General features: G+C 42.9%; 2 protein-coding genes across 18 annotated transcripts; one reads left to right on the top strand and one right to left on the bottom strand.

Moving 5' to 3' along the window:
* Window positions 1–54,626: 54,626 nt before the first annotated feature.
* ALPK1 (alpha kinase 1) lies at window positions 54,627–261,168 on the bottom strand. 14 transcript variants are annotated; one of them, XM_056564870.1, is made up of 17 exons: window positions 171,624–171,911; window positions 168,609–168,838; window positions 168,323–168,502; window positions 167,635–167,724; window positions 163,284–163,402; window positions 153,125–153,279; window positions 99,372–99,570; window positions 90,877–90,936; window positions 80,040–80,126; window positions 79,203–79,279; window positions 78,520–78,615; window positions 77,590–77,694; window positions 73,780–76,066; window positions 70,666–70,819; window positions 63,510–63,672; window positions 59,221–59,401; window positions 54,627–55,092 (listed from the first exon to the last, which is right to left on the bottom strand). In XM_056564870.1, exons 6-17 carry the CDS (start codon window positions 153,230–153,232, stop codon window positions 54,857–54,859), a joined length of 3,753 nt encoding a protein of 1,250 aa, XP_056420845.1. In that variant the 5' UTR covers window positions 153,233–153,279; window positions 163,284–163,402; window positions 167,635–167,724; window positions 168,323–168,502; window positions 168,609–168,838; window positions 171,624–171,911; the 3' UTR covers window positions 54,627–54,856. The 14 variants fall into 14 exon arrangements, with proteins under 14 accessions (XP_056420845.1, XP_056420836.1, XP_056420850.1 ...); XM_056564861.1 differs by lacking the exon at window positions 163,284–163,402; XM_056564875.1 differs by lacking the exon at window positions 163,284–163,402 and having other exon boundaries at window positions 168,323–168,392.
* TIFA (TRAF interacting protein with forkhead associated domain) lies at window positions 172,101–284,874 on the top strand. 4 transcript variants are annotated; one of them, XM_056564919.1, is made up of 3 exons: window positions 172,101–172,256; window positions 178,742–178,802; window positions 281,675–284,873. In XM_056564919.1, exon 3 carries the CDS (start codon window positions 281,677–281,679, stop codon window positions 282,259–282,261), a length of 585 nt encoding a protein of 194 aa, XP_056420894.1. In that variant the 5' UTR covers window positions 172,101–172,256; window positions 178,742–178,802; window positions 281,675–281,676; the 3' UTR covers window positions 282,262–284,873. The 4 variants fall into 4 exon arrangements, with proteins under 4 accessions (XP_056420894.1, XP_056420885.1, XP_056420876.1 ...); XM_056564910.1 differs by lacking the exons at window positions 172,101–172,256; window positions 178,742–178,802 and adding an exon at window positions 260,834–261,173 and having other exon boundaries at window positions 281,675–284,871; XM_056564901.1 differs by lacking the exons at window positions 172,101–172,256; window positions 178,742–178,802 and adding an exon at window positions 260,867–260,948 and having other exon boundaries at window positions 281,675–284,874.
* Window positions 284,875–288,358: the final 3,484 nt, after the last annotated feature.

Genomic DNA, 288,358 nt, shown 5'->3' with positions numbered 1-288,358 from the left:
CATAATTAATTCTGGGGGCACAGTGGCATAATTAATTCTGGGGGACACAGCGGCATCATTAATTCTGGGTACACAGTGTCAAAAATAATTCTGGGGGCACAGTGGCATAATTAATTCTGGGGGCATAGTGGCATCATTAATTCTGGGGGAACAGTGGAATCCTTAATTCTGGGGGCAAAGTGGTATAATTAATTCTGGGGGCACAGTGACATAATTAATTCTGGGGGCAGAGTGGCATAATTAATTCTAGGGGCACCGTGGCATAATTAATTCTGGGGGACACAGCGGCATCATTAATTCTGGGGGGCACAGTGTCAAAAATAATTCTGGGGGCACAGTGGCATAATTAATTCTGGGGGCATAGTGGCATCATTAATTCTGGGGGAAACAGTGGCATAATTAATTCTGGGGGCACAGTGGCATAATTAATACTGGGGGCACAGCGGCATAACTAATTCTTGGGGAACAGTGGTATCCTTAATGCTGGGGGCATAGTGGCATCATTAATTCTGGGTGACAGTGGCATAATTAATACTGGGGGCACAGCGGCATAACTAATTCTGGGGGAACAGTGCTATCCTTAATTCGGAGGGCACAATGGCATCATTAATTCAGGGGGCACCGCAGCATAATTAATTCTGGGGGCACAGCGGCACCATTAATTCTGAGGGCACAGCAGCATCATTAATTCTGGGGACACAGTGACATCATTAATTCTGAGGGAACAGCGGCATCATTAATTCTGAGGGCACAGCGGCATCATTAATTTTGAGTGCACAGCGGCATCATTAATTTTGGAGGCACAGCGGCATCATTCATTTTGGAGGCACAGCAGCATCACTAATTCTGGGGGCACAGTGGCATCATTAATTCTGGGGGCATAGCGGCATCATTAATTCTGGGGGCAACAGCGGCATAACTAATTCTGGGGGCACAGTGGCATAATTAATACTGGGGGCACAGCGGCATAACTAATTCTGGGGGAACAGTGGTATCCTTAATTCTGAGGGCACAGTGGCATAATTAATTCTGGGGGCACAGTGGCATAATTAATTCTGGGGGCACAGTGGCATAATTAATTCTGGGGGACACAGCGGCATCATTAATTCTGGGTACACAGTGTCAAAAATAATTCTGGGGGCACAGTGGCATAATTAATTCTGGGGGCATAGTGGCATCATTAATTCTGGGGGAACAGTGGCATCATTAATTCTGGGGGAACAGTGGCATCCTTAATTCTGGGGGAACAGTGGCATCCTTAATTCTGGGGGCACAGCGGCATCATTAATTCTGGGGGCACAGCGGCATCATTAATTCTGGGGACAGTGGCATCAATAATTCTGGGGGCACAGTGGTATCAATAGTTCTGGGTGCAGTGTGGCATCATAAATTCTGGGGGCAGAGTGGTATAATTAATTATGGGGGCACAGTGGCATGAATACTTCTTTGGGGCACAGAGGTACAATTAGTCAGTACAGGGCATAGTGTTTGTCGAAAATGTATTTGGGGGCATAGCGTGTTGCAGTAATATTGCAGGGGAATAGTGTGTGGGAGTAATATTAAAGGGGCATAGTATGTGGCAGTAATATACCAGGGGCCCAGTGTGACAGTATTATATTCAGGGAGTACAGTGTATGGCAGAATTATTTTCAGGGGCACAGTGGGTAGCAGTGTTATATGCAGGAGGTACAGTGTGTGGCAGTAATATACCAGGTGTAGTGTGTGGCAGTTTTATATTCAGGGGCACAGTGTATGGCAGTATTATATTTAGTGGCACAGTGTGTAACAGTATTATATTCAGGGGTACAGTGTGTGGTAGTATTAAATTCAGGGGCACAGTGTGCGGTAGTATTATATTCAGGGGTATAGTGTGTGGTAGTAATATACGAGTGGCCCAGTGTGTTGCAGGATTATATTCAGGGCCTGCAGTGTGTGGCAGTATTATATTTAGGGGGCAAAGTGTGTAGCAGTAATATATTCAGAGGTACAGTGTGTGTGTGTGTAATATACCAGGGGCCCAGTGTGTGGCAGTATTATATTCAGGGCGTGCAGTGTAAGGCAGTATTATATTTAGGGGGCAAAGTGTGTGGCAGTAATATATTCAGGGGTACAGTATGTGGCAGTAATATACCAGGGGCCCAGTGTGTGTGGCAGTAATATACCAGGGGCCCAGTATGTGGCAGTAATATACCAGGGGCCCAGTGTGTGGCAGTAATATACCAGGGGCTCAGTGTGTGGCATTATTATATTCAGAGGGTACAGTGTGTGGCAGTATTATATTCAGGGGTACAGTGTGTGGCAGTATTATATTCAGGGGTACAGTGTGTAGCAGTATTCAGGTCATACATGCTCCACACTTCAGTCGCTCGTTTGCCATTTTCCTTCATGGCACTGAGGCCGCTAGGTGTGAACCAGGCCTTAGCGTTCAGCTCGGACCTGAATAAGTGGACCCTCTTTAAAAATAGTTGAGTACCCCTGCTCTATATCATTAATACATAAGTTAAACAAAAGTGGGCCCAGTACTGAACCTTGGGGTACACCACTAATAACCGGGGACCACCACTCTCTGGGTACGATCCATAAGCCAGTTTTCAATCCAGTTACAAACTAAACTTTCTAAACTTAAGGACCTTAACTCAAGGACGCTTTTGCAAAAAAACAAAAACACTATGGGGGACATTTATCAAAGTATTTAGAGACTTTTTTTTTTGCCTACTCCGAGCGCACAAAAAGTCACACATGCGCCTAAGCACTATTTTTTGCGACTTTTGTGGCTAAGCAAAAAGTTACAAACAGCCTTACCTAAGCAACTTTCAGTTTTCACTTTGCAGTGGTCACAAATTTATGATATGCGAAAGTCGCATGTAGGCAAAAAAAAAAAAGCAAACCCCTAACTAAAAGTACGCAAGTCCACCAAGCTCTGCCTTCTCTCAACCCCCAGTGACCACCTCCACATTATTGTTGTTTAAGGGCCCTACATAAATTTTTGTTGCTTTAATTACAATTTTCTGATTTTATTAAGTTGTTTGTAATTTTAAAAGGCTAAAGCTAACCCTCCCAATTCCTTTATTTAAATGCAATTTTTTGTAATGTATTGCCCTTTTGACATCGATTACATAAATGTAACCATATATTTATCCAGTGTTGTTTTGAAGATCTCCTATTTATCATCTGTATCAGTATTTGACAACAACTCATCCAAGTCTATGTCCTGAGGTGCAGCTCTTAACCCAGGGAAATTTGCCTTTTAATGTCAGGTAATGTCAGGTATGCCTGACATAAGCAAGGCTCACAAAACTTTTTGTCTCTGCAGGAATAGCAGGGCTGAGGGACAGACATGTGCACCTTGCAAAGGCCAGGCCTCAACTAACTAGAACAGGGGTGTCAAACTCAAATTCATCGGGGGCCGCATCAGCAGTTTGGTCACCCTCAAAGGGCTGGCTGTATCTGTAGGACCCCTCCCCCCCCCACACACATACCGTATATGCCGGCGTATAAGACGACTGGGTGTATAAGACGACCCCCAACTTTTACAGTTAAAATGTAGAGTTTGGGATATACTCGCCATATAAGACTACCCCTTCTACCGCAATGTACAGTACCTTGTAGTTCCCCCCACATTAGGTAGGCAGCATGTTCCCCCACATTAGTAGGCAGCATGTTCCCCCACATTAGGTTGGCAGCATAGTTCCCCCCACATTAGGTTGGCAGTATAGTTCCCCCCACATTAGGTTGGCAGTATAGTTTCCCCCACATTAGGTTGGCAGTATAGTTCCCCCCACATTAGGTTGGCAGTATAGTTCCCCCCACATTAGGTTGACAGTATAGTTCCCCCCACATTAGGTAGGCAGTATAGTTCCCCCCACATTAGGTAGGCAGCATGTTCCCCCACATTAGTAGGCAGCATGTTCCCCCACATTAGGTTGGCAGTATAGTTCCCCCCACATTAGGTAGGCAGTATAGTTTCCCCCACATTAGGTAGGTAGCATGTTCCCCCACATTAGTTGGCAGCATGTTCCCCCACATTAGGTTGGCAGTATAGTTCCCCCCACATTAGGTTGGCAGTATAGTTCCCCCCACATTAGGTTGGCAGTATAGTTCCCCCCACATTAGGTTGACAGTATAGTTCCCCCCACATTAGGTAGGCAGTATAGTTCCCCCCACATTAGGTAGGCAGCATGTTCCCCCACATTAGTAGGCAGCATGTTCCCCCATATTAGGTTGGCAGTATAGTTCCCCCCACATTAGGTAGGCAGTATAGTTCCCCCCACACTAGGTAGGCAGCATGTTCCCCCACATTAGGTTGGCAGTATAGTTCCCCCCACATTAGGTTGGCAGTATAGTTCCCTCCACATTAGGTGTGCAGTATAGTTCCCCCCACATTAGGTAGGCAGCATGTTCCCCCACATTAGTTGGCAGCATGTTCCCCCACATTAGGTTGGCAGTATAGTTCCCCCCACATTAGGTTGGCAGCACCCCCCCCTCCCTCCCTCCCCACAGACATAGAGCCTCCAGCCATATACAGTGTATGGCTGGAGGCTGTATGTCTGTGTGCTGCCCCCACTGTGATCCGGTCACCGCTCCTCCGGCCCGGGGTCACAATCTACTGCTATGGCCTATGGACCATAGCAGTAGGTGCCAGGACCGGTCAAGCGGTGACCAGAACGCTGAAGAGAAGAAGATAACGCGCCGCCGGTCACTTACCAGGTCCCGGCTGGAGAGCGTCCTCCTGCAATGATCCTGCCGTCTTCCTGGTCCTCCCGCGTCTCTATGGTTGTACACATGGGACGTCACTGACGTCCCGTGCGTACAACCATAGAGGCGGAGGACCAGGAGGACCGAAGGAGGATCGCTAGAGAGCAGACGTTGGTGAAGGCTGGCGGCCAGAGGCGGCTACGCGGGCCACATGACGAGGTCCGGCGGCCCAGATTCGGCCCGCGGGCCTTGTGTTTGACACCCGTGAACTAGAGTAAGGGTATTTTCACACTGAGGAATTGGTGAGGAATTCTCGCTTAAAAATTCAGCCGCAGAGCTTCTGTTTTTTTTTTCATGCGGAATTTGCGTGGAATTGATGCGGAATTCCATGCAGAAATATAAGAGGAAACTGTTTGTTTGTTTTTTTGTTTTTTTTTGATGGCCGACAACCACCAATTAGAACTTCCCTGTTTTATTTTTTGAGCAGAATTTGTGTGCAAATTGCGCACGGAATGGCATCAGGCTAAAAAAAAATGTCATTGATTTCTATGGGACAAAGACGCGGATTCTGCATGAAGAAAGAACATGTTCATTCTTCATGTGGAACAGAATTCAGCATCGGAATTCCGCTTGCGGGAATTCTTCAGTGTGAACTGAAGCAAACACAATATGCAGACAGCTCTCTTTCTCATACCACCAACACAGGCGCTCGGACAGGCTGGCAGTGCATCTGGACCAGATACAGCAAAGCAGAAATGGATGTCCAGCGCTCAGTGCAGAAAAACTAGGTACTTTATTAAAGGATCCTCAAATACAAAAAGGTATAGCAGGAGAAACGGCGACGTGTTTTGGAACATTACCGATCCTTAGTCATGGCATAAGACATATGTTAAAATCCAAACTTTAAATACTTATGAGGATATCACGCGCTAATGACATCACACTACACAAGAAATAGGTGGAAAACATGGAAAGATTAAAAGAAAAAGAAAAAACATTGCATAAGATAACAGAAAACAAGGAAAGATGATTGAGAGAGGAACAGGTTAAAATAAGATGTAAATATGAGTATTATTTGACTACAAACCAGAGCTGCAATAATAGATTAATATGACCGTTATTAGTAGGTCAGAATTAAATCATGTCTCAGATTCATGCCCCTAGGTTCTCTTGTGTCCGATATAAAGATCCAGTAGGATTCCCTATTGAATAGTTTGCGTCTTAGATCCCCCGTTCAATGGCACTAACACAGAGTGTAAACACCCCCCCCCGCTATGATGGTCATGGAAATGGCGAGACAGTGCTAATATATTAAATTGTTCACCCTTGGCATCAGAAATATTACGTCTGATGCGGGTTTTAAGTGAATTTGATGTGCATCCCACATACTGGCAAACAGTACAGGCAGCTAGATAAACCATCAAAGTTGTATTACAATTAATGTAGTTTTGGTTAGAATATCTTTTGCCGGTACTGTATGATGTAAAGGAATCCAATGCCAGTATGTGGGAGCAGGTGATGCACTGTCTGAGGCCACATCGCCATGTACCTGGAGAATGTAACCAGCCAGGATTAATATGCTTTTTAGTGTTGTCTAAAAATAAACTGGGGATAGTGTGGAACCCAAAGAAGGTCCTTGTCTAGAAACAACTTTAATTTGTAATTTATCAACTCCCTGCAGGGCCATGTCATTCTCCAAAATGGGTAAGTATTTTTGAACTATATGTTTAATAGCATAAAATTGTTTGCTATAACTAGTTACAAAAACTGGTAATTTAGATCTATCGGCCATAGATGTAGATTGTAATCGTTTTCGGTTACTATTGGTGATTAAAGTTTCCCTTTTTAGATTTTTGGCTCTACTGTAAGCTGAATTAAGACTCTGTTCATTATAACCCCTTGATCTCAGCCTGTCATAAAGAATTTTTTGTAATTTTTTGTAATTTTTTTTAAAGCGAACCCATTCTCCATAGGGAATGCTTTGTACAACATGTTTAGGATGACATGAGTTCGCTTGTAGGCTGGTATTGCCAGCTCATTCCTTTCTGTAGGGTTGTACAATGACCCTATTGTTATCGGCCATTGCATCCCTATTTAGGGGTGGTGCACTTAATTTGACATCCAGTAAAGGAATACTACTTTTGGAGAACTGTGCAGGGAATTTAAGGTTGAGATCATTGTTATTAATGTAGGTGACAAAATAAAAAAAACGCTTTCTGAAACCCTCCACACCACGACAGATCGTCTATTTCTATCAAAATATTTTATAGACGTGAAGAAAGGGTTTTCTCTCAGTGAAAATAAAATTTTCTTCTCAAATAATCATAAAAATATTAGCAAATGATGGTGTATATTTAGCACCCATTGAGGCTCCCCTGATCTGAAGGAAGAAATTGCAGTTGAACAGAAAATAACCCAGGGTTGGAGGGCAACAAAAATTCAGTGGCCATAATGATCAATTCCTTCAGATCAGGGGAGTAGTTGCTGTGGACATTGAGATGATGGGAAAGTGTTAGCAATCCTTGTTGTCGTGGTATGGAGGGATACAAAGCAGTAACGTCACAAGTAGCCCAGGAGTAATTTTCTGATCATTCCATTCTGTCAATTATTTCCAAGACATGTATAGTATCCTTAAGAAAAGAGGGGGTTATTTTAGTCAATGGATGTAGGTGGGAATCCACCCAGTCTCCCAATCTTTCCCCAAGAGACCCTATGCCGGCCACAATGGGTCGGAGGGGAGGTGGAAAAACCCCTCTGTGCAGGTGAAATGATGTAACTTGACAAGTTGATAACGGAGAGACTTACTTGCCCGGTGTTAGGGATCTCAGGTTGTAACGTTTTTCTTCTATGCTTTTGGCCAGCATATTAATCCTACCTGGTTACATTCTCCAGGTACATGGCGATGTGGCCACAGACAGTGCATCACCTGCTCCCACATACTTTTACATCTTACAGTACCAGCAAAAGATATTCGAACAAAAACTACATTAATTGTAATAAAACTTTGGTTGTTTATCTAGCTGCCTGTACTGTTTGCCAGTATGAGGGATGCACATCAAATTCACTTAAAACCCGCATCAGACGTCATATTTCTGATGCCAAGGGTGAACAATTTAATATATTAGCACTGTCTCGCCATTTCCATGACCATCATAGCGGGGGGGTGTTTACACTCTGTGTTAGTGCCATTGAACGGGTGTATAACACTATTAGAGGAGGGGATCTACGACGCAAACTATTCAATAGGGAATCCTACTGGATCTTTATATTGGACACAAGAGAACCTAGGGGCATGAATCTGAGACATGATTTAATTCTGACCTACTAATAACGGTCATATTAATCTATTATTACAGCTCTGGTTTGTGGTTCAATAATACTCATATTTGCATCTTATTTTAACCTGTTCCTCCCTCAAAGCATCTCTCCTGGGTTTCTGTTACCTCATGCAATCTGGTTTCCATGTTTTCCACCTATTTCTTGTGTAGTGTGATGTCATAAGCACATGATCTGTTCATGAGTATTTAAAGTTTGGATTTTAACATATGTGTTATGCCACGACTAAGGATCGGTAACGGTCTGAAACGCGTCAGTGGTTTGTCCTGCTATTTGATGATCCTTCAATAAAGTACCTGTTTTTACTGCACCGAGTGCTGGACATCCATTTCTCCTTCAGTGTGAACTGAGGAGCGGAAATACAGTTCAACTCCATTGGGTTTTTCACTGCTGACTGAATTGGAGAGGAATAAGCGAGCGGAATACACTCGAGGTAATTCCTCAGTGTGAACATACCCTAAGGGTAGGTCTACCTTTTTTTCCCCAGGATTGGGGAAAGACTTGAGACTAGCTCCTGCCATCATTAGTCAGGAGTCTACATATGATTAAATTGTTATTTAACTGTACATGAAATGCAATGCAATACAAAAATGTTAACCCTGTGCACATGTACATCCCCCAGTAGACAGGTATGTCCCCCATTAGGTATTTATGTGCTCACTCACCCAGTGATCTGAGCAAGTGTTCTGGATTGGATTCCCTGTCAGCAAAGAAGTGCAAAGTGAATTACATTAGGGGCAATTTCTTTTCAGACTTGAGCACCCCAACCCCCCCCCCCCCCCCCAGAAGACTAAGCCCTGAGCAAAAGCCCATTTTGCCCTTAATGTAATCTGCCCCTAGTCATTCAGCCTTATTGGTTTTCAGTAAAAATACATTTCTTTATTCTAAGCTACAAACCTTACTGCAAAAAGTCAAAATATCATGGTTGCACGTACATTTGTTTGAAAGACATCACATTCAGTTTTTGATGAAGATTTTTGATGAAGTTTTTATGGCAGTTTTTTTTTTTTTTTTTTTTAGCTGAAGTCAGAAGTGGATCCAGCAGGAAGGACAAGTATAAGATCTTCCTTTATACTTCTCATTCCTCTTGAATCCATATGTAGCTTTGGCTGAAAAAAAAAAAAAAACATAATGAAAAACTACCACAGAATCTGCAACAAAACACTCTGAAACTGAAAATCTGATACTTCTCCTTTGATCCACTTCAGCTTTAGCTCACGCTATGTGTGAAATCACCCTTATTGTATTGTGTAGGTCAGATAATGGTAGGATTCAATAAGCTATATATACAATTATTATCTCTTATGATCCGATGTTTTAGTTAAATTGGCTTTATGTGTTCTCTTTCCTGGTTTGTATTGTCCATGTATATTAGGAACCAGATTCACAGTTTTCTATTTTCTGTTAGTCATTTTTTGGTCACACTCAGCTATATACATTCTCGGTGACCGCAAAGTCTTTATTAAAAACATAGCAAACATGATGAATGATCTGATATGAGTGTTTGTCCTTGAGGGCTCACAGTTTTATAAATAGAGGCAATGGACAATGCCACTTATTCAACCTGTATCTATTTTTGCCATAAACAGAAAGTGAGAAGAAGATAGCATTCACTTTTCCCTTTTTTTCTAAACACCTGTCACCTCAGACTTCCTGGTCCCAAAGCACAAGTCACCCAAGTGTAAAGTCTGTGATTATCTACTAGTAGGTCTTATCCTGCGGCCCAGAGAAAAAAGCCAAGGGAGAGGATGTGATCTGATCCTTTTGGTGTTCATTACATTTGGTTAACATAGCTCACGTGAAAATGTTACCAATCACTAAGTGATGTCCAGTCATTTCACTAAAATTCCTCAATCATCCAGCCATTGAAACCATGAAAGAAGAAGTCTCCTACCTGTTGACTGTAAACACAAACTGTAGAGGTTACTCTGATGAATGAGAACTGAAGCAGCACAGACCCTCTTACTCTAGGAAACGACGACAAACACTTCACTGGGCACTTTCCGCAAGTTTACTCTTCGCTGAACTCAATGTAAAACAGAAAGCAGCCATATAGAATTTCTTTTCTTTCAAAACAACCATCCATTATATATATATTTATATGTATATACGCTACACAGTCCAATAAGCCTTGTACCTATAGCCATTTGTTTCCTGGTTTATAATGTGTTAGGAACATCATCCATTGTCAGATTCTCACATTCTTTTTGGCTCCTTAGATTTTGTTGAATTGTTGAATGAATTTATACAATTGAACTTGTAAATATATGTTTCTAACATATATATATATATATATATATATATATATATATACTGTATACACATATATATATATATATATATATATATCGGACCTCAATAGATCCCTACTGTAGTCATATATGGGAGAGGATTCAACATGCGCATGTGACACTCTCGACTAGAGTCTGTGGGAGTTATGGACAGCTGAGCCAATGATTCCTTTGACAAAAAAACAAAAAACAGTGGCCACCACTGAGAATAATAGTGACAATTAATAAAGTGTTCCTCAAAATATTGCCATATGCATAATGCAAAAATTTTAGGTGGTGAAAGTCCTGAGTCATGTCCTTTGTGCCCCCACCCTATTACCTGGCACTAAAAATTGTGCTAGTCCTCTCACAGGGAAGTACCCAGTGTGACAGTTACATTTGGCGCGTGAGAATGATACTAACAGACTAATAGTGCCCAACCATAACCCCAAAGCAATCTATCACCAATTAGGCCTTTCTTGTAGCAAAAAAAAGCTTAAATGGGCACTGTCACCAACTTTATTTTTTGATATGTTGTAGTACTTATGTACTACAACATATCTCTAATATACTTTTATTATTTTTTTTTTCATTAAAAAGGTTTAATTTACATTTAAAAACCGGCCACTGAAAAAGGACTGATTTTGGCCCGGTAATCAGTCCTTTTTCAATTAGGCTGCACTCGCTCCCTGCCTGTCAATCAGACAGGTGGGAGCGAGCGCATTGGCTCCCCGACCATTGGCTGGGAGGCCACTCCTCCCGCACATCGCCGCCGCCGCCTCTTTGCCGCCGCTGTCCCTGCACGCCCGCTGCCAGACTCTGCAGTAACTAGTGTGCAAGTGTAATGAGGGAACGGGGTATGCGGGGCGGGGGAGGGGGATAGGAGTGAACGGGCTAGTGCCGTAGTGGGGGGGGGGGGGGGGGGGGGAAACGGGCTAGCAAAAAAAAAAAATAGGATGGTGGGAGCTACCCTTTAAAGTGGCCGGCTAGTTTAAAAAAATATATATATTCTCATTAACACTGAGTTAATAGTGGGGGTTCTCTCCGTTCTATCCTGCATTAGACATGAATTGATATGAATAGATACTGTATAATGCTTAAATGGTCATTGTCATTTTATACAACTTCTCTTCATTTGATAGCCTACATGATTTCTAAAATATTCATAAACCTCTTTATTTACCAAAAATGACCCTTACTCCAAATAAAAAATAAAAAAATCTTGGTCATTAGGTGTCTCACACCCCTACAATCAGGGAGGTGGGGTGGGGCTTAGTCAATGGAAAACTATCAGTCACCAGTGTCACCCGCACTAACAGAATGATGAGGCAGAGGGAGGATTTGCATATTTATGAGTATAGCGCGGAACCAGCAACAGTGAAGTCAGCGTGCCAAGGAAGCCTTCATAACCCCGCCTGTTCTCCAAGCTGCTAATTTATATAAGCAGAAAAAGAAGAATAAGGTCGCAATGGACTCGCTTGCGGTAAGTACTATTTAAATCAGAATCAGCCAAACTATGAGCCTGTACAACAGGTTAGTGCAAGTGACACTGATGACAGTTTTCCTTTAAAGGGGTACTCCACCCTAGACATCTTATCCCCTATCCAAAGGATAGGGGATAAGATGTCTGATCGCGGAGGTCCCGCCGCTGGGGACCCCCGCAATATAGCATGCAGCACCCACCTGTATCTGCTTCCGGCAGTGCTGGAGGTTCTGGCTCCCGACCAGGGGAACGGAAGATCGTGACGTCACAACTCTGCCCCTGTGTGACATCACGCCCCCTCCCATAGACTTGCATTGAGGGGGCGGGGTGTGACATCATACAGGGTGGAGTCGTGACATCACGATCTTCCGTTCCCGTGGTCGGGAGCCAGAACCTCCAGCGCTGCCGGAAGCAGATACAGGTGGGTTGTTACGCCGAGCGCTCCGGGTCCCCCCTCCTCCCCGGAGCGCTCGCTTCACTCTCGCTGCCGCAGCGCTCCGGGCAGCTCCACTGACCCGGTGCGCTGCGATACCGTCTCCAGCCGGGATGCGATTCGCGATGCGGGTGGCGCCCGCTCGCGATGCGCATCCCGGCTCCCGTACCTGACTCGCTCTCCGTCTGTCCTGTCCCGGCGCGCGCGGCCCCGCTCCCTAGGGCGCGCGCGCGCCGGGTCTCTGCGATTTAAAGGGCCACTGCGCCGCTGATTGGCGCAGTGGTTCCAATTAGTGTGTTCACCTGTGCACTCCCTATTTATACCTCACTTCCCCTTCACTCCCTCGCCGGATCTTGTTGCCATTGTGCCAGTGAAAGCGTTTCCTTGTGTGTTCCTAGCCTGTGTTCCAGACCTCCTGCCGTTGCCCCTGACTACGATCCTTGCTGCCTGCCCCGACCTTCTGCTACGTCCGACCTTGCTTCTGTCTACTCCCTTGTACCGCGCCTATTTTCAGCAGCCAGAGAGGTTGAGCCGTTGCTAGTGGATACGACCTGGTCACTACCGCCGCAGCAAGACCATCCCGCTTTGCGGCGGGCTCTGGTGAAAACCAGTAGTGACTTAGAACCGGTCCACTAGCACGGTCCACGCCAATCCCTCTCTGGCACAGAGGATCCACCTCCTGCCAGCCGGCATCGTGACAGTAGATCCGGCCATGGATCCCGCTGAAGTTCCTCTGCCAGTTGTCGCCGACCTCACCACGGTGGTCGCCCAGCAGTCACAACAGATAGCGCAACAAGGCCACCAGCTGTCTCAACTAACCGTGATGCTACAGCAGCTACTACCACAGCTTCAGCAATCATCTCCTCCGCCAGCTCCTGCACCTCCTCCGCAGCGAGTGGCCGCTTCAGGCCTACGACTATCCTTGCCGGATAAATTTGATGGGGACTCTAAATTTTGCCGTGGCTTCCTTTCTCAATGTTCCCTGCACTTGGAGATGATGTCGGACCAGTTTCCCACTGAAAGGTCTAAAGTGGCTTTCGTAGTCAGCCTTCTGTCTGGAAAAGCTCTGTCGTGGGCTACACCGCTCTGGGACCGCAATGACCCCGTCACTGCCTCTGTACACTCCTTCTTCTCGGAAATTCGAAGTGTCTTTGAGGAACCTGCCCAAGCCTCTTCTGCTGAGACTGCCCTGTTGAACCTGGTCCAGGGTAATTCTTCCGTTGGCGAGTACGCCGTACAATTCCGTACTCTTGCTTCAGAACTATCCTGGAATAATGAGGCCCTCTGCGCGACCTTTAAAAAAGGCCTATCCAGCAACATTAAAGATGTTCTGGCCGCACGAGAAATCCCTGCTAACCTACATGAACTCATTCATCTAGCCACTCGCATTGACATGCGTTTTTCCGAAAGGCGTCAGGAGCTCCGCCAGGATATGGACTTTGTTCGCACAAGGCGTTTTTTCTCCCCGGCTCCTCTCTCCTCTGGTCCCCTGCAATCCGTTCCTGTGCCTCCCGCCGTGGAGGCTATGCAGGTTGACCGGTCTCGCCTGACACCTCAAGAGAGGACACGACGCCGCATGGAGAATCTCTGCCTGTACTGTGCCGGTACCGAACACTTCCTGAAGGATTGTCCTATCCGTCCTCCCCGCCTGGAAAGACGTACGCTGACCCCGCACAAAGGTGAGACAGCCCTTGATGTCAACTCTGCTTCTCCGCGTCTTACTGTGCCTGTGCGGGTATCCGCCTCTACCTTCTCCTTCTCTACTATGGCCTTCTTGGATTCCGGATCTGCAGGAAATTTTATTTTGGCCTCTCTCACCAACAGGTTCAACATCCCGCTGACCAGTCTCGCCAGACCTCTCTACATCAATTGTGTTAACAATGAAAGATTGGACTGTACCATACGTTTCCGCACGGAGCCCCTCCTAATGTGCATCGGATCTCACCATGAAAAAATTGAGTTTTTGGTCCTCCCCAATTGCACTTCTGAAATTCTCCTTGGACTACCCTGGCTTCAACACCACTCCCCTACCCTGGATTGGTCCACTGGGGAGATCAAGAGTTGGGGCCCCTCTTGTTCTAAGGACTGTCTTAAACCGGTTCCCAGTACTCCCTGCCGTGACCCTGTGGTGCCTCCTGTAACCGGTCTCCCTAAGGCCTATATGGACTTTGCGGATGTTTTTTGCAAAAAACAAGCTGAGACTTTACCTCCTCACAGGCCTTATGACTGTCCCATTGACCTCCTCCCGGGTACTACTCCACCCCGGGGCAGAATTTATCCTCTCTCTGTCCCAGAGACTCTTGCTATGTCTGAGTATATCCAGGAAAATTTAAAGAAGGGCTTTATCCGCAAATCTTCCTCTCCTGCCGGAGCCGGATTTTTCTTTGTGTCCAAAAAAGATGGCTCTCTACGTCCTTGCATTGACTACCGCGGTCTTAATAAAATCACTGTAAAAAACCGCTACCCCCTACCTCTCATCTCTGAACTCTTTGATCGCCTCCAAGGTGCCCACATCTTTACCAAACTGGACTTAAGAGGTGCCTATAATCTCATTCGCATCAGAGAGGGGGATGAATGGAAAACGGCATTTAACACCAGAGATGGACACTTTGAGTATCTGGTCATGCCCTTTGGCCTGTGCAACGCCCCTGCCGTCTTCCAAGACTTTGTTAATGAAATCTTTCGTGATCTCTTATATTCCTGTGTTGTTGTATATCTGGACGATATCCTGATTTTTTCTGCCAACCTAGAAGAACACCGCCAGCATGTCCGCATGGTTCTTCAGAGACTTCGTGACAATCAACTGTATGCCAAAATGGAGAAATGTCTGTTTGAATGTCAATCTCTTCCTTTCCTAGGATACTTGGTCTCTGGCCAGGGACTACAAATGGATCCAGACAAACTCTCTGCCGTCTTAGATTGGCCACGCCCCTCCGGACTTCGTGCTATCCAACGTTTTTTGGGGTTCGCCAATTATTACAGACAATTCATTCCACATTTTTCCACCATTGTGGCTCCTATCGTGGCTTTAACCAAAAAGAATGCCAATCCTAAGTCATGGCCTCCTCAAGCGGAAGACGCCTTTAAACAGCTCAAGTCTGCCTTTTCTTCGGCTCCCGTGCTCTCCAGACCTGACCCATCTAAACCCTTCCTATTGGAGGTTGATGCCTCCTCTGTAGGAGCTGGAGCGGTCCTTCTACAGAAAAATTCTTCCGGGCATGCTGTTACTTGTGGGTTTTTTTCTAGGACCTTCTCTCCAGCTGAGAGGAACTACTCCATCGGGGACCGAGAGCTTCTAGCCATTAAATTAGCACTTGAGGAATGGAGGCATCTGTTGGAGGGATCAAGATTTCCAGTTATTATTTACACCGATCACAAGAACCTCTCCTATCTCCAGTCTGCCCAACGGCTGAATCCTCGCCAGGCCAGGTGGTCTCTGTTCTTTGCCCGATTTAATTTTGAAATTCACTTTCGGCCTGCCGATAAGAACATTAGGGCCGATGCTCTCTCTCGTTCCTCGGATGCCTCGGAAGTAGAGCTCTCTCCGCAACACATCATCCCCCCTGACTGCCTGATCTCCACTTCTCCAGCCTCCATCAGGCAAACTCCTCCAGGGAAGACCTTCGTTTCTCCACGCCAACGCCTCGGAATCCTCAAATGGGGTCACTCCTCCCATCTCGCAGGTCATGCGGGTATCAAGAAATCCGTGCAACTCATCTCTCGTTTCTATTGGTGGCCGACTCTGGAGACGGATGTTGTGGATTTTGTACGAGCCTGCACTGTTTGTGCCCGGGATAAGACTCCTCGCCAGAAGCCCGCTGGTCTTCTTCATCCTCTGCCTGTCCCCGAACAGCCTTGGTCTCTGATTGGTATGGACTTTATTACGGACTTACCCCCATCCCGTGGCAACACTGTTGTTTGGGTGGTCGTTGATTGATTCTCCAAGATGGCACATTTCATCCCTCTTCCTGGTCTTCCTTCAGCGCCTCAGTTGGCAAAACAATTTTTTGTACACATTTTTCGTCTTCACGGGTTGCCCACGCAGATCGTCTCGGATAGAGGCGTCCAATTCGTGTCAAAATTCTGGAGGGCTCTCTGTAAACAACTCAAGATTAAATTAAACTTTTCCTCTGCATATCATCCTCAATCCAATGGGCAAGTAGAAAGAATTAACCAGGTCCTGGGTGATTATTTACGCCATTTTGTTTCCTCCCGCCAGGATGACTGGGCAGATCTTCTACCATGGGCCGAATTTTCGTATAACTTCAGAGTCTCTGAATCCTCCTCCAAATCCCCATTTTTTGTGGTGTACGGCCGTCACCCTCTTCCCCCCCTCCCTACTCCCTTGCCCTCTGGTTTGCCCGCTGTGGATGAAATTTCTCGTGATCTTTCCACCATATGGAAAGAGACCCAAAATTCTCTTTTACAGGCCTCATCACGCATGAAGAAGTTTGCTGATAGAAAAAGAAGAGCTCCCCCCATTTTTTCTCCTGGAGACAAGGTATGGCTCTCCGCTAAATATGTCCGCTTCCGTGTCCCTAGCTACAAATTGGGACCACGCTATCTTGGTCCTTTCAAAATCTTGTGCCAGATTAATCCTGTCTCTTACAAACTTCTTCTTCCTCCTTCTCTTCGAATTCCTAATGCCTTTCACGTTTCTCTTCTTAAACCACTTATCATCAACCGTTTCTCTCCTAAGTTTGTTTCTCCCACTCCTGTTTCCGGCTCCTCGGACATCTTCTCCGTTAAAGAGATACTGGCCTCCAAGAAGGTCAGAGGGAAAACCTTTTTCCTGGTCGATTGGGAGGGTTGTGGTCCTGAAGAGAGATCCTGGGAACCTGAGGACAATATCCTAGACAAAAGTCTGCTCCTCAGGTTCTCAGGCTCTAAGAAGAGGGGGAGACCCAAGGGGGGGGGTACTGTTACGCCGAGCGCTCCGGGTCCCCGCTCCTCCCCGGAGCGCTCGCTTCACTCTCGCTGCCGCAGCGCTCCGGGCAGCTCCACTGACCCGGTGCGCTGCGATACCGTCTCCAGCCGGGATGCGATTCGCGATGCGGGTGGCGCCCGCTCGCGATGCGCATCCCGGCTCCCGTACCTGACTCGCTCTCCGTCTGTCCTGTCCCGGCGCGCGCGGCCCCGCTCCCTAGGGCGCGCGCGCGCCGGGTCTCTGCGATTTAAAGGGCCACTGCGCCGCTGATTGGCGCAGTGGTTCCAATTAGTGTGTTCACCTGTGCACTCCCTATTTATACCTCACTTCCCCTTCACTCCCTCGCCGGATCTTGTTGCCATTGTGCCAGTGAAAGCGTTTCCTTGTGTGTTCCTAGCCTGTGTTCCAGACCTCCTGCCGTTGCCCCTGACTACGATCCTTGCTGCCTGCCCCGACCTTCTGCTATGTCCGACCTTGCTTCTGTCTACTCCCTTGTACCGCGCCTATCTTCAGCAGCCAGAGAGGTTGAGCCGTTGCTAGTGGATACGACCTGGTCACTACCGCCGCAGCAAGACCATCCCGCTTTGCGGCGGGCTCTGGTGAAAACCAGTAGTGACTTAGAACCGGTCCACTAGCACGGTCCACGCCAATCCCTCTCTGGCACAGAGGATCCACCTCCTGCCAGCCGGCATCGTGACATGGGTGCTGCATGCTATATTGCGGGGGTCCCCAGCGGCGGGACCCCCACGACCAGACATAAAGATAAAATGTCTAGGGGTGGCGTACCCCTTTAATGCCATGTAGGGAAGAATACCTTGGCTGTGTATAGGCAGCCTTCCACAAGAGGGTTCATGTTGTGTTCTAGAGTGCCAGCACTGTGCCTGAAAAGTAAATTCATAGATTCCATCTCATCTCTTAACACCCATAAACAGGGCCACCATCAGGGTGTTACAGCCAAGACCCCAGTAAGGAGCCCATAGTCTATGGCTTCTATGTGGTAACATGAGACCTACTACAGGGGCGCTGCTTATATATATAGGGGTTGCTACAAAAAACAAGGCAGCTGCTAATATATATACAAGGGGTTGCTAATTTTGTACAGGGGGCGCTACTACCTACAAGGGGGCTGCAAATATATAAGAGTGGAACCTACATAATGGGAGAAACTGAGTGTTGCTGTGTAAGAGGGGGCGTGAAAGAGGAGTTTCAAAAACTGGAGTTTGAAAGCAGGAGGTTGAGATCGCTGTGAGTTTTAATTTTTGAACCCACAAGGTCTACAAAAAAATTTTAAGTGTAATTTTGACTGTCTGTTTTTTCCTATACATTTGTGAAATCCCCATAACTAGATGGCCTCCATGTTGAAAAATGCAGTCCAATGTACATCCTGTTCAATGTATGCAATCCTTGAACAACAGTTTGAGGGTGCATATTGTTGTGCGAGATGTGTGCTAGTTGTCCGTTTGGAAGCCCAGATCCTGCATCTAGAGGGGCGACTGGCAACAATGAGAAGCATTAACAACATGGAGAGGAGTCTCCTGCTCACTGAGCAGGCACTCTCGGGAATAGAGGTGGGGGAGGACAGTGGGACGGAGTTGCAGGACAGTCAGGCAGTTAGCTGGGTTACAGTTAGAAAGAGGGGTAGGGGAAAAAGTGTCAGGGAGGCTAGTCCTGAACTGGCACACCCCAACAAGTTTGCCCGCTTGGCAGATGAGGGGGATGCCATTACAGAGCTAGCAGAACTGCAGCAGGATACCGCCTCTGACCACCAGGGGGGTGTCTGCTCCAGTAAGGAGGGAGGGAGGAGTACAGGGCAGGCCAGACAGGTATTAGTGGTGGGGGACTCAATTATTAGGGGGACAGACAGGGCAATCTGTCACAAAGACTGGGATCGCCGAACAGTGTGTTGTCTGCCTGGCGCACGAGTTCGGCACATCGCGGATCGGGTTGACAGGTTGTTGGGCGGGGCTGGAGAGGACCCAGCAGTCATGGTACATATTGGCACCAATGACAAAGTAAGAGGTAGGTGGAGTGTCCTTAAAAATGATTTCAGGGACTTAGGCCGCAAGCTTAAGGCAAGGACCTCCAAGGTAGTCTTTTCTGAAATACTACCAGTACCACAAGCCGCACCAGAGAGGCAGCGGGAGATCAGGGAGGTAAACAAGTGGCTCAGAAGCTGGTGTAGGAAGGAAGGGTTTGGGTTCATGGAGAACTGGGCTGACTTCGCTGTCGGTTACCGGCTCTACCGTAGGGACGGGCTGCACCTCAATGGGGAGGGTGCAGCTTTGCTTGGGGAGAAGATGGCTAGAAGGGTGGAGGAGTGTTTAAACTAGGGACTTGGGGGGAGGGAACATACAGCAAAGAGGGGGAAGATAGTGTAGATAGAGAGGTGGGAATTATAAATGTACCTGGGGGTGGAGCGGAGGGAGGGGTTAGAATAGTTAATATGAATAAGCTTCATAGGAAAATAAAACTTACACCCTTGAATCCCATTAACCCCCATAAAATAAAGGATGGAAATGTAAAGTGTATGTTCACAAATGCCAGAAGCCTAGCAAATAAAATGGGGGAGCTTGAGGCCTTGATACTGGAGGAACATATTGATATAGTTGGGTCACTGAGACATGGCTGGACTCCTCGCATGACTGGGCTGTCAATCTGCAGGGGTTTACATTGTTTCGTAAGGATAGAATGAACAGAAAAGGTGGTGGAGTCTGTCTGTTTGTAAGAAGTGGTATGAAAGTCAGTGTGAACGATGCCATAGTGTGTGATGATTCTGAGGATGTGGAATCATTGTGGGTAGAATTACAAAAGGAGGGAAATACTGAAAAAATAGTATTTGGTGTAATCTACAGACCCCCTAATATCACTGAAGAGATAGAAGGTCGGCTTCATAAACAAATAGAGAGGGCCGCCCGGGCAGGTACAGTGGTAATAATGGGAGATTTTAACTATCCAGATATAGATTGGGGTCCGGGGTTGGCTAAAACTACAAAGGGGCAACAATTCCTAAATTTATTGCAGGATAATTTTATGGGCCAGTTTGTGGAGGACCCAACAAGAAGTGATGCCTTGTTGGATCTGATCATTTCCAACAACGCAGAGCTGGTTGGTAATGTAACTGTGCGGGAAAACCTTGGTAATAGCGACCACAATATAGTTAATTTTGACTTAAAATGTAGAAAACAAAGACAGGCGGGGAAGGCAAAAACATATAACTTTAAAAAGGCAAATTTCCCTGGGCTGAGGGCTGCACTATAGGACATAGACTGGGGGGAGGTGTTCTCAAATACTGATACAGAAGGTAAATGGGACATCTTTAAATCAACTCTAAATAACTATACAGCTAAATATATACCAAAGGGGAACAAATATAAACGATTAAAACTAAATCCTACATGGCTGACACATGATGTTAAAAGAGAAATAAGCAACAAAAAAATTGCCTTCAAAAAATACAAATCTGATGGGTCAGCTATAACATTTAAACAGTACAAGGAGCTTAATAAAATCTGTAAAAATGTAATAAAAACAGCAAAAATTCAAAACGAGAGACAGGTGGCCAAAGAAAGCAAAACTAATCCTAAATATTTTTTTAGATATATAAATGCAAAAAAAACAAGGACAGAGCATGTAGGACCCCTTAATAATGATAATGGGGAGGTTGTCACAGGCGATCAAGAGAAGGCGGAGCTACTGAATGGGTTCTTTAGTTCTGTATACACTATGGAAGAAGGAGCTGACATTGGCCAGGTCAGTGCTGGTAACACATCATGTAATGTACTGAACTGGCTTAATGTAGAGATGGTACAAGGTAAGTTAAGTGATATAAATGTAAGCAAATCCCCAGGATCGGATGGACTACACCCAAGAGTTCTTAGAGAGGTAAGTTCAGTAATATCTGTACCCCTGTTCATGATATTTAGATATTCTCTGGTGTCTGGTATTGTGCCAAGGGACTGGCGCAAGGCAAATGTGGTGCCAATCTTCAAAAAGGGCTCTAGGTCTTCCCCAGGAAACTATAGACCGGTAAGTTTAACGTGCATTGTGGGTAAAGTGTTTGAAGGACTTATAAGGGATTACATACAGGAATACATAGGGGATAATTGTATTATAAGTGATAGCCAGCATGGGTTTACTAAGGATAGAAGTTGTCAAACCAATCTAATTTGCTTTTATGAAGAGGTGAGTAGAAGCCTTGACAGAGGAATGGCTGTGGATATAGTGTTTCTGGATTTTGCTAAAGCGTTTGATACTGTCCCTCATAGACGTCTGACAGGTAAGTTAAGGTCTTTGGGTTTGGAAATTTTAGTTTGTAACTGGATTGAACACTGGCTCATGGAGACCCAGAGAGTGGTGGTCAATGATTCGTACTCTGATTGGTCCCCGGTTATTAGTGGTGTACCCCAAGGTTCAGTACTGGGCCCGCTGTTGTTTAATTTATTTATCAATGATATAGAGGATGGTATTAACAGCTCTGTTTCTATCTTTGCAGATGACACCAAGCTTTGTAGCACAGTACAGCCTATAGAGGATGTGCATAAGTTACAAGATGACTTGGATAGACTAAGTGTCTGGGCATCCACTTGGCAAATGAGGTTCAATGTGGATAAATGTAAAGTTATGCATCTGGGTACTAATAACCTGCATGCATCGTATGTCTTAGGGGGGATTAAACTGGCAGAGTCACTGGTAGAGAAGGATCTGGGTGTACTTGTAGATCACAGACTACAGAATAGCATGCAATGTCAGGCTGCTGCTTCCAAAGCCGGCAGGATATTGTCATGTATAAAAAGAGGCATGGACTCGAGGGACCGGGACATAATACTCCCCCTTTATAAAGAATTGGTGCGGCCTCACCTGGAATATGCTGTTCAGTTTTGGGCACCTGTCCATAAAAGGGACACTGCGGAGTTGGAAAGGGTGCAGAGACGCGCGACTAAACTAATATGGGGTATGGAACATCTTAGCTATGAGGAGCGATTAAAGGAGTTACAATTGTTTAGTCTTGAGAAGAGACGTTTAAGGGGGGATATGATAAACGTATATAAGTATATTAATGGCCCATACAAAAAATATGGAGAAAAACTGTTCCAGGTTAAACCCCCCCAAAGGACGAGGGGGCACTCCCTCCGTCTGGAGAAGAAAAAGTTTAGTCTCAAGGGGCGACACGCCTTCTTTACCGTGAGGACTGTGAATTTATGGAACGGTCTACCTCAGGAACTGGTCACAGCAGGAACAATTAACAGCTTTAAAACAGTATTAGATACATTCCTGGAACAAAATAACATTAATGCTTATGCAGAAATATAAAATCTCATCCCTTCCCCAATATCGCGCCACACCTCTACCCCTTAATTCCCTGGTTGAACTTGATGGACATATGTCTTTTTTCGACCGTACTAACTATGTAAAGGGACCTGTTTACCTTCTGGAGAAATCTAAACTAGGTAATGGGGGGTACCTGTCTACTCTTATCTACCCATTCTACTGTGTGTGACACCAAGGGGGACATTGTAGCTGTACAGGGCCCTATAGATGCTACAAAAGTGGAGGGACAAAAAAGGAGGTGAAGAGGACAAAACATCAAAAACATATAGTAACAATAACATTAACCACTTAAGGACTCAGGGCGTACCTGAACGCCCTGAGTCCGCTCCCTTTCTATAACGCAGGGCCACGGCGTGGCCCTGCGTCATAGCGGGTCGGGCCCAGCCTCTAACAATGGCGGGACCTGTGGCTGTGACTTGATTGCGGTGCCACGCGCTATTAACCCTTTAGATGCGGCATTCAACATTGATCGTCGCGTCTAAGGTGAAAGTAAACTACTCCCGGCTAGCTCAGTCAGCTGTTCGTGACCACCGCAGCGAAATCACGGCATCCCAAACAGCTGGAACACACAAGGAGGGCCCCTACCTTCCTCCTGCGTGTCCGATCGCCAAATGACCGCTTAGTGCCTGAGATCCAGGCATGAGAAATCAAGCGGCAGAATCATTGATCAATGGTTTCCTATGGGGGCTATAAAAAAAAAAAAAGTGGAAAAAAAAAGTTAATAAAGATCATTTAACCCCTTCCCTAATAAAAGTTTTAATCAACCCCCTTTTTCCATTAAAAAACAAAACAAAACTGTGTAAATAAAAATAAACATATGTGGTATTGCCGCGTGTGGAAATGTCCAAAATAGCATGAAAAAATTAATAAAAAGTGATCAAAAAGTCTGATCAACACAAAAATGGTACCACTAAAAACTTCAGATCACAGCGCAAAAAATTTGCCCTCATACCGTCTTGTACATGGAAAAAAAAAGTTAGAGGGGGTCAGAAGATGACGATTTTAAACGTATAAATTTTCCTGCATGTAGTTATGATTTTTTCCAGAAGTGCGACAAAATCAAACCTATATAAGTAGGGTATCATTTTAACCGTATAGACCTACAGAATAAAGAGAAGGTGTCATTTTTACCGAAAATTGTACTGCATAGAGACGGAAGCCCCCAAAAGTTACAAAAAGGCGTTTTTTCTTCAATTTTGTGGCACAATGATTATTTTTCCATTTTGCCATAGATTTTTGGGTAAAATGACTGATGTCTTTACAAAGAAGACTTTTGATTTTTAGGTGAAAAATTTAAAGAATTATGATTTTTTAAAGGTAAGGAGGAAGAAACAAAAGTGCAAAAACGGAAAAACGGGTTAAGCAGATTAGAAATGATTTGTTGGCTCTATCATAGGAGGTAAAAACTATGTTTGTGTACAGTGCTGTTGTAGAAAGGTGGACTATTTAAGTGAAATTCCTGAACCTTCTCCACGGCTGCCATATCCTCAAAAAGGATGGTCTAGTACGGTGGGAGAGTCCCTGTGGGAGAGTTCTTCCAGATTATATATCTGAGAAAATTTTAAAAAGTTTAAAAGTAATTTCTTAACAAAAGCACCGATGAGTCCCAGTGGGAGAGTTCTTCAAGATGATATATCTGAGAAAAAAATTTAAAATTAAAAAAAAAAATTAAATATTTTCTTAACAAAAGCACCGATGAAGGTTTGACTCACTTTTTACTGTCTTTATAATTTTTTTGGTGCTAAAATAAATTAAAAAATAAAATTGGCATTGAGTTGTGGCCCCAAATTGTCTGATGACAGCCCTGCTCAAAAATTTCTGGCCTGTAAATACTTGTGTTCTTACTGTATACACATTGCTGCCTCCTAAATGTAATTCCCTCTCTGCTTAGCTTGTTATCATCAACAGCCGTTCACTGTTTAGACCATGGATACTTTTGTGATGTAACCCCTTCTTTGCTGTAATCATCTCTGCTGTTGTTTAGTCATCATCAAAATCAGCAGATCACTGCCTAGATCAGGGCTGATTTTGTCATGTAACACCTACTTTGTTTTAAATCTGCTGTTGTTTGTTTCCTTTCTGTTCACATAGCAATATTTCAGAGAACTTTCCCCAGCATTATATCATGGCATAGCAGAAAGGAATAGGCTTTGCCCTAGGATTGGCCAGACACATGAGCCTAGAAGTACCTGTGTGAGTACTGCTCACACTCAGTACTGCTAAAATTGGTAAAATGCGAGGTCTAATAGTGAACTTAATAACAGAAGTGAAAACCTTGTCACCACACTGAAGGGTTAATGCAATAAAACCATGCAGGTTTAAAAAAAATAAAATAAAAACTGGTTGTAACTCACAAACTTATTGGGTCTCAGGATTGGGACCTGATGCAATCTCAACTTTTGACATATCTGGACTACATGTCATAGTTTAATATAAGAGACAAAGAAGTAAGCGCTCCATAGAATAATATTGTTGGACCCAGAGAGCTGAATTAATATATAAATGAACTTCTCACCCTGGGTGGTTGTGTTGGCACATACACAACAATGGGATAAGTATGTATAAATGATTGTCTGCTGCCCTCCGGAACATATACGGTAGTAGATACTTGGCTTCAAAGGAACCCAGCTCACGGTTTAATATAAATCAGAGTAATACTTTAAAGCATTGCTACATGTTTATTTCCCCTATTACTACAAGGAAATGTAACACTTTCTATAGCTGATTGTTGAGGAATCCAGGAATAGAGCGCAGATGTAATGGATCAATGCATTACATATTTATTGCATGAACTGTATAGAATTTTCAAATCACACCCCGGTGAATGTCAGAATTGCATTTTTGGTCACATTACATCTGAGAAAATTTTTTATAAAAACTGATTAAAAGGCACAATTGTTACTGATAAAAACTATAGATCATGGTGCAAAAAATGAGCCCACAAAAACTCCATAGGTGGAAAAAAAAGGTTATAGGAATTAGAACAGGGCAATTTTAAACAGACAATCTTTTGTTTTAATTTTTAAAACAAGTATACAGTGGTTCCTCAACATACGATGGTAATCCGTTCCAAATGGACCATCGTTTGTTGAAACCATCGTATGTTGAGGGATCCGTGCAATGTAAAGAATAGGACAGTGGTCTACAACCTGCGGACCTCCAGATGTTGCAAAGCTACAACACCCAGCATGCCCGGACAGCCAACGGCTGTCCGGGAATGCTGGGAGTTGTAGTTTTGCAACATCTGGAGGTCCGCAGGTTGAAGACCACTGGTATTGGAGGTTATACTCACGTGTCCCCGCCGCTCCGGACGGTCACCGCTCATCACCGCTGCCCTGGATGTCGTCTTCCATCGCTGTCGCCACGTCCCCATGGTGTCCCCGACGCTCCGGCAAGGCCTCTGCTTCCCCGGCATCCTCGCTCTCTGTCGCCGCCATCACGTCGCTACGCATGCCGCTCCTATTGGATTACGGGACGGCGGGCGCAGCGACGTGATGACGTCGATGGAGAGCGCCGACAATGCAGGGGATCCCGAAGAGGACGCGCCGGAGCCCCGATTACAGGTAAGTGATCATCAGCGGACCACACAGGGCACCTTAAACGGCCATCCGGTGGCAGCTGAAGCAGTCAGAGCTGCCGGATAGCCGTTTATGCGATGGCCCCGACATACAAAAGTATGTTGATGCTGCCTTCAACATGCGATGGCCTCTGAGAGGCCATCGTATGTTAAAATGATCGAATGTCGGGGCCATCGTAGGTCGGGGGGGTCACTGTATCATTGAAAAAAAATATGTATCAATTGGGTATCATTTGTATCATACTGATCTAATAATTACGATTGCAGGTCAGTTTTACCACACATTGAAGGGCGTAAAAAAGACCACCTCCAAATTCACAAAATTGCATTTTTTTTTTATTTCACTAATATTCTGTGGGGAGTTTTGCAGCATATTTTGCAGAAAGATGAAGGCTGTCATTACAAAGTACAATTGGTCTCATAATAAACAAGACCCCATATGGGATTTGTAGATAGAAAAAGAAAAGAAATATAATTTCCTGGGTCATTGAAGGGTTTAGGGGAACATCAGGTTTAAGCCCAAGTAACTACCAGCAACAAGTTATACATCAGAAGATCAGGTTCCCTACCGTGCCATCCCCAAAAAATGGTTAAATCAATGTTTAGAAATCTCCAGCGCCATATTTAAATTAGCCCTAACTAGTCACTGGTACATGCAGCTTTTCGAACTAGTCACTGCCCTGTGGACTGTAATCATGACTATTTATTCCCTAATTGCGCCTACTAAGGTGTCATTGACAACCTCGGCACGGCCAATGTCACCGCTCTCCTCACTGATTTTCCTGCAGGGATCTCTAACCTCCAGAGGCTGCTCGATATTTCTGTTGCATAGCCATGGTGTCAGGGACATAGTCATGTGGAAGAATTCAGTAAGAAGAGCTGAGACATCAGCCATGCCCATGCTGTCAATCACGCCTAATCATGTGTAGGCATGGTAGATGAAATAGCTTGATAGACATGGGAAAGTTAAAGGGGTATTCCAGGAAAAACCTTTTTTTTTTCATATAAACTGAAAGTTAAACAGATTTGTAAATTACTTCTATTAAAAAATCTTAATTCTTTCAATAGTTATCAGCTGCTGAAGTTGAGTTGTTGTTTTCTGTCTGACAACATTGCTCTCTGCTGACATCTCTGCTTGTCTCAGGAACTGCACAGAGTAGAAGAGGTTTGCTATGGGGATTTGCTTCTAAAATGGGCGGTTCCCGAGACGCGTGTCATCAGAGAGTACTTAGACAGAAAAGAACAACTCAACTTCAGCAGCTCATAAGTAAAGAGTTTTAATAGAAGTAATTTACAAATCTGTTTAACTTTCTGGAGCCAGTTGATGTATAAAAAACATTTTTTTTTCCTGGATAACCCCTTTAAAAAAAAAAAAAATCTTTGTAATACTATTTATGCATGCAATTTAGAAATATCACTTTCTCTTTTATAAATGCAGCCAGCAATGTAAACAATGGACTGTTGATATTTGCTCTTTGTTCTGTTCGCCATGGCTATGTTCATTGTGAAGTTGAGGTGCAATGCAGGGTAGATGCAGGGCAGATGTTATGGCCCAAGGGGCAGATGATATTAACCCCTTCTTGTCGTGACGCCAGGGTGTGGTTTAGCTTTAACCACCCTAAGGTAATACTGCTGATTCTGGGTTAGGCAGGGGTAATGAAGACACCAACGCCAGATTAAGGATAACGGCAGCTTTATTGAGGCAAGAGAGGTGATATAGTCTTTAAAGTACAGCAAAATATCCCAGGGAGGTGACCAGTGACATGGGGACCTCGCAGGCTTATTGGGACTTGCAGTAGTTGACTGACTTTAGTGCAGGCCACAGTGACTACAGATGGACTTGACTTGACAGAGATGGTGACTGACAATAAGATGACTTGACTTACTGATGACCGACTTGTGGCTGCAGGACTTTAGGTTTGAAGCCTCCAATGCTCTGAACACAGACACTGGAACAACTTGACTGGACTTGACCTCAGCAGAAGTAGCAATGTGCTAAGAGAGATTGCAGCCCCTCCACTGGTTATATAGGGGGGCTGTGCAAGGAGCCCATAGGTCACTTGGGGGGGGGGGGTCACCTGGTGACTAGTGCCTCCTGGGTAACAACCATGTAGTACAAACATTAAAGAAACTTTTATAATACAAACATATATATACATTATGGTGATACTATAAGGGGGCCCCTGGGGACATACAGGGACTCTGCCTGACAGGGCAGAAGGAAAGTACAGGGACACACTATGCCATACTGGGACACCACATTCACATGTATGGTGCTACTCAAAACCCACCTGCAGTGAGCCCATGGATACATGCTCCATATCTGTGTATTGATTTGTAAATGGGCCTGGTTCTAAGTACCTGAAGTGCTGCTAGAGATGTTTGCTCTGCCTTTGATATCTTTCCTGATCATGGCCCTGCATGCATGATATGAGGCATACAGGTAGCTTTCCAGGGGAGCCTCCCTTAGAATGCACTTACTGTATGAACCTGTATTTTCTGCTACTGAACATGTTTCAAGGAACTAGTACTGAAGAAAGATGCAGGATCCAAGGCAAATAAAATCAAAGGTTGTGGGTTGTGAAGCCATTCCCATAAAAAGCTTAATCCCTTGTCACACAAAGGTCATCTTTCCTTTAAAATGTGTTTATGATCCCTTTGTGCATTGTATCTTGCCACAAAAGCTCCTCTGCAGTCTCAAGGATGAAGGGGCAGTTCTATGGCTCTCATGGGGGTTTATTGCCCTCACTGGCATAAGAATAGCGACAAGAGACCAAACTAGTGCCAATGTGACAAAAGATGAACCCCAAGGGCTTGCATGAGCTGGCTTTCATGTAGCACATAAATCCTGAAGAGTTGGAATAATGAAAAAGGCCTCTCCTGGGGGCTTCATGATTTGTTTTTACAATTCCCTGGGCCTTCATTTCCACATGTTGTGGTCCAGCAGCTTTGCACCATAGGCAGGGAGTAAGTGCAGTTTCTATGTACATATTTATTCACTTTTTTGTACAGTGGTGTGTATTGCCAGCCCTATAATTATTAAACATGTACCATGGAATTGCATTATGAGCCCTTATTGATGTCGCTTGGAATAATAACAAACCTATAAGTTCATCCCAATGATAAACTGATCACAAGGTTTTTTAGCTGCTGAAAACCCAGCGATCAGATCTTATTTCCTGCTAATAAACTGACAGATTAATGGCAGAATACCCTCTGATTAAGCTATATCACCATGATATGCATTAGATTGATGCTTAGACCAATTTGTCGGATGTACATTTGATTGTAGCACAATACAGTACCATAGGACAGGCCAGAGGATAACCATTTAACATGTGACAATCAGAAAAACCATACTGCCCCCACTTCCATATTATCATCTGTAGTCCACTGGTGGTGGGTGGAATTATAGTCCCTGCAGAATCATTCTTTATACAGGAATTTTCTTTGCCTAACATGCCATGTGCATTGGTGTCTTCTGCCCTTTCATTCAAGAACTCAGCCTCCTCAGACCCCTACATTGCTAGTATTGATTGGGTGGTCATGTTATTAGTGGTTTGTCGACCTGAAGGAGCAGAGGCCAAGCCATTTATAGCACAAGCATCCAGGGCCTAACCACTAGTCAGCAATGTGAAACACTGACATTGATCACATGACTGCTGCTCTTTAAAACTTCTAAACTACTTAAAAAATTTTAAGGAGTACTCCACTGGAAAACATTGGAAAACATTTTTTTAAGTGCCAGAAAGTTAAACAGATTTGTAAATTACTTCTATTAAAAAACCTTAATCCTTTCAGTACTTGTCAGTTGCTGCATGATCCACAGGAAGTTCTTTTCTTTTTGAATTTCTTTTCTGTATGACCACAGTGCTCTCTGCTGACAACTCTGTCCATGTCAGGATCTGTCCAGAGCAGGAGAGGTTTGCTAAGGGGATTTGCTCCTACTCTGGATAGTTCCTAAAATGGACAGAGGTGTCAGAAGAGAGCATTGTGGTCAGACAGAAAGGAAATTCAAAAAGAAAAGAATTTCCTGTGGATCATGCAGCAGCTGATTAGTACTGGAATGATTAAGATTTTTTAATAGAAGTCATTTACAAATCTGTTTAACTTTCTGGCACCAGTTGAGTTAATGGTTTTGGTCTGCTGTATAACTGTGACAACTATCTGCCATGTTTCCTCTTTAAACATATTTAGCTAAACTGTGACACAGATAAGTGATTACACTGGTAATACCTGGTACCAGAAAAGTAGCATACATGCCTTGCTCATTTATTATTTGTTTTAGACACTTTTTGCACCCTGTCCAAAAGGACATTGGCTTCCTGGAAAGGGGCCTCAGTCAGGGATGCAACATTTGGTCAAATTTATGGAATAAAGCAAACCAACTCTAACATATGGCTCTAACTGACAAAACAATGTCCACAGTAAAACATTTTGTGCATTCCTAGGATATATTCAGACAGTGTAACATCAATAGCAAAATACGGACACAAAATATGAATAATTTTTAATCTAATGATATGCATAATAAAAGTCAGGACACTTACTGCTTAAAAAAAACATCCATTATTTCTACATTGGAATTAAAGTTGCTTTTTTAAACACGGTGTGAACGAACCACTTTCCATAGACTATCATTGCACACATTATTAGATAAAAAATATGCTCATGTTGTATTCCTATTTTCCATCCGTATTTACTATTGAGTTTTCACCGTGTGAACTGAACCTAAGACTGGTTAGTTTAAATATTAGACAGTTTTAGTTCATTTGCCCCAGTGTTGCTTTACCCCAGGGACATCCAATCATGTGGGCTCATCCTGGGATGGTTTGTCTATACCCAGTAAGTTACATAATAAATGGTTAGTACTCCGGAGGCATGGCTGCTGCCTCTTTTAGAGACATGACCTGAAGAGAAGCACAAAAGCTCTGTAGGACATTCTGTTACATTAGCATTTAGCTCTAGGTGGTAATTAATGTACAGTAACCAACCTCCCATGGTGCATCAATAGTGTACAAGGTAAAGCTTCCTTATGTGTACAAAAAGTGTCTGTCACATTGAGGAATCCAGTGCCAAGCACATAATGAGCCGTCCTTGAAGTGTGAATGCAATGAATGTGGAAATTCTTCCCAACAATGCACAGTACAGGCAGGTTTTCATATGTTTACTGATTTATGGATCATGATTTTATTGATGAAATAAAGAGATAATGGAAAGGTGGAACTTAATGATAATGATTGGGCCTTCACTTTTATTACTATAGTGCATTTCTGTATTGATGAGCCGTATACCTCGCCCCAGCAAGATACATTGTGGGATATGTGTATGACTATGTACAGCATGTAGGAATGATATGACTATGAGTAATATTACACCTGATTTCTGCTCACTGAGCTTTACTGAACCTTGTGTTAAACCAGTTATTGAATATTACAGTATTAATAAAGATAAGGCCCTTTCCACACTGGTCTTACAGTGTTCATTGGAAGTATACGTCCCCAAAATATACCTCTGACTTATACCTATGACAGTCGGCACTGAGTAAAAAGGCTTCCATGTAAAAAGAACGTTATACTGTTTGGTATATGTTCTTTTACTGTATGCTGCTCTGAGGAATAGCACAGCAGGTAGTCCATGTAGGACTCAAAAGTATAGAAGACCACATTCTGTAAAATAAAAGTATAAGTTCAGAAAATGGACAAAACAATACTTTTTGTTAGTGCCAAAAGGTGAATTTAACATTCAATTAGTGCAGTGTATTATACTGTCAACATAAAGCTGGTGTCACGATGCCGGCTGGCAGGTAGTGGATCCTCTGTGCCAGAGAGGGATTGGCGTGGACCGTGCTAGAGGATCGGTTCTAAGTCACTACTGGTTTTCACCAGAGCCCGCCGCAAAGCGGGATGGTCTTGCTGCGGCGGTAGTGACCAGGTCGTATCCCCTAGCAACGGCTCAACCTCTCTGGCTGCTGAAGATAGGCGCGGTACAAGGGAGTAGACAGAAGCAAGGTCGGACGTAGCAGAAGGTCGGGGCAGGCAGCAAGGATCGTAGTCAGGGGCAACGGCAGAAGGTCTGGAATCACAGGCAAGGAACACACAAGGAACGCTTTCACTGGCACTAGGGCAACAAGATCCGGCGAGGGAGTGAAGGGGAAGTGAGGTGATATAGGGAAGTGCACAGGTGTAAACACTAATTGGAACCACTGCACCAATCAGCGGTGCAGTGGCCCTTTAAATCGCAAAGACCCGGCGCGCGCGCGCCCTAGGGAGCGGGGCCGCGCGCGCCGGGACAGAACTGACGGGGAGCGAGTAAGGTACGGGAGCCGGGGTGCGCATCGCGAGCGGGCGCTACCCGCATCGCGAATCGCATCCCGGCCGGAGGTGGTAACGCAGCGCCCCGGGTCCGTGGAACCGACCGGGGCGCTGCAGTGAGGGAAGTGTAGCGAGCGCTCCGGGGAGGAGCGGGGACCCGGAGCGCTCGGCGTAACAGTACCCCCCCCCCTGGGTCTCCCCCTCTTCTTGGGGCCTGAGAACCTGAGGATCAGACTTTTGTCCAGGATATTGTCCTCAGGTTCCCAGGACCTCTCTTCTGGACCACAACCCTCCCAATCCACTAAAAAAAAAGTTCTTCCCCTGACCTTTTTAGAGGCCAAAATCTCTTTGACAGAGAAGATGTCCGAGGAGCCGGAAACAGGAGTGGGAGGAACAGATTTAGGAGAAAAACGGTTGAGGATGAGAGGTTTAAGAAGAGAGACGTGAAAGGCATTAGGAATACGAAGAGAAGGAGGAAGAAGAAGTTTGTAAGAGACAGGATTAATTTGACACAAAACTTTAAAAGGACCAAGATAGCGTGGTCCCAACTTATAGCTCGGGACACGGAAACGGACATATTTAGCGGAGAGCCATACCTTGTCTCCAGGGGAAAAAATGGGAGGAGCTCTTCTTTTCTTATCTGCGAATCTCTTCATGCGAGAAGAAGCCTGTAAGAGAGAATTTTGGGTCTCTTTCCATATGGTGGAAAGATCACGAGAAATTTCATCCACAGCGGGCAGACCAGAGGGCAAGGGGGTAGGGAGGGGGGGAAGAGGGTGACGGCCGTACACCACGAAAAACGGAGATTTGGAGGAAGATTCAGAGATTCTGAAATTATACGAGAATTCGGCCCAAGGTAGAAGATCTGCCCAGTCATCCTGGCGGGAGGAAACAAAATGTCGTAAATAGTCACCCAAGATCTGGTTAATTCTCTCTACTTGTCCATTGGATTGAGGATGGTATGCAGAAGAAAAATTTAATTTAATCTTGAGTTGTTTACAGAGAGCCCTCCAGAATTTAGACACAAATTGGACGCCTCTATCCGAGACGATCTGTGTAGGCAACCCGTGAAGACGAAAAATGTGTACAAAAAATTGTTTAGCCAACTGAGGCGCTGAAGGAAGACCAGGAAGAGGGATGAAATGTGCCATTTTGGAGAATCGATCAACGACCACCCAAATAACAGTGTTGCCATGGGATGGGGGTAAGTCAGTAATAAAATCCATACCAATCAGAGACCAAGGTTGTTCGGGGACAGGTAGAGGATGAAGAAAACCAGCGGGCTTCTGGCGAGGAGTCTTATCCCGGGCACAGATAGTGCAGGCTCGCACAAAGTCCACCACATCAGTCTCTAGAGTCGGCCACCAATAGAAGCGAGAGATGAGTTGCACAGATTTCTTGATGCCCGCATGACCTGCGAGATGGGAGGAGTGACCCCATTTGAGGATCCCAAGGCGTTGGCGTGGAGAAACAAAGGTCTTTCCTGGAGGAGTTTGCCTGATGGAGGCTGGAGAAGTGGAAATCAGGCAGTCAGGAGGAATGATGTGTTGAGGAGAGAGTTCAATTTCAGAGGCATCTGAGGAACGAGAGAGAGCATCGGCCCTAATGTTTTTATCAGCAGGCCGAAAGTGAATTTCAAAATTAAATCGGGCAAAGAACAGAGACCACCTGGCCTGACGAGGATTCAGCCGTTGGGCAGACTGGAGGTAGGAGAGGTTCTTGTGATCGGTGTAAATAATAACTGGAAATCTTGATCCCTCCAGCAGATGCCTCCATTCCTCAAGTGCTAATTTAATGGCTAGAAGCTCTCGATCCCCGATGGAGTAGTTCCTCTCCGCCGGAGAGAAGGTCCTGGAAAAAAAACCACAAGTAACAGCATGCCCGGAAGAGTTTTTTTGTAGAAGGACAGCTCCAGCTCCCACTGAGGAGGCATCAACCTCCAATAGGAAGGGTTTAGATGGGTCAGGTCTGGAGAGCACGGGAGCCGAAGAAAAGGCAGACTTGAGTCGTTTAAAGGCGTCTTCCGCTTGAGGAGGCCAAGACTTGGGATCGGCATTTTTTTTTGTTAAAGCCACAATAGGAGCCACAATGGTAGAAAAATGTGGAATAAATTGCCTGTAATAATTGGCGAACCCCAAAAAACGTTGGATGGCACGGAGTCCGGAGGGGCGTGGCCAATCTAAGACGGCAGAGAGTTTATCTGGGTCCATTTGTAGTCCCTGGCCAGAGACCAAGTATCCTAGAAAAGGAAGAGATTGGCATTCAAACAGACATTTCTCTATTTTGGCATAGAGTTGATTATCACGAAGTCTCTGAAGAACCATACGGACATGCTGGCGGTGTTCTTCAAGATTGGCAGAAAAAATCAGGATATCGTCCAGATATACAACAACACAGGAGTATAGTAGATCACGAAAAATTTCATTAACAAAGTCTTGGAAGACGGCAGGGGCGTTGCATAGACCAAAGGGCATGACCAGATACTCAAAGTGTCCATCTCTGGTGTTAAATGCCGTTTTCCATTCATCCCCCTCTCTGATGCGGATGAGATTATAAGCACCTCTTAAGTCCAGTTTGGTAAAAATATGGGCACCTTGGAGACGATCAAAGAGTTCAGAGATGAGGGGTAGGGGGTAGCGGTTCTTAACCGTGATTTTATTAAGACCGCGGTAGTCAATGCAAGGACGTAGAGAGCCATCTTTTTTGGACACAAAGAAAAATCCGGCTCCGGCAGGAGAGGAGGATTTACGGATAAAGCCCTTTTTTAAATTTTCTTGGACGTATTCAGACATGGCAAGAGTCTCTGGGACGGACAGAGGATAGATTCTGCCCCGGGGTGGAGTAGTGCCCGGGAGGAGGTCAATGGGACAATCATAAGGCCTGTGAGGAGGTAGAGTCTCAGCTTGTTTTTTGCAAAAAACGTCCGCAAAGTCCATATAGGCCTTAGGGAGACCGGTTACATGAGGAAGCACAGGGACACGGCAAGGTTTACTGGGAACCGGTTTTAAGCAGTCCTTGGAACAAGAGGGCCCCCAACTCTTGATCTCCCCAGTGGACCAATCCAGGGTTGGGGAATGGAGTTGAAGCCAGGGAAGTCCAAGAAGGATTTCAGAAGTGCAATTGGGGAGGACCAACAGTTCAATCCTCTCGTGATGAGATCCGATGCACATTAGAAGGGGCTCCGTGCGGAAACGTATAGTACAGTCCAATCTTTCATTGTTTACACAATTGATGTAGAGGGGTCTGGCGAGACTGGTCACCGGGATGTTGAACCTGTTGACGAGAGAGGCTAAGATGAAATTTCCTGCAGATCCAGAGTCCAAGAAGGCCACAGCAGAGAAGGAGAAGGCAGAGGCAGACATCCGCACAGGCACAGTAAGACGTGGAGAAGCAGAGTAGACATCAAGGACTGTCTCACCTTTGTGCGGAGTCAGCGGACGTCTTTCCAGGCGGGGAGGACGGATAGGACAATCCTTCAGGAAGTGTTCGGTACTAGCACAGTACAGGCAGAGATTCTCCATGCGGCGTCGTGTCCTCTCTTGGGGTGTCAGGCGAGACCGGTCGACCTGCATAGCCTCCACGGCGGGAGGCACAGGAACAGATTGCAGGGGACCAGAGGAGAGAGGAGCCGGGGAGAAGAAACGCCTCGTGCGAACAGAGTCCATATCCTGGCGGAGCTCCTGACGCCGTTCGGAAAAACGCATGTCAATGCGAGTGGCAAGATGGATGAGTTCATGTAGGTTAGCAGGGATTTCTCGTGCGGCCAGAACATCTTTAATGTTGCTGGATAGGCCTTTTTTAAAGGTCGCGCAGAGTGCCTCATTATTCCAGGATAATTCTGAAGCAAGGGTACGGAACTGTACGGCATACTCGCCAACGGAAGAATTACCCTGGACCAGGTTCAACAGGGCAGTCTCAGCAGAAGAGGCTCGGGCAGGTTCCTCAAAGACACTTCGAATTTCCGAGAAGAAGGAGTGTACAGAGGCAGTGACGGGGTCATTGCGGTCCCAGAGCGGTGTGGCCCAAGCCAGGGCTTTTCCAGACAGCAGGCTGACTACGAAAGCCACCTTAGACCTTTCAGTGGGGAACTGGTCCGACATCATCTCCAAGTGTAATGAACATTGGGAAAGAAAGCCACGGCAAAACTTAGAGTCCCCATCAAATTTATCCGGCAAGGATAGTCGTATTCCAGAAGCGGCCACTCGCTGCGGAGGAGGTACAGGAGCTGGCGGAGGAGATGATTGCTGGAGCTGTGGTAGTAACTGTTGTAGCATAACAGTCAGTTGAGACAGCTGTTGGCCTTGTTGCGCAATCTGTTGTGACTGCTGGGCGACCACCGTGGTGAGGTCAGCGACAACTGGCAGAGGAACTTCAGCGGGATCCATGGCCGGATCTACTGTCACGATGCCGGCTGGCAGGTAGTGGATCCTCTGTGCCAGAGAGGGATTGGCGTGGACCGTGCTAGAGGATCGGTTCTAAGTCACTACTGGTTTTCACCAGAGCCCGCCGCAAAGCGGGATGGTCTTGCTGCGGCGGTAGTGACCAGGTCGTATCCCCTAGCAACGGCTCAACCTCTCTGGCTGCTGAAGATAGGCGCGGTACAAGGGAGTAGACAGAAGCAAGGTCGGACGTAGCAGAAGGTCGGGGCAGGCAGCAAGGATCGTAGTCAGGGGCAACGGCAGAAGGTCTGGAATCACAGGCAAGGAACACACAAGGAACGCTTTCACTGGCACTAGGGCAACAAGATCCGGCGAGGGAGTGAAGGGGAAGTGAGGTGATATAGGGAAGTGCACAGGTGTAAACACTAATTGGAACCACTGCACCAATCAGCGGTGCAGTGGCCCTTTAAATCGCAAAGACCCGGCGCGCGCGCGCCCTAGGGAGCGGGGCCGCGCGCGCCGGGACAGAACTGACGGGGAGCGAGTAAGGTACGGGAGCCGGGGTGCGCATCGCGAGCGGGCGCTACCCGCATCGCGAATCGCATCCCGGCCGGAGGTGGTAACGCAGCGCCCCGGGTCCGTGGAACCGACCGGGGCGCTGCAGTGAGGGAAGTGTAGCGAGCGCTCCGGGGAGGAGCGGGGACCCGGAGCGCTCGGCGTAACAGCTGGCAGGAAACGAATCTGGCCCTGTCAGAGGGTCTTGGTGCAAATACATGGCATACTTGGCTGCCAATGGGGTGACAGATGTACAGAAATCAGCTATAGGCGGTGCAGAAGTAGCAGTCGCACAGGACCCCGATGCCTAAAGGGGCCCCAAAGCTCATCTTGCCCATAAGAGACCAGTAATATAATTGGCACATGGGGCCCTGTTGCACATTCTGCATCGGGGCCCAGAATCTACAAGTTACGCCTCTGATTCTGAGATAAGAGGGGGTGAAGAGGAGATGTCCAATCATGCAGCTATTTGACAGGCATGACTAAGGGGGTATGCCCCATGAAACATTGCATGATAGAACCTGGCCATGGTCGAGCAAGATCAAACTGAAGGCTATATCAGAATTGTAATGCCTGTAGCATGTAATGCTTTATCTTTGATAAAAGTTTTGTAAGATAAAAAAAAGATGAAGATGAACTTTTTGTGTGGTCTGTAAGTATTACCTTCCATACTATTTAATTGTCATAAGCTTGCATCTGCCCTAACCTTTGAATTTTAAGTGTGTTACCAAGCGTGATAGGACTCTAGGATTTTTAGGGTAGATTTCACATATCCATGTAGAAAATCGTAGAGCAGACTTTGTTTGTTAGGGACTCCAACTCCTGACATTCCCAAAAATCAGCTGATTCAAGAAGCCGCTGTTATGCCTTCCACCATTTTTACAAATAGTAGGGCATTAGCAGGTACAGAGCACATGTAAACATTGATGAGGATGTGGTGAATGCCAAAGCATTGTGGCCTTTTCAGACAGTTGATCGGTGGTAGCGCTGGGAGTTGGAAATCAACTTATGACAGCCAATCATAAGGATAGGGCATCAATTTTTTAGGCACACATAATCCATTTAAAGGCAATTTTCTGGTAATAAATAAATGCATCAGCACAATAGACTCAGCATCTTTCCACCACCACTGGACACCTTAGATGGACGTTCTAAGATATAACTGAACACCAGGAGTACACCATAACAAATATGTCACAGCAAGGGAGCATTTAAAAAAAAAAATCTAAATTAAAGGAGGTAACAGAAATGTATTATACACTAGAATTTCATTTAAGCTGAAAATTATATAAAATCATAAAAATAAGTAATACTCATCTTTCCCATCCCTTGCTGCTCCTGTGCTGATGCTTACCTGGTGCTTGGTCGGTCTCTCTTCAACCTGCTGTGTCAAGGCACTGTATTATCGCTAGAGCCTGGTATATGGAACCAGGGTAGTGTTGGCATGATTATCAGCTGTTTGTAAATAATTTTATATGGTTGAATAACCTCTTTATTCGTAGACAACCCCTTAAATAGTGCATGCAGATTCATTTTGCCCATCTGAATCAGTGAACTGAGGTGAAGTTAAATCTGCTCATTCTTTACCACTTTCATTTACATTTGGATTATACAATGATTGTTCTCTGTTCTATGGCATGACGTGTGTATTTTAGAAAAGGATCGTATATAGACATCACACATTCGCCAGCACTCGCTGAGCAGTTGCCTAATCAGTTCTAGGACCTCAGCAGCAATCACTTGGTTATTCTTTCCCTGTCTTATGACAAAGGCAAAGGGATGGCCCAGTGCCTTTGGCTTATTTACCTTCGTGAGTTAAAAAATTAATTACTGCTTGGAGCAAACTAGCATAGAAGTCTAGAGCAGCCCTTTTATTAGCAGACCCCTTCATTAATTTCTATCACCGGATTTGCTGTTAATGGTGGCTTGGTCCCAGTCTGCTAAAAAGCAGCATCTGTGCCATTGAGTAGGGAAGCTGAGGCCACAGGGAGGGGTGATGACAGAGGGGGAGGAAGATGATTCTGTTTACAAATCACCCCCTATTAACATGATGACTTAGTCTCGGGGGACTGTGCAGTTTACATTTAATCATTACTATAAATGGTGGGTCTAGCTTACCTGGTGTGCTCTTGACCTTAATTAAAATTTCATAGAAATAATACAAGCATCTCGCATTGCAAATTACCCCAAAGGCAACTTGCTGACATCTAGAGTTTATGGGAAAATGTGTCATTTTCCTGTCCTTTTATTTTCCCTCTATTAGCTGCAGGGGATATCTCTTCTCTCTATCTCTGATCCTAGTCCACCTTCTTTCACTGCTAACTTCCTCTTCTCACCTGTCACATGCTCAAACCCTACTAATCTGTTCAACATTCATTGTATGTCTCTTCTGTCCCCTTTACTTGTGCGCTCTGGAACATTCAGTCAATGTACAACAATATCAACTTTATTCATGACTTATTCCTTTTTACTTCTCTCAATGTGTTGGCTCTTACAGAAACATGCCTTCGGTAGCCTGACAGCATTTCCTCTGCCGCTGTAATTCATTGTGGTCAACGTTTCCTTATTGCCCCTATATGCAAGAACAGGAGAGGTGGATAAGTGAAGGTGCCTCTTTCCCTACAGTGCACATTCCAGGTTATTCCCCAGGAACAATCACTCATACTGAGTTAAGCCAAAGGGATTTGAAAATCCTTTTAGGGACAAATATGTCCGGATTTTTCTCACTTTTTTTTTTGTGATATTTCCCTCCTCTGTTAAACATGCTGGTATAGCACCATTACTAAAAATCTACTAAAATCTCTTTGCTATCCTGTGCAACTAACTACGTATCTGTCTCTAATATAAGTCATGTCTCAGAACTCCTAGAACATTTGGGCTGCGCTCTTCTTTCAGTCATGTCTCAGAACTCCTAGAACATTTGGGCTGCACTCTTCTTTCAGTCATGTCTCAGAACTCCTAGAACATTTGGGCTGCACTCTTCTTTCAGTCATGTCTCAGAACTCCTAGAACATTTGGGCTGCACTCTTCTTTCAGTCATGTCTCAGAACTCCTAGAACATTTGGGCTGCACTCTTCTTTCAGTCATGTCTCAGAACTCCTAGAACATTTAGGCTGCACTCTTCTTTCAATCATGTCTCAGAACTCCTAGAACATTTAGGCTGCACTCTTCTTTCAATCATGTCTCAGAACTCCTAGAGCATTTGGGTTTCACTCTTCTTTCAGTCAATCAGCTATCTCTCTCTCTCTCTCTCTCTCTGCCAACTCAAACCCTTACACGCTGTTTTCCACTCTCTTAGGGATCTTTAACATTAGGCGATTATTGTCCTATGCAAAAAATTCAGTGATCAGCCAATAAATGAACAAACGTACCATGATTGTTGGGATTTTGCAGTCCTGAAAATTATGGTTAATTGTCTTCACACTGTAAACAGTGTGAGTAACAATGATGTAAGTAAAGGACTGCATATTGGAACATAGATCATTTATGCAGCCCTTAATATACAATGATTGGGCAATGTAAAGGCACCTTTTAACGAGTGCTAATCAACATGATTGTGAGTCGTATCGGGCAGCGGTTTGTGCATCTAAAATCAATCTGTGTGTTCACACCTTCAGATTTTTAATTGCAATCACTGAATACACAGCCAGGAACAGATCATACATTGAGGACATGTATAGGAAAGACTAAGACTCTTCTCAGATACATTCCTGCCTTTGTTTTCAATACTTACAATAAAAAAAATCTAAATGTGTGAACACAGCTATACTAAAGACTCAAATTAACTCATGATGGCTAAATGTAATGGCAATAACTCTCTATTGATTAATCTATATCTCTCTGCAGTATTTGACACTGTAGACAACCAATTCCTTCTTAGGATCCTTCATTGTATTGGCCTCAAAGGGGTACTCCAGTGGAAATTTGTTTTTGTTTTTTAAATCAACTAGTTCCAGAAAGTTAAACAGATTACTTATATATAAAAATCTTAAAGCTTCCAGTACTTATCATCTGCTGTTTGCTCCAGAGGAAGTTCTTTTCTTTTTGAGTTCTCTCTTCTGACACCTCTGTCCATGCCAACTGTCCAGAGCAGAAGAGGTTTGCTATGGGGATTTATTTGTTCCTGCTCTGGACAGTTCCCAAACTTCCTCTGCAGTATACAGCAGCTGATAAGTGATGGAAGGATTAAGATTTTTAAATAGAAGTAATTTACAAATCTGTTTCATTTTCTGGCACCAGTTGATTTAAAAAAAAATTATTTTCCTCCGGAGTACACCTTTATGGATACTGCTCGCTCTTAGTTTTCTTTCTACATTTGAGCACTCTTTTAGTCTTATCATTTTCTGGCTTTACTTATTCTTTTCTACCTCATGCTGTTGGGGTTCTTTGGAGGTCAGTCCAAGCAAAGCTATGTTGCAATGCAGGAACAGAAAAGTTGGGTTCGTAGCCCAAGATATTTAAGTAAAAGTTTAGACTTTGCTACAAGGTACATACTTAGGTTCAGGCTTTAAATGGGTTCTCCCTTGTTTATACTGTTTTTTGTTATTATGTTTGTGTGTTTTGTGTGTATAAGTATGTGTTTTTTTTATGTGTGTTGCGATTATGTATATATGTATTTTCTTACCTTTTGTGAAGATCCGGAAGCTGGCCCCTTTTTCTCCCAGCGGTTTGCTGTGTAACCTCGGCCTCCGCCATGTTGTGTTCGGTAAGTGGGATGTCGGGGGGGGTGTTTCTGACGTCCGAGGCGAATCTTTTCTTCCTGTTTCTTCCGTGGCTCAGCGACGAATCTGCGGCCTCTTCCGGCGCATGCTGTTTGTTTTTGTTTTTTTACCAATAAAGTTTTTTTTGTCTAATTGACAAACTGTCTGTGCTTGCGCGAAGCTACGCTATTAGCGTAGACCTAACGTACGCTACGCTGTTAGCGTAGCACTTGCATACTCGCGCATGCGCAGACAGTTTGTCAATTAGACAAAAAAAACTTTATTGGTAAAAAAAACAAACAAACTACCTGCGCATGCGCCGGAAGAGGCCGCAGATTCGTCGCTGAGCCACGGAAGAAACAGGAAGAAAAGATTTGCCTCGGATGTCAGAAGATAGGAAGGACAGAAGCAAGAACACACCCCCCTGACATCCCACTTACCGAACACAACATGGCGGAGGCCAAGGTTACACAGCAAGCCGCTGGAAGAAAAAGGGGCCAGCTTCCCGATCTTCACAAAAGGTAAGAAAATACATATATACATAATCACAACACACATATAAAAACACATACTTATACACACATAACACACAAACATAATAACAAAAAACAGTATAAACAAGGGAGAACCCCTTTAAGATACCCCATGTTTCGGGGTACTTGGGGAAGTTGGTTAACTGGCAAGCTAAAATAATCGAACAGCAAAAGGGGGTTAATAAAGGGCTGAAATTAGTGTCATTAGCCACGAGTGCAGTAATTAAAGGGCAACTGTCATAAAAAAAATAAAAAGAAAAGAAACTTTTGACATGTCACACAGAGAAGTTTTGATTGGTCAGAGTCTCACTGATCAAAACTTGTCTGTTTGACATGGCCCTGACTAATCAAATCCTTAGACATGTCTATCTGACAGGTCAAAAGTTTGTTTAATGACTTTAATGCTTGAACTAATCACAAGTTGCTGCAAACACAAGATAGGGCAAAACCAGAACAGACAAGACTCCCAGTATAAGGGTGTTAAAGGACTCTTGTTTATAAAAATGTATCCCCTATCCTAAGGGTAGGGGATAAGTGTCAGACCTCCCGCACTGCGCCCCCGCTCCCTGAGAGACGTATCGACCACAGCACAAAGCTTCCCCCCAACAGCTCTATGTCATAGATTGCCGAGTGCAGTGCTTCTGCTCTCCCATAGAGCTGCATGGAGGGGGCGTGTAGGCAGCAGAAAATTACGAATTCAAACCTAGATAAGTTAATTTACTGACAATGAAGCCAGGAAATGTATCAATCATTGTGCAAAGCAACAGTGGAGCAGTTGCCCATAGCAACCACTCAAATAGCTTTTTTCATTTATAAAAATTGCTTCTTTCATTTGTAAGTCACTCAAATGGCATCTTCAGGAGATAAAACCTGCGTACAAACCAAAACACTGAGACTTTTGCATTAACTTGCTGGGCCAATTGGAAAAGGAAATTTGCTGAAAGTCCAGTGTTCGGAGATGAAGCTACATTTTACCTCAGTGGGAAGGTCAATTTCCACAACGTCAGAATTTGACGCTCAGAAAAACCATGTGTGTGCTGTGCAATGGGCAGTCACAAAGCCTACTGTTGCTTCTTTTTCTGCCAAGAATACTGCTACTGGGTGCCCCTACCTGGACATGTTATAGGAATAGCTTGTGCCGCAGACTACATTTGGAAGATCTTCCTCTATCAGCAGAATGGTCTACTTCCATATTTCCATTAGCTGGAACCTGAATGAAACTCTACTGGAACGTTAGATCATCTGCTCCGGAATAAACAATTCATCCATTTTACGCTTGCTTCAACAATAGCCTATATAAGTTTCCCAGTATATCTGCCCCCTCCAGCATCTGAATGACCTGAGACAACACATTACTAAAACAGTGGAGGCCATATCTGAGGATATGCTGGCAAGCCTATGGGCAGAACTGAACTACTGCCTAGACATCTGCATTTAAACCAGTGGAAATCACCTTGAAAACTTGTATATATTGATAAAACATGGATAGTGTGTTTTCATATTAATAAATTAATGTTAGAAAATACAGAGGCTATGATTTTACATTTTCTTTTTTGAATCACTGTGTATTTTATCAGTTCCATCAACAATGAATCCTTTATATTATTATAATTACCTATTACTATCAATCTAGTACCCAGATTGTGTGGAATTTATGGACACATAGGGGGAGATTTATCAAAACTTGTCCAGAGGGAAAATTGCCCAGTTGCTCATAGCAACCAATCAGATTGCTTCTTTCATTTTGCAGAGGCCTTGTTAAAAATGAAAGAAGCGATCTGATTGGTTGCTATGGGCAACTCAGCATCTTTTCCTCTGGACAGGTTTTGATAAATCTCCCCCATAAAGCCTACCCTTCATATTTAACTATTCAGTTCACAGACTGATGTGCTTGCTCAGAGGCCCGGCGATATTAGCATTTAGGGTCCAGCATGATACAAGGATCTGTCATTAATATAAGAACATAGGGGGGAAATTTATCAAAACCTGTGCAGAGGAAAACTAGCCCAGTTGCCCATAGCACCCAATCACATTGCATCTTTCATTTTTAACCCCTTAAGGACCAAGCCCATTTTTAACCTTAAGGACCAGACCAATTTTATTTTTGATTTTTCGTTTTTTCCTCCTCGCCTTCTAAAATCCATAATTCTTTTATATTTCCATCTACAGACCCATATAAGGGCTTGTTTTTTGCGTGACCAATTGTATTTTGTAATGAAACCTCTGATTTTACCATAAAATATACGGGAGGAAATTTAAATGAAAACCACAATTTTGCACATTTTGGAGGGTTTCGTTTTCGCACTGTACACTTTACGGTAGAAATTACATGTGTTCTTTATTCTGTGGGTCAATACGATTAAAATTATACCCATGGGTAGATAATTTTATATTTTTCTACCGTTAAAAAAAAATCTAAAACTTTTTGTACAAAATCAGTAATCTAAAATTGCCCTATTTTAACCACCTATAACTTTTTCATTTTTTTTTGTATATAGGGCGGTGTGAGGGCTAATTTTTAAAACCGTCATCTGTACTTTTTATCGATTTGCATATATAAAACTTTTAGATCATTTTTTATACATTTTTTTTTAAATAAAATGTGACAAGAAAAGCAACATTTTTGGGATTTTTTTTTATTTTTGACGTTTACGCCGTTCACCGTACAGGATCATTAACATTATATTTTGATAGTTTGGACATTTACGCATGCGGCGATACCAAATATGTTTATAAAAAAAAATGTTTGCGCTTTTTGGGGGTAAAATGGGAAAAACTGACAATTTTCATTTTTATTGGGGGGGAGGGGATTTTTCACTTTTTTTTACTTTTTATTTTTACATTTTTCTACTTTTTTTTTTTTACACTTTTTATGTCCCCGAAGGGGACTATCTATATCAATGATTTGATTGCTAATACTGTTCAGTTCTATGCATAGAGCATAGCACTAATGAGTATTATCGGTCATCTTCTGCTCTGGTCTGCTCGATCTCAGACTAGAGCAGAAGACCCGAGGAGATGGATGGAGGCAGGTGAGGGGACCTCTGTCCGCCATTACAGATGATCGGATTGCTGCGGCAGCGCTGGGGCGATCCGATCATCTATTTTAACATGCGTATTGCCACAGATGCCGTGACCTGTACTGATCACAGGATCTGAGGGGTTAATGGCAGACATCCGCGCGATCGCGGATGTCGGCCATTACCGGCGGGTCCCCGGCTGCTATCAGCACCTGCTGTGTATGACCCGAGCACCGCTCCAATGCTCACGGTTATACACAGAGTGTAAATGTACATGCTAGTGTGTGAAGTACCGCCAAGCCAGGACGTACATTTACATCCGTGGTTGTTAAGGGGTTAAGAAGGCCTGTGAAAAAAAGAAAGAAGCACTCTGATTGGTTGCTATGGGCAACTGGGCAAGTTTTCCTCTGCACAGGTTTTGATAAATCTCCCCCATAGGCCGACATTTATCATTGTCTTTAGACTGTTTTTTGTGTCTAGAAAAGGCGCAAAAAAAGGCGTGAGCAGGGTTTATTTGCGCCCTTTGGTTTACACATTTCTGCTGATTTTGAGCTGCAATCCACAGATTTTTGCAATACACATTATATGGAAGGGCTTTATGAACTGCGCCTTTTTGTGAAAAGGCACAAAAAAGGTGCAAAGCCACTGAAAAGTCTCTAAAACTACACCAGCCCAGACTTAGCTTAGCTTTCTGGTGTATGTGAAGAGATAAATTGCAGAAAATGTGACCTGCACAAAATGTATCAAATGCTCTGTGACCATGTAATAAATCTGGTGCTCCTACACATTAGCAGCACACAAAAAAAGTTGTAAAAAATGTTTCACTTACACCTACAATGATAAATGCCAGCCATTAAGTTTTTTTGTGTGGTCATATGCAATCTCTGCCACATCACTGTGTGCATTCATATAAATCCCATTGTCCCTGCCCAGCAGAAATAATACCAGAACACTTGTATTTAAATAATAATAGAAAATTCCTCTTATTGGATGAAAAGTTATTGCTCTATTCAGACAGAGTCTAAGCCTAGACGCGTTTCAGGGTGCTTAAACGACCCCTTCTTCAGTAGGCAAAATTGTATGACAATTTTGCCTACTGAAGGGGTCGTTTTAAGCACCCTAAAAAGCATCTAGGCTTAGACTCTGTCTGAACAGAGCAATAAAGAGACGCGCTGCCTACACAGAAACCGGCACACTAATTGGAACAATTACACCTGCTGCCCTAGCTGGGAGTTGTTAGGATTCGGCAGGCTGGATGTGGATCCTCTGTGTCAGCGAGGGATTGGCGTGGACCGTACCGGTGGACCGGTTCTAAGTTGCTACTGGTATTCACCAGAGCCCGCCGCAAAGCGGGATGGTCTTGCTGCGGCGGTAGCAACCAGGTAGTATCCACCGGTAACGGCTCAACCTCGCTGACTGCTGAGAAGGCGTGGGACAGAAGGACTAGACAGAGGCGAGGTCAGACGTAGCAGAAGGTCAGGGCAGGCGGCAAGGTTCGTAGTCAATGGTAACGGCAGAAGTTCTGGAAACACTGGTAAGGCAATCACAGGAATCGCTTACACTAGGCACAAGGGCAACAAGATACGGCAATACTGGGAAGGGGAAGTGAGGTAATATAGGCTAAGGCACAGGTGGGAGCTAATTACACTGATTGGGCCAGGCACCAATTAGTGGTGCACTGGCCCTTTAAATCTTAGAGAGCTGGCACGTGCGCGCCCTAGAGAGCGGAGCCGCGCGCACCAGGACGTGACAGCCGGGGACCGGGACAGGTAAGTGGATTGGGATGCGATCCACGAGTGGGCGCGTCCCGCTATGCGAATCGCATCCCCGTCGGCAGTGTCAGTGCAGCGCTCCCGGTCAGCGCGTCTGACCGGGGCGCTGCAGAGAGGAGAATGCCGCAAGCGCTCTGGGGAGGAGCAGGGACCCGGAGCGCTCGGCGTAACAGGAGTCTCACCTACCTGCCGCATTTATCTGCTTTTGCATGCTGCCATCTCCACGAGTGCTCCGCTCTGACAAATCCAGCAGAGGTCCGATACCATCGCAGCCGCACACCGCTGCTGCGGACCTCCGACATGGGAGTCTCATGCCAGAGCCCCGCTTTCAGACGGACTCCAACTAATGCACAGCAGCCAAGCCTTCAGTTACAAAATACCAACTGTAACCTATACTATCTTCGGCCCGTGGTGAGCGGACATGGTGAGCAACATTTAACGCCTTAAATGACTATGAGCAGCTCAGTCTGATAATTTCAAAGACTGTTCCACTATTTCAGACATCCAGTTGCCAGATTAATAGTCTATTCTGGATAGCCGGCTAACTATCCAACATCAGCAGTGCTATATCCCTTCATATATACCATTAGGGCCCAATGGTAAAACATTACATATATTATTGCTCTGTCAGTTATGTTTTTTATCTGGTAAAATTACCTTTTTTATCTATTGTATTTTAATAAAAATGTTTGCATTTCTCAAACTAACTGTTTCCCAAAACATTCATTCACTGTGTACCCAGCAGGGTGGTATTCTTGAGGGGTGGTTGAAATTTTTCCTCTAGATTTGTAAATTACTTAAAAAATCTTAATCCTTCCAGTACTTATTAGCTGCTGAATGCTACAGAAGAAATGATTTTCTTTTTGGAACACAGAGCTCTCTGCTGACATCACGAGCACAGTGCTCTCTGCTGACATCTCTGTCCATTTTAAGAACTGTCCAGAGCAGGAGAAAATCCCCATAGCAAACATATGCTGCTCTGGTCAGTTCCTAAAATGGACAGAGATGTCAGCAGAGAGCACTGTGCTCGTGATTCAGCAGAGAGCACTGTGTTCCAGGAAGAAAATAATTTCCTCTGTTGTATTCAGCAGCTATAAGTACTGAAAGGATTAAGATTTTTTTAATAGAAGTAATTTACAAATATGTTTAACTTTCTGGCACCAGTTGATTAAAAAAAAAAAGTACCCCTTCAACGAGTGTAAATACAAGTAAAGTTTTATGGTTTCTATTCCAACAGTGAACTAAGGCATTTAAATACACAAAGTAATCAGGGAACAAGGAATAGGAAACCAGAAATTGCATTGATATGTGTCTTTTCTTTGAGCAATGAAAAGGTTTGACCTAGGTTTTTCTTTCCAAATGATCATTTACATGTTTGGACAGCCTTAGATTTTTTGACATTGTAGACAATCCATTAAGTGAATTAACCTATATAACAATATATGCCCTTTAAATGTATGTCACACACACTATAATTCATGCAGAATACCAAGTACTCTAAGCTTCTGACTTGTCATAATGGCAATGTTATCTTTTAGGCCATAAAACCATGGGGTTGGTGTATAGGACAATCTAGAGTGCTTCAATAAGGTTTTTTTATTTGGCATTAGATGAGCTGTAAATAGAAAGCTCCTTGCTGTGTTATGTATATGACTTGTCTATGACCCTTTCATTAGGGTTAGGCACAGGCAATCAAATTAACATGTGATACCAAGTAGATTTATGACATACCTCCCACCATATTCCTATTGCTCACATTCACAATGTTCAGTTAAATAGATTATGTGTCACGGCATGAAAACATTAGTAACCCTTTTCTGACTCCTGACAACTATAATATTTTGTAGAATACCATTGCTGAATCCTTTGTTTTTACATCTTATCTGCTGACATACTGCTACCATTTACTTAAGAACAGCACAGTTACATCCACATTCCCTGTGGTTTAAAAGTATTAAAAGTTTACATGTGTGGTGGTGGGAGGTGATTGGTGTGTCTGCTCATGCAGCCTTCTCCATGAGTCATCTCTTGTCCATGACTTATGGACAAGCCTGATACTGCTGCAGGACTGGTTAGTGTCCCAGTAGGTATGGGGTCCCCTAGTGGTGGGATTTTCAGGAGCCATTTTCTTTATTAAATATTTAAAAATCTTTTACACAAACCTTTTAAAAACACAAGATCAGGACAATGCAAGTACCCCCTTAAGACATGGCATGTAACCATTGGTTTACACTCACCGTAAGGGTAAGTAATATACTGAAAGTTGTGTTCTAGAGACACACACACTAGAGAAGCCATGTGAAGTAAACATGATGTAGACTTTACCACCAATAAAGTGTTTGCTGTGCTGCCATTTAGGTAGAACTTGTTGCACTGCAATTTGGTGCTCAATAATTCAGAATTTAATAGGCAGGACATATATAAATATCACAATAAACTCATACAACACTCATATATTCATGTTAATTGATAAAACCTCAACACTGTTCACATTCTTTTCATATAAAAACATGACAAGTGTACAAGACTGATCTGATGGCCTTATGTGGTGAACTTGCTGATCTACACATGATTGTCTTTTGAGATTTAACAAATCAAAGTCTTCTGAGCTATATATGGTAAATCCACCAGCTACACAGACATCTTAGACTCTGCAGAAGCCAAAGTGATAACTTCAGGCAAAGCCTTTGGCTGTGTCTAGGGTACTTCAGAATGCTTGGAAACCCTGAGGCATCTATTGCTTATTCTGCTAGTAAAAGAAGACATTCTCACTTGTTTTCTAAATCTGCATTTACAAATGTGTTCTTTTCTTCTACTGCTATTGTTATTTCTTCACTTCAGGCAATAAATATATTTATGTGGGATGAAAATATGACTACAATAGGACTGCACATGGGTATTTTTAAACAGCTTAGAAAATGAACTTGTCAGCTTTTTCTATTGGGGTATTACATGCTATAGGAAGTCTAATCAAGCATGAAAAATTCTATTACAGATGGTGTGCAATGCCTTCTTTACATGTAGCAGCTCTGATTACATTGTATTATGTGCAAGCTGGTCAACTCAAATACCTATATAAAGAATTAGTAGGATATTCTACAGACTGCCGTGTTACCTCCTTCAAAGAAAAGCTGAACTTGCTGTTAGGTTTAATGAAAAGATAGAGAATATTGGTCGTTGGGGTACATGTGAATTTTGTTTTAGCACTTTTTATTCCATGTCTTAAAAGGCGGCTTGAAAACAAAAAACAACCCCCCCCCCCCCAAAAAAAAAAAAATCTTTTTTGTCTTAGTAGGGGACAAAACCTGACCTCTAATAGTTATTGGTTACATTACTCATGAAATACCCTGCAATAATTCTGTATAGCAGTCACTATTGACCTCAGCATCAAAGGTTTATCTGGTTTATCTGAGAGTTGTCTCTGACACTGGCCTTTGCGTCAGGGTGTCAGCTGTAATGTTACAGCTGATACTCACTGCTAAAGGTGCACAGTACAGTTCATAAAGTAGCTATCCAGCTGGCCTTGAAACAGCCAATTAATATTAGATCCGACTCCTGACCCCCCCCCCCCCCCCCACGCCAATCAGCTGACTGAAGAGGCAGAAGTATTTAATTGGTGCACTGTAGCCTTTTTGATATTTTATCAGCTACAAGCCTGATAGTACTTGAAAACACCATACTTGCTGTAGCTGTAGCACTAGGTGCAGTACTGTACCATTCAGGTATAATGAGACATATACAGTTTAAGCATAGAATAAGAGTGCAGAGGGCAAGATCCTTTTAAAGGGAATTACCACCCCAAACTTAACACTGGCAATGATTAGTAAATCAAAAATTAGTGTCAAATCCAACATTTCTTATTGCTGTAGAAGCCATTCTTGCAACACTAGCAATGTGATATCTGGTCTCTCAGACATTATTTAAAATGACAACAAACATGGCTGTGCTTCCTGTTGTCTCCTAATAGGACTAGTAAATCATACCAGCTAATATTATTAAAGGGGTTCTCCGGTGTTTAGACATCTTATCCCCTATCCAAAGGATAGGGGATAAGATGCCTGATCGCGGGAGTCCTGCCGCTGCGTGCTCGCTCCGGGTCTGATTACTGTCGATCACTGGGCTGGCGGCGTGTGACGTCACGCCTCCGCCCCCATGTGACGTCACGCTCCGCCCCTCATTGTAAGTCTATGGGAGGGAGCGTGACAGCTATCACGCCCCCTCCCGTAGGCTTGCATTGAGGGTGCAGGATGCAGCTCATTTATGTGTAAATGAGTGGGGTGGCTGATGGAATTGTGGGATTTGTAGTCAAAAAAAGAAAAGTCAAACAGGAAATACAAGTTCACAAAAAGCTAGCCACAGTGTTATGGTAATCTCACAACATAGCCATTTAGCCCCAAGACAAGCGCAGATCCTTCCTAAGCATGTCCATTACTGTCTGCCAGGTACATACCAAAATCACCTTATGGAAAATGAATATTCCAAATAAAATCACCTTATGGAAAATTAGTATTCCAAAAAAATTAAATATAGACTCACATATACAATATGTCTACTTTATGTTTGCATCATAAAGTTGACATGTTTTTACTTTTGGAGGACACCAGAGGGCTTCAAAGTATAGCAGCAATTTTCCGCAAAATTTTCAAAATCGAAATTTTTCAGGAACCAGTTCTGTTGTGAAGTGGATTTGAAGGGCCTTCTTATTAGAAATACACCACAAATGACCCCATTATAAAAACTGCACCCCTCAAAGTATTCAAAATGACATTCAAAAGGTTTGTTAACCCTTTAGGTGTTTCACAGGAATAGCAGCGAATTGAAGGAGAAAATTCAAAATCTTCATTTTTTTACACTGGCATGTTCTTGTAGACCCAGTTATTGAATTTTTACAAGGGAGAAATCTTCCTAAAAATGTGTAACCCAATTTCTCTCGAGTAAGAAAATACCTTATATGTGTATGTCAAGTGTTCGGCGGGCGCAGTAGAGGGCTCAGAAGGGAAGGAGCAACAATGGGATTTTGGAGAGTGAGTTTTTCTGAAATGGTTTTTGGGGGGCATGTCACATTTAGGAAGCCCCTATGGTACCAGAACAGCAAAAAAAAAAAAAAAAAAACCCACATGGCATACTATTTTGGAAACTACACCCCTCAAGGCACGTAACAAGGGGTCCAGTGAGCCTTAACACCCCACAGGTGTTTGACGACTTTTCGTTAAAGTTGGATGTGAAAATGATTTTTTTTTTCCCTAAAATGCTAGTTTTCCCTCAAATTTAAAATTTTTACAAGGGATAATAGGACAAAATGACCCCCAAAATTTGTGACCCCATCTCTTCTGAGTATGGAAATTCCCCATGTTAGGAAGTAAAATGCTTTGCGGGCAAACTACAATGCTCAGAAGAGAAGGAGTCACATTTAGCTTTTGAAAAGCAAAATTTGCTGAAATGGTTTTTGGGGGGCATGTCCCATTTAGGAAGCCACTATGGTTCCAGGACAGCAAAAAAATAACCACATGGCATACTATTTTGGAAACTACACCCCTCAAGGCACGTAACAAGGGGTCCAGTGAGCCTTAACACCCCACAGGTGTTTGACGACTTTTCGTTAAAGTTGGATGTGAAAATGATTTTTTTTTTCCCTAAAATGCTAGTTTTCCCTCAAATTTTAAATTTTTACAAGGGGTAATAGGACATAATGCCCTCCAAAATTTGAAACCCCATCTCTTCTGAGTATGGAAATACCCCATGTGTGGACGTCAAGTGCTCTGCTGGCGCACTACAATGCTCAGATGAGAAGGAGCGCCATTGAGCTTTTGGGAAAAAATAGTTTGGAATGGAAGTCAGGGGCCATGTGCGTTTACAAAGCCCCACGTGGTGCCAGAACAGTGGACCCCCCCCCCCCCACATGTGACCCTATTTTGTAAACTACACCCCTCACAGAATTTAATAAGGGGTGCAGTGAGTATTTACACACCACTGGCGTTTGACAGATCTTTGGAACAGTGGGCTGTGCAAATGAAAAATTACATTACTGATTTGTAAATTACTTCTATTAAAAAATCTTAATCCTTCCTGTACTTATTTAGTTGCTGAATACTACAGTGGAAATTCTTTTCCGTTTGAAACACAGAGCTGTCTGGTGACATCATGAGCACAGTGCTCTCTGCTGACATCTCTGTCCATTTTAGGAACTGTCCAGGGTAAAAGGAAATCCCCATAGCAAACATATGCTGTTCATATGCTGTTCCTCAAATGAACAGAGATGTCAGCAGAGAGCACTGTGCTCATGATGTCAGCAGAGAGCACTGTGTTTGAAAAAGAAAAGAATTTCTGCTGTAGTATTCAGCAGCTAATAAGTACAGGAAGGATTAAGATTTTTTAATAGAAGTCATTTAGAAATCTGTTTAACTTTCTGGCACCAGTTGATTTAAAAAAAAAAAGTTTTTCACCGGAGTACCCCTTTAAGGCTAGGTTCACACAGTGTTTTTTTCAGGCATATTTGATTTGCCAAAAGCGGATGCAAATTCGTTAATACATTCTGTCTATTTGTACCATTAACATGCTTCATATAAGTATATGGTAAAGTGATTGCTTGTGCACACAATAGCCCTGATTTCTTATTGTAAACCCAACCTGTTTTGTCGGGTTGTGCACCAAAATATGTTGCATCGTGCCACAAATATTGTCTGCACAAGAATTTGCACCAGGAATAAAAAAAACCCGACCAACTCATTTTACTTAGAAAACCTGTAAGGGGTAAGGCCACCAGGAAAAGGGGACGTGGTCGTCGAAAAGGGGGGGCATATTCCCGACATTTTTGAAAAATACCAACATATTTACTAATGTTTCCACAGAAAATGTGGTGGATTTGAGCTCTGGAAAACCTGACAGCTCAGAACAGTTGTAAAAAAAGCAAAACAGAGGGAAAAGTGCGTAAATACCATGGAAATTACTTGTCAGTAAACAAAACCCACAAAAACATACACTCCACTCTTATGTAAATCAGGGCCAATATGTGAAAATATAGACAAATTTTTTTTACAGGTGCGTATATAAGTGACGCGTCTGCATTTTTACATGTGTACACAGATAACCCCTTTACTATTGACTTACATAGGGTACAATAATGTTAAAAATGCAGACATAATTTGTCCATGATTTTGCGAGAAGCCTTTTTACAAATGAAATATGCCTGAAAAAACACTGTGTAAACGCAGCCTTAATCATGACTTAATATGTATATCCACTACAAAATTACATGCAAAAAATCATTTGTCTTGAAAAAAAGTCCTCATAGATTTATATCAATGTAAAAACAATGGCTGATGGAATTTAAAACTTTATTGTGAAAGAAGTAAAAAGCTTTTAAAACAAATAACATCACCCAGAAAGCAGAATATGTGGATGTATTGGTGAATATCCTTCTTAATTAAGGAATCAAACCACAAATATAAGGTATAATCCTGGCATAAAAAAACTAAACTAGACGAGATTGTCAAACAAAACAGTAGTTACTATAGTCCTTATAATTTGCACTTAATTACCTTTGTTTCTTCCCTGACTTACAAAATGTAGCTAACATTTCATCAGAAGGTCTTATTAAAGATAATTTTGTGCAGATGTCATTGCATTCCTTATGCTGATAAGTGAAGAACATGTATATCCCATATTTTCCAAAATTGATATGTGTGGCTCCTGATGTGTTTTCAGCTGAATGGATCTGTGGATCTGTTAGGTAAATGATTGCTTCACCTTTCTCACTTCCAGTTACCCATCCTGTAAAAATAAACTGTTGTGTTATTCTGACACATAAAGAAAATACTATAGACAAATAAACTGTAATGCAGCATTGGGTAAAATAAGTACACAAAAGCAGGGCCGGTTTTAGACTGTGTGGCCCTGGGCAAAAATGAAAAATGGGGCCCCCAGATTGCATGTCCAAAGATCACTATGTTGCACCCCCTGAATTGTGCTGCATACTAATGTGAGTAAATGAAACTGCGCTGCAAACCCCAAATGGCTGTGACTACAACATGACAAATGTACTAATTTGGGGGTCGCAATGTGACCCCATTTAGTGCAGATCCGCTCAGCTCCCCCTTTGCAAGAACGAAGTGCATGGACACCTGTGGAGCAACAGCAACTTGTAAGGGCACGTAGAGAAATCCAGCGCAAAACGGCATCATAAAATGTATGATCACAGGAAACCACAGGGTCACAGAAAGCCATACACTTTATGATGCTGTTTTAAGGGTTTAATAAACCACCTAAAGAGCAAGAACTGATTTGTGCTGGATTTCTCTTCGTGTGACTACATTTACTTACATTAGTTGAGATTCAGCACAATTCAAGGAGAACAACATGGTGATCTTTGACAGTGCAACTCATTTTTGTCATGTAGCCCTAACCTTATATTGTCATCTTGTTCTTGTAATAGTCACTGCACACAGATAAACAGTGATCTTCTCAATGCTACCTATCAGTAATAGTGCCCACATATACTATAAGGCTATGTTCACAGACAGGATTTCCACATGGAGAATCTCTGTGCGGATATTCCGCAAACTGAGGGACATCGGCATAATATGCCGGTGCTAGGACTGCACAGGAATGCGCCATCTCAAAGACAGCTATGCATTTTGTGTGGACTCCGCACAAAGAAAGAACGTGTTAATTCTTTGTGCGGACACAGAAAATGGAATTTCCGTGGCGGAAACATCTGCGGATCTGCCGGTGACCCGACCCATTTTGTACCTCCAGCTGTTGCCACCCCCCTTCCCCTGCAGCTCACCCGCCCATGGCCAGCGGCAATCCGCAGCTATGAGCAGCCACATAGGGGGCCTGCGGGTTGCCGAATCCATTCGGACATCGCAGAGAAGCCGCGATGTCTGAGAGCAGGCCAGGGGCATGCGAGGCGGGGGTGGCAACAGCTGGAGGCACATAATGGGTCGGGTCACAGCGGATCATCAGCAGCATGAAATATGCTGCAGATCCGTTACGTGTGAGCCTACCCTAACAGTGATCTTATCAGTGCTGCCTGTCAGTAATAGCGCCCACATATACTATAACAGTGATCTTCTCAGTGCTGCCTGTCAGTAATAGTGCTCATTTTATTCTTTACACAGTAATCGTTTTCCTCTTAATGCTCCACCCTGTAATAATGCCCCTTTTGTGCCCCTTACTGTGTAATAATGCCCGCCTTCATGCTCCTTACTGTACTACAGATCACGGCGCAAAAAAATTACACTCATGCTGCCCTGTATATGGAAAAATTTGAACGTTATAGGGGTCGGAATAGGGCAATTTTAAACAAACTTATTTTGTTAAAAAATCTGAGTTTTAAGGACTCAACCCATTTTCACCTTAAGGACTCAGCAAATTTGTGTTTTCGCATTTTCATTTTTTCGCATTCAATTTTGCACCTACAGACCCATATCAGGTTTTTTTTTTTGCATCACCAATTGTCCTTTGTAATGGCATCACTTATTTTATAATATAATCTGCAGTGAAACAAAAAAAATTATTTGTGAGGTAAAAAAAACAAAAAACGCCATTTTGTAAATTTTGCCGGCTCCCATTTCTACGTAGTGCACTTTTTGGTAAAAATGACAGCTTATCTTTATTCTGTAGATCCATACGGTTACAAGGATACCCAATTTAGATGGGTTTTATTTTATGGTCTATGAAGTGACCAAAAATGCACAATTTTGGACTTTGGTATTTTTTTTACATGTACACCATTGACCGTGCAGTTTAGCTAACCTTATATTTTAATAGTTCGGACATTTACGCACGCGATGATACCACATATGATTATTTTTATTCTTTATTACATTATTTTATAAAAAAAAATGAGAAAAGGAGGGTGATAATGAACTTTTATTAACTTGCATGCAATCTTCTGATTGGATATACTGAACACTGCTATGCCATAGCATAGCATTGATCAGTGTTCTCGGTGCTGAGCAGGCATGGAGCAGTAGATCGCCAATCGGACGACAGAGAGGCAGGTGAGGACCCTCCCGTCATCCTCTCAGCTGATCGGGCCATCTTGATTTTGTCGAGATAGTCCCAATCAGCTCCGCTTAACCCCTTAAGGAGCAAGGACGTACCGATACGTCCTTGGTCCTGCTCCTGTGATATAACGCGGGGTTACACGGTAACCCCGCATCATATCACGGCGGGCCCGGCGTCATAGTGAAGCCGGGACCCGCCGCTAATAGCGTGCAGCGCCGATCGCAGCGCCGCGCGCTATTAACCCTTTAGCGAAAGCGAAAGTGAAGCCATGCCGGTTAACTCAGTGGGCTGTTTGGGATAGCCGCGGCGAAATCGCGGCATCCCGAACAGCTTACAGGACAGCGGGAGGTCCCCTACCTGCCTCCTCGCTGTCCAATCGCCGGATGACTGCTCAGTGCCTGAGATCCAGGCATGAGCAGTCATGCGGCAGAATCATCGATCACTGGTTTCCTATGAGAAACCAGTGATCAATGATAAAGATCAGTGTGTGCAGGGTTATAGGTCCCTATGGGAGTTATAACACTGCAAAAAAAAAGTGAAAAAAAAAGTGAAAAAAAAAAGTGAATGAATATCATTTAACTCCTCCCCTATTAAAAGTTTGAATCACCCCCCTTTTCCCATAAAAAAAAAAAACACAGTGTAAATAAAAATAAAAATAAACATATATGGTATCACCGCGTGCGGAAATGTCCGAATTATAAAAATATATAATTAATTAAACCGCTCGGTCAATGGCGTGCGCGCCAAAAAATTCAATAAGCCCTATCAATGCAAAAATGGTACCGTTAAAAACTTCAGATCACGGCGCAAAAAATGAGCCCTCATACCGCCCCATACACGGAAAAATAAAAAAGTTATAGGGGTCAGAAGATGACAATTTTAAACGTATACATTATCCTGCATGTAGTTATCATTGTTTCCAGTACGACAAAATCAAACCTATATAGGTAGGGTATCATTTTAATCGTATGGACCTACAGAATAAAGATAAGGTGTCATTTTTACCAAAAAATGTACTACGTAGAAACGGAAGCCCCCAAAAGTTACAAAACTGCGTTTTTTTTTTTCAATTTTGTCGCACAATGATTTTTTTTTCCGTTTCACCGTAGATTTTTGGGCAAAATGACTGACGTCATTACAAAGTAGAATTGGTGGCGCAAAAAATAAGCAATCATATGGATTTTTAGGTGCAAAATTGAAAGAGTTATGATTTTTTAAAGGCAAGGAGCAAAAAACGAAAATGCAAAAACGGAAAACCCCCCGGTCCTTAAGGGGTTAAAATATAGGATAGTTCATTTAACCCTTAACTACCCCCCCATGAGAATGGGACAGGAGGTCGGGATATGGGGTTGGGACATGACAACAAAATATGAGGACTGGATATGAAGTCAAAAGCTTCCTCCTTTGTTTATTTTCCTCCCCAACAAGGATTAGGAAGGAAAAACTGGGCAACGCCGGGTACTCAGCTAGTAATTTTATATAAATACCTGGCACTATATATAGCAAATCAATGGAAAAATATTTAAATAAGGGATTCTAAGGGATAAGAAAAAGCATGAATCCCTTATTACAAAAACAGGCACACTTGTTCACATATTAAGTGTGGTATTGCAGCTTAATTCTATTCCCTTCATTGAAACTGAACTTCAGTACCAAACACAACCCAATGACAGATGTGGTGCTACATCTAAGAAAGTGTCTTTTTCTACTCCTGTATCTTTTTCTACTCCTGTATCCCCTCTTAACCCTAATTCCTAACCTCTTCGTGAGGTCGATGACACAATTAGCTGATATACATTATATTTTGGAATAACTCTAGAAGGAAAAAAAATTTACATAAAAAAGTATATGCACTATATTTTCTCATTCTCTGTATATGTGTCTTACCCTGTAAATCCACCACTATATCAGAAAAATACTCGTATGCAAAATGTCCAAAGGCCAAACCGTACTTTGTAGCTTCGTACTCTGTTTTTACAATTTTAGTGTTATTAGTAAGTTTTACAAATTCTCCAAGAATGTAAGGCTCAACGCTCACACATTCCTTTATACTTCTGCCTTCCATCATCTGAAACAGTAAAAGCATATAATTTGTACTGAAACTGGATATAGGCTTACAGACGTTGTCTAGGTTTGGAAAAGTTGAGTTGTTCTTTTCTATCTGACAACAGTGCTCTCTGCTGACATCTCTGCTTGTCTCGGGAACTGCACAGAGTAGAAGAGGTTTACTATGGGGATTTGCTTCTACTCTGAACAGTTCCCGAGACAGGTGTCATCAGCACTTAGACAGAAAAGAACAACTCAACTTCAGCAGCTCATAAGTACTGAAAGGATTAAGAATTTTAATAGAAGTAATTTACAAATATGTTTAACTTTCTGGAGCTAGTTGATATATATAAAAAAGTTTTTTTTCCTGGATAACCCCTTTAACACCCCATAACGAGAATGCTAAAATAGACTTTTAGAAAATTTTGCAAAATTATAAAAGATTAAAAACTAAAATTTGGCATGGACATAAGTATTCAGACCCTTTGCTATGACACTTGATTTTTGGCTCTGCAGGCCTCCTACTTCTCGTAATCACCTTTAAGATGTTTCTAAACCTTTATTGGAGTCACCTGTGGTTAATTTAGTTGGAATTGAACAGGATTTGGACAATGAATAGCAGAGCAAAAACCAAGTTACAAGGCCAAAAGAACTGCATGTAGAGCTCAGAGACAGGATTGTGTTAAGCCACAGATCTGGAAAATAATTCTTAATTAAATGGAAGAAGTTTAGAACAAAGCTGGACCCCACCAAACTAAGTAATCATGGAGAAAGGCCTTGGTAAGGAAGATGACCAAGTACCCGATGGGTACTCTGGCTGAGCTTTAAAGATCCTGTGTGCAGATGGCACAAACATCCAAACGGTCAACCAGCTTCTCCTCGGACACATGAAAGCTGTCTGGAGTTTGCTTAAAAGCACCTACAGGACTCTCTGGCTATAAAAAAACAAGATTCTCTGGTCTGCTGAAACCAAGATTGAAGTTCTTGGCCTCAATTATATGTGTCTCATCTGGAAGAAATTAGGCATTGCTGATCACCTGCCCAATACCATTTCTACAGTGAAGCATTGTGGTGGGTACTTCACCCCTAGACATCTTATCAACTATCAAAAGGATAGGGGATAAGATGTCTGATTGCGGGGGTCCCGTCGCTGGGGACCCCAGCAATCTCTTCTGCAGCACCCCTGTTTCTCAGCTGCACAGAGTGAGAATCACTCTGTGGCTGATGGCGGGCAATGCAGGGGATGGAATATTGTGATGTCACACCCTGCCCCCTCAATGCAAGTCTATGGGAGGGGGGATGGCGGCCGTCACGCCCCTCCCATAGACTTGCATTGAGGAGGCGGGGCGTTATGTCACGAGGGGGCTATATATATATATATATATATATATATATATATTCACTCTGCAGCTGAGAAACGGGGGTGCTGCAAGACAGATCTCGCAGGACCCCCACGAAAAGACATCTCATCCCCTATCCTTTGGATAGGGGATAAGATGTCTAGGGGCGGAGTACCCCCTTAAGGGAAAGCCAAATGGAGCAAAGTACAGAGATATTCTTAAATTAAACCTGGTCCAGAGTGCTCTGGACCTCAGACTAGGTTGAACATGTACTTTAAGCACACAGGACATGACCTTAAGCACACAAGAAAGACAACACAGGAGTAGCTTAGGGGTCACTCTATGAAGGTCCTTGAGTGGCCCGAACAGAACCCTGACAGATAAAAAGGCAGAAAAAAAACCTAAACCAGTTTGCAAATCCTATAGCATCATACCAATAAAGACTGGAAGAGGTAATTGCTGCCAAAGGTGCTTCAACTAAGTACTAAGTAAAGGGTCTGAATACTTATGTCAAAGCAATATTTTAGTTTTTCCTTTTCAATAATTTGGCAAAGATTTCTAAATCAATAATTTGGCAAAGATTTATGAAAAGCAGTGTAGAGCAAGAGTGGTACCGTTGCCTATACCAATCAATAAGATTGCTTCTTTCATTTTTAAATAAACCTCTGACATTTTTCATAGACATCTTTAAAAATGAAAGATGTCTCCAAGTATGTTCTCCCTGTGTTTGCATGGGTTCACTTCAGGTACTCTGGTTTTGTCCCACACTTAACAAACATATTGAGGATAGACTGTGAGCTCCTGCAGGGACACAGACCAATGTGATAATCTCTGTGCAGCGCTGTGCAATAGGTCAGCGCTATAAAAATAAAGTTAATTAAAAATAAATAAACAAATAAAATAATTAGAATAATTATGGGTGTAGTCACATGTCACAGAAAAAGCAAGCCAACAATGCTCACCTACTTCCAGCGCATTTATATATATACCCCCCGCAGCGCATTAATAAACATATGACCCCCGCCAGCACATTTATATACATATATACCCCCCGCAGCGCATTTGTCATAATATGCCACTGCAGCGCTATGAATGAAAAGTATTTCTCTCAGCAGCGCATAGTGCCAGCAGCCAGCTGGCCGATGATGCTGATAGAAATACTTTTCATACATAGCGCTGTGGCGTCATATGTATATAGAAGCACTGTGGGGGCAGATAACGCTATATGTCTGCCCCCCCCAGCGCATCTATATACATATGCTATCGCAGCCCTATGAATGAAAAGTAAATCTATTAGCAGCACATAGTGCCAGCAGCCGTCTGCTGGCCTTATGCGCTGCTGATAGATATACTTTTCATTCATAGCGCTGCAGGGTTATATGTATATAGATGCGTTGGAGGGGCAGACATATAGAGTTATCTGCCCCCCACAGCGCTTCTATATACATATGTCGCCGCAGTGCTATGTATGAAAAGTATTTCTATTAGCATCATCTGCCGGCTGGCTGCTGGCACTACGCGCTGCTGATAGAAATACTTTTCATTCATAGCGCTGCAGTGGCATATCATGACAAATGCGCTGCAGGGGGTATATATGTATATAAATGCGCTGGCAGGGGTCATATCTTTATTAATGCGCTGCGGGGGGCATTTTAAAAATGCGCTGGGGGGCTAGATATATAGGCTATATGTCTGCCCCCCTGCAGCGCTATATATCTTGCCCCAGACAGCACTTTTAATATACATATGGCCCCCGCTGCCACTCACAGTGTTAATTTTAAAAACCCAGCGGAGAGCCATGAATGGCTCCTCAGTACCGGCAGTTCAGGGCTCCCCACGGGGGATTTAAAAATCAAAGTTAAAACACACGATACATTGCAGGGTTGTGGAGGATGCCGCCCACTCCCCTGCTTAATAACTTTTGATCGCATTGGGTCTCAGAAATGAGACCCGGTGCGATCAACCGCTCAGCACCTGTACTACAACCCCCATCATGGAACAGACTCTGTTCTATGATGGGAGTAGTAGTACAAACACTAATGTAGCCTCCCCAGCTGTCTGCAGACTCCCGCAGCCAGGAAATTACTACTCCCATCATGGAAATAAGTCTGTTCCATGATGAGAGTAGTAGTAGCCCTGGCTGTGGGAGTCTGTAGGCAGAGGTGTTAAAACGGCCATACATGAGGGATGTTATAACAGGTCTTAACGAATGAATATTTATTTAGCCGTTAGCACCCGTTATTTCATCCTTTATTATACAACCTTTTTTACACAGAAAATGGACATTTAATAACGGATGAATGCTCATAGTGTGAAAGGAGCCTAAGGGTACTTGTATGAATTGGAACATACTGGCTTTTTAAAATGGGTCAAGAAAGCATTGAAGATTTGTCTCAGAACTGGATTTTTACTATGTATTCACATGTGCATTTTTGTACAAAACTGCCACAAAAAGACCATAAAACCAGCATATGTAAATACGTGTGACCAATTATTTTTTTTATATTAAACTTAAGTATACTGTAGGTTATTATCATATAAATATCAAGATAATCTTATGTGGGTCAGTCATTTTGTAAGCTGTAAAGGTAATGAAAGTATAACAAAGCCATTGCAATAGCCTTGTATTTTTTTGCCATGAAGAACAATATCACTACATGCCTGAGCATTCTAAAGATCGACTGTTTCAATTCCAAAAAAGTGTATTGTTCTGAATATTAGCCAACTGAAAAAAACTCATAGGATGGTACAACTACATATTACTAGTGTTGCTTACTAAGGCAGTCTTACCAAAAGAACAGCAGAAGGGACATAAAATATCTGTGTGGGGATGTTTAATCCATACAATCTTTTGTTGAATTCTGTGACATAGTACTGAGCAGTCATCTGGCGTTCAACATCACAGAAATGGTACAACAGTTCCTTATTTTTTTTGTATGCTTTTCCAATGTACCTTGAAAAAGAAAAAAAAAAAAACATAAATCAGAGAAAGCAAATTATGCCTCACTAGAGGTGCGCGGATTATTACATTGACCATATCAGGTAATTTACAGCCATGTTGACTGTGGGTAAACCAGGGTGGGCTGGCAGGGCTTGTGACCAGGTGCTGAGTGCCTTGGGCAGGTGCCTACAAAGGCAGAAAAAAACTTTATTTTCCAGGAAAAAGGAAACAATAAAACAGGGAAGTCCTATCCATACAGCAATACTAGGACTATAGGGTACTGGCCAAAGCATGTGAGGATGACCAGGCCGACTCCAAGGTAATGCAGATAGTGGTCCAAGGTAGAAACTGGATAGCAAATCACCGAAAAAAAACACTAAAACTTTTATTTTCCCCATTAAATAGGATCCAAGGATGGTCCTATTGCCATCAAAAACACACAGAGAAAAAGTTTTGTGCTGCTCAGAAACCACAGTCGGGATCTGTTCCGCAGATTTACCAAAACAGTTATAGAAATATAATAACGCTACCAGTCAAAAAATGACAGAGAGGAGTACAGTAGAATGGCAACTCCTAACTAAAGGAGGGGTGGAGGTGAGGGAAGATGGGGGAAAGGGGCCTAGGAGGGAGAGTTGGCCAATAGGATGTAGGTGGCCTCTACCTTACAGTAGCCCTGGTTTCCCTCTCACTACACTTACTGCTAGGTGGAGTTAATGCCCTGATAAGGGTGGCCCTGCTCCAGAACCTGGTCCTATATTGTTCCAGTATAACCCTATGATCAGGGATAAAAGATAGGGAAGAGACTGTCTCACTGGGGTGCCCTGAATACCTGATTGGATAGGGAGGGATAGCCCAACAATACCAAATAGCTTACTATAACCTCAAATGAAAATTTAAGGTCCAGTCTTTTTGAGGGGATTGATACTGGAACAGATACTAGTAGCAAAGTCAGGTCATAGAACTAGGTAAATAAGTATGGCTGACTTCTATGGACACAGATAAATGACCCACTGGGATAATTGCTGTGTATCACAATCACTGCTGCATAATATAATTAGGTATTGGCGCAACGCAGTATCCTAGAGTGCAGCAGTGTAACATGAAATACCCCAACATGAATGACACACCAATCACAAATAAGTAAATACAGGTATGCATCTCAAAACATGATACACCACTGCTAGTATCCATTCAATATTGTCTCAATACAACTATTGAATACAGATGGTCAAAAGCCACAAAGAGTTAATATGAGACAATAAATCACAGCAATTCCAATTGAGTTATATTAGCTATGTATACCACAGCTAGATATGGCCATTAAAGGAGTTCTCTAAGCTAAAACTTTTAACCCCCGCTGTGCCCGGGCTATAAAACTATACATAATAAACTTTCACTTACCTGCCTAGGATCCCCCGTTGTTCCAATATCGACGTCCCGTTCTCCGGTCCTGGTCTCTTCCACTTCCTGCGGGTCGGTGACTTCACTCTGCGCTCAGCCTATCAGCGGCCGCAGCAATGTCCCGTCGCGGCCGCTGATAGGCTGAGCGCAGAGTGAAGTCACCGACCCGCAGGAAGAGGAAGCTGAAAGGGACCGGAGCACGGGCGGCGATATCGGAACAACGGGGGATCGTAGGCAGGTAAGTGAAAGTTTATTATGTATAGTTTTAAAGCCCGGGCACAGCGGGGGATAAAAAATTTCAGTTGGAGAACTCCTTTAATAGATATCATTAAGTTCAAAATAAGCTGTCAGTTTAGCTACAAACTGATCCTACATGTACCATGCTATACCGCACAGAACCCCTGGTGATGCAGGTCGGAGTCTCCCATAGGGAGAACTTGTCCTTCTACGTACTCCCACACTGTACTTCATCTCTCTTGCTTGGTCTACCTTGGTTGCAGCTCCATGCCCCACAGCTGGATTGGAAAACCGGAGAAGTCCTTCACTGGGGTCCGCACTGCAACAATCACTGCATTGACATCCGTGTGATCAAGTTGGAACCTTTGTCTAAACCTCTACCCGGTTTACCTTCATTTCTCCAGGTCTTTGCTGATGTCTTCAGCAAAAAGCATGCTGAAATTTTGCCTCCACATCGTCCATACAATTGTCCAATTGACTGCTGCCCGGCACCACACCTCCCAGGGGCCAAATCTAGATGACATCCTCATCTATTCACCCAATCTCATCATCTCCATCTCCATCAAGTTTTGCATCATCTCCGAGACAACCAACTTTACGCAAAACTAGAAAAGTGTACCAGCCTTCCGTTTCTGGGATATATTGTTACCAGTCAAGGACTACAAATGGATCCTAACTGGAGTGGCCTCAACCAACTGGACTGAAAGTGATTCCGCGCTTCCTTGGCTTTGCCAATAATTATCGACAGTTTATTCCCCACTACTCCACCTTGGTTGCCCCCATCTTATCTCTAACCAAAAAATCTGCCAATCCTAAAGTCTCCAGAGGCTGAAGAAGCCTTCAAAAAATTAAAGTCTGCCTTCGCATCTGCTCTGGTGTTGTCAAGACCTGATCCGGACACACCGTTTACCTTAGAGGTGGATGCGTCTTCTGTCAGGGCAGAAGCAGTCTCTACACAAAGATCTTTCAAGTGTAAGACTGTGACTTGCGGATTCTTCTCAAAGACCTTCTCTCCAGCGGAGAGAAATTATAATACTGGAGATCGTGAGCTCCTGGCTATTAAGAGAAGAATGTCGTCATCTCTTAGAGGGCTTTGTGCATCCAACAACCATCTATATGGATCACAAGACCTTGCTTTATCTTCAGTCAGCCCATTGTCTCAATCCTCGTCAGGCTCGCTGGTCCCTGTCCTACTCCAGATTTAACATTTTTGTCCAGCAGAGAAGAATCTTCGAGCTGATGCTCTATCTAGATCTTCTATTTCTAGATGCTCTATCTAGACCTGGAACCCCATCTGCAACATATTATCCCTCCGGATCATCTTTTTTCCGCAGCACCGGCAATTCTTCAGCATCTGCCCCCTGGGAAGACTTATGTTTCTCCTTATTTGAGACTCCGGATCTTGAAATGGGGTCATTCTTCTCTGTTGGCAGATCATGCTGGTATCCGTAAATCCTTGCAATTAATTTCTCGACAGTATTGGTGGCCCACTCTGAAACGGGATGTCATGGACTTTGTTCGTTCTTGCTCTGTTTGTGCCCGGGACAAAACACCACGCATCAAGCCTGCTGGTCTACTACATCCTTTGCCTGTTCCTGATCTGTCTTGGTCTAACGATGCAATGGACTTTATTATGGACCTTCCTTCTTCTAGCGGCAATACTGTCATCTGGGTTGTTGTGGACCGATTTCTAAGATGGCTCATTTTGTGCCTTTGCCTGGGTTACATCTGCACCTCAACTAGCCAAACTGTTCCTTTCCCATATCTTCCGTCTCCATGGATTGCCGACACATATTGTCTCAGACCGGGGAGTCCAGTTCGTCTCCAAATTCTGGAGGGCACTCTGCTCACAACTTCAAGTTAAAGGGGTATTCCAGGAAAAAACTTTTCCAGAAAGTTAAACAGATTTGTAAATTACTTCTATTAAAAAATCTTAATCCTTTCAGTACTTATGAGCTTCGGAAGTTAAGGTTGTTCTTTTCTGTCTAAGTAATCTCTGATGACACGTGTCTCGGGAAACGCCCAGTTTAGAAGCAAATTCCCATAGCAAACCTCTTCTAAACTGGGCGGTTCCCGAGACACGTGTCATCAGAGATTACTTAGACAGAAAAGAACAACCTAAACTTCAGAAGCTCATAAGTACTGAAAGGATTAAGATTTTTTAATATAAGTAATTTACAAATCTGTTTAACTTTCTGGAGCCAGTTGATATATAAAAAAAGTTTTTTCCTGTATAACCCCTTTAAGTTGGATTTCTCCTCTGCCTATCACCCCCAGTCTAATGGTCAAGTTGAGAGGGTGAATCAGATCTTGGGGGATTATCTTTGCCACTTTGTCTCTGCCCGCCATGACGACTGGTCTGATCTTCTACCCTGGGCTGAGTTTTCGTACAACCATAGGGATACCGAATCCACAGGACTTCACCCTTCTATGTAGTCTATGGACTTCATCCTCATCCTCCTCTACCCTTGCCTTCTCCCTCCTATGGCTGATGAACTAATATGGAACTTCACCGCCATTTGGAAGAAGACTTGGCTCTCCCTTCTTCGTGCCATGACCCGTATGAAATCTCAAGCAGACAAGAAAAGGCGGTTTTCCTACTGAATTTTCACCCGGGGACAAGGTATGGCTATCATCTAAATATATCCGCTTCAGAGTACCTTGCTACAAACTGGGACCACGCTATTTGGGGCCTTTCAAGGTCAAGAGACGTCTTAATCCAGTGGTTTATTCGCTACATCTGCCTTCCTCCCTCCGGATCCCAAATTCTTTCCATGTCTCCCTCCTGAAACCAGTCATCTATAACCGCATCACTAAAAAGGACATTTCTCCCACTCCCATCTCTGGTACCTCTGATGTATATTCTGTCAAGGAAATTCTGGACTCCAAACTCATCAGAGGTAAACGTTTCTTTCTTGTAGTTTGGGAGGGATTCAGTCCTGAAGAGAGGTCTTGGGAGCCACAAGATAACATCCTGGATCAGGATCTTCTTAAAAGATTCTTGAGCCGTAAAAGGAGGGGGAGACCAAAGGGGCGGGGGGGGGGGGGTACTGTTACACACTGCGCTCCGGCCGCAAGCACCGGCCCGGGCACCGGCGAGGCCGGGATTTGCATTGCCACACGCGAATCCCGGCCCGTCACTCACCTAGTCTCGCTCCTGCAGCTCCCTCACTCTCTCAGCTCCGGCGCGCGCTTCCCCGTCCCTTAGGGCAAGCATGCGCCGGAGCTTTGAAATGTAAAGGGCCAGTATGCCCATAATTAGTAAACGCACCTAACAGCACATTATAAGTTGTTGCACCTCCCACACCCCCCTGCTGGATCTTCAGTGCTTAGAGAAAGCATTCCCATTGCCTGTTTTGCCTACCCATGTTTCCTGACTTTCCTGCTACATTTTTTGACTCCGAACCTTTGCCTAGACCTTCTGCTACATTGACTAAGCCTCTGCATCATTCTCCGGGACCTCGCCTTGCCCAGTTGCCTGTGTGGTCGAGCCGTGTCGGGGGTAGCGACCTGGGTGTCGCCTGCCGCAGCAAATCCATCCTGCTTTGCGGTGGGCTCTGGTGAAGACCAGCGGCACCTTAGACGCCGCTCCCTGATACGGTCCGAGTCATCAGCCACACAGGTAGAGGATCCACATCCAGTTTCGTGACAGCCCGCATTCAGGTGCATGACAATAGTATAAGGCCTATACTTATCCCATAGTTGACTGGTCAGAGATAAAACTGTATGTCCCAACGTGATTCACACCCCCGTTCATCAGGGGACAATCTGGGAGCTGCATGGTGGCTAAAGGCAATCCTTGATGGCCGATCATGGAGCAGAGTGGATGGAGACTGCTGTGGCCATGCTGGTAATGCCAGAGCTCCCTGTTTAAATGATGATCCGAGTCCCTCCCCACATGGAGCTCAACCAATGAAATTCATACCTGGACGAATGCATCCTCCTTCATTGGATAGTGACCAGAGTGATCCTGCACCGGAAAATCCTCTTCGGTCTTCAGGTCTCCCCATGCGATCCCGTGATCATACCTTATGTGCGAAAATCACTTCTGGGACGGACTCCTCTTGCAGTCACATGACTATGTCATGTGCGTGATCATGTGCCGGACAGCGTCGGGAAAGAGACGCCCATTACAGTCACATGATCGGGAGGCTCATCATGATGCGGGACGTAGATACAGGCGTCACTGATAGTGCGAGATTCCTCCAGTTAGAATGATGTACAATAGCCGCCCTCTTAAAGTGCCAGTACCGCTATAAAGGGTGTAATAATTATAGGGCTAGAGAAAACAAAATTGGATTTAAATATTCATAAGGGGAGCCTGAGATAAACTCATAAAAAAGGAAAGGTAGGGAAACCTGGTAATTGTATCAATTGGGTTGATGTAAGAAAGAAAAGATTGAGGAGGGCTATAAAGGGAGATGACACTTTTAACAGAAGGACATTAAATAATACCAGGAGTGATAACCTCACACAGTGCTTTAAACATGCTCCAAAAAAACTACTGATAGGATTAGACATTGGGCCAGATAAAATAAAACTGTTCCAGTAAAGAGAGGTGGGCTGCGATATTAAAAGTTACATTTTGCAGTTCCTACCTATACAGTATAGCATGGACCAATCATCGTCCACATAAATCTAGAAATTACACTTTCATGTGCCGATAATGGCTGAAACCGGATATACACGTAGTCCTGAAAGATAGTATAAAGCATAAGTGTATGATTGCACTCTGCCTCAGGCTACAATCCTGTAAAAAGACATGGTGAAAAATGAATAAATATGGAAAAAGGAGACGTTGACCAGTTGCTGAAATAAAGAGGATGAAGGACAAAACCTCATTGAGGCCCTGTGGGGCTATTGACCTAAACCTATAGATCCAGGAGATTTCTTTCTGCATTAATCGTTTGTCTAAATCGCCCCCTCTCGGGGATGGACAAATTATCTCAAGGGCTTTTGTATGTAAAATGGCGTTAATGTCGTTAATATTCGACGGCAGAACTCCCTAGTGGTCTTGCCAAAAGTAAACCAAGCCCTAGGAGCGACAATTTACAAACTTTTTCCTTGTGTTTTTGATGGCAATGGACAATCCCTGGATCCTTTTTAATGGTGAAAATAAATGTTAGGATTTAGAAACTGGATAGGAATAAAATATAACTTTTCTTCATCAATTTTTTAATGGGCATATTGCTGTACACTGTGTTCTGCAATAAACTCTTTATCCACTACCCTGTAAGAGTTTTGACATGTTTTTTTTTAGTCATCTAGACCGCGCCAATTGGGGTCACATTTTTCAATTTGTATCTTACTATTGCCTAAAGGGTTTTGATCTCTAACCTACTGTATATACCAGCCAAGGTAACATACCTTCCCAGAGTTTCATCCTGGTGTAGAAAGTGGATCCAAAAAGCTTTTCTTTGTTTGCCTTCCTTTTTAACACCCACATAATCTCCAATATGCACAACTGTTTCCTGGGCTGTCCAAAGCTCAGATTTTTTTGAAAACTTGAGAAGAAGAGCATCTGTACATAACACAGCAAGAGTTGTGAATAACAATAAAAAAATAAATGTTACAATTAATGACCTCATTAAGTTCAATAAACATATAAGACAACCAAGAAAAATTGACCTTGAATTAGTTTTGGTATGATTAGGAGGTCCTAACTATTCTGCAAAAAGTGAAGCCCTGGGTACAGATCAGTGATAGATGATCACAAAGTATTAAAAAATATTATTTTGGTTTACTATATACCATCCACAGAGCCATGGGCCACACTGCTTGTTCAAGAATCAAGAATCTCACATTGTGGAAACACATCTTCTCAAGTTATGCTAAGAGTACTGTGGTGCTTGAAAGTATGTAAACCCTTTTTTTTAATGCATAGAAGAGAATGCGCTTGCACTCACCGGCCTTTTAATCTTTTAGTTCACGGAACCTTCGTGCAGCAGGGAGACATTAGATGCGGGCGCTGAGAGGCTAACAGCCGTTTTCACACACAGCCGAGGCCAGAAGAAGCAGGAATCTATCAAAGTCTAATCTTTATAAATTATATCATAGCACAAAATATGAGACTAATGTGGGCCTTAGAAGAGTTGCTGATGCTCAATAGGCTGGAAAAGGTTACAAAACCATCTCTATAGAGTTTGGATTCCACCAATCCACAGACAAATTGTGTACAAATGCAGGAAATTCAGGACCAATATTACTGCCTCCACGAGTGGTCAACCAAGAAAGATCACTCCAAGAGCAAGGCTTAGAGTAGTAAGCAGGGTCAAAAAGGAACCCAAGGTAACCCCTAGGCAATAAAAGCCTTTCTCACATTAGAAAATGTTAATGTTTATGAGTCCAGCATTAGGAGAAAGTTAACAATAAAGTGTATGGCAGGATTGCATGGAGAAAGCTCACCAAAAAGAAGACTGCTGCCAATCTGCAGTTTACTAAAGATGACCTGAACAAGCCTGAAATTTAGAAGTTTTAGGTCAAAGTTAAGCAAAAATATAGAAAACTAGCTGAGGACCCGGTGCCGCCCGATTTTTCCTACCTATTGGGGAAGAAGAAGGAACAAAGGAGGAAGCTTTTGTCCTCATATCCCATCCTTAAATCCTGACCCCTTATCCCCTCCTCATGTCCCGATCCCAAATCCTCTCCTCATATTCCGACCTCATATTTTGTCCTCATACCTTGACCTCATATCCCGTCCTCATACTCGTACTTCTAATCCTCATATCTCGTCCTCAGGTAGGGCTGAGTTGTGATAAAGATATCTAAGCTGAAAATAAAAGGGGTGTGGCTTAAAGGGTGGGTGTGTCTTTGCGAGATGAGGCATGGAATGCGGGGAGGGTGCGACTTGCAAGCCGGATTGACGCATTCACCAGGAGATGCAGAGCGGAGCTTGTGGAGTAAGGTACCGGAAGTCCTATATAATTGCATGGGACTTGAAATATAAACCCCATCCTTCACATATGGTGGTAGGTTAGGGTTAATTTAATTATTATATATTTTAATTTGACATATAAGTAACATGTGACCGAGTATTATCGTAGTAACATATCTTTCCCTTAGACTTGTATGGGACTTTTAACAAAAACCTAGACTCTCGCAAATGGGAGTGGGTAAGGGTTAAATTACCTATCCTATGTTTGTTGTTGACATATAAGTAACATGTGTGCCAAGTTTCATGTTAATATCTTTAGCCGTTTGGAAGTAATGCAGGAACATACACACACACACACACATTTGGGGAGATTTATCAAAACTTGTCCAGAGGAAAAGTGAAAAGTTGCTGAGTTGCCCATAGCAACCAATCAAATCACTTCTTTCATTTTTCAGAGGCCATTTCAATTTTGCTATGGGCAACTCAGCAACTTTTCCTCTGGACATGTCTTAATAAATCTCCCCCATTGAGTTTTATATACCGTATTTTTCGCTCCATAAGATGCACTTATGGGAAGGAAATGTCTGTGCATCTTATGGAGCGAATGTGTGTGTGCCGAAGTGCAGGGAAGGCTGCAAGGGGGAAATGGGGGGGGAGGCTGCTGACGCTTACCTGCTCCTGGGTCTGCAAGGCAAAGTGCTCCGCTGCCCCGTTCTCTTATTCACGCTGCTGCGCCATTCTCCTGTCTGCATAATGGAGTCTTATGGAGGAGCATGTGACCCACACATCACTCCCCTGCACCCAGCGTAACTCTACGGAGGAAGCAGAGTGACGTGTGTGTCACATGCTCCTCCATAGACTCCATTATGCAGACGGCAAAACAAGGCAGCGGTAGTGAAGTACTGGTAAGCAACTACAAGGGGGGTCCTGCTGGCCACAAGGGGGTCCTGCTGGCCACAAGGGGGGTCCTAAATATTTTAGTACCCGTTTGGTTCAGAATATTTTTTTTCTTGTTCTCCTCTAAAATCTAGAGGAGCAAAAAATACGGTATATAGATTCTAAAGGGATTACGTTCAAGCTCCACTATATTCACACGTGGCAGATTGGTTGTAGAATTGAATTGAAAAATCAGTTCTGAATGAGGTTGCTTTAGCGACAAGCACATAGATTTCTGCAACTCTAATACAGATGAATGAGGCAGTCACAGGAACTTTTCACAGGTTCTATTTTTCTACTTCAGTAGACAAAATAAAAGCTGAGCTCTAATTGGTTGCTATGATAAAAGAAGCCAATAATGCAGACAGCCATCCATAAGGCAGATTTACTATAATGTAATCTTTCATGTCTCATCTCATGCAAAATATCTCCACCCCTTGAAGTAAAGCTCTTTCCTCTGCTCGGTGACAACTTGTTAAAGGGTAAATACACTTTTAAATATTTTTAATAGCATTTTTATTATTGATGGTAAGACTATTTCCTATAATCCAACTGGCTTGTAAAAAAATAAGTATGAAAAAGCATCGCTACAGAAGAGGTCTCGAGGCCTAGAACCATAAACTTTCTGAAAAGGTATTGCCAAATACATACATCACATTACTTTTACTTACTATGTGTCTTTTCTGAATGCTTGGAGCTAAAGATGCCTGTATGTCCTAGTCTGTTCAGCAGCCAATTATGACTTACTCCAGAAAGAAGAGCTTCATAGTCTGTGTTGTCTAGAGAGCGAGCTTGTTGTACCTGCTCAGTATTTAGTCCTGGTAGCATATCAAAGGAACTTCCACTTGAACTAAGAAATGAATTTGATCCAGAAAAAGATCCAGAAAAATTACTTATTCTGCTCCAAGAGCCGCTACTGAAACCCAAATTTAACTTATCATCTCCTTCTTCGGTGCTTTCACATAGATCAATATTGTTAACCAACTGGTTTGGTCCAGAGTTTCTTTTTGTTGAAGTCTCTATAGAGCATTGTTGATTAAGGAATTTCAGTTCCAGTCTGTCGTCTGTGCCTAACAACTTGTCTTCAGCGGTTGAGTTACAGATATGATGGCCATTCACAGATGTAGATGCACCTGAAGGGTCCACTACAGATGCTTTCATTGCAAAAAATGCATCATCTGTAGTATCTTTTGTTTCTGCTTCCACATCAATTCCATGAAGCAACCTTTCTTCTGAAATACCACCTACATGTACAAGAGAATTTGTTGTATTCTTAGGCATTTCATCATGAATGTCATTTGAATTTTCATTTGTCTCAGTATCTCCTCCATCTGCAATACCATGCTTTCTATCATCTGTCGTATCTTTTGTTTCAAGTCCATGAATTACTGCTTGCCCTGCATGATACCTTGATGGATCTGGATGTACCAAATTATTCTGACACATTTTAGTGAAGCCATTATCAGTACCATCTTCTGTTTCAGCTGTTATATCAATTCCGTGAATCAGTGTATGTACTCTAGGACCACTTGGCAGATTTGTAGATATCAAGTTATTCTTAAAGATTCCGGGAAGTTCATTATGTGTAGTATCTTCTGTTTCAGCTTGTATGTCAATTCCATGTATTACTGTTTGCCCTGCATTACCGATTGATGAACTTGTAGTGATTCCTATGCACATATCATCAGCAATATCTGTTGTTGCAGTAGTTAAGTCAGCTATATTAAGCAGTTTTTCTTCTATACAACTACTCTGAGACACAACATGCTTTCCTTCTACACTGTATGCTTTGCTGACGTTAGGTACAGATGATGTTTTAGAAAAATTGTCAACAAACTCAAAGCTCTCATCATCTGATGACTGAACAGTGTCTGCAATATGTGATACTTCAGACACCAAATTTTTTATAGTCTTTTCTTTTAACAAATTCTGGAAACACTTCCCACTTTTGGAGCCTGGAACATTGGAAAATATTTCTTCTGGTTGCTTATATGAGGAAGAATAAGACTGTTCTTTAGATTTCTTGTCTTCTTGAATGGAGAGTCCCTGAAAATTCACTTCAATGTTTTCATCATCTGCATGATTGTGCTCAACAAGGTTATCTGAAGAATAAGTGCTGTAAGCTTTTTCTGCATTAGTTCCTTCTTCCTCTTCTGCCTTTTGCTCAGGGATGTATTCCCAACTAAAAGAGGAATTTGACAAACTTAAGCTACGACTACTATTAAGGGACCTGCTCAAGCCACCTCTACTGCGTCCAGACAGACTTATTGCATCAGACCGTACCAATTTTCTTCTCCTAGCTGATTTCTCATCTGATTGGTCACTTTTTTCCTCTGTGTGGCTGGATGTGTTGTCAATAGTGCTTATACTATCACTAGTCCTTAAGGCAGTGACACAAGCACCTGATCTTATTCCATCTGTAGTCACAAGCTGATTGCATGTCGTGTCAAAGACTTCACACACAGAATTGTGGTGATGGGAATACATATCCAACAGTTTTGTAAAGCTGACTTTTCTAGTAAAAAGATTTTTTTTCACACAATCCTTGTAGCTATCAGGAACGTAACAATTAGCCTCTGAGTTTTGGAGTGGTTGTAGATCTAAATGTTCTTTAATGGAGCTTACAAGAGACATTATATCAATGGATAGATTTTCTTTGTCTCTTTTATCTGGTAACATGTTATATTTTGCAAGTTTCTCCATGGCTTCTCTGCAAAGTTGATTTACATCTTCATTTATTGATTCTTTGCCGTTAAGCCACTTGTGCACATTTACAAGACAAAAGCCTGCCTTTACAAAGCTGTGAAGCTCCTGCTTACTTATCACACGGTCTCCTCTAGTCTTGGTGAGGAGACCAATGTGGAATGATTCCTTAGCTTCAGAGAGATAATAAGTCTTTTTTTCAACCGGACACTCTATTGATAAGCTGTATGACAATAAACATGCACCACGAATATTCTGAGAAATAAAAAAAATACATAATTGTTATAAATACAGCTCAAAATATAAACAGCAGTGATTCATATTAAATTAAAAAAAATGTTTTAAATGACAGGACTCAAACAAACTTGCATGGCTTTTCTGTGTGATAAAAAGACCTTGTTGGATTTATTATAAACAGTAATCATGTTCTCTATGTTCTGATATAAAAAAAAAACCAATAAGAGCAATATAAAAACTGCTACATCAGGTATTTTAGCTGGTTTTCTCTTCTTTCTGTCTTGCAGAAAAAAAGGGATTTATGTTCATAAAGCCATTAAAAGCCATTAAAGGCCAAAGGATAGGGGATAAGATGTCAGATCGCCGCGGTCCTGTTGCTGGGGACCCCGTGGATCGCCGCATCGGCACCCCGCTATCATTACTGCACAGAGCGAGTTCGACATGACATCACGGCCCGTCCCCTTAATGCAAGTCTATGGCAGGGGGCGTGGCGACCACCATGCCCCCTCCCATAGACTTGTATTGACGGGGGCGGGCCGTGACGTCACGAGGGGCAGAACCGTGACGTAACGATGCTCCTGCCCCTGTATTGCCCATCATTACGTGCAGAGCGAACTCGCTCTGTGCAGTAATGATAGCGGGGTGCTGCAGCGGCGATCCCCGAGGTCCCCAGCAGCGGGACCTCGGCAAATCTGACATCTTATCCCCTATCCTTTGGATAGGGGATAAGATGTCTAGGGGCGGAGTACCCCTTTAAAGGTTGCTCTTCCATAGGCAACCATGTAGGGACGATGAGCTGTGCTGCTGCATACAGGAACGAGGGACCAAGCAGGAACGAAGCGAAGTGATGTGAAAGAACGTGTGGCCGCAAAGAAGCCTCACTGTATGTGTTACTACAATCAGTCTCCCATGCTGGTACTACTAGGCCCTTAACTGTGTATTGGTCAATGATCAGCCTAGAATTGTCATTGACTACAATTTATTATTTTCTGATAACATTCAGATTATAAACTGATATAGTTAACTTTGATATCCATATTTTTATTGTCGGTGGACCTTTTTGAGCGTAACTTACTGGTTTCCCTTCTTCCACCAACTTGTTACTTATCACAGTTACTGGCACTGTATAAAGATGCTTTGACTCTGAAGATGCTTTTAAGTAGCATTTTGCATCTGTACTTGTAAGCTAAAACTATGAGTCATTCTGAAACATGGCTTGGCTTACAAATACTGATAAAATAGTGACCAAACCACTGCCAAGTTAAAGTGCTCTGCATAAGTTTGGTTTTATCAGTGGAAGTTGGTCACTATTAACCACCGTGTTGTCTCATGTTCACATTTTCAGTTGTGTAATGCATGTTGTTTCTTAACAGCTACTGAGCTCTTCAAAGTGACGATACAACACAGCAACCCAAGTCTCACAAAAGTCATGACTGGTTATGACTAACCCATTGCTGACAGAAGGGGCAGAGATAGCAACTATATGAAGTATAGACTAAACTATATTAAACAAGAAAATATTTTTTAAATAAATAAATTACCAGATTGGTGAGGACAAAGAGGGGCGTGTACAGACTGAAGGTTGCAGCCAGTTTACATGCTTCTGCTGCTGATAGTAATCTGTGGTCATAGTCTTCCAGTAAAGTCTGTCAAATAAAACATACAAATTCTTATAAGATCAGCTCAACCTCATTTTATATGAATAGGTAAACATGTAAAACATGAATTGTATGCATGACGGAGAATCTATGAACATTTAAGTTTTCCATTGAATACTACACAGTTTATCCAATAAATGAATGCACATAGTTTAACTAAAGGGGATGCCCAGCTACAATAATCTTATTCTCCCTATTCACAAGATACGAACAGGAGCCCCGGCTATGAGTGAAAGTGTGTGATACAGACAGCGCATGCTCCATACATTTCTGTGGGAGCACCAGAGACGACAGAGTTCTGTACTATATGTATAAAGACTGGAGAGGTTTCAAGATGTTGTGTACAATATTTTGCTTTATTATGTAACAGCAGGTATACATTTTAAAGATAAGTTGAGCTGAGATGCAAGACAATCTGGCCCAGATTTGTCGATTTATCAGAGATAAAAATTGGTGTGATTTGCCCATAACAATCAAAGCTCAATATGCATTTTAGCAAAGCAATTTGAGAAATAAAAGCTGGACAAATTACCTCTCTGTCCCTACAGTTATTAAGTGTATATTAAAAACATATAGATGTATTTCTCCGTGTGATAAGCGGAGGTTCCACCTCAGAAGTACCATAGACTAAACCACCCCTGCAAAATCTGAAATCCAGCAAATATTTAATATCCATTACTGAAGAATATGCATATGTTGTTGATATACTGAGGAGAAAGAAGAAAACATGATTTTGGTAAAGTAACGCCACAACAAAATAAAACTTTTCAAATAGAGGCAGGAAAAAAGTCAGATGCATAGCATTACACTTACCAATCCCACATTTGTACTTTTTTTGAACCTGTTGTAGTCCTCCTTACTCATAGATATAAAGATGTCAGCTAAAATACCAAGAGATGTTGCGATTCCCTTCAAATAAAGCATAGAAATAAACAAGAAAAAAGGCTAAAAAATAATTAATTTCTATATGACCGATAACACAAAAAAAATGAAGAAAGTAATGTGTAGTCTGCATAAAACAGAAAGAATAAGTGGTCAGTGAGCATATTATTTCTGCTGTTTAGATAGCTTAGAGCAAGGGATGGGTTTTACTGTCACTGCAAAGGTAAGGATTAGACTTTCCGTATGCTTTCCTTCTAGCTCCTCTTTTTCTGACTATAATAATTGATCAATTACTTAAAACAGTAATTAGTGGTCCTGATTACTTAGCAAGCTAAAACTTCCTCCTTGCATCTCATTATCAGAGAGAGCAAAGAGCCGTATGATTGCTCCTGAGACTGGCCTGTCATTACATTATTTCCTTTTGTGCCTCACTGGAAAGCTATCACTTTAGCTCTTATAAATAGTAAAGGATTACAGAGGTGGAGAGAACACACCAAGCTACTCCCACCTGTCTGATGTTGGAGCATGAAAGCAAGTCTGAACTGACTGTCTACAAGAGCATCATTCAAAGCACCGCTAGCCTGCATACCCCAATAAAATGCAGTAAGATCTACCTTTTTGTCAGGTATGGGGAGTTCAAAAAAGCCAACAATAGAGGTCCAGATTAGCTCTGCCGCTTCATACCACATGCCTGCAATCAATGAATAAAACAATGTTCTAATGAGTGCAATATATAGGTGCAAAGATTTTATGGTGAACTTACAATTTTGCAAAGCAAATGTATGAAACATATCCATCCCTTCAATGCTAAAAAATAGTTCAAACAAGGGGCATATGTTTGTTTGTTTTTTATGAGGTGCTATGGCTAGTTTGAAAGAATTTAAATATTTACATCTGTTTGTAGCCTCTGCACTGATTGGAACTGTGTTTTCATTGTATTTGTACATTCCCATATTGGGATTGTCCTGTTTGGCTGAAAACTGTACATTTGCCCTAAAAGTCAAGTGCGCAGTAACTTGAATCCTATTTACATCCCCTGAGCCTCGGAGGTGTATGCCCTTATGATATTCACATTTACCCGCTTCTAAATCTAAGATTTACACACCCTACTGAATGAAAGTTACCACCCACTTGACTATTGGGTGGATTGACCATCATTTTATATAAATATTAGACTTTACCGCACATACATGGCTGCCGTGGGAAGAATTTTTTTTAAGCAACAACTATTTTTAGTCTTTTAAACCTATGTTACTACATTATGTAAAGGTTATTGCCAACTGTAAAATGTTTTTGAGGCAAATATAGAATATGTTGCAAAAAGAAAAATCCAAAGATAAAGGACACAATTAATAAGATTAAATAAAGCACATAAAATTCAGGAAAGAACAAAAGTTAGTTACTCAGATCTCAATCTGAAACATTATTTAATATAACTCAAAATTCTTTACCTAATTTCTGCAGGATTTGTCCACGTATCTGTATGCAAACAGACTGAACCAGCAGTTTATCACTCTCTTTAGAATAATTCCAAGTGCCTGTTTATTAAATATAAGATTAAATTCAAAGTATGAAGGAAGTACAGTCATGGCCGTAAATGTTGGCACCCCTGAAATTTTTCTCACAAAAAAGGATTGCAATAACACATGTTTTGCTATACACATGCTTATTCCCTTTGTGTGTATTGGAACTAAACCAAAAAAGCAAATTGGACATAATGTCACACCAGACTCCAAAAATGGTCTGGACAAAATTATTGGTAACCTTAACTTAATATTTGGTTGCATACCCTTTGGAAAAAATAACTAAAATCAGTCTCTTCCTATAACCATCAATTAGATTCTTATACCTCTCAGCCGGAATGTTGGACCACTCTTCCTTTGCAATCTGCACCAGGTCTCTCTTATTGGAAGGGCGCCTTTTCCCAACAGCAATTTTAAGATCTCGCCACAGGTGTTTAATGGGATTTAGATCTGGACTCATTGCTGGCCACTTCAGAACTCTCCAGTGCTTTGTTGCCATCCATTCTGGGTGCTTTTTGACAAATGTTTGGGGTCATTTTCCTGCTGGAAGACCCAAGATCTCGGACGCAAACCCAGATTTCTGACACTGGGCTGTACAATGCGACCCAAAATCCATTGGTAATCCTCAGATTTCATGATGCCTTGCACACATTCAAGGCACCCAGTGCCAGAGGCAGCAAAACAACCCCAAAACATCATTGAACCTCCACCATATTTCAATGTAGGTACTGTGTTATTTTCTTTGTAGGCCTCATTCCGTTTCTGGTAAACAGTAGAATGATGTGCTTTACCAAAAAGCTCTATCTTGGTCTCATCTGTGCACAAGACATTTTTCCAGAAGGAATTTGGCTTACTCAAGTTCATTTTGGCAAAATGTAGTCTTGCTTTTTTATGTCTCTGTGTCAGCAACGGTGTCCTCCTGGGTCTCCTGCCATAGCGTTTTCATTTAAGGTAAATCTTTGTTTATTAAAGAATTTTAAACATACAAGAATAAACAGAATATATCATTATAATAATGGCCGGCAAGGCCAACAAAACTGTAGGACATAAGATAAGGCACAAAGTCCATACCATGGAGGGCCATATGGACATAAACAATAAAGAACTAAAGAGCCCACCCCTGGACCCCAAAAAACAGAAAGGCAATCAGGAAGGTACAAGAGAAGGAAGTAGCCAAACGCAGGTAAAGCAAGAAAGAAAAGAGAGGAAAGGAAGAAGAAAAAGAAGAGGGAACAAAACCAAAGACAAGGACGAGGAAAGACAGACAAGGGGTAAGACGAGAACCAAGAAAGACAAACAGGGGAGACAATAGGAGAAAAAGAAGGGGAGAGGGAGGATGGGTAGGAGATTAAGATAACCATCGTGAAAAATCTGAGGACTCGCGGAAAGAATCCCATGGGTACCAAACACTAGTAAAAGCGTCAACCGTATCCTTATCATGAGAAACTAATTCCTCCATCCGCCAGATATGATTTAAGGTTTCCACAAACTCCAACCTAGAGGGTATCGCCTGGGATGTCCAATTGCGAGGGACTATGGTCCGAGCAGCGCCAAGAAAATGTCGCAGTAAGCCCTTTTTAGCAACAGAAATAGAGCAGGAATAATGAGAGAGAAGTGCACATTCAGGAGAAGCAGGTATGGAGTCTGAGCAAACCCGATTATAAAGATCAAATACAGCTGCCCAGAACGGACGAATTAGGGGACAATCCCACCATATATGGAGGTAAGTGCCAACCGCCTGGCCACAGCTCAGCAGAGTGCAGAGGCGGAGGCAAACATCTTGTGGATCCGATCTGGGCACCTGTACCAACTAGACAGGATCTTAAAATTATTTTCCTGAGATCTATAAGACAACAAAGTTTTATTTTTTTTATTTAGAGAGATCTTGCTCCGAAAAATCAATGCCTAAATCCGCCTCCCACCGTGAGCTATAACTCGATTTAGGTAACGCCTCCGACTCTAATCTCAGCACTCCGTAGACCAGAGAAACAGTGTGTCTATGGTATGAGAGCCAGGTACTTGGGTTTGAAGAGGTTGGGGTTGGAAGAGGCACCAAGGCACCATCTGAGAGAGCCTGGTAAAGACATGGTCTAGGGCCTATAGGGAGCCCCAACAGGGAGCGAAAACCTGAATCCTCGTGGAGCAACGAGTTACTGAACAATGGAGTAAGGGGACCCGGGCGGGAGGGTAAACCCCTAGTCTCAATCATGGAAACCCTAATAGGGAGCAATATTCTCAGGACATACGGGAGAGCAACACCCGTGGGGTGAGAGGTAAGAGGGATCCAAGGCAAGGCTGCGGGATGAACAGGGGAAAGACTACATTCGAGAGCCACCCTTCTCCTTATGTCTAATCAATATGCGAGGAGCTAACCGAGGACCTCCAGGATGCCAGACCAACCTAGAACTTAGAGATTTAAGTCTGGATAGGAAATCTTAAGCTGTATACGGATGGACAAGGTCTGCATCAGACAGAGGATTCGGGGAAGAATATCCATCTTCAGGGCTGCCATTCTAGCGAACCTTGACAGAGTAAGGAGATGCCAATGCTTAAGGTCCTGTTCAATAGTAGAGGAGGGGAGGGAAATTAACCTGAAAGAGGTTGTTAAGATCTGCCACTAAGTTTACCCCTAAATATCTAAGGGAAGAAATCTGGAGCTTGAATGGGAATTGAGAGGTGAGCCAGGCAAGGGTCTCGGGGGGTTGAGAGATATTTAGCAACTCAGATTTGTGAGTGTTCACTTTTAAGGGCCCCAAATTCAGAGAACTCTGCTAAGATAGCGGGCAAGGAAGTAAGGGGAGAGATTCCATAAAGATTTGCCGTTATGGTGGACCAGTAGCTGGAAGGGGAACTCCCATCTGTAGGCAATGGCATGACTCCGAAGCAGATCCAGAAGTGGTTTCAGAGCCCAAAGGAGCTGCAGGGTGCGTCTGGCCAGGTCAGGGAATAAAGAGACCTGCGAGGCCTCATAGTCAATGGGACCATGGTCTCTCGCAGCTAGCATGATCTTATCCTTTTCCTTGAAGAAATGGACCCAACTTATGACGTCCCGTGGGGGAGCGTTATCAGGAGGCTTAGATCCCAGAGAACGAAGTTCAAATGGAGAGGAGCGGTCAATCCCCAAAAGAGTAGCGAAAATAATTTGCGCAAGAGAGTCTAAAGCAGAGGGGGTCACAGATTCAGGTAGGCCGTGTAGCCGTATATTACTGCAGTGGTATCTATTTTTTAAGTCATCCTGATGAGAGAATAATTCTGAGATTTGGAGAGAGTGCTCTTGTAGAACTTGGGAATGGAAATCAACACGGTCGTGCAGGAGCTCATGTTGTTGATCCAGCTCTGAGGTGCTGGCCAAGATGGCGCAGCTCCTTCTTAACCTCTTAACAACTACGGATGTAAATGTACGCCCTGGTTTGGCGGTACTTCGCACACCAGGATGTACATTTTCGTCTTGTTTATGACCGCAAGCATCGGAGCGGTGCTCGCGTCATACAAGGCAGGTTCTTGCTGCTATCAGCAGCCGGGGACCCGCCGGTAATGGCCGACATCCACGATCGCGCGGATGTCCGCCATTAACCCCTCAGATGCTGTGATCAGTACAGATCACGGCATCTGCAGCAATGCGCATGTTAAAAGAGATGATCGGATCCCCGCAGCGCTGCCGCGGCGATCCGATCATCTGTAATGGCGGACAGAGGTCCCCTTACCTGCCTCCGTCTGTCTCCCGGCGTCTCCTGCTCTGGTCTGAGATCGAGCAGACCAGAGCAGAAGATGACCGATAATACTGATCAGTGCTATGCTCTATGCAAATGATTGGCGATATAAAAAGTGTGGAAAAAAAGTTGAAAAATTTAAAAATAAAAAGTAAAAAAAAAGTGAAAAATCCCCTCCCAATAAAAATTGTCAGTTTTTCCCATTTTACACCCAAAAAGCGTAATTTTTTTTAATAAACATATTTGGTATTGCCGCGTGCGTAAATGTCCAAACTATCAAAATTTTATGTTAATGATCCCATACGGTGAACGGCGTTAACGTAAAAAAATTTAAAAAGTCCAAAAATGCTGCTTTTTTGTCACATTTTATTCCAAAAGAAATGAACCCCTTAAGGACCGGGGCTTTTTCCGTTTTTTCATTTTAAATTTTTCCTCCTTAACTTTAAAAAAATCATAACTCTTTAAAATTCTCACCTAAAATTCTACATGATAGCTTATTTTTTGTGCCACCAATTCTACTTTGTAATGACATCAGTCATTTTACCCAAAAATCTATGGCGAAACGGGAAAAAAAATCATTGTGCGACAAAATTAAATAAAAAACATGCCATTTTGTAACTTATAGGGGCTTCCGTTTCTATGTAGTACATTTTTCGGTAAAAATGACACCTTATCTTTATTCTCTAGGTCCATATGGTTAAAATGATACCCTACTTGTATAGGTTTGATTTTTTATTACTACTGAAAAAAAATCATAAATACATGCAGGAAAATGTATACGTTTAAAATTGTCATTTTCTGAACCCTATAACTTTTTTATTTTTCCATGTTCAGGGGCTATGAGGGCTCATTTTCTGCGCCGTGATCTGAAGTTTTTGTCGGTACCATTTTTGTATTGATCAGACTTTTTGATCGCTTTTTATTCATCTTTTCATGATATAAAAAGTGACCAAAAATACGCTATTTAGGACTTTGGAATTTTTTTGCGCGTACGCCATTGAACGTGCGGTTTAAAAAGTGGTATATTTTTATAATTCGGACATTTCTGCACGTGTCGATACCACATATGTTTATTTTTATTTACACAGTTTTTTTTTAATTTTTGGAAATGCCGGGTGATTCAAACTTTTATTAGGGGAAGGGATCATTGAAAGGGTTAGTGATTTTTTTACACTTTTCTTATGCCATATTATAGCCCCTGGAGGGGGGCTATAAAATTGCATGTACTGATCTTTAACAATCTTTAACAATCTCCTTAGGAATGCATCAATCAGTGTTTTCAGCGATTGAATGCTCAAGCCTGGATCTCAGGCTTGAATCATTCAATCGGCGATCGGACTTCAGGAAGCAAGGTAAGAGACCTTCCTCCTGAAGTATAGCTGTTCGGGATGCCGCGATTTTACCACAGTGATCCCGAACAGCTCCCTGAGCTAATCGGCACATTTTACTTTCACTTTTAGGCTAGGTCCAAACTATGGAATCTCCGGGCAGAAAATTTCTGCCCGGAGATTCCGAGTTCCGCCTGCGCCGTCTGAATTAGTCGGCGCTAGGACCGCACGGACACTGCAGTCTCCCATAGACTGCAATGTGTTCTGCGCGGATTTCCGCCAGAAGAAAGAGCACCGCCTTTCTTCAGGCGGAAATTCCCAAGCGGATTTGCAAAGCGGATTTTCCGCTTCACAAATTCCGAAGTGTGAATTTGTGAACGGAAAACCATTCACTACACTAGACATTTTAGCAAGCAGAATTTCTGACGGAAATTTTACATCTGAATTTCTGTCGGAAATTCCGTAGTCTGAACCTAGCCTTAGCCGCGCGGCTCAGCTTCGAGCGCGCGGCTAAAGGGTTAATAGCGCGCGGCGCCGCGATCGGTGCCGCACGCTATTAGCGGCGGGTTCCGGCTTCACTATGACGCCGGGCCCACCGTGATATGATGCAGGGTTACTGTGTAACCCCGCGTTATATCACGGGAGCGGGACCAAGGGCGTAAGTTTACGCCCTTGGTCCTTAAGGGGTTAATACAAAATGATCTAAAAGTTTTGTATGTGCAAATGTGGTATCGGTAAAAAGTAAAGATGACGGCGCAAAAAATGAGCCCTCATACCGCCCTTTATATGGAAAAATGAAAACTTTATTGATGGTCAAAATAGGGCGATTTTAGATTACTGATTTTGCACAAAAAGTTTTAGATTTTTTTAAGCGGTACAAAAATATAAAAGTATCTAGTCATGGGTATCAGTTTAATCGTATTGACCCACAGAATAAAAAACACAAGTCATTTTTACTGGAAAGTGTATAGTGTGAGAACGAAACCCTCCAAAATGTGCAAAATTGTGGTTTTCATTTAAATTTCCTGCCTAAAAATTTTTTTTGGGGGTTCACTGTACATTTTATGGTAAAATGAGAGGTTTCATTAAGTACACAAAGTACAATTGGTCACGCAAAAAACAAGCCCTTATATGGGTCTGTAGATGGAAATATAAAAGACTTATGGATTTTAGAAGGTGAAGAGGAAAAAACGAAAACGCAAAAATAAAATTGGCCTGGTCCTTAAGGTTAAAATGGGCTTGGTCCTTAAGGGGTTAATAGAATCCACCTCCCGCTTCTAAGCAGACTCCAGCCTAGAGACACACTCCTCGAAGTCCGATTTCATGGGGAGAGCCTTGAGGTAAGATTTCAGGTCCCAGTCACTGTCCGAGCCACCCCCATCTGAGTCAGAGCCCTGGGATACCTGTGAGAGCAGTGGGGAGGCAGCCCCAGCACGCTCCTTGTCTCGGGCTGCAGAGCGGGATCGCACAGCGGCGGCCATCTTGAGGGAGGAAGTCCTGGTTTCAGAGGCTGGCTGTGAAAAAACTGCCGAATAGAATAGGAATCACCACCAGAGGAATCAGCAGTGCTGCGCTGACTCCTGGATCAGAGCAGAGCGGGATTGCTTGCCGCAATATAGCGGGAGAAGGCAGGTAGGGCAATGGAGCGAAGCGAGGCACATCCTTAATCCGCCATAGGCATGCCACGCCCCCATAGTGGTTTCAGGCAAGCCACGCCCCCATAGCGGTTTCATTTAAATGTCAACGGATAGTTTGCGCTGACACTGATGCTTGAAATTGTTGATATTTTTCCACAATTGTGGTTCTCTTCTCCTCTTTCTGTTGTCCATGCTTAGTGTGGCCCACATAGACACACAATGCAAAGACTAAGAGAACTTCTCTCCTTTTTATCTGCTTTCAGGTGATTTTTATATTTCACACACCAGTTACTTGCCCCAGGTGAATTTAACCTCTTAAGGATGCAGGGCGTACCTGTATGCCCTGCGCCCGGTATATAACGCGGGGTCACGCGTCATACCAGGTCAGTCCCGGTGGCTAATGACAGCCGGGACCCTGGGCTAATAGCAGAGCGGGATTGCTGGCCGCAATATAGCGGGAGAAGGCAGGTAGGGGAATGGAGCGAAACGAGGCACGTCCTCAATCCGCCATAGGCAAGCCATGCCCCCATAGCGGTTTCAGGCAAGCCACGCCCCCATAGCGGTTTCATTTAAATGTGAACGGATAGTTTGCGCTGACACTGATGCTTCCTGAGCCTGCAGGACAGCTTGAATATCTTTGGAACTTGTTTGGGGCTGCTTATCCACCATCTGGACTATCCTGCGTTAACACCTTTCATCAATTTTTCTCTTCCTTCCACGCCCAGGGAGATTAGCTACAGTGCCATGGGTTACAAACGTTTTCATAATGTTACGCACTGTGGACAAAGGCAAACCTAGATCTCTGGAGATGGAGTTGTAACCTTGAAATTGTTGATATTTTTCCACAATTGTGGTTCTCTTCTCCTCTTTCTGTTGTCCATGCTTAGTGTGGCCCACACAGACACACAATGCAAAGACTAAGAGAACTTCTCTCCTTTTTATCTGCTTTCAGGTGTGATTTTTATATTTCACACACCAGTTACTTGCCCCAGGTGAGTTTAACCTCTTAAGGATGCAGGGCGTACCTGTATGCCCTGCGCCCTGTATATAACGCGGGGTCACGCGTCATACCGGGTCAGTCTCAGCGGCTAATGACAGCTGGGACCCTGGGCTAATAGCGTGCGACATCGACCGTTGTGCTGCGTGCTATTCACCCTTTAGACGCGGCGTTCAAAGTTGATCGCCGCGTCTAAAATGAAAGTGAAAGCTTCCTGGCAGCTCAGTCGGGCTAATCGGGACCATCGCGGTGAAATCACGATGTCCCGATCAGCTAGGACGCAGCAGGAGAGTCTCTTACCTGCCTACGTCACGTCCGATCGGCAATTGATTGTTCCAAGCCTGAAGTCCAGGCTTGAGCAATCGACTGCCGATAACACTGATCTTTGCCGTGACACGGCAATGATCTGTGTATGAGATCGGTATGTGCAGTGTAATAGCCACTAGAGGGGGCTATAACACTGCAAAAAAATAGTGTGAAAAAAAGTTACGGTAATAAAAAAAAACCTTCCCTAATAAAAGTAAGAATCACCCCCCTTTTCCCATTAAAAAAAAAAAACTGTGTAAATAAAAATAAACATATGTGATATTGCCGCGTGCGGAAATGTCCAAACTATAAAAATATATCATTAATTAAACCGCAAGGTCAAAAAGAAAATTACAAAGTCCAAAATAGGGTATTTTTGGTCACTTTTTATATCATGAAAAAATGAATAAAAAGTGATAACAAAGGCCAATCAAAATAAAAAATGGTACCAATAAAAACTTCAGATCATGGTGCAAAAAATGAGCCCTCAGACCGGCCCATACGCGGAAAAATAAAAAAGTTATAGGGGTCAGAAAATAACATGTACATTTTTCTGCAGGTAGTTATGATTTTTTTGAGATGTAATACAAAATCAATCCTATGTAAGTAGAGTATCATTTTAACCATATAGACCTACAGAATAAAGATAAGATGTCATTTTTACTGAAAAATGCACTGCGTAGAAACGGAAGCCCCCAAAATTTACAAAGTGGCATTTTTTTTTTCAATTTTGTCCGCTTCGCCGTGGATATTTTGGTAAAATGTTTAATGTCACAGCAAAGTAGAAATGGTGGCGCAAAAAATAAGCCATAATATGGAATTTTAGGTGCAAACTTGAAAGCGTTATGATTTTTAGAAGGTGATGAGGAAAAAATGAAAATGCAAAAAAAAGGAAAAACCCTGCGTCCTTAAGGGGTTAAAGGAGCATCAAATGCGTGAAACAATCTTATTTTTCCACAATTTTGAAAGGGTGCCAATAATTTTGTCCAGTCCATTTTTGGAGTTTGGTGTGACATTATGTCCAATTTGCTTTTTTCCTCCCTTTTTTGGTTTAGTTCCAATACACACAAAGGGAATAAATGTGTATAGCAAAACAATCCTTTTCTGTGAGAAATACTTCCTTTTCTAGAAAAATTTCAGGGGTGCCAACATTTATGGCCATGACTGTAACTCATAATTTACTGTACAATTAACAATACTACAAATAGTTAGTTATACAGTACATTTTAAGACATGAAGCAAGATCAAGATAAAAAAAATACATATTTGGGCATTTTTCGCAATATTGTGGCTGAAATGTCAGTGTTTTATTCTTTGGTTTGAAGTCTACCAATAACCTCTTTTCTATGGTATCAATTCATTTTTTATACGGGTATGTTCACACATACAGGATCCTGCAGATTTAATGCACAGGATTTGTAACTACTGATTAGAAGCTGTGCTCAGTCATTTAGTTTACACTGAAATCTGCAGCAGTAAATCCTGTGCATTAAATGTGTGAACATACGCTTAAAGTGTTTCATCCCTGTGGCATGATTACTATACTGAGGGAGATTTATCAAAACCTGTGTAGATGAAGAGTGGTGCAGCTGCCCATAGCAACCAATCACATTGCTTCTTTTATTTTTCACAAGTCTTTTTAAAAATGAAAGAGGTGATCTGATTTGTTGCTATGGGCAACTGCACCACTCTTCCTCTACACAGGTGTTGATAAATCTCCCTCACAGTCTTTCAGGATTGTCTGTCCATAAACATGACTATGTTGGGGATCAGGATACATGTTACCTATGAAGGCTCCAAATAGCTAATATAGCTTTTAAAGAAATTCACTGGATATACAGTGACCCCCCGACCTACCATGGCCCCGACATACGATCATTTCAACATACGATGGCCTCTCATGGCCATGGCATGTTGAAGGCAGCATCAACATACGATGCTTTTTGTATGTCGGACCATCGCATAAAAGGCTATCCGGCAGTGCAGACGGCTTCAGCTGCCACCGGATAGCCGTTTATGGTGCCCCGTGTGGTCCGCTGACGATCACTTACCTGTTCTCGAGGCTCCGGCGTGTCCTCTTCGGGATCCTCTGCATCGTTGGCGCTCTCCATCGTCGTCATCACGTCGCTGCGCACGCCGTCCCGTCATCCAATAGGAGCGGCGTGCGTAACAACTTGAGGGCAGCGTTGACGAGCAGTGACAGTCCGGAGCGGCGGGAACAGGTGAGTTCAACTTCCTCTACCAGTGGTTTTCAACCTGAGGACCCCCAGATGTTGCAAAACTACAACTCCCAGCATGCCCGGACAGCCGTTGGCTGTCCGGGCATGCTGGGTGTTGTAGTTTTGCAACATCTGGAGGTCCACAGGTTCTAGACCACTGTCCTATACTTTACATTGCATGGATCCCTCAACATACAATGGTTTCAACAAACGATGGTCCATTTGGAACGGATTACCATCGTATGTTGAGGGACCACTGTACTTAAATTCAATGTTTGTTGATCTAGATTGCATTTGTGGGCTTTGTAGTGATTATAACAATAGTTGCCCTATTGTTTGCACTATATTCTCCTTTCCATGTTTTTGGGCCATTTCTTTGAGGTTTTCAGTATATAATAAATAGGAAAACAAGCTACATTCTAAAATGACTATTTTTGACAGTGTTAGATACCTTTTAATTTAGAATGAAAACATAATAATAAAGGACTGGGGTTAGTTAACAGTGGTTAAATCACCTTGGACTTTTATGCTGAATGTACATCTGCTATAACTGTTATAATCTACTTACCTGTTGCTCCATTGTTGCTTATCAAACTGCTTAATATATATTCAGCTTTCAAAAGTTTTCCTGTAACAATAATAAATGTTTTAACCCCAATAACCATGTAATGACAATCCTACTCTTTATTGTAAGGTTTATAATGGGGGGAAGAAGGATGCTGTTCCGAAATTGACCTAGGGGTGGATGCTCCTGTGGCTCTCGGGCATACATGTGGTTAATGTTGGTGTACACATGCTTTATGTTATATACACTGCTCAAAAAAATAAGGGGAACACTTAACCTCCCTGGCGGTATGATTCTGTCTGGAAATTTGTACCAAAAGCGGTACAATTTTTTTAACTGAATTTCACATCTCCCTCCGCCCATTTCACATCTCCCCTGTCACATTCCCCCTCTCCCTTGTCACATCCCCCGTCACATTCTCCCCCCTCCTTGTCACATCCCCCCCCCGTCACATTCCCCCCTTGTCACATCCCCCCCCCTGTCACATTCCCCCCCCTGACACATTCCCCCCTTGTCACATTCCCCCCCTGTCACATCCCCCCCTGACACATTCCCCCCCTTGTCACATTCCCCCCCTTGTCACATTCCCCCCCTGTCACATTCTTCCCCCTGTCACATTCTTCCCCCTGTCACATTCTTCCCCCTGTCACATTCCCCCCCTTGTCACATTCCCCCCCCTGTCACATTCTTCCCCCTGTCACATTTCCCCCCTTGTCACATTCCCCCCCCTGTCACATTCTTCCCCCTGTCACATTCCCCCCCTTGTCACATTCCCCCCCTGTCACATTCTTCCCCCTGTCACATTCTTCCCCCTGTCACATTCTTCCCCCTGTCACATTCCCCCCCTTGTCACATTCCCCCCCCCCCTGTCACATTCTTCCCCCTGTCACATTCCCCCCCTTGTCACATTCCCCCCCCCTGACACATTCCCCCCCCTTGTCACATTCCCCCCCCTTGTCACATTCCCCCCCCCCTGTCACATTCCCCCCCTGTTACATTCCCCCCTTTGTCACATCCCCCCCCCCCCCCTTGTCACCTTGTCTTGTCCTGCAGCAAATACACTGGGTTTGCCGGGCAGATTTCATACCTAGTGTATTTGCTGCAGAACCAGTCCTTTCCCCTTCAGCCGATCACTGGCTTTACACCACTGCGGCCTGTGATTGGCTGAAAAGTGAAAGGTCCTAGAAGATGAATAGTGAAGAGAGGACACCCCGGACCGCACGGAGGGGAACAGCATCTGCAGGGACCGGGATTAGGTGAGCAAAAGGTTTTTTTATTTTACTACTTCTTCCTTTTACACTTAGCTCAGTGTTTTTCTAACAGGGGGCCTCCAGCTGTTGTGAAACTACTACTCCCAGCATGCCCGGACAGCCTTTGGCTGTTCGGGCATGCTGAGAGTTGTAGTTTTGCAACAGCTGGAGGCCCCCTGGTAGGGAAACACTGACTTTTAGTATTTTCCTTTACCTGCTCTGGCCGGCCCCCGCAACGGGAGCCGACCAGAGCAGATAATCGCATGTTTTCCCGGGGGCCGCATCGCTATATCGCATTGTTTTTGCGATATATCGTGCAGCCCGGCCGGCAACTCTGCAATTCTACCCCGAGCGTGACTCGGGGTTACCGATCCTGGCAGGGAAAATTAACCCCGAGTCACGCTCGGGATAACCGCTCAGGAGGTTAAACAACACCATGTAACTCCAAGTCAATCACACTTCTGTGAAATCACACTGTCCACTCAGGAAGCAACACTGATTGACAATCAATTTCACATGCTGTTGTGCAAATGGAACAGACAACAGATAGAAATTATAGGCAATTAGCAAGACACCCCCCAATAAAGGAGGGGTTCTGCAGGTGTGACCACAGACCACTTCTCAGTTCCTATGCTTCCTGGTTGATGTTTTGGTCCCTTTTGAATGCTAGCGGTGCTTGAGACGGAGTCTACAACCCACACAAGTTGCTCAGGTAGTGCAGCTCATCCAGGATGGCACATCAATGCGAGCTGTGGCAAGAAGGTTTGCTGTGTCTGACAGTGTAGAGTCCAGAGCAAGGAGGCGCTACCAGGATACAGGCCAGTACAGTAGGAGACAAGGAGAAGGCCATAGGAGGGCAACAACCCAGCAGCAGGACCGCTACTTCCGCCTTTGTGCAAGGAGGAGCACTGCCAGAGCCGCTGGTGCCCTGTGCTCTTCACAGATGAAAGCAGGTTCACACTGAGCACATGTAACAGACGTGAAAGAGTCTGGAGACGCTGTGGAGAACGTTCTGCTGCCTGCAACATCCTCCAGCATGACCGGTTTGGCGGTGGGTCAGTAATGGTATGGGGTGGCATTTCTTTGGGGGCTGCACAGCCCTCTATGTGCTTGCCAGAGGCAGCCTGACTGTCATTAGGTACCGAGGTGATATCCTCAGACCCCTTGTGAGACCATATGCTGGTGCGGTTGGCCCTGGGTCCCTCCTAATGCAAGACAATGCTAGACCTCATGTGGCTGGAGTGTGCCAGCAGTTCCTGCAAGAGGAAGGCATTGATGCTATGGACTAGCCCGGCCCCTGTTCCCCAGACCTGAATCCGATTGAGCACATCTGGGACACCATGTCTCGCTCCATCCACCAATGCCACGTTGCACCACAGACTGTCAAGGAGTTGGCAGATGCTTTAGTCCAGGACTGGGAGGACATTCCTCAAGAGACTACCCACCACCTCATCAGGAGCATGCCCAGACATTGTAGGGAGGTCATCGGGGCATGTGGAGGCCACACACACACACTACTGAGCCTCATTTTGACTTGTTTTATGAACATTACCTCAAAGTTGGATTAGCCTGTAGTGTGGTTTTCCACTTTGATTTTGAGTGTGACTCCATATCCAGACCTCCATGGGTTGATAAATTTGATTTCCATTGATAATTTTTGTGTGATTTTTTTGTCAGCACATTCAACTATGTAAAGACGAAAGTATTTCATATGATTAGCGCATTCATTTAGATCTAGGATGTGTTATTTTAGTGTTCACTTAATTTTTTTGAGCAGTGTATGTTTGCCACTTGGACTTTATAGTCATATATCACTTGCTTGTGTAACCTGTTCCCCATCTACTAAAGAGGCTTACATTCTTAGAGGTGCAGCTCATCTTATAGGCTATTTGTATATCATGGCTTTTTTCTGAGCCAATCAGTAACATCCATTATCAGTGGCAGCTTGTCTCTTTTTAAATATTGTTTTAATTATTTTTAATGGGTACTTCGGTGGGAAAAATAAAAATTTTAAATCAAAGATTAGATTTGTAAATGACTTCTATTAAAAAATATTTACCCTTCCAGTACCTTTTAGCAGCTGAATGCTACAGAGAAAATTCTTTTCGTTTTAGATTTCTTTTTTGTCTAGTCCACAGTGCTCTCTGCTGACACCTCTGTCCGTGTCAGGAACTGTCCAGAGCAGCATAAGTTTGCAATGGAGATTTTCTACTGCTCTGCACAGTTCCTGATATGGGCCTCAGGTGTCAGCAGAGAGCACTGTGGACAAGACAAAAAAGAAATTAAAAAAAGAAAATAATTTTCTCCGTCTCCGTAGTATACAGCTGCTTAAAAGCACTGGAAGGGTAAAGATTTTTTAATAGAAGTCATTTAAAAATCTGTTTAACTTTCTGGCACCAGTTGATAAAAAATAAAAAATAAAAATTTCCACCGGAATACCCCTTTAATGTATTTTTTCTTGATGTTGTCTGTTGCAATAATAATAATCTTTATAGGTTGGAAACTTTTTTCCCCTCAAAATAAATATGCTAAAATTGTACTATTTTGACCCTTATAACTTTTTTATTTTTCTCTCTATGTGGCTGTGTGAGGGCTCATTTCTATCAGTATCATGATGGGTTAGATGGGAGTTTTTTATTGCTTTATATTTAATTTTATATTAATAAACAGAAATCAGCAACTTTGGCTATTTTTACTCAGTTTACCATACAGGATCAGAAACATTATATTTTAATAGTTTAGACAATTATGCATGCGGAGATACCAAATATGTATGTTTTTTTTTATATTTTTCACTTGAATAACAAAAAAGGGGTGTTTGGAATTTTAATGAAGGGGAGGTTTTTTAACTTTTTTTATTTTGCTAATTTTTTAAATTATTTTAGGCAATTTAATTTTAAGCCTTTAAAAGCAATTATTAAATTGCTTATGCTACATAGCATTGATCAGTACAAGCAATCTACTACTTGCTTATACTGGTGTGGGGATGGCACAGGCTTGAAAACTAAGCCAGCACCAATTGCCAGTGGAGAAAGAACTGGAAATGGAGATAACAATGATTGCATCTGTTTATATCTGAATTTAATAGAAACCACAGCTGTTTGAGGAAGGGACTGCAACCCCATCAGAGCTCAAATGTGGCAGCCAGGGGCCTAATACAAGGCCTATGTTTAAGTCCTGTGTATCGATTGGCTGTCAATAAAACTCTGATAGGTAATAATGCACTGAAATATGGAGTAATGCACTTGAAACAAGATGATAGAGTAGATACAGCACAGCAATAGTGGATAAAAACGCTGTTTATTGAGGCATCAAAAGTGACAACAGTTCACAGGAGCAAGGGCTAAGGAGTGACGCATTTCAGCGGACATAGCCACCTTAGTCGTACTCAATGCACTGTATTATGTATGACATGAGTAAATTCTACAGTCAGGTTCCATAGTTGGACAAAGAGCAAAAATATACTGTATATACCCGAGTATAAGCAGAGTTTTTCAGCACAATTTTTTGTGCTGAAAATGCCCCCCTCGGCTTATACTCGAGTGAGAAAAATAATAAAAATACCGTTGTATGGTTGGCTGGGCTGTCCATCTTCGCTGCAGGGACCATCCGACTAGTGACGCTGCATTGACGACGACGCACGGGGACATCCGAGTGCAGCAGACATCTGTGACGTCAGGGGCGTCCCTGCGCACGGAAGTCCCAGCGCGTCGTCGTCAATGCAGCGTCACTAGTCTGGGGCCAGCCCGGAGCGGAGAAGAGGGCCTCCCGGTGAAGATGGATGGCCCAGAATGGCTCACCCTCCCCACCGGAATGTGGACGGTCCCTGCAGCTACTAAGCAACAGGACCTGGAGAACTGGGGAGGTGAGTAGACAAAGAGGGGGGCCTATATGATGACGGAGGGGGCGGTCTGGATGATTACAAGGGGATGTAGACTGGGGATGATGATGACAGGGGGGGGTCTGGATGATGACAGGGGGGATGATGTATTTTCCCCCTAGGTTAATACTCGAGTCAATACGTTTTCCCAGGTTTTGGAGGTGAAAGTAGGGGCCTCAGCTTATATTCGGGTCGGCCAATACTCAAGCATATAAATATATATATATACATCGTGTTTCTCCGAAAATAAGACCGGGTCTTATATTAATTTTAGTCACAAAAAAACACACTAGGGTTTATTTTCAGGGTAGGGCTTATTTATTTACGGTACGGTATGTACATTGAACAACATGGCGGTTCCACGGTATTTAACGGTATTTACACCCCCCCCCCATTATCATCATGTGATGGGCGCAGCTCTGCCCCCCAATGTCCCCCCTCCGGTGTATCATCCCAGCGCAGCTTCTCTCCCCCTTGCCAAATAATTATCAGCCGCTGCGCTGTACTTTGTATTCATGTGCCCGGGCTGCAAATATTAAAAAACAAACTTTAAAGAGGTTATCCAGGAAAAAACTTTTCTTAAAAATATCAACTGGCTCCAGAAAGTTAAACAGATTTGTAAATTACTTCTATTAAAAAATCTTAATCCTTTCAGTATTTATGAGCTTCTGAAGTTGAGTTGTACTTTTCTGTCTAAGTGCTCTCTGATGACACGTGTCTCGGGAACCTCCCAGTAATAGAAGTAATTTACAAATCTGTTTAACTTTCTGGAGCCAGTTGATATATATAAAAAAAGTTTTTTCCTGGATAACCCCTTTAACTTACCTTCGTCCTCCGTTCCCCCATTGCTAAGGAACCAGCCTCATGGTCCCTCCGCTATTCTTGCTGCTTCCTGGTGTTGGGACGTCACAGAGCCTTCAGCCCATCACCGGCTGCAACGATGTTCCGCCTCGGCCGATGATAGGCTGAGCCGACTGTCATGTAAGAAGCCGGCCGGCTTCTTACATCACAGTGGGCTCAGCCTATCATCGGCCAAGGCGGGACATCGCTGCGGCCGGTGATAGGCTGAAGGCTCTGTGACGTCCCAACACCAGGATCGCAGCGAGAACAGCGGAGGACAGTGAGGCCGGTTCCTTAGCAACGGGGGAACGGAGGACAAAGGTAAGTTAAAGTTTGTTTTTTAATATTTGCAGCCCGGGCATTGTCTAGGTCAGTGGTCTTCAACCTGTGGACCTCCAGATGTTGCAAACATTTGCAACATCTGGAGGTCCGCAGGTTGGAGACCACTGGTCTAGGTCTTATTTTCGGGGTAGGGCTTATATTGCAGCCAACCCCGATAATCCAGCTAGGGCTTATTTTCGGGGAAACACGGTGTATATATATATATATATATATATATATATATATATATATATATGATAGATAGATATATTTTTTTTTGTAGAAAAGAAAAACTAACTAATAAAAGTTAATTATAAAGTTATTGCTAAACCAAAGTATAATTGCACAATGTAATTGCAATAAACAGATTCTTATAAATCTAAATTGATGTAAAAGTAAAAAAGATATGGCTTATGAAATGTGACAATGACAAAGGATAAATGTCAATAAATTGACTGGCTGTACAGTTTTTATTGGTCATTTCCTGTTGAAATCTATGTTCAGCTCAGACCAATGTGCATGATACTGAAATAGAACAGGAAGAGTAAGGTCACTGCAAGACATTTCTGGTGCTGCATCTTAGGCTAGGTTCACACTTTTGAATTTCTGGGCAGAATTTCTGTCGGAGATCGAGCCGACAGCACTAGGACCGAGCGGACTACATTGCCATCCCCATGGATGGCAATGCATTTTTGAGCAGATCTCCCAAAAGATCCACCCAGAAATGCATTGCAGTCTATGGGGGCAGCAATGCAGTCTGCTTGGTCCTAGCGCTGCCTGCTCGATCTCTGGCAGAAATTCTGCCCAGAAATTCTGCAGTGTGAACCTAACCTTATAAGTAAAGGAAAACACAGGCTAGCAAACCTCCTGTGTCTACACTCAAAATATTAGATTGTCAGAAGATCAGGGCTCAAGTCCTGCAGGAACACGTGGGAACTGAGTTCCTGCACTTTTTCCACAGCAGGAACACCTTTCCAATTAGCAGTACCAGCACTTGAGAGGAAATCTTGGGTGAGTTCCCACACTTTTTTCCTCAGGACTTGACCCCTGCAGAAGATCATCCATGGTATCCCCTCAATAAAACCCAATTCATCTGGAGGTAATGCCATGCTCCAGCAGAAAGCAAACAGATCAGATGCAGTGACCCTCAAGATTTTTAAAGCAGGTGCACTTTAATACAATGAGAGTCAAAAAGTAGCAAAGAACAACACTTCTCTGCTGCCTCTGGTATGTGAGAAGTGAGTTAACAAACATAGCCAGTCATTGACCAACCACAGTGACATCCAAGACAGTGTTTCATAATGGCCGTCACTGTGATTTAACCCTATTGTTTTACTATTTGCTGTTAACGTAGACTTATGAGGTTTTGCTTCATCTTAATTAATGTCAGTTAATAAACATATAATGTGTTTAGAAACCTCATATGCCCCTGTCATTAGAAAAAACTTTTGACATGTTGTAGAGACATCAGAGATATCATGATCATGAGACCCCCAGATGCCATGCTTCCCATGATTGCATTAAGGGGGATGGGGGAAATTTTACCATCTGAGGGACAGTAAAAATCATACAATCAGAGTTTTTTCTGACTCTCGCCACTGCAGACAGGTGTCGGGTGTATAACATTACTGGCACCAGCCACATATGGCATGGGCTCACTTCCTGAGCCTGCACCTTATTATTATGGTACAAATCTACTGTATGTCTAAGGCAGATGTCACCAAGGGGATAAACTTGAATATAGATTGGCAGTGGTAATTGCAATCAGAAGAAATTTTGGTTGACTATTACCTGATGCATATAAAGCAACCTGTTCTTTGTTAATGGCATTGTTTGTTTAGTCAAGTGGTCCTACTGAACAGAATACAGGAACATGCTCCTAGATTGTGCTTTGTGTTATAGGGGCTCTTGATCAGAGGTAAGACAGTTCAGATACCCCTGTTGAAACCAGCAGGGAATATTTGTTAGTGAACAAAAGCCCCAATTAGTATTTTCCACGCCCTTTCACAAATCCCTCTACCTCTTTTGGCTCACAAACTCTTTATCCTGGTTTCATTGTTGGCAAAAAAGGAGGCTGGCTCTAGGTTTCAAAAGATGCCACTGGGTTCAGAGGAATGTCATCCCTATAATGGTACGGAGTGTCCTCTTGAAAGTCAAGTAGCTCTTAATTGGGACTAAGCTGAGAAAACAGAGACAGATCACGTCACCTGAATTTACGGAGATTCGAGCTTGCCGAATAACCACCTGCGGAGCTATTGGGGTGGAGGGCCAAACTTTATGCAAAACTTTGGCAACAGACAGCAGTCTTGTAGATGCATCTGCCCAATACAGAAATCGATCAATCAAAAAAACAATTGCAGCTGCTGTACAACTGTCATGGACCAGGATACAGGCCTTCAGAAATACCTATAAACATAAGAAGATATTATTATTTTTATATAACTATTATATATACATATTATTTTTTATATATATATGATACTAGCTGAGTACCCGGCATTGCCTGTTTTTTCCTACCTAATCCTTGTAGGGGAGGAAAAGCAACAAAGGAAGAAGCTTTTGTCCTCATATCCCGTCCTCACATCGCCACCTCCCATCCTGTCCTCATATCCTGTCCTCACATCCCTACCTCATATTTAGTCCTCATATCCAGTCCTCATATCCCAACCTCCTATCCCGTCCTCAGGTGAGGCTGAGTTGTGATGAAGATATTGTAACCTGAAAAAGATATTGTAATGTACCAAATGGTAGAAAACAATAGGGGAGTGGCTTAATGGGTGTGTGTCGCTTTCTAAGATTGGGCATGGCATGCAGGGAGGGTGTGGCTTGCAAGCCGGACTGAAGCACTCACCAGGAGATGAAAAGCAGAGCTTGTGGAGTAAAGTATCAGTAGTCCCATATACTTGCATGGGACATAAAACATAAACCCCATCCTTAACTTAAGGGGGTAGGTTAGGGTTAATTTAACTATCCTATATTTTGATTTGACATATAAGTACGGTAATATATGTACCAAGTATTATCAAAATATCTCCAGCCGTACGAAGTTATGCCGCAACATACATTTACCATAGACTTGCATGGGTCTTAAAATTTATTATTATTTTTTTTTAAACAACCCACGCACATGCGGGTAGGTTGGGGTTAAATTAACTATCCTATATTTTTAGTTGACATATAAGTAACATGTGACCAAGTATTATCGAAATATCTCCAACCATTTGGAAGTAATGCAGTAACATTTATTTCCTATAAACATATATTTCCTATAATTAACCCTTACTCACCCTCGCAAATTGGTGTGGGTAAGGGTTAATTAACCTATCCTATATTTTTAGTTGACATATTTTACATTTGTACCAAGTTTCATGGCAATATCTTTACCCGTTTGGAAGTGATGCAGGAACATACACACACACACACTGGGGGACATTTATCATTGGCTTTACACCACTTCAATGCTCTAATTGTTCCTGCTAATTTTTCGCAACTAATTTTTTTTTTTGCGCAATTTTCTGTAGAACATCTTTCAAAGCTGTCTACTTTTTGCAGTGGAGCTGTATTTATTATTTGCGCAAATTAAATTTAGAAGTGTCTTTTTGCGCAAACCTACACCACCTAATAGGTCACGTACAAAAGTGTCAGATGCTAGAACATAAAGCTTAAACCAATCTCTGCCACACACTGGTTTCTATCAAGTCCTGTGCACCTTTTTGGTAAATTTTGAGCAAATGTTCAAACAATAAACCAAGCAAACAGGGGTAAAATCTATTCTACCTTGTGACAACATTGATAAATGTCCCCCTTTGGGTTTTATAAATATAGATAACTGGTGTTTATTAGTCCCCATTCACACAACAGAGATTCCACATGGAATTTAGTAGCCTCCCCTTAATTGCAATGGGAATTCCGCTGCATAGTTCACCTGTTGGATGTCCGGTAGCGGTAGAGGAAGGGAAATGCCATTTATCAATGGAATGGCGTTTATATTCGTGCCTATACTCAACTATTTTGAACAGTGCGGATCCATGGAGGAAATTCAGCAATGAAATTCCTAGCTCTGTGTAAACAGAACCTAAAACTTCACTAATGGATATACTTTAGTATTTTTTATTTCTGCCCAGGTGTATTAAAGTTTTTGTCTTATTATGAGCCCTGCATCTCTGTGATCATCACATGATCTAAATAAATTTAGAACGTAGAAATTTTGAAAACCTTTAGCAGTTAGTACACATACATACAAATTATATGTGAAAGTTAATTGGTACTCCGCGTAAACTTCCTTTGGATAGGGGACAAGATGTTAGATCGCAGGGGTCCCGTCGCTGGGGACCCCCACGATCTCTGGGCTGGCAGCGGCAGTGTCCGAAACACTTAGGCTTGCAGCTTCCGCGTCCATGGCGTCACGCCTCACCCCCTCCATTCATGTCCATGGGAGGAGGCTTGACAGCTAGTATATAGCAGTCAACAAGAAACAAATAGGCATTCTATTCTAAAATGAATTTTCAAGAGTAACTTGGTCAGCTGCAAATGGCCTGATGTGAGTTTGGGTGTCTCTAATGTATTCCCTAAATAGAGATTGTCACTATGTTTTATGCTACCCTAGCTACCTTGACACACCCTATCTGAAAGCAGCATATATTATTGACAAATACACAAATTATAATGATGTATCACACACAACTTGTAGCGCAGCTGATATCCTGATATCTTTGCAGATATCTTTTCCGAGTAACAAAGTGATCCTTTCCATTATGTGTGCATGCTCCTATCAAGGTATTTATGATCACCCGCTCCCTCCACCCACCTGCCACTGATTGACAGATTATTTCCTATACTGTGTATAGGCATATAGCTGTCAATCTGCCACACATGAGCAGGAGGAATGTAATCATCCTCCAGCTAATCAGTAAAAAGGCTACATTATACAATGTAAGTAATATATCATTGTAATGAGCTGAAATAGGGCAACATAAACCTAGTGACAGATGCCATTTAAAGGGGTTGTCTCAATAAGACAGCTCTTCAAGTAATACTACATTTACTCTTCAAGAAATACCTATCTGGCTATTGCTGTGGAGTTTAGGTGCTCATAAAAAATGTTTTCGCTTTTGCACTCCTTATGGCAAATAAAAAATATTTCTAATGTTTTATTTGTGCTTAAAAAAGCTGTCACTAGGTGTCTCCCTACTTGTCCAGAGCACATTTCCCCCTATCTCTTGCACAGACTTTTGACTCCTGCTGTCCTGGCAGAAGTCTAAAATCAGGAAATGCAGTCTGGAGTGCTGAGGGGGGTGGGGGGGTTGACAGCCTTAGCCAATCATAGCTCATCTCACACTAAACTGCTCTGGGCTGTGTGTAGCCGAGTGAGGGAGGAAGTTCTCCCCTGTATGGCTTCAGATGATGTCACGTCTGCTGGGTAATGCCCCTTCCCAGTCTGTGAATCTGACTGAGACTTAGCAGAAAATACAGAGCAATATCAAGGTAGAAAACTAAAAAATAATAAAAATAAAGGCAGAGGGTGGTTTATCGTGATAGGGGCAGTGGACTGGGAGGATTATAAAATGTAACAAGATCATGACAGGTACTCTTTAAATGTAGTAGTCTAAGGCTATGTTCACACTGACAATGTCTGCACATAAAATTTTTGTGCGGATATTCCCCCCGGCAGCAGAGCGCCGGCAGAACAAGCTGATGCTAGGACCACTCGGAAATGCATGGTCTCATAGACGGCAATGCATTTCTGTGCAGACTCCACAAAAAGAATAGACAGGTCTATTCTTTCTGCGGACCCCGGAAACAGGATTTTTTAATGGGATATAATGTGAGATTGTATTATGGGATATAATGTACATGCTTTTGTGAACACTATTTCTAAATTACAGCCCTGGGCAAGAAAAGCCATACTATGCAACACTAGTGACAACCTTAATATGCACATTAGTCAACAGATCTAAGTGAGATCTTTGGCTGCTATGTACAGTATTACATTTGTACTTGTATAAGATAAGCTCCATGTTGCATAAATATGCAAAATCCGCTGTGCAGCGGAAGATACACTGTGTATTCTCTTATGAGCAGACAAGCAGGGCTACCCGGCAGCAGCCCTATGTGTGCAGTGAGGCTTGGAGGCAGGGCCAGCGCAACGACATGACTGTGACACGTGGGCCCACCTTCAAACCTCAATGTACACACAGGGCCCTGTGTGTCTGCTCATAGGAGAATATGCAGAATATTTCCCAGTGGATTTTGCACTGCATGAAATATGCTGTGCATATACTACGTGTGACTCTACCCTTAACCCCTTAAAGAGTAACTATCATAAACTAATCTGTCCCTAAAACCCTCCAGCATATGTCCCTGACTAACCTTGACACTAATCCTGGCTTTTATTTTGTTCAAAACCCCCCCTTTGTACCTCTTTTCCAGGCTTATCAGCCTGCACAATCATCGGTGGTTCAGTGAGGGAGGAAGTGGGCGTGGCCCGGCAAGCTAGACGTCATGTGAGGCTTCACAGGGCTGGCTTCCGCCCTTCTTCCTGTGTGCTGCTCTCACTCTCGAGAGCGTGCATACAGGCTAAGTACAAGGCAGGGATGGCAGCTTCTGTGTCTCCTCCTCCTTGCACGTGCCATACATAGTGGATGATTGCTGTATTGCTGCGGTTTTACCTAGTAAGCTTATGTAGAAGGTAAAACTGCAGCCTTCCAGTATAGATGGTGATGATAACAGTGAATTTGTTTCATCCAAAAATATGCATAAATAATTATAACGTGTTAATGAGCGTGCATATCATGCTGGTTCATTACATGTATTGAGCCAGCATGCTATGCACGCTCAATATCATGTAATAAGCCAGCATGGTATGCAAGCTCATTATCAGGTATTGAGCCAGCATGGTATGCATGCTCATTTTTATGTATTAAACCAGCATGCTATGCACGCTTAATATATGAAAATGAGCGTGCATACCATGCTGGCTCAATACCTGAAATTGAGCGTGCATACCATGTTGGCTCATTACATGTATTTAGCCAGCATGCTATGCATGCTTAATACATGAAAATAAACGTGCATGCTTGCTCAATTCCTGAAAATGAGCGTGCATACCATGCTGGCTCATTACATGAAAATGAACGTGCATACCATGCTGGCTAATTACATGAAATTGAGCGTGCATACCATGCTGGCTCAATACCAGATATTGAGCATGCATAGCACGCTGGCTCAATACATGTAATGAGCCAGGATGCTATGCACGCTCAATATCATGTATTGAGCCAGCATGCTATGCACGCTCAATACATGAAAATAAATGTGCATACCATGCTTGCTCAATTTCTGATAATGAGCGTGCATACCATACTGGCTCATTACATCAAATTGAGCGTGCATACCATGCTGGCTCAATACCTGATATTGAGTGTGCATAGCATGCTGGCTCAATAGCTGATATTGAGCGTGCATAGCATGCTGGCTCAATACATGATATTGAGCGTGCATAGCATGCTGGCTCAATACATGCATAATATGCTGGCTCAAAGCTGATATTGAGCATGCATAGAATGCTGGCTCAATACATGATATTGAGCGTGCATAGCATGCTGGCTCATTACATGCAATGAGGCAGCATGCTATGCACACTCAATACCATGTATTGAGCCAGCATGCTATGCACGCTCAATATCAGCTATTGAGCCAGCATGCTATTCACGCTCAATATCATGTAATGAGCCAGCATAGTATGCACGCTAATTATTAGGTATTGAGCCAGCATGGTATGCACGCTCATTATCAGGTATTGAGCCAGCATGCTATGCACGCTCAATACATGAAAATGAGCGTGCATACCATGCTGGCTCATTACATCAGCCATTTAGCCAACATGTTCTGCACGCTCAATATCAACTATTGAGCCAGCATGGTATGCACACTCATTTTCATGTATTGAGCCAGCATGCTATGCACGCTCAATACATGAAATTGAGCGTGCATACCATGCTGGCTCAAAACCTGATATTGTGCGTGCATACTATGTTGGCTCATTATATGTATTGAGCCAGCATGCTATGCACGCTCAATATCATGTAACCCAGCATGCTAATCACCCTCAATACACGAAAATAAACGTGCATAGCATGCTTGCTCAATTCCTGATAATGAGCATGCATACTATGCTGGATCAATACCTGATATTGAGCGTGCATAGCATGCTGGCTCAATACATGCATAACATGCTGGCTCAATAGCTGATATTGAGCGTGCATAGCATGCTGGCTCAATACATGAAATTGAGCGTGCATAGCATGCTGGCTCATTACATGTATTGAGCCAGCATGCTATGCACGCTCAATATCAGCTATTGAGCCAGAATGGTATGCACGCTCATTTTCATGTATTGAGCCAGCATGCTTGCTCAATTACTGTCAATGAGAGTGCATACCATGCTGGCTCAATACATGAAAATGAGCGTGCATTGCATGCTGGCTCAATACCTGATAATGAGCGTGCATACCAAGCTGGCTCATTATATGTATTGAGCTAGCATGCTATGCACGCTTATCATATATTGAGCCAGCATGCTATGCAAGCTCAATACATGAAATTGAGCGTGCATACCGTGCTGTTTCAATACCTGATATTGAGCGTGCATAGTATGCTGGCTCATTACATGAAAATGAGTGTACATACCCTGCTGGCTCAATATATGTAGATAGATAGATATAGATAGATAGATAGATATAGATAGAGATAGATATATAGATAGATATAGATAGATAGATATAAATAGAGATAGATAGAGATAGAGAGAGATAGATAGAGAGATAGAGAGAGATAGAGAGAGATAGATAGAAAAAGATAGAGATAGATAGAGATAAATAGATAGCTACACACATATATGAGATTATCCTTACCTAAATATGATTCTTACTCCCATGGGGTTGTGGTGCAGATTTCTCCTCTATCCGTCCCCTCTCTCTCTCACAATCTATACTGCAGCTCGAGCTGCAATGAGTAGAAGGGGGCGGTGCAATGGGGCAGAGATATGTAAACTAGGCACGCAGCGCGCACACGAGCACTGTTCTCGCTGTCTGCCTGTTTCATATACAGGCAGAGAGCGAGCCGAGGACGCACTTTTCGGACCACGCTGGACCAGGCTGCCCGGCCAGCAGTGGTCCGAACGTGCCCTGCGTGAGGGGGGGGGGGGGGGGGGGTAATGCTTCCTGGACCATGTAGGGTGACACCTAGTGGCCAGGATTTCAGATGTAAAAAAAATTATGGAAGGTACATTTTTTTTAAAATAAAATATATTACGAAGATTGTTTTTTATGCATAATCTATATTATATTAAAAGTAATGTTTAATGAGAGTACCCAGGACCACAGGTTTTTTCATTTTTGTATTTTCGTATTTTCTACAAGGACTTGATTTTTGCGCCACCAATTGTAGGTTGTAATGACATCAATCATTTCACCACAAAATCTACAGTGAAATGAAAAAAATATATATTTTGGGGGGCAAAATTAAAAAAACAGAATGCCCTTTTGTAACTTTTGGGTTCTTCCGATTCTACACAGTGCACAGTGCACTTAGGTTTTATTTTGTTTTACTTCTTATAAAAAATTATAACTATTGGTACGAGAATTAGCATGTATAAAAATGTTTCCTTCTGACCCCTATAACTTTTTTTATTTTTCTGTGTACGGGACGGTATGAGGGCAAATTTTTTGCGCCAAGATCTGAAGTTTTTTAGGGTGTACCCCATTGACCGTGCAGTTTAATTAACATTATATTTTTATAGTTTGGACATTTACGCATGCGCGATACCACATGTTTATGTTTATTTTTGTTTACATATTTTTTTTAAATGAAAAAGGGGGATGATTCTAACTTTTATTAGGGAGAGGGTTAAATCACATTAACTTTTTTTTTTTTTTACTTTTTTTTGTTCCCCATAGGGGATTATTACATGCAATCCTTAAATTGTATACACTGAACAATGCATTGATCAGTGTTATCTGTGCTCGATTGCCCCAGCCTGCAGAGCCTGGCTGGAGCATAGAGGCACAGATCGGACGGCGAGGAGGAAGATAGGGACCCTCCCGTGATCCTCTCAGCTGTTCAGGATGCCGCGATTTCACCACGGTGATCCTGAACAACCCGCTGAGCTAGCCGTCTTTTCTACCGTTTTAGGTTAAAAGGGTTAATACCGGCATAAGCCCGATCGGCGATGTCCGGTATTAGCTGCGGGTCCTGATAGCTGATAGCTTCTGAGCGCGCTTCATATATTGGGAGTGGGAAATGAACATCAATATAAATCCATTGTCCTAAAGGGGTTAAAGTGTTTTTTAGAGAGATCTCAATGTGGCAGAGCAGAAAGCGTGCTGGCACTGCTAACCCTGTCTATAAGGCTCTTCTTGCTGCGGCTCGCTGCAGAATACAAAGTACGTACTAGGTGGTGCTCATGTGTGAATATTGGCAGTCCATATGAAATATTCAGAAGAGGAGAAATTATCTGTTGAAGTTCCTGAATGGAAAGAAACAGTTGTAATCATCACTAGAGCACACTACCGTCCTATATCCCGATGCAGCATGTGGTCGCGTTACCTGCACATACCTAAGAAATAAAGGAAGTCACGTCAAGTTAGTGATTTGCCTGTGATCCTTTTACCTCAGAATTTTTTAGAGAAATATTGCCATGAGAAGAAAATGATTTGGCAGTATACTATGCCCCTATGTGTCATGTGACACATGACACTTTACGGCAGACTGCTTCCGGTCGCACGGACAACACGAGACCACACAAAATGGCTATCACAGGTAAAGATCACAGATGTCAGTAATTAATATGATATAAAAAGCTACCTGTGAGAGCTATCATTCACTCCTGAGGAAGCCTCCGTTGCTGGAAGCAGAACGCGTGGGGTCTCTTTTTCCCCCACACAGAGATGTAGGCAGTCCTGACATTTACAGCTTTATACTTGGGTTCCTGAGCGGTAACTACTCTACATATCCACGCTGCAGACTGACATTATTCAGCATTCATATTCATACTCACCTATATTCTTGCCTTTTATACATTATTGGTTGAGAAATGTTATTATTTATATAGACTGAATATTGGGTTTATTTATTGTCATTGTAGATTTTTACAGGTTTGAACTACATTGTTATTCATTACCTACACTCACCCATATTTCCAGGTTCCATCATTTATATTGTTGGTTGGGACAGCCTTTTTCTTTAGGGGTTATTTGTTTGTATGTGTATGGGGGGGGGGGGGCGTAGAGGGATTACACTCCTCCGCCAGTACAACATGGCTTTTAAATGTTTTTAATTGTTTGTATGCTCTCCTTTTTGGTAGCTTATATATGTGTAATTAATAAAGTTATTTGTCTATTCATACATTTCCAATCATGGTGTGCATCATTTTGGTTGCTAGCTTTTTTTCTTTAGTTTTCTTGTGTCATGTTATAGCAATTGTTTGCACCCATTATATTTTCATGGTCACAGGTGGTGCCCGTCCTTGTATCTATATATATTGTGCGTATGTTCCAGTATCACGTCCAAACGGCTAAAGATGTTAACATGAAACTTGGCACACATGTTACTTATATGTCAACAACAAACAAAGGATAGGTAATTTAACCCTTACTCACCCTCATTTGCCAGGGTTGGGTTTTTTGTTTAAAGTCCCATACAAGTCTATGGGAAATATATGTTGCTGCATAACTTCCAAATGGCTGGAGATATTTCCATAATACTTGGTCACAGGTTACTTATATGTCCACTTTAAATATAGGACAGTTAATTTAACTCTTAACTACCCCAATTTGTGAGGGTCGGGGTTTTTGTTTAAAGTCCCATGCAAATCAATGGGAAATGTATGTTCCTACATAACTTCCGTATGGCTGGAGATATTTCAATAATACCTCGTACACATATTACAGGTCGGGATAGGAGGTCGAGATATGAGGTCGTGATATGAGGACGGGATATGAGGTCGGGATATGAGGACTGGATATGAGGTCGGGATATGAGGACTGGATATGAGGACAAGAAAGCAGGTCAGAATATGAGGACGGGATATGAGGAAGGGATATGAGGTCAGGATAGGAGGTTGGGATAGGAGGATGGGATATGAGGTCGGGATAGGAGGACGGGATATGAGGTCGAGATAAGGGGACGGGATAGGAGGTCAGGATATGGGGACTGGATATGAGGTCGGGATAGGAGGTCGGAATATGAGGTTGGGATATGAGGACAGGATATGAGGTTGAGTTAGGAGATGGGATAGGAGGATGGGATATGAGGTCGAGATAGGAGGTCGGGATATGAGTACGGGATGGGAGGACGGGATAGGAGGTCGAGATATGAGGACGGGATATGAGGTTGGGATATGAAGATGGGATATGAGGTTGAGATATAAGGAAGGGATATGAGGTTGAGATATGAGGATGGGATATGGGGTTGGGATATGACAACAATATATGAGGACGGGATATGAAGTCAAAAGCTTTCTCCTTTGTTGATTTTCCTCCCCAACAAGCATTAGGAAGGAAAAACCGGGCAACGCCGGATGCTCAGCTAGTACACTATAAAATAATAATAATACTGTATTTTATTACCTTTGAAATAATGTACCTTAACTGAATTTCTTGAACATGTCTCAAATTTCAAAGGACCAATTAAGTAGGCTGGAAAGCTCTGTATCTTACAGCAAGATATATTTAGAAGGAAAGACAGCATACTATAATGTCAGGACAATAAAGACACTTACACCTGGCACATACAGCATACCTGTTGTTAAACACAAGGGAGGAATGTTTCCAAGCACCTGTAAGCAGCACTTGCACATTATAGCTTTGATAGCATATAGTATAGGGTGTATTTAAATGTAGACTGCCACCTAATCTATTTTTTTCTTCACTTCTCTTCTTCGTAGATTAGAACACAAAAGCCTGAAAGAGAGTGACCTACCAAACAAAAGGGTTTTGAGTTGCTCAGAAAGGCAGACTTAGAGGAGGATGGATGGAATCCAAGTGGCCCTATTATTTCCACTTGCACTAATTAGACATTTTTCTGTCACCTATTGAAAGCTGCTGAGAGGCCAAACTCACTGAATTCATTCCTAAAGTGTTTACAGAAGTTTGCATCTGTTTGTGTTTCTTGAGGAGGAAAATAAGCACTTGAATAGCATTGTAGAAAATCTAAAGGAAGCATCTCATTCTGAAGAGGTGGCAGGCTGCAGCTGCGTCATGCCTTAGAACCTATGGTATCATCTCCAAACTACAGTGTTGTGAATGGTTGAAGAACACATCGATAACTGTCACAGGCATAATGTTCCCAAGCTTTTCCATAGTTCCTGCCATTAGGCTTATCTCACTAATCTTCCTTGAAAACTATCATGTCTAGAAAGCCAAATCAATGACTACACTGACAGTTACAGATGTTACGTCATGTGTGAGGACTCAAGTCAAATGTCAGGAAGACCAAGAGTCTTTGCATACAATTTAGACACAAGACAGACCCATGCAAACTCTGCTGGTTGTACGTACACTGACAAGGCTATAGTATCAGTATAGCCATATTCCTATGGTGGGAAATGTCCAGATGCCATTGAACTAGCAGCACAAAGGGCACATGTTTAGGATTTTGTGCCAGGTGTTAAAGGATTTAAAGCAGCATTATCTGATTCACCCTATTGGACATGTTTTCTCTGAGCTAGTAATGATGCCCCCTCCCTTAAGGTTCTATAGAACAGCTGAATATTGCAAGCCCTCTGCACAGAATGGAGAGTCTCTATGTGTTTTCATGTCTTTTGCTTGGCTGTCCTACCCTCTTTGCTCTTTACATCTTGTGTTTGGGTGAAACAGCCACATTTAGAGCAACAATGTTTTCTTAGTTCTACAAGATCAATGTAGTCCTTCAGAGATCATGAGAGTGAGCTGAACTTGGTCACTTACCAAAGCAAATTACAAGGACCAGTGAAGGAATGCTAACAAAAGCGGTTTCACATTAACATAGTTTAGCGGTAAACAAATGAGATGGGAGGGAACAAAAAGCCTCACCAGGGATATGCTGTTCCTAGCCTGCAACCACACGGCTCATATGGTTTCTGTCTTATTCATGGCAAAAATATATTTATAATTCAAATATGAATTTCCACTACACATACATTGTACATACATACATACAGTACATACATACATAAATAAATACAGTATACAAAAAAGGAGCAAATGGTCTTTTGAGGATACAAGTGGGACAACAATTCCTAGCTAAACCCAATTTTTGCTGTGCAGAAATATCTCTTATTTGTTTATGGTGAAATTAGGTTATATGTCATGCAAGGCATGACACTATTTGGCCTATCTATAATCCCAAAACATTCAGAAAACTAGATATTCAATTGAAAACCATGCTTTAGTCTTGGCTGTAGTATGCCAAGTAGTAAACCCTTTTCTATTACCTCCATATGCCCCAAAAGGAAATTTCACATGGAGGATCACCAGAAAGATAAGTAAGCATTAACTAATTATGGGACTGACATACAAGATTCTTAAACTGTCACTGACAAAAAACTTTTGACATGTGATAAAGACTTGTCTAAGGTTTTGATCAGTTGGACTCACTACAGAGAGCTGGGAGAAGCTCTTGGCAAAGCACATCTTTCCCTATCTCGCTGCTAACTACATAAGAAAGGCTTCATAGACAAAAAAATCTGTCTCCTACAGCTAGAAAAAAAACTTAGACAAGTGCTTTCCTTGACTTGTTCTAGTGATCACCCTGGTTCCAAGCACTAAGACTTCAACCAATCAAGACTTTTGAAATATCTCTACTAATCCAGCATACCCATAAACAATCTCATTTCTATGGTAAAGGGTATACATACTGCCCACTAATATTTGCCATGAGGGGATCCGCAGGGATCAGTCACACTGGATTTTAACATGTTTGATCCTATGATTTCCTCTAAACTAAGCAGCGCCAGAGGTAACTGGTGGCTGGTAATCCAGATCTCACTGCAGAAATAGCATATCCATTTAATTGAACCAAATAAACAGTATAGCAAAGCTGAAATAGACTGCTTTCTTATGTCTAGGAATCATTGCAGATCAGGTAAACTGGCTGTAAGTAAATGTTGTATGTTTTCAAATACATACACTTTTTCTTAAAATTTCAGTACAAATGAGTATATCTGCAATGAAGAGAATTAAACATATCAAAGAAAACTTCTGTCTCTTAATCTTGTGAGATAAGGGGGATTAACCAGTGGTATGGTTGGGGTGTGGTCATTGGTTAAATTACATTTTTACTCTTCCCATGTCAGATTACCTTGTAATCCACTTTAGTAATTGCAAACCATACTGTTTACCAAATCTCTTTTGGAAAGGAAGCATTTAGTTTGTAAATAGGCAATTTAATGGGGTAATATTTAAACAGGGGCTCACAGTGTCTTGTACCAGTCAGTAAAGGTGAATAATTTGATTCGGCACCAATCAGATTTGGTACAAATTTCACACAAAATTTGGATATGTTAGAATCTAAGCCTTTTTTTTATTTGTTTTGGATATATTTCGTCCCTGCTACTGTACACAGAGCAGCATGGAGCGAAGTGGCAATGCTGTATGCATTGCAGCTTTCTCCCACTACACTTAATGGGCGAGGCATTCTAAGTCCAGCCCAGTCACTAAGTATGCTTTATAGGAATAAAGACTCTTGTGGGAAATCACAGGGCAACTGGGGCGATTCTGAATTGACATCTGAATTTGCGATTTTGGGTTATTCAGTTGGTGCTAGTGGTTTAATGGTGACAGCCCTGGGCTCAACAAGGCCCTAAAAACTGTCCAGTGTTATAGTTAGGGCATATCTTATGTAGGCCTTCACATACACCTTTTCATTTAACATGTCTGGAAAAATGTAATGTCATATAAAAAAAAAAAAAAAATGACATTATGCTTAAATACAAATACGTAAAAGTGCTTAAATACAATTAATGATAAACAGTTGAAAATATACAGTCATGGCTGTAAATGTTCGCACCCCTGAAATTTTTCAAGAAAATTAAGTATTTCTAGCAGAAAAGGATTGCAGTAACTCATGTTTTGCTATACACGTGTTTATTCCCTTTGTGTGTATTGGAACTAAACAAAAAAAGGGAGAAAATAAAGCAAATTGGACATAATGTTACACCAAACTCCAAAAATGGGCTGGACAAAATTATTGGCACCCTTTCAAAACTGTGGAAAAATAAGATTGTTTCAAGCATGTGATGCTCCTTTAAACTCATCTGGGGCAAGTAACAGGTGTGGGCAATTTAAAAATCACATCTGTAAGCAGATAAAAAGGAGAGAAGTTCACTTATTCTTTGCATTGTGTGTCTGTGTTTGCCACACTAAGCATGGACAACAGAAAGAGGAGAAGAGAACTGTCTGAGGACTTGAGAATCAAGGTTACAAGTCCATCTCCAGAGATCTAGATTTGCCTTTGTCCACAGTGCGCAACATTATCAAGAAGTTTGCAACCCATGGCACTGTAACTAATCTCCCTGGGCGTGGGCAGAAGAGAAAAATTTATGAAAGGTGTCAACACAGGATAGTCCGGATGGTGGATAAGCAGCCCCAAACAAGTTCCAAAGATATTTAACCTGTCCGGCAGGCTCAGAGAGCATCAGTGTCAGCGGGAACTATCCATCGACACTTAAATTAAATGAAACTCTATGGCAGGACACCCAGGAGGACCCCACTGCTGACACAGAGACATAAAAAAAAGCAAGAGGCCTACATGAGGCCTACAAAGAAAAGAACACAGTACCTACAGTGAAATATGGTGCAGGTTCAATTATGTTTTGGGGTTGTTTTGCTTCCTCTGGCACTGGGTGCCTTGAATGTGTGCAAGAAATAATGAAATCTGAGGATTACCAATGGATTTTGGGTCGCACTGTACAGCCCAGTGTCAGAAAGCTGAGTTTGTGTCCGAGATCTTGGGTTTTCCAGCAGGACAATGACCCCAAACATACGTCAAAAAGCACCCAGAAATGGATGGCAGCAAATAGCTGGAGAGTTCTGAAGTGGCCAGCAATGAGTCCAACTCTAAATCCCATTGAACACCTGTGGAGAGATCTTAAAATTGCTGTTGGGAAAAGGCGCCCTTCCAATAAGAGAGACCTGGAGCAGTTTGCAAAGGAAGAATGGTCCAACATTCTGGCTGAGAGGTGTAAGAAGCTTATTGATGGTTATAGGAAGCCACTGATTTCAGTTATTTTTTCCAAAGGGTGTGTAACCAAATATTAATTTATGGGTGCCAATAATTTTGTCCGGAGCATTTTTGGAGTTTGGTGTGACATTATGTCCAATTTGCTTTTTATTCTCCCTTTTTTTGGTTTAGTTCCAATACACACAAAGGGAATAAACATGTGTATAGCAAAACATGTGTTACTGCAATCCTTTTCTGTAAGAAAAATTTCAGGGGTACCAACATTTACGGCCACGACTGTATACCTACTTGTGATGACAAAACTGAAATGGCATCTATTAAAGGGGTACTCCGGTGGAAAACATTTTTTTTTATCAACTGGTGCCAAAATGTTAAACAGATTTTTAAATTACTTCTATTAAAAAATCTCAATCCTTCCAGTACTTATTAGCTGCTGTATACTACAGAGGAAATTCTTTTCTTTTTGGATTCTTTTCTGTCTGACCACAGTGCTCTCTGCTGACACCTCTGTCCATTTTAGGAACTGTCAAGAGCAGCATGATTTTCTTCTGCTCTGGACAGAATTGTCAGCAGAGAGCCCTGTGGACAGACAGAAAAGAAATCCAAAAAGAAAAGAATTTTCTCTGTAGCATAGAGCCGCTAATAAGTAGATGACGATTTTTTAATAGAAGTAATTTACAAATCTGTTAACCTTTCTTGCGCCAGTAGATTAAAAAAAATAAAAAAAAATACTTTTCCACTGGAATACCCCTTTAAGGTTTTGTGCATTCTATCAATATAAAAATGAATACAATTTTAATTCTAACATAGATTTACCATTAAAAGGATGTAATATAAATGTATGACTTGTCTTTTCCTTTAAAAAGGCCTTAAATAGCTAAGTAGCCTAAAAAAAAGATTATGACTGACAGAAGAGAAAAAAAAAAAAAAAAATAAAACCCAAACCTATTAGGGCATATGGATGTCATAGAACAGTCCCCCCTCAAGATCCCCTTTTAGGAACCAGAGTGGCTTCCCTCCTAGTGAACTAGAGTCACCCTTCTACTAGGTGGATGGTCATTAATATGAATGGCCACCATGCAATACTATATTTTTGCAAAGTGAGAGATTTTAGTCTGGCACTACTTCTGGATACGGTCTTGTTCACAAATATTGATTTGGAGAATGTACCATTATTCACTTCTATGCTCTGTATATACAGCAACATAAGTCCTCTAGTTTATGGACTATAATACTATATTTCCCTTTCAGCCATTACAGGGAAAATACCTGGCTGGCCATTACTTTCCCTGCTGTGACATCTGCATTTTTAGAATAGTTCTCTCTGATGTGAAAATCCCTTTCATATCTAGAAATCTAGAACCACATTGGGTTCATAAGAGAGCACAGTCTTTCTGCTTTACCGTGTATGTCACCAGGCCAAACCCATAAAACTTTGTGCATCTTAGAGATACCCTTTAACCCCATAAGGACTCAGCCCATTTGGGCCTTAAAGGGGTACTCCGCCCCTAGACATCTTATCCCCTATCCAAAGCATAGGGGATAAGAGGTCTGATCGCAGGGGTCCCACCACTGGGGACCCCTGGGATCTCAGCTGCAGCACCCCGCTGTCATTACTGCACAGAGCTAACTCGCTCCGTGCATAATGACGGGCAATACAGGGTCCGGAGCATCGTGACGTCACGGCTCCGCTCCTCATGACATCACGGCCCGCCCCCTTAATGCAAGTCTATGGGAGGGGGCGTGACGGCCACATCACATCACGAAGGGGCGGAGCCGTGACGTCACGATGCTCCGGCCCCTGTATTGCCCGTCATTATGCACAGAGCGAGTTTGCTCTGTGCAGTAATGACAGAGGGGTGCTGCAGCCAAGATCCCGGGGGTCCCCAGCGGCGGGACCCTTGCGATCAGACATCTTATACCCTATCCTTTGGATAGGGTATAAGATGTCTAGGGGTGGAGTACCCTTTTAAGGACAATTTTATTTTTACGTTTTCGTTTTTTCCTCCTCGCCTTCTAAAAATCATAACTCAATATTTTCATCCACAGACTAGTATGAGGGCTTGTTTTTTGCACGAACAGTTGTCCTTTGTAATGATATCACTCACATTACCATAAAATGTATGGCGCAAGCCAAAAAATACTATTTGTGTGTGGAAATTGATAAGAAAACCGCAATTTTGCTAATTTTGGAAGGTTTCGTTTTTATGCTGTACACTTTCCGGTAAAAATGACATGTTTTCTTTATTCTGTGGGTCAATACGATTAAAATGATACCCATGATTACATACTTTTCTATTATTATACCGCTTAAAAAAAATAGCAAACTTTTTAACCAAATGAGTGTTTAAAATCCCTCTAACCCATAACTTTTTCCTTTTTCACGCCGTTTACCGTTTGGGATAATTAACATTATATTTTCATAGTTCGGATATTTACGCACGCAGCTATAGCAAATATGTTTATAAAAAAAAAAAAATACTTTTTGGGAGAAAAATGAGAAAAAACGGACAATTTACATTTTTATTGGGGGAGGGGATTTTTCCAATTTTTTTTTTGACCCAACCATGCGCGCGGTTATGTATAGGATTGTAAATGTACGTCCTGGTGAGTTAAGTACCACCTCACCAGGACATACATTTATGTCCTGCGTCGTTAAGGGGTTAATATTTCAAATACCTTTCTACACTCTATACAGGGTTCCAGTGAAACATATTACCTATAATGCATTTAGGAAGTCTTCAGACCTTTCACTATGTTTAACATTTTGTTAGGTTGTGTTGTGCTAAAATCTAAAAAGAAACAATTTTCCTCCATCAGCCTGCACTCAATATTCCAATATGAGAATGTGATAACAGAATTTTACGAATTTTTGCTAAATTATTATAAATAAAAAAAACTAAACTTTTGCATAGACTTGCATTGAGGGGGCGGGGTGTGACATCACGAGGGGGCGGGGCTATGACGTCACAAGCTCCCGGAGTAGGCTTCAGTGTTCGGAACAGTTTGTTCCAAACGCTGAGCAGCGGAGTGCCCCTTTAAGATGTGGGGAAGGGACCGCCTGTTCAGCTCAGAGACAGGATTGTGTTGAGGCAGAGATGTGAAGAAGGGTGCAAAAACTTTTACTGCACTGAAAGTTCCCAAAAACACAGTAGCCTCCATAGTTCTTAAATGGAAAAAGTTTGAAACACCCAAGACTCTTCCAAAAGCTGGCAGCCCCACCATACTAAGTAATCGAGGAAGGGGTGCATTGGTAAGTGGGGTGACCAAGAATCCAATGGGCACTCTGTCAAAGCTTCAAAGATCTTGTATGCAGATGGGATAAACTTCCAGAAGGTCAACCATCACTGCAGCACTGGACAATATGGGCTTCATGGCATAGTGACCAGAAAGAAGCCTCTCCTCAGTAGAAGACACACCGGAAGTTTCCAAAAAAAGCACCTAAAGGATTCTCTGGTCTGAAGAAACAAAAATGGAACTTTCAGTGGCTGGGACAGGGAGACTCGTCAGGGTTGAGGGAAAACTGAATGAAGCAAAGTAGAGACATATTCTTAATGAAAACTCGATCCACAGTGCTCTGGAACTCATTCTGGGCCAAATGTTAACCTTCCAACATGAGAGTGACCTTAAGCACATAGCCAAGTCAACACAAGAGTGGCTTAGGGACAACTGTCCTTGAGTGGCCCGGACAGTGCCCTAACTTGAACCAAATCGAACATATCTGGAGAGACTTCAAAATGGCTGTCCACAGACAGTCTCCTCCAACCTGACAGAGCTTGAGAGGATCTGCAGAGAAGAATGTCAGATAATCTGCAAATCCTGGTGTACACCTCTTGTGGCATCATCCCCAAGAAGACTGGAGGCTGCCAAAAATGCTTTAACTAAGTACTGAGCAAAGGGTATGAATAATTATGTCAAAGCAATTTTAGTTTTCCTTCTAACACTCGGTTTTCAACTTCAACTTGATGGGGAAAATTTGCATTTATTTTTATTTTAGCACAAGGCTGCATCATAACGAACTGTAAAAAACAGTGAAAGGGTTAGAAGACTTTCCGAACAAACCGTAAATGTTTATTCAGCATCTAGTTCAGCTTATTGCCCAAAAGACTTTGTGAAGGGTCCAGCAGGATGCTAAATTACCTTACAGATTATATAGGTTTCTTTTTTTCTATTTTATCATATAAGCCACAACCAGAAAGTAAAATTAAGCCCAGAAAACCCCTTTTTAAATATTGCATTACTACACTGTAGGGAACTGTATATGTGTGTGTACACATGCACCAGTACTGTGAAGAGTTTTGTATTTTAAATCCTATGCATGGAAATGTAAGTAAACAAATCAGTGGATACAGCATTCTATGACTGTTCAGATACACTCTCAGATTAAACCTAAATGACCTTTTCATTATTGCAGAATGTAGGAGGTGTGACTATGGCACACTGTCTGCACAGCAAACTTGGAAACACAGAGGTCCTCCCCAGACTGGCCCAACTACTTGCCATCTCTAAGAAGCATTTAATGGAGAAGGGAGGTCTTCAGCCAAGTATTTTGATATAGTTCATAGTTACTTGTATTAAGCAAAATGTACAGGTTATACAGTGATCCCTCAACTTACAATGGCCTCAACATACAATAGTTTCAACATACAATGGTCTTTTCTGGACCATTGTAACTTGAAACCAGACTCAACATACAATGTACAGACAGTACAGTACAATCAGAATGGGCATTTTACTGGTAAATCACCTCTATTACTGAATTACATGCACTGACTGGCTGTCTGGTAGCGCCCCCCTACAGTACAGGGAGGAACTACAAGTTCTGTACTACTCCTTACCTGGGCCAGGGTTAGCTGCTCCTTTGGACACCAAGTAATGGTGGCTCCATTTGGGACACTGTGTACTGTACAGGACCCTGAAGAAGCTCCTGTCCTCTACATAAACCATTGTTTCCCAACCAGGGTGCCTCCAGCTGTTGCAAAACTACAACTCTCAGCATGCCCGGACAGCCAACGGCTGTCCGGGCATGCTGGGAGTTGTAGTTTTGCAACAGTTGGAGGCATCCTGGTTGGGAAACACTGACATAGACAGTGATTTACAGTTCCCAGCAGATCTTTCTTACTTTTATATGTAAGGACTTGCTTTATCTCTATTAGTTATCTACTTATTTTTCTTTAATCCTCACTTTTTCCTATTTTTGGATGACATTTTGGGGCTTCAGAACCAATTAACAGGTTTCCATAGAGTTCTGGTCTCAACATACAATGGTTTCAACATACAATGGTCGTCCTGGAACCAATTAATATTGTAACTTGAGGGACCACTGTACTGTATAGTACAATTGTTACATATTGGTTGCAAAATATAGTATGTCCTTTATTTACAAACATTGCTTTACAGGCCACAAAAAAAAAGTATCCCAGCCACACACTAAGAGGAATCTGAAGCATTTCACAAAACAGAACAATGGCCTCTACGACACAAGCTCAGAGCACTCACCCCAGGATCCTGAGAATGTGCATCATTTGTTAATCAGTGAAAAGACACAATGTTAGAAAAGAACAGCTGATGGTTGCTGTCATTTCCTTCCAAGCTTACAATGCTATTACATAACACAGCCTACCACTCCTACCTTACAAATGCAGTGAGTACCATACAATATATTTAAAGGGGTTATACAGGGGGGGAAAAAAATTATATATCAACTGGCTCCAGAAAGTTAAAAGTTAAACAGATTTGTAAATTACTTCTATTAAAAAATCTTAATCCTTTCAGTACTTATGAGCTGCTGAAGTTGAGTTGTTCTTTTCTGTCTAAGTGCTCTCTGATGACACCTGTCACGGGAACTGTCCAGAGTAGAAGCGAATCCCCATAGTAAACCTCTTCTACTCAGTGCAGTTCCTGAGACAAGCAGAGATGTCAGCAGAGAGCACTGTTGCGAGACAGAATAGAACAACTCAACTTCAGCAGCTGATAATTATTGGAAGGATTAAGATTTTTTTATTTTTAGTCTGTTTAACTTTCTGGAACCAGTTGATAAAAGAAAAGAAAAACGTTTTTTTTTTCCTGGAATACCCCTTTAATCTGTAACAAGATTAAAAAGGGTTGCCTAATGTGAACTATCCCTTTTTAGTGGAAATTGACCCTAGCCATCACCTGATCACTGTGGGTCTGACATCCATAAACTCAGGTGATCAGATGCTACTTTCTAAGAAAGTCTGGCAAACAGACTACAACAAGACCAGCTATTTACAGTCTACGACATCCATATGAATAAATGTCACTGACAATTAATACATGGCACTTGCCTAAAAAATCTATATACCGTAGCTAGAAAACCAATCAAGCCAAAATGTAGTCTTCAATTTTAACAAGTGAAAATAGCAGAATACAATCAGCAAATTAAACAAAAAATACTAGATAGCCTTTGAGCGACTCCCTACCGGCAAAAAAAAAACACAAGGGCAGCATCTGGCACTCATTTGGCGTTACAGCAATTGCACTCACTGTTTCTGGCAACTCATTTACATCCAGATAAGTTATGCCGGCTTCCCTTATTCTTTGGTGTATTTATAGTTGTACTGGGTCCTGATTTGGTCTATTTTAGATAGGTCAGGAAATGTTGGCACCTTTTTGCTGAAGTTCTCTGCTGAACCATATGTGGAGAAGTAAATAGCAACTATGATAATGCACCTGCAAATACACATGCATTATATAAGTATCAATATAAGCCTGTAGACGTAACTTCAAAACAGTTTGTGTACATCATTTTATCCATAAATATTTATTAGCTTTGTGGATAAGCCAAGAAGTAGTACATGGGATTACATTGTACTATTGCATATTATGTTGAAAGGACCAGATTGATTGGTCTGGGTCTGTATACATATCATCCCAATGCCTGTTGTCTCTTTATGCATTGTATTGTGAGGGCTGTGATAACAAAGAGGCAGGGCACCTCATGTGGCCCTTTGTCAGACAGCTAACATTCCTTTTCAGCAAATGTTGCCATGGTTGCAGAGCCCCTTAGAGTAAAGTTCTAGAGTAGGGACACTGTTTTCAGGGCATCGGTTAGTATGTGGTTGGTACCACAAAACATGTAGGGGAGACATAGTAATTGTGATTGCTATCAGTCCCTAACTAGACGTGCTGCAGACGAGATATAAATAACAATTTGCAAAGGCACTATACTTGCTCATATAGGGACTGTGCTGGTGCTTTTAAAGCACTTTACTTTGGAACCTTTTAATAGTATAAATAAAGGTGACGTTTTAATACAACATAGGAATTTAATAAGAAGGGGAATTTTTGTTATAGGGGTTTTATTCCCCATCACCCTCGGTTGATTGGGGTTTGGTATTGTAAAGTGTGATTACCCCTTCCCCATTCTGGGCTTTTTGTGTTTAGATATTTATTATACTATCACAGGGGGTTGATAAATTTGTAACATTGTGATATATATATATATATATATATATATATATATTAATTTTATTTTATTTTTTTTAAACCCCTTTTAGGTTTTTTATTTTTGAATTTTCCTTTTCTCCTCACCTTCTTAAAATCATAAAGCTTTCAATTTTTAACCTTACATATAAGGCCTTGTTCTTTGCACCACCAATTTTACTTATACAAGATCACCAAATTATTTATAGGACAAAAATGGAGAGAAAAAAAACGCCATTTTGTAACTTTTACGACCTTCCATTTCTACCCAGTGCACTTTTCGGTAAAAATTACATTCTATGTATTCAGTAGGTCCATACAGTTGAAATTATATCAAACTTAGGCTTCTTTCACACTGCCGTTGTGACACAACAGTGTGACGTCTGTGGGGGAACCCGGGGAGAATAGCAGGAGGAAAAATACATCATGTGAGGTTATTTCCTCCCGTTACTCCCCTCAACAAACAACGGTGCCCTACAGATCCCATAATAGTGAATGGCATCTGTTGGGACCCCTTGTTCCACATTGTGCCCAGTCAAAAATAACGTCTGTTAAGGCACAAAAAAAAAAAAGTGGCTGATGGACGTTTGCGGCAGTGTGAAAGGGGCCTTATATAGGTTTGATTTTGTTTTACTTTAAAAAAGAAAACCATATATGTAACTATTTATATGAATATTAACATGTTCAAAATTGTCCTCTTCTGACCTTTTATTTTTCCGTATACGGGGATGTGTGAGGGCTAATTTTTTAATCACGGGAGTTGTAGTTTAGAAACAGCGATACTCCAGCTGTTGCTAAATTAAAACTTATATCTTTCTCAGACAGCAAAATGCTGTCTGGAAATCATGGGGGTTGTAGTTTAGCAACAGCTGGAGGCTCCCTGTTTGGAAACGCTGGTTTATGGGCGTTTTCCCTAAGTGAGGGCACCATAAATGTACTAACTAATCTTCCATGCTTTTTATTTTCTTATAATTTCAGATCCGTGTATGCAGAGAGCATCTTCGGATTCAGTAGACTACTTTCTTTTTTTATATATATTAATAAGATGGTTAACGAGGGCTTGTGGGGGAGTGCTTTTTGGAATAAAAGTTTTTAAAAAGTGTTTATTTATTTATTTACTTTACAGGCTTAGTAGTGGAAGCTGTCTTATAGACAGAATGCATTACTAAGCCGGGGCTTAGAGTTAGCCCCAAAAACAGCTAGCACCAACCCCCAATTACTACCCCGGTACCCATCGCCACAGGGGTGCCGGGAAGAGCTGGTACCCCTGGCGCTCCTGGGCCTAGGCGGTAACAGGCTGCCATAATTTAGGCTGGGGATGGCCCGTAACAATGGTCCTCGCCCAGGCTGGTAACGTCCGGCTGTTGCTGCTTGGGTGGTATTTGGCTGAGAATAAAAATAGGGGGAACCCTATGTGTTTGTTTGTTTTTTATTATTATTTATGCAAAATATGTGTGGGGGTTCTCCATATTTTCATTCTCAGCCAGATACCAACTAAGCAGCAACAGCCTGATGTTACCAGGGTGGGCAAGGACCATTGTTACTGGCCCTCCCCAGCCTAAATAACACCAGCCTGTTACTGCCTAGGCCCAGGAGCGCCAAATTTGAGGGTCCCAGCCTGTTGGTACCAGCTCTTCCCGGCACACCTGTGGCAGTGGGTACCGGGGTAATAATTGGGGGTTAGCGCTAGCTTTTTTGTGGTTAACCCTAAGCCCGGCTTAGTAAAGGACTCTATCTATCAGACAGCTTCCACTACTAAGCCTGTAAAGTAAATTAAATAAAAAACAACAACACTTTTTAAAAACTTTTATTCAAAAAAACACCTTGTTTTTTTTGATGGTTAAAATGGTTAACAAGCCCTTGTTAACCATTTTATTAATTTTAACAAAAAATAAAACGCTGGTCATCGACCTAGTCCAATGATTCTGAAGAAGTCCTCTGCATACACGGATCTGAAATGAGAAGAAAAAAACACAGAAAATTGGTTAGTACATTTATGGTGCCCTCTCTTAGGGAAAACGCCCATAAACCAGCGTTTCCAAACAGGGAGCCTCCAGCTGTTGCTAAACCACAACTCCCATCATTTCCAGACAGCCTTTGGCTGTCTGGGAAAGAAATAACTTGTAATTTAGCAACATCTGGAGTCTCGCTGTTTCTAAACTACAACTCCCGTCATGGGAGTTGTATTTTAGCAACAGCTGGAGGCACCCCATTCCAAAACTACAACTCCCGTCATGTGAGTTGTAGTTTAGCAACAGCTGGAGGCACCTGTTCCTAAACTACAACTCCTGTCATGGGAGTTGTAGTTTAGAAACAGCTGGAGGCACCAGCCGCTCACCAGCCACCCTCCCGCACCTACAACCCACCCGCTAGCTGTTGCAAGACAATGGCTAGTGGTCGTCCGGTGATAGCTGCGGGCGGGAGGGCGAGTTGTGGAGCTCATCTGTCCCCCGCCGCACATCTCTCCCCCGCTGCCGCCGCTCATCTCTACCCCGCTGCCGCCGCTCATCTCTCCCCCGCTGCCACCGCTCATCTCTCCCCCGCTGCCACCGCTCATCTCTCCCCCGCTGCCACCGCTCATCTCTCCCCCGCTGCTGCCGCTCATCTCCCCCCGGCTGCCACCGCTCATCTCTCCCCACCACCGCTCATCTCTCCCCACCACCGCTCATCTCCCTCCACGGCGGGGAGGAGATGAGCGGCGGCGACGGGGGAGATGAGTGGCGGTGGGTGGGAGATGAGCGGCGGCAGTGGGGAGAAATGGGCGGCAGAGGAGAGATGAGCTGGGCCACTTTTTTAATTTGCTCAGACCTGTCAGACCTGGAGCAGGCTTGTGACTTTGGAAGTGGGTTTGCGACTTTTTTTTTTTTTTGCCTACATGCGACTTTCGCAAATCATAAATACCTGACCACTGCAAAGTGAAAACTGAAATTTGCTTAGGTAAGGCTGTTTGTAACTTTTTGCTTACCCACAAAAGTCGCACAAAAAAGTGCTTAGGCGCATGTGCAACTTTTTGTGCGACTTTTGTAAGGAAAAAAAAAAGTCTCTAAATACCTTGATAAATGTCCCCCAATGATACCAAGACGGAACACAGAGAGAGAGCCTTGGCTGAGTACCGAAAATCTGTGAGCCTGTCTTAATTCTCCTTAGGATCCCCTCTATGTCTGAAAGGTTAAATGGGCACTGTCAGATACAAAAACTTTTGATATGTTGTAAAGCATGTAAAACCAATAGGTTTTGCAATTGCTTTCATTAGAAAATTTTCAGTATTTCATACTGAAAAAGCCAGTCAAACAACTGCCCCCCCTGCCTGCTTGGACACATACTAGTCCTGCTGTGTCCATGCGTCATCACCTATGTCATGGACACACTTCCTTGATTGACAGCTGTGAGCGCAGGGCTCACAGCAGGAGGAAAAATCCTCCCGCTGTCAGCTTGTGTCTTGCTACTGTCAGTGAGGACAAGCTGGGAGTTGTAGTTTTGCTAATGCTAGGGGAGATGTGAGCAGACAGCATACTGAGGGAGGGGGCGGAGACCTGCACAGTGAGGCCACGCCCCTACCCTTGAGAGGAATTCAGACTAGTGAGCTAAATTAAAAGTGTAATAAAAAAATAAATAAAGGTGCTAGACACATAAAAATTAGATGTACATGGTCAGGATTAGGTACTGAGTGATATATTAAAAAGTTTTTTTGCTGGATCTGAAAGGTATGCTTTAAACCAAGGATGTCTCACCACCCTTTAAGTCCTGGGCAGCTGTGTCTTGTGTAAATAATTTGGTTCCTACTACTGCATGTACACATCACTGCCTTGTAAATACAATCTCCCCCTCCCTATAGTCGGCATGCTTATCATCAACATTACTATCAGCAGCAGCAAATCAGTGTTGCTGAGGTTTCTTTCCTTTTTCTCCCTGGAAACCCAGTGCATAATTAATCCATACTGCCCCCCCCCCCCCCCCCATAAAATAACTGTCTCCAGCACTATGAAGAGGAGGGGAGTTAGTGATGTTCTGTCATTGTCCAGAAAAGTTAGGGAAAGGAAGTTCCTATATATGTTCTACTGGCAAACATCCTATAATTGGTCTCCCCTGAAATGGAGAGAATACGAAATAGCTGTGCAAGAAGAAAGGGACTATTATGGGCTCATTAACAGCAGTGAAAGCAATACAGTCACCTTGTCACCAGCACTACAATCCCCTTACAGTCACCACTCTGCAGGGCTAATTTAACAAATCCAGGATGTTTTTTTTTTCTTTTGAAAGTACAGGTACGCTTTAGTTTAAAAGTTTAAAATGTTCCTTTAGATACCGCTGTATGCAGAGGTTTGGGTATTCCAGATCAAATTATATATTTATAAAACCAGTTAATTACAAGCTGTTAACAGACAGACAAATAGTGAGGTAGCTGCGCTTACATGCTTGTAGATATGTTATATAAAACCACAGGTAGTTCCATCTGGGGTGTCCCAGTACGGGATATGGTCCTTCTGTCCCATCAGGTCGAGTCCCTGTCTGTCCCCGGGGCTCTTCTGTAGTGTCTCCCCCTGTGTATACAGGTTTCCCATAAAAGGGTTTTCACATAATGAGTAAAGGACCATTATTGTTTGTCGCATGATTATATGTGTACCACATGATTATGTTTAAGTCATATGATTGTTAGCCAGATAACCCAGTGACCGGTTGACCTCCCAAGTAACCTATGGGCTCCTTGCACAGCATCCCTATATAAGATAGTTTGGAGCTGTAATCTCTTTTTTCTCTTTCATCTCTCTTGTTCCTGAGGTTCAGTGCAGTCAAGAATTCTTACAGTGTGTGTCCACAGCATTGGAGGCCTCAAGCCTAAAGTCTGCAGCCACCTGTAAATTGCAAGTAAGCTAAAGTCATCTAATTGTCAGTCATCAAGTCAGTCCAGTCAAGTCTACTGTCTATTCAACGTGGCCTGCATTATAGTCAGTCTACTTACTGCAAGTCCCAGCAAGCCTGCAAGGTCTCTCTGTATCACTGCCCACCTCTCTGGGATACTGGCTGAACTGTATAGACCGTACTCTGCTCCTGCCCCATGTAATCCCAGTTACTATGCTTCTTCACCCGCTAGATATTTTGGGAGTAATAGACCCTTCTGTACCCACTGTAACAAGTCTGGACACTGGACAATGCACTGCTTGGGTTTAAACAGAATTCCCTCTGGGATCAAGAACCGGCCCCCAGGAAAACAGCCAGCAGTCACAACTCCCGAACACCCTAAGTCAAGATGCTGAAAAAGCCAAAGTTTGAGCTGGTTGAACTTATAGAGCTCCATGGAGAGGGGAATGCTTCTGTAAAGCCGTCAGAGAATGTGCCCAGGCCCACTCTTCCTGCCACCAAGGTTGAGCCTGAACAACGGGCACTAACAGAAGTGCCCAGGCCTACTCTGGTTGCCCCAGAGGTTTGGCTGGCCCAACAGGCACCAACGGTCATTCCCCCAGTGACGCAAGCTGCTGATGTACAAGTGATGGTCACTGTGAGCCTGACCATCACAGAGTCCCGTTTGTCCCATGTCTGGTGGAACACCCATGTCAACCCCATGGAGGGGGCCCAGTCTCGTGGTTCTGGGTACAAGTCCCAACCTAGGAAACAGTCCGACAGGCGAGGCTGGAATGGAAGAGTACCTATGTAATGAAACGTCACTATTTGTGTACTCGTGTACAGTAACTTTACCAAAATTGGTCATAAGACTAACTGACTTCTGTGTGCAAGTTTTTCCAGGTTTACAAGCAACGTTCAAGCACAGTGCCTGACGAACTAGTCAAGAAAGTTTTGTGATAACTAATCTTGTAAGTGTTGTGCTCGGCGTTGGCCAAGATTCTTTGGAACCTGACAGAGCCTGAACTCTATAGTGTATCTGGACTATTGAGCGATACATGGACATCCGTGTAAATATATTTTTGCTCGCCATAATGCACGAGAGACATAATTGTGTTTCTGTACAATAATTGTTATAGTATGATATAATAGAATGTATATAATATGTTATACACAAAGATCATGGTGTACATTGTTTTCTGTTTTGCGTCTGGCAGTTTTCTTTGTAGGGGGTATCCTGAATCAGTCAGGAGAAGCAAACCCCCCCCCACCACCACCACCACCACCACCACCACTAACACCATGTACAGTCAAGATTTAACATAGATTAAAGTCGTGTACTACATATAGTCCAAAAGTACACATAAATTCATGTACACATATCTAATGTGCATTAGGGCTGTAGCACTCATTATATCACAATCCATTCAAATGTCTTTGAGTTTCCTATGTCTAACATGTCTAATGTAACTTTCTTGTGCCCATGTGCTCAGGATACTTTGCTGGCTAGAAGGTATCCCTCTAATCACTACGCACGTAACTAAAAGTTTAAAGTAATAAGTGTCTAGTGTTATCTGAAAATGTCTAGCATAAATATAACTAAACAGTGTTCTGGGGAGAAGTGTGTCGTGCCAAGGGACTCCAGTAGCCAAACCATTGGGCAGAAAGCCTCCGGCAACACAATCCGCCAGTGTTATGTATTAGTCATATGTATAAAGTGTTATTACATGCACAGTCATAGTCACATGTCATAATATGCATAGTCATAGTCCTATTCATAGTCAAATATAAGGTTAATAGGTCATGTTCCTAACGTAGTCCTAAGTATGTTGCTAAAAGTACTCATCCTTATTCTCCAGTAATCCTATGGTTGCTCAGTTATACAATTTGTCAGACCATATATGGACATTGATACAGAGACTCTTTTGCATTCTCAGTTTTTGTCAACAAACAGCCTGGATATGGATGTTAATTGCAATTCCCCAGGACTGCATCTGGCCCTGTGGCCATTTCACTCCTCAGCCTTTCAGGACAGACGTTGAGGGCAACTTTACGCAAGTAGAGGGGTTTGTGGTGTCCCAGTATGGGATATGGTCCTTCTGTTCCGTCAGGTTGAGTCCATGTCTGTTTCCGGGGCTCTCCTGTATTGTCTCCCCCTGTGTATATAGGTTTCCCATAAAAGGGATTATTACATAATGAGTAAAGGACCTTTATTGTTTGTCACATGATTATATTTGTACCACATGATTATGTTTAAGTCACATGTTTAAGTTATATGATTGCTACCCAGAGAACCCAGTGACCAGGTGACCTCCCAAGTAACCTATGGGCTCCTTGCACAGCCCTCCTATATAAGATAGGGAGGAGCTGCAATCTCTTTTTTCTCTTTCATCTCTCTTGTTCCTGAGGTTCAGTGCAGTCAAGATGTCTTACAGAGTGTGTCCAGAGCATTGGAGGCCTCAAGCCTAAAGTCTGCAGCCACCTGCCAATTGCAAGTAAGCTAAAGTCATTTAATTGTCAGTAATCAAGTCAGTCAAGTCAAGTCTACTGTCTATTCAATGTGGCCTGCATTATAGTCAGTCTACCTACAGCAAGCCAGCGAGGTCTCTCTGTGTCACTGGCCACCTCTCTGGGATACTGGCTGAACTGTATAGAGTGTACCACCTGTCTAACCTCAGTAAAAGCTTCCATTACCCTTAACCTGGCCTTGGACTCTTTATTGCCCCTGTCTAACCTAGGACTAGTGGTACTAACTTTGGGTGGTTGTATAGGAAAATAGGAAAACCACACCCTGGCGTCACAAACAAGAAGAACATAAAGAGGTTAATACCATCTACCCCAGGGCAACACCATCTGCCCCTTACACCTAACCTCACACCCAGTGGCTCACAACACATCATTTAATATTTTCTACTGAGCTGGGTAGCTCAGTTAATACTGCTACCTTACAGCACTTGTCACAGTCTGAGCAGAACAACATCTATATGGAATCTTTCTTTCATTATTGGAGGTTATCCTTGGCACTATGGGCTATGTCTACATACTGATATGGTGACTGACTTTCTGACTTCTCATTTTTATTAAATGGTAAAGGTACCCTATAGACATGCAGTATATGAACACAGAAGCAAGAAATCATCAATGACAGAGATATAACACTTGGTGTGAAGTAAAATAAACTGATCAAGTTCTTATAAACTCATTTTATGTAAGGGTATGAAAGGGTATTATATGGGTATTGAACCAAGTATATCTCAGTTAATGTATATGGATTGTTTAGAATGAGTCAGAAATATCTACTTTTTCTGTCTTAGTTTGAAAATAAATTCTTAATGCCTTTGGATTTACCATAATTTAGATTTAATCACAAAGAAATACATACACCAATCTTCAGTTCACAAAACTGGATTCAGTGCTGCCACCATCTGGAATATAATGAAAGTGCACATTGTCCAATACACTTGAGGTGACAAAGCACAGGATGTTTTTTGTTTAACTTATTGTTTTTACAATTTTTGTTTAAGGGGCATTAACTAATAAGAAGTGATCTTTACATGTAGGAGTCCACTACTATAACAAAAAAACAAAAAAAAAGAAAAAAAATTATAATATTATATAAATATTTATGGCTCACATTTTCTTTATAATTCAAAAATTAAATTTTGCTTTTTACAGCATTTCTTTTTGGGAACTTTTGCTTGCTGCAGATAAACATAACTATGTTTACAAATAATAACAGGAAAATTAAACAATAAATCTAAAATCGCTTTTTTTCTGATATTTATATAAGCATACAAGAATCTACTGAATATATTGCAGAGAAAGACAATACATAATTGGTAAGGGAAATAAAATGTTTACAAAAACTATATTTATGACCTGTAGAGACTAAAGGTTTTTGCATCTCACTTTCCAGCACTTTTTTGTGTTTGTTTGAAGCAAACAATTCCCACTGGAGCTAAATCTCATTTCACCCTGTCCCAGATCTACACACGTGATCAAACTCAATTATATCACCAGTGTTCGGATGGAGCTGGTCACTCTATTGTGCGTTTCTGCTCTACATTTTCCGTTGACATAACACAAATGGGGAAAAAGTTTCTGATTTCACAGGGGGAGTTACCAGCTGGTAATAACAAGGGCAAACATCTCAGCTAACAATGTTCCTTGCAGAATTAAGACCACAATGGACCACAAAAGGAAGGATGCCTACTTTAAATAGGTGTTCCCTGTTCTTATTAAGAACAATTAAAAAATAATATATGTATTTAACATATAGTATTTCCACTTTATAGTCGAATACTGATAACATTATGGCAAGGTTTATCTTCTAAGTTAAAAGTAAGGCAATACAATAAACTGATCATTAGTAAATATCAATACAAAAAGTTTCAAGGGTGTTTAAAATAGAAGTGAATAGATGCATGTAAAACACTTGTACACACACACGTGAAAAAACGCAAGTAAAAGATCATACTGTCTTTTAAATTAGCTGTTCAAAAACACATGGAATATTAATAAAATTATGAAATAAGGTAGAAGTAGCAATATTATACGCAGTTTAGAACATAATACTGATTACATTAGTATTATGCGACCAATGTAGAAAAAATAATGTTAAAATGATAATATAACGGTACATGTCATCAAATTAAATGGCTTTTCACTGTGATTATAAATGTGAATATACAAGCACTTTACGGAGGCCTTTTTACCAGGACCCTTCCTACAGAAAACAGTACAGGGTATTTAAAAAAGCTTCAATATTCCCATTCAAATTGCACTGTTTATATAATTCTATTAAAGCTTTTGTATGATAGCTGAACATGGAGGGGCTAAATGTAAACTACCTCTACAACTTCATTCATTATTAACACTTGCTCATATGCATTTTTAATCATGACAATCATCTCTAATTCAAAAGCTCAGATACATTTTCCCATAGGTGTCAATCAGATTTATCCTGTCATTTTTCAACAGGTGACAGGAAAATGATGGCACTGGACAAAAATGTTTTGCTTAGTAGCATCTCTGTCACTTAAGTTAGAAAGCTAAACACATAGCACAGAGACTTGTGCCAGTACATTGTGAGTGGTGTCTTGACTTACAGAATTCTCACACCAGTGCCAAAAGGGTCTGCAGACAAAACAGAGTTCTGTGACCCTTCATTTTGGGAATCAGTAGGGGTCCAAGCTAATGGATTGCCACCAATGGTATAGTTTAACATGTCAGAAGATTTAAAGGGGATTTATAAGGATTTTACACTTATGGTCCATCCTTAGGATAGGTCATCAATAGGTGAGCAGTAGGGGTCTGCAGAATCATAAGTGGTATTTTTTTCAAACGCATTTAGCCTATTTATTGTTACCCAATAACACTGTTCTTTCATTACTTAGGGTCTATTTGTCTTCTGATTATACCGCTTTAATAGGTTGCCAAACCTATAATAAAATAGATTACATTAAAAAGGTTACTCAGGATTAGTAAAACATAACTGGTTTCTTTCAGAAATAGTTCAAATCTTGTGCTCAGTTTGTGAATGGAGCCAAATTGTCATACTACACATAATCCGAGGACAGATGTGGTGCTATTTTTTAGAAGGAAGCAGCTGTTACGCCGAGCGCTCCGGGTCCCCGTTCCTCCCCGGAGCGCTCGCTTCACTCCCTTCGCTGCAGCGCTCCGGTCACGTCCTCTGACCCGGGGCGCTGCGATCCTGCTGCCAGCCGGGATGCGATTCGCGATGCGGGTAGCGCCCGCTCGCGATGCGCACCCCGGCTCCCCTACCTGACCCGCTCCCCGTCTGTTCTGTCCCGGCGCGCGCGGCCCCGCTCCCTAGGGCGCGCGCGCGCCGGGTCTCTGCGATTTAAAGGGCCACTGCGCCGCTGATTGGCGCAGTGGTTCCAATTAGGGTTTTCACCTGTGCACTTCCCTATATTACCTCACTTCCCTTGCACTCCCTTGCCGGATCTTGTTGCCTTAGTGCCAGTGAAAGCGTTCCTTGTGTGTTCCTTGCCTGTGTTTCCAGACCTTCTGCCGTTGCCCCTGACTACGATCCTTGCTGCCTGCCCCGACCTTCTGCTACGTCCGACCTTGCTTCTGCCTACTCCCTTGTACCGCGCCTATCTTCAGCAGCCAGAGAGGTGAGCCGTTGCTAGTGGATACGACCTGGTCACTACCGCCGCAGCAAGACCATCCCGCTTTGCGGCGGGCTCTGGTGAAAACCAGTAGTGGCTTAGAACCGGTCCACTAGCACGGTCCACGCCAATCCCTCTCTGGCACAGAGGGTCCACTACCTGCCAGCCGGCATCGTGACAGTAGATCCGGCCATGGATCCCGCTGAAGTTCCTCTGCCAGTTGTCGCTGACCTCACCACGGTGGTCGCCCAGCAGTCACAACAGATTGCGCAACAAGGCCAACAGCTGTCTCAACTGACCGTTATGCTACAACAGTTGCTACCACAGCTTCAGCAGTCATCTCCTCCGCCAGCTCCTGCACCTCCTCCGCAGCGAGTGGCCGCTCCTGGGATACGCTTATCCTTGCCGGATAAATTTGATGGGGACTCTAAGTTTTGCCGTGGCTTCCTTTCCCAATGTTCCCTGCATCTGGAGATGATGTCGGACCTGTTTCCCACTGAAAGGTCTAAGGTGGCTTTCGTAGTCAGTCTTCTGTCCGGAAAAGCCCTGTCATGGGCCACACCGCTCTGGGACCGCAATGACCCCGTCACTGCCTCTGTACACTCCTTCTTCTCGGAAATCCGAAGTGTCTTTGAGGAACCTGCCCGAGCCTCTTCTGCTGAGACTGCCCTGTTGAACCTGGTCCAGGGTAATTCTTCCGTTGGCGAGTATGCCGTACAATTCCGTACACTTGCTTCAGAATTGTCCTGGAATAATGAGGCCCTCTGCGCGACCTTCAAAAAAGGCCTATCCAGCAACATTAAAGATGTTCTGGCCGCACGAGAAATTCCTGCTAATCTACATGAACTTATTCACCTAGCCACTCGCATTGACATGCGTTTTTCTGAAAGGCGTCAGGAACTCCGCCAAGATATGGACTCTGTTCGCACGAGGCGTTTCGTCTCCTCGTCTCCTCTCTCCTCTGGTCCCCTGCAATCTGTTCCTGTGCCTCCCGCCGTGGAGGCTATGCAGGTCGACCGGTCTCGCCTGACACCTCAAGAGAGGACACGACGCCGTATGGAGAACCTCTGCCTGTACTGTGCTAGTACCGAACACTTCCTGAGGGATTGTCCTATCCGTCCTCCCCGCCTGGAAAGACGTACGCTGACTCCGCACAAAGGTGAGACAGTCCTTGATGTCTACTCTGCTTCTCCACGTCTTACTGTGCCTGTGCGGATGTCTGCCTCTGCCTTCTCCTTCTCTACAGTGGCCTTCTTGGACTCTGGTTCTGCAGGAAATTTTATTTTGGCCTCTCTCGTCAACAGGTTCAACATCCCAGTGACCAGTCTCGCCAGACCCCTCTACATCAATTGTGTAAATAATGAAAGATTGGACTGTACCATACGTTTCCGCACGGAGCCCCTTCTTATGAGCATCGGATCTCATCATGAGAGGATTGAACTTTTGGTCCTCCCCAATTGCACCTCGGAGATTCTCCTTGGACTTCCCTGGCTTCAACTTCATTCCCCAACCCTGGATTGGTCCACTGGGGAGATCAAGAGTTGGGGGTCCTCTTGTTCCAAGAACTGTCTAAAACCGGTTCCCAGTAACCCTTGCCGTAACTCTGTAGTTCCTCCAGTAACCGGTCTCCCTAAGGCCTATATGGACTTCGCGGATGTTTTCTGCAAAAAACAAGCTGAGACTCTACCTCCTCACAGGCCTTATGATTGCCCTATCGACCTCCTCCCGGGTACTACTCCACCCCGGGGCAGAATTTATCCTCTCTCTGCCCCAGAGACTCTTGCCATGTCCGAATACGTCCAGGAGAATCTAAAAAAGGGCTTTATCCGTAAATCCTCCTCTCCTGCCGGAGCCGGATTTTTCTTTGTGTCCAAAAAAGATGGCTCCCTTCGTCCTTGCATTGACTACCGCGGTCTTAATAAAATCACGGTTAAGAACCGCTACCCCTTACCCCTCATCTCTGAACTCTTTGATCGCCTCCAAGGTGCCCACATCTTCACTAAATTGGACTTAAGAGGCGCCTATAACCTCATCCGCATCAGAGAGGGGGACGAGTGGAAAACGGCATTTAACACCAGAGATGGACACTTTGAGTATCTGGTCATGCCCTTTGGACTGTGCAATGCCCCTGCCGTCTTCCAAGACTTTGTCAATGAAATTTTTCGTGATCTATTATACTCCTGTGTTGTGGTATATCTGGACGATATCCTAATTTTTTCTGCCAATCTAGAAGAACACCGCCAGCATGTCCGTATGGTTCTTCAGAGACTTCGTGACAACCAACTCTATGCCAAAATTGAGAAATGTCTGTTTGAATGCCAATCTCTTCCTTTTCTAGGATATTTGGTCTCTGGCCAGGGACTACAGATGGATCCAGACAAACTCTCTGCCGTCTTAAATTGGCCACGCCCCTCCGGACTCCGTGCTATCCAACGCTTTTTGGGGTTCGCCAATTATTACAGGCAATTTATTCCACATTTTTCTACCATTGTGGCTCCTATCGTGGCTTTAACCAAGAAAAATGCTGATCCCAAGTCCTGGCCTCCTCAAGCAGAAGACTCCTTTAAACGACTCAAGTCTGCCTTTTCTTCGGCTCCCGTGCTCTCCAGACCTGACCCTTCCAAACCCTTCCTATTGGAGGTTGATGCCTCCTCAGTAGGAGCTGGAGCTGTTCTTCTACAAAAAAATCCTTCCGGGCATGCTGTCACTTGTGGTTTTTTCTCTAGGACCTTCTCTCCAGCGGAGAGGAACTACTCCATCGGGGATCGAGAGCTTCTAGCCATTAAATTAGCACTTGAGGAATGGAGGCATCTGCTGGAGGGATCAAGATTTCCTGTTATTATCTACACCGACCACAAGAACCTCTCCTACCTCCAGTCGGCCCAACGGCTGAATCCTCGCCAGGCCCGGTGGTCTCTGTTCTTTGCCCGATTTAATTTTGAGATTCACTTTCGTCCTGCCGATAAGAACATTAGGGCCGATGCTCTCTCTCGTTCCTCGGATGCCTCAGAAGTTGATCTCCCTCCGCAACACATCATTCCACCTGACTGCCTGATCTCCACTTCTCCTGCCTCCATCAGGCAGACTCCTCCAGGAAAGACCTTTGTTTCTCCACGCCAACGCCTCGGAATCCTCAAATGGGGTCACTCCTCCCATCTCGCAGGTCATGCGGGCATCAAGAAATCTGTGCAACTCATCTCCCGCTTCTATTGGTGGCCGACTCTGGAGACGGATGTTGGGGACTTTGTGCGAGCCTGCACTATCTGTGCCCGGGATAAGACTCCTCGCCAGAAGCCCGCTGGTTTTCTTCATCCTCTGCCTGTCCCCGAACAGCCTTGGTCTCTGATTGGTATGGATTTTATTACTGATTTACCCCCTTCCCGTGGCAACACCGTTATTTGGGTGGTCGTTGATCGATTCTCCAAAATGGCACATTTCATCCCTCTTCCTGGTCTTCCTTCTGCGCCTCAGTTGGCTAAACAATTTTTTCTACACATTTTTCGTCTTCACGGGTTGCCTACGCAGATTGTCTCGGATAGAGGGGTCCAATTCGTGTCTAAATTCTGGAGGGCTCTCTGTAAACAACTCAAGATTAAATTAAATTTTTCCTCTGCATATCATCCCCAGTCCAATGGACAAGTAGAAAGAATTAACCAGATCCTGGGTGATTATTTGCGACATTTTGTTTCCTCCCGCCAGGATGACTGGGCAGATCTCCTTCCATGGGCCGAATTTTCGTATAATTTCAGGGTCTCTGAATCTTCCTCCAAATCCCCATTTTTCGTGGTGTACGGCCGTCACCCTCTTCCCCCCCTCCCTACCCCCTTGCCCTCTGGTCTGCCCGCTGTGGATGAAATTTCTCGTGACCTTTCCATTATATGGAGAGAGACCCAAAATTCTCTCTTACAGGCTTCTTCACGCATGAAGAGGTTCGCGGATAAGAAAAGAAGAGCTCCCCCCGTTTTTTCCCCTGGAGACAAGGTATGGCTCTCCGCTAAATATGTCCGCTTCCGTGTCCCTAGCTACAAGTTGGGACCACGCTATCTTGGTCCTTTCAAAATTTTGTGTCAAATTAATCCTGTCTCTTATAAACTTCTTCTTCCTCCTTCTCTTCGTATCCCTAATGCCTTTCACGTCTCTCTTCTCAAACCACTCATCCTCAACCGTTTTTCTCCCAAATCTGTTCCTCTCACTCCTGTTTCCGGCTCCTCGGACGTCTTCTCGGTCAAGGAAATTTTGGCTGCCAAAAAGGTCAGAGGAAAAAATTTTTTTTTAGTAGACTGGGAGGGTTGTGGTCCTGAAGAGAGATCCTGGGAACCTGAGGACAACATCCTTGACAAAAGTCTGCTCCTCAGGTTCTCAGGCTCCAAGAAGAGGGGGAGACCCAAGGGGGGGGGTACTGTTACGCCGAGCGCTCCGGGTCCCCGTTCCTCCCCGGAGCGCTCGCTTCACTCCCTTCGCTGCAGCGCTCCGGTCACGTCCTCTGACCCGGGGCGCTGCGATCCTGCTGCCAGCCGGGATGCGATTCGCGATGCGGGTAGCGCCCGCTCGCGATGCGCACCCCGGCTCCCCTACCTGACCCGCTCCCCGTCTGTTCTGTCCCGGCGCGCGCGGCCCCGCTCCCTAGGGCGCGCGCGCGCCGGGTCTCTGCGATTTAAAGGGCCACTGCGCCGCTGATTGGCGCAGTGGTTCCAATTAGGGTTTTCACCTGTGCACTTCCCTATATTACCTCACTTCCCTTGCACTCCCTTGCCGGATCTTGTTGCCTTAGTGCCAGTGAAAGCGTTCCTTGTGTGTTCCTTGCCTGTGTTTCCAGACCTTCTGCCGTTGCCCCTGACTACGATCCTTGCTGCCTGCCCCGACCTTCTGCTACGTCCGACCTTGCTTCTGCCTACTCCCTTGTACCGCGCCTATCTTCAGCAGCCAGAGAGGTGAGCCGTTGCTAGTGGATACGACCTGGTCACTACCGCCGCAGCAAGACCATCCCGCTTTGCGGCGGGCTCTGGTGAAAACCAGTAGTGGCTTAGAACCGGTCCACTAGCACGGTCCACGCCAATCCCTCTCTGGCACAGAGGGTCCACTACCTGCCAGCCGGCATCGTGACAGCAGCAAAGTTTTTCAAATCCTATATAACACCTTCAGGAAGCTAATAGCAATGCATGTATAGATAAATGGCATGAGTATGGAAAAGTTGAGCTCCAGCAGCAGACAGTTTCTCCAAATATTTAGAATTGAAAACAATAAACTTTGATTAAATGTTTTAAAAAAATCTAATTGTTCACAAAAGGAAACAATGGCTTATTTTCTCCTTTTGTGCACAGTATGTTTTTAACACCTTAATGGGGTTGTCCAGCATAAGGTGATTTTAGTATGCACCTGGCAGACAGTAATGGACATGCTTAGGAAGGATCTGTGCTTGTCTTGGGGCTAAATGGCTATGTTGTGAGATTACCATAACACTGTGGCTAGCTATTTGTGAACTGCTATTTCCTGTTTGACTTTTCTTTTTTTTTACTACAAATCCCACCATTCCATCTACCTCCCTCCCACACATCAGCCACCCCACCCATTGAAACATAAATGAGCTGCATCCATTCAAATCAGTGTGGTTTTCAATCAGGGCGCCTCCAGCTGTTGCATTAGTTGCAGATTGATCCCTCCACCCATTGAAGCAGACAGGCTCCCTGTCATCAGCTGACTAGTGAGTCAGGTCTCGGCCGCATTGCAAGCTGGGAAAAATCTGAGACAGCAGCCATTTTGTATGCTGGTAAAAATAAATATTGGGGTGAAAATCACAGAAGAATTGTGAGAAAACCGTCACACACAGGTACAGACACTATATTATGAACTACACTAACTTTACAGCCCCTGTAGCATAGTCAAATAAAAAAATTCCTGGAATACCCCTTTAAGGACACAACCAGCCTTTAACGCTTTCTTTTTCGTTTTTCATGACGTTTTTAACTTTTTATTCCAATATTTTTTTTCGATTGTGATGTGATGTGACTTTTATATATGTTTATGTCAATCACTGTACAGGATCATTAACATTATATTTTATTAGTTTGGACATTTCCATAACAAAAATTTTTATTTACTTATTTTTTTTATACTTTCTTTTTTGAAATTTTATTAGTAAAATGGGAAATAGGAGTGATTTCTTTTTTTTCTTTTTGTGTTTATTGTTATTCATAGCCAGAAGGCAGACTATACAAGAGGATCGGCAGAGTCGGCGTGGAGCAGGTAAGCAGAGTTTTGGCCACCATCTTGACTTATTGACACCACGCAATCTTGCTGCGGGTGGTCCGATGAGTCATATATCGCAACAGCTTAAAGGGGTACTCCCCCCCCAGACATCTTATCCCCTATCCAGCAGCGGGACCCCAGCGATTTCTGCAGCACAACCCCGCCATAATCACTACAGAGCACACTGGCTCTGTGCGTGATGACTGGGTGATGCAGGGGATGAAGAATCGTAACGTCATGGCGCCATGTCCCGCTGACTCAATATAAGTCTTTGGGAGGGGGCATGGTGATCGTCACGCCCCCTCCCATAGACTTAAATTAAGGGGAGAAAAAAGCACACGTGCAGGGGTGGGCCTCCAGCTGCTCCAAAAAGTCCAATTAGAAAGTTAAAACTTCACCTTTAATGTAGCATGTTAAAAACAGAGGATATCCATGGTGGAAAATAAAAAGAAGGAAGGGAAACCACCTTGGATATCCTCTGTTTTTAACTTGCTACATTAAAGGTGAAGTTTTAACTTTCTAATTGGACTTTTTGGAGCAGCTGGAGGCCCTCCCCTGAACGTGTGCTTTTTTCTTCCATTGTTCTCCGGGACACGGCCCGCATCCTGCCTGCCTTGCTCTCCTGCAACTACGGAGCTCCTGCATCCAATACCGCACAGTGGTGAGCTGAATCCCTCCTTTTTCTTCTTTTTTGTTAAATTAAGGGGGCATCCCCTGCATTGCCCCATCATCACGCACAGAGCCAGTGTGCTCTGTAGTGATAATGACGGGGTGGCGCTGCAGAGATCGTGGGGTCTCCAGCGGCGGAACTGCCGTGATCAGACATCTTATCCCCTAACCTTTGGATAGGAGATAAGATGTCTGGGGCAGAGTACCCCTTCAAGGTGCTGTGATCAGTATTGATCAGAGTAGCTGAAGGGTTAACCACGGACATCAGGGGGATCACTGAAGTCCACCATTTCTAGCGGGTCCCCAGCTGCTCATAGAAGCCGGGACTCACCGTACATGTACAGGACATAAATGTACGTTGTGGTGTGTTAAGTATCGGGGCACCAGGATGTACATTTAGGTCTAATGTCGTTAAGAGGTTAAAATGCATTAAGGAGTTTCACCTTTTCATTCTCAAGCCTGTTAATCTGGTGGTCAAACAACAGGTCCTAATCTGATTGCCAAACAAAAGGTTCTAAATTATTTGAGCTAAAACATTTTAAATACATCTTTGTTTGTACATTTTTATGTATTGATAAATACTGGAATACTTCCCAATAAACAGTCGTTACAAAAATTAGAAATTTCAAAAAATATGTGTAAACTTTTTGGATTGCTGTCATAAATAGGATTAGCGGTATAAAATAAAGTGGTCATTTTAGAAGAACACTGCCAAGTCTATGCTTATATAGAACAGCTCTGAAGGTATCACTAAAATAGCTAAGATGGTTTCATCTGAGAGAAATAATTCAAAGCTACTGAGACATGTCCAGTCTCCATGATGAAGATAGAGCCAATGGATTATTCACTATAACAGTATTAAAATATGGGGGGGCTGGGGGAGAATTTATCATTCCCTGCACCAGGGCAGAGTGGCAAAATGACATACAAATTGTTAACAACTGAAAATATATGATGCCCCCATGTACCCTTTCCATTAAAATTGTGATACATTTTCAGTAAGCATTTTTTTTTAGATTTAGACAATGATTCATCTGTGTGCACTAGCTGTCTTAGTGTACATAGGCTTATTATATAGATATGTATATGACTAAGACTAATGAAGTAGACTCAAAGTTGACACTTTATTATCTATGGGTCAAAGTTGCACCATTTCCCTGGTGTAATGAATGGCAGTGAAGCTGCTTTTCTTTTTTAGCCCTTCATGCTTTAATAACTGTGAGCTATAAATTGCTTCAAAGATGAAATGATACTTCAAAGTGTACGAGAAGGAGAAGGCAGCGCCTTGTTGATAATGTATGAAACGTTTACCCTTCCCATGGTCTTGTGCCGGGGGGAAGGGTGCAGAACACAGGCAGAGAGTTGGTGAATAGTCCTAAACTAGCATGAGGCAAGGATTTCAGGTCCTTATAGTCTCTGACCCTGTGATGTGCTTTGTTTAACAGGGGCAGCTGCAGTTATCAACAGATGTTTCGGCAATAAATAATTGGTATCATCTCAGAAAAAGCCCATCTACCTGTGGAGAGGGCATAATACGGAAAACACTGCTTTGCTATTCTAGCCACATTAATCTCTCATCTATCTAGGTTTCTTGGGGCGCTTCCTGCAGGTGCTCATTCTCAGAGAATCAGGACTGAACTCTTTTAAGTTAAGAAGCTTTGCAGGGGTCACAGAAAAGGTCAAAATTAGCCATAAATTTCTGTCTAAGGTCACAAAAAAAGCCTAAATAAAATGACAATACAGAATTAGTCAATGTTGCAACATAATCAGCCAAATGTAAGGGGCTGGCTTCCTTCTTAAAGCATGCCATGCACATACAAATACAGAACATAAAAGTGATCAAATTGTGCTTGCCACCACTGGTTTACAGTGTATGACTAGATTCTAAAAAATAGATAAAGTGTTGTAATACATACATTACATCTATTCTTATCATTAAGTCTTTATATTTTGTTGTAAAATATATTCACTCTTATGTAGGACTAGTACCAGATTTGCACATGAGGAGCACAGAAATACAGAGAATGCTGAAAGTTTATGTTCCCCCTTAGGCTGGGTTCACCTAGCACAATATTTTTAGCATGTATTGTATGTATTTTGTGCGGGAATATTTTCTGAAAAAATGTGGCCGTATTTTATTTTGTGGACACATTTTACAGATTATGGATGCACTTTGCTGCAAATCCACATGTAAAATAAAATCTGTGTGAAATTTTACAGTGTGAACCCAGTCTTAGGCTAGGTTTCCACTTGTTTTTTTTTTTGTACACCTAAAAAAACGCCAGCAAAAACGCCAGAAAAACTGCCACAGGTTTTTCCTGCGTTTTGGCAGTTTTTCTGGCGTTTTCCCTGGTGTGTGGAAACAGCCAAATTTGCACCCTGTTGCAGTTTTTTCACTGCCTTCTGGGTACTGTCACGATGCCGGCTGGCAGGAGGTGGATCCTCTGTGCCAGAGAGGGATTGGCGTGGACCGTGCTAGTGGACCGGTTCTAAGTCACTACTGGTTTTCACCAGAGCCCGCCGCAAAGCGGGATGGTCTTGCTGCGGCGGTAGTGACCAGGTCGTATCCACTAGCAACGGCTCAACCTCTCTGACTGCTGAAGATAGGCGCGGTACAAGGGAGTAGGCAGAAGCAAGGTCGGACGTAGCAGAAGGTCGGGGCAGGCAGCAAGGATCGTAGTCAGGGGCAACGGCAGGAGGTCTGGAACACAGGCTAGGAACACACAAGGAAACGCTTTCACTGGCACAATGGCAACAAGATCCGGCGAGGGAGTGCAGGGGAAGTGAGGTATACATAGGGAGTGCACAGGTGAACACACTAATTAGAACCACTTGCGCCAATCAGCGGCGCAGTGGCCCTTTAAATCGCAGAGACCCGGCGCGCGCGCGCCCTAGGGAGCGGGGCCGCGCGCGCCGGGACAGGACCGACGGAGAGCGAGTCAGGTACGGGAGCCGGGGAGCGCATCGCGAGCGGGCGCCACCCGCATCGCGAATCGCATCCCGGCTGGAGGCGGAATCGCAGCGCACCGGGTCAGTGGATCTGACCGGAGCGCTGCAGTAGCGAGAGTGTAGCGAGCGCTCCGGGGAGGAGCGGGGACCCGGAGCGCTCAGCGTAACAGTACCCCCCCCCCCCTTGGGTCTCCCCCTCTTCTTAGAGCCTGAGAACCTGAGGAGCAGACTTTTGTCTAGGATATTGTCCTCAGGTTCCCAGGATCTCTCTTCAGGACCACAACCATCCCAATCGACCAAAAAAAAAGTTTTCCCTCTGACCTTCTTGGAGGCCAGTATCTCCTTTACGGAGAAGATGTCCGAGGAGCCGGAAACAGGAGTGGGAGAAACAAGTTTGGGAGAGAAACGGTTGATGATGAGTGGTTTAAGAAGAGAAACGTGAAAGGCATTAGGAATACGAAGAGAAGGAGGAAGAAGAAGTTTGTAAGAGACAGGATTAATCTGGCACAAAATTTTGAAAGGACCAAGATAGCGTGGTCCCAATTTGTAGCTAGGGACACGGAAGCGGACATATTTAGCGGAGAGCCATACCTTGTCTCCAGGAGAAAAAATGGGGGGAGCTCTTCTTTTCTTATCAGCAAACTTCTTCATGCGTGATGAAGCCTGTAAGAGAGAATTTTGGGTCTCTTTCCATATGGTGGAAAGATCACGAGATATTTCATCCACAGCAGGCAAACCAGAGGGCAAGGGAGTAGGGAGGGGGGGAAGAGGGTGACGGCCGTACACCACGAAAAATGGGGATTTGGAGGAAGATTCAGAGACTCTGAAGTTATACGAGAATTCGGCCCATGGTAGAAGATCTGCCCAGTCATCCTGGCGGGAGGAAACAAAATGCCGTAAATAATCACCCAGGACCTGGTTAATTCTTTCTACTTGCCCATTGGATTGAGGATGATAAGCAGAAGAGAAGTTTAATTTAATCTTGAGTTGTTTACAGAGAGCCCTCCAGAATTTAGACACGAATTGGACGCCTCTATCCGAGACGATCTGCGTGGGCAACCCGTGAAGACGAAAAATGTGTACAAAAAATTGTTTTGCCAACTGAGGCGCCGAAGGAAGACCAGGAAGAGGGATGAAATGTGCCATCTTGGAGAATCGATCAACGACCACCCAAACAACAGTGTTGCCACGGGATGGGGGTAAGTCTGTAATAAAGTCCATACCAATCAGAGACCAAGGCTGTTCGGGGACAGGCAGAGGATGAAGAAGACCAGCGGGCTTCTGGCGAGGAGTCTTATCCCGGGCACAGACAGTGCAGGCTCGCACAAAATCCACAACATCCGTCTCCAGAGTCGGCCACCAATAGAAACGAGAGATGAGTTGCACGGATTTCTTGATGCCCGCATGACCTGCGAGATGGGAGGAGTGACCCCATTTGATGATTCCGAGGCGTTGGCGTGGAGAGACGAAGGTCTTCCCTGGAGGAGTTTGCCTGATGGAGGCTGGAGAAGTGGAGATCAGGCAGTCAGGAGGAATGATGTGTTGCGGAGAGAGCTCTACTTCCGAGGCATCCGAGGAACGAGAGAGAGCATTGGCCCTAATGTTCTTATCGGCAGGCCGAAAGTGAATTTCAAAATTAAATCGGGCAAAGAACAGAGACCACCTGGCCTGGCGAGGATTCAGCCGTTGGGCAGACTGGAGATAGGAGAGGTTCTTGTGATCGGTGTAAATAATAACTGGAAATCTTGAACCCTCCAGCAGATGCCTCCATTCCTCAAGTGCTAATTTAATGGCTAGTAGCTCTCGATCCCCGATGGAGTAGTTCCTCTCCGCCGGAGAGAAGGTCCTAGAAAAAAAACCACAAGTAACAGCATGCCCGGAAGAATTTTTCTGTAGAAGGACCGCTCCAGCTCCCACTGAGGAGGCATCAACCTCCAATAGGAAGGGTTTAGATGGGTCAGGTCTGGAGAGCACGGGAGCAGAAGAAAAGGCAGACTTGAGCTGTTTAAAGGCGTCTTTCGCTTGAGGAGGCCATGACTTAGGATTGGCATTCTTTTTGGTTAAAGCCACGATAGGAGCCACAATGGTAGAAAAATGTGGAATAAATTGTCTGTAATAATTGGCGAACCCCAAAAAACGTTGGATAGCACGGAGTCCGGAGGGGCGTGGCCAATCTAAGACGGCAGAGAGTTTGTCTGGATCCATTTGTAGTCCCTGGCCAGAGACCAAGTATCCTAGGAAAGGAAGAGATTGACATTCAAACAGACATTTCTCCATTTTGGCGTAAAGTTGATTGTCACGAAGTCTCTGAAGAACCATGCGGACATGCTGGCGGTGTTCTTCTAGGTTGGCAGAAAAAATCAGGATATCGTCCAGATACACAACCACACAGGAATATAAGAGATCACGAAAAATTTCATTAACAAAGTCTTGGAAGACGGCAGGGGCGTTGCACAGGCCAAAGGGCATGACCAGATACTCAAAGTGTCCATCTCTAGTGTTAAATGCCGTTTTCCATTCATCCCCCTCTCTGATGCGGATGAGATTATAAGCACCTCTTAAGTCCAGTTTGGTAAAGATGTGGGCACCTTGGAGGCGATCAAAGAGTTCAGAGATGAGAGGTAGGGGGTAGCGGTTCTTTACCGTGATTTTATTAAGACCGCGGTAGTCAATGCAAGGACGTAGGGAGCCATCTTTTTTGGACACAAAGAAAAATCCGGCTCCGGCAGGAGAGGAGGATTTGCGGATAAAGCCCTTTTTTAAATTTTCCTGGATGTACTCAGACATAGCAAGAGTCTCTGGGGCAGAGAGAGGATAAATTCTGCCCCGGGGTGGAGTAGTGCCCGGGAGGAGGTCAATAGGACAGTCATAAGGCCTGTGAGGAGGTAGAGTCTCAGCTTGTTTTTTGCAAAAAACATCCGCAAAGTCCATATAGGCCTTAGGGAGACCGGTTACAGGGGGAACCACAGGGTCACGGCAAGGAGAACTGGGAACCGGTTTAAGGCAGTCCTTGAAACAAGAGGAACCCCAACTCTTGATCTCCCCAGTGGACCAATCCAGGGTTGGGGAATGGTGTTGAAGCCAGGGTAGTCCGAGGAGAATTTCGGAAGTGCAATTGGGGAGGACCAAAAACTCAATTTTCTCGTGATGAGGTCCGATGCACATTAGGAGGGGCTCCGTGCGGAAACGTATGGTACAGTCCAATCTTTCATTGTTAACACAATTGATGTAGAGGGGTCTGGCGAGACTGGTCACCGGGATGTTGAACTTGTTGATGAGAGAGGCCAAAATAAAATTTCCTGCAGATCCGGAATCCAAGAAGGCCATAGTAGAGAAGGTAGAGGCAGATATCCGCACAGGCACAGTAAGACGTGGAGAAGCAGAGTTGACATCAAGGACTGTCTCACCTTTGTGCGGAGTCAGCGTACGTCTTTCCAGGCGGGGAGGACGGATAGGACAATCCTTCAGGAAGTGTTCGGTACTGGCACAGTACAGGCAGAGATTCTCCATGCGGCGTCGTGTCCTCTCTTGAGGTGTCAGGCGAGACCGGTCGACCTGCATAGCCTCCACGGCGGGAGGCACAGGAACGGATTGCAGGGGACCAGAGGAGAGAGGAGCCGGGGAGAAAAAACGCCTCGTGCGAACAAAGTCCATATCCTGGCGGAGCTCCTGACGCCTTTCGGAAAAACGCATGTCAATGCGAGTGGCTAGATGAATGAGTTCATGTAGGTTAGCAGGGATTTCTCGTGCGGCCAGAACATCTTTAATGTTGCTGAATAGGCCTTTTTTAAAGGTCGCGCAGAGGGCCTCATTATTCCAGGATAGTTCAGAAGCAAGAGTACGGAATTGTACGGCGTACTCGCCAACGGAAGAATTACCCTGGACCAGGTTCAACAGGGCAGTCTCAGCAGAAGAGGCTCGGGCAGGTTCCTCAAAGACACTTCGAATTTCCGAGAAGAAGGAGTATACAGAGGCAGTGACGGGGTCATTGCGGTCCCAGAGCGGTGTGGCCCATGACAGGGCTTTTCCAGACAGAAGGCTGACTACGAAAGCCACCTTAGACCTTTCAGTAGGAAACTGGTCCGACATCATCTCCAAGTGCAGGGAACATTGAGAAAGAAAGCCACGGCAAAATTTAGAGTCCCCATCAAATTTATCCGGCAAGGATAGTCGTAGGCCTGAAGCGGCCACTCGCTGCGGAGGAGGTGCAGGAGCTGGTGGAGGAGATGATTGCTGAAGCTGTGGTAGTAGCTGCTGTAGCATCACGGTCAGTTGAGACAGCTGGTGGCCTTGTTGCGCTATCTGTTGTGACTGCTGGGCGACCACCGTGGTGAGGTCGGCGACAACTGGCAGAGGGACTTCAGCGGGATCCATGGCCGGATCTACTGTCACGATGCTGGCTGGCAGGAGGTGGATCCTCTGTGCCAGAGAGGGATTGGCGTGGACCGTGCTAGTGGACCGGTTCTAAGTCACTACTGGTTTTCACCAGAGCCCGCCGCAAAGCGGGATGGTCTTGCTGCGGCGGTAGTGACCAGGTCGTATCCACTAGCAACGGCTCAACCTCTCTGACTGCTGAAGATAGGCGCGGTACAAGGGAGTAGGCAGAAACAAGGTCGGACGTAGCAGAAGGTCGGGGCAGGCAGCAAGGATCGTAGTCAGGGGCAACGGCAGGAGGTCTGGAACACAGGCTAGGAACACACAAGGAAACGCTTTCACTGGCACAATGGCAACAAGATCCGGCGAGGGAGTGCAGGGGAAGTGAGGTATACATAGGGAGTGCACAGGTGAACACACTAATTAGAACCACTTGCGCCAATCAGCGGCGCAGTGGCCCTTTAAATCGCAGAGACCCGGCGCGCGCGCGCCCTAGGGAGCGGGGCCGCGCGCGCCGGGACAGGACCGACGGAGAGCGAGTCAGGTACGGGAGCCGGGGAGCGCATCGCGAGCGGGCGCCACCCGCATCGCGAATCGCATCCCGGCTGGAGGCGGAATCGCAGCGCACCGGGTCAGTGGATCTGACCGGAGCGCTGCAGTAGCGAGAGTGTAGCGAGCGCTCCGGGGAGGAGCGGGGACCCGGAGCGCTCAGCGTAACAGGTACCACTTTGTGGGTCGGATGCTGAACGCCCAGTCCACAGAGTGTAAGGAGGTGAGGAGGAATGTACAGCATCACTACTCACCTCCCCCGACCGTATAGTATGCATAGTGTACCCGTATATACTATACAGGAGCCGGGAATCCTGTCACCAGACTGACAGGACTCCCTGCTCCTACAGGCCCTTTGGGCGGAATACAGAATATACAGCTATCTATAGATAGCTGTATATAGTGTATATGGAACAGGAGGTCCACTTACCTCCCTCGTTTCTGTCACCGCCGGTCCGTGTAGCTCCGCCCATAGTGATGATGTCATTAGGGGCGGAGCTACATACGGGATTCAGGCTTGTAAGTCTGAAGCTCTGTTCACATTGTCCGTTTTGGATAATGGGAACAGACCCTTCTGCCAGTGTCTACCCAGACAGGGAGACTCCAGCTGTTGTTAAACTACAACTCCCAGCATGCCCAGACAGCCAAAGGCTGTATGGGCATGCTGGGAGTTGTAGTTTTGCACCAATTGGAGGCTCCCTGTTTAGGTAGACATTGCATTATGGGCGCTCTCCCCTGCAGAGAGCGCAAAAAATGTCCTAACCCATTTTTTGTGTTTTTTTTTTCTTCTTGTTTCAGATCCGTGTATGCAGAGGATTACTGCGGATTCGATGGATTACGACAGATGAACTTGATTTTTTTATTTTAATAAAATGGTTAACAAGGGCTGTGGGGGGGTGTTTTTTAAAATAAAATAATTTTTCCAATGTGTTGTGTTTTTTTTTATTGAATATTCAGGCTTAGTAATGGAGGCTGTCTAATAGACGGAATCCATTACTAAGCTGGGGCTTAGAGTTAGCCCCCAAAACAGCTGGCACTAACCCCCAATTATTACCCCGGTACCCACCGCCAGAGGTGTGCCGGGAAGAGCCGGTACCAACAGGCCCGGAGCATCAAAAATGGCGCTCCTGGGCCTAGGCAGTAACACGCTGGCATTATTTAGGCTGGGGAGGGCCAGTAACAATGGTCCTCGCCCACCCTGGTAACGTCAGACTGTTGCTGCTTTGTTGCTATCTGGCTGATACTGAATATACAGTGAACCGTATGCGTTTTAGTTTTTTTCATAAATAAATAATAAAATAAAAAAAGGCATAGGGTTCCCCCTATTTTCAGTATCAGCCAGATACCAACCAAGCAGCAACAGCCTGACCTTACCAGGGTTGGCGAGGACCATTGTTTCTGGCCCTCCCCAGCCTAAATAATGCCAGCCTGTTACCGCCTAGGCCCAGGAGCGCCATTTTTGACGCTCCGGGCCTGTTGGTACCGGCTCTTCCTGGCACCCCTTTGGCGGTGGGTACCAGGGTAATAATTGGGGGTTAGCGCCAGCTGTTTTTGGGGCTAACGTTAAGCCCCGGTTTAGTAATGGATTCCGTCTATTAGACAGCCTCCATTACTGAGCCTGAATATTCAATAAAAGAAAAACACAACACATTGGAAAAATAATAAAAACCTATAGCTTATGCCTCTAGGACCTCACCAATGGTGCATAATGGTGTGAACAAAGATAGATGTAACAGCGTTTGTTCAAGAATTGCTTTTAATTCAGATATAAAATGTAATAAAAAAAATAGTAGCAAAATATCACATTACACTGGCATTTATCTAATGAAAATCTCATTTTTCATTTTCTCAGATTTTCATTAGATAAATGCCAGTGTAATGTGATATTTTGCTACTATTTTATTTATTACATTTTATATCTGAATTAAAAGCAATTCTTGAACAAACGCTGTTACATCTATCTTTGTCCACACCATTATGCACCATTGGTGAGGTCCTAGAGGCATAAGCTATAGGTTTTTATTATTTTACATTATTGTTGCCGGTGGGGTCCGGCTTTAGCTTTAACTGCCTCGGTCCTTCTGTTGTGAGCTGCACCTTATTTTTAAACATTGGAAAAATGATTTTATTTTAAAAACACTCCCCCACAGCCCTCGTTAACCATTTTATTAAAATAAAAATCAAGTTCATCCGTCATAATCCATTGAATCCGTCGTAATCCTCTGCATACACGGATCTGAAACGAGAAGAAAAAAAACACAAAAAATGGGTTAGGACATTTTTTGCACTCTCTGCAGGGGAGAGTGCCCATAATGCAATGTCTACCTAAACAGGGAGCCTTCAATTGGTGCAAAACTACAACTCCCAGCATGCCCAGACAGCTTTTGGCTTTCTGGGCATGCTGGGAGTTGTAGTTTAGCAACAGCTGGAGTCTCCCTGTCTGGGAAGACACTGGCAGAAGGGTCTGTTCCCATTATCCAAAACGGACAATGTGAACAGAGCTTCAGACTTACTAGCCTGGATCCCGTCTGTAGCCCCACCCCCTAATGACATCATCACTAGGGGTGGAGCTACACAGACACGCGGGACTTCTCCATCTTCTGTATACACCATATAGAGCTATCTATAGATAGCTGTATATATTGTATACTGCCCAAAGTGTTAACCTACACTGTCCAGCAGTGTAAGTTAACTCTTTCCTTGCCGGCCTGGCTTAGCGCCAGCTCAGCAAGGGGTTAAGTGAGCCAGCAATGTGTATACTGTATAAACAATGCAGGCTCAATGTATGTTCTTGCTGGGCAGTATATATATATATATATATATATATATATATATATATATACACTGCTTAGCATCAGCTGTTCTTCCGGCTCTGTAGCCTTGAGAACAGCTGATCCCCACAGTCACTTCAGGAGGATCGCAGCAGGTGTCAGGAGGAGTGACATCTGCTGTGATCTGTCCCTTACTGCAGGTACTACTGCTCCCAACATGGAGCACACTCTGCTCCATGGTGGGAGCAGTAGTACCTGCATTAATAGAAAGATCGCAGCGAGTGTAACTTCTGACACCCAAAACGATCGTCCGCTCCTCTATGGTCCCCTGCACTGACATATAAATACACCTATTCATATTTCCCACAGAGTTGTGATTGGCTGGAACCATCTGGCCAATCACAGCCCTCTGCGGGAAATATGAATATGTGTATATATACGGCAGTGCAGGGGACCATAGAAGAGCGGCCGGCCACATCTATACATTATACAGGAGGATCGCAAGGGACCCCGGCGATCTTTCAATTAGTACAGGTAACTACTACTCCCATCATGGAATAGTGTGTTCTATGCTGGGAGTAGTAGTACTACCTAAAAAAATTTAATACAAATATTTTTTAGTGCCCTGCCCGCCCACATAAATTGATCCCTGTTTAAAAATTAATTAAAATTTTGTTATAAAAAAGATAGATTTCGTTAAATACAATTTTTTCCATCACTACTGTATCTTTTTTATTATAATTTTTTAATGGTACCCTACGAAATTTTAATAAAAAAGTATTTCCATCACTTTTTTGGTAGCTAAAGTCCAAAAGTGAATAAAAAACGCCTGAAAAAACCCATATAGCGTTTTTCTTGGTGTTTTTTCACTCTTATAGACTTCTATGGGAGGAAAGCGCCAAGATTTTTCCGAAAAAATGCCAAAGTCTCGACAAGAGGACGTTTTTTAAAAACTGCCAAGGAATCCAAAAACGCCAAAAGGATAAAAAAAACGCCAAACTGAAAAACGCCAAGTGGATATGGCATTTTGCAGTTCCCTATTGACTTGCATCTAACATCTGGCCTCAGCGTTTTTTCACAAAAAAACAGAATGGGTGTTTTTATTGGCATTTTTGTAAAAAAAAAAAAACAAGTGGAAACCTAGCCTTATTCTTAAAAATGTAAAATGAAATGGATACGCTGTGCAAGGGCTTTTTTTTTTTTTTTAATTATCAAGTTTCAAAATGTATAGGAAGGGGTTATCCAGGAATATAAAAACAGAGCTAATTCAAAAACCGCTCCCTGTATGTCTCCAGGTAGGTGTGGTTCTGCAGCTCAGTTCCACTGAAGTGAGAGGAGCCAAGTTGCAATATCACACACAACCTGGGGAAAGAAATTGAGCTGTTTTTGAAATAAATTAGCTATGTTTTTCTATTCCTGGAAAACCCCTCTAATGTACTCCAATTACAAATCTGGCATGGTTTAATGATAATAGAACCACTCACCACTGTGGAAAGTAGTAAGGTTCTTTAAAAAAATAAATAAAATCAGAGTCCTGATTCAAGCCTGCACTCAGCGGTATGTCATGGACTTGATCCTGCAATGATTCCTCAGATTGCAGAGAGCTGAGCAGCAGGACACTTAGAGCCAGCCCCTAACGTGACAGCACAGCTCTACTAAAGAGGTGCTTCAGCTGTGCTTAACTAGGTCTCATGGGCAGCCAGGAAATCCCTTACACCTTTCAGAGCAATTTTTTTTTTGCCCCGAGCCGAATAACAGTAAACAGTAAACAAAAATGAAAGATTAAATTTTATCAAAAAAAGAGCCATACATCACTTCAAGATAACCAGCCCCAGCAAAAGACACAGCAAAAAAGTGCTTCTCCTGAGCAAGGACCCCTTATTCTCCCAGCACTAGCAAAAGAGCCCCATTTCTCTATTAGTTACAACAGGAACTTATTTTCCCAAAGCTCACAGTCCTTTTCTCTGAGTAGTCATGATGCAGACTCCACTTTTCCTATAGTCATAATGCTCACAATATTGCCTCAACAAAATCTTCTCAATCCTCAGAGCAGGTCCCCCCATATACAGGAACACTTACCTTTTCTGCAGTATACTGTCCTCAACACACTTCAAAAGTATGTTCTCTTCTGGCTTGAAGTTTCCTGCTCTCATAGATTATTACAGGAGTAGCATGTAGCAGGTGTCATTATCTATCCGAGGGGCAGCCTGAAAGTGACTTATATGAATCCCTATCTACATTGAGAAATAGCCCCATAAATCTTGTAAATACACTAAAAGAGTGTGGCTAAGAATCAATATGCACTCTACATTTTTCTTTTTTGGGGGAGAAAAGTGTTTAACGCATATCCATTATGTAGCTAGTCACCTAATGAGATAGACAAATCCCCTAACTAATCATACCATCTGCACCATTTAGATAATTTGGTGCTATTTTCACCAGTTTAGCACTTGATTCTGACAGTCTGACAATGATGCTACAAAATTGGGTATTCTGCAATACTAAAAGGCAGAAGATAGAGGAGCGGATAGAACTTGCATGAGAATATTCGATCTTGGCATTCTGTTTTGAACTGTCTTCATGATGGTTTTCCAGAGCATTTCATAACCCTGCACCTATGTCCTATAATTAACATAATACAGGCACCACACTTTATCTTAGCAATGTCCCCCCCCCCCCCCCCCCAAACTAAGTGTTAATGGAAATACATTTTACACAGTGTTGTCAAATGTAGTAATCAATATAGGCAGGCTATGCCATTCATACCAGTAAGTCATGTAGTCTTGGGTTGATAAGGTCTTGTAGGTTTGTTTTGTCTTCTGGGCCCACAGCCTGTTTGTATTGCCACCTTTCTGGCACAAATGGCCATTTCATTTCCTTTGCCTCCTGGATAAGGTTCCTTAGATCGTCTGGGAGAGAATCTGGAAAAGGTCAAAGTGCACGTAAAGATATCTCCGTTACAAAATGACAAGACTCATCTGTTATGTTGTGGTATGCACACCGTATAAGAATACCTCACTTTCCCATACACCTTTGAGCACTAGCTACACATTGCTGCCTTCTACCACAACACTTATAATAAGAAAATGTCTGTCAACTGAATGTCTATTCCCTTCTGCCCTCAAGGTAAGCGGAAGCAATCGGCCATTAAATAGGTTTTTAATGGGAAGTAAAACACTGTCAGTGAACGGAGACAATCTTGTATCCTCAACAGGAAGTGTGATTTCTAAATCAGTAGGAGAAACAAAATTATCTCCTGTTAAAACGACATTGTTTTTAAAGGGGCCAATTAATTATTATAAACATGCATGTGGGCATACATTTGGGGGACAAAGTAGTAGTTTAAAAACCCCGCCATTCAGGGCTCCGAGCGGGGGATTTAAAAATGAAATTTTACACAGTAGTATATACATCGCAGGGGAGAGGAGCATGCTGCCTGCTCCCCTGCTTTATAACTGCTGATACACTAATGCAGCCTTCCCAGCCACCTGCAGACTCCCGCAGCCAGAGAACTACTACTCCCATTATGGAAAGGAGTCTTTTTCATGATGGGAGTTGTGGTAGCCATACATTCAGATACACACATTCACACAGGGTTGATAAAGAACTTCGGCTATTAACATAAGGGAAACATTTTCTGCTTAAAAGAATGCTTTTGTAAGCGGGTTTCCCGGTTTTTGCTTACCTGCGCTTTATTTATCAAGGTTGTGCGACTATATGATAAATAGGATGCAGGTAAGCAAAAGTAAGGTAAACTAAATTGTCATATAAAAGCCATATGTTTGAAAAGAATGATAAATCTCCTTCATAGTATTTTGACATGTTTTACACCTTAAAAAAACATCCATAAAAAAGTCTGTCTTTTCCCCATTGCATTGCATTTTGCTTGTAAGATGAGCATTTTTTTGTGAACAAAGCCTAAAGAGGCTATCTTAAAGGGGTATTCCGGTGGGAAAAGTTTTTTTTTTTTTTAAATCAACTGGTGCCAGAAAGTTCAACAGATTTGTAAATTACTTCTATTAAAAAATCGTAATTCTTCCAGTACTTATTAGCTGCTGAATACTACAGAGGAAATTATTTTCTTTTTGGAACACAGTGCTCTCTGCTGATTCACGAGCACAGTGCTCTCTGCTGATATCGCTGTCCATTTTAGGAACTGTCCAGAGCAGCATATGTTTGCTATGGGGATTTTCTCCTACTCTGGACAGTTCTTAAAATGGACAGAGATGTTAGCAGAGAGCACTGTGCTCGTGATGTCAGCAGATAGCTCTGTGTTCCAAAAAGAAAAGAATTTTCTCTGTAGTATTCAGCAGCTAATAAGTACTGGAAGGATTAAGATTTTTTAATAGAAGTAATTTACAAATCTGTTTAACTTTCTGTCACCAGTTTATTTAAAAAAAAAAAAAAAAAAGTTTTCCACCGGAGTACCCCTTTAAAGGACAAGTCCTTTCCATGTAACCTATTATAGACATATAGATATCATAGGAGGGAAATTTCAGGACCCCCTTTACCAATGTGTGGAGGGCAACTAAATTTATGGTCAAATATTACTTCTCTTGGGGACGATAGATAACAACTACAGAGATTTTCCCTGTTCCAACTACCTGTCAGTTTTTCCTCTTACTATTGGAATAAGCATTTTTCTATTACATTCATTACAAATTTTGAAACCTTATAGTCACTAAGATATGTCACTTTTATTTATTCTAACCTGTTGAATGTAACCAAGAAGAAGTATTTTGTGGTTATATGGTCAATATAATGGCAGAAAGCACCTGTATCTAAGGGTGGGTTCACATCAAGGTTTGTCCCCACGGTTTTCTATCAGGTTTTTTAGTCGAAATTGCATTCCTAAAAAAAATTTGTCCGGTCGCATATGGTTGCATACGGTTTTTAACAATTACATCAAATCCAGTTTTTAGTTTTTTGTTCTTTTTTAAATAAAGTTTCAATTGTTCGGTGTGTGTGACTTTAGAATCGCAATGTGCATGTGCAAAGTTAAAAACCATATAAGGGAAACCGGATTGAACCGTAGACACATATGGTTCACTAAGGTTCTCATTGACTTCCATATTACAAGAACCGTATACGGTTACAATACGGTTTCTCACCTGGACCAAGAAAAGTGGTAGAACAGGGTTTTGAGAACAGGGGAAAAAATATATAAAAAATGTATTACAAACAAACCGGATACGGTTTCCAAAACAGTTGCATACGGTTTCAAATATGAAACCGTACATGGAAACCGTAGGGACAATCTGTGATGTGAACCCACCCTAAGCTGGCTACATGGATGACCTCTTGTGCATACACCTAATGGACAAGGTATGGCGAGCATTGTAAGTACACTGTTGCAAGATTGGGAAATCCCCAGGAATGACCCAATAACTTTGTGCTGAATTTGGGATGATTATCCACCACATTGACACCGAGGCAGTCATGCAGGAAATTTAAGGCACAATAGTTCCAATGCAAACACCTCCTTTACTGAAGTACAAACAGCACCATTTTAGCCACAACTAGTCTTTATCAAGCCAAGAAAAATGTGTTTTTGTATTCAAGGGATATGACAGCAGAATGATGGTTTATACCGGAAGTAAATGTAAGATAGACATAGCCAAGCAGGAGAATTATACATGACAACATATAGTACTGAATACACAGTGTCAGATGAAATCACAGCTAAAAAGATAAGGTTAAATAAAGGCAGATCATACGACTAGAACCTTTTCATGGTTAGTTATATATTGAAATGGACATGTCAGAGCCCTAAAGTCAATCATAATACAATAATGGTCAATTAGCCTCTAGCTAGTTTTATTATGATGAATGTATCATAATGGAAAGGGTGCAGCACAGTTTGTCGCACCCTAAAATGATGAAGCATTTAGGTAGAATCAGTTCAATCCATTTGTTTGTCCTAATATTTTCCATATAAACAACTTTGCACTAACAAGCCAAATGTTTGTTAGAATTTTAATGATAAGAATACAGTCAGAGACACTTGAGATGCTATTATCCTGAAAGGTCTCTCTACCCAGCAAATACAACAGTGTACTTCCCGCACTACTTCCTGCAAGATCCATTAAAGTCAAGACAAACGTCAATTATGCAGTAAAAATATTGTCCTGTTATCACTTTAAAAACATAGTATAGCTCAACCTGCCTCAAAGAGAGAAGGATTATCCAATGTTTATCAGATGGTGAAGATTTCAGGTCAAGGAGATCACTCAAAGCATTACATCCCCTTATCTTTAAGCTGAGACTCATTCTAACTAATATTTAGGGGCAGGGAATATATATCTATGGGACTTTAATGTGCATGAAATCTGTTGTAACTTTTCAAGATAGGCCATCATGTGTGTCACCCGAAACATGGAAGAATAACTCTTTCCATTATACTTTTTCTCTCTGCTGGTGCCCCTTCTTGCTTTGGTTTATAAATACTGACACAAATAAAACAACACAAATATTACCACATAAAATTGGTACAGAAAAGCACCATGCAATGACACATGGAGTGCCAATGGCTCCATAGTACCAGCTGTATGCCTTCACTGTGTGCTGCCATAGAGGCTCTGAACACACATTACTGAAATATAACCAATACCAGGCAAAACAGGTGCTATCAAATCTGGACTGACTGAGTCTGCATCCAGCAATGGATACACCTTTCACAAAAATGCAGTTTTGTGGATTTTCATGTTAAACAAGGCAAGTTTCAAAATATACAACTTTTTTTTCCACCCTAAGGCTGGAACTCCACCGAGTTTTGCAAAAACGCCATTAAAAACGCCAATTTTCCCACACGGCGTTTTTCCAGTGAAAAAACGCCGCGGCCAGATGTTAGCTGCAAGTCAATAGTAAACTGCAAAATGCCAGATTCACTTGGCATTTTACAGTTTGGTGTTTTTTTTAATCCTCTTGGCGTTTTTCAGCAATTTTGGGCTCAGAGACTGGATTTTCAAATCGCCCAACAAAACCTAGTTTGGCATTTTTTGCCCTGAAATCGTGGCGTTTTCATCCCATAGAAGTCTATGGGAGAGCAAAAATGGCAAGAAAAATTCCATGTTGGTTTTAAATTTTGTGTTTTTGCAGGCAGTTTTTATTCTTTTTTGGACTTTAGCGATCCCAAAAAATTATGGAGATACCTTTTTTATTAAAATTTCGTAGGGTACCATAAAAAAATTTATAAAAATAGTACAGTAGTGATGGAAAAAAATAGTATCTAACGAAATGTATCTTTTTTATTATGAAATGTTTATTAATTTTGAAACAGGGATCAATTTATGTGAGCGGGTAAAGCACTAAAAATGTAGCCGACAATAATAAAAATGTAGTGTGTGTGTGTTTTTCACCTTTTTTTTTTTAATTTAATTTTTTTTACATTTTTAAGTAAGCGGACTTCATCTTCTGTATACACTATTTACAGCTATCTACAGATAGCTGTATATACTGTATACTGCCCAAATGGCTATAGGAGCAGGGAGTCCTGTCAGTATAATGCAGTGCTTCTCAATTATTTTCTGTCATGTCCCCCTAGGAAGAAGAAACATTTCACCCCACGCGACTGTAAATAGTATAACTTGTCCATAAAATTGTTATAAGTACACCTCTGCATAACACTGTATCCTTATTAACGTATATGAGGCTCTGTACACTGACAACAAGCAGGGCTCTGTACACTGAGGACAAGCAGGGCTCTGTACACTGACAACAAGCAGGGCTCTGTACACTGACAACAAGCGGGGCTCTGTACACTGACAACAAGCAGGGCTCTGTACACTGACAACAAGCGGGGCTCTGTACACTGACAACAAGCGGGGCTCTGTACACTGACAACAAGTAGGGCTCTGTACACTGACAACAAGCAGGGCTCTGTACACTGACAACAAGCAGGGCTCTGTACAATGACAACAAGCAGGGCTCTGTACACTGACAACAAGCAGGGCTCTGTACACTGACAACAAGCAGGGCTCTGTACACTGACAACAATCAGAGCTCTGTACACTGAAAACAATCAGGGCTCTGTACACTGACAACAAGCAGGGCTCTGTACACTGACAACAATCAGGGCTCTGAACACTGACAACAAGCGGGGCTCTGTACACTGACAACAAGCGGGGGTCTGTACACTGACAACAAGCGGAGCTCTGTACACTGACAACAAGCGGGGCTCTGTACACTGACAACAAGCAGGGCTCTTTACATGGAGGACAAGCAGGAATCTGTACCTGAGGACAAGCAGGCCCTGTACGAGAGAGAGCAGGGTGGCGGGCGCACTGCTCGGTGGCACAGTGAACTCCAACATGGTGGGCTGCTGCGCTTAGACGTGAGGTCACGTCACCCCGGTGACGTGACCTCACGTCTGAACGTAGCAGCGCGCCACGCCGGAGTTCAAAGCTCCTCTCCCAGGCAGCCACACTGACAACCCAGGGCCGTAAGTAAGATCCAGCCGTAGAGTTGCTAGGCAACCGACGCCGTGTGGGACGCCGCTTGCGAGTGAGTCGGATAATCCGATCTAGACATCCAATATCACAGTATTTGCCAAGTCAAACGAGCCCCCCTTTACGGAGCCTGGGGGGCGCGCCCCACTATTTGAGAAGCACTGGTATAATGACAGGACTCCCGGCTCCTGTATAGTATACACGGGTACTCTATGCCCCTCTGTATACTATACTGCCAGGGAGGTGAGTAGTGATGCTATACATCACTCTTCATCTCCTTACACTCTGGGGACCGGGCGCTCAGCATCTGACCCACAGAGTGGTACCTGAAGACAGCGAGAAAACTGCCACAGGGGACAAAACTGGCTATTTCCACACACCAGGAAAAACGCCAGAAAAACTGCCAAAATGCAAGGAAAATTCATGGCAGTTTTCCTGGCGTTTTTGCTGGTGGGAAAAAATCTCAGTGGAATCCTAGCCTAAAAGTCATATATTAGTGGTTTTCCTTGAATATGTATGGCAGAAATGACCTGTACTATCTCACGCTATTAAAAGAAGAATAACCAGAGTTTTTTGTTTTTTTACATAAGCTACCAAAGAGACCACCCAAAATGAGCAGTGATACAAGAAGGATGACAGATATGCTTCCTAAAGAGCAATTTTCACTGAGCACAAGAATCCAAGTGAAAATGCCTACGGCAAAGAAGGACTACTGGCTGGCCTGAGGTCTGGAAAGATAAACACAGACATGAGAGGAAATTCATCCTGTGCTCACAGCTCTATGAACTGTTCTGTCTCTGCATGGCTAGGCAGAGAGAATAAAAGAGATACACAAATGTCCATTATGTACAAGTAGACAGACACTTCTTATCCCGTTTTTCCCTATTGTTACATTTTGAATATTTTCTATATAGATTCCATAAAGATGAATTAAGAACATAAATATAACTACCACAACTGGTATATACTAAGTTTTGCATTTTAAGGCTAAAGTATATGATTATTTTTTAAATTACATTTTTTTAATTTATCAGAGTGTATGTCTACACTTTTGGGGTGGACTATGATGAGGATAAGATGGTGCATTGAGTTTTCTACATGCTTCGCAATAAGTCTGACACTTTAGTGTTTGCCATGTTTGAAGCTGGCGTAGATCTCCACTACAATTTATGCCAGTTATTTACATTAATGACAGTAAATGCGGCAGGTGTGGTGGCTCCACCCCTTCGTCATGAAGCCCACCCACTTTTAAAAAAATGACAGGGGTGGCATAAGGGGGAAGAAAAGTCACATATTTGCAGCTATTTATGCCAGACATTGGTGTGAATTAAATAATAAATATCCTCCTAAATGTGAAGTTGGTAAAATATAAAGAGATCTAGGAAAGGGCCAAGTTTGTGATGCCATGAGGTATGGCTGACTGTGTCAAAGGCAGAAGACATATGCAGATCATTGGGGACTTTGGTAAGGGAAGCTTCAGTAGAGTGGTGGAGGCAGAAACCAGTTTGCAGCTACGCATGTTGTTTAAAGGCAAAATTGGAAATAGTAAGACAAAGTAGACAAGTCGAAGGGTGTCACCTTAAGGATGGATTCAGAAAGCAGCAACATTACAAAATAATAGTCCACATAAAAGGTATCACTAATAGGTACATGTAGTGTCCTAACCTTAGCAAGTCCAGAACCTAATAAAAGACTTTAGCAACAAGTCGGCATGATGAGGATTAGGTAATGAGGGTGCTGGGGAAAAAAAGGGCCAAACACATTTGGGTGGCAAAATCTGCTGTCAAAGTTGTAGTTGTAAGAAGATGTCATGACAGTGTGAGTGGGTGGACAAAAAAAGAGAAAGTAAATAAAGTTGTTCCCTGTAGTCAATGGATGTACCTGCACTGTAATTACGTATATAGTTTGCAGAGTGCCTGCGTAGGACTTGTTAGAACTCTGCATTAATAAACATACATCATCTGGGTTGTGGGCCCACTCGTGCTTTCCTAGGGTGTGATGTGGAGAGTAGTTTGGAAAGCTTTTAATCAGTATTTGTGAAGTAGTACGTAATGCAAGAAGAGCACTAAGCAATTGTTAAGATGGGCTATACTTGTATATGCATTATTTTTATATTTCATGTACATAAAAATGTAAATACATTAAATTACACTGAAAAAGCAAGGGAATATTGGGATATTTAAGCTTAATACAAGCTCTGAGCATGAATTAATTATAACACATAACATAGATGCCTTTAGGGAATTTTTAACTCAGTGCTAACAATGAAGTTCAGAGATACTGTATTTTGAATTAAATGGTAAGTCTTATTAAAACTAATTTTTGCTATTGCACTCCTTATGGTAAATAAAAAAATATTTCTAATATACTTACAAAATGAAGTTTTCTATGTTTTATTTGAGCTTAAATAAAGCTCAAGAGCACATTTTCCCCATCTCATACACAGACTTTGGACCAAAGCCCAAACACAGGAAGTGCAGCCTGGAGTGCTGGGGGGGGGGGGGGGGGGTGTCCAGCCTCATCCATTCATAGCTCCTCTTACACTTAACTGCCATATGCTGTTGGTTGGACACACCCCCTCAGCACTTTTATATTCTGTAGTACTACTGATAAAATTACTTTTTTAAATATATGGTTATACATTTTTTTTTTCAATTTTACTAAAAAAATCTAAAATGAAAATAGCCACCACTAGGGGTCATCTATCTTTATGCAGACAGACTACTCTGTATTTTGCAGCATACTAGATACCGGCCATAAAGTGTGTTGGTATCCAGTATAGGAGATCACCATTGCACCACTACAGCCTTCAGCTGTTCCTAAACTACAACTCCCAGGATGGGAGTTGTAGTTTTGCAACAACTGGGGGTATAATCTTTGTAAAATTCAGTTTTAGAGCTGTGTATTCTCCAGCTGTGTGCCTCCAGCTCTTGCAAAGCTACAGACAAAGGATGTGTGGGCATGCTGATAGTTTTGCAACAGCTAAAGGCAACACTGCTCTACACTTCTTTATAAAAACTGCAGCTCCAGCTGTTGCAATGCAAAACTGCAATTCCTAGCATGCTTGAACCGCCAAAACTTTCTGACTACTAAATGACAAAGAAGCTGAATGACACATATAGTGACAGCTATGTTGATCAGCATCTAGCTTTACTAGGAACAGATAGAAAATGTATGAATAAAAACTACTGTGCAGTGATTTGCAGACTGCAAGGCTGCTCCCAGACTCAGATGAGTCACCCACAGTGAGGGAGAGAGACTGCCATGCCCCCTCAGAAGGAAAGAACAAAAAGCAAGTGAGCTACATATAAAGGCTATTTGTTAAGGATATATAGGTCCTAGACACATAAAAATGATATGTACATGATCAAGATTAGGTACTGAGTAACATATCACTTTTTTTTCTTTCTGCACTATGACAGGGAAGCTTCAAGTTTCTTTTACTTTTTGCAAGCATCAACAGATCTTTTCAAGATTTTATGATTTATGTATGATTTGGATTTACAGGATCTACATTTTATAAATGTGGTGTAGCACATACTTGCATAATTTATAATATTTTGACTTGTCTTTTTTACCCTAAACTAACAAATTAACAATATTTTTATTTATTTTTTATTATTATTTATTTATTTATTATTATTATTATTTATTTATTAACAATATGTGTGTGTTTGATCAACCTGATATTTAAAGACATTATTGTACATACATTATTTGGCTAATGTAATTAAAACTATATTATGTGAGGTCAAAAGAGGGGGTGAAGTTGTAGAATATAATATTAAACTTACATTAATTATGTCAAAGATTAAAAAAAAAAATTTGGCAAAAAAGGGTGATACAGTCTAAAACAAAAGCCCTTCAGTTTGTAACTGGGCACCAAAACCAATGATGCAAGTGTCTTCACAAGTCCGTTAACTGGACGTTAGTGCAGCTATGGCAGGACACCTGCTCATGGAAGATGAGCATCAACTCATCTGCTTTAAATCAATCCCCTGAAGCGGAATATTTCTTGTCATTCATTCATCCCAAAGCAAATCATGCATCAGTTTAACTGTTCAAGTATGAAAATGTTTCTTAACAATGTTTCTTAACAATATTCCAGGTCAGCATGTGTTAATATTTCTATTACACTGTCACATATTCAGGATAAAAATACAAGTTTTTTCTAATAAGAACCTAGATGATTTCCTTATTCAAAATAAAACACTAATTTAAATTGCAATATAATCCTGTATAATGCTGAACATTTATGATTAAATAATACTTGATAAAACTATTTCTAATAATAATAACAATAATAATAATTATTATTGTAATAAAAAATAACTATAACAAACTAATATTAATAATAATGATAATAATAATAATTATTATGAGCAAATGCTGATTAAAAAAACAACAACTTTGTCAGCTTAAATATGAACGCAAGCATTAATCATAATAGGACTGTTGGTTTGTGATAACTTTTTCACCTGATATAATGTTATTGCATTGTGGGATGTCAGCAAGTCCACTTTACAGGTAAATGCACACAGAGCAAATCTGCTGCTGAAAATTTCTGTTGCAAGTTCGCTGAAAGTTGTGGGTTAACCTGCAGATTAACCCCTTAACCCCATTTTGGCCTTAAGGACTCAGACAATTTAATTTTTACGTTTTCATTTTTTCCTCCTCGCCTTCTAAAAATCATAACTCTTTTATATTTTCATCCACAGACTAGTATGAGGGCTTGTTTTTTGCATGACCAGTTGTCCTTTGTAATGACAAAACTCATTATATCATAAAATGTATGGCGCAACCAAAAAACACTATTTTTGTGGGGAAATTAAAAAGAAAAACGCAATTTTGCTAATTTTGGAAGGTTTCGTTTTCACGCCGTACAATTTATGGTAAAAATGACGTGTGTTCTTTATTCTGAGGGTCAATACGATTAAAATGATACCCATTATTACATACTTTTCTATTATTGTTGCGCTTAAAAAAAATCACAAACTTTTTAACCAAATTAGTACGTTTATAATCCCTTTATTTTGATGACTTCTAACTTTTTTTTTTCCGTATAAGCGGCGGTATGGGGGCTCATTTTTTGCGCCATGATCTGTACTTTTTTTTGATACCACATTTGCATATAAAAAACTTTTAATACATTTTTTATAATTTTTTTTTAATAAAATGTATTAAAAAAGTAGCAATTTTGGATTTTTTTTTTTCGTTCACGCCGTTCACCGTACGGGATCATTAACATTTTATTTTAATAGTTCGGACATTTACGCATGCGGCGATATCAAATATGTCTATAAAATTTATTTTTTACGCTTTTTGGGGGTAAAATAGGAAAAAACGGACGTTTTACTTTTTTATTGGGGGAGGGGATTTTTCACTTTTTTTTTACTTTTACTTTTACATTTTTTTACATTTTTTTTTACACTTGAATAGTCCCCATAGAGGACAATTGATAGCAATACCATGATTGATAATACTGATCTGTTCTATGTATAGGACATAGAACAGATCAGTGTTATCGGCGATCTTCTGTTCTGGTCTGCTCGATCACAGACCAGAGCAGAAGACTCCGGGAGCCGGAAGGAGGAAGGTGAGGGGACCTCCGTGCGGCGTTCTGAATGATCGGATCCCCGCAGCAGCGCTGCGGGCGATCCGATCATTCATTCAAATCGCGCACTGCCGCAGATGCCGGGATCTGTATTGATCCCGGCACCTGAGGGGTTAATGGCGGACGCCCGCGAGATCGCGGGCATGGGCCATTGCCGGCAGGTCCCTGGCTGCGATCAGCAGCCGGGATCAGCTGCGCATGACACGGGCATCGCTCCGATGCCTGCGGTTATGCACAGGACGTAAATGTACGTCCTGGTGCGTTAAGTACCACCGCACCAGGACGTACATTTACGTCCTGCGCCCTTAAGGGGTTAAAGGGGCATTTCAATTTATAACACTAATGACTTATCAACAGGATATGGGATAAGTGTCTGATCGCAAGGGCTCCAAAAGCTGGGATCCTTGGCAATCAGATATGTATTGTACTTGGCTATCTCCAGCAGCTTCAAAGATAATAAGTTTGGTGGTGGTATGGCTTGCCACCCCATCCCATTAAAATTTATGTACCCATTTTTAGAATCTTAGGGTGATATAAGTTAGGGGATAGGAGATAAGTGAATACCTTTTTAAAGAACAGCTGACATAAAATAAAAATAGTAGTACACACCCATATCTTGGAGCTCTTGTGCTGAGGCCTTAGATTACATGTGCCACAGCATGTTATTGATGGAGTTTGTTAAAACACTATTCTTAAAAGGGGTACTCCAGTGGAAAACATTTTTTTTTTATATCAACTGGCTCCAGAAATTTATTCAGATTTGTAAATTACTTCTATTTTTAAAAATCTTAATCCATCCAGTACTTATCCACTGCTGTATGCTCCAGAGAAAGTTTAGTAGTTCTTTTCAGTCTGACCCCAGTGCTCTCTGCTGACACTTCTGTCTGTGTCATCAACATCCAGAGTAGGAGCAAATTCCCATAGCAAACGTTTCCTCCTCCGGACAGTTCCTGACATGGACAGAGTTGTCTGCAGAAAGCACTGTGGTCAGACAGAAAATAACAACTCAACTTCCTCTGTAGTATACAGCAAATGATAAGTACTGGATATGTTTAATAGAAGTAATTTACAAATCTGTTTAACTTTCTGGCACCAGTTGATTAGAAAAAAAAAATAGTTTTCCACCAGAGTACCCCTTTAAAGAGTACCTGTCACCAAACTAAACTTTTAATTATGTAATTATAAGACACTTTGTTATTTACTTGCTGTTAAAATTCTCAACCTTTATACGTTTTTAATGTGATTGAAAAAATGGCCACTAGATGGCTCTTCTGTTCCCTGCGCAAGTCAAACAGTTAGTTTGGTCTCCTGCTAGGGAATGCCCACTTTCTCCTGCCGGGAGCTCACACAATGTGAGCAGGGGGAAAGGTATGAGGGTGTTCGGAGTAGATAGGTAATATAATCTGAGTTAGTTTAGAAAATATGGTTTGATGACAGGTACTCTTTAATATCTTTAATACCAACTAATAAGTTTCAGAAGCTAAAAGATGCAGCGATCAGCTGTTTGCAGAGTTGAATTCAGTATAAGGACCGGTTATCTTGATGAGACAATCCCAGAATCTCTAAATCTATAGTATACACTGGCCATAAGGTACGACTATTATTAACCCCTACACACTCATTATAATAATTGAATTATAAGTCAGAATATTGCATACTCCTAAAGTGTAAACTCATACTTGTATATTGGCTCCTTTTTGTGCATAGAAGCTTTGTCATTGAAATTATCTGTCCTATAATAAGGAGTACTATCTACTTAACCAATATATTAATTATTGTGTAAATGTGCGGATTTTCCCACTAGCTACCCTGAGGCTACATCTTCATGGAGAATTCTTAATCCTTTCTTTCCTCTGATCACTTCTCTCTTCTTGAAGTGATTTACCTTGTGTGCTGTGTCTAATGTAGTGATTATGGGGCTACAACTTAACATTTCTGGATCTAACCTGTTCCGGCTCAAGGGAACTACCATCTTCATCAGATATAGTGTACCACTGGAAAACAAGCTGTTGGTTTTGTCACTGCAGAATCAGCTTAGTTGGTTTCAAGAGGATTTTAAAAGTGAAATGAGTCAAGCTAAAGCGGTATTCCAGCGCTAGCATGAAAAAAAAAAAAAAAAAACATGGAGCTGGGTCCCCCCAAAAAAGAAAGAAATGCCATTATTACATATCCCTGGTCCCCTACAGCTCCTGTTTGGTGGCATCCAGCCCCCTGATCTTCTGTCTTCTTCCTGTTTCTGAGACAAGCACTTGAAGCAGGACCTGCCTGCTCAGCCTGTCACTTGCCTAGATGAGACAGCGCTGCATTAAGTGATTGGTTAAGCCAGCAAGTACTGCAATGAGCGCTCACCTTAGTAGCAGGAAGAAGATGGCGAGACAGGACAGAGTGGAACGGAAACTGCTTTGGAGCAGAGACAGACAAGTATGACTTTTTCTGTTTACGAGGCCTGGCACCATATAAGTTTTACGCTAGAACCTCAAATGAGCAGCTAAAGTGAGCGTATGCTATATAGTATATTCTACATGCAGGCTTTATACACAAATGCAGCATACTCCATCAGATGCTATATGGAAGCAGTTTTCTACCAATATTCTACCAATATTCGCAATATGGCAGCACATGCAAAAGTCTCTATACTTAAAGGGGTACTCCGCTCTAAACATCTTATCACTATCCAAAGGATAGGGGATAAGATGTTAGATCGCAGATTCTGCATTTGTGACGTCACGCCATGCCCTCTCCATTCATGTCTATGGGAGGGGGCGTGACAGCCAGTACATCGCCATCACACCTCCTCCCCTAGACGGGAATGGAGGGGGCTTGACAGCTGGCATCGCCAGTCATCTAGCATGAAGCAGTAGGGGTGCCGCAGCAGAGATCGCGGGGGTCGCCAGTGGCTGGGTAAGATGTTTAGAGTGGAGTACCCCTTTAAACAGATTAATCATGTATTGTTTTATCTTCCTCTTAAGGAGGCTGAAAAATGAAGTGGAGTGCAGCAAACATGCACCAAGGCCTTGGGTACCAGAATGAGGGGGATGGGGTGGGTTGTGAGAGCGTGATGATTTGGGCCTTATTCTGTTTATACTGCTATCCCATCCCTCTGCCTTTTGTTATAGCTATGAGTTAGAACTGTAAATAGAATTTCACAGATTTATTAACAAAGCATGTTGCACTATAAGAAGAAAATAATGTGGTCATGCGAACATTTTTCTCACCTTTTCTCTAGCTTTTCCATAAAGAGCCCCATTGCTTTTTGGAGGATTTTGATGTTAAATGGCATCAGTTGGCATCAATTAGTGTCTATTCTGCTTTAATTATTAGAAAAGAAATGTGTTGCTTGATGTTGAATTTATTTTACCACTGACGTCAATTAAGAAACTGATCAAAACAGAATTTTTTTTTGAACATTGTTGACTCTACCTTGCATCCCTGCCTTATTTAATCCTGATTATATTCCTTTTTGTTATACAAACACTTTGCCATGTTAGCAAATGTTTCATAATGGCGGACAATTTGTGAATGAATTCATCATAGAAGCATTTGCTTTGACTTTTATGCTACTAGCTTCCACGAAATCAATACACATTAATGCACTGATATAGAATTCAATAAAGATTTCAGTTACGCTAATTCAAAGACATCATTAACTGAGACGTACAACAGGGCAAAAGCTGTCACAAATATCATTAAGACCAATTTTCTAAGTATTGCTGGTTTGTTTAATCCTCTGAATAAAAAAAAAAATGTTTTCATCAGTTCTCTTTGGAATAAATCATGCAACACTAATTAGCAAGTTAAGTCATTAAATTCCAATCTGCGACCATTCAATGCGAATACATTTGTGGCACACTGCGGCAATAGCTTGTCCTCTATCATTTTCTAATATTCAAAAAAGTATGTCACCTGCCATCAAACTTTAGCTCATTGTTCTGCTTCTACAAATAAAAGTGGCTCCGCCTGGGTTTAGTGGAGCCTGAAATTAGAAGTGACAGCAATTCACTATAACAAAACGAGCTTCCTTCTCTGCCTTTGGTCCAAATCCCATTCATTGCCTCACAAACCCAACAGCCTAGCCAGCCTCGCCTGCCAAAAGAAGAAAAATAGAGCAGGAGTGAGTACATGTGGCTGAGCTGCACAGAGGCGGAGAGGAACCTGCTGGCAGTCCTGTGCTGTCACATAAGGTCCTCACCTTCGCACTGCTGGTAGTCATTCTTTTTCTCCTCAGACTGCTCTGACACCTCTGAAGCAAGATCTTGGAGCATTTGCTTGCACTCCTGTAGCACAGCCACAACCTCCTGATTATTCATGACGGCTGTTTCCCACTTGACTGTGAATTGAGTGTCCCTGGGTGCTCTATGATCAATGACCTAAGAGAAGACACATATTCTGAATAAAAGGGATCTTTCAAGGTTGAGGTACCTGCCGAACAAAAGAGGAAAAGAGATGATTAACTAAAGCATCATCAATTATAAGCAAGATTCAAGCTGGGGAGAGATAATAAGGAAAAAAGTATATGAAAACACAGGACAGCATCTGAGCACTTTATTGGAGAAGTGTGTGAAATTACGGCAGGGTGCCTGACACACATGGGGAAGAAACACATAGCTTAGATAGGAGAAAAAAAGAGATACAAAAATGTTGTCTTCTATAGAAAACCTGACACAACTTCATTAACCGTGTGATGACTTGGTGGACTAGAAAGCAACTTGTTGATAAAGAACTCCAGCCTATTATTTCAGGAGCACCTGCCCTGAATGCATGCACACAAAATGCGTAGGTATTAATTGATGTCACCTTTAACACAGAATAATGTGAAAAATTATAGTAATTTGGTAAATTTTATATCTCTATATAGAAATACAGAAAAATAAAAAGAATACATACACAGACACACACACACACATATATATATATATATATATATATATATATATATATATATATATGAAAATGGCCGTGTGTGACGACCGAAACGTCGCTCTGATGTTTGGTGAATAAAGCCATAAACTTTTTCCCACGTGAACCTGAGTGTTGCTACTATATATATATATATATATATATATATATATATATATATATATATCTATATAAATATATATATATGCAAGCAGCTGGTAAAATGGTGGTTAGCAGGTACGTATTACTGAGGCTTCTTGCCTCAGTGACTTCCGACTTGAGTTTGGGTCTGAAGGTTCTGGATATAAAGTTACTGTCATACTCCAGTTCGGTGGTGTGTTGCAGTCCTGAACCTCATCTCACAGGTGTGTGAGCACTGCAAAAGAGTAGCAGAGAGAAATTACTCTATTGCTCTGAAGCAGACCAGCTTGTCTGTGGTATGTTGGATACTGATAAACTCCACCAAAAAGACAAACTTCGGAACTTAACATGCCAAGTTTTGGTTGAGAAGCTCAGAAGTTTATATAAAGAGCTGGACATATACGTTTCTGGTTTACCACATGCTGCAGGTGGAGCTTATTGCTCTTGGTGAATTTTTTTCAATAAACCCAAGACTACTGAACTGTGACACCTGCCTGTTTAGTTCTGTTCCTCTAGCCTTTCTTGCCAAAAGTATTTGCCAATACCCAGAGTGGTTGTAGATCTTGCTGGACTTAACATTTCAATGAACCCATCCTCCCTTGGCATAGGATAGGCATCTATTTTTAAAACCTCATTGAGTTTCTGAAATTAATTACAGAAGAAACAGTTTCAATTCGTTTTTGTGACTATTGGGCTGGACTATTCATTTTAGATTTTTTCAATTACTCCTAAAGCCATCATTCTCTAACCTCTTCCGAGACAATCTGCCTATGGATGTCTAGAATTCTGTAAGGTTTTACCTTCACTTTCACCTGAGGTTCAGTAAGGATCTCATGTTCAATAACATTTGTGCAACCTTGCAGACTAGAGAACATCTTATTTAGTGTCAAAAACTCCGTAGTCTCTTGTTTTTGGGAACAAGAAGGTATCAGCAACTTTCATCTTCGGTTCAGGAACCGAGGAAGCGCAAACTAAGGCTTCTGGTGACTCCCTTTCTCTCCAAGGTTTAAAAAAGTTACATGATATAACTGAACTGGTTTCCTTTTCTCTGTAATTTACCTCCCCAAACTTTTCCAGGATCTCAAAAGGTTTCTGCCACTTAGCCAAAAACTTGCTTTCAATGGTTGGTACTAGGATTAGAACCCGGTCATAGTAGAACGATTGTACTCACTTATTTAAATCTCTTGAGCTCTCTGCAGGTGTTCCTTTACTATTGGCATCACCTGCATTATTATTATTTTACAAAGTTGTTTCATCACCTCTGATTTCTTTGGGAAGACCTACTCTAGAGCAAATATGAATATGAAACAACTCACGAGCAATGCACTTGGCGGACATGTTTCCCAAAGAAATCTCCTCTGTGTATCTGGTAGCAATTACCAAAATATATTGATGTCCTCTAGAAGATTAACGGCCCTATTATATCAATGGCAATCCTGTCAAAAGGCACCTAATGACAGGGAGAGACACCAGAAAGGCTCCTGAAATTAGACACTTAACTAGCAGGCAGCCCAAGATTTACAGTAATGTCTTTATAGCAACCTGGCCAATAGAACCTGTGAAAGATACGCTTCCTAGTCTTATCTGTACCTAGATGTCTCCCAACACATGAGAATGAGCCATATCTAACACTATTTTCCTAAAGGGCCCTGGCACCACTAACTGTTCCACTACCTCATTGTTGGTTTTGGCACATCAGTAATTTTCCCTACCACCTCAGTGAGCAAACCATTATTCACAGGTTCATACATAGAAGACACATCTTTAGCCGTGATAACGTTAGCATTGGAAGATGTGGATTTACCCCAAAGTTCTAAGAACAAAGGAAAAATCACATCCTATTATTATTGTATGCATTAAGTCTTTGACTACACCCACTTAATCGGATACATGGCCACACTCAGTGTCTACAGTAACTTGAGCAACAGGATTGTCATTTACAATGTCATGTACACACATCACCTCCATGCCTTTTCCAGGAGTAAACAGCACTTAGGAAACATGATCTCTAAGCAGGGTTACCAAACTTCCAGAGTCCAGGTTTGCAATCACCATATTTTTGTATCCACTGGGCCTGGACTACTAAGCTGACCAAGTGGGCAAGAATTATAGCATTTAACTTGCTGTAGTCTTTAGAGTCCTACAAGGTGAGCTTTTTGCTTCTCACCAGTCAAGTATGGAACCAGCATGTCTATTCTACCTGTGGACACTGGAATAAGGATTTCTGCAGCAGAAACATCTGCCGTGGTAATTCCGCCATGTGAACATAGCCTCGGTTATTTTCTGCAATTCAGTTTGTACTTTTTTCCATCCATCCGTCTGAGAGCCTTGTTTAGCTACAGTAACCACACTGCACTGTCACTGCTTCTCTAGGTGCAGCCATTTGCTCCATTAACATATTGGGGGAGATTTATCAAAACCTGTGCAGAGGAAAAGTTGCCCAGTTGCCCATAGCAACCAATCAGCTCGCTTCTTTCATTTTTAACAAGGCCTCTGCAAAATGAAAGAAGCAATCTGATTGGCTGCTATGGGCAACTGGGCAACCTTTCCCTTGCACAGGTTTTGATAAACCCCCCCATTGTCGGTATCTTGTTGCCAAGCAGTAGCCTCAGCCTGAGCTTGGGTCTGTTGTATGCAGGCTTACCTCAGTTATTATAACAGCCCCTCCATGAGATTCATTGCTTGGAAGTTTAGAGACTTTGAAACAAAACTTCTCTCAGTCATGGTCTGTGAAGCTTTTAGGTCTTACATAATTGAACATAACACTTTGAACGTGTATGGATATAAACAGTAAGGACCTGTATGTACCACATATAATCCAAAATGGCAAAACTAAGAGATCCTTGAAAGGGGTACTCTGGTGGAAAACATTTTTTTTTTTTATGGTGCCAGAAAGTTAAAGGGGTACTCTGGTGGAAAACTATTAGTCATTTTATTTTTTTATTTTTAATCAACTGGTGCCAGAAAAATAAACAGGTTTGTAAATAACTTCTATTAAAAAATCTTAATCTTTCTTTACTTATCAGCTGCTGCATGCCCCACAGGAAGTACTTTTCTTTTTGAATTTATTTTGTCTGACCACAGTGCTCTCTGCTGAAACCTCTGTCCATGTCATGAACTGTCCAGAGCAGGATTGGTTTGCTATGTGGATTTGCTCCTGCTCTGGACAGTTCCTATAATGGATAGAGGTGTCAGCAGAGAGCACTGTGGTCAGACAGAAAAGAAATTCAAAAAGAAAAGAACTTCCTCTGTAGTATACAGCAGCTGATAAGTATTCCCCCGGAGTATCCCTTTAAACAGATTTGTAAAATACTTCTATTTAAAATCTCAATCCTTCCAGTATCAGCTGCTGTATGCTCTAGAAGAAGTTGTATAGTTATTTTCTGTCTGACCACAGTGCTCTCTGCTGACATCTTTGTCCATTTCAGGAACTGTCCAGAGCAGGAACAATTCCTCATAGCAAACCTCTCCTGTTCTGGACAGTTCCTGACATGAGAGCTTTCTGAGCAGAGAGCACTGTGGTCAGACAGAGAAGAACTATACAACTTCCTCTAGAGCAGTGTTTCTCAAGTATGGTCCTCAAAACCACCGAACAGGTCATGTTTCAGGATTTCCCAGGTGATATAACTGTGGTGATGCCTGATTCACTGACCATAATTATATCACCTGTGAAAGACTAAGGAAATTAAGAAAACATGACCTGTTGGGGGGTCTTAAAGGGGTAGTCCAGTGGTGAAAAACTTATCCCATATCCTATCCATAGGGGATAAGTTTGAGATCGCGGGGGGTCTGACCGCTGGGGCCCCCCACGATCTCTCTGTACGGGGGCCAGGCTCTCCGGCCAGATAGCGGGTGTCGACCCCCGCATGAAGCGGCGGCCGACACGCCCCCTCAATACAACTCTATGGCAGAGCCAGAGATTGCCGAAGGCAGCGCTTCGGCTCTGCCATAGAGTTATATTGAGGGGGCATGTCGGCCGCCGCTTCGTGCGGAGGTCGACACGCCCCCTTCCCGCGGGCTGTCGGGGCTCCGTACAGGAGATCGCAGGGGGCCCCAGCGGTCGGACCCCCCGCGATCTGCAACTTATCCCCTATCCTTAGGATAGGGGATAAGTTGTTCACCACTGAGTCACCACTGGACTACTCCTTTAAGGACCACTGCTCAGTGTCTTTGTGTATGTTGACTCCTGACATGGACTCTCAGGCTTCCTTTGCTGCAAATAAATTTTTTCCCTCTTGAACAGCATCTTATTTCGGGTTCCTCTCTTTATTTTAGGGAAACAAGGAACCTACTCAAAAATCTAAAACTAAAATCAGGAAATGTGGTATGTGTTTTTCAAAATTAGCCAAGGCATATAAAAACAACTATGCAAGCTCTGAATAAGTAAAGTTGTACAAGAGGAAAAACCTGCTATTCCTGAGGATATGAGGGTTCTCATTCGCCAGGAAATTCAAGCTTCTTTGGCAGCTTTCAATTTAAATCCGGCCACAAGTAGCCAAATGTCAGTGAATGTTCCCCCTTCTGTTAATACATTACCTGTAATGTCTAACGTGAGGATTCCCGGGGAACGCTTCTGCAAATTTAAATCAAACTGCAGTTGTTATGAGTTACTTACCTTGTACTGCAAGCCAGGTTTCCTCTGGGTTTGCTCCAATGGTTTCAAACCAGAGCACCTTGGTAGCATCTCATATGCTGATGTCCGACCTCCATCTAAAAGAGCTAGATTTATTCTTGACTCTGATTTTGAGGAGGAAGATTTGATATCCAAATCAGCTTTGGAAGATTCTGAAGAAGGTGAAATCTCTCCAGGGCCCTTTAAAGTAGAACATACTATGTATTTTCTCTGCAGATGATACCGAAACCCTCTTAAAGGCTGTAAGAGATGTTATGGGTCTAGAAGAGGAGGATCATCCAAAATCAATCCAGGATGAAATGTTTGGAGGATTAAGGCCTAAAAAGAGAAGGGTATTTCCTCTTCATGAAAATATTCATAATATTATAATGGATTAATGGAAAGATTCAGAGAGAAAAACTGTTATTCCTAAAGATTTTAAAAATTGTTTACCTTATAATGAAAAGGATGTTGAGCTTTGGAGTGAAATTGCAAAAGGAAGATGTACAAGTAGCTAAGTTGGTGAAAAAGACTGTTAGGATGGCAGCCAAGTCGGCAGTGTTCTCTAATTCATTCCAGAAGAGCTTTGTAGCTCAAATACTGGAAAGGGGATACTTCTTCTATATCTGAGTTATGTTCTATTCACTTTTCAGGAAATGCTGTGTTTTGTCCAGTCCTGGACAATATTTTGGAAAAAGCAGCCGACAAAAAGAAGGGATTTCCTGAAGAAAAGCCCAAAAAGCCTCAGAAAACGTTTCATCCACAAAGGAATTAAACATCGACTAACAGAGGTAAAGGGAAAACAGGCAGATGGAGTTATCCAAAGGGGGTAAAGGTAAAGACTTCATCCTTAATCCTAACCAAACTCCCAAAAACAATGATGTGAGGCAGGTAGGAATGAGACTCAAATATCTTCTTCCACAGTGGGAGAACATTACATCAAATGCTTGGATCCTGAAATTGACACGGTCAGGATACAGGATAGAGTTTACTTCTCTCACTCCTCAAAAGTTTCTAATTCCAAATCAACCCTCCTTTCTCCTTTACAACAGAATGGTAGGAGTTCAGAATCTTCTTCAACTGGGAGCCATTACTCAGGTTCCAGTTTCTGAATGGGGTCAGTGCCACTATTCTTCCCTGTTCCTGGTTCTGAAGCCTGAATGGCTCGTTTCGTACAATAATAAACTTGAAACACCTGACAGCAGTTCATTATGTACAAAAAATTGAAGATGGAATCTATCAAGACAGCTATTCTAATGATTTAATCAGAGGCTCTAATGATAACATTGGATTTGGAAGATACCTATTTTCATGTACCCATCCATGTGAACTTTCAGCAGTATCTCCGGTTTGCGATTCAACACAAAGGAGAGACTCTACACTTCCAGTTTGTAGCCTTGCCTTTTGGGATATTTTGAGATTGCAGAATATGAATATTGTAATAATTCCTTATCTAGATGATCTCTGAATTCCAGCAAGCTCTTGAGACCTGCTTCAAGTTCATCAGCAACAGGTGATTACTAGGTCTGCCAAACCTAGGTTGGAATATTAATCTCGAAAAATCAGACTTGATACCCAGCCATAGGAAAAAAATTCTTGGGATGATTCTGGAAAAAAATCTACCTTTCTTTCAAAGGATAAGATATCGGCCAATTTCTGAAGAAAACGTTTGTCTCCATAAGAGAAGTGATATCTGTGTTGGGGACAATGACTTCTACAATTCCACCTGTATAGTGGGCTCAGTTCCAATCAAGTTCCATTCAAGTCCCCTTCTACAATTCCAGTAGTGTGCTCAGTTCCATTCAAGACCCCTGCAGGCTCAGACCCTATCGGTCTGGGATAGAACTTAGTTCTCTTAGGAAAATAAATTCTGGTTGTCTCCCAGGGTGTTGAGGTCTCTGGTGGTTGAGGGAAAAGAACCTGAAGAAAAGAATTCTTTGGTACCCAGACCCATTATTAATAACCACAGATGCAAGTGCCTGGTGTTGGGGAGCCCATATACAGCAGAGCTATTTCCAAGGTCGGTGGCCTCCTCACCTGAAAAGGTTCTCCTCAAATTACAAAGAGTTCAGGGCAATTCTGGAATCCCTTCAGGCAACAAAGCATTTAGTGTTAAATCAAGAGATAAAAGTTTATTCAAACAACTCTATGGCGGTAGCATTTGTGGTGTCCCAGCACCAAAGGCGGTCCTGGGGATTCAGACTGCTTTGGGCAGACCAGCAGCTCCGGTGTTGGGCCCACTGAAAGACTCACTGTTATATTAATTATGGTTTGAACTTTAGTAAAAATGTATATATTTTTATAATTATTTTTGTTGTTGTTATCCTTATGTATATTATTTATATGTTACTGAGAGCAGTGTAAGCCCCATGTGACCCTGCCTGCCAATGGGAACCCCTAATTTTTTCCCCATATAGTGTAGTGGGGGAAGGAGTTGCCCCAGCCTAAGTTAGATCACAAGTTGAGTTTAGCCTGAGCACCAGTGTGGTTAAGGTGTGTTGTGTGTAGAAGCCTCAAGGGAAGGCCCAGATCAAATTTATTCTATCTGGTCATTCTGCAAGGATCACCCATATGGTGGAAGTTCATGCCCTGGCGGAGAAGGCTACAAGACCTTGACAGAACCCTAGCTACCAGAATCAATCTACCCGTCTTTCAAGTTAGTATCAAGACATTTGGTGAAAGCACCACAAGTCCCAGTAAGGCAACAGGGCTCCCAAGGGGTTACGCTGCATCCTCTTGGTCCGTGTAATACCATCTGCACCCTGCTTAGTAAAGACAGTTATCCGTAACCTGACATTGGTGTGATCCTTTACTCCCCATGTCTGGCCCAGGAGAAGCTGTCTCCAACCTTGGGCCGTGTATAGACTAACGGTGCCCTGGCGTCACAAAGTTATTTCCCTACATCACCCGTGGCTACCACACATTCATCAGACACCAAGGAGGTACGAAACACAGAGCCCTACAGGCGATCTCATCAAGAAATTTTGTCTGGTCAGAGAAAAATGTGACCTCCATCACTGCAGTTCACTTAAAAGGCTCATGCAATTTGGTGGCTGACTTTCTGAGCTGGAAAACCTTGGATCCAGGAGAGTGGTCAATCCTCTCATTTCCAGTTTTAAATGGACAAATGGGGGTCTCTCAGTAAAGACCTGTTTGCGTCCCGCCAGAATGCGAAAACAGAAAGATTGTTCTCCTAAGAGCTCAACCATGGATCTTTCCCCTAGCCTACGCCTTTCTTCCGATACCTCTCGTTGTAAGATCATTAGCGAAAATTTGAGACAGCAATCTATCTGTAATTTTCATAGCCCCTTATTGGCCAAAAAGGGTCTGGTCTTGCCTTCTGAAAAAATCTAGCGATAGACCATCATCTTCCATTAATGGACAATCTTCTTCTCCAGGGACCAGTGTGTTATCAGGGTCTTTAAAACCTTAAGCTTACAGCTTGGAGTCCCTTTTTAAACAAATAAGTCTTTCTGAAAAAGTTGTATCTACTCTCATGAGGAGTAGGAAGAAATCTACATCTACAACATTTATATGAAATAATATATACATAATAATATACATTTATATTTGGACGAAGTTTGTTGAATGGGTTGCTCCTAAAGAGATTAATATCTCCAAGCCAGATTTACCATGCAATAAGGATTTAAAAAAAGGACTGTCAGTAATTATGCTTAAAGTCCAGGTGGCAGCCTTAGGTGCAGTCTATGATCAGCAGATCGCAGATCTTCGGTGGATCAAAACATTTTTTTAGGGCTGTCTCCAGAATGTGACCTAAAATTGCTTTTCACTCCCCCTCCTGGAATCTAAATTTGCTTATATCAGGTTTAACAGTTTATCACTTTGAACCCCTGGATAATAACTCTGAAGTTACTGACTCTTAAAACTGCTTTCTTGATTGCTATCCTGTCTGCTTGAAGAATTGGGGAAATTCAGGCCCTATCAATAAGAGAACCATATATGAAATATCTGATGACTGAGATTAGATCCTGCTTTTTTGCCAAAAGTTGTTTCAGATTTCCACAGGTCGCAAGAAATTTCAAACTTTATTTCACACCCTGGATGTTAGAAGATATCTTCTAAGATACCTGGAAGTAACAAATCCTTTGAGAAAAGACAATAATTTACTTCTTCAATTCCAAGGGACTGACAAGGACAGAAAGGCTTCCAAGAGCTCAATTGACAGTTGGCTAAAATTGGTTATTACAGAAGCATATAGATCCAAAGGGGAACAAGTCCCGGAAGAGTTAAAGGTCCACTCTACGAGGGTAATGTATGCTTCATGGGCAGAAAGATACGCTGCATCTATTGACCAGATTTGCAAGACTGCCACTTGGTCTTGTTCCCATACCTTTTTGAAACATTATTGGCTTGATCTATCAGATAGCAATGCCCTTTCTTTTGGTAGGAAAATTTTGCATGCTGTTGTCCCCTAATTTGTCTTATTTGGTATTTCTCCTGTGGGCTGTCATAGTGGACGAGAAATAAAGTCAGAAATATGACTTACCATTAATGCGGTTTTCTTGAGTCCACCATGACAGCCCCTTTATACCCTCCCTTTTATATTTTTTTTTAGTTTTTCCTACATCTTATCTTGTCCCTAAGCAATAATTTTTAAAACACTGAGGAGGATTGGGAGGGGATTTTAACCTCTCTGTTTCTGTTCCTATTAGGTCCTATGGGATCATCTCTTCTGTGGGCTATCATTGTGGACTCAAGAAAACCGAATTATCGGTAAGTCATAATTCTGAGTTTCAGATACAAAAAGAAAAAAATCTGCAATTTTGGCATTTGGTATTTTCCATCTATACTAGGGATGCAGCGAAATTTCGGCTGCTGGCATTTTTGGCTGGGTGAATTTTCTGCCGAAAATTTCTGGGGGAGTGGCTTAACCCCTTCCAGACCCATGACATACATCATAAATCCTGGGTCATGATAGGACATGTCGCGGGCCCTTGGGTCGAGTCCGCCTCATAAACGGGAGATGCCTACTGCTATCAGCAGCTGACATCTGCCTATAATGATGGACATTGGAGATCAATCCAATGTTTGTCATCGACTATATCCGGGAGCCCCCTGCTAATTCTTGTAGCTAGGGCCGGCAATTAACCCTTTAAATTCCTCCTGACAAAGCTGACAGCAGCATCTAAAGGGTGATTGCAATTGGGGCGATCCACTGTGGAGGAAGCAGGAGGGCTTACCTCTCTATCCTTGGTGTCCTTGGCTTTTCATTTGATTGACCCTGGCTGAAGCAGGCTCAACCAAATGAGCACAGATCAATGGAGTTCTATGGAACGCCATTGATCTGTATGAAAAATCTAATGATTCCTCCTAAAAGTCCCCTAAAGAGACTAATAAAGTGTAAAAAAAAAAAAGCTAAATAAAAGTTTAAAAAACATCATTAACCCCTTCCATATTAAAAGTTTAAATCCTCCTCCTTTTCCCATATAAAAATATGAAAAAATAATAGAAATAAACATTTTTGGTATCGCCACATGTATAATTGTCCCAACTATTAAATTATTATGTTTCCAATCCTGCACTGTGAATGGCGTAAAACGCAAAAAAAATTCCAAGCGCAAAAATTGCTGATTTTGGTCACATCACGTCCCCAAAAAAAGTAATAAAATGTAACAAAAACTATGTTTAAAAACAAAGGGTGCGGGGCAATGCAAGCACAGCCTTAATTTTCAATTTTGGCCCAAAATTTCCCTTTTAGTGCATCCCTAGTTTATACCATTCACCAGGCAGGATCAAAAAAAGTCCCTATAGAGGACTTTTATAAGCTAGAATTAGGTTGTTTACCTTGATCAATGCAATGCTATTGTAATGCACAAATCAGTTACTTTAGTGCTCTGCCAGTAAAGCCTCACAGCCATGACAATAGATCAGATCCACATAATCACATTGATGGGAGACGATCCACCTGCTATACCGACCAATGATGCCCACCAATACTGTTTCAATGCCGCCGTCAGCATTGATAGAGGCATTTAAACAGTTAAAATAGCCATCAGCGAAAGTCGCTCCATGGCAGCTATTAGCAGCAGCCCTTAGCTGCTGCAAGCAGTCAGGGGCCGCGGGGTATGGATGGGTACTGGCTTTGTTTCCTCTCCATATCCCCTTGTCGGAGACATGACAAACATAGCTGTGATAGGTTCTTATTCTTAAACATGTGTTTTGTTTACCCAACATGGCAATACAATGTTTCAACTTAACATCAAGTCAAGCAAGTAATAATTAAACAAAAAACAAAAAATCACACTGGCGCACCTATATATATTGATGCTTAAACACAGCAATGCTATTGTATGTTACACTATGCGCTCCGGCCTCACACGCTGGCCGTGAGCGCATGGTCCCCTTAACTTCTGCTGCCGACAGGGCTGGGGCTCGCATTGCAGGACGCACCCGCATGTGAGTCCTGGTGCGTCACTCTCCGGGTGTTTCCCCTGACTCTCTGCTCCGGCGCGTGTGTCCCCGTCCCTTAGGGCATGCGCGTGCCGGAGCTTTAAGATTTAAAGGGCCAGTACGCTCATTAGTGTAACCACCTGTATTTTGTTGATAAATTCCTCCAGTTCCTTCCTCCTCAGTTCTCTGCCGGATCTTTGTAGCCTTGTGCCTAGTGAAAGCGTTCCATAGTATTTCCTTGCCGTGTACCAGATCTCCTGCTCTTGTGACCTTGACCTTGCTTCTCTGCCGCCTGCGTACTGAACTTCTGCTACGTCCCGACTACAACGGCCGGGACCCGTGGCTAATAGCGCGCAGCACTGATCGCGGTGCCGCGCGCTATTAACCCTTTAGACGCGGCGTTCAAAGTTGAATGCCTTGTCTAAAGTGAAAGTGGAACCATGCCGGTTAGCTCAGGGGGCTGTTCGGGATCGCCGCTGCGAAATCGCAGTGTCCAGAACAGCTGTAGGACACGAGGAGGGTCTCCTACCTTGCCTCCTGGTGTCCGATCGCCGAATGACTGCTCAGTGCCTGAGATCCAGGCATGAGCAGTCTAGCGGCAGAATCATTGATCACTGGTTTCCTACGAGTACCCAGTGATCAATGTAAAAGATCAGTGTGTGCAGTGTTATAGGTCCCTATGGGAGCTATAACATTGCAAAAAAAAAGTGAAAAAAAGTGAATAAAGATCATTTAACCCCTTCCCTATTAAAAGTTTGAATCACCCCCCTTTTCCCATTTAAAAAAACCTGTAAATTAAAATAAAAATAAACATATGTGGTATCGCCGCATGCGGAAATGTCCGAATTATAAAAATATATAATTAATTAAACTGCAAAAAACTTCAGATCACGGCGCAAAAAATGAGCCCTCATACTGCCCCATACTGCGAAGAAATAAAAAAGTTATAGGGGTCAGAAGATGTCAATTTTAAACGTATACATTTTCCTGCATGTAGTTATGATTTTTTTCAGAAGTACGACAAAATCAAACCTATATAAGTAGGGTATCAATTTAACCGTATGGACCTACAGAATAAAGGGAATGTGTCATTTATTCCGAAAAATTTACTGCGTAGAAACAGAAGCCCCCAAAAGTTACAAAATTACGGGTTTTTTTTTCAATTTTGTCTCACAATGATTTTTTTTTTCCGTTTTTCCGTATATTTTTGGGTAAAATGACTGATGTCATTACAAAGTAGAATTGGTGGCACAAAAAATAAGGCATAATATGGATTTTTTGGTGCAAAATTTAAAGAGTTTAATTTTTTCATCCTTACCGTTAAAAAATCATAAGTGCAAAAACGGAAAAACCCTTGGTCCTTAAGGGGTTAAAGTAAAATCATAAGAGCGCGTATCTTCCTACAGGTTCCAATCTTCACCTTTCTGCCTCATGATGATGTACTGATGGGCATGGCTCCTCTGACACCAAAAGTGCATTGCCAATTCACCAATGGCTTAGTATATGATTAAAGGGGTACTCCGGTGGAAAACGTTTTATTTATTTATTTATTTTTAAATCAACTGGCGCCAGAAAGTTCAACAGATTTGTAAATTACTATTAAAAAAATCTTAATCCTTCCAGTACTTATTAGCTGCTGAATACTAAAGAGTAAATTCTAAGCATTATTACTGTTCAGATGGAAGTTAGGCCATCGGAATCAATACATCTGGTATACCCAAAAAAAAACTCCAGTCCAACACTAGGCATGTATATATTATTTTCCTTAAACAAGCTGCAGATCAATGTGGTAGCATATGTAAAATTCAATAGTTAGGGCAGTCTAAAATAAGAGAACAACTGTTACTATCTGGAATTTTTGTCACATTTGAGTAGAGTACAATATACTAGTATTCCTCTTGAGATTCTTTAACTGTGGCAATTAAAAGTGTAATGGGACACAGCATTGTCTTATACAATTTTCCTGTCCCTGCCCCCATATTTTGTTTTACGATCTAGTTTTCTTTTCACAGAAAAGAGTGGCACATGCTGCATTAAAATAATGAGAGCGTTCAATCAAAAAAAGCCCTCTTAAGGCAGGCTTCTCTTGTTAATATGCACAGACATGAAAAGGACTGCCCTTTCTTCCTATACAGCTACAGTGTGTGCAAATTGCAGGGGGCTCATTGGCATAAATCTCTGCAGTGACTTCTGAGGGTAAACTGGATTTACATTACTTTCTGACAAGAATTAAATGGAGGCCTTGTGGATATATGAACAGTTCTCTAGACGGCAACAGATGGGCATGAATGTGTTCCCTAGGCACACTATCGGTGACATCTGTGTCCTCTGAATTCTGGTGGTCCCAGCCAATTAAAAAGCTAAAGAATAAGCAGGCATCTCCTAAAAAGGCGGCCAACCAGCGTAAGAAATGCTTGTATTTAGCAACTCTTCTGCCAGTTACCCTAAGCTGAAAACTTGTTAGAATGATAATGGCCCATCAGTGGGTTTGGGTATTATCATTATTTTTAGCTTTACTGACTTTAAGTCTATATAAGGAACATGCAAGTGGAGCTTATAAAATCACTCTAAAGGAGCAATTCATTAACCAGGAAATCTGCATGAAAATTATACTTATTTTGTAACCAATCCCATTGACAATTTCTTGGAAAATATTTGTTATTAGCTTAGCAAACATTATTAATATAAATACAGTCATGGCCGTAAATGTTGGCACCCCTGAAATTTTTCAAGAAAATGTAGTATTTCCCACAGAAAAGGATCGCACTAACACATGTTTATTCCCTTTGTGTGTATTGGAACTAAACCAAAAAAGGACATAATGTCACACCAAACTCCAAAAATGGGCTGGACAAAATTATTGCCACCCTTTCAAAATTGTGGAAAAATAAGATTGTTTCAAGCATGTGATGCTCCTTTAAACTCACCTGGGGCAAGTAACAGGTGTGGGCAATATAAAAATCCCCCTATAAGCATATAAAAAGGAGAGAAGTTCACTTAGTCTTTGTATTGTGTGTCTGTGTGTGCCACACTAAGCATGCACAACAGAAAGAGGAGAAAAATATCCACAATCTCATGGTTACAAGTCCATATCCAGAGATCTAGATTTGCCTTTGTCCACAGTGCGCAACATTATCAAGAAGTTTGCAACCCATGGTACTGTAGCTAATCTCCCTGGGCGTGGACGGAAGAGAGAAATTTATGAAAGGTGTCAACGCAGGATAGTCCGGATGGTGGATGAGCAGCCCCAAACAAGTTCCAAAGATATTCCCGCTGTCCTGCAGGCTCAGGGAGCATCAGTGTCAGTGCGAACTATCCATCGACATTTAAATGAAATGAAACGCTATGCCAGGAGACCCAGGAGGACCCCACTGCTGACACAGAGACATAAAAGGCAAGACTACATTTTGCCAAAATGAACTTGAGTAAGCCAAAATCCTTCTGGGAAAACATCTTGTGGACAGATGAGAACAAGATAGAGCTTTTTGGTAAAAACACATCATTCTACTGTTTACCGAAAATGGAATGAGGCCTACAAAGAAAAGAACACAGTACCTACAGTGAAATATTGTGGAGGTTCAATGATGTTTTGGGGTTGTTTTGCTGCCTCTGGCACTGGGTGCCTTGAATGTGTGCAAGGCATCATGAAATCTGAGGATTACCAATGGATTTTGGGTCGCACTGTACAGCCCAGTGTCAGAAATCTGGGTTTGCGTCTGAGATCTTAGGTCTTCCAGCAGGACAATGACCCCAAACATACATCAAAAAGCACCAGAAATGGATGGCAACAAAGCGCTGGAGAGTTCTGAAGTGGCAGCAATGAGTCCAGATCTAAATCCCATTGCACACCTGTGGAGAGATCTTAACATTGCTGTTAGGAAAGGGCACCCTTCTAGAGAGAGACCCGGAGCAGTTTGCAAAGGAAGAGTGGTCTAACATTCCGGCTGAGAGGAGTAAGAAGCTTATTGATGGTTATAGGAGCAACTGATTTCAGTTACTTTTTCCAAAGAGTGTGCAACCAAATATTAAGTTAATGGTGCCAATAATTTCGTCCAGTCCACTTTTGGAGTTTGGTGTGACATAATGTCCAATTTGCTTTTTTTCTACCCTTTTTTTTTGTTTCGTTCCAATACACACAAAGGGAATAAACATGTGTATAGCAAAACATGTGTTACTGCAATCCTTTTCTGTAAGATATACTTCATTTTCTTGAAAATTTTCAGGGTTGCCAACATTTAAGGCCATGACTGTACAAATAAATAAAAAACCTAATTCAGTATGCAAAATATACACTGCTCATAAAAATTAAGGGAACACTTAAACAACACAAAGTAACTCCAAGTCAATCACATTCTGTGAAATCACACTGTCCACTCAGGAAGCAACACTGATTGACAATCAATTTCACATGCTGTTGAACAAATGGAACAGACAACAGGTGGAAATTATAGGCATTTAGCAAGACACCCCCAATAAAGGAGGGGTTCTGCAGATGTGACCACAGACCACTTCTCAGTTTCTATGCTTCCTGCCTGATGTTTTGGTCACTTCTAAATGGTGGCAGTGCTTTCACTCTAGTGGTAGCATGAGACGGAGTCTACAACCCACACAAGAGGCTCAGGTAGTGCAGCTCATCCAGGATGGCACATCAATGCGAGCTGTGGCAAGAAGGTTTGCTGTTTCTGTCAGCGTAGTGTCCAGAGCATGGAGGCGCTACCAGGAGACACGCCAGTACATCAGGACATGTGGAGGAGGCCGTAGGAGGGCAACAAACCAGCAGCAGGAGACCGCTACCTCCTCCTTTGTGCAAGAAGGAGCAGGAGCACTGCCAGAGCCCTGCTAAATAACCTCCAGCAGGCCACAAATGTGCATGTGTCCACTCAAACGGTCAGAAACAGACTCCATGAGGGTGGTATGAGGGCCCGACGTCCACATGTGGGGGTTGTGCTTACAGCCCAACACCGTGCAGGACATTTGGCATTTGCCAGAGAACACCAAGATTGGCAAATTTGTTACTGCGCTCAGTGCTCTTCACACATGAAAGCAGGTTCACACTGAGCACATGTGACAGAGTCTGGAGATGCCGTGAAGAACGTTCTGCTGCCTGCAATATCCTCCAGCATGATCGGTTTGGCGGTGGGTCAGTAATGGTGTGGGGGTGGCATTTCTTTGAGGGCCACACAGCCCTCCATGTGCTTGCCAGAGGTAGCCTGACTGCCATTAGGTACCAAGGTGAGATCCTCAGACCCCTTGTGAGACCATATGCTGGTGCGGTTGGCCCTGGGTTCCTCCTAATGCAAGACAATGCTCGACCTCATGTGGCTGGAGTGTGTCAGCAGTTCCTGCAAGAGGAAGGCATTGATGCGGATGCTTTAGTCAAGGTCTGGGAGGACATCCCTCAGGAGACCATCTTCCACGTCCTCAGGAGCATGCCCATGCGTTGTAGGGAGGTCATACGGGCACGTGGAGGCCACAAACACTACTGAGCCTCATTTTGACTTGTTTAAAGGACATTCATTACATCAAAGTTGGATCAGCCTGTAGTGTGGTTTTCCACTTTGATTTTGAGTGTGACTCCATATCCAGACCTCCATGGGTTGATAAATTTGATTTCCATTGATAATTTTTGTGTGATTTTGTTGTCAGCACATTCAACTATGTAAAGACGAAAGTATTTCATATGATTATTTCATTCATTCAGATCTAGGATGTGTTATCTTAGTGTTCCCTTTATTTTTTTTGAGCAGTGTAAATATACAATTTGGAAATGTAACTGTGCCTATAACTAGGGATAAAATACTCAAATTTAGGGTTTATGTGACAACTTATCACAGACAAAATCAGTGGTGTGACCCGAAAGCTGGTATTGTTCACTCTATAGAGCCTCTAACCAAACACTGCAGACTCACCATCACTTTGGTCAGGTCGCAAACAAGGTATCTCAAAAGAAAAATAGGGGCAAGTAAGGGTGATCGTGAACTGTGTCCATTTCCGGTAATTAATTGTGTTTTTTATCTAATGGGTCTATTAAAACAATAAAACCTTTAATTCACTTTCTTCACTCTCTTTTATAGCCCCCAGGATCAAAGTGCATCTGTGGCCTGTGACACTACTCTACCCAGAAGCCGCAGATCCTAGCGTCTGCCTCTGGGGGAACTAACAGTGCCATTCACTGGCTGCGGAGGACACTGTTGCAGCCAGTGATTGGCTAAGCAGCACCGTAATGTATTGTCTGAAGCTTCGGACAACTCCAGGAAGCACACTGTCAATGGCAAAGATTGGACAGAGACAGGGCATCCTGATACCAGAGGCTACGAGGGAGTGGGGAAACGCGAGTTAAAGGTTAAATTGTTTTAATAGGCAGCCTGGGCATATTAGATTAAAAATAAAATTTACTGGATACCTCCTTTAAGTGTTCACAGAATTAACACTACCACAAATGAATTTACACATTATTATGTGTATTTTGTGTACATACGATATATGTTCACTAAACATTTTCTCCATTGGAAATTCCTACATAGCTGAATATCTAAAGGAATATAAACTGCACCTAAGCAGCACTGGCTACATTGAAAACACATCACTACTAAAAGACAATCACCTTTAAAATAAAGCTGTAATCAGCTCTTATAATTGGGAACAGCGCACCAGAACATAGTTTTCTCTGAAGCATTTAAAGGGGTACTCTGGTGGAAATTATTATTTTTAAATCAACTGGTGCCAGAAAGTTAAACAGATTTTTAAATTACTTCTATTAAAAAATATTAATCCTTCCATATATACTACAGTGCAAGTTCTTTTCTTTTAGAATTTCTTTTCGGTCTGATCACAGTGCTCTCTGCTGACACCTCTGTCCCTGTCAGGAACTGTCCAGAGCAGGAGAGGTTCGCTCTGGGGATTTGCTCCTGCTCTAGACAGTTCCTTACAGGGACAGAGGTGTCAGCAGAGAGCACTTTGGTCAGACAGAAAAGAAATTCAACTTCCTCTGTAGTATACAGCAGCAAATAAGTACTGAAAGGATTAAGATCTTTAAATAGAAGTAATCTACATATTTGTTTAACTTTCTGGCACCAGCTGATTTAAAAATGAATGCAGGTTACCTAGAACAAGGAACCACTTTATGATGTCCAGATATGGACAGGTGTTGCTGTCCAGGTCACAAATATTTGAAAGAATTGCAGATTTTGGTCACATGACATAAAGATCTCACAAATTTGCACATGTTAGTCAATGATGTTGTAACAGAAAAAAACAATATTCTTGATGAATTTTTGGTCACAGATCGCAAGTAGATTCGCCACCACTAATCCCAATGCAAGTTGCATGAAGCTGCAACCTACTTTTGACTTGTTTGATTTAGCTATGTTTTTTTTATAGCCAAATCGTAACTGTAAGGTCATGTTCACATGATGGAATTTCAGAGCGGAATTCCACCTTAGAATTGTACACGGAGATTCTGCAGCAGCAGAGTCCCGTTGATATAAATGGGATTCTGCTGCACTGTTCACACAGCAGAATTTCTGCGCCAGATGCTTTTGGCATGGAAATACAAATTCTGGTGTCCGCAGAAAGAATAGACATGTGTGTTCATTCTGCAGAGTCTGCACGGAAATGCATTGCTGTTTAGGAGATGGCGCATTTCTGAGCAGTCCTAGCAGAACATGCTGGCACTCTGCTGACGGTGAAATGCCTGCACAGAAATTTTCCACGTGGAAATTCCACCATGTGAACATAGTCTTATAAAGTCACACAGCAGCGAGCGGTCAGGCAACTTAGATGTGATCAAGTGTTGAAGCCACATAGTGCCAATGCCAAAAACTAAGATGAACAAATTGCTGGCCGTAGACATTGTGCAGATGGCATTATACGACACTTACGTGCTATGATAGAGCAGGCTGGACAGGAAAAATCCTTACGTTTTCAAGAGGTGATTATTAAGGTCCCTATTTGGGAATCCAGAAGGAGAGGGCCCCAGAACTTTTGAAAGCAAGATAGAATGGAAGTTGCCATAAAAATTGGTCTACATTGGGGGATATTTATCAAAGGATTTAGACTGCTTTTTCCTGTCTAAATTTGTCGCACAGAAAGTCGCAGTCTAAATACGTGCGACTTTTCTGCGACTTTTGCTCTAGAGGATTTTTAGAACATGATGCATTCTAGTCTATTTTAGACGGAAATGCATTGAAAAATGCATTGGTGCTAAATTTATCAAAAGCGACTTTTCACCGACAAGACGCATCGGCTGAAAGTATGCCGAAATGTCAGACCATGTTGGAGCAGGTTTAAATATAGACTAAAGCATAGATCTCAAATTGTGTGCACAGAATTTATCAAGAGCCGTGCGCCATTTGATAAATTAGCACTCCGGCCTAACACTCTGTAGTTTGGTCTAAATTGATGCGGGACATAGACAACTTTGATAAATATCCCCCATTGTGTTTCAAAAGGGCAATAAGAAAGACCACCATATTACAGAACATGATCAGACCTGGAAAACTTGGCGAGTATGTGAAGGATTGATTCAGAGCACACCACAAATCTTATTATTGTATTCATTCACCCCATTATAATATCCTGATGTACTCCACATAGTTGACATACACCCTCACATTATAAAAATGTAAATACCAGTATAATCCCAAACTTAATTACTTGCACCACAGAGGCTCTGCAAAATGGACATGGCACCTTAAAGGGGAACTCCTATGGAAAACTTTTTTTTTTAATGAACTGGTGCCAGAAAGTTAAACAGATCTGTAAATTACTTCTATTAAAAAAAAAATCTTAATCCTTCCAGTACTTATTAGCTGCTGAATATTACAGAGGAAATGTTTTTTTTTTTTTTTTGGAACACAGAGCTCTCTGCTGACATCATGACCACAGTGCTCTCTGCTGACATATCTGTCCATTTTAAGAGCTATCCAGAGTAGGAGAAAATCCCCATAGCAAACATATGCTGCTTTGGACAGTTCCTAAAATGGACAGAGATGTCAGCAGAGAGCACTGTGGTCATGATGTCAGCAGAGAGCTCTGTGTTCAAAAAAGAAAACCATTTCCTCTGTAGCATACAGACCCTAAAAAGTACTGGAAAGATTAAGATTTTTTAATAGAAGTAATTTACAAATCTGTTTTCTGACACCAGATGATTTAAAAAAAAAAAAAAAAAAAAAAGGTTTCCATGGGAGTACCCCTTTAACACCAATTCCTCAAAATCTGTTTTATAAAATCCAAATGGCATTACATCCCTTCTAAACCCATGGCATGTGCCCAAACAGCAATTTATGTCCACATATAAGGCATTGATGTATCCAGGAGAAACTGAGAAATTGGATGTGCATGTCTTTCTAAAACAGACTTCTCAGAGTCCTCCCCATACTGGTACCTTGGTGCTCTACATACAGCATCCAACAAGTACTGCAACAAAATGTGTGTTATAAAAGCCAAATGACTCCCCTACCCTTCTAAGCCTGGCTGTGCTGCCAAATAGCATTGTATTTCCACATCTGGGGTATTGCCATAGTCAGGAGAAATTGCGTAGCAAATTGTAGGGTAAGTTTTCTTCTTACATCCCTTGTAAATCTGAGAAATGTTAATCTAAACCAATGGTTCCAAACCTTTTTGGTACCCCTCATGCGTAAATTTGCACAGAATTTACAAGCGAGGGGTACCCGCGGACAACAGGCGTGTGCTTACCTTTATACTAATGCGATACTTAATCCCCTTTTGCCATTATTCCCATCTCCCTCCATTTTAATCCCCTTGTGCCATTATTCCCCCTCCCTCTGATCCCCTTTTGCCATTTCCCCCCTCCATCTTAATACCCTTGTGCCATTATTCCCCCCTTCCTCTGATCCCCTTTTGCCATATCGGATAATAATGGCACAAGGGGATTAAGATTGAGGGGGGAAAATGGCACAGGGTGATTAAGATGAAGGGGGAATAATGACAAAAGGGGATCAGAGGGAGGGGGAATAATGGCACAAGGGGATTAATATGGAGGGGGTGATTCCCCCCCCCCCCATCTTAATCCCCTTATGCTATCATTCCCCCCTCCCTCTGATTCCCATTTGCCATTATCCCCCCCCCCATCTTAATCCCCTTTTCCACTATTATCCGATATGGCAAAAGGGGGATCATAGGGAGGGGGGAATAATGGCACAAGGGGATAAGCATGAAGTGGGGAATAATGGCACAAGGGAATTAAGATGGAGGGGGGGGGGATAATCATCCCCCCCCCCTATATTAATCCCCTCGTGCATTTATTCTGACCACCATCTTAATCCCCTTGTGCCATTATTCCCCTCTCCATCTTAATCCCCTTGTGCCATTATTGTCCGATATGGCAAAAGGGGATCAGAGAAGGGGGGAAAATAGCACAAGGGGATTAATATGGAGGGGGGAATAATGGCAAAAGGGGATTAATATGGAGGGGGGAATAATGGCACAACAGGATTAAAATGGAGGGGGGGGGATATGGCGAAAGAGGATTAATATGGAGGGGGGAGGGTTAATCCCATATTAATCCCCTTGTGCCAATATCCCCCCTCCATGTTAATACCCTTGTGCTATTATTATCGGATATGGCAAAAGGGAATCAGAGGGTGGGGGGAAAAATAGCACAAGGGGATTAATATGGAGGGGGGGGGGGATAATCATCACCCCCCCCCTCCATATTAAACCCCTTGTGCCATTATCCCCCCTCCCTCTGATCCCCTTTTGCCATTATCCCTCCCCCACCTGCATTTCAAACACCTGCAGGGTCAAAATAGTCACTACATCTCCATTTAGCCAATCATTGGCCTCAGCATTTCCTTTGCTGACACTGACACCAAGGTTGTGTTGTGCAGCAGGACTGGGCTCTCTCTAAAAGAAACTGCGACAGTGAGATTTTTTCTCTTTAACGTCATCCTGAGCATAATGATTTATAAAAATAAATAAAAAAACAATCCTGAAATAGCTGTTTCACTGTGCATGACACCTGTGCATGAGACATACACCCTTAATGCCTCTGAGCAAAAAAGTGTTGCAAGTCATGTTTACCATATAATTAAATTGGAAACGCAAAAAAAAACATACATAAAGAAACTCAACTGTTTGGTGCATAACTGGCACATGAAGCAAATAAAACCAACCCCACCTGATAATTTAAAAAAGGTAAATGCAAAGTGCATGACACAAAGAACTGGTGATACTTTAAATGGATACTCCACTGGAAAACTTTTTTTTTTTTTTTTTTAATCAACTGGTGCCAGAAAGTTAAACAGATTTATAAATTACTTATTTTAAAAAATCTTAATCCTTCCAGTACTTATCAGCTGCTGTTATGATCCACAAGAAGTTATTTTCTTTTTGTATTTCCTTTCTGCCTGACCATAGTGGTTTCTGCTGACACTTCTGTCCATTTTAGGAACTGTCCAGAGCAGGATAGGTTTTCTATGGGGATTTGCTCCTACTCTGGACAGTTCATATAATGGACAAAGGTGTCAGCAGAGAGCACCGTAGTCAGGCAGAAAGGAAATACAAAAAGAAAAGAACTTCCTGTGGATACTATAACAGCAGCTGATAAGTACTGGAAGGATTAAGATTTTTTAACAGAAGTAATTTACAAATCTGTTTTTCCAGTGGAGTACCCCTTTAAAGAGTACCTCTCATGATCTTGTTAAATTTTATAATCCTCCCAGTTCACTGCCCTTATTATGATAAACCACTGCCTGCCTTTATTTTTATTATTTTTTAGTTTTCTTGATATTGCTCTGTACTTTCTGCTCAGTCAGATTCACAGACTGGGAAGGGGCGTTCCACAGCAGACGTTACATCATCTGAAGCCATACAGGGGAGAACTTCCTCTCTCACTCTGCTACACACAGCACAGAGCAGTTCAGTGTGAAATGAGCTATGACTGGCTAAGGCTGCACTCCCCCCCCCCTTCAGCACTCCAGACTGCATTTCCTGCTTTTGGACTTCTGCCAGGCCAGCAGGAGTCCAAAGTCTGTGCAAAGATAGGGGGAAATGTGCTCTGGACAAGTAGGGAGACACCTAGTGGCAGCTTTTTTAAACACAAATAAAACATAGAAAGAAAATAAAAGAAGATTTAAGCATTTCTATGATACTACTATTACAACCACATATGAAGCTGTAATATGGCAGCATGTGTGTGTGGGGTATGACTTGATGCTTATGATGTGGAGGTAATGGATACTTATCTGGCAAATGTGGAGTTCATGACGCTGTGACTGTAGTGAGTGATGGATAATGAGCGTTGTAGAGTCACGTGGCAGGAGTAGTGCAACCATTTAGTTAGAAGAATATTTCCTCTAACCACTACTTAAAAGAGAATCTGACACCTTGTTCACCCGCACTATACCCAATATACTAGGTTATTGTGTGGGTGAACAGCTTTACAAAGAGGGGTCACTTTCTTAATTCCGTTCAGTATATGCAGAGGTCCAGCTCACCCAGCTCCCCTGCCTCCTCCATATTCTCTGTCTGTCCTGCCCCTGTCAATATTATGCTAATGAAGTCCTCGGGTGAATGCACAGAGAGTTGAGCGCTCACCAACCACCTCCTTTAGCATATTAATGAAGGGGGCCGGAAGGGTGGAGAATATGAAGGAGGCAGAGGATGTGGGTGAGCCAATTCCCTGCCTCTATTGCGTGATGATACCTATCATTTTACTATAAAGTGTACCGCAAAACCCCAAAAATATTATTTGTAAGTGGAAATTTATAAGAAAGTTTTGCGATTTTACACAGTGCCCTTTATGGTAAAAATTACATGTTTTCTTTATTCTGTACGTCAATGCGATTAAAACAATACCCAATTTAAATAGTTTTTCTATTATTGTACTACTTTAAAAAAAAGCTAATTTTTTAAAACAAAATTGGTACGCATAAAATTGTCCTTTTCTGACTCCTGTAACTTTTTTATACAGTTATGCATGAGGGCTCTTTGTTTGCGTCATGATCTGTAGTTTTTATTGGTAGCATTTTTGCTTTGTTGAAACTTTTTGATCATTTTTTATTTATTTTTTCGGATAAATTATGTTATTAAAAATCTGTATTTTTTACGTTTACGTTTTTTACTGTGCAGGATTATAAACATTACAACTTAATAGCTTGGACAAGTACGCATGTGGCGATACCAAATATGTATCTTTCTTTAAAATTTTTTATATTTTTTTTGTAAAATTAGAAAATAAGGGTAATTAAATTTTTTACTAACGGAAGAAGTTTTATATAATTTTAGAGACTTTTTTTAATTTACACTTTCATATAATTTTAGATAGATTTTTTTAATTTTTATTTTACACTTTCCCCACGGGGGACTTTTTTATGCAACCATTCGATTGCATTCACTGTATAATACTATGCAGATGGCATAGCATGACACAGTGAGATTGGCGATTCACTGATATAGCCTGGCTAAGGGTGCTTTCACACTACGATTGTAGTATACGGTTGCTGGATCCGGTTGGGAGGAGCGAAAACCGTCCGCTCCCGTATCCCAGCCAGATCCGGCCCGAACCCCATTCATTTCAATGAGCCGACCAGAGTCAAACGCTGACTCTGGTTGTCATATTTTTGCCCCGTATATAGTTTTCTGACCGGACCTAAAACCGTGGTATACTACGGTTCTAGGTCCGGTCAGAAAACCGTATTCGGGGAAAAATGCAACACAACCAGTCCTCTGTTTCCACTCTAAGCAGTCCCACCCTATACCTTTCTATAAACATGATATGCTTAATTTCCATCCAGAAGTTTTCAATTACAATTAGTGTTCATGTTATATTATTAAATATGATCATATAATTAATCTCCGTTTCTCAGGCTTGTGAACAGCACTGCGCAATTTGACCCAATAAAGGCAACAGTGGGATTCTTGCTGACCTCTGATCACAAACAATGCTATGTCTGGAGTTTAAGTGTTAAACCTCCCACAGTTCTATACACTATGTGTAGTTCAAAACAATAGCTACTTTATTTTCTTAATATGACATGCTTCTCATTAGTGATGCCTGTCAATCATTTTGGAAGTGTTTCAGCTGTATGTCAAAGTCAGGGTATTCATTGGTTGTAAGACCGCAGACCGAGCACCTGTTGTTTTTTCCATGCCGTCACAATGAATGCTGCACTGTTGTTTCCAATTTTAAGGCAAAAACATACTGCCAGGAAATATATTATGACCTTCCCCAAAGAAGGACACGACATTACTGAAATTAGTACAGCAATATCTTATAGATCAAAGATGGCTTTGAAGTGACAAAACCCCTTAATCCACAAACTGCTAAAGCACTTCCTCTCAGTCTACGGCAGCCTGTTGTCTAATAAAAATGAGGTTAAGGAAATTATCTTTATCTGCTAACGTCTAAAAGAACTCATCACCTAATGACAGACTTGTCGCCGTGACAATTGGGCCGAATTGTTAGGAAGGAGAGTCCCAACGACTTAAGAAATAATCTAGCTGCATGCACTAATCTGATCATACTGCTCCACATTCAATATTGGTCAGATGGAGGCCTGAAACAGCTAGGTCTTTGTCAATGTTAATAGAGCCTAGAAGAGCTTCTTTCATGAATATGTATTGCAGGCTCTGGGTCTTTATTGACAGGCCCGTGTGAAGTATAGTATACAAACACAGACACCGCTAAAGCTGACTGACCTAAACTCATGCCAAAATTTGGGGAAATAATGAGAACCCACGCTTCTTGAATTCAGACAGGGCAATCCTCTATGGCTCAGGGCATTACCTCAATCCCTTTGTTTAGTAGCTTCTAGGAAAACACAGGACACAGTAGAGGAGTGTTCTAGTGGTATGCCTTATATTAATAAAAAAAATACACATGCCTATCCTCCGGAAAATCAAAAAAATGTGCTGCACTCAATAAATGACAAAAGACGGGGTACAGTCGCATGCAAACGTCTATGCACCCCTGGCAATTTCCATGATTTTCATTTATTAATAATTGGGTGTTTGGATCAGCAATTTATTTTTGAGCTATCGAATATCTGAAAGAAACAATAATATTTCAGTAGTGAAATAAGGTTTATTGGATGAACTGAAAATTTGCAATCTGCATCAAAACCAAGGACTAGTGCATAAATATAGGCACCCCAACAGAGAGTTGTTTTGAGGCCCTCATATAGCCATTCTTCAGAGGAGAGTCAAAGAGAGCAACAACTTGCAATTGGCCACCTTAAATCCCTTTTCTCATGATTGGATGCATTGAAGTTCAAGGCTTAAAGGGGTACTCCACTGGAAAACACTTTTTTAAAAAAATCAACTGGTGCCAGAAAGTTAAACAGATTTGTAAATTACTCCTATTTAAAAATCTTAATCCTTCCAGTACTTATTAGCTGCTGTATGTTCCACAGAAAATAATTTTCTTTATGACTTTCTTTTCTGTCTGACCACAGTGCTCTCTGCTGACACCTCTGTTCATGTCAGGAACTGTCCAGAGTAGGAGCAAATCCCTATAGCAAACCTATCCTGCTCTGGACAGTTCCTGACAGTTAACAGAGAGCACTGTGGTTTGACAGAAAAATTAAAAACGAAAATAACTTTCTGTGGAACATAACGTAGCTGATAAGTACTGGAGAGATAAAAAATTTTTTAAATTGAAGTAATTTACAAATATGTATAACTGGCACCAGTTTATTTTAAAAAATATTAAATAAAAATGTTTTCCACCGAAGTACCCCTTTAACCCCTTAAAGGGTAGCTCCCACCATCCTTTTTTTTCTCTTCTATCCCTGCCTATTAGCCATCTATCCCTAACCCCCTCCCTGCTTAAATTTTTTTTTACTATGTTAAAAATGACTTTTTGTCTGCCTGGTAGCGTGCTCACTACCAGGCACACTTCTCCAGCAGGCACCACGTCACTGATGCCTGCTTTAAGGCCAAATTCCGCCCTTAATTTCATTTATATAGGGTGCCTCCAGCTGTTTCACCACTACAACTCCCAGCTTGCCCTGACATCTATTGGTTGTCAGGGCAAGCTGGGAGTTGTAGCGTTGAAACAGCTGGAGGCACGCTCTGCAGAAAACAATTGGTTAGGGCCATGGGCGCGGCACGGAGCTACCCCGTTCCCTCCGTCTGTTCCCCGATTCCCCCCCCCCTCCAGTGTTAAAATGCCAAACCCTGCTCTCCCCCAACCCCCGATCCCCGCTCTCCCCCAACCCCCTAAAAAAGATCCATACATACTGCCAGACAGTCCAGCATGCAGGGGCAGGAGGAGTGGCTGGCCGGCCAGGGAGCCAATGCGCTCGCTCCCTGCCTGTCTGATTGACAGGCAGGGAGTGAGTGCAGGCTGAATGAATTAGGACCGATGCCCATCCGGCATCAGTCAGAATTCAGGCGTGACGTCACGCCAGCCTGCAGCTGGCCACTAGGAGGGAGACCCCTAGTGGCCAGTTTTCAAACGTTAATTAAAGCATTTTAATAAAAAAAAAAATTATGAAAATGTATTAGAGATATGTTGTAGTACATATGTACTACCACACATTAAAAAAAAAGTTCATGACAGTGCCCATTTAAGGGCCATTTTTCATTTTTTGCACTTTTGTTTTTTTTCTCCTCACCTTCTAAAAATCATAAAGCTTTCAATTTTCCACCTACAGACCCATATGTGTGCTTGTTTTTTGTGCCACCAATTTTACTTTGTAATGACATCAGTCATTTCACCACAAAATCTATGGCGAAACCATAAAAACAACATTTGTGGAGCACAATTATTATTATTTTTTTTTTTAATGCCCTTTTGTAACTTTTGAGGGCTTGCGATTCTACACAGTGCACTCCGGTAAAAATGACACCTTATCTTTATTCTGTAGGTCCATACGGTTACAAGGATACCTAATTTATATAGGTTTTATTTTATTTTACTAACTAAAACAAATTATAACTACATGCACCAAAATTAGTTTGCTTAAAATTGTCATCTTCTGACCCCTTTTTTATTTTTTCCATATACGGGGATGTATGAGGGCTAATTTTTTTTGCACCGTGATCTGAAGTTTTTATTGGTACCATGTTTGTTTTGATGGGACTTTTTGATCGCTATTCATACCTATTTTAGGGTATGCAAAGTGACCAAAAATATGCAATTTTGGACTTTGGTATTTTTTTTTACGTAAACACCACTGACCGTGCAGTATAATTAATGTTATATTTTTATAGTTAGGACATTTGCGCACGCGGCGATACCACATGTTTATTTTTATTATGTTTACATATTTTTTATATTGAATTTGGGAAAAGGGGGGGGGGTGATTCAAACTTTTAATATGGAAAGGGTGTTTTTTTTTTTTTTACTTTTATTCAACTTTTTTTTTTTACAATTTATTAGTCCCCTTAGGGGACTTTTAGGAGGAAGCATTAGATTAGCATTAGCTACAGGAATCAGCTGGGAGCCGGCCGGTATGGTGCGGTTTCGAGTCTGGAGCCCGCGCCATACACCGGTTGCCATCTCAGGACGAGCTGGCTTGTCCTTAGGGCAATTGGTTAATGACTCACCAAACCAATTTAGAGCTGCAATTAATCAGTACTAGGTAGTTAAAGGTATTCAAATAAACAAAATGACAAAGGGGCCAAAATGTATGTATCTGTCTTCTTATGTTTTAATGCATATTGCACATTTTCTGTTCCTCCAATAAATCTAATTTTACTACTGAAAAATTACTGTGTCTTTTAGATATTTGACAGTTTAAAATTTAATTGCTGATCCAGTTATTTATAAAAGAAAATCATGGAAATTGTCAAGGGGGGGGGGGGGGGTTAAACTTTTGCATACAGCTGTATATATGAAGCAGAGCAGACCCTATAGAAAATATATTAACCCCTTAAAGGAGTACTCTAGTGCAGAGTATTCCTGCTCCGATCTGCAAAATAAATGAAAATGAACCATCCCTCACCTCCCTGGGTTCCCGCGGAGCGCCGCTACAGCTGATCGGTCCTCCGGTGCATCTCCTTCATACTTCCGGGTGTAACGAAGCGTCACATGGCGCTCAGCCTATCACCGGCCGACGCAGAACATGGCGGCGGCCGGTGATAGGCTGAGCGCCATGTGACGCTTCGTTACATCCGGAAGTATGAAGGAGATGCACCGGAGGACCGATCAGCTGTAGTGGCGCTCCACGGGAACCCAGGGAGGTGAGTGATGGTTCATTTTCATTTATTTTGCAGCCCGGGCAGGACGGAGCAGGAGTACTCTGCACTAGAATACTCCTTTAACGACCACGGACGTAAATGTACGTCCTGGCTTGGCGGTACTTTGCGCACCAATACATGCATTTATGTCCTGTGTATGACCGCGAGCATCGGAGTGATGCTCACGTCATACACGGCAGGTTCAGGCTGCTGTCAGCAGCCGGGGACCAGCCAGTAATGGCCGACATCCACGATCGTGCGAATGTCCGCCATTAACCCCTCAGATGCCGTGATAAAGTACAGATCACGGCATCTGCGGCAATGCGCATGTTAAAATAGATGATCGGATTGCGCGCAGCACTGCGTGGCGATCTGATCACCTCTAATGGCGGACGGAGGTCTCCTCACGTGCCTCCGTCCGTCTCCCGGCGTCTCCTGCTCTGAAAAATCCCCTCCCCCAATAAAAATTGTCAGTTTTTCCTATTTTACCCCCAAAAAGTGTAAAAAATATATACATTTTTAAACATATTTGGTATCACCACGTGCGTAAATGTCCAAACTATCAAAATATAATGTTAATGATCCCGTACGGTGAACGGCGTAAATGTAAAAAAAATTCAAAAAATGCTGCTTTTTTGTCACATTTTATTAAAAAAAAAAAAACAATAAAAAATTATCTAAAAGTTTTATATAAGCAAATGTGATATCGATAAAAAGTACAGATGATGGCACAAAAAATTTGCCCTCAAACCATCCTATATACAGAAAAATGTAAAAGTTAAAGGTGGTCAAAATAGGACGATTTTAGATTATTGATTTTGTACAAAAAGTTTTAGATTTTTTTTTAAGCAGTACAAAAATATAAAAGTATCTAGCCATGGGTATCATTTTATTCGTATTGACCACAGAATAAAAAACACATGTCATTTTTACCATAAAATGTACAATGTGAAAACGAAATTCTCCAAAATGTAAAAAATTGTGGTTTTCATAAAAATGTTCTCCCTAAAAAATATTTTTTTGGGTTCGCCGTATATTTTATGGTAAAATGAGAGGTTTCATTACAAAGTACAATTGGTCACGCAAAAAACAAGCCCTTATAGGGGTCTGTAGATGGAAATATAAAAGAGTTATGGATTTTAGAAGGTGAGGAGGAAAAAACAAAAACGCTAAAATAAAATTGGCCTGGTCCTTAAGGTTAAAATGGGCTTAGTCCTTAAAGGACAACTGTAGTGGTACGCTTTTCTATATGCCCGTGCACGGTCCTCAAAAATAAACAAAACAAATGTATACATACCTTCCTACGAGCCCCCGTTGGTCAGGCACAGGCCTCACGGTCCGGCAGTGCTGACATCATTCCACTTCCTGGGGACGGGGATGCCGCAGAGCCGTCGGCGTATAATCGCCGTAGCGATGTCCCACCCCGGCTGGTGATAGGCTGAGCCCACTGTCATGTAAGGAGCTCTGGCTGGCTTCTTGACAGTGACAGTGGGCTCAGCCTATCACAGGCCGGGGTGGGATATCGCTACGGCCGGTGATGCGCCGATGGCTCTGCGGCATCCCCGTCCCCAGGAAGTGGAATGACATCAGCACTGCCGGACCATGAGGCCTGTGCTGGACCAACGGGGGCTCGTAGGAAGGTATGTATGAGGTTATTTTGTTTATTTTTGAGGCCCGGGCACAGGCATATAGAAAAACGTACCACTACAGTTGTCCTTTAAAGGGGTACCCCGCCCCTAGACATCTTATCCCGGGGGTCCTGATGCTGGGGACCCACGGGATCTCGGCTGCAGCACCCCTCTGTCATTACTGCACATAGCAAACTCACTCCGTGCGCATGGACGGGCGATACAGGGGCCGGAGCATCGTGACTTCACGGCTCCACCCCCTCGTGACATTATGGCCTTAATGCAAGTCTATGGGATGGGGTGTGACGCCTTTTTTCTTATGCATATTTTATACAAATGGCTTAGAAATGCTCAAAGCGCTCCAAAAATCAAGGAAGGAGAACACTTCCATCTGGATCGCTTGTTTCCAAAAGCCAAACTAGGGTATATGGAATTCAGAAGCAGGACAGATAAGTTGCATAGGACAACCCCTTTAGAGCTATATTCATATGCTGCAGCTTTGCAGTGTGGGTTCTGCGCCCATGCTCCAGTGGCTAATTCCTAATTTTGTCCTTCCTTGGACCACTTTTGGTAGACACTAACCACTGCATACCAGGAACCCCCTGTAACATTTTAGAGATGCTTTTGCCCATTAATCTATCTATCACAATTTGGTTCATGTCAGAGTCGCTCAGATCCTTACTTTTGACAACTTTTTTCTGCACACCATCAACATAAACAACTAACTTTTTTTTATGTCCAATTTTACCCACCCCCTAGTTTACAGGTCATAACATAATCAATGATTTTTGCTTCATTTGTCAATGGTTTTAATGTTATGGCAAATCTGTGCATGTATAGAAGGCAGGAGGAATGCGTAGACAAGTATGAATTTTGCAGCCTCTACTAACATCTGAAAAATTCAACTACTTAAATCTTGTACAGCAGAAAATACTGTTAAAAACATAACTAAAAAATTATTTAAATTCTGAATAGAAACAAGTAACTGTTTTTAAAAATGTTAAATATTTCATATAAGACAGAGTATAAGTGCTTTATTACTAGGCTGCTCTATGCAAAAAAACTAATGCAATACTGCCACCTAGTGGATGCACAGTAGTGTAAAGAGGTTATTCAGTATTAGAAAAACAGCTAATTTCTTTAAAAATCTGCACTACATTTGTCTGCAGGTTGAGTGTGGTTTTGTAGCTCAGTTCCATTGAAATGAATGCAGGCAAGTTGTGATACCACACCTGAACTGCAGACATATGTGGTGCTGTTTTTGGAAGAAATTAACTCTGGTTTTCTATTGCTGGATAGCCCCCTTTAAACTTTGATTTTTTTTTATAGGAAAGCTCTGATTGAATAAGTTATAAGAAATAGGAAACTGTAAAATCTTTAGGAAGTAAGGAAACAGTTAATATTGACCTTATTTATTTTATATTACTATCAAAGCAAAGTGCTTATTTATAAATTGTCCCTATTAACGAAAATGTCCAGTGAAAAATTATGAAAAAATTATCCCCTATCCGCAGGATAAGTAAATAAGTGTCTGATTGCAGGGGTCTGACCGCTGAAAAAAACACCTGAAAAAACAGCAGTGCAATTTCCTGACTCAGGAGTTTCTTCTGGCGTTTTTTCATTTGTGTGAAAACTGCATTTTTGGCACCTTGGCAGTTTTTTTTCGTACTCAAAATTTGTTGGGTACCAAAAAAAAAAAAGGATGCAGTAGTGATGGACAAAATTGTAATAAATGTTTAATAAAGTGTGTGTGTTTCACTTTTTTTTCTAAATTTTTTGTAATTTTTAGGTAGTACTACTACTCCCAGCATTGAACAGACTGTCCCATGATGGTAGTAGTAGTACAGTGGTCCCTCAACATACGATGTAATTTGTTCCAAACGACCCATCGTTTGTCGAATCCATCGTATGTTGAGGGATTTGTGCAATGTAAAGTATAGGAAGTTATTCTCACCTGTCCCCGCCGCTCCGGACCGCGTCCTCACCGCTCCCGATGCTGTCCCAGGGGCTCCTGATGCTGTCCCACTGCTCCGGTGTCTTCTTCGGGATCCTCAGGCTTCTTCCGCATCTTCTGCAGGGTCCGGGCCTAACTTTCTGGTGACGTTATTATGCTGCTGTGCTGGCACGGCGTGCGTAGTGACGTAATAACGACGCCGGAAAGCGAGGCCCGGACCCTGGAGAAGATACAGAAGACGCCGGAGGATTGCAAAGTGGACCCGGAGCAGCGGGGATATGTAAGTGAACCTGTCCGGGATGCTTAAACTGCTATCGGACAGCAGCTTAAGCATTTTGCGCTGTAGGATACCAGTTAATGAGATGGCCCCGACATATAAAAGCATTGTATGTCGATGCTGACATCGACATGCAATGGCCTCCGAGAGGCCATCGTATGTCGATTTTATCATATGTCGGGGCCATCGCCTGTCGGGGGGTTACTGCACCTGTACTAATAGACAGATTGCCTAATGCGATCGTCCATTATATAGCAGAGATGCGAAGCAGCTCTATACAGCACTCACATCTCTGCACTATACTCCGGCCAGTGATGTGAATAGAACATTCACCAGAGTGGTGATTGGCCGGATGGTTGTAGCCAATCACAGCTCTCAGCAGGAAATATGAATGAGTGATGTTCTATTCATACAGTGGGGATCAAAAGTTTGGGCACCCCAGGTAAAAATTTGTATTAATGTACATAAAGAAGGAAAGATGGAAAAATCTCCAAAAGGCATCAAATTACAGATTACATATTCTTATAAAATGTCAACAAAAGTTAAATTTAATTTCCATCATTTACACTTTAAAAATAACAGAAAACAAAAAAATGGCATCTGCAAAAGTTTGGGCACCCTGCAGAGTTAATATCTTGTACTGCCCTCTTTGGCACGTATCACAGCTTGTAAACGCTTTTTGTAGCCAGCCAAGAGTCTTTCAATTCTTGTTTGAGTTATCTTTGCCCATTCTTCCTTACAAAAGTCTTCCAGTTCTTTGAGATTTCTGGGCTGTCTGTCATGCACTGCTCTTTTAAGGTCTATCCATAGATTTTCAATTATGTTGAGGTCAGGAGATTGTGAAGGCCATGACAAAACCTTCAGTTTACGCCTCTTGGTGTAATCCCCCGTGGATTTAGAGGTGTGTTTAGGATCATTATCCATTTGTAGAAGCCATCCTCTCTTTAACTTCAGCTTTTTCAAAGATGGCATCAAGTTAACATCCAAAATTTGCTGAAATTTTATTAAATCCATTTTTCCTTCTACTCGTGAGATGTTTCCTGTGCCACTGGCTGCAATACAACCCCAAAGCATGATTGATCCACCACCATGCTTAACAGTTGGACAGAGGTTATTTTCATTAAATTCTGTTCCCTTTATTCTCCAAAGTACCTTGGCTCATTCCAGCCAAAAAGTTAAATCTTAACCTCATCGGTCCACAGAACTTGTTTCCAAAATACATCAGGCTTGTCTATATGTTCATTTGCAAAGTTCAAATGCTGATTTTTGTGGTGAGGACGTAGAAGAGGTTTTCTTCTGATGACTCTTCCATGAAGACCATATTTGTACAAGAATCTCTTTTAGAGATGAGCGAACTTACAGTAAATTCGATTCGTCACGAACTTCTCGGCTCGGCAGTTGATTACTTTTACAGCATAAATTAGTTCAGCTTTCAGGTGCTCCGATGGGCTGGAAAAGGTGGATACAGTCCTAGGAGACTCTTTCCTAGGAATGTATCCACCTTTTTCAGCCCACCGGAGCACCTGAAGGCTGAACTAATTTACGCAGGATAAGTCATCAACTGCCGAGCCGAGAAGTTCGTGACGAATCGAATTTACTGTTAGTTTGCTCATCTCTAATCTCTTTACAGTGTTATAGTGTACCACAACTCCAGTGTCTGCCAGATCTTTCTGGAGGGATTGTACAGTCAAACGTGGGTTTTGAATTGTTTTTCTCACAATACTGTGAGCTGTTCTGTCTGATATTTTTCTTAGTCTTCCAGATCTTGTTTTAACTTCCACTGTTCCTGATGACTGCCATTTCTTAATTACATTCCGAACAGAGGATATTGACATCTGAAAACATTTTGCTATCTTCTTATAGCCTTCTCCAGCTTTGTGAGCGTCAACTAGTTTCAGATTTCTAGACAACTGCTTAGAAGAACCCATGGTGCTGATTGTTGGGGCAAGGTCAGATGAGTCTGGGCATTTAAAACCTTTGAGATTGACATCACCTGGTCTTCCCAGATGATGATTGAGAACAATCCATGACACTGGCAGGTCTCAGTTTTGCAAAAGGGGAAGTGCATGCTATAAATTCTGCAGGGAGCCCAAACTTTTGCAGATGCCATTTTTTTGTTTTCTGTTATTTTGAAAATGTAAATGATGGAAATAAAATCTAACTTTTGTTGACATATTATAAGAATGTCTAATCTGTAATATGATGCCTTTTGGAGATTTTTCCATCTTTCCTTGGCTTCTTTATGCACATTAATACAAATTTTTACCTGGGGTGCCCAAACTTTTGATTCCCACTGTATCACTGGCCGAAGTATAGAGCAGAGATGCGAGAACTGTATAGAGTCGCTCCTATGCTATAGATAAGACGATCACAGCGGATGTCAGTAGTGATACCCGCTGTGATCTGTCCTTAACTGCAGGTACTAATACTCCCATCATGGAGCATGCTCTCCTGACACCCGCTGTGATCCTCCTGTATAATGTATAGATGCGGCCTGCAGCTCTTCTATGGTCCCCTGCACTGACGTATATATACACATATCCATATTTCCCACAGAGAGCTGTGATTGGCTGGAACTATCTGGACAATCACAGCTCTCTGCGGGAAATATGAATAGGTGTATATATACGGCAGTGCAGGGGACCATAAAAGAGCGGCCGGCCACATCTATAAATTATACAGGAGGATTGCAACAGACTTGGGGCGAGCTGTCAATTAGTACAGGTACTACTACTCCCATCAAGGAACAGTGTGTTCCAGGCTGGGAGTAGTAGTACCACCTAAAAAATAAAGAATAAAAAGTGAAAAACACACACACTACATTTTTATTATTGTCGGCTATATTTTTAGTGCCCTGCCTGTGCCCGCCCACATAAATTGATCCCTGTTTAAAAATTAATAAAAATTTTGTTATAAAAAAGAAAAATTTTGTTAAATACTATTTTTCCATGACTACTGTATCTTATTCATTATTTTTTAATGGTACCCTACGAAATTTTATTAAAAAAGGTATCTCCATCACTTTTTTGGATCGCTAAAGTCCAAAAGAGAATAAAAACCGCCTGAAAAAAGCCAAAGTTAAAACCTACATGGCGTTTTTCTTGGCCTTTTTTTTTACTCCCATAGACTTCCATGGGAGAAAAACGCCACGATTTCAGGGAAAAAAAACGCCAGTGGCTCAACATGCTGCGATTTTGGAAAACAGTCAAGGAGCTGAAAAACGCCAAAAAAAGAGTGAAAAAACGCCAAAAGGATAAAAAAAATACAAAAAAAAAACAAAGTGAAAAACGCCAAGTGGAATAAGATTTTAGCGATTTCTCATTGATTTACAGCAAACATCTGGCCGCAGCGTTTGTTGGCTGAAAAAACGCCATGCGGCAGTATTGGCGTTTTCTTGGCATTTCCCCCCCAAAAAATAAATAAAACAAGTAGAAACTTAGCCTTATGTTTATATTTTATAGTCATGTTGTTGATAACTCCAAAGATAGCCTGTAGCAACTTTACAAATTGTGAATGTGAAAAAGACAAAAAACAACAAGGTGCGCTCCTAGTGTGGACGGTATAGCAGAGTGGCTTCAATGTGCACAAAAATTGAAGGCTTACCACATCGTGTTGTGCTAAGAGCACAACACCTCAGCAGGCATATAGACTTGCAGGAAGAAATGGAGGTCAGCAGCCACGGTTTCCTTTCCAGGTTCCTCTCGGTCGCTGGATGGGCAATGAAAAGTGGTGGATAAAATCCAGGAAAACAGGAATTACCATACGGCGCTTTTACTCCTTGGACAGATGCAGGCAACAGTCCATATGACAGGTTAGTTCTTTATTGTGCAACTTCAAGTTTCGAGCTTGTGCTGAGCTCTTCGTCAGGCATATGATCAATAACATTAAAAACAGGTGATTTAAAAGTCTGGGGAAGGAACATCTTCCGGGTCACCAGGTCATTACAATCAATTAATTCAATTCAATACCATGTTTAAACTTAATAGAATTTCACAAATATCAATGTACATGTGAAACATAGGTTAAACTTGATTACATGTGTACGGCAGATCTTAAAAAAAAGGGGGCTTTAAAAACACTATATAGCGCTGCTACCTCCGTATGTTGCCCACGCCAGCCACCTCTGGATGAATGAATTCCAGAGCGAGGCTGGGTAAACAAACTAGAGTAATGTTCCATTCGCTAGATTGTGGCTGCCGGCGGATGTAACAACTCTCATACTGTGTAGGTGTGAGATGAAAGACACGCGCAAACCTGTCAGGCAGCGCTAATACTGAAGGCAATAAGTATTGTAGTGTCTGATCAATGGTGTGCTCTGATTGACAAACATATTGCACGGGGATCACTGCTATTTGGCTGACACCTTTATAGTGTAAGTGACGGCATCACCGTGATGCGCTCAGTGCTACAGATGCATCAGTGCATGGGACATTAAGGGCTGAATTCAGTATGGTGCCACAATGAGCAAAATTAACTATGGGCAAAATTAACTATTTGAGCAGTGTAATTCAAGGATTTAGCAATGCCAGTGATGTTTATGTGAGTGTCATTACACGGGAGTAACTGTTAAGATATTAGTTAGTGTGCTGACATGTAATGTCAGCAGCGGTTAACCGCGCTCCATGCTATAGATGTAACATATGTAACAGTGCCATCAGTGCATGTATCTTGTAAGAATGATGTGCATATAATAGTAATTTATAATAGGGACTAAAGTTATATGATTATATGAAACTGCGCCGGCAAAACACGGGGCACCAGTCTGATACAATCAATATATGCATTGCACTATTCAGCCTGTTTCAGAGTGGAAGGATGCATACAGTATGAAAAAAAAAATATATATATATATAATAATAAATAAAAAAATAATAAATAAAAATTAAAAAAAATAAAAATTAAAATCCCTTTATAAAATAGGTGTGTTATGCACCAATCAGCCGCCCTGAAGTCTGTAAGCTGTTTCTTCTTGCAGTCATAACAAACAAGATGTGACGCTGTGACGAGGTGGCTGGCGTGGGCAACATACGGAGGTAGCAGCGCTATATAGTGTTTTTAAAGCCCCCTTTTTTTAAGATCTGCTGTACACATGTAATCAAGTTTAACCTATGTTTCACATGTACATTGATATTTGTGAAATTCTATTAAGTTTAAACATGGTATTGAATTGAATTAATTGATTGTAATGACCTGGTGACCCGGAAGATGTTCCTTCCCCGGGCTTTTAAATCACCTGTTTTTAACCCCTTAAGGACGCAGGACGTAAATGTACGTCCTGGTGAGGTGGTACTTAACGCACCAGGACGTACATTTACGTCCTAAGCATAACCGCGGGCATCGGAGCGATGCCCGTGTCATGCGCGGCTGATCCCGGCTGCTGATCGCAGCCAGGGACCCGCCGGCAATGGCCGACGCCCGCGATCTCGCGGGCGTCCGCCATTAACCCCTCAGGTGCCGGGATCAATACAGATCCCGGCATCTGCGGCAGTTCGCGATTAAAATGAACGATCGGATCGCCCGCAGCGCTGCTGCGGGGATCCGATCATTCATAACGCCGCACGGAGGTCCCCTCTCCTTCCTCCGTGCGGCTCCCGGCGTCTCCTGCTCTGGTCTGTGATCGAGCAGACCAGAGCAGGAGATGACCGATAATACTGATCTGTTCTATGTCCTATACATAGAACAGATCAGTATTAGCAATCATGGTATTGCTATGAATAGTCCCCTATGGGGACTATTCAAGTGTAAAAAAAAAATGTAAAAAAATGTAAAAGTAAAAGTAAAAAAAAAGTGAAAAATCCCCTCCCCCAATAAAAAAGTAAAACGTCCGTTTTTTCCTATTTTACCCCCAAAAAGCGTAAAAAACATTTTTTATAGACATATTTGGTATCGCCACGTGCGTAAATGTCCGAACTATTAAAATAAAATGTTAATGATCCCGTACGGTGAACGGCGTGAACGAAAAAAATTTTTAAAAGTCCAAAATTCCTACTTTTTTAATACATTTTATTAAAAAAAAAATTATAAAAAATTTATTAAAAGTTTTTTATATGCAAATGTGGTATCAAAAAAAAGTACAGATCATGGCGCAAAAAATGAGCCCCCATACCGCCGCTTATACGGAAAAATAAAAAAGTTATAGGTCATCAAAATAAAGGGATTATAAACGTACTAATTTGGTTAAAAAGTTTGTGATTTTTTTTAAGCGCAACAATAATATAAAAGTATATAATAATGGGTATCATTTTAATCGTATTGACCCTCAGAATAAAGAACACATGTCATTTTTACCGTAAATTGTACGGCGTGAAAACAAAACCTTCCAAAATTAGCAAAATTGCGTTTTTCGTTTTAATTTCCCCACAAAAATAGTGTTTTTTGGTTGCGCCATACATTTTATGATATAATGAGTGATGTCATTACAAAGGACAACTGGTCGCGCAAAAAACAAGCCCTCATACTAGTCTGTGGATGAAAATATAAAAGAGTTATGATTTTTAGAAGGCGAGGAGGAAAAAATGAAAACGTAAAAATTAAATTGTCTGAGTCCTTAAGGCCAAAATGGGCTGAGTCCTTAAGGGGTTAATGTTATTGATCATATGCCTGACGAAGAGCTCAGCACGAGCTCGAAACTTGAAGTTGCACAATAAAGAACTAACCTGTCATATGGACTGTTGCCTGCATCTGTCCAAGGAGTAAAAGCGCCGTATGGTAATTCCTGTTTTCCTGGATTTTATCCACCACTTTTCATTACAAATTGTGAGGCAGTCTTCATTGTAGAATACTGCCAAAAGAAAGAAAAGACGGAAAGATTTATAAAAAAAAAAAAAAAAAAAAAACAGTTGTCTTCATTGTCTGCAGCAACCAAATCAGTTTTTGGTTTACATTTCCAAAGAAAAAAAGAGAACTCTGGGCACAATTTTTCCTTTGTAATATTCATGATAAATCTTTAGCAATATGGTTGGTGATCTTTTCAGCTACCAATGCTCTTCTTAAAAAAACAAATGCAGAGTCATCCATGTATTTAAGGCACTGCGGTTTTGCTTGGAAAAACTTGAGAAATCTTCCTTACTTCCTGTCTTGTGGTGTGACTAAGAAGAAAGTAAAATTGAGAAAGTTTCTTTGAAAGATTACTGAATATTCTGTATAGAACTTATATGGAGGGAGATTTATTAAAACTTGTCCAGAGGAAAAGTTGCTGAGTTGTCCATAGCAACCAATATGATCGCTTCTTTCAAAAGCGATGAAAAATGAAATAAGCAATCTGATTGGTTGCTATGGGCAACTCAGCTACTTTTTCTATGGACAGGTTTTGATAAATTCCCCCTATATTAAGCTTGGCTCAGAGGCTAGGTTTCCACACAGCTTTTTTTCTGGCATTTTTTGGAAAACTACTGCAGTTTTTGAGCCAAAGCCAGAAATGTATTTAAAAAAAATGGAAAATATATGAGAATATATAAGAATAGAATTATACTTCTCCATCCTGCTGGAAACACTTCTGACATTGGCTCAAAAACTACAACAGAAGTTTTCAAAAAAATGCCACAAAAACTCTGTGGAAACCTAGCCACATGGCCGTATTTTGATCAGTACTTGGTCAGTATTTTTAGCCAAAACCAGGAGTGGGTCCTAAACACAGAATAGTACAGAACCAAATACTATAGCAGGTTTCCTATTCTACACATGTACAAGAACAAGATGAATAGCAAATATTCAATTTGAGGATAATATTCTTCTGAGAATCTGCAAGATGTAGAATTATTTTTTACTTTATTGAAAGGGGTTGTCTGATTTTTAAATCCCATACTCAACACCCTATTAGGGAATTTAAAGTTAACAGAGCAAAGAGTGGCTACAAAAGAGTGTCAGTCACACAGCAGTACCTTGCAAATCCATGGTTACAAAGGCAGCTCCTTCATCATTTAAACTGTATCTGTCGTTAACAAAAACTTTTATATAATGTAGATAATACTATTATATGTATATTTGTAATAAACATTTTTGGTGTCCCAGCACCAAAGGCTGTCCTGTGGGCTTTGGACTTCCTCGGGCAGACCTGCGGCACGGGTGTTAGGCCCCCTAATGTTACAATTGTTATGTTTAAGCACTTTATCAAATGGTTAATATATTTTCATAAGTACTGTGTTATCTGTTATATATGTGTTACAACTTTAAGAGAGGAGCATTGCAGACCCATGTGACCCTGCCTGCCAATGGGAACCCCTAAATTAAGTAGTATATAGAGTAGTGGGGAGAGGAGTTGCCCCAGTTCTATGTTGAGCACAAGTTTGTCAATATGTGAGCTGCATGTGGAGAAGCTCTGAGAAAAGTCCAGAACAAATCTCTCTTCAAGTCTTTTCCAGCCATTCTGCCAGGATCCCCCACACAGGAAATTCAAGCCTGGCAGAGAAAGTCTCAGGACCTTGTCAGAACCCTAGTGACCTGGAACAATCTTCAGTCTTATATTAAGTCAGTATTAATCAGTTGGGTGAAAGCACCATAAGTCCCAGCAATGCAATATGGCTCCCAAAAGGGTTACACTGCATCCTCTCCACTCTGCACCATACTATTGGCGTGTAATACCATCTGCACCCTGCTCAGTAAAAGGCAGTTATCCATAACCTGATATCAGTGTGTTTCTTTACCCAACCCCCCCCCCCGTGTCTGGCCCAGAAGAAGCTGTGTCCGGACCATGTGCAGGCTAACGGTGCCCTGGCGTCACAAAGTGATATGGGATTTCTTGCACCCTGTGTCACCTACCATTTGTTTAACTCCTTAAGGACTCAGGACGTACCGGTACGTCTTGAGCCCAGCTCCCATAATTTAAAACGGGGTCACGCCGTGACCCCACATCACACCGGGTCGGTCCCAGCTGCTAATCATAGCCGGGACCCTGGGCTAACAGCGCGCGGAACCGATCGTTGTGCCGCGCGCTGTTAACCCTTCAGACGCGGCGATCAAAGTTGACTGACGCATCTGAATGTGAAACTAAACGCTTCCCCGCAGCTCAGTCGGGCTGCTCAGGACATAGCGATAAAATCGCAATGTTCCGATCAGCTGGGACGCAGGCGGAGGTCTTCTTACCTGTGTCCGCGGCGTCCGATCGGGGTTTGATTGCTCCAAGCCTGAGCTACAGGCTTGAGCAATCGAGCCCCTATCTCGCTGATCCGTGCAGAGCTATGGCTCTGCAGGGATCAGCATAGGAGATCAGTGTGTGCAGTGCTATAGCTCCCTATGGGAGCTATAACACTTAAAAAGTGGAAAAAAAAGTTAACAAAGGTCATTTAACCCCTTCCCTATTAAAAGTTTGAATCAATCCCCTTTTCGCATAAAAAAAACCTGTGTAAATAAAAATAAACATATGTGGTATCGCCGCGTGCGTAAATGTCCGATCTATAAAAATATATAATTAATTAAAGCGCATGGTCAATGGCTTCCGCACAAAAAAATTCCAAAGTCCAAAATAGCGTATTTTTGGTCACTTTTTATATCATAAAAATTTTTATAAAAAGCGATCAAAAAGTCCGATCAATACAAACATGGTACCGATAAAAACTTCAGAACACGGCGCAAAAAATGAGCCCTCATACTGACCTCTACACGGAAAAATAAAAAAGTTATTGGGGTCAGAAGATGACAATGTTAAACGTATACATTTTCATGCATGTAGTTATGATTTTTTTTAGAAGTGCGACAAAATCAAACCTATATAAGTAGGGTATCATATTAATCGTATGGACCTACAGAATAAAGAGAAGGTGTCATTTTTACCAAAAAATGCACTGCGTCGAAACGGAAGCCCCCAAAAGTTAAGGGGTTAAAAAATGTTATATTTTTGGGTGAAAAAATGCTGTACCTGCAGCTATTGTCTGTGTGTGAGGAGAACAAATACAGGAATTGTGGGTGGACCAGCAGTGCTCTTTGCAGGCTCCTGGCTTGTCGATAATCCTGCTGTGTGAGCTGGGAGCAGGTCATAGAGCCTCAGTGCACAGAGCCCTGCTTGTCCTCAGTGTACAGAGCCCTGCTTGTCCTCAGTGTATAGAGCCCTGCTTGTCCTCAGTGTACAGAGCCCTGCTTGTCCTCAATGTACAGAGCCCTGCTTGTCCTCAGTGCACAGAGCCCTGCTTGTCCTCAGTGCACAGAGCCCTGCTTGTCCTCAGTGCACAGAGCCCTGCTTGTCCTCAGTGAACAGAAGCCCTGCTTGTCCTCAGTGCACAGAGCCCTGCTTGTCCTCAGTGCACAGAGCCCTGCTTGTCCTCATTGCACAGATCCCTGCTTGTCCTCAGTGCACAGATCCCTGCTTGTCCTCAGTGCACAGATCCCTGCTTGTCCTCAGTGCACAGAGCCCTGCTTGTCCTCAGTGTACAGAGCCCTGCTTGTCCTCAGCGCAGAGAGCCTTGCTTGTCCTCAGTGTACAGAGCCCTGCTTGCCCTCAGTATACAGAGTCCTGCTTGTCCTCAGTGTACAGAGCCTGCTTGTCCTCAGTGCACAGATCCCTGCTTGTCCTCGGTGCACAGAGCCCTGCTTGTCCTCAGTGCACAGAGCCCTGCTTGTCCTCAGTGCACAGAGCCCTGCTTGTCCTCAGTGTACAGCCCTGCTTGTCCTCAGTGTACAGAGCCCTGATTGTCCTCAGTGTACAGAGCCCTGCTTGTCCTCAGTGCACAGAGCCCTGCTTGTCCTCAGTGTACAGAGCCCTGCTTGTCCTTAGTGTACAGAGCCCTGCTTGTCCTCAGTGCACAGAGCCCTGCTTGTCCTCAGTGTACAGAGCCCTGCTTGTCCTTAGTGTACAGAGCCCTGCTTGTCCTCAGTGCACAGAGCCCTGCTTGTCCTCAGTGCACAGAGCCCTGCTTGTCCTCAGTGCACAGAGCCCTGCTTGTCCTCAGTGTACAGAGCCCTGCTTGTCCTTAGTGTACAGAGCCCTGCTTGTCCTCAGTGCACAGAGCCCTGCTTGTCCTCAGTGCACAGAGCCCTGCTTGTCCTCAGTGTACAGAGCCCTGCTTGTCCTCAGTGCACAGAGCCCTGCTTGTCCTCAGTGCACAGAGCCCTGCTTGTCCTCAGTGCACAGAACCCTGCTTGTCCTCAGTGCACAGAACCCTGCTTGCCCTCAGTGTACAGAGCCCTGCTTGTCCTCAGTGTACAGAGCCCTGCTTGTCCTCAGTGTACAGAGCCCTGCTTGTCCTCAGTGTACAGAGTCCTGCTTGTCCTCAGTGTACAGAGCCCTGATTTTCCTCAGTGCAGAGCCCTGCTTGTCCTCAGTGCACAGAGCCCTGCTTGTCCTCAGTGTATGAACTAAGCGTATATAAATAAAGTCATACGCTGACTGATAGCAAAACCTGTAGGTGACTGAAAGTGCAATGAACTGAGTAGGTACCTTAAAACATAACTTTTAATAAGTAAATAAAATAATTATACCCCAAATAATAGGGGATACGGTGTATGTGCAAATTATCCCACCACTAGGAATAAAATGAAAAAAAAAAAAACTTGGGGGGAGAACAGAAGATGCACTTCCCCAGTTATCGCATAGCAATTCTATATTACTGTACACCAATAGCTAGTATGTAGAAAACTACCCCTTTTTAATTACTGAAACGCATTTCTGTTCGCATAGGGTAATTAAAAGGAACTTCATCAGGGGTAAATCATAGTAAGAGGTTACAAAATACCACGGTAAGATAATAAACATAGGTGTCAGAACTAACAAGATATCTGCAGCACAAAGCCCCGTTAGTTTATGCAATGTATATATATAAAGAAATTGTGTGATACTTAGAACATCACCCTGACAGGGATGATAACCTGGGATTGGACAATGCCGATCATACAGGGAGAGAGAGCACAAGACCCTATCCACAGCACATAACGTATCACAGGGATAGGGGATCACACCTAAAAGAGAAAACAAATAATGTATACTTAATAATGATAGAGCTTACCCGATCCACGGGATGTAAGAGAAAGGGGCTATACTCACAACAAGCTGCATAGAGGCTGATGCAGGGCTGCCTATAGACAAAAGAGCCAAGCGATATGATATAATGGGTCAGCAATGGACCAAGAACGCAGACCGCCAGGAATTAAAAAAAATTATACAAAGCAGTACTTACAAGGGTCAAAGCGGGGTGCCACACACGGCTCTGCAGTGGCAGAGCGCCCATACGATGACAGGAAGCGCACGCTTAGTGAGCGTGCCGGTGTCTCTTAAATAGACCGGCACTTCCGTGTTTACTCACGTGGGCGGCTCCCACGTGACGCCCTAAGTGGGAGCGGCCTGGGCGTTCGGAGCCGAATGGCTCCGAAATAAGCCAATGCGTGATCACCAGTGCTGTCTATAGGTAAGGACGGATAGGAACTGGTTTAATAGCAGGAGTGTATCAGGCAACAGATCTCACAGTGATGCAATGGAAGAGAGAGGCAGGCGGAACATAAAAAAATAAGACCGTAACAGTAGTAAATAGATAAATAATAACAGATTAACATAATAGTAAAATAGAGGGGGAGAGAGAGAGAGAAACAAGAATAATATCAATTAGATACATGACAGATGATAAAAGATATAACCAGATGATAGAAATGAAAAAACAACAAAGGATAATTATAAATATTGTAAATGAGGGATAAGTGCCTATTAAAGCAACCAATGGGCAGACCTTAAGCTAAGCAGAGGACCAGCCCTGCTTGTCCTCAGTGCACAGAGCCCTGCTTGTCCTCAGTACACAGAGCCCTGCTTGTCCTCAGTGTACAGAGCCCTGCTTGCCCTCAGTGTACAGAGCCCTGCTTGTCCTCAGTGCACAGAGCCCTGCTTGTCCTCAGTACACAGAGCCCTGCTTGTCCTCAGTGTACAGAACCCTGCTTGTCCTCAGTGTACAGAGCCCTGCTTGTCCTCAGTGCACAGAGCCCTGCTTGTCCTCAGTACACAGAGCCCTGCTTGTCCTCAGTGTACAGAGCCCTGCTTGTCAACCCACACTTTCTGTATTTAGTCACTTTCCAGAGACAAACAGGCAATAGCTGCAGGGACAAAAGTACAGTATATACATTGTTCAACCAATCTATATTACAAATCAACATAAAGGCTCTAATTTAATAAAACCAGAGTGTTTAATGTGGAGTGTTTTTCTTTTTACTCTTTTTACTTTTTTTTTTTTGTCGCACGGTTTTAACCCCTTAAAGGGGTTCTCCGCTGCTTTGACATCTTATCCCCTATCCAAAGGATCTCTCTGATCGCGGGAGTCCCGCCGCTGGGGACCCCCGTGATCTTGCACGCGGCACCCTATATGTAATCAGTCCACGGAGCGTGTTCGCTCCGGGTCTGATTACCGGCAACCACAGGGCCGGCCGTGTGTGACGTCACGCTCCGCCCCTCAATGCAAGCCTACGGGTGGGGGCGTAATAGCTGTCACGCCCCCTCCCACAGGCTTGCATTGAGGGGCAGAGCGTGATGTCACACGGGGGTGGAGGCGTGACGTCACACGCCGCCGGCCTTGTGGTCGCCGATAATCAGACCCGGAGTGAACACGCTCCGAGGACTGATTACAAACAAAGTGCCGCGTGCAAGATCACGGGGGTCCCCAGCGACGGAACTCCCGCAATCAGGCATCTTATCCCCTATCCAAAGATGTCTAAGCACCGGAGAACCCCTTTAAGGACGCAGAGTTTTTTCAGTTTTTGCATTTTCGTTTTTTCCTCATCACCTTCTAAAAATCATAACACTTTCAATTTTGCACCTACAAACTCATATGAGGGCTTATTTTTTGCGCCACCAATTGTGCTTTATAATGACATGAATAATTTACCACAAAATTTATGGCAAAAACAATGAAAAAATATTTGTGGGGCAAAATTGAAAAAAAAATGCCATTTTGTACATTTTTGGGGCTTCCGCTTCTATGCAGTACACTTTTTGGTAAAAATGACACCATATCTTTATTCTGTAGGTCCATATGTTTACAAGGATACCTAATTTATATAGGTTTTATTTTATTTCACTACTTTAAAAAAATTATATTTACATGCACCAAAATTAGTATGTGTAAAATTGTCATTTTCTGTACCCTATACGTTTTTTATTTTTCTGTAAACGGGGAAATTTGAGGGCTCATTTTTTGTTCCATGATCTGAAGTTTTTATTGGTACTATTTTCGTTTTGATGGAACTTTTTGATCGCCTTTTATGAATTTTTTAGGGTATACAAAGTGACCAAAATACGCAATTTTGGGCTTTGGAATTTTTTTTACATGTACGCCATTAACCGTGCGGTTTAATTAACATTATATTTTCATAATTCAGACATTTATGCACGCGGCGATACTAGTGCTGGGTGGTATGACTAAAAATGCGTGTCACGGTATTTTTCTAACTTATGGCGGTTCCACGGTATTTCACGATATTTTTTTTTCCGCTAAATTCCCTCGAATGAAATATTAGCCGCAGTGTGCTGCTCTGCTTCCCCCTCAACCCCCCCCCCCCACCGAATGAACTGTCAGCCGCAGTGCTGTTCCCACATCGGGGGACTAATCATGGTTACCCGCAGGCGCTGCTCTCTTTCTCTTCCTGTGAGCCGCGGGCACTGGAAATTAATGAGTTGTGAGCCACGGGTGCAGGACGGAAGCTGTCTCCTCCTCCTGAAAGTGCTGAAAGCCAGTGGGCTGCAGCGCCGGCGGCCCACTTGCTTTCAGCGCTTTCAGGGGGAGGTGACAGCTTCCGTTCTTCAAACAGAAGTCCTGCGCCCGAGGCTCACAACTCATTCATTTCCAGCGCCTGTGGCTCACAACTCATTCAGTTCCAGCGCCCGTGGCTCACAGGAAGTGAAGGAGAGCAGCGCCTGTGGGTAACATGATTGCGGCTGATAGTTCCTTCAGTGGGGGGGGGGGGGGGGAGGAAAAGCAGAACAGCACCCGCGGGTCAATTTTTTTTTACACTTTTTTTTTTGCAATGTTATAGCCCCCATAGGGCACTATAACATGCAATGCATTGATTGCAAACAATGATCAATGGAAAGCCATAGCATTGCACTGATCAGTGTTATCGGTGCTCTGCTGCTCCAGCCTGGATCTCAGGCCGCCCACTGTCCTCTCAGCTGTTCGGGATGCCGTGATTTCACCGTGGCGGTCCTGAACAGCCCACTGAGCTAACCGGCAATGATTTTCTCCCATTTTAGACCCCACGGTTAACTTTGATCACGGTGTCTAAAGGGTTAATACCGGACATCAGTCCGATCGATGATGTCCGGTATTAGCCGCGGGTCCTGGCTGCTGATAGCAACCGGGAGATGTCGGGTATAAAGCACGCTCAGCTCCTAAGTGTGCTTCACATAACCGGAGCCGGCCACGAGTGTAAGTTTACGCTCGTGGTGGTTAAGGGGTTAAATCTCTCACACAAAATATATTTTGCCCATACAGGCAGTTTGTCAAGATGAATACAGAAACATCCAATTAAAGATAGGAAAGTGAGAAGCAAACACACAGAACAGATTAAGATATATGGGTCAAAAATAATTTTAAAAAGTTGTACAATGTAACATGTTGAAAGGCTGCATTCACACAGCCATATGTCTCTGTAAATTCAGACTACATTATTGCTTGTATTACTACCCCCATCATGTAACAGGGTCTGATCCATGTTGGGGCAGTAGTACAGGGGCTGAGTTATTAAAGGGGTTATCCAGGAAAAAACTATTTTTTATTTATCAACTGGCTCCAGAAAGTTAAACAAATTTGTAAATTACTTCTATTAAAAATTCTTAATCCTTTCAGTACTTATGAGCTGCTGAAGTTGAGTTGTTCTTTTCTGTCTAAGTGCTCTCTGATGACACGTGTCTCGGGAACCGCCCAGTTTAGAAGAAAATCCCCATAGCAAACCTCTTCTAAACTGGGAGGTTCCCGAGACATGTGTAATCAGAGAGCACTTAGACAGAAAAGAACAACCTTAACTTTAGAAGTACTGAAAGGATTAAGATTTTTTAATAGAAGTAATTTACAAATCTGTTTAACTTTCTGGAGCCAGTTGATATATATAAAAAAGTTTTTTCCTGGAATACCCCTTTAAGCAGGGGTGCGGGCAGCATGCTACTCCCCAGCGATGTACAGTATACTTTTACTTTCATTTTTAAATTCCCCACCGGGAGCCATTCAGGGCGGGGTTTTCAAATAGAAACGTTATTGTGGGGAGAGGTATATAGAATCGCTGAGGGAGGGGGGGGGGTGTATATGTCTGGCCCCCGCAGTGCTTCTATATATATCTTGCCCCCTGCAGCACATTTATATAGGAACTGTCCTCCACAGCGAAATCATGTATATCCCCCGCAGCGCATTTAGATAGGTATTGTCCCCCGCAGCGCATGTGTATATAAATTTTCCCCTCGCAGCGCTATCATAAGCCCCCGGCAGTGTTATGAATGAAAAGTATTTTATTAGCAGCGAATCAGACCGGGAAGCCGGCCGGCCTGATGCGCTGCTGAAAGAATAATTGTCTTTCATAGCGCTGAGGTGGCATATGTACATAGACGCACTGTGGGGGCCAGATAACGCTATATGTCTAGCCCCCACAGCGTTACTATAATCATATGCCTCCGCAGCGATATGAATGAAAAGTATTCTAACAGCTGCCCATCTGTCCGGGAAGCCAGCTGGCCCGATGCGCTGCTGATAGAATACTTCTCATTCATAGTGCTACAGAGGCATATGATTATCGAAGCGCTGTGGGGGCCAGACATATGGATAGCGCCGCAGTGCTATGAATGACGAATATTCTTTCAGCAGCGCATCAGGGTGGCCGGCTTCCCTGCCAGATGCGCTGCTGTTAGAATACTTTTCATTCATAGCCTGGGGCTTATGATAGCGCTGCGGGGGGAAAATATATATACACATGCGCTGCGGGGGGGGCATATGATTGCGCTGCGGGGGACAATTCCTATATAAATGCGCTGCGGGGAGCAAGACTTATATAACGCAGTAGGGAGCAAGATACAGTGGTCCCTCAACATATGATATTAATTGGTTCCAGGAGAACCATCATATGTTGAAACCATCATATGTCGAGTACATATGTCTATGTAAAAATGGTAATTGGTTCTGGGGCCTCGGAACCATTGTATGTTGAATACATATCTCTATGGGATACTGCTAATTGGTTCTGGGATGACCATTGTATGTGGAGTGTATGGGGAGTGTTTAACAAACCAGGGTGCCTCCAGCTGTTGCACAACTACAACTCCCAGCATGCATGTACAGCCATTCACTGTCTGGGCATGCTGGGAGTTATAGTTTTGCAACAGCTGGAGGCACACTGATAGGGAAACATTGATGTATGGGGTGTATAGTGTGTATATGTATTGTATGTGATGTGTGACATCGCATACAGTACTGTACAGTTCTTTAAATACCTTCAGGGGGGACAGAATGTCCTCCATTACGATTCTGCCGACTACAGCTCTATAGGAAAGGAAGGGGAGGCCAGCAAGCAGCTCATTGGATGCCTGCAGCAAGATGCTCCAGGCTATTGGCTATGGCTGCACTGGGGGGGCGGGGCTTACACAGAGCTCACAGTGGAAGCCTGCGTGAGTTAGCAGGACAGCATGTGAGTAACAGGAGGCAGAACGTGGCACACGGGGCACATTAAACAACTATCTGTCAGTTGCTGAAGTTGTCAGCGCTGTCAGATAGCTGTTTGTACGATGGCCCCGACACACAGTAGCATCATATGTCGAGGCTGCCTTCAACATACGACCTTCAACGGGCTCTGAGAGGCCATCATATGTTGAAATGATCATATGTCGGGGCCATCATAAGTCGAGGGGTCACTGTATATAGAAGCACTGCAGGGGCTAGACATATACCCCCCCCCCCTCCCCCCAGCGATTTTATATATCTTTCCCCACCGCAGCGCTTCTATTTGAAAACCCTGCAGGGAGCCCCTCCTCAGTATCGGCCATTCAGGGCTCCCAGCGGGGAATTTAAAAATGAAAGTAAAAGTACATTGTACATTGTTGGGGAGCAGAGAATGCCACCAGGGTCCCTGCTTAATAAATTCTGATGGGGTCTCAGAAGTGAGACTCAGTGCGATCAATCCCTCAGCCCCTGTACTACTGCCCCCAACATGGAATAGACCCTGTTCCATGATGGGGGTAGGATTCACTCAGTTTTGAGTAATTTCCCAACTGCTCAGAGCTGTCGGGCTTTGGTGAAGCAAAATTCACACGTTGAAGCAAAATTCACAAGTTTTTCATCATACTCTGAGTGTTTTTTCTTTTTTGTCGGGAACACAACCCTTTTCGGCTAACCATGCCCATTTTGACGGGTTTAAAAAACACTCTAAGTAATGGTATTTTGTGTCGGGAAATTGTGTAGCACAAAATGTTGCATACCCAAGAAAAAGAGTCGGGTTGACATTAATAAGGACATAATGTTATTTTCTACATTATATAAAATGTTTTTGCTATTGACAGGTACACTTTAAATGGGAATTGTGAAAAAGTATATAAATAAATGATGACACCAGGATATATGGAACACTATATACAAGTAATAAATAGGATGAAAGAAAAACAATATTAGATGGAAGAAAAGGGTAAAAAATAACCACAATAAACTCACATATTCCAACCAACCATAACCTACTCACCACTAGACTACCATTTCTATATTTTAAACTAGTAAACAACTCACATTATTGTAACAGTCCATTTAAAAACTGCATAATTCTTATATAAAGTGATATTCCCAACTGAAAGATCCTATTTATCCTTGCAAAGATAATTTGGAGCCTTTCTGAGATATCTGAATTTTTCTCCTCCCCTTGTCGACCACGTTTTTGCTTGCGGTCGGGAAACCGCATACGGCCGAAAAAGAAGCCGACCGGAGGCTGCGGTTCACTCTGGTCGGCTCATAGACATTCATTAACTACGGTTCCCGAATACGGCTGAGTGCGGGCGCCGCGATTAAGCCCAGCCCACCCCTCCTCCCAGCCGTATACGGGAACCGTAATGACAAACCGTAGTGTGAACCCAGCCTAAATAGCCACCAGTCTGATAATGAAGCAATGGTCGGACTGGTGACGCTGCACATAGAACAGTACCAGCTGGCAGGGACTGGAGAAGCATAAAGGCTACTGGGGGAGAGGTTCTCTCATAGACATCTCTCTATTTATCAGTGTATATGGGGACAGAACTATGATTTGCATCCAACCCCACATACAGAGATGTGTTATGCATATTTTTACTCCTATAGTAATAAAAGGACATGTGATTGTTACGCCAAGCGCTCCGGGTCCCCGCTCCTCCCCGGAGCGCTCGCTACACTCTCCTCACTGCAGCGCTCCGGTCAGATCCACTGACCCGGGGCGCTGCGATACCGCCTCCAGCCGGGATGCGATTCGCGATGCGGGTAGCGCCCGCTCGCGATGCGCACCCCGGCTCCCGTACCTGACTCGCTCTCCGTCAGTCCTGTCCCGGCGCGCGCGGCCCCGCTCCCTAGGGCGCGCGCGCGCCGGGTCTTTGCGATTTAAAGGGCCACTGCGCCGCTGATTGGCGCAGTGGTTCCAATTAGTGTTATCACCTGTGCACTTCCCTATATCACCTCACTTCCCCTGCACTTCCTTGCCGGATCTTGTTGCCATCGTGCCAGTGAAAGCGTTTCCTTGTATGTTCCTAGCCTGTGTTCCAGACCTCCTGCCGTTGCCCCTGACTACGATCCTTGCTGCCTGCCCCGACCTTCTGCTACGTCCGACCTTGCTTCCGTCTACTCCCTTGTACCGCGCCTATCTTCAGCAGCCAGAGAGGTTGAGCCGTTGCTAGTGGATACGACCTGGTCACTACCGCCGCAGCAAGACCATCCCGCTTTGCGGCGGGCTCTGGTGAAAACCAGTAGTGACTTAGAACCGATCCACTAGCACGGTCCACGCCAATCCCTCTCTGGCACAGAGGATCCACTACCTGCCAGCCGGCATCGTGACAGTAGATCCGGCCATGGATCCCGCTGAAGTTCCTCTGCCAGTTGTCGCTGACCTCACCACGGTGGTCGCCCAGCAGTCGCAACAGATAGCGCAACAAGGCCAACAGCTGTCTCAACTGACCGTTATGCTTCAGCAGTTACTACCACAGCTTCAGCAATCATCTCCTCCGTCAGCTCCTGCATCTCCTCCGCAGCGAGTGGCCGCTTCAGGCCTACGACTATCCTTGCCGGATAAATTTGATGGGGACTCTAAGTTTTGCCGTGGCTTTCTTTCCCAATGTTCCCTGCACCTGGAGATGATGTCGGACCAGTTTCCCACTGAAAGGTCTAAGGTGGCTTTCGTAGTCAGCCTTCTGTCTGGAAAAGCCCTGTCTTGGGCCACACCGCTCTGGGACCGCAATGACCCCGTCACTGCCTCTGTACACTCCTTCTTCTCGGAAATTCGAAGTGTCTTTGAGGAACCTGCCCGAGCCTCTTCTGCTGAGACTGCCCTGTTGAACCTGGTCCAGGGTAATTCTTCCGTTGGCGAGTATGCCGTACAATTCCGTACTCTTGCTTCAGAATTATCCTGGAATAATGAGGCCCTCTGCGCGACCTTTAAAAAAGGCCTATCCAGCAACATTAAAGATGTTCTGGCCGCACGAGAAATCCCTGCTAATCTACATGAACTCATTCACCTAGCCACTCGCATTGACATGCGTTTTTCCGAAAGGCGTCAGGAGCTCCGCCAGGATATGGACTCTGTTCGCACGAGGCGTTTCTTCTCCCCGGCTCCTCTCTCCTCTGGTCCCCTGCAATCTGTTCCTGTGCCTCCCGCCGTGGAGGCTATGCAGGTCGACCGGTCTCGCCTGACACCTCAAGAGAGGACACGACGCCGCATGGAGAATCTCTGCCTGTACTGTGCTAGTACCGAACACTTCCTGAAGGACTGTCCTATCCGTCCTCCCCGCCTGGAAAGACGTACGCTGACTCCGCACAAAGGTGAGACAGTCCTTGATGTCTACTCTGCTTCTCCACGTCTTACTGTGCCTGTGCGGATGTCTGCCTCTGCCTTCTCCTTCTCTGCTGTGGCCTTCTTGGACTCCGGATCTGCAGGAAATTTTATTTTGGCCTCTCTCGTCAACAGGTTCAACATCCCGGTGACCAGTCTCGCCAGACCCCTCTACATCAATTGTGTAAACAATGAAAGATTGGACTGTACCATACGTTTCCGCACTGAGCCCCTTCTAATGCACATCGGACCTCATCACGAGAGGATTGAACTTTTGGTCCTTCCCAATTGCACTTCTGAAATTCTCCTTGGACTTCCCTGGCTTCAACTTCACTCCCCAACCCTGGATTGGTCCACTGGGGAGATCAAGAGTTGGGGGGCCCTCTTGTTCCAAGGACTGCCTAAAACCGGTTCCCAGTAACCCTTGCCGTGACTCTGTGGTTCCTCCCGTAACCGGTCTCCCTAAGGCCTATATGGACTTTGCGGATGTTTTTTGCAAAAAACAAGCTGAGACTCTACCTCCTCACAGGCCTTATGATTGTCCTATCGACCTCCTCCCGGGCACTACTCCACCCCGGGGCAGAATTTATCCTCTGTCCGCCCCAGAGACTCTTGCCATGTCTGAATACGTCCAGGAAAATTTAAAAAAGGGCTTTATCCGTAAATCCTCCTCTCCTGCCGGAGCCGGATTTTTCTTTGTGTCCAAAAAAGATGGCTCTCTACGCCCTTGCATTGACTACCGCGGTCTTAATAAAATCACGGTTAAGAACCGCTACCCCCTAGCCCTCATCTCTGAACTCTTTGATCGCCTCCAAGGTGCCCACATCTTTACCAAACTGGACTTAAGAGGTGCTTATAATCTCATCCGCATCAGAGAGGGGGATGAATGGAAAACGGCATTTAACACCAGAGATGGACACTTTGAGTATCTGGTCATGCCCTTTGGCCTGTGCAACGCCCCTGCCGTCTTCCAAGACTTTGTTAATGAAATTTTTCGTGATCTTTTATACTCCTGTGTTGTTGTATATCTGGACGATATCCTGATTTTTTCTGCCAATCTTGAAGAACACCGCCAGCATGTCCGTATGGTTCTTCAGAGACTTCGTGACAATCAACTCTATGCCAAAATAGAGAAATGTCTGTTTGAATGCCAATCTCTTCCTTTCCTAGGATACTTGGTCTCTGGCCAGGGACTACAAATGGATCCAGACAAACTCTCTGCCGTCTTAGATTGGCCACGCCCCTCCGGACTCCGTGCTATCCAACGTTTTTTGGGGTTCGCCAATTATTACAGACAATTTATTCCACATTTTTCTACCGTTGTGGCTCCTATCGTGGCTTTAACCAAAAAAAAATGCCGATCCCAAGTCTTGGCCTCCTCAAGCGGAAGACGCCTTTAAACGGCTCAAGTCTGCCTTTTCTTCGGCTCCCGTGCTCTCCAGACCTGACCCATCTAAACCCTTCCTATTGGAGGTTGATGCCTCCTCTGTGGGAGCTGGAGCTGTCCTTCTACAAAAAAATTCTTCCGGGCATGCTGTTACTTGTGGTTTTTTTTCTAGGACCTTCTCTCCGGCGGAGAGGAACTACTCCATCGGGGATCGAGAGCTTCTAGCCATTAAATTAGCACTTGAGGAATGGAGGCATCTGCTGGAGGGATCAAGATTTCCAGTTATTATTTACACCGATCACAAGAACCTCTCCTACCTCCAGTCTGCCCAACGGCTGAATCCTTGCCAGGCCAGGTGGTCTCTGTTCTTTGCCCGATTTAATTTTGAAATTCACTTTCGGCCTGCCGATAAGAACATTAGGGCCGATGCTCTCTCTCGTTCCTCGGATGCTTCTGAAGTTGAACTCTCTCCGCAACACATCATTCCTCCTGACTGCCTGATTTCCACTTCTCCAGCCTCCATCAGGCAAACTCCTCCAGGAAAGACCTTTGTTTCTCCACGCCAACGCCTCGGAATCCTCAAATGGGGCCACTCTTCCCATCTCGCAGGTCATGCGGGCATCAAGAAATCTGTGCAACTCATCTCTCGCTACTATTGGTGGCCGACTCTGGAGACGGATGTTGTGGACTTTGTGCGAGCCTGCACTATCTGTGCCCGGGATAAGACTCCTCGCCAGAAGCCCGCTGGTTTTCTTCATCCTCTGCCTGTCCCCGAACAGCCTTGGTCTCTGATTGGTATGGATTTTATTACTGACTTACCCCCATCCCATGGCAACACTGTTATTTGGGTGGTCGTTGATCGATTCTCCAAAATGGCACATTTCATCCCTCTTCCTGGTCTTCCTTCAGCGCCTCAGTTGGCTAAACAATTTTTTGTACACATTTTTCGTCTTCACGGGTTGCCCACGCAGATCGTCTCGGATAGAGGCGTCCAATTCGTGTCTAAATTCTGGAGGGCTCTCTGTAAACAACTCAAGATTAAATTAAATTTTTCTTCTGCATATCATCCTCAATCCAATGGACAAGTAGAAAGAATTAACCAGGTCTTGGGTGATTATTTACGACATTTTATTTCCTCCCGCCAGGATGACTGGGCAGATCTTCTACCATGGGCCGAATTCTCGTATAACTTCAGAGTCTCTGAATCTTCCTCCAAATCCCCATTTTTCGTGGTGTACGGCCGTCACCCTCTTCCCCCCCTCCCTACCCCCTTGCCCTCTGGTCTGCCCGCTGTGGATGAAATTTCTCGTGATCTTTCCATCATATGGAGAGAGACCCAAAATTCTCTCTTACAGGCTTCATCACGCATGAAGAAGTTCGCGGATAAGAAAAGAAGAGCTCCTCCCATTTTTTCCCCTGGAGACAAGGTATGGCTCTCCGCTAAATATGTCCGCTTCCGTGTCCCTAGCTATAAGTTGGGACCACGCTATCTTGGTCCTTTCAAAATTTTGTGCCAGATTAATCCTGTCTCTTACAAACTTCTTCTTCCTCCTTCTCTTCGTATTCCTAATGCCTTTCACGTTTCTCTTCTTAAACCACTTATCATTAACCGTTTCTCTCCCAAATCTGTTCCTCCCACTCCTGTTTCCGGCTCCTCGGACATCTTCTCCGTCAAAGAGATTCTGGCATCTAAAAAGGTCAGAGGGAAAACCTTTTTTTTAGTGGATTGGGAGGGTTGTGGTCCAGAAGAGAGATCCTGGGAACCTGAGGACAACATCCTAGACAAAAGTCTGCTCCTCAGGTTCTCAGGCTCTAAGAAGAGGGGGAGACCCAAGGGGGGGGGTACTGTTACGCCAAGCGCTCCGGGTCCCCGCTCCTCCCCGGAGCGCTCGCTACACTCTCCTCACTGCAGCGCTCCGGTCAGATCCACTGACCCGGGGCGCTGCGATACCGCCTCCAGCCGGGATGCGATTCGCGATGCGGGTAGCGCCCGCTCGCGATGCGCACCCCGGCTCCCGTACCTGACTCGCTCTCCGTCAGTCCTGTCCCGGCGCGCGCGCGCCGGGTCTTTGCGATTTAAAGGGCCACTGCGCCGCTGATTGGCGCAGTGGTTCCAATTAGTGTTATCACCTGTGCACTTCCCTATATCACCTCACTTCCTCTGCACTTCCTTGCCGGATCTTGTTGCCATCGTGCCAGTGAAAGCGTTTCCTTGTATGTTCCTAGCCTGTGTTCCAGACCTCCTGCCGTTGCCCCTGACTACGATCCTTGCTGCCTGCCCCGACCTTCTGCTACGTCCGACCTTGCTTCCGTCTACTCCCTTGTACCGCGCCTATCTTCAGCAGCCAGAGAGGTTGAGCCGTTGCTAGTGGATACGACCTGGTCACTACCGCCGCAGCAAGACCATCCCGCTTTGCGGCGGGCTCTGGTGAAAACCAGTAGTGACTTAGAACCGATCCACTAGCACGGTCCACGCCAATCCCTCTCTGGCACAGAGGATCCACTACCTGCCAGCCGGCATCGTGACAGTGATCATGTGATTAAAATTTCCTAAACCCTAAACCTTCAGAGTATGCACGTCAGAAGAAGTAGGATGGTGCCTAAAATGCGTAAGTCTGTATGTTATTGCTTCTATGTATACAGGTGTTTGTATGTAAGTGATTTTGTGTATGAATGTCTGAAAGCATGTGTATGAGAGTGTGTGAATGTGCGGGTTTAACCGAGCACAGCTGGTTTGAACTCTGTAGGACCGTCTGCCCACACATGGGGTGCGGAACCCGGAATGAAGCTGAGCCTGCTGCGGGACAAAAGAGGTAAGGAGGGAGTTGTGAATACCCCTTTAAATAAAAATTAAAAACTTTTGTTACTGTCTTAGCTGCCCCCCCCTCCCCAATCCAGTGGTGAGACCACAATATTAAAAAAACTTAAAGATGTTTCTTGCATTGTGCATGATTTATTTTTTAGTACCCTCTTAGAGGAAACTCTGCCTAGCAGTTTATCACCTAATAAGAGCTTACAAACTTTGAGGAAAGGTGTTGAGAGGGATAAAGTGCTTTATTTCTACATTGGTCCAGCCCTCTTTTTATAAATAGTATAGCGTTAATGTAGTTGGGTGAACCAGTCACCAGTCAATATTAGAGTTAACAGGCATAAGTGCATGGAGTATGGGGGTGCATTTTGAATAAAAATGGGGTAATGCACCGCCCACTGTTGCCCTTTGAGCGACTCTGTCTTGCCTCATTTTACCCTCGGCATGCTATCTCTTTAATGTATGATCTACTGATATCACCCAGATCTCGTTCCCTTCCGGCCTATTGTCGTGCTTGTGAATCTGAATTAGGCAAATCATTTTCTGAGGAAGAATGGGCGAAATGCTTTTATCTAACTCACAAGGCGGTCATTGCCTCTAAATCCCAAGAAACCTGCTACAAAGTCTTATCTAGATGGTACCGAGTGCCGTCGATGTTACATCGCTGGTACCCTTCTGTGCCCAGTGTATGTTGGAGATGTGGTACTGCTGAGGGTACGATGATTCACATTTGGTGGGCGTGTCCACGGCTGCAAAGGTTTTGGGACACTGTACTCCGGGTTGTTGGGGAGGTTACGGGCATAAAGGTACCTTATACCCCGGAAGCCGTGCTTCTCTTCATGTTTCCCATGGCGCAAGCGAAGTTCAAACGATCCTTAGCGAGACATCTCCTGCAGGCTGCCAAATCAGTCATCCCTCGAAAGTGGAAATCCCCTGACCCTCCCGCCATAGATGAATGGATGGCGGAGGTGGCACAGACGCGTCGTATGGAGGAGTTGCTGGCTGTCCTCCCAACAGACGTTTCGAGAGTAGGTGCCACCTGGCTTCCATGGGGCGAATTCTGCTCCTCTGGCCGATATAGCTTGATGTTGTAGAGTGGGCCTGATTCCTCCCTCGCTCCTCTGCGTCTCTTTACCTGTATGCCATCCACCTCTGCAGTGAGCCCTTGTTCAGTACTCCGTGACACTCTCCCTTGGATGGTTTGGTTTGCGGCCTCTGCCTATAGGAAATCTTGTCCTTTTTCTTTTCTGTGGTCTATTTCCGTATATTTTCTACGTCCCTCTTCCCCAACCTCTTTCCCCCTGTGTATCTGTGTGTCTGTGAGTGTGCTGTCTCATCTCTCCTTCCTCTCGTTTTCTCGCTTCGTTGCATTTCTGCTACTTACATCTTGTGTATCTAGCGAGTCATTTTCGTCTATACTCTCTCTCTTTTATAGTTCTACGAGCTGGATCTAATTGCACCTTATACAGTATACGCTTCATATGTTCTGTTTCTTGTTTGATGCACTTATATTTTACTGTTAGCGTGTACCAGTTGGACTCTACGCCCTTTGTACTTTTGGTCTCCTTAGACCAATGGGCTCCAAAGTAGTTGCTATGATTTCATTTACTCCTGTTATTTCTTTGTTAATAAAATTTCTTTTGAATGTGAAAAATGGGGTAATGGCCATAGCAGGAGTGACTGATTAAGGAGTCTGATAGGCCTGCTTGAAAAAAAGATGTGTTTTTAGGACACGTATAAAGCTTTGGATATCAGGAATAAGTCTGATTTTCGGAGTGCATATCAGGGAACTGGTGGAGCACAAGTAAAGTCTTAGAGATTTGGATTATGAAGGATGTTTTAGGTCATTGGCAGATTGTAGAGCTCTGGTACGATGGGATTTTTTGAACAAGCCCTTATATGGGTCTGTAAATGCAAAATTGAAAACGTTATGGTTTTTAGAAGGGGAGGAGGAAAAAATGAAAGTGCAAAAAAGAAAATAGTCCAAAATGGACTTGGTCCTTATGGGGTTAATAGAGGTTTATTCTTCTTTCCTACGCATAAACAAGTGAATTTGATCTGTTTCCTGACCTAAAAACAAACCTGAGAAAACTTACTCCCCAGAGACATTCTGTTGTTATTAGAAAAACAAGGTCATAACAATGATGTAATGCCACAAGAGGATCCTATATATATATATATATATATATATATATATATATATATATATATGGAAAAAGTACTTTTTATCCACAACAACATAAGCTTCTAATATGTCATTACATTATTTTTATTACGGATGTCTAAGGGTGGGTTCACACCACGTTTTGTACTTACGGTTCCTGTATACGGCTGGGAGGAGGGGGGGCGGGGCTTAATCGCGGCGCCCGCACTGAGCCGTATAGGGGAACCGTATTTACTGCATGTGTATGGGCCGACAGGAGTGAACCGCAGCCTCCGGTCGGCTGTGTTTTCGGCCGTATGCGGTTTCCCAACCGTAGGCAAAAACACGGTCGACCACATTTTTTCCTGCGGTCGAGAAACCGCATACGGCCGAAAATGCAGCCGACTGAAGGCTGCGGTTCACTCCGTTCGGCTCATAGACATGCATTAAATAAGGTTCCCCTATACGGCTGAGTGCGGGCGCCGTGATTAAGCCCTGCCCCCTCCTCCTCCCAGCCGTATACGGGAACCGTAAGTACAAAACGTGGTGTGAATCCACCCTAAGATAAATCAAGGGAAGCTTTACCCAGCTGCAGGCATTTGTAACACACCTCAATTCTAATGACTATGGCTTATTCTTCCCTCCTAATTTAGATACTACCTCAATTCTAGTTTTGGATGTGGAGGTAAGCCAAAGAGAAGGAAAGATAAAACTAAGACTTAATTCAAATGTCAACAGCTTTTTAAGTTAGGGAAAAACTGTACCAAACCGCTAAGAAATAGGTAACTGTTGAGAATTACTTGAAGACGCCTTCAAGAAAAACCACAAGAGGAGTCAAGAAGACTGTTTAAAGGGGTATTCCAGGCCAAAACTTTTTTATATATATCAACTGGCTCCGGAAAGTTAAACATATTTGTAAATTACTTCTATTAAAAAATCTTAATCTTTCCAATAGTTATTAGCTTCTGAAGTTGAGTTGTTAATTTCTGTCTAACTGCTCTCTGATGACTCACGTCCCGGGAGCTGTGCAGTTCCTATGGGGATATTCTCCCATCATGCACAGCTCCCGGGACGTGACATCATCATTGAGCAGTTAGACAGAAAACTTCAGAAGCTAATAACTATTGGAAGGATTAAGATTTTTTAATAGAAGTAATTTACAAATCTGTTTAGCTTTCCGGCGCCAGTTGATATATATAAAAAAAGGTTTTGCCTGGAATACCCCTTTAAGTGAAAGAAAGAAAAGCTGAGAATAAGGTAAGTTATTATTGTACTAATTTTAAAACAGGGAATCAGTAAATTAGACAGATACTAGAATATGATTTAAACCCACTTTTTGCTCATCCAGTGGTTAATCTCAAAGACAAAAAATTGGGCCCTCACACAGCTCCGTAGGTGGAAAAACAAAAAAATTAAAGGTGTCAGAACATGGCAATACAGGTTTTTTTTTGTTAAGTAGTAAAACAAAACAAAAAGTAAATACATTTTGGATAGTTGGAATGGTACTGACCCATAGAATAAAGGTAACATGTCATTGTTACCGTACAGGGACTCAGAAAAAGACAAGGGTCCAGATTTACTGATTCTTAGACAGTGTAAACATAAGGGGTATCTATCATCCCTGCGACAGGTGTAAACATAAAAAAAAACACTGTGCACAAAACTGTAGAGACTTGTTGACACTTAGCACTGAGCTTGCCAACTGGGCAGAACTTGCTGTAAAGTGGGGATTTCAGTGAAAGCATACAGGCAAATCTGACATCATTGTGCACTGTGAATCGTTGTCTTCGTAAATCCCCCCCCCCCCCCCCCCCCCATAGACTGGACAGTCTAATAATGAGACAGATTTATCACAGTGGCTCAAGATGTTTGATAAATCTATAACATTCTTTATAATCCAAGTTTAGACCATTATTAATTGGCTAAAAGGGGTTGCTTGCTCAACTGAATTATTTTCATATAGTCGCCAGCCTGCCAATAAAATAACAAACCCTTTAAAGGGGAACTCCATGGAACTGAAACTCCACAGGTACCCTCACAATATTCTGTAGGGGTCCCGCTACTTACCTATCCTTGGCAAGCTCTGGCTAAGCTAATCACTGCCTGGGATGGAGAGATCCTCAAATCATGACCTGTTGGGGTTACTTGAGGACTGCGCTTGAGAAACAATGACCTAGAAGAAGTAGATGATGACTTCCTTCTATGGCAGAAACTAGTGTCCTCACGAGGTCAGTGAATTTTCATAGCAAAAGGCACTAGAGTGTAAGTCAGTTATCAAATCACTTAGTACAAATAATGTACTATATTGTTTTATTTAGAAATGTTTCACTTTGTTCATTGTTCAATCTCTATGGGGCTTCTGGCTATTGTCAAGTGCAATTTAGAGGGGTACTTCGGTGGAAAACTTTTATTTTTTATTTTTTTTAAACCAACTGGTGCCAGAAAGTTTGTAAATTACTTCTATTAAAAAAAATCTTAAAGGGGTACACCGGTGAAAACCTTTTTTCTTTTAAATCAACTGGTGGCAGAAAGGTAAACATATTTGTAAATTACTTCTACTAAAAAATCTTAATCCTTCCAGTACTTATTAGCTGCTAAATGCTACAGAGGAAATTCCTTTCTTTTTGGAACACTGATGACATCACGAGCACAGTGCTCTCTGCTAACATCTCTTTCCATTTTAGCAACCATGCAGAGCAGATGTATGCTAAGGGAAGCATGGTGGCTCAGTGGTTAGCACTGCTGCCTTGCATTACTGGGGACTTGGGTTCAAATCCCACTAAGGACAACAATAAATCAAGCATTATTATTATTATAATAACGTCAGCAGAGAGAACTGTGTTCGTGATGTCATCAGAGAGCATTCCAAAAAGAAAATAATTTCCTCTGTAGTAGTCAGCAGCTAATAAGTACAGGAAGGATTAAGATTTAGAAGTAATTTACAAATATAATAATAGAAGTAATTTACAAACATGTTTAACTTTCTGCCACCAGTTGATTTAAATGAAAAAAGATTTTCACCGGAGTAACCCTTTAATCCTTCCAGTACTTGTTAGCTGCTGAATACTACAGAGGAAATTATTTTCTTTTTGGAACACAGAGCTCTCTGCTGACATCACGAGCACAGAAAATCCCCACAACAAACATGTGCTGCTCTGGACAGTTTCTAAAATGGACAGAGATGTCAGCTGAGAGTACTGTGGTCATGATCTCAGCAGAGATGACTGTGTTCCAAAAAGAAAAAAAATTCCTCTTTAGTATTCAGCAGCAAATAAGTACTGGAAGGATTAAGATATTTTAACAGAAGTAATTTACAAATCTGTTTAACTTTCTGGCACCGGTTGATTTAAAAAAAAAAAAAAAAAACATAGCTTACAACCGGAGTACCCCTTTAACCCCTTAAGGACCAGGCCCATTTTGGCCTTAAGGACCAGACCAATTTTATTTTTGATTTACATTTTTTACTCCTCGCCTTCTAAAAATCATAACTCTCTTATATTTCCATCCACAGATCCATATGAGGGCTTGTTTTTTGCGTCACCAATTGTACTTTGTAATTACATCACTTATTTTACCATAAAATGTACGGCGCAACCAAACAAATATTATTTATGTGGGAAAAATTTAAAAGAAAACCGCAATTTAGCAAATTTTGTTTTCACGCTGTACACTTTCCGGTAAAAATGACATGTTTTCTTTATTCTGTTGGTCAATATGATTAAAATGATACCTATGATTATATTCTTTTCTATAATTGTATCGCTTAAAAAAAATTCTCAAACCATTTTAACAAAATTAGTATGTTTGAAATTGCCCTATTTTGAACACCTATAACTTTCTCATTTTTCCGTGTATGGGGTGATATGAAGGCTCATTTTTTGCACCATGATCTGTAGTTTTCATCAGTACCACTTTTGCTTAGGTTTTACTTTTTATACATTTTTTATTAAAAAAAATTTGGAATTAAATGTTGAAATTAAATTTTGGACTTTTTTTATTTTTTTACGTTTACGCCGTTCACCGTATGGGATAATTAACAATATATTTTAATAGTTCAGACTTTTACGCACGCAGCGATACCAAATATGTGTATTAATAATTTTTTTACGCTTTTTGGGGGTAAAATGGGAAAAACTGACGTTTTACTTTTTTATTGGGGGAGGGGATTTTTCACTTTTTGTTAGTTTTTTATTTTACATTTTTTATTTTTTTTATTTTTTTATTTTTACACTTTTTATGTCCTGTGCTCGTGATGTCATCAGTGTTCCAAAAAGAAAGGAATTTCCTCTGTAGCATTCAGCAGCTAATAAGTACTGGAAGGATTAAGATTTTTTTAATAGAAGTAATTTACAAATATGTTTAACTTTCTGCCACCAGTTGATTTAAAAGAAAAAAACTTTCACCGGAGTACTCCTTTAAGTACCACGTCACCATGACGTATATTTACGTCCATTGTCGTTAAGTGGTTTAAGATTTTTTTTATTGCTTTGTATTGCATTTGTCTATGTAGTTGTGTGAGGGCTCATATTTTGCACATGATAAAGAGTTTTTATTGGTAGCATTTTGGAGTGGGCTTGACTCCAAAGGCCCATACATACAGTACATCCTTCAAGGGACATTCCAGATAGTAAAATATATCCCTATCCAAAGAATAGGGGACAAGTGTCTCCAAAATGGGCCGGATTCTCCCCGCCAAGCGTGCCAGCCCCCACCTTCTAAGACATAATGGTCTCTTTAGTGACGGCCCGTTCAGCCAATTACCAGCTGTGGCAGGACACTGCTGCTGCCTTTGACTAACTGAATGGCCTGGCACTGTCGAGGCCAGTATGTCTCGGACGGTGGGTCAGATTGCTCATTGGGGAGAAATGGTTCCTAGTATTAAGATTGCGGGGGTCCGAATGGTCAGACCCCTCACAATGAGCCACTTATCCCTCTCCTATGGATAGGGAATACATTTTTACAAGCTGGATAATCCCTTTATACCCTAACACCATACATTAACCCACAGAGTGTTAAGGGGCTGAATAAATATTTGCTTGGCATCACCATATAATGAGACCCATAACTTGGTAATTTTTTACTTCACCTTTTTGGTGAGATGAAGGGACCAAAAACAGCAGTTTTGCATTGTATATCTTTATAACGTTGATTTTTTTTTATAGTTCTGATTTTTATTGATGCGGCTATATAAATCATTCTTTTACATTTTTTTTTAACCCTTGGAGACGGAGCCCATTATGACCCTATGGATAGGAGCATTTTTTTTTTCTATCTGACCTCTATCACTTTATGCATTAATAACTCTGGGATGCTTTCACTTATAAATTAGATTCCGAGAATGTTTTTTGTGACATATTCTACTTTATGTTAGTGGTAAATTTTTGGCAATACTTGAATCATTTCTTGGTAAAAAAAATTGCAAAATTTCAGGAAAAAATTGAATATTTTACATTTTTCTAACTTTGAAGCACTCTGCTTGTAAGGAAAAGGGACATGTAAAATAAATTATATATTGATTCACATATACAATATGTCTACTTTATGTTGGCATCATAAAGTTGACATGTTTTTACTTTTTGAAGACATCAGAGGGCTTCAAAGTATATTGTGGCACTTGTAGTCCGCTGCAGGCATCCTCCATTGTATGCATTTTTATGCTGGGGATCGCCCTTAGCAACGGACTACAAGGGCAGGATCTGCTCCCTCAGTATAAATGCACAACCGCATTTGGGGTTGAGCACCTCCAGCCATTTGAGACCACGTTTTTTTGTTGTTTGTTTAAATTTTATATTTGGAGGTGTGTAAACTCCAAAATTAATACGCCTTGAATATCTACAAGGCAGCATTAAGGTAGCACCTGTGAGGCCAGGCACCCATATTAGCCAACTCAGGTGGGGCTTGCAGCTTGCCTCCCTCCTCCCATTGTATGTGTGCTCAGTCACGCTGGAGGGTATCTGGGAGGAAGTTGTGAGTCAACCGAATGCTGCCGTAATTGCCCACTGGCCCCTGTTTTGCTTATCAAGCACAGGTAGGATCAGCGTTAGGTCTCGCACCAATTTGAGAAACCTTGGCGTTGGTGTGCGGGCTCTGGTGTGTCCTTCATATAAGGATACACTGGCGAATGTCTCAATTTTAACATCAGTGTTGAGGGATAGCCAATATCATTGTATACATCTACCAAAGTAGTGCACCCATATTCCTGTATTGTATTCTAATTGTTACACATCCACACTGTTTATCTGGTGTAGGATTCTATTGTGGCACTTGTAGTCCGCTGCAGGCATCCTCCATTGTATGCATTTTTATGCTGGGGATCGCCCTTAGCAACGGACTACAAGGGCAGGATCTGCTCCCCCAGTATAAATGCACAACCGCATTTGGGGTTGAGCACCTCCAGCCATTTGAGACCACGTTTTTTTGTTGTTTGTTTAAAGGCTTCAAAGTATAGCAGCAATTTCCCAATTTTTCACAAAAAATTCTAAATCAGAATTTTTCAGGGACCAGTTAAGTTTTGAAGTGAATATGAGCGTCTTTATGTTGGAAATCCCCTATAATTGACCCCATTATGAAAACTGCTCCCCTCAAAGTATTCAAAATGACATTCAAAAAGTTTGTTAACCCTTTAGGTGTTTCACAGGAATAGCAGCAAATGGAGGATAAAAATCAAAATCTAAATTTTTTACACTTACACTGAATTACACTAACTCATTTTTTTTTTCATTTTTAGAAGGGGTTAAAAAGGACCCTGAAAACTTGTAATTCATTTTCTCTCGAGTAAGGAAATACCTCATTTGTGGTTGTAAAGTGCTCTGTGGGTGCACTAGAGGGCTCAGAAAGAAAGGAGCGACAGTGGCATTTTGGAGAGCGAATTTTGCTGAAATGGTTTTTGGGGGGCATGTTGCATTTAGGAAGCCCCCATAATGCCAGAACAGTAAAAAAAAAAATAAACAATGGCATACTATTTTGGAAACTACACCATTCAAGGAACAAAACAAGGGTAAGTTGAGTCTTTAAACCCTACAGTGATTGATGAACTTTCGTTAAAGTGGGACGTGAAAATGAAAATTTTTATTTTTAACACTAAAATGCTTTTCATTTTCACAAGGAGTAATAGGAGAAAAAGCCCAACAAAATTTGTAACCCCATTTCTCTCGAGTAAGGAAATACTTCATATGTGGATGTAAAGTGCTCTGTGGGTGCACTAGAGGTCTCAGAAGGGAAGGAGCGACATTGGACTTTTGGAGTGGAAATGTTGCTGAAATGGTTTTTGGGGGGCATGTTGCATTTAGGAAGCCTCCATGATGCCAGAACAGTAAAAAATAAACCCATGGCACACTATGAAACTACACCCCTCAAGGAACGTAAAAAGAGCCTTAACACCCCTCAGGTGATTGACGAACTTTCGTTAAAGTGGGACGTAAAAAAAAAAAAAAAATGTTTTCCATAAAAATGCTGGTGCTAAACCAACTTTTCCTTTTCGCAAGGGGTAATAGGAGAAAATGCCCCCCAAAATTTGTAACACAATTTCTCCTGAGTACGGAAATACCCCATATGTGGCACTAAACTGTTGCCTTGAAATACGACAGGGCTCTGAAGTGAGAGAGCGCCATGTACATTTGAGGCCTAAATTAGGAATTTGCAATAGGGGCAGACCCGGATACAAGGATGGGGCTTGTCTCCACCAAAACCCTACGGCAGTGTTTCCCAAACAAAGTGCCTCCAGCTGCTGCAAAACTGCCAGCCTGCCAGGACAGTCAATGGCAGTCTGGCAAAACTGGGAGTTGTTGTTTTGCAACAGCTAGAGGCTCCGTTTAGGAAACACTGCCATATGAGATGTTTCAAATCTTTATTGGCGGGGGAGGTGTAAGGGGGTGTATGTAGTGTTTTACTCTTTATTATTTGCTAGTGTAGTGTTTTTAGGGTACATTCACATGGGCGGGGGCTCACAGTGAGCTTTCCGCTGGGAGTTTGAGCTGTGGTGGAAAATTTACCGCTGCTCAAACTTGTAGAAGGAAACCCACTGTAAACCTGCCCGTGTGATTGTACCCTGTGCATTCACATGGGGGGGGGGGGGCGCCCCAAACCTTCAGCTGTTGCAAAACTACAACTCCCAGAATGCACTGACAGACCGTACATGCTGGGAGTTGTAGTTTTGCAACAGCTGTAGGCACGCTGGTGGGGAACCAATGAGTTAGGAAAGACTCTAGCCAAGTGATTCCAACCCGTGTGCCTCCAGCAGTTGTAAAACTACAACTCCCAGCATGTACGGTCTGTCAGTGCATTCTGGGAGTTGTAGTTTTACAATAGCTGGAAGCACACGGGTTGGAATCACTGAATTAGGAAACAGACTCTAGCTCAGTGTTTCCCAACCAGTGTGCCTACAGTTGTTGCAAAACTACAACTCCCAGCATCTACTGACACCTGAAAGGCATGCTAGGAGTTGTAGTTATGCAACAACTGGGAAGAACAGTTTGGAGACTGCTAAGTAGTGGTCTCCAAACTGTAGCCCTCCAGATGTTGCAAAACTACAAATCCAAGCATGGCCAGACTGTCCAGGCATGCTGGGAGTTGTAGTTCTGAAACATCTGGAGGACCACAGTTTGGAGACCACTACACAGTAGTCTCCAAACTGTGGCCCTCCAGATGTTGCAAAACTAAAACTCCCAACATGCCCAGACAGCCTTTGCCTGTCTGGGCATGCTAGGAGTTGTAATTTTGCTACTTTTAGCAGGCCACAGTGAAGATCACTTACCAGCGATCTTTACTGCAGCCTCCTCCACCGCTGCACTTTACGGACTGACTCCTTCTGCCGCCACCCTGCTCCGATACTGCTCCGGTAAGACGGCTATCCTCCCCCCTCGTCGCACTTGTTCCCCCTCCCCCCGCCCCCAACTGCCATTGGTCGGTTAGTCCTGACCGACCAATGGCAGGGGGTAGGAGGAGGTGAACTGTCCTAGTCAATAGTGACAGAAGCATCTAAGGTGTTTCACAGAGGGAGGGGCTCACTCCATCAGCAAACAAAATCATAAATCAGGCCGTGCCAAATGCATTGCATTATAATATGTCATAGGAAATAATGCTCTGAATATTATGTATACTAAAGCATTATATAGTAAAGTGGTCCCTCACCATACAATATTAATTGGTTCCAGGAGGACCATTGTATGTTGAAACCATATGCTCAGTGTGAACTTGCTTTAATCTGTGAAGAGCACAGGGCACCAGCAGCGAATTTGCCAATCTTGGTGTTCTCTGGAAAATGCCAAACATCCTGCACGGAGTTGGGCTGTAAGCACAACCCCCACCTGTGGACGTCTAGCCCTCATACCACCCTCATGGAGTCTGTTTCTGACTGTTTGAATGGACACATGCACATTTGTGGCCTGCTGGAAGTCATTTTGCAGGGCTCTGGCAGTGCTCCTCCTTGCACAAAGCGGTCCTGCTGCTGGGTTGTTGCCCTCCTCCACGTCTCCTGATGTACGGACCTGTCTCCTTGTAGCGCCTCCATGCTCTGGACACTACACTGACAGACACAGCAAACTTTCTTTCCACAGCTTGCATTGATGTGCCATCCTGGATGAACTGCACTACCTGAGCAACTTGTGTGGGATGTAGACTCCTTCTCATGCTACCACTATATTGAAAGCACCGCCAGCATTCAAATGTGACCAAAATATCAGGCAAGAAGCATAGGAACTGAGAAGTGGTCTGTGGTCACCACCTGCAAAATCACTCCTTTATTGGGGGTGTCTTGCTAATTGCCTATAATTTCCACCTGTTGTCTGTTCCATTTGCACAATAGCATGTGAAATTGATTGTCAACCAGTGTTGCTTCCTGGGTGGACAGTGTGATTTCACAGAAGTGTGAGTGACTTGGAGTTACATTGTGTTGTTTAAGTGTTCACTTTATTTTTTTGAGCAGTGTATGTTGAGTACACATCTGTGGAAAACTGGTAACTGGTTCCAGGACGACCATTGTATGCTGAGTGTATTGGGAGTGTTTAACAAACCAGTGTGCCTCCAGCTGTTGCATAACTATAACTCCCCGCAAAGGCACTCAAGCTTATTGGTATTGTAGCATATATGCTATACTGTAGCATTTATGCTGACCTATACTAATATGTTAGCTTTCTATTTTTGGTAAGACTTTTTTTTCTTTTTGCACAATATGGCACAGTATGAATTTCTTTCCAGTGAATCTTCCAAAAACAACATTGTGTCGGCCTATCATTCATACAGGACAGAGTTACAAAATATTGCAACAGACAAAGTTTTGCTTTCGTTACTTCAAGTGGAAGTGAGTAGAAGGCAAAGGATTGCGTGATGTTGGAATTTCCGGTCTTCTGTGCTCTTGTGGTTACTAAAGCAAAAGCTTTTCTCTAGTGTGCTTATGTATAGTGATAAATGCATAGAAATATGTGCAATTACTTCAACTTGCATAGATGTGAAAAATGTGTTTTTGTTGTACCATGGTGATACCCTTATACCCTAAAGTCTTATAGCAGGGGCATAATATTCCAGCAAGTCAATGATTGTGTCTAGAACAATGCCACATGCTATATTGATGTCGTTTTGTTAAATAGTATTGCAGTTTCCTTTCTGGTCAACACACACATATACAATATTTGGGATTTATGTAAAACAGATTGCAATAAATAGCCCCTGTGGGGACAAAAATGTGTAAAAAAAAATAAAAAATAAGAAAAGAAAATGCTGCTTCTAGTCACATCACATCCCAGAAAAAAATAAACAAAAAGTGATCACAAAAACACATATACGCAAACATGGTACCAATAAAAATTACAGAACACAGGGCAAGAAATGAGCCCTGTATACGGAAAAGAATTGAGCAATTTTAAACATACTAATTTTGTTAACAAAAAAGTTTGAGTTTTTTTTAAAGTAGCACAATAATAGAAAGGCATGTAAACATAGGTATCGTTTTAATCATATTGACCCGCAGAATAAAGAGAGCATGGCAGTTTACCATAAAATGTAAAGCATAAAAACAAAACCCGCCACAATTTTTTTCCACCTCGCCTTCAAAAAATCATAACTCTTTTCTATTTTCATCCACAGACTAGTATGAGGGCTTGTTTTTTGCGCGACCAGTTGTCCGTTTTAATGCCATCACTCACTTTACCATAAAAAGTATGGCGCAACCAAAAAAATATGTGTGGTGAAATTAAAAAGAAAACTGCAATTTTTGAAAGGTTTTGTTTTCACGCCGTACAATGGGTCAATATGATTAAAATGATACCCATGATAATACACTTTTCTATTACTGTTGCCCTTAAAAAAAAACTTTTTAACCAAATTAGTACGTTTAAAATCCCCCTATTTTGAAGATCTATAACTTTTTCATTTTTCCGTATAAGCGGCGGTACGAGGGCTAATTTTTTGCGCTGTGATCTATACTTTTTATTGATACCATATTTGCTTATATAAAACTTTTAATCCATTTTTTATTAATCTTTTTAAATAAAATGTTATAAAAATGCAGCTATTTTGGACTTTTTTTTTTTTTTTTTTTTACGTTCATGCCGTTCACCCAACGGTATCATTAACATTTTATTTTAATAGTTCAGATATTTACGCACACGCCGATACCAAATATGTACATCAAATATACATATTATAAACGGGACAATTTATGTTTTTATTGTGGGAGGGGGTTTTTCAAATTTTTTTTTACTTTATTTTTTTACACTTTAATAGTCCCCATAGGGGACTATTTATAGCAATCATTCGATAGCTAATACTGTTCAATGCTATGTATAGGACATAGCACTGATCAGTGTTATCGGTTATCTTCTGCTCTGGTCTGCAGGAAGGCAGATCAGAGCAGAAGACACCGGGAAGGCAGTGGAGGCAGGTGAGGGGACCTCCGTCTGCTGTGCTGGATGATCGGATCACCACGGCAGCGCTGCGGGCGATCCGATCATCCATTTTAATGACCGCGATGCTGCAAATGCCGTGATCTGTATTGATCACGGCATCTGTGGGGTTAATGGCGGACATCTGCAGGATCGCGGATGTCCGCCATTACGGGCGGGTCCCTGGCGGCAATCAGCAGCTGGGACCTGCCGCGCATGATCCGGGCATCACTCTAATGCTCGCGGCTATACTTAGGACGTAAATGTACGTCCTGTCGGTTAAGTACCACCTCACCAGGATGTACATTTACGTCCTTCGTCGTTAAGGGGTTAAAGGAGTAGTCTTGTGGAAAAAATGCATCCCCTATTGCGGGGGGTCCGATCGCCTGCCCCCCCCCCCCCCCCCCCCCACGATCTCCTGTAGGGCCCTCTGCTCTCCCTTGACGCGGCACGTCACATTCGGCTATCTTAGGCTCTCCCATGGAGACACATAAACGGGGCGTGTCGGACCCGGCTTTGGGCAAAGAGGTTTGGCGCGCCACTCCAAGGGAGAGCAGAGGGCCCATACAGGAGATCGCTCGGAACCCCCGCAATCTAAAACTCATTCGGATAGGGGATAAGATTATTTCCATGAGATATCTCCTTTAGGGCCAAAATGGGCTGTGTCCTTAAGAGGTTAAGAACAGAATGATGGAGGAATCTTTTTTAACCCCTTAAGGACGCTGAGCGTACCTGTACGTCTTGTGTCCGCCCCCGCGATATAACGCGGGGTCATGCGGTGACCCCGTGTCATATCGGGTCGGTCCCAGCGGCTAACGGTAGCCGGGACCCGGGGCTAATACCGGACATCACAGATTGCGGTGATGTCCGATATTAACCCTTTAGACACGGTGTTCAAAGTTGATCGCCGCATCTAAGTAAAAGATCAGCTAGGACACACGGGGAGGGTCCCTTACCTGCCTCCTCCATGTCCAATCGGCGATTGATTGCTCCAAGCCTGAGATCCAGGCTTGAGCAATCCACCGCCGATAACACTGATCAATAGTCCGAACTATAAAAAATATATCATTAATTAAACCACATGGTTAAACCTCATGGTCAAATAGCGTATTTTTGGTCACTTTTTATACCATAAAAATGAATAAAAAGCGATCAAAAACCTGATCAAAACAAAAATGGTACTGATAAAAACTTCAGAACACGGCGCAAAAAATGAGCCCTCACATATCCCCGTATGCAGAAAAATAAAAAAGTTATAGGGGTCAGAAGAGGGCAGTTTTAAAGGGGTTCTCCGGTGCTTAAACATCTTATCCCTTATCCAAAGGATAGGGGATAAGATGCCTGATCGCTGGAGTCCCGCAGCTGGGGACCTCCGGGATCATGCACGCGGCACCCCGTTTGTAATCAGACCCGGAGCGTGTTCGCTCCGGGTCTGATTATGGTCGACCGCAGGGCGGGCGGCGTGTGATGTCACGCCTCCGCCCCCGTGTGACGTCACGCTCCGCCCCCCAATGCAAGCCTACGGGAGGGGGCGTGATAGCTATCACGCCCCCTCCCATAGGCTTGCATTGAGGGTCGGAGCGTGACGTCACACGGGGTGGAGGCATGACATCACACACCGCCCACCCTGTGGTCGCCGGTAATCAGTCCCGGAGCGAACACGCTCCAGGCACTGATTACAAAAGGGGTGCCGCGTGCATGATCCCAGGGGTCCCCAGCTGCGGGACTCCCGCGATCAGGCATCTTATCCCCTATCCTTTGGATAGGGGATAAGATGTTTAAGCACCGGAGTACCCCTTTAAACGTTTTAATTTTAGTAATTGTAGTTTAGATTTTTTCCAGAAGTAATACAAAATCAAACCTATATAAGTAGCGTATCATTTTAATCATATGGACCTACAGGATAAAGATAACATGTAATATTTACCGAAAAATGCACTGCGTAGAAACGGAAGCCCCCAAAAGTTACAAAATGGGGATGATGCCACCAGGTTTGCCCTCCTAGATTTGTTTTCTTGCCATTTTTCTCTGCAGATCCTCCAAAGCCCTGTCAGGTTAGATAGGGACCGTCAGTGGAAGCTATTTTCAGGTCTCTCCAGACATGTTCGAATGAGTTCTAGTCAGGGTTCTGGCTGGGCCACTCAAGGATATTCACTGGATTGACCCTAAGCTACTCTTGCGTTGTCTTGCATGTGTGTTTAGGGTCATTTGAAGGAATTTATCAAGGGTTGTGTAGGTGAACAATTTTTCTACACCTTTAATATGTGTGGTGATGATAATGTGTAAGTGCACCAATTTTATTACATGGTTGCATGGCATGTGATAAATATGGTTCTAGTACATATGTTTTTGAAATTACACTTCAGTATACCACTTTATATGGTTGTTCCTCCTATACCTCAGCGCTGGGACTGCAGTGTGATTGACACAGGTCCCAGCACATGCGCCCCCGTAGATTTTTATGTGTGCGCCGACCAATAGGAATTTACACAGCAAGTGTTGGTTCCCCCGGCCAGCAATCGCTACTGCTGTCTGACATTGCTTCCGGTACAATGCTAGAGGCAGGGAGCGAGTGAGCAATCTGCCTCAAGTGAATGCAAGCACACACAAAGAAGAGGAGAATGGCCACTGTTATTGCTTCCCCACCAAGCGCTCGCTCCCGCTGTTTCATATCTCTGTGCATCTGTGCAATGCTAGAGAGCTCACTCGCTCCCTGCCTCTAGCATTGTACCGGGGGCGATGTCAGACAGCAGGAGCGAGTGCTGGCCGGGGGAGCCAGCGCTTGCTGTGTAAATTCCTGTCGGTCGGCACACATGTAAAAATCAAAGGGGGCACATGTGCTGGGACCTGTGTGTCAATCACACAGCAGTCCCAGCGCTGTGGTATAGGGGATAGGCGTGGCGGCAGGAGGGCATAGCGAACCCTTGGCCACGCCTATCCGACTGACTGCAAAGTAAAGTGTTTTTTGTGGTAATTACAACTGGAATAAAGAAGGTAAAAGTAATGCTGGATTACTAGTCTACACACAATACACAGACTATGGATAGTTTATATGACCCAAACTTCATGACAGTTACTACAAATCTGTGCATCACAACACAACTTAATTTCTTGTATAAACCAAAAGTTGCAGGAAAAGTTGCTAATTTTACACTGCAACAAACAAACGTATAAAAAAAAAAAAAGGGGAAAATCTTTTGATAATTTCCCAAGCCCAGTCTGAGGTCCTGAGCACTTTGGATCAAGTTTTTTAAATTAAGAATATGTCTGTACTTTGCTCAGTTCAGCTTTGTCTCAACCCTGACCAGTCTCCATGTCCAAGCTGCTGAGAAAAGACCCCACAGCATGATGCTATCACCTTCATGCTTCTCTGTAGGGATGGTATTAGGCAATGCTTGGTTTCCTCCAGACATGATGCTTACATTTGAGGCCAAAAAGTTTTACTTTGGTTTCATGAGACCAGAGATTTTTTTGCTTACAGTCTGAGAGTCCTGAGTTTTTTCCTACAAACTCCAGACATTTTATGTGTCTTTTACTGAGCAGAGGCTACTTTCTGGCCAATCTTCCATAAATCCCAAGTTGGTGGAGTGCTGTAGTGATGGTTGACCTTATGGAAGATGCTCCCATCCGCACACAGGATCTCTTTGGTGCTCAGCCAGAATGACCATTGCCATATTGGTCACCTCTTTTACAAAGGCCTTCTCCCAGATCACTTTGTTTGGTGGGACGGCCAGCTCTAGGAAGAGTCTTGGTTGTTCCAAACTTCTTTCACTTATTATGGAGGTCACTGTGTTCTTGGCAACTTTTAGTGCAGCAGAATTTTTTTTCTACCCTTCTCCAGACCTGTACATTCACACAATCCTGTCTCTGAGCTTTACAGGCAGTTCTTTCCCTACTCAGGTCTTGTTTTTCCTCCCCCCTCTGACTTGCATTGTCAGCTATGAGAGCTTATATAGACCCGGCTGTATCTTTCCAAATCCTGTCCAATCTACTGAATTTACCAGAGGTGACTCCAATCAAGGTGTAGACACATCGCAAAGGTGATCAAGGCAACGCGGGAAGTCCCTAAAGGCAGATTTCAAGTGTCAAAGAAAAAGGTCTTAATACTTATGCCCATGCAAAATTTTTGTTTTTCCTTTTTTAACAAACTTTCAAAAATATCTGAAGTATTGAGTGCAGAATGAATGTGAAAAAACTTGATTTTTTTATTTTAGCACAAGGTTTCAACATAACAAAAGGTAAAAAAAAGTGAAAGGGTCTGAAGACTTTCTAAATACATTGTAATTCCCACAAACTTGTCCCATTTAGTGATAAGAGAGATGTTAAAACACTATGATATTGCAAGTTTTTCCACAAATGAGCCTTGCAAAAAATGTGCAACTGGCTAGGTTCAGACTACGGAATTTCTGGGCAGAAAATTTCCGCCCGGAGATTCCGAGTTCTGCCTGCGCCGACTGAATTAGTCGTCGCTAGGACCGCGCGGACACTGCAGTCTCCTATAGACTGCTATGTGTTCCGCTAGGATTTCCGCCTGAAGAAAGAGCAACCCCTTTCTTCAGGCGGAAATTTTCTAGCGGATTTTTCATCCGGATTTTCCGCTTCACAAATTCCGAAGTGTGAATTTGTGAACGGAAAACCTTTCACTACACTATGCATTATAGAAAGCGGAATTTCTGCCGGAAATTTCAAAGCGAAAATTCCGGCGGAAATTCCGTAGTCTGACATATATGGTATAAAAAAATTCTCTCCTGATTTCTAGGGATATTTTCTTCATAGTCCAAGCACACTTTTTGAGTCTATTTCTAGTCCTTGCATCATAACTGCTGCTGACTCACTAAACTGGTCACTTACTGTAACACATCTTTTACTGTAAGTTAGGCTAAGTTTCCACTTGGTTTTTTCTCTGGCAGTTTTTTGAGCCAAAGCCAGAAGTGTATTCAAAATGAATAGGACATATAAAGGAAGGACTTATACTTCTCCTCCCTTATGGATCCACTTCTGACTTTGGCTCAAAAACTGCAGTGGCAGATATTCAAAAGCTGCCGGAAAAAAACCAAGTGGAAACTTAGCCTTATGCAAGTCACACTATTCTATGTAAAGACAGACATCATACTGTATTGCTGCAAAGCCCTCATACCCTTCCTCCTAAGCACTATATAAACAGCAAAAGTAATCTGTCTACTAGTATGACAAAGATATTCTTTAAAGGGGTTGTCTCATGAAGGAAACTTATTTCCATAAGCCCTATTGATGGGAACCCTCCATAGAGCCAGAATGGAACACTGCTCTGTATGTGGCTTCCATTCTGGGGTCTCAAGCTGCCCTTGTATTACGAGGATAGCTTCCCATTGACTTTCGTTGAGGCGGCGGGCGTGACGTCACGAGGGGGCCTGGCGTGACGTCACGCCCGGCGGCCGCGAACACAAAATCCCGTACACAGCGTTCAGAGTAATGAACTTCCGGACGCTGCGTGCGGAGCTCCGAAAGGCAGGGGGGCGCACAACCCCTTTAAGTTTAAAGGGGTACTCTGCCCCTAGACATCTTGTCCCCAATCCAAAGGACAGGGATACGATTTCTGATCACGGTGGTTTTGCCACTGGGACCCCTCGCAATCTCCCTGCAGTGAGTGTCGTAACGTCACACCAAGCCCCCTCATGACGTCAGACAACGCCTCCCTCCATTCACATCTATGGGAGAGGGCACGACAATTAAAATGATACCTAAGTTGATACTTTTCTATTATTGTACTGCTTTTAAAAAAAACTTTTTTTTTTTTTTTTTATAAAATAAGTATGTTTAAAGGGGTTCTCCGGTGCTTAAACATCTTATCCCCTATCCAAAGGATAGGGAATAAGATGCCTGATCGCGGGAGTCCCGCCGCTGGGGACCCCCGGATCATGCATGCGGCATCCCGTTTGTAATCAGTCCCCGGAGCGTGTTCGCTCCGGGACTGATTACCGGCGACTACAGGGCGGGCGGCGTGTGACGTCACGCCTGCGCGTGACGTCACGCTCCGGCCCTCAATGCAAGCCTATGGGAGGGGGCGTGATAGCTCATAAAAATGATATTATTGGTGATCTTGGTCTATGATTTTGAAAAAAAAAAAAAAAAACCTGACTAAAATTAGCTCTAAGTAAAGACCAAATAGTGAACCAAACACTACTGGGGGACTTTATCATTGGAGATTTATCTAAACCTGTCCAGAGGAAAGTTACTCAGTTGCCCATAGCAACCAATCAGATTACTTCTTTAATTTTTAAAAAGGTCTCTGCAAAATGATAGAAACAATTTAATTGGTTGCTGTTTGTGGGCAACTTTTCCGGTACACAGGATTTGATAAATCACCCCCAAAAAGTTTTTGTGCAACAATCTCAATTTTTGCGCAAGTCACAGGAGAAGCTGCAGCATTTTCAAAACATTTTTGTGAATTTTTTACACTACAAAACTACAAAACATGCAAGCCTTCATAAATCTCCCCTCCCCCGTCAATTCTGTTGCTGAGCTATGACATCATTTCTTTATAATTCTGTCAGGAATTATTTTTGTTCCATAAGTAAAAAGTAATAATCATAGAAATAATAATAAGTAGAAATAAGTAAAAATAGTAATAATGATTATACGAGATGAACAAGTAGAAATAATCATAGAAATAGTAATAATAACAATAAGTAGTAGTATTGATAATTGCTATTTTATAAACAAGCAGAAGTAATATTGACTATACTATGAACAAGTAGAAATAATAAGTTGTAGTATTAATGACTATACTATGAACAAGTAGAAATAATAAGTTGTAGTAATAATGACTATACTATAAACAAGTAGAAATAATAAGTTGTAGTATTAATGACTATACTATGAACAAGTAGAAATAATAAGTTGTAGTATTAATGACTATACTATAAACAAGTAGAAATAATAAGTTGTAGTAATAATGACTATACTATGAACAAGTAGAAATAATAAGTTGTAGTAATAATGACTATTCTATGAACAAGTAGAAATAACAATCATAGAAATAAAAATACACATCAAATAACAATTAAAATATTATCAATAAGCAGAAAGAATACATGCATAGTAATAATACAAGAAGAAATAATATACAAGATAATAACACTAGTAGCATTATTAAATAATAATAATAATACTATCAGGCTCACACTGCATTTGCATAGTTGATACTATAACTATAAGGGCTCATTCACACTACAGAGTCTTCAGCTGGAGCAATTCCAGGCAGTGATTCCATCTGTAGAGGACCTTTTGGAAATGGTGTCTCCATTAATGGTAATGCATTTCGGAGCGGATTTTGCCAAAAGAAAGAACATGTTCTAGAATCCGGAATATCCATGGTGGAATGTCCGCCTGTGAATAAGGCTGCGTTCACACGGCCGTCTAGACCCATCCCGTTCTTCTACAGTCAAAAATAAAATCGGACTTTAAAAAAAGAAAAAAAAAAGGACAATAATGGATGCAAACGGATGTTATCCATTTGTATCCGTTATTGCTCAGTTAAAAAACCAAAAAAGCATGCTCAGAAGTAAAAACGGATCAAGAAACGGATTGAAAAAACAGATGCAAACGGATGACAGGAGTACTCCAACCCAACATAACTTATCCCCTATCCAAAGGATAGGGGATAAGTTATAGATCGCGGGGGGTCCGAGCGCTAAGGCCCCTCGGGATCTCCTGGATGGGGTCTGCAGGAAGTGCAGTGTTGTCCCCAGCAGAAAGCCGCGGCAGACACGCACCCTCGATTTATCTCTGTGGGGTACATGAAGGGGGCGTGTTGGCTTCAGTGTAATGCGGGGATGGAACGCCCCCTTTACAGCATACTGCCGCAGCACCGTCCAGGAGATCACGGGGGGGGGCTAGCGCTTGGAACCCCCACAATCTATAACTTATCCCCTGTCCTTTGGATAGGGGATAAGTTATATTGCACTAGAGATGTCCTTTAACCCCTTCAGGACGGAGCCCATTTTGGCCTTAAGGATCGGAGCGTTTTTTGCACATCTGACCACTGTCACTTTAAACATTAATAACTCTGGGATGCTTTTAGTTATCATTCTGATTCCGAGATTGTTTTTTCGTGACATATTCTACTTTAACATAGTGGTAAATTTTTGTCGATACTTGCATCCTTTCTTGGTGAAAAATCCGTAAATTTGATGAAAAATTTGAAAATTTAGCATTTTTCTAACTTTGAAGCTCTCTGCTTGTAAGGAAAATGGATATTACGAATACTTTTTTTTTTGGTTCACATATACAATATGTCTACTTTATGTATGCATCATAAAATTTATGAGTTTTTACTTTTGGAATACACCAGAGGGCTTCAACGGTCAGCAGCAATTTTCCGATTTTTCACAAAATTTTCAAACTCAGTATTTTTCAGGGACCAGTTCAGGTTTGAAGTGGATTTGAAGGGTCTTCATATTAGAAATACCCCATAAATGACCCCATTATAAAAACTACACCCCCCCAAAGTATTCAAAATGACATTCAGTCAGCGTTTTAACCCTTTAGGTGTTTCACACGAATAGCAGCAAAGTGAAGGAGAAAATTCACAATCTTCATTTTTTACACTCACATGTTCTTGTAGACCCAATTTTTTAATTTTTACAAGGGGTAAAAGGACAAAATGTTTACTTGTATTTGTAGCCCAATTTCTCTCGAGTAAGGACATACCTCATATGTCTATGTAAAGTGTTCGGCGGGCGCAGTAGAGGGCTCAGAAGCGAAGGAGCTACAAGGGGATTTTGGAGAGTACGTTTTTCTGAAATGGTTTTTGGGGGGCATGTTACCTTTAGGAAGCCCTTATGGTGCCAGAACAGCAAAAAAAAAACACATGGCATACCATTTTGGAAACTAGACCCCTTGAGGAACGTAACAAGGAATAAAGTGAGCCTTAATACCCCACAGGTGTTTCACAACTTTTGCAAATGTAAAAAAAAATAAATAAATTTTACCTAAAATGCTTGTTTTCCCAAAAATTTTTTATTTTTAAAAAGGGTAATAGCAGAAAATACCCCTAAAAATTTGAAGCCCAATTTCTCCTGATTCAGAAAACACCCCATATGGGGGTGAAAAGTGCTCTGCTGGCGCACTACAGGTCTCGGAAGAGAAGGAGTCACATTTGGCTTTTTGAACGCAAATTTTGCTCTGGGGGCATGCCGCATTTAGGAAGCCCCTATGGTGCCAGGATAGCAAAAAAAAAACCACATGGCATACCATTTTGGAAACTAGACCCCTCGGGGAACGTAACAAGGGGTTAAGTGAACCTTTATACCCCACAGGTGTTTCACGACTTTTGCATATGTAAAAAAAAAATTTTTTTTTTTACCTAAAATGCTTGTTTTCCCAAAAATTTAACATTTTTAAAAAGGGTAAAAGCAGAAAATACCCCCCAAAATTTGTAACACAATTTCTCCCGAGTACGGCGATACCCCATATGTGACCCTAAACTGTTGCCTTGAAATACGACAGGGCTCCAAAGTGAGAGCGCCATGCGCATTTGAGGCCTAAATTAGGGATTGCATAGGGGTGGACATAGGGGTATTCTACGCCAGTGATTCCCAAACAGGGTGCCTCCAGCTGTTGCAAAACTCCCAGCATGCCTGGACAGTCAAGAGCTGTCCGACAATACTGGGAGTTGTTTTGCAACAGCTGGAGGCTCCGTTCTGGAAACAATGGCGTACCAGACGTTTTTCATTTTTATTGGGGAGGGGAGGGGGGCTGTGTAGGGGTATGTGTATATGTAGTGTTTTTTACTTTTTATTTTATTTTTTGTGGTAGTGTAGTGTTTTTATGGTACAGTCACACGGGCGGGGGTTCACAGTAGTTTCTCGCTGGCAATTTGAGCTGCAGCAGAAAGTTTGCGGCAGCTCAAATTTGCAGCCAGATACTTACTGTAATCCTCCGCCCATGTGAGTGTACCCTGTACGTTCACATTGGGGGGGGGGGGGGACATCCAGCTGTTGCATAACTACAACTCCCAGCATGCCCGTTGGCTGTCGGTGACTGCTGAGAGTTGCAGTTTTGCAACAACTGTAGGCACACTGGTTATGTATCACTGAGTTTGTGACCTAACTCAGTGTTTCACAACCAGTGTGCCTCCAGCTGTTGCAAAACTACAACTCCCAGCATGTACGGTGCATGGTGTACGGTGACTGCTGAGAGTTGTAGTTTGCAACAGCTGGAGGCACACCGGTCGTGAAACACTGAGTTAGGTTAAAAAAAACTCTGAGTTTCACAACCAGTGTGCCTTCAGCTGTTGCAAAACTACAACTCTCAGCAGTCACCGACAGCCAACGGGCATGCTGGGAGTTGTAGTTAGACAACAGCTGAAGGTACACTTTTCCATAGAAAGAATGTGCCTCCAGCTGTTGCAAAACCATAAGTCCCAGCATGCCCATAAGGGAATGCTGGGAGTTGTGGTGGTCTGCCTCCTGCTGTTGCATAACTACAGCTCCCAGCATGCCCTTTTTGCATGCTGGGAGCTGTTGCTAAGCAACAGCAGGAGGCTGTCACTCACCTCCAACGATCCAGACGCTGCAGGTCAGTCCCTCGTCGTCTCCGCCGCCGCAGCTGCTCCTGGGGCCCCGATCCCAACAGGGGCGCCGGGGATCGGGGTCCCCAGCACCCGGGGTGCACGTCCCGCACCCGCTCACGTCCTCCAGAAGAGGGGCGGAGCGGGTGCGGGAGTGACACCCGCAGCAGGCGCCCTGATTGGTCGGCCGGTAATCCGGCCGACGAATCAGGGCGATCGTGAGGTGGCACCAGTGCCACCTCACCCCTGCAGGCTCTGGCTGTTCGGGGCCGTCAGAGACGGCCCCGAACAGCCAGTAATTCCGGGTCACCGGGTCACTGGAGACCCGATTGACCCAGAATCGCCGCAGATCGCTGGACTGAATTGTCCAGCGATCTGCGGCGATCGTCGACATGGGGGGGCATAATGACCCCCCTGGGCGATATGCCGGGATGCCTGCTGAACGATTTCAGCAGGCATCCGGCTCCGGTCCCCAACCGGCTAGCGGTGGGGGCCGGAATTCCCACGGGCGTATGGATACGCCCTCGGTCCTTAAGGACTCGGGATTCAGGGCGTATCCATATGCCCTATGTCCTGAAGAGGTTAAAGGCTCATCTATTTTCCATAGACTTCAATGGTAAATTTACTGTATCCGTTTTTTCTTCCGTTTTTTTGAAGGAAGAAAAAAATACTGCATGTGCTGTTTTTCCTGCCGTCAAAAAAACGTAAATGAGTGCAGAGAGGTACAAACGGATGTAAACGGATTGTAAAAAAAAATCCCATTGACATGAATGGGATTTTTTTTTTTAACCTCTTCAGGACATAGGGCGTATGGATACGCCCTGCATTCCGAGTCCTTAAGGACCGAGGGCGTATCCATACGCCCGTGGGAAATCCGGCCCCCACCGCTAGCCGGAGGGGCGCCGGAGCCGGATGCCTGCTGAAATCGTTCAGCAGGCATCCCGGCATATCGCCCAGGGGGGTCATTATGTCCCCCCATGTCGGCGATCGCAGCACATCGCTCATCAATTCAGATGAGCGATGCGCTGCGATTCCGTTCCCCGCCGCTCGCCGGGTGGGGATCGGAGCCGGATGTCTGCTGATTTCTATCAGCAGACATCCCGGCAGTGTGCCGGAGGAGGTCCGGAGGACCTCCTATACCGGCGATCGCTGCAGGACGCCGGTAACTACTAACCGGCGTTCTGCAGCGGTTCCGGGTCCTCAGGGTCACGTGTGACCCTGTTACCCGGATATAGATGGTGACTGGTGGTGTAGTATACACCACCAATCACCATCCGTACTGTACTGGGGGCTGGCATTGTGGCCACCCCCCTCAGTACAGTTGTGATTGGGTGGCCAAAGTGGCCACACCAATCACAATGTAATAGGAGGGGATGGTGGGGGCTAGGAGCACGTTGCTCCGTTCTGCCCACCATTCCACAGAGATCTGGTGTGCAGGACGGAGCCCCGTGCTGCCCACCATCCCCTCAGTAAAAAAAAAGTGCCCCTTGCCTCCTTTCTGTGGCCCCTTGGCACAGAAATCCCCAGGGATAGCTTTAGATTTAGGTGGGGACAGGTTAGGGTTAAAAAAAAAAAAGTTTTTTTCTTTTTTCTTTTTTCAGCGTACCTCAGTGGGTGTCCGTGGGTCCGTAGCACCTTTAGCTGCGTGACCCCGACCCTGCTGGGTCGCTGCGGTCTGCCGCCAGCCTTTTTTTTTTGGCGCAGATCTTTTTTTTTTTTTTCTTTTTTCCCTAAGCGTGTGTGCGGACCCTCTTAGTTATAAAAGAGCGGTCCGCCACCGTTTGTTAAAGCCCACCCGCCGCTGATCAGTCCCGTAGTACTGATCAGCGTTTTTTTTTTGTGGTGCCGGCGCTTTTTTACGCGTTTTCTAGCGCTTTTTTTGCACCCATAGGCGGTCCGTGCCACCAGTAGCAGGCGTGTACTGTGTGGCCGGACCTTACCTGTGTGTGCGGCGTGCCTCACCGCTGTCGGTGATTTATCACTGATCAGCGTTTTTTTTTTTTGTTCAGGCGGGTGCATTTTTTCCGGGGTTAAGCGTTTTTTTATTTTATTTTTCGGGTTTTTTGTGTGGGGGTCTGAGTACAAGCCACCAGCCACTGTTCTGGGCTGAGTGGCCGGACCCCCCTCTGACTTCTGCGCCCCCTGCCGCCACAAGCGCTAATCAGTGCGCACACCACTGATTAGATAAACGCTTATTTTTTTGGCGCAGGGTTTTTTTTGCGCTAGAAGTCCCCCTTTTTTTTTTTAAAAGTCCCCTTTTTATTTTATATTTTTTTCTGTTAGGGCGGGTTAGTTTAGTTAGGTTAGGTTAGGCTAGGGCGGGTTAGGGCGGGTTAGGGAGGTAGTATCGCACCACACCACACGCAGCACACACACCAATAAAGTTTCCCCCCCCACACACACACATACCCGTATCCCCATTAGAGTAGGGAAATGGCCCGCAGAGCGTTTTCGGCGGAGGAGGCATATGCCATAATTGCCTCCGACACCGAGAGCGGCTCAGAGGACGATGAAGACCCCACCTTCCTTATTTCATCCGTCCTCCTTATCATCTAGTTCTGATGATGAGCCACCAAGGCGGCGGAGACGCCGCCGTGCGGTGCCGCAAACCTCCTCTGCCCTTGACCCTGTGCCCCATGCTAGTATGAGTCCCCCTGGCGCTCATACTAGTGAAGCCCCCCTGCCAAGGTCACTGGTACCTCGTACCGGAGAACTTGTCTGGGCTGAGCCAGCGGACCACGAGCCCGTGATTCCTGAGTTTGTTGGCGACTCAGGAATCAAGATTAACATCGCCGGGTTCACTGAAATGGACTTTTTCGGTCATTTTTTCAGTGACGACTTTGTTAATCTAATGGTTACACAGACGAATCTGTATGCCCAACAGTTCGTCGCCGCTAACCCGGGCTCACTTTTAGCTAGACCCGGTGGCTGGACTCCAGTCGATGCAGCCGAAATGAGGACCTTTTGGGGCCTTGCGCTGCATATGGGTCTAGTTAAAAAACCCAGTGTCAGGCAATATTGGAGTGGGGATGTCTTTTACCAGACACCCCTCTACAGTATGGCCATGGCACGTTCCCGGTTCGAGGCCATTCGGAGATGTTTGCATTATGCTGATAATGCGGCATGTCCCCCACGAACTGATCCCGCGTATGACCGCCTGTATAAAATCAGGCCGGTCATCAATCACTTCGGGGCCAGATTTTGGGAGGCCTATGTCCCTGGAAGGGAGGTCGCTATTGATGAGTCGCTCATCAGCTTTAAGGGGAGACTCAGCTTCCGGCAATACATCCCTACCAAGCGAGCGCGGTATGGCATGAAGATGTATAAACTTTGCGAGAGTACCTCCGGGTACACTTGCAAGTTTATGGTGTATGAGGGACGAGATTCCTGCATTGAACCCCCAGATTGTTCCCCCACTCTGGGTGTTAGCGGGAAAATCGTTTGGGGCCTTTTGCACCCATTGCTAGATAAAGGTTACCACCTTTACGTGGATAACTTTTATACTTTTATACCCTCTCTTCACATCCCTCGCCGCCAGATCCACGCTCGCTTGTGGGACAGTCCGGAAGAATCAAAGAGGCCTTCCTTCCTATCCCCTGCAGACTCCTATCCCCCGGGGTGAGTCCCGTGCCCTCACCCATGATAACCTGTTGTTGGTCCGGTATAAGGACAAGAGGGATGTCCTTATGCTCACCACAATTCATGGGAATGGCAGCACCCCTGTCCCTGTGCGAGGTACCGTGGGACCGGTCCTCAAGCCCGATTGTATTCTGGACTACAATCGGTATATGGGGGGAGTTGATCTTTCTGATCAAGTCCTCAAGCCATATAATGCCATGCGGAAAACAAAGATATGGTACAAAAAAGTTGCGGTCTACATGGTACAGGTTGCCATGTACAACTCTTTTGTACTGTACAAGAACGCTGGCAACACAGGGACATACCTGGAGTTCCAAGAGGAAGTTCTAAAGGCCCTCATCTATGGTGACCGCCAAAGAGCGGGTCAGAGCACCTCTGGAACTTCAGGTCCCCGGATCGTCCCCGGCCAACACTTTCCAGGTGTGATCCCCCACACTGGAAAGAAGGGACGATCTCAGAAGAAATGCAGAGTGTGTCGCAAGAGGGGGATTCGGAAGGACACCACCACTCAATGCGACACTTGCCCCGATCATCCGGGCCTCTGCATAGGCTGCTTCAGGGAGTATCACACTTCCATGGAGTACTAAATTTTCCGTCATTTGCCCTAATTTTCATTACCCACAATTCGACTCCAATGTACCAGTCCAGGGTACATTGTCTTCCAAATTTTATACCAAACCCCCCCCCCCCCCAAAAAAAAAAAACCTTTTTCTCAATACCCCCAATATCTTTTTTTTTTTCTTCCCCCTAAAAAATGGGTCATGGGACACAGAGTCAACAGCATTGGAGGTTTGCAGTTGCCTCAAATGCGCAACGCTCTCTCTCCCCACCTGAGCGGGTTGCGCATTTGAGGTAACAGAATAGGGACGGCCCCACACATCCCCTTCCCAGAATGATGATTCAGAGTATAGGGTTTGGGGCGGGCATCGTTTTTACTTTTGGCTCTACTCTGGGTCATCATTCTGGGAAAATAATTGGCATATCAGTTCTAAAATTGCAATTTTCTTCCCCCCCATAGTACACTTCATCCATTCCTGGAAAATAAATGAAGGGAACACCCATCTGTTCCAAATCTCCACTTACCCTAGGGGGTGTACTGTTTGTAATAATCTCACATATGGGTGTTCCTTTCTTGTATTTTCCTCTGAATGTATGTAACTGTTAGGTCCGTAACAAACATCCGCCTCAAATGCGAAGAGTTCTCGCTGAGCTCTGTCGTATTTCCAGGCGACAATTCAGAGTCACATGTTAGTTGTTCCCAAAAAGATGAAGCAGAGCATAGGTTGAAAATTGCAATTTTCAAAAGCTACCCTTCATCCATTCCTGGAAAATAAATTTAGGAAACCCCTGTGCGTTAGAAATGTCCTCTTTACCCCTATACCCATTCCTCAGGGTGGGTACTTTCTGTAATGGTGTCACATGTGGGTGTTTCATTTTTGTATTTTCCTCGGAATGTATGTAACCGTCAGCTACTGATATGCCATGGGCCACAAATACAAAGTGACCTCTATGACTTCTGAGCCTTGTTGTGCGCCCGCCCAGCACGTTACCCCATATGTGGATGGATTTTTATAGTCAGGGGAAAAAGCCCTCCAAAATTTGTAACCCAATTCCTCATATTACCCCTTGTGAAAATGTTAAAAATTGGGTAACCCCAGCATTTTAGTGTAAAAAAATCAAATTTTTCAATTTAGGCCCACTTTTCAAAAAACCTGTGAGGTGTAAGAACTCACTGTAACACTGTTATGTTCCCCGAGGGGTCTAGTTTCTAAAATGTAATGCCATGTGTTTTTTTTTCTGCTGTCCTGGCACCAAAGGGGCTTCCTAAATGAGGCATGCCCCCAGAGCAAAATTTGCTTCCAAAAAGCCAAAATGTGACTCCTTCTCTTCTGAGACCTGTAGTGCGCCAACAGAGCACTTTTTACCCCCATATGGGGTGTTTACTGAATCGGGAGAAATTGGGCTTCAAATTTTGGGGGGTATTTTCTGCTATTACCCTTTTCAAAAATGTAAAATTTTTGGGAAAACAAGCATTTTAGGTAAAAATTTTAATTTTTTTTTACATTTGCAAAAGTCATGAAACCCCTGTGGGGTATTAAGGTTCACTTTACCCCTTGTTATGTTCCCCAAGGGGTCTAGTTTCCAAAATGGTATGCCATATGGTTTTTTTTGCTGTCCTGGCACCATAGGGGCTTCCTAAATGCGGCATGCCCCCAGAGCAAAATTTGCTTCCAAAAAGCCAAATGTGACTCCTTCTCTTCTGATACCTGTAGTGCGCCAGCAGAGCACTTTTTACCCCCATATGGGGTGTTTAATGAATCGGGAGAAATTGGGCTTCAAATTTTGGGGGGTATTTTCTGCTATTACACTTTTAAAAAATGTAAAATTTTTGGGAAAACAAGCATTTTAGGTAAAAATTTTAACTTTTTTTTTACATTTGCAAAAGTCATGAAACCCCTGTGGGGTATTAAGGTTCACTTTACCCCTTGTTATGTTCCCCAAGGGGTCTAGTTTCCAAAATGGTATGCCATGTGTTTTTTTTTTGCTGTCCTGGCACCATAGGGGCTTCCTAAATGCGGCATGCCCCCAGAGCAAAATTTGCTTCCAAAAAGCCAAATGTGACTCCTTCTCTTCTGAGACCTGTAGTGCGCCAGCAGAGCCCTTTTTACCCACATATGGGGTGTTTTCTGAATCGGGAGAAATTGGACTTCAAATTTTGGGGGGCATTTTCTGCTATTACCCTTTTCAAAAATGTTAAATTTTTGGGAAAACAAGCATTTTAGGTAAAAAATTTTACTTTTTTTTACATTTGCAAAAGTCATGAAACTCCTGTGGGGTATTAAGGTTCACTTTACCCCTTGTTATGTTCCCCAAGGGGTCTAATTTCCAAAATGGTATGCCATGTGGTTTTTTTTTGCTGTCCTGGCACCATAGGGGCTTCCTAAATACGGCATGCCCCCAGAGCAAAATTTGCTTCCAAAAAGCCAAATGTGACTCCTTCTCTTCTGAGACCTGTAGTGCGCCAGCAGAGCACTTTTTACCCCCATATGGGGTGTTTTCTGAATCGGGAGAAATTGGGCTTCAAATTTTGGGGGGCATTTTCTGCTATTACCCTTTTCAAAAATGTAAAATTTTTGGGAAAACAAGCATTTTAGGTAAAAAATTTTACTTTTTTTTTTTACATTTGCAAAAGTCATGAAACCCCTGTGGGGTATTAAGGTTCACTTTACCCCTTGTTATGTTCCCCAAGGGGTCTAGTTTCCAAAATGGTATGCCATATGTTTTTTTTTGCTGTCCTGGCACCATAGGGGCTTCCTAAATGCAGCATGCCCCCAAAGCAAAATTTGCTTCCAAAAAGCCAAATGTGACTCCTTCTCTTCTGATACCTGTAGTGCGCCAGCAGAGCACTTTTTACCCCCATATGGGGTGTTTTCTGAATCGGGAGAAATTGGGCTTCAAATTTTGGGGGGCATTTTCTGCTATTACCCTTTTCAAAAATGTAAAATTTTGGGGAAAACAAGCATTTTAGGTAAAAAATTTTACTTTTTTTTTTACATTTGCAAAAGTCATGAAACCCCTGTGGGGTATTAAGGTTCACTTTACCCCTTGTTATGTTCCCCAAGGGGTCTAGTTTCCAAAATGGTATGCCATGTGTTATTTTTTTGCTGGTTTGACACCCTAGGGGCTTCCTAAAGGTGACATGCCCCCCAAAAACCATTTCAGAAAAATGTTCTCTCCAAAATCCCTTTGTCGCTCCTTCGCTTCTGAGCCCTCTACTGCGCCCGCCGAACAATTAACATAGACATATGAGGTATGTGCTTACTCAAGAGAAATTGGGCTACAAATACAAGTAAAAATTTTCTCCTTTTAGCTCTTGCAAAAATTCAAAAATTGGGTCTACAAGAACATGCGAGTGTAAAAAATGAAGATTTTGAATTTTCTCCTTCAGATTGCTGCTATTCCTGTGAAACACCTAAAGGGTTAAAACACTGACTGAATGTCATTTTGAATACTTTGGGGGGTGTAGTTTTTATAATGGGGTCTTTCATGGGGTATTTCTAATATGAAGACCCTTCAAATCCACTTCAAACCTGAACTGGTGTCTGAAAAATAGCGAGTTTGAAAATTTTGCGAAAAATTGGAAAATTGCTGCTGAACTTTGAAGCCCTCTGGTGTCTTCCAAAAGTAAAAACTCTTCAAAGTTTGAAAAATGCAAAATTTTCAATTTTTTCATGAAATTTTGGGATTTTTCACCAAGAAAGGATGCAAGTTACCACAAAATGTTACCACTATGTTAAAGTAGAATATGTCACGAAAAAACAATCTCAGAATCAGAATGATAACTAAAAGCATTCCAGAGTTATTAATGTTTAAAGTGACAGTGGTCAGATGTGCAAAAAACGCTCCGGTCCTTAAGGCCAAAATGGGCTTGGTCCTGAAGGGGTTAAACTGTTTTTTAATCCGTTTACAGCCTGCAAGAACGGAACCGAAACGGCGACAGACGGCCGTGAGAACGCACCCTTATGCAGCAGAATCCCATAGAAAAACAATGGGAGGCTGATGCACTGTATTTTCCACTGGAGAGATCTGCTGGGAAAATATATAGTGTGAATTGGCCCTTATAATAAATGTAACAATAACATTGCCAACAATAATTGTAATAATATTAATCAGTAGAAATAATGAACCTAGTAATAATATTGACAATGATAATGTTACAGCTAGTTACCAGCAGAAATAATAAGCCTAGCAGTAGCAATAAGTAATAGATATGATACTTTAAAACTAGTAATGAGTAGTACTACTGTCAGTAATAATACTGCTATAAGTATTGGAAGAGATAGTAACGACCTTCATAGTATTAATAGTACTGTCAGTAATAATACTGCTATAAGTATTGGAAGAGATAGTAACGACCTTCATAGTATTAATAGTACTGTCAGTAAGGGGCACCTCAGACTGCAGAGCCCAGCCCGTGACGTCATCCGCACTGAGGGGATTTCCTGACAAACAGGAAGGATCAGAAGCAAGAAGAAAGTATTGTGTGTGCGTGTGAGAGAGAAAGAGGGATAATGGCGGGAAGAAGCTGATGACGGCTACAAGTGACCAGAAAGGGACACACAGTAGGTACATACTATTAGCTGGCAGCTTAGGAAGCCTGTTCCCCGACCCTGACTCCCGGCCCGGGCATAGTAGTTCTGTGCAGCCCAGCAGGGAGGCGGTAACCGGAGTGGGCGGGGCCTGAGAGACAAGACCAGACAGCAGAGAGGCATTCCAGCTCAGAGATAAGAACGCCGTGTGTGTACAGTGTGTACGGGAGGAGAGCGGCTGGATACTTCATAACACAGGTGAGTGCTGCCCGCAGGATACCCCCTGCAGGTCTATGCATAGTGTCTGGTAACCATGTGATGCCAGGTTGTGTGCTCTGTGGGAATGGTTGTTTATGTAAGATAATAGAAAGTAAACAGCTTTGAACAGAAAAGCCAAATATAGAGAATGAGAACTGTATTCCTCTGCCTGGGCATTACCGGGAAGCTTATATGTTTTACCGGGTGCTCTGTGATGTTCTCTTTTAGGGTATCTTCACACAGATTTATTGTGGATTTGCTGTGGAATTTGACTTTCCTAATTGGGCAAATCTGTATCAAATCTGCAGTGTGTGAATATACATGAGAAGACTCTTTAAAGGAAAACTGTCAGCTTGCACCCCCCCTCCCCCCCCCCCCCCCCCCCCCCCCCGCACTAAGCAGTGGTACTGGCTGTCTTACACCATATCCCCTATTCTTGGGGATAAGCGGTTTACAGCAGAGAACCCCTGATCCCATTCATTTGAAAGGATGGCAGAACTGGGGCATTGTGAGGTTAGGGTAGGCAGGGCAGAGCACCCACCTCTATGGGCTTAAAGGAAAACTGTCAGCCTGGTGGTCCCCCCCCCCCCCCCCCACACTAACCAGTGGTACTGGCTGGTAGTGTGGGGGACGCTGATCAGTTTGATGCTTACCATGCCCAGATCCGCTGCGCCGTTTGGCAGTAACTTTCTATTTTTGGTATATGCTAAATAGGTGCTAACTTGCACCGGCTGGTCTAACTGGCACTCTAACATCCGTGTTTCTGACCACAGAGCCGCCCAGCTCATCAATATTCCTCCCCTCTCTCTTCATTACAGAGCGGGGAGAAGAGGGAGGGGAGGAATATTGATGAGCTGGGCGGCACTGCGGCCAGAAACGCTGACCTCAGAGTGCCAGTTAGCCTGGCCCGTGCAAGTTAGCACATTATGAAAATAGAAGATTACGGCCGAACGGCGGGGCTGATCTGGACACGGTAAGGACCAAACTGATCAGCGTCCCCTGCACAGCCAGTACCGCTTGTTAGTGCGGGGGGAGCAAGCTGACAGTTTTCCTTTAAGCCCATAGAGGTGGGTGCTCTGCCCTGCCTACCCTAAGCTCACAATGCCCCAGTTCTGCCATCCTTTCAAATGAATTGTATCAGGGGTTCTCTGCTGTAAACCTCTTATCCCCTATCCAAAGAATAGGGGGTAAGATGTTAGATCGCTGGGGTCCCGCCACTTGGGAATCTCTGGGTCGGCAGCGGTGGCGTCTGGAACACGGAGGCTTGTAGCTTCCGCGTTCGTGACGTCACGCTGTGCCCCCTCCATTCATGTCTATACATAGCCACCACAGCTCCTCCCATAAACATGAATGGAGGGGGCGTGGTGGCCGGAGTTGCCTGTCATTGGGCACGGAGGGGTGCCAAAGCGGAAATCTTGGATAGCCAGAGGCACATCCTAAAAGAGCTCAGTAAGGCTGGGTTCACGTATGTCCAGAATCCGGCATAGGAGAACTCGGCGTAGAACTCAACGCCCCTGATGCCGTGCATCAGTTGTATGGCATCCGGTGTCCATTGTTTCTGGACGCCGGACAGGGGAATGCAGTAAGATGTGTTCCCCTGTCCAGTGTGTCCAATCATCCGGCATCAAAATTGAGCCGCTGGATGATTATGAACTGTCCCATTCAAGTGACTGGGATCACTTCTAGCATCAGTTTCCCTACAGTGAGGAGCAGTGCCTTGTTTCCTCTAGCCCAGTGGTGTCCAAACTGCGGCCCTCCAGATGTTGCAAAACTACAACTTCCAGCATGCCTACTAAATGCTTTGATAAATGTCCCCCCTATGAGACTACTTACATTATGGGTCTCTTCTGATCATGTGACACACAGTTGGGAGAGAATGTGCTAAGCGTGCACTTCCTTTTGGTGAGTTATATATATATATATATATATATATATATATATATATATATATATATATGTGGAGTTATTTTTGCCAATGTAACCTACTGGGTTTTCTTTACCCTTTATATTGAGTATGTACATGTTTTTGCAGCAATTTGACTATCACAATAAAAAAAAACTATGGTACAGCAAAGAATTTGAGAACGTAGCCTCAACCTGTCTAATGTATTGACACGTGACAGATTTATTACTGCATTTGCCTTCTCTAATAAATGGTTGGGATATTAGACACTAATATAGCTTGAAAGGCACAAAAATAGCAATGTGGACCAATGTGTTCAGGTTTTGTAAAGCATCTTCAGTTCAGGGATGAGGTAGACTTGCACACATTCTACTTAGGTTACATCATGGCGTGGGAATTTCCTAGCAGCTTTCTATAGGGTGGGCGGCAGCTATTCCCATCCCCCACTCAACAGCTGACTGCTCTGAAGTCATGTAAACACTCTACAAGAGTACGGACTAACCAGAAATAATTATCTATGGATAATCTAGTCATAAAGAAATAATTATCTATGGATAATCTAGTCATAAAGATGCTGCGTTAGCTTGTCTTCAAAAACATAGCTGTAAAAGTTACAACATCCTCTGCATTATTACCTGCTGCACTATGAAAGCGATAGCCAGAAGACTGTGGACCTTGGGAAAAGTTACCTAAAAGTAAAAAAAAAACTTCTGAATGTCATAGTCACATGACAGACCTGCTGAGAACCTAACCCAAAATGAAGGGGACGGGGGAAATACTGTAATAATTGTCATAACCCCCCTAAAGGGGTACTCCACTGTAAACCTCTTATCCTATATTCTTTGTATAGGGGACAAGATGTTAGATTGTAGAGTCCTGCCGCTTGTGACGTCACGCCGCTCCCACTCCATTCTTGTCTATGGGAGGGGCGTAACGGCTATTACAGTGACCCCCCCCCCGACCTACAACGACCCCGACATATGATCATTTCAACATACGATTGCCTCTCAGAGGCTATCGCATGTTGAAGGCAGCATCACCATACGATGCTTTTGTATGTCGGGGCCATCGCATAAATGGCTATCCGGCAGATCAGACTGCTTCAGCTGCCACAGGATAGCCGTTTACGGTGCCCCGTGTGGTCTGCTGACTTACACTTACCTGTCCTCGGGGCTCCAGCGCGTCCTCTTCGGGATCCTCTGCATCGTCGGCGCTCTCAATCGTCGTCATCACGTCGCTCCGCACGCCGTCCCGTCATCCAATAGGTGCGGCGTGCGTAGCGACGTGATGGCGGCGACTGAGGGCGAGGATGCCGGGGAAGCAGAGGCCTTGCCTGAGCGTCGGGGACGCGGCGACACCAATGGAGGGCGACATCCAGGGCAGTGTTGACGAGCGGTGACACGTGAGTATAACCTCCAATACCAGTGGTCTTCAACCTGTGGACCTCCAGATGTTGCAAAACTACATCTGCAAGCATGCCTGGACAGCCGTTGGCTGTCTGGGCATGCTGGGTGTTGTAGTTTTGCAACATCTGGAGGTCCGCAGGTTGTAGACCACTGTCCTATACTTTACATTGCATGGATCCCTCAACATACAATGGTTTCAACAAATGATGGCCCATTTGGAACGGATTACCATCGTATGTTGAGGGACCAATGTACATAGCCATCATGCCTCCTCCCATAGACATGAATGGAGGGGGTATGGTGGCCGGCATCGCATAGTAATCGTGCACGGAGGGGTGCCACAGCGGAGATCGCAGGACCCCCGCGATCTAACATCTTATCCCCTATCTTTTGGATAAGATGTTTACAGTGGAGTACTCCTTTAAGGACAGCCCATTTTGGCTTTAAAGACCCAGCCAATTTTATTTTTGCATTTTTTTCGTTTCTTAACCCCTTAAGGACCAGGCCATTTTACACCTTAGGACCAGAGCGTTTTTTGAACATCTGACCACTGTCACTTTAAACATTAATAACTCTGGAATGCTTTTAGTTATTCTGATTCCGAGATTGTTTTTTTCGTGACATATTCTACTTTGACATAGTAGTACATTTTTTTGGTAACTTGCATCCTTTCTTGGTGAAAAATCCCAAAATGTGATGGGAAAAATTGAAAATTTTGCATTTTTCTAACTTTGAAGCTCTCTGCTTGTAAGGAAAATGGATATTCCAAAAACATTTTTTTGATTCAAATTTCCAATATGTCTACTTTTATGTTTGCATCATAAAATTGACAAGTTTTTACTTTTGGAAGACACCAGAGGGCTTCAAATTTCAGCAGCAATTTCCAATTTTTCACAAAATGTTCAAACTCACTCAGGGACCAGTTCAGGTTTGAAGTGGATTTGAAGGGTCTTCATATTAGAAATACCCCATTATAAAAACTGCACCCCCCAAAGTATTCAAAATGACATTGTTTTAACGTTTTAGCGTTTTAACCCTTTAGGTGTTTCACAGGAATAGCAGCAAAGTGAAGGAGAAAATTCACAATCTTCATTTTTTACACTCGCATGTTCTTGTAGACCCAATTTTTGAATTTTTACAAGGGGTAAAAGGAGAAAATTTATACTTGTATTTGTAGCCCAATTTCTCTCGAGTAAGCACATACCTCATATGTCTATGTTAATTGTTCGGCGGGCGCAGTAGAGGGCTCAGAAGCGAAGGAGCGACAAGGGGATTTTGGAGAGTACGTTTTTCTGAAATGGTTTTTGGGGGGCATGTTGCATTTAGGAAGCCCCTATGGTGCCAGAACAGCAAAAAAAAAAAAAAAAAAAAAACATGGCATACCATTTTGGAAACTAGACCCCTTGAGGAACATAACAAGGAATTAAGTGAGCCTTAATACCCCACAGGTGTTTCACGACTTCTGCATATGTAAAAAAAAAAATCACTAAAATGTGTGTTTCCCCCCCCAAATTTCACATTTTTGCAAGGGTTAATAGCAGAAAATACCCCCCAAAATTTGTAACCCCATCTCTTCTGAGTATGGAGATACCTCATAAGTTGACCTGAAGTGCACTCCGGGCGAACTACAATGCTAAGAAGAGAAGGAGTCATATTTGGCTTTTTGAGAGCAAATTTTGGTCGGGGGGCATGTCGCATTTAGGAAGCCCCTATGGTGCCAGAACAGCAAAAAACTGTGTAATAAAGTGAGCCTTAATACCCCACAGGGGTTTCACAACTTTTGCATATGTAGAAAAAAAAAAATTTTTCACTAAAATGTTTCCCCCCCCCCCAAATTTCACATTTTTGCAAGGGTTGATAGCAGAAAATACCCCCCCCAAAATGTGTAACCCCCATTTCTTCTGAGTATGGAAATACCCCATGTGTGGACGTCAAGTGCCCTGCGGTCGAACTACAATGCTCAGAAGAGGAGGAGCGCCATTGAGCTTTTGAAAAGTGAATTTGTTTGGAATGGTAGTCAGGGGCCATGTGCGTTTACAAAGCCCCCCGTGGTGCCAGAACAGTGGACCCCCCCCCCCCACGTGACCCCATTTTGGAAACTACACCCCTCAAAGAATTTAATAAGGGGTGCAGTGAGTATTTACACCCCACTGGCATTTGACAGCTCTTTGGAACAGTGGGCTGAGCAAATGAAAAATTAAATTTTTCATTTTCACGGACCACTTTTCCAAAAATCTGCCAGACACCTGTGGGGCGTAAATGCTCATTGTACCCCTTATTACATTACGTGAGGGAAGTAGTTTCCAAAATGGGGTCACATGTTGGGGGGTCCATTGTTCTGGCGCTATGGGGGCTTTGTAAACACACGTGGCCTTCAATTCCGGACACATTTTCTCTTCAAAATCCCAATGGCGCTCCTTCTCTTCTGAGCATTGTAGTTCGCCCGCAGAGCACTTTACATCCACATATGGGGTATTCTCTTATTCAGAAGAAATGGGGTTACACATTTTGGGGGGCTTTTTTCCTATTTTCCCTTGTGAAAATGAAAAATTTAGGGTAACCAACATTTTAGTGAAAAAAATTATATTTTTTTTAAATTTTCCCATTCAACTTTAACGAAAATTCTTCAAACACCTGTGGGGGTGTTAAGGCTCACTATACCCCTTGTTACATTCCGTGAGGGGTGTAGTTTCCAAAATGGGGTCACATGTCGGTATTTATATTTTTTTTCGTTTATGTCAGAACCGCTGTAAAATTAGCCACCCCTGTGCAAATCACCAATTTAGGCTTCAAATGTACATAGTGCGCTCTCACTCCTGAGCCTTGTTATGCACCCGCAGATCATTTTACGCCCACATATGGGGTATTTCTGTACTCGGGAGAAATTGCTTTACAAATTTTGGGTCTTTTTTTTTCCTTTTACCTCTTGTGCAAATAAAAAGTAAAGGGCAACGCCAGCCTGTTAGTGTAAATTTTTTTTATTTTTTACACTAACATGCTGGTGTAGACCCCAACTTTTGCTTTTCATAAGGGGTAAAAGGAGAAAAAGCCCCCCCAACATTTGTAGTGTAATTTCTCCCGAGTACGGAGATACCCCATATGTGGCCCTAAACTGTTTCCTTGAAATACGACAGGGCTCCAAAGTGAGAGAGCGCCATGCGCATTTGAGGACTAAATTAGGGATTGCATAGGGGTATTCTACGCCAGTGATTCCCAAACAGGGTGGTCCAGCTGTTGCTAAACTCCCAGCATGCCTGGACAGTCAGTGGCTGTCCAGAAATGCTGGGAGTTGTTTTGCAACTGCTGGAGGCTCAGTTTTGGAAACACTGCCGTACAATACGTTTTTAATTTTTATTGGGGGGGGGGGGACAGTGTAAGGGGGTGTTTATGTTGTGTTTTACCCTTTTACGTGGTAGTGTAGCTTAGTGTTTTTAGGGTACATTCACACTGGCGGAGGTTTACAGGGAGTTCCCTGCTAGGAGTTTGCGCTCCGGCGAAAAATTTGCCACAGCTCATACTTGAAGCAGAAAACTTACTGTACGCCTGCCCGTGTGAATGTACCCTGTACGTTCACATGGGGGGGGAAAACTTCCAGCTGTTTCAAAACTACAACTCCCAGCATGTACTGATAGACCATGCAGGCTGGGAGTTGTACTTTTGCAACAGCTGGAGGCACACTGGTTGGAAAACCTTCAGTTAGGTTCTGTTATCTAACTCAATATTTTCCAACCAGTGTGCCTCCAGCTGTTGCAAAACTACAACTCCCAGCATGTACTGATCACCGAAGGGCATGCTGGGAGATGTAGTTATGCAATAGCTGGAGGGATCGCAACTACAACTCCCAGCATGCTGGGATTTGCAGTTTTGTAACATCTGGAGAGCTACAGTATAGAGACCACTGCAAACTGTGGCCCTCCAGATGCTGCAAAACTACAAATCCCAGCTTGTCCAGACAGCAAACAGTTGTGTGAGCATGCTAGGAGTTGTAGTTTTGCAAGATCTGGAGGGCTATAGTTCAGAGACTACCATATAGTGGTCTCAAACTGTAGCCCTCCAGCTGTTGCAAAACTACAACTCCCAGCATGCCCAAACAGCTGTCTGGGCATGCTGGGAGTTGTAGTTTTGCAACATCTGGAGTGCTACAGTATAGAGACCACTATATAGTGGACTCGGACTGCAGCCCTCCAGATGTTGCTAGGAAACTTACCGGCTTCCGTCGGATCCAGGGAGCCTGCTGCACGACATCGCCGATCTCCGACGCCGATCGTCGCCCGCAGCCTCCGCAGATGGGTAAGTGGGCTCCGGTGCCGGTTCTCAGTCGTTTCCCCATCCTGCCCCGCCTATTGTGGGAGGGCAGGTCGGAGAAAACGAAAGTTAACCCCCCCCCCGCCCCGATCTGCTATTGGTGGACGCGTCTAGACCACCAATAGCAGGGATAGGAGGGGTGGCACCCCTGCCACCTACCTCCTATCTCTTCAGGGGGGTTGTGGGCGTCTTAAACACCCGCGATCCCCCTTATATTCCGGGTCACCATAGACCCGTAATGACCCGGAATCGCAAGTGTGAATTAAAATGGGACCGAAATTCCCACGGACGTATGAGTACGTGCTTGGTCCTTAAGAGGTTAAAGGGGTATTCCATGAGAACTTTTTTTTTTCTTTCATATCAACTGGCTCCAGGAAGTCAGATTTGTAAATTACTTCTATTAAAAAAAAAAAAAAAAAAAAAAAAAATCTTTCCAGTACTTATCAGCTGCTGAAGTTGAGTTATTTTCTGTCTGACAACAGTGCTCTCTGCTGACACCTCTGTCTGTCTCAGGAACTGTCCAGAGCAGATGAGGTTTGCTATGGGGATTTTCTGCTAGACTGGACAGTCCGGTCATCGATCGGACAGCGAGGAGGCAGGTAAGGCCCTTCCCACTTTCCTCTTAGCTGATCGGGAAATCAGGGTTTCACCACGATGGTCTCGATCAGCTCCGCTGGGATGCTTTTACTTTCGGTTTAGATTCCACAATCAACGTTGATCGTTGAGTGTAAAGGGTTAATGCCAGGCATCGGCCCGATCGGTGAGGCCCGGCATCTACCCTGGGTCCTGGCTGCTAATAGCAGTTGGGACCCACCGGGTTTGAAACCTGGTCAGGGCCTGAGCACGCTTTAAACCACGGGAACGGGACAGGGGCGTACAGGAAACTTAACCCCTTAATGACAATGAACTTAAATGTACGTCATGGTGACATGGTACTTTATGCACCATGACGTACATTTACGCGCCGCCATGATTGCGAGCACCGGAGCGGTGCTCTCGTCATGCCCGGCAGGTCCCAGCTGCTATCAGCAGCCAGGGACCCGCCAGTAATGGCGGACATCCGTGATTGGGCGGATGTCTGCCAGTAACCCCTCAGATGCCGTGATCAGTACAGATCAAGGCATCTGCGGCAGTGCGGTACTTTGCACAGATGAACGGCGCTGCTGCGGCGATCCATCCAGCATGGTGGCCGGAGGTCCCCTCACCTGGCTCTGGCCGTCTCCCGGGGTCTTCTGCTCTGGTCTGAGATTGCAATGAATTGGCCCCTATGGGGACATAAAAAGTGTATTAAAAAAAAATTTAAAAAAAATTTGAAAAATCCCCTCCCCCAATAAAAAGGAAAACGTCAGTTTTTCCCATTTTACCCCCAAAAAAGCATAATAAAAATAATTAATACACATATTTGGTATCGCCGCGTGCGTAAAAGTCTGAACTATTTAAATATATTGTTGATCCTCCCGTACGGTGAACGGTGTAAACGTTAAAAAAAAAATAATAATTTAAAAAGTCCAAAATTGCAGCTTTTTTTTTGTCACATTTTATTCCAAAAAAAAACCTAAGCAAAGTAAAAGTAAAACCTAAGCAAAAGTGGTACTGATAAAAACTACAGATCATGGCGCAAAAATATGAGCCCTCATACCGCCCTATATACGGAAAAATGAGAAAGTTATAGGTGGTCAAAATAGGGCAATTTCAAACATACTAAGTTTGTTAAAATGGTTTGAGATTTTTTTTGAGCGGTACAATTATAGAAAAGCATATAACATGGGTATCATTTTAATCGTATTGACCCACAGAATAAAGAAAACATGTCAATTTTACCAGAAAGTCTACAGCGTGAAAACAAAACCTTCCAAAATTTGCTACATTGCGGTTTTCTTTAAAATTTTCCCACATAAATAATATTTGTTTGGTTGCACCGTACATTTTATGGTAAAATAAGTGATGTAATTACAAAGTACAATTGGTGACGCAAAAAACAAGCCCTCATATGGGTCTGTGGATGGAAATATGAGAGTTATGATTTTTAGAAGGGAGGAGGAAAAAACGGAAATGCAAAAATAAAATTGGTTTGGTCCTTAAGGCCAAAATGGGCCTGGTCCTTAAGGGGTTAAGTACCGGGACGCGAGGTCATACTTGTACGCCCTCCGTCCCCAACAGGTTAACATTGCCCAATTTTGAGAACCTATAACATTCAAATTTTTCCATATACAGGGCTGTATGAGGGCTCATTTTTTGCGCCGTGATCTGTAGTTTTTTTTGGTACAACTTTTGCTTATATGTGAGTATTTGAGATATAGAGATATATATATATATATATATATATATATATATATATATATATATATATATATATATATATATATATATATATATATTATACGCTTTCTATGTCCCCATTGCGGACTATTTATAGCAATCAATAGATTGAGAGAACTGTTCAGTGCTGTTATATATGGCACCCTCTTAAATATATGGTGCACAAGTAGGATCCCAATCCTCAATCAAAGTAGAAATTAACTTGGCACTCATGCTGTTCAATAAATCCAGTTTTATTCAGCAATTGCACAGATCAATACATGCTGTTTCGGTCCAATATAAGACCTTCATCAGACATCTGGGATTGCTGCGGAGACGTTTAGAACGGGAGAGTAGGCAGGTAGTGGTGCGACCGAGGGTGGCTGGTGGTGACCCTGGGAGAGCAGCAGAGGCAGGTGAGGGGATCTCCGTCTGCCAGCTTGGATGATTGGAGAGTACTGGTAGACATGAGCAAAGTTACAGCGATTCGATTTGTCATGAACCTCGCGGCTCGGCGGTTGCTGACTTTAGCCTGCATAAATTAGTTAAGCTTTCAGGTGCTCCGGTGGGCTGCCTAGGAGAGAGTCTCCTAGGACTGTATCCATCTTTTCCAGCCCACGGGAGCATCTGAAAGCTGAACTAATTTATGCAGGAAAAGTCATCAACTGCCGAGCCGAGAAGTTTGTGGCGAATCAAATCACTGTAACTTCGCTCATCTCTACCAGCAACAACTGTTTACAAAGCAACTCCTTAGGCTGCTTTCACACTGTGAAATAGTTCCGTTTAGGAACTTCCGCCAGAAGTTCCGTCACTATATCGGCAAAACTCGGCCATTACAAAACCCCTGACGGCCGTGACTAAATTGCATTGCAGCCTATGCATGCAGTAATTTTTCCGCCACGATGTCCCGTCACTGTATAACGCCCGTAATGAATTACGGGCATATGCGGGTGCAAACAGGCAGTTACAAAAACCCCATAGGCTACAATGCAATTTAGTCACGGCCGTCAGGGATTTTGTAATGGCCGAGTTTTGCCGATATGACGGAACTTCTGGCGGAAGTTCCTAAACAGAACTATTTCACAGTGTGAAAGCAGCCTTAGCCTGCTAGCTCCATATACTCCTTTTTTTTTTTTTGTGGGTTTTTAACAGGTTCAGCCTGGTCCTGTTTCACAAGCAGATTTACTGCCTGTAATAGCACCCATTGACCATATACTTTCTCAAGTTCCAGTAATTGGAAGGTGATTGCGCAATTGTGAGCTATTGTTATTGTTAGCAGTACTTCCTGTATACACAAGGGGATGTGCTGCCAAGAGACAATTTTTATGCCCACATAAAAGATGTGATCAGCACCAAACAAACATTTTTATTGGTTTTACAATGGGCAGTGATCAGGAAGAAACATTTACATAAATGATTATTCAGTGAGTGGGAAAAGATCCATTAACCCCTTAAGGACCAAGACAATTTTCACTAAGTCCAGAGCGTTTTTTTGCACATCATAACTATGGGATGCTTTTACTTTTCATTCTGATTCCGAGAGTTTTTTCGTGACATATTCTACTTTATGTTAGTGTTAAATTTTTGCCGATATTTGCATAATTTCTTGGTGAAAAATTCCAAAAATTGATGAGAAAATTAAAAATTTTACTTTTTTTTTTAACCTTGAAGCTCTCTGCTTATAAGGAAAATGGACATTCCAAATAAATTATATAATGATATACATATACAATATGTCTACTTTATGTTGGCATCATAAAGTTGTTATGTTTTTACTTTTGGAAAACATCAGAGGGCTTCAAAGTTCAGTAGCAATTTTCCAATTTTTAAATTTTTTTTTCAAAATCGGAATTTTTCAGGGCCTTCATATTAGAAATACCCTACAAATGACCCCATTATAAAAACTGCACCCCTCAAAGTATTCAAAATTACATTCAGTAAGTGTGTTAACCCTTTAGGTGTTTTACAGGAATAGGAGAAAATTCTAAATCTTCATTTTTTTACACTCGCATGTTCTTGTAGACCCAGTTTTTTAATTTTAACAAGGGATAAATTTAGAAAAATCGGCGGGCACAGTAGAGGGCTCTGAAGGGAAGGAGAGACAATGGGATTTTGGAGAGTGAGTTTTTCTGAAATGGTTTTTGGTGGGCATGTCACCCTTAGGACGCCCCTATGGTGCCAGAACAGTAGAACCCCCCCCCCCCCCCCCACATGGTGTACCATTTTGGAAACTACACCCCTCATGGCACATAACAAGGGGTCCAGTGAGCCTTAACACCCCACAGGTGTTTGATGACTTTTCGTTAAAGTCGGATGTGTAAATGAGAAAAAAAATGTTTTCACTAAAGTGTTTTTTCCCCCCAAAATTTACCATTTTTACAAAGGGCAATGGGAGAAAAAGCGCCCCCCCCCCCTAAACTTTGTAACCCCATCTCTTCTGAGAAGGGAAATACCCCATGTTAGGACGTAAAATGCTCTGCGGGCGAACTACAATGCTCAGAAGAGAAGGAGTCACATTTGGCTGAAATTTAGCTGAAATGGTTTTTGGGGTGCATGTCACATTTAGGAAGCCCCTTTGGTGCCAGAACAGCAAAACAAAAAACAAAAAAAACATGGCATACTATTTTGGAAACTACACTCCGCAAGGAACGTAACAAGGGGTACATTGAGCCTTAACACCTCACAGGTGTTTGACGACGTTTTGTTAAAGTTGGATGTGTAAATGAGAAAGTAGTGGCGCACTACAATGCTCAGAAGAGGAGAAACTCCATTGAGTTTTTGGAATGGAAGTCAGGGGCCACGTGCATTTACAAAGCCCCCCGTGGAGCCAGAACAGTGGACCCTGCCCCACATGTGACTACATTTTAGAAACTACACCCCCCCCCCCCCCACAGAATTTAATAAGGGGTGCAGTGAGCATTTACACCCCACTGGCTTTTGACAGATCTTTGGAACAGTGGGCTGAGCAAATGCAAAAATTAAATTTTTCATTTTCACGGACCACTGTTCCTGTCAGACACCTGTGGGGGGTAAATGCTCATGGTACCCCTTAATACATTACGTGAGGGGTGTAGTTTCCAAAATGGGGTCACATGTGGGGGATCCATTGTTCTGGTACTATGGGGGCTTTGTAAACACACGTGACCTTCAGTTCGGGACAAATTTTCTCTTCAAAAGCCCAATGGCGCTCCCTCTCTTCTGAGCATTGTAGCTTGCCCGTAGAGCACTTTTCATCCACATATGGGGTATGTTCTTACTCAGAAGAAATGGGGTAACAAATTTTGGTGGGCTTTTTCCCTATTTTCACTTGTGAAAATGAAAAATTTAGGAGAACGCCAGCATTTTAGTGAAAATTTTTTTTCCTTCATTTTCCCATCCAACTTTAATGAAAATTCTTCAAACACCTGTGGGTGTTAAGGCTCACTATACCCCTTTTTACATTACGTGAGGGGTGTAGTTTCCAAAATGGGGTCACACGTGGGTATTTAGTTTTTTTGCGTTTATGTCTGAACCGCTGTAAAATTAGCCACCCCTGTGCAAATCACCAATGTAGGCCTCAAATGTACATAGTGCGCTCTCACTCCTGAGCCTTGTTGTGCGCCCGCAGAGCCCACATATGGGTTATTTCCGTACTCAGGAGTTATTGCTTTACAAATTTTGGGCATTTTTTTTTTTTTTTTTTTTTAAGTATGGGGCAAGTGCAACACCAGAATGTTAGTGTAAAATTTTTTTTTTACACTAACAGGCTGGCGTAGACCCCAACTTTTCCTTTTCATAATGGGTAAAAGGAGAAAAAGCCCAGAACAGAAGATCGCCGATAACTTATCAGTGCTATGCCCAATGGGTATCATTTTAATTGTATTGACCCAGTGAATATAAAAACATGTAATTTTTACCGTAAAGTGTACAGCGTGAAAACGAAACTCCATGCCCCACCCCAAATTAGCAAAATTATGACTTTTGTTTACATTTCCTTACACCAAAAAAAAAGATTTTTTGGGTTTACTATACATTAGGCTAAAATGAGTGATGTCATTACAAAGTGCAACTGGTCACGCAAAAAAAAAGCCCTCATATGGGTCTATGAATGGAAATATAAGAGTTAGGGATTTTAGAAGGCAAAGAGGAAAAAAAACGAAAACGCAAAAATAAAATTGGCTGTGTCCTTGAGGGGTTAAACTATCTGGGCCATGTATCATTGTTTGCTTTTGGTAAGCGAGTTCTGAAGTTTTTTGGCTTTGCTTACTTGTGACATTTATTATACGATCACAGGATGTTGATAAATTTGGCAAAAACCAATAATCAACTTCAGAACACCACCTCCTACTTTACCACTTTTTTTTACTCCCCTAAATGTACAAAACTTTTTGTGTGTGTGATTTATTTTCTCATTTCAGATCCGTATATGCAGAGGACATTTGTCTTCAGTGGACTACGTAGACCTGTGTGTGTGTGTGTGTGTGTGTGTGTGTGTGTGTGTGTATTTTTTTTTAATTTATTTACTTAACTTTTAGTAGTGGAAGCAGTCTTATAGACAGAATCCATTACTAAGCCAGGGCTTAGTGTTAGCCTAAAAAAAAAAAAAATGCTAGCGCTAACCCCCAATTATTACCCCGGTACCAACCGCTACAGGGGTGCTGGGAATAGCCGGTACCAGCAGGCCAGGAGCAGCAAAAATGGCGCTCCTGGGTCTAGGCAGTAACAGGCTGGCTTTATTTAGGCTGGGGAGGGCACATAACAATGGTACTTGCCCACCCTGCTAACATCAGGCTGTTGCTGCTTGGTTGGTATCTGGCTGAGAATGAAAATATGGTGAACCCTATGCGTTTTTTGGAAATAATGAAATAAAAAAATAGTGTGTGGTTCCCTGTAATTTCATTCTCAGCCAGATACCAACCAAGCTGCAATAGCCTGTCATTACCAGGGTGGGCGAGGACCATTGTTACTGGCCCTCCCCAGCCTTAATAACGCCAGCCTGTTACCACCTAGGCCCAGGAGCACTATTTTTGACGCTCCCAGCCTGTTGGTACTGGCTCTTCCCGGCACCCCTGTGGTGGTGTGTACCGGGGTAATAATTGGGGGGTTAGTGATAGCTTCAAAAACAACTAACACTAAGCCCTGGCTTAGTAATAGATTCTGTCTATAAGACGGCTTCCACTACTAAGCTTCTAAAGTAAATAAAATAAATTTAAAATTTAAATAAAAAAACATAACACGTTTAAAAAAATGTATTCCAAAAAACATTCCCCCACAAGCCCTCATTAACCACTTTATTAATGGGAGTTGTAGTTAAGAAACAGGGAGACTCCAGATGTTGCAGATCTTCCAGATGTGTCAGCTGTGCGCCGACCTGATTGAGGTCTTTTTGTTGTTGTTGTTGTGCAGAATGGACCCTGGACAGTAAGATAGCTATCATATGAAAGATACCATCTATTACCTTACTCTGTCCGAGCTTCCATAGGGTAGAAAAAATGCTTTTAAATTTCTGGTGCCAAGTGTCAAAGAGGCGTTCCTAAGTGCTGAGGGCTGGAATGACTCCCTGCTCCCCCACCCATCCTTGTGCCAGCTTGATGGACAGCTGGAAACAAAGTCCTGCTTTTAAATTTCGTACACAGTAGGATTTGGAAACCGGTTTCAGCACTGAAGGTTACGCCCTGACTGTCTATCAAGCAGGGATAGAGATGGGAGGATGACTGAGAAGACCTTCCAGCCCTCAGCACTTCAGGGGCTTGGGAATGCCTCTTGGATTCTTGGCACCAGAGAATAAAAGCCTTTTCTACGTCACTGTTTTCCAACTTGGAAGCCTCCATCTGTTAAACTACAACTCCCAGCATGCCCCCTCCTATACTTGCCTAGGTGTACATCATGTGTTTCTCCCACATGGCGTCCGTTCATAAATAACAAAGTAGCTTAGATGTAGACAAGTTTTGAATTGTGGACTGGGTTGATGTGAGATTGTGACAATTTAAAAAAGTCACAGTTGATAAATCAACTACTGAAAAAAGCTCTCTCTGCTCACTTTGGCTTCTAATTTTGGAGATAAAAAAAAAATAAAAAAATAAAAATGTATTAATGAAAAAGTATGCTCATGTAAAAAGTTATCTTCACTACTACCTATAGTCATGGCTGTAAATGTTGGCACGCCTGAAGTTTTTCTAGAAAATGAAGTATTTCTCACAGAAAAGGATTGCAGTAACACATGTTTTGCTATACACATATGTATTCCCTTTGTGCGTATTGGAACCAAACCAAAAAAGGAGGAAAAAAGCTAATTGGACATATGTCCCAACAAACTCCAAAAATGGTCTGGACAAAATTATTGGCACCCTTAACTTATTTGGTTGCACACTCTTGGAAAAAATAACTGAAATAAGTTGCTTCTTACTAGGGATCGACCGATTATCGGTATGGCTGATATTATCGGCCGATAATCACGATTTTGGGCATTATCGGTATCGGCAATTACCTTGCCGATAATGCCCCGCACCGCGAACGACTGCACCGCCCCCCCCCCCGCCCCGGACCTGTCGCACCGCGACCGCCCCCCCCACCGCACCGCGTCGCAACCCCCACCGTGATGCTGGGCGGTATACCGGTATGGATTTTTGCCCATACCGGTCGCGCCCCTCCCCCACCCCCCTTACCCGTAATGGGGGTGGTCCGGGCCATCCATCGTTCCTGTAGTGTCAGGGGGCGTTCCGGGTGGAGGGTGAACCGGTCCGGGCTGCTCTTCTCCGGCGGTCATCTTCTCCACTCCGGGCAGGCTCCGGCCTAGTACGCTGCATAGATGCTGCTACATCAGGTGCGCAAGGGTGTCACTGTGCAGCGGCGTCTATGCAGCGTACTAGGCCGGAGCCTGCCCGGAGTGGAGAAGATGACCGCCGGAGAAGGACAGCCCGGACCGGTTCACCCGGAATGCCCCCAGACACTACAGGAACAATGGATGGCCCGGACCACCCTGACAGGTAGGGGGAGAGAAGTGGGTGGTGGCGGCGGCCTATGGCACCGCAAAAGCCACTGCAGTGCATTGATTTAAAGCGCCCGCTTTAAATCAATGATCTGCAGCGGTATCGCGGAGGGTTAAATAGCCGATAACTTATACCGATATTCCGGTATAAGTTATTGGCTATCGGCCCTAACCTCCACCGATTATCGGTATCGGCCCTAAAAAAAACGATATCGGTCGATCCCTACTTCTTACACCTCTCAGCCGGAATGTTGGACCACTCTTCCTTTGCAAACTGCTCCAGGTCTCTCTTATTATTGGAAGGGCGCTTTTTCCCAACAGCAATTTTAAGATCTCTCCACAGGTGTTCAATGGGATTTAGATCTGGACTCATTGCTGCCACTTCAAAACTCTCCAGCGCTTTGTTGCCATCCATTTCTGGGTGCTTTTTTTACGTATGTTTGGGTAGTGCAGGGCGGTATAACTGTTCATACCGAAATTTGTGTTGCACGATGTGAATTTTTCCCATACCGGTTGGGCCCCTCCCCCGCGGAAATGAATTATCAACCCAGCGCTGTGCTGTCCCCCATTGGGGAACTAATCATGTCACCCGCAAGCGATGCCCTCCTCGTCCTCCTGTTTATTGCGGGCCGTCGGCGCTGGAACTCTATACTCTACACTGTACACTGTATCCTAATGTCCGGGCTGCAAAAGATAAACTTGAATGCACCTTCATACGTTGGCCTCACGCTATTCCTGGGGACGGGAACGTCTGAGAGCCTTCAGCCTATCACCAGCTGAGGCAGAACATTGCTGCGGCCGGTGATAGGCTGACGGCTCTCCGATGTTCCCTTCCCCAGGAAGAGCGTGAGGCCGACGTAGGAAGGTGCGTTAAAGTTTATCTTTTGCAGCCCGGACATAGGGATACAGCGTACAGTATAGAGTTTGGCGGCCTGCAACAAACGGGAGGATGAGGAGGGCAGCGATTGCGGATGACTTAAGTAGTTCCCCGATGGGGACAGCGCAGCACTGGGCTGATAATTAATTTGGGGTGGGGGGGGAACAGAACATCACTCACGGGTCATTTGATTTGGGGGGGGGGAAGAAATACTACTGTGGAACTGCCATAAGTTACAAAAATACAGTGATACACATATTTGGTCATACCGCCAAGCTCTATGTTTGGGGTCATTGTCCTGCTGGAAGACCCAAGATCTCGGACGCAAACCCAGCTTTCTGACACTGGGCACCCCAAATTCATTTATCATCAGATTTCATGATGCCTTGCCCACATTCAAGGCACCCAGAGGCAGCAAAACATCATTGAACCTCCACCATATTTCACTGTAGGTACTGTGTTTTCATTGTAGGCCTCATTCCGTTTTCGGTAAACGGTAGAATGATGTGCTTTACCAAAAAGCTCTCTTGGTCTCATCTGTCCACAAGACGTTTTCCCAGAAGGATTTTGGCTTACTCAAGTTCATTTTGGCAAAATGTGGTCTTGCTTTTTTATGTCTGTCAGCAGTGGGGTCCTCCTAGGTCTCCTGCCATAGCGTTTGATTTCATTTAAGTGTCATCAGCTAGTTCGCGCTGACACTGATGCTCCTTGAGCGTGCAGGATAGCTTGAATATCTTTGGAACTTGTTTGAGGCTGCTTATCCACCATCCGGACTATCCTGCGTTGACACCTTTCATCAATTTCTCTCTTCCATCCACGCCCAGGGAAATTAGCTATAGTCCCATGGGTTGCAAACTTCTTCATAATGTTGCACACTGGCAAATCTAGATCTCTGGAGATGGACTTGTAACCTTGAGATTGTTGATATTTTTCCACAATTTTGGTTCTCAAGTCCTCAGACAGTTCTCTTTCTGTTGTCCATGCTTAGTGTGGCACACACAGACACACGATGCAAATACTAAGTGAACTTCTCTCCTTTTTTATCTGCTTTCAGGTGAAATTTTTATATTAGCCACACCTGTTCCTTGCCCCAGGTGAGTTTAAAGGAGCATCACATGCTTGAAACAATCTTATTTTTCCACAATTTTGAAAGGGTGCCAATAATTTTGTCCAGCCCATTTTTGGAGTTTGGTGTGACATTTATGTCCAATTTGCTTTTTTTTTTTTTTTCCTCCTACACACAAAGGGAATAAACATGTGTATAGCAAAACGTGTTACTGCAATAATTTTCTTTGAAAAATACCTATATTTTCGAGAAATTTCAGGGGTGCCAACATTTACGGCCATGACTGTATATATGGCAAGGATCCAACACAGTAAAGTTCTACCTTGGAAGCTTTTAAAGCAGACCTGTGGCCAACCCCCCCCCCCCCCCCCAAAAAAAAAGAGATTGCATTATCATTAAATATCCTAGGGAGCCCTGATCACACATCGATTTACTGTGTCTTGATACGTTCTTCCATTCCCGAGGTATGAGGGCTTATATTTAGTCTGACATTTTAGGGAATTGGGTGTGAACTTAATTTTTAATGGAGGTTAAACAGGTGATCAGGATTATACTGTCAGGGAGTGTGTATTTGGAATACATGTCCCTTAATGTACAACATTCACACCCCCTGACTGTATAACCACACCCATTATTCCCTGAATTGTCAAACTATAAACCCTAATTTCTCAGGAATGGGAGAGTGTTAATCAATAGGAAAAAAAACCTATAAGAAGGTCTTTTATTCAGGGCACCCTAATATTTAATAAAAGTAATATCCTTTTGGCCGCAGGTCGTCTTTAAAACGTTGCAGTGTCTTCAAATTAAGGCTTTTTTTTTTTTTTTTATTATAAAATTGCCCTGTATAGTCTGTGAATTTTGCAACTTCCTAGTGTTGCATATAGTAACTGTGGCTTAAAATACACTACATTTTAGCCATGACCATTTTATACTAAAGCTACTCTCCTTTGACTGAGTATGGACATGAGTGACTAAAATAAAAGCCTTAATAAATTGCCCACCCCCACATATTTAGGTTTTCAAATACATGAAATGTGCAGGTTTAAAGGGGTACTCCGGTGGAAAACTTTTTTTTTAAACAACTGGTGCCAGAAAGTTACAGATTTGTAAATTTACTTCTATTAAAAAATCTTAATCCTACCAGTACTTATTAGCTGCTGAATACTACAGCGGAAATTCTTTTCTTTTTGAAACACAGAACTGTCTGCTGACATCATGACCGCAGTGCTCTCTGCTGACATCTCTGTCCATTTTAGGAACTGTCCAGAGCAGCATATGTTTGCTTTGGGGATTTTCTCCTACTCTGGACAGTTCCTAAAATGGACAGAGATGTCAGCGGAGAGTTGTGTGTTTCAAAAAGAAAATTTCCACTGTAGTATTCAGCAGCTAATAAGTACTGGAAGGATTAAGATTTTTGAATAGAAGTAATTTACAAATCTGTTTAACTTTTCTGGCACCAGTTGATTAAAAAAATTTACAGTACATTATCGATAATTTGTTGTACTAAAATTTAAAAAAAATAATTGGATCATGACTCAAGACACGGCAGCAATATTGACATTTTGCCAAGTTATCACCTTTTGAACGTTTGTATTCTTATCGCTGAAATATTCCACTTAATAAAGTTTGTGTAGTCACCAATGATAAGAATGTGAATGACATTTATATATACTTTGCAGGAATGGCTGCTGCAGACGGGGACAATGATGTGGACACAGAGCAGACATTCACATGTTTGAACATAAAAATGTACCATCCTCTCCAGCACGACAGAAGAATCTTTAGTGCCCTTGAGTTGTGCAAAAGGCAAGAGATTGGAGCGGAGGAAGTGGTTATGTTTGGGCGGGACGTTACTTGCTGTAAATTCAAATTGCTACATAACAAAGTCTCAAGGATGCAATTCGCTTTGCAGTTCTTCAAGCAGATAAACAGTTCCACAATGTCCTTTGAGATAAAAAACCTCAGCAAGAAAACTAAACTGTACGTTGATGGCTTGGAACTGACTTACCTCAATAAGGTTGATCTTCCGCCCAAGTGCTTGATTCGTTTTGGGGAATTTCAGATGTTGTTGGAGAATGAAGCTGGAGAGTCAGAGGACAAATTTGCAATCTACTGTGAAGTGTCACGCTTTTCTCTTGTACAGGAGATAGGCTATCCAGTGATGCTAGCCATTCCCGAAAATGGCCCAATATATCAGGCAAATAGTCAGCCTTTATCTATCCCACCAACACCTCCCCCAGTTGAAGTGGATGAAAACGACGTATAAAAACTATGTATGAAAAGTAGATACATTAACCTCTTGGATGCCTTTTATATAGAAGCTATACTAACAAAGACTTTGCGTGATGCCTTCCCCTAAAGGATTAATTTATATTAAATTGTACAGTTGAGACTGCTCCATTCAATTATGTCCCTATGATATTGTAACATCATTTTGTAATTCTGTTTATTTGGGTGAGCAGACTATTGGCTGAAATCTCCCCCAGCTTCTTCAATTGTAACTACTGACACTGTAAAAATGTTACAACAATTAGTAGTCACTTTATAGTAAACACTATCGAAGAAACACAAGTGTAATCCATGGCTCTCCTGAAAGGTCAATCTTTCACTTTGGGAAACTAATCGGATGAATAATATCAAACAACTGAATATTACTTTAAGGGTAGGGTCACAGATGCCATATTTTGCTGCTGCGTATTTTCTTAACCATTGAAGTCAATGGGTAGCAAAATATGCAGCAGCAAAACACGGCACATGTGACCCTACCTTAAAGGGATTATCCAGGATTAGAACCACCAAGAAACACATGTAAATAGGCCATCAAAGTCCTGAAAAACACCCTTTAAGGGTGGACAGTATCCTGTGCACATTTGATGTGTGGTTCCGCCCATAGTAACCAATCACAGCCCAGCTTTTATATTTTAACTAGCTTTTGCCCACGGCTTCGCTCGCATTAAATTTGGGGTAACATAGATCTACTTTTTACGATCCTATAGTAATGAGGCTGCTCTGGGTAAAGTCTACAGGCATCCAAACAACCCGAATTCTTTCAACTTTGATCGCCGCGTCTAAAGAGTTAAAGCCAGACATCTGCCGGAACGGCGATGTCCAGCATTAGCCACAGGTCCTGGCTGCTGATAGCTCCTGAGCTCGTTCATAACCCTCCCATGCCGCAGTGCCGGGTATACCTAGCTTCAAAAATGACGGACTTCCATACAAGCTTTCAACACCTTTTTCAAAATTCTTTCTTATTCCTTGTCTATGTCTTAAAAACAACACCTGAGAGAAAAAACTCAGCTTTCTAGGTCCAGGGGTTTAGGCTGGGCGTTGATGAGTCAGGCCTTCTATATAGAGAGATCTATAGATGAGCTTTGGGAAAATAAAAGTTGAACTGTGACTTCTATGGGCAGAGCCAGACAGTTTTGGTTTCTGGCAGGTCGATAAATCTAGACTAATGGTCCAAATTTACTATTGCAAATGTGCCAAGATTTAGTTAATGTTTGTGTCAAAACCTGACGAATGTCACCACATTTGCAATGCGTTTCATACTTTTGACACTTTTCCACTAGGTTTGATAAAGGGGAGTGGCCTCAGCAAAAGAAGCATGGCCTATATGCACAAAACTTAGGCACATGTTTCTGGTTTGAAGTACACTAAAAGTTGGTATAAACTTAAACAACGCCTACTTCTACAGGTTTATTAGTAAGCCTGAGACACTGACAAATCTGGTGCATTTAGGCCATGTTCACACAGCGGAAATTCTGTTTTTCCGCTCAAATTCCATGCAAATAAAAAAAAAAAGACTTTTCTGCAGATTTGTGGAATTTGAGCGAAATTTGTGTTTTCAAAACAGAGTCCCATTAACTTTAATGCCTGCTACACAAATTCTGCTGTGTGAATGGGACAGTGGAATTCCTATGCACAATGTGCTGTAAAACACTGGTCAATTTTTATTTTTTCTATCATGTATATTTTGTGGAAAACCACCTTGATAATGGTATTTTTCCTTTTAAAACAAGCCTGATATGAGCATTATTTAACCACATTCACGTGTAAGATGTTCTATAAACAGCTGTATAAATATATACTAACCATTAAAGTGGAATGTATCACATTCTTTCCTCATTATAGCCAGATTTTTTTGTACATTATTATGGAGGCAGTCATCCTGCCTGAGTTGTTTTAAGGTAAAACAGTACTTTTGGGATATAAAATGTTATCCTCCTCCTAAGGATAGGGGGGGAAGTAAGTGTCAAATCACAGGTGGTCCGACCACTGGGACCCCCAGCTCTCCTCCTGAATGGGCTGTGTTGATCACCACTAAAAGTGATGGTCGACATGCCTCCGCCATGCATCTGAGGGAGAGCCAGAGAGCTGCTCTAGGAAATCTAAAGGGGAAAGGCATTACAGGAAATAATTTGTACAGAACAGAGTATCGGCTTAGTTTTAGCCCTAGGGGCCAGAATGAAGCCTGCAAGATTGTGAATATTTTAAAATATAGGTGTTAAATTAGAAAAATTATATTATAAAGTTAAAAAAAATGACTTAACATTTGTGGTGAGACTTATCATTGTTTGCTTTGGTAAGAGTTCTGTAGTGTGTTTTTTTTTTTTTTTTTGCTTCTGTGTCATTTATCATACTATCACAGGGGGTTGATGATAAATTTAGCTTACATAAGCAAAATCCAATAAAATCACTTTGGAATAACATTTTCTTAGCACACATCAGCAAAATAAAGTGTTTTTTCCCCTAACCCATTTTGTTTGTTTTTAATTTCAGATCCGTCTATCCTGTGGGCTACTTCAGATTTGGTGGACTACGATGACCAGCGTATTTTTCTTTTGTTCAACATTTTGTAAGAGGGCTTGTGGGGGAGTTTTTACAGGCTTAGTAGTGGAAGCGGTCTTATAGACGGAGTCCATTACTAAGCCGGGCTTAGCGTTAGCCCCAAAAACAGCTAGCACTAACCCCCAATTGCCCTGGTACTCACCACCACAGGGGTGTCGGGAAGAGCCAGTACCAACAGGCCTGGAGCGTCAAAAATGGTGCTCCTGGGCCTAGGGGGGTGACAGGCTGGCGTTATTTAGGCTGGGGATGGCCAGTAACAATGGTCCTCGCCCACCCTTGGAATGTGAGGCTGTTGTTGCTTGGTTGTTATCTGGCTGAGAATAAAAAGATACAGGAACCCTATGCGTTTTTCTTATTTATGGAGAAAAAAAAAATGCATAGGTTTCCCCATATTTTCATTCTCAGCCAAATACCAACCAAGCAGCAACAGCCTGACAGTACCAGGGTGCGCGAGGACCATTGTTACTGGCCTTCCCCAGCCTGTTACTGCCTAGGCCCAAAAGCACCATATTTGATGCTCCGGGCTTGTTGGTAGCGGCTCTTCCCAGCACGCCTGTGGTGGTGGGTACCGGGGTAATAATTGGGGGTTAGCTCTAGCTGTTTTTGGTGCTAACGCTAATCCCGGCTCAGTAATGGATTCTGTCTATAAGACTGCTTCCACTGCTCAGCCTGTAAATTTAAAAAAACAAAAACCATGTTTAAAAAAAACTTACTGCAAAAAACACTTCCGACAAGCCCTCGTTAACCATTTTATTAACTATAAACAAAAAAAAACACTCTGGTCTCAGTCCGCAGGATACACTTATCTGAAATGGAAAGGAAAATAGGCTAGTACATTTATTGTAACCCACCCTCACCACACAACTACAACTCCCAGCATGCCCTTACAGTAAGGACATCATGGGAGTCTTAGTCATGAAGCAGGGCTGGGGGAGATGTGCAAGCGGGTGACAAGCTTGTCACCTCCCACCACTGCATGACTACAACTCCCAGCATGCCCTACCAGTAAAGGCATGCTGGGAGTTGTAGTCATGCGGCACGGGTGGGTGACAAGCTTGTCAAGCTTACAGTAAGGACATGCTAGGAGTGGTAGTGATGCGCGGGCGACAAACTTGTAACCCTCCTGTACATCTCCTATCTACTCGTCCCACCGTGCCTGTGAAAATGAAAGTTGCACAAAGTCTCACCTGTGACTTTTTGACCAGCTTCGCTCCTGAGAACCCGCCCACATCTACCACCCACCCACTAGCTGTTGCAGGACTACAACTCCTAGCATGCCCTTAGTGAGGACATGCTGGGAGTTGTAGTCCCAACACCTTGCAGGCAGGTGGCAGATGTACAAAAAGTCTCACATGCGACTTTTTGAAAATGCTGTCATAGGCAAGTTTGTAAGCCAGGTTTGACCTTTCTTATACTTGCAACTTTTTGAAGGGGGTTTGACTTTCGCAATGATAACTCCTGGACCACTGAAAAGTAAAAACTGAAAATTGCTTAGGTAGGACAGATTGGTATTTTTTTGCTTACCCACAAAAGTCGCACAAAAAATTGCTTAGGCGCACACGCGACTTCTGGCTGCTTAAATCAATTGATAAATCTCCCATTTTTTTTTTTGATGATGATGACACATTCCCTTTAAATCCTGATAATTCAGTTGGCAACAAAATTTCATAAAAGTGGATTCCCTAATAAAAATCTCAACTTCATGAAAAAAAATCTCATACAAGACTCTTCTATTTCCGAAGCAGGCCTATACCAGACTGCCATTGTGGCTAAATTCACATGAATACATGAAGGTTGTGGACATGCAGATTAGGTAAAAAAATTCAAAAATTGTTTTGCTGCAGAATTGGTCTTTCCCGCTGAACTCATTAGGGAAAATTAGCAACGAATCAAACAACAAAATTGACATGCTGCAATTTCAACCCTACGCGACAGGTCACTTTCTTGAAGTATGTGTTTTTTTATACACAGCATGTGGGTAAGATTTTTTCTGTCATCCACTTCACTAGTACTGTAAATGCTGCACATTACTGTGCAGAATAAACACTTTTGTTTCTATGTGGGACTCAAAGGGGTACTCTGGGGGCAAAAAATGTTTACGTTAGAGTTATACAGATTTGACACCACTGTCTGGAGTAGAATAGGTTTGCTATGGGGATTTGTTCCTGCTCCGAACAGTTCCTTACATGGACAGAGGTGTCAGCAGAGAGCACTGTGGTCAGACAGAAAAGAACAACTTAACCTCCTCTGTAGTATACAGCAGCTGATGATGACTGGAAGGATTAAGACTTTTAAATAGAAGTAATTTACAAATCTGTTTAACTTTCTAGCACCAGTTGATTTAAAAAAAAAAAAAAAAAAAAAAAAATAGTTTTCCACCAGAGTACCCCTTTAACCTTTAGAAACAGAACACAAAAGCTGCTTTGGAAATGTGTGCCAACCAAATCCAGCCTCATTATAAGACCGTGAATCAATATGATAGGAGAATGTATAGAAAAGGTGTGTGTGTGTGTGTGTCAGAGGGGGCATGGAGGGACAGAAAAACACAAAACTGATAAAAAAAATGTTTTATTTGTTTGCATGCCTACAGTATATTACAAACTTATGTGCATTTATTCATTAAGATGCAGCAAACAGCTGCAATAACTTTTACAGCAACACAACATTTCCTTTTCAATTACAGCAGAGTATCCAAGCTTCCCAAAGGAGTTCAATAAGACACTTGACTTTTCAGGAATCCTCAGCCATTCAAGTACATTCTGGATTTTATTTCTCAGTTACTCATTTTTAATATTATTCAACATTAAAATAAAAGTATCTCTGGATTCAAATACATCTTTTAATCTGTACTATCCCTTCCCCCTCAGTCTTCTGCTTTCAAAAGCATAGTCTGAAGGCTACAGCTATGTTCACACTATTAGGGGTCCCATCAGTATGGTGCACTAGCCTTACCATAAAAATAATGTGGCCATCAACAAACCCATTATAAGGCAAGGGGGCATGCTGGCCACTGTTATACTATGCAGGACAATTGATATTGCACCATGGTGTAGCTTTAGTTATGAATGGAAACCACCAAGCACGTGTCAACAGAGCCTAATTCTGCTCCAGGCAATGGTTTTTCTGAGGTATAATACCATATACACTTAGTTGGTGGACAGAACAGTAAAAGCAATGTTTTGACAAAATGTGTCTTGTTAATGGGACCCTACACATGTCCAGTTATCAATAAAAGAAAAAAAGCGAATTAGGCCGGGTTCATGTCAAGTATTTGCACCCTGGTGAAATGTCTTAAATTTACTTATCTGATTAATAGGGTTAAAAATGGTGTCCATTTGTGTCTATATGACAAGTTTCATTCAGGATCTGATTACAGACTCATTTTTCTGACTGATTATTTTTTTGTACAATGCAAGTCTATGGCAACAGGGTGCTGCAGGATAGATATCCTGTTGCATTCAGTTGAACCATCTCTGTTTGGAATTAGTTTTTTTCTTAACACAAACTGCAAATGG

Source organism: Hyla sarda, chromosome 1 (assembly GCF_029499605.1).
Source record: "Hyla sarda isolate aHylSar1 chromosome 1, aHylSar1.hap1, whole genome shotgun sequence".
Lineage (NCBI taxonomy): Eukaryota > Metazoa > Chordata > Amphibia > Anura > Hylidae > Hyla > Hyla sarda.
Note: the sequence above shows the minus strand (reverse complement) of the source record. Positions and strands in the feature narration are given on the sequence as shown.

Excerpts from the sequence above, each read along its gene's own strand:
- ALPK1 (XM_056564800.1), bottom strand. The coding sequence starts at position 261,098 with ATGCCTCTCTGCTGTCTGGTCTTGTCTCTCAGGCCCCGCCCACTCCGG. Across the intron at positions 153,280-168,608 it reads TGACTACCAGCAGTGCGAAG|ATTCTCTCCCAGACGATCTA; the intron begins GTGAGGACCTTA and ends GACCTTTTCCAG. Across the intron at positions 99,571-153,124 it reads CAAGACTACATGACTTACTG|GTATTTCTGAAGGCCTGTAT; the intron begins GTATGAATGGCA and ends TTATGTTTATAG.
- TIFA (XM_056564901.1), top strand. The coding sequence starts at position 260,915 with ATGACGGCTACAAGTGACCAGAAAGGGACACACA. Across the intron at positions 260,949-281,674 it reads TGACCAGAAAGGGACACACA|GAATGGCTGCTGCAGACGGG; the intron begins GTAGGTACATAC and ends TATACTTTGCAG.